Below are 243793 nucleotides of genomic sequence, written 5' to 3'. Positions count from 1 at the left end.
TCCGAGGAACTTGAAGCTCTCAACCCCCTTGACCTCAGCACCGTTGATGTAAACAGGAGTGTGTACATTGCCCCCTTTGCTGAAGCCATGACCAGCTTTTTTTTTGGTGACATTGAGGGAGGTTGTTGTCATGACATCATGTCACTAGGCTCTCTATCTCCTTCCTGACTCTGACACATCGTTATTTGAGATTCGGCCCACTGTGGTGGTGCCATCTGCAGATTTGTAGATGAAGTTAGAGCAGAATCTGGCATGAATGTATAGGGAGTAGAGGGCTGAAGACACAGCCTTGTGGGGCACCAGCATTAAGGATAATTGTGGCAAAGGCGTTGCTGCCTATCCTTACTGATTGCGGTCTGTTGGTCAGGAAATCAAGGATCCAGTTACAAAGGGAGTTGAGTCTCAGATCTAGGAGTTTGGAGATGAGTTTGCTTGGAATTATAGTATAGTATTGAAAGCAGAGGTGTAGATGATAAACAATAGTCTAATGTAGATGTCTTTGCTGTCCAGATGCTCCAGGGATGAGTGTAGGGTCAGGGAGATGGCATTCACCATGCACCTGTTTCAGTGGTAGGCGAATTGCAGTGGGTTGAGGTTGTCGGGCAGTTGGTGTGTGCCAACGACCAGCCTCTAAGCCAAGAGACTGCAGAACATATTTGGACATAAATGAATTTAATCAAATTTCCACTAGCTCATTATATAATAGATCACCTTTGTAGTTTGTTATTGTTACCAAATTGGACAGTTGTTCATATTTCAAAGACAATCTATATCTAAAAGATAGCTTTATTTTGCTCATATATTTCAGTATTGTGTTTTTGGGCATTTTCATCTGTAACTTCAACACCCTCAGCCTTGAAGAAAATGTTTAATTTTTCAGGGAAGTCAAACATCTCACATGTTGAGTCACAATTACTGAGATGTTGTGCACCTTAATGTTGCTGTTATCCCATCTGTCACCAGTATAGTGCATCATTTTTTTTCCTGGAGTTGTGCTATCACATAATTCACCAGGACTAGAGGAGTAGGAAAATGTGTTTGTTGCAACAGTTGTCTTCATCTGAAACTGGAAGCACAGTGCAGCCATGTTGCAACGATCACCCACGTGATGTGGTCCTAATGTGACAGTGACCCACTAACCTGAAGGCATTAGTTACCTTACACTTAGTCTAACAATGGAATATCTCATTGTATAAAACCACTTTATATCCCCATGGGAAAAGGGCTTTATCTTCCCCAAAACAGCAAGTCATGGATGACAACACAGATAAGGGATAATGTAGAATTAAAAGCATAGTGTTCTGTAGAAAGAGAAACAAAAGAGATTATTTGGGGAAAAATAAGAAACTCGCACAAGTTCTCAAAATGAAAAATATGCAATGTGCATTGGAAAGAGGCATCTTTATAACAGAGAATCAATAGATCATCCTTTGCATTTTCTGCCAGCTCTAACAAGATTCCACAACCACTCGCATCATTTCCTCTCCTTTCAGTCTTCCAAAAGAACCTTCCCAGTCACAACTCCCTGCCCTGCTCCTCCATCTCCAACTACTCCCCTTCTAAATAGCATTTCCTATACATCTGCAGGAGAGGCAACACTTATCCTTTCACCTCTTCTCATGTCTCCATCCAGAGAAATGAAGTCCTTTTGGATGAAGCAGTGATTCATTGCCACTTCTTCTAACCTTTTGTATTGTATTCATTATTCAAAACATGGTCTCTTCTACAGGATTCAATAAGGTTGTCCCTCAGTCTTCCAAACTCCAGAGAATGCAGACCCAACCTTTCAGCCTCTCTTGATAGTACACTCCTCTCACCCCAGGAATCAGCCTGGTGAATCTCTTTTCAACTGCCTCCAAGCTGCTATATCTTTTCTTTGAAAAAGGATAAGGGGTCTGAAATTCTGCACAGTATTCCAGGCATGGCCTCACCAACATCCTGTACAATTATAAAAAATACTCCATATTTCTAAATTCCAACTCCTTTACAATAAAGGCCAGCATGCCTTTTGGCTTAACTACTTACTACACTTGCCTGCTTTCTGTGATTCATGCACCAAAACACCCAGATGCACTGAACTTCACTCATTTGCAATCTCTCTCCATTGAGATAATACTCTGCCTTTTGATTCCTCTGATTGAAGGGCATGCCCTCTTCAAATTCCCACATTGAATTCCATTTCCCAAGTTTTTGCCCAATCTATATTGTTGCAGTCACCATATCCTCATTACAACATGCCTTTCCATCTATTTTTGTGTCATCAAACTTAGATACATTTCACCCCCTCCTCCAGATCATTAATATAAATGGTAAATAATTGAGAGCCAATGACTGGTTCCTAACGAACTCCACTTGTTACATCCTTCCAACCTGAAAAAGATTCATTTATTCCAACTCTCAGTTTACTATGTGATAGTCAGTTTTCAATCCATGCTAACACACTTCCTCCAATACCATGAGCACTTATGCATCAGCCTCTAATGCAGAACCTTGTCAAATGTCTTTCGGAATCTAAATTCACCTCACTTGTTATTTTGGCTATTTGCAGAGTCCTCCCAGATGAAGACTGCTGCGAAAATTTGATTTACCATATCTGTCATTTTTGTTACCCATTATTAATTCATCAGCCTCATTCTCTAAATGTCTCACACTTACCTTAACTATCCTCTTTATAGCCATAGAAACTGTTTTGATATTGCATGTAAGTTTTCTCTCAAAATCAGTTTTCTCTCTTATAAACATTTGTATTTTGCTGCCAATTCCTAAAAAATTCCCAGTCCTCTGCTCTGCCCTTGCCACTTTGTATGCCTTTGATTTAACATTATCCTTGACCTTTATTAACAAAGGATAGTACCTCTTTCTCATGGAATCTCTATTTATATAATTGGGATCAATTTCTGTTCAGTATTATGGACTGGCTCCTGTCCCCTTTATTTCCATCAACTGGATGACATCTCCAATGGCAATACTAGCCTTACTCTATTAGAGATATTCTTCCCTCCCCTTCTGTATCTGCACTTTAAAACTACTTTTTCTTGCAAAGATCTTCAACGTAAACATTAGCTGCGTTTCTCTTTCCACAGGTGCTGCCTGACCTGCTGAGTGGTTCTAGCATTTTGATTTTACTTAAATACTACAGGTGCAAATATGACAGTACAGCTTCTGAATACATACAAAGTAATTTATTAAAAATAGGTTGCAAGTGAAATACAGTAGAAATATGATACTACAGCAGTTTTGATGCTCAGTAAACAGTTTAATAACACTCGAGGTGACCACACAAAGAACTCTGTAAACCCAACAGAATCCTTGAAAAGTTATTTGAAATACACCAGTTATCCTCCCAGATCAGTTCTGAATATCAACAGTAGCACTGAAAGAGCAGTAGTTTATTTTTCATTTATAAAATGACAGTAATGTTTCAGTTATTTGTACCTAGCTGTTGATATTCAGGATGCTGAATTACCCACACATTTGCTCAGTTTACTACAAGCTCCAAAATTTTCCTTCATGAGGGGGTTCACTCCCATTTACTTTATCTACTGCTTCTTGTTACACAGTTGAAATGATACAGCACTCTACTGTTTCACATATGAAACAGTTCAATAAGTAAAAAAAATATGTACACTCCAATCTTCATTAGACAATTTAATTATCGTACATTTTGTATAAAGTGATTCCTTTCCTAAGGCAGTGGAAGTCTACTCTATGTTGTGAAGTGTTCATTTATCCCTAAATACAATTATAGACCACAATATTATACAGAAAACTGTTCAGTAACTAAAATCCAGATCAGAACACTTAGCTAAGAGGAAATTTTAGTTGGAATCATAACTTTTTTTTAATTAAAATGCACATAGAAGAAAGCTTTTTTTTAAAGTAGAATGAGGTCCACACTTCCCATTGATTAGCCACCTAATGCATAGCTGAAACAATTGAGGCACCAGCTGCTGGATAAGCAAAAAAATCTTTCAATACATTTAGAAGCTTCTAAAGTTACAAGTTAACAATTCTGAATTACACCAATTTGCTTCACTATAATGCCATCTCCAAGTATAGTGTATTGCAGAAAAATCAGAACCCCAACTTAGTCAAAGTGACCATTACCTTCATTTAATTTCATTAGAAAAAAAACAGTGCTCAAATTGTTTAGCTAAATAATATTTCTTGGTATGCAACTCAATGGAAATTCAATTTCCTACATTCTATTTTACAGTTGCAATAGTCTAATATTTAAACACACTGTACAAACTAGAAACGTATTGAGCTCTTGAACGAGTTAAGGCGCCAATTTTATTTTGTGTTCAGCTCATTTTCTAGTTCCATCAGTTTTCGTGATGCCTTCACTTTGTTAGAAATATCCTGTCCATGTGAGAAAAGACGTTGGCGTTCTTTAAAAGTTAAGTTTTCTGGGGATCCTTTCACCGCAGGTACTTCTGGGACTTGGCTGAGGTTTTCAAAATAAAAGAAAGACATTAATATGCTGGGATATATGCAATTAAGAGTCTGTATTCTTTTATAAATAGTTGCAATTTTCAGACACAGAATACGGTATGCATAGTACCATTACATTTCAGATCCTGCTCAGATCAATTTTTAAATCTCCCTTTACTATATTTGAAGCTGATCAACTTCTACTGAATTCCTTTTAATTCTGTTACATTTTTATGCACCCTATGCATCATTTTTTCCTGCAAGAGGCTGCTAACCCATGAACTAATGCAGAACTTCAGCAGTCATTCCCTCTCCCCAGCTTTCATCTGATCTTCAGACAGAATGAGCTAAAAACATCAACCAACAGAAAATAAAAATAGATTTAGAATATTTGTAAAGCTTTCACCATGTTGGTTATAACTAATCTCGAGCCTTTCCAACATGTAGTAAAACCACACTGGAAGCAGTAAAACCTCGATATAAATGTTCACTTTCACAAACTCTTGAACAAATCTGGGCCCAAAACAGATTTCCAGTATCTCTGTTCCCTTCTTCAGACCTCAAACAATTCAAAATTTTCTGCAGACACTTCAGCTGACCAGTTTGAAAACAAATTACTACATTGAAGATATTCAATAGATAGAAAGATATATTGGTGCTCCACACCCCAAAAAGAAACATATGCAGCTTCCCTAGTTTTTATTCCTAATCTAATACGGTAGGCGTAATTATTTTCTGCTCTCGGGTGAATAGAATCTGTATGTCAAATTTTATCGCTTCTTTATTCATGTTCTGACATGCCTGTAATTTTTTTCCAGATTTCTTAACATAACTAAATTTATTTCTTCACTGACAAACACAAAATGCAAAGGTTACTAGAGGGCAATGTTATAAAATAACTCTTAATGAATTTTGGTCTCTTAAACAATATTCTAAAGGAAGGAGCACAAGAAAAAATAGGGTTACTAGTTATAAAGATTTTGTATTCAGAAATGTTATAGGGCAAATTTGGATGAATTAGTGAAGCGCATACTAGTTTTAGATGTGAACTTACAGGAGGAGGAACAGGTCTTTCTGCCTGTCCCCCACAATGCTATTCAGTACAATCATGTTTTACCCAAGTGCTATTTTCATACACTACCTCAGTTCTGTAATATCTAAAAGCTTACTGATTTTTTCCTTGAACGACTCCACAACCCCCTTGAGTAGAAAATTCCAAAGATTCACAAGCCCCTGGATGAAGAAATTTCTGTTCATCTGTCCTGAATGGCCAAATCCTTACTTTGAGGCTGTGACCTCCTAATCCCGAACCACCAGGAAGAGAACCATCAACTCCAAATTTACCCTGTCAAGCCCTGCAAGAATCTAAGGTTTCAAAGAGATCACCTAAATCTTCTAGAAGCTCTAGGCAAGTCCAGTTCATCTTTCTTTGTATGCTATCACTCCAAGAAACAATCTGGTGAACCTTGCTGCAACTCCAATCAGATATATCCTTCCATAGGTAGGGAGACCAGGCCAGCATATAACATTCAGATGTGCTCTCACCAGAGCCTTACCAGTATTATTGGAACAATACATCTTTAGCCTTCAACTCAAATCCTCTTGCGGTGAAGTACAGAATACCTTTTACCTTCGAATTGCTTGCTTCAGTGCATAGAGTCAGAGCAATACAGCACAAATACAGGCCCTTCGGCCCAACAAGTCCACACTGACACAGTGCCCACCCAGCTAGTCCCAATTTTCTGCATTTGGCCCATATTCCTCTAAGCCCTGCCCCTGCACGTACCTATCCCAGTACTTCTTAAGTGAAACAATTGTGCCTGCCTCAACCACTTCCTCTGGCAGCTCATTCCATATACTCACCACCCTCTGGGTGAAAAAGTTGCCCATCTGGTTCCTTTAAAATCTTTCACCCCAAATCTATGCCTCCTAGTTTTAGACTCCCCTACCCTGGGGAGTAGGCTGTTATCGTCCACCTTATCTATGCCTCTCATAATTTTAATTATTTCTATAATATTGCCCCTCATTCTTCTGTGTTCCAAGAAATAAAGTCCTCGTCTGGCCAACCTCTCCCTATAACGCAGGCCCTCTAGTCCTGGCAACATCCTCGTAAATTTTCTTTGCACTCTTTCCAGTTTAACCACATATTTCCTATAACGACGTGACTACAACTGTACGCAGCACTCCAAGTGCGGCCTCGCCAATGACTTATACAACTGCAACATAATGTCCCAACTCCAATACTCAATGCCCTGACTGATGAAGGCCAGCGTGCTAAATGCCTTTTTCACCACCCTGTCTACCTGTGACACCACTTTCAATGAACTATGCACTTGTACTCCTAGGTTTCTCTGTTCATTACACTCCCTAGTCACCTACCATTCATAGTAATCACCTACACTGGTTTGACTTTCCAAAATGTATCACCTCACACTTATCTGTACTGAAATACAGTTGCCAATCCTTGGTCCACTTCCATAACTGATCAAGATCCCCCTGTAATCTACGATAACCTTCTTCACTATCAACACCACCTCCTAATTTCATGTCATCTGCAACCTTATTGATCAAGCCTTGTAAATTTGCATCCAAATCATTTATATAAATAGTGAATAACAAGGGTCCCAACACCAACCCGTGGCACACCACTAGTCATCAGCCTCCATTCTGAGAATCAATCTTCAACCACCACCCTCTGTTTCCTATCTCCAGGTCAATTTTGAATCCACCTGATGAGCTCTCCCTGGATTCCATGGGACCTAACCTTCCAGACCAGCCTGCCATGCGGAACCTTGTCGAAGATCCTGCACAAGCCTAAATAGACAACATCCACTGCCCTACCCTCATTTACCTTTTTGGTTCCCTCTTCAAAAAAAAATTCAAAGGTTCATCAAGCACAACTTGCCATACACAGAGCCATGCTGACTCCTCCTAATCAGACTCTGTCTATCCAAGTTCTGGTAGATTCTCTTCCTCAGAATTCCCTCCAGTAACTTCCCCACTACTGATGTCAGGCTGACTGGTGTGTAGTTCCCTGGCTTGTCCTTGCTACCTTTCTTAAAGGACAGAGCAACATTAGCCACCTTCCAGTCTTTGGGAACTCCATCAGTAGCTAATGATGAAGCAAAAATGTCCGCAGGGCCTCTGCAATTTCTTCTCTAGCCTCCCACAAAGTCTGGGAATGCACTCGATCAGGCCCTGGGGATTTACCTACCTTAATGTGCTGTACGGTTGCACATACCTCCTCCCTGGTAATAGAATTTCCTCCAAAACATCTCCACTAGTTTCCCTCATCTCTTGAGCAACCATGATTTTCTCCTCAGTAAACAGAGGAGAAATATTCATTAAAAATCCGACCCATTACCTGCAGCTCAAGACATAGGCAGCCCTGCTGATCTCCAAGAGGACCTACTCTCTCCCTAGCCACCCTTTTGCTCTTTATATAGCTGTAGAACCTCTTGGGATTTTCCTTAACTTTCTGCCAGATCTCTCTCATACCCTCTCTTTGCCCTCCTAATTTCCCTCGAGAGCATTAGAGTCGTACAGCACAGAAACAGGCCCTTCAGTCCAACTGGTCCATGTCGACAAAGATGCCTCATCTGCCAGCATTTGGCCCATAACCTTCCAAACCTTTCCAATCCATGTGCCTGTTCAACTGTCTTTTACAAGTTGTTATTGCATCTGCCTCAACTACTTCCTCTTGGCAGCTCATTCCACCCTTTGCAGAAAAAAAGGTTGCCCTTCGTGTTCCTCTTAAATCTTTCCCCTCTCACCTTAAAACTATGCCCTCTAGTTCTTGATTCTCCAACTCTGGGGAAAAATACAGTGAATGCACTTGCTTATGCCACTCATGATTTTATACACCTCCATAAGATCACCTCTCAGTCTCCTACGCTCTAAGGAATAAAGTCCTAGCCTGTCCAACCTCTCCCTATAACTCATTCCCTCAAGCCCTGGCAGCATCCTTGTAAATCTTTTCTGCACTCTTTCTAGTTTAATAACATCTTTCCTATGACAGGGCAACCAAAACTGAACACAATACTCCAAGTGCGGCCTCACCAGCGTCCTGTGCAACTGCACCATAACCTCCCAACTTTTATACTCAATGCTCTGACTTATGAAGGCCAGTGTGCCAAAAGACTTCTTCACCACTGTGTACCTGTGACTCCATTTTCAGTAAATAATATACTTGTACTCCAAGGTCCCTCTGTTCTACAACACTCCCCAGGGCCCTGCTGTTCACTGTGAAAGTCCTACCTGGATTTGCCTTTCCAAATAGAACACCTCCCACTTATCTGAATTAAACTCCATTTGCCATTCCTCAGCCCACTTACTCAGCTGATCAAAATCTCCCTATAATTTTTGATAACCTTCTTCATCTGCGAACTTACTAACTATGCCTTGTACATTCTTATCCAAATTGTTGACACAGATGACAAATACCACTGAGTCACACACCTTGAGTCACTGGCCTCCAATCTCAGAAACAACCTTCTACCATGAAGCCAATTGTGCATCCCATTATCTAGCTCACCCTGGATTCCACGTGATCTAACCTTCCGGAGCAGCCTACCATGTGGAACCTTAAAGGTTACCACATCTACCACCCTGCCCTTATCAACTTTCTTGGTCACCTCATCAAAAAATTCAATCAAGCTTGTAAGACATGATCTCCCATGCACAAAGGCATGTTGACTACCCATAATGAACCTGTCTTTTCAGATATACGTATATTTTACCTTTCAGGATCCTCTCCAGCAACTTATTTACCATAGATATTAGACTTACAGGCCTATAGTTCCCAGGTTTTTCTTTGCCACCCTTCTTAAAGAAAGGTACAACATTCGCTACCCTTTAGTCTACCAGCACCTCACTGATGGCTAATGAATACGGAAATATCTTAGCCAGGGCTCCCACAATTTCTTCTCTAGCCTCCCAGTTCTCTTGGATGTACCTAGTCAGGCCCTGGAGATTTGTCTACCTTCGTACTTTTTAAGACATCCAGCACCTCCTCTACTATAATGCTGGCTATCCCCAAGACCTCCCCATTTACTTTTCCTAGTTCCAAAGTCTTTATGTCTTTCTCCACGGTAAAAACAGGAGAAATATTTATTAAGAACCTTGCCCAACTCCTGCGGCTCCACACAAAGGTGTCCTGTCTGGCCCTATTCTCTCTCTAGTTACTCTTTTTCCCTTAATATACTTGTAAAATCTCTTTGGATTTTTCTTAATCTTCTCTGCCAGTTACCTTACACTCCCTTTTTTCCGTCCTGATTTCCTTCTCGAGCTTCAGCATCTCTTATACTTCTCCAGGAATTCACTTGATCCCAGCTGCCTGTACCTGACCCATGCCTCCTTTTTCCTGGCCAGGGCCTCAATATCCCCTATTATCTAGGGTTCTCTACTCCTACCAGCCTTGTTCTTCACTCTAACAGGAACATGCAGACCTTGAGCTCTCACTATCTCACCTTTAAAAGCCTCCCACTTGCCTGTGGTCCCTTTGCCTGCAAACAACTTACTCCAATCAACCTTTGCAAGCTCCTGTATCACACTGTCAAAATTTGGCTTGCCCCAATTTAGAACTTGAACCTGTGGACCAGTTCTGTCCCTTTCCATAACTATTTTAAAACTCACAGAACAATGGTTACTAGTCCCAAAGTGCTCCCCCACTGTCATCTCAGTCACTTGCCCCACCCTATTACCCAGGAGTAGGTTGAGCTTTGCCCTCTCCCTAATAGAGCCCTCTATTAGAGCCCAATAGCGCCCAAGGAAACTTTCCTGAATGGACTTAACAAATTCCATCCCATCTAAGCCCGTAACAGTATGGCGGTTCCAGTCTATGTTAGGAAAGTTAAAATCCCCTAATATGACAAGCCTTATAATTCTGCACATTCTCCCTGCATATTTGTTCTAATTCCCATTATTTTTTAAAAAAATTTATTTACAGCGTGGTAACAGGCCCTTCTGGCCCAACGAGTCCACGCCGCCCATTTTAAACCCAAATTAACCTACCTGTACGTTTTTGCAATGTGGGAGGAAACCGGAGCACCTGGAGGAAACCCACGCAGACACGGGAGAACGTACAAACTCCTTACAGACAGCAACGGGAATCGAACCCCAATCGCTGGCGCTGTAATAGCATCGTGCTAACCGCTACGCTACCGTGCCGCCCAAAATTTGGGGGCCTATAGGACAATCCCAACAATGTGGCATCCCCTTCATATTTCTCAGCTCCACCCACAAAGCCTCACTGGATGATCCTTCAGTAATTTCATCTGATTACTGCTGTGACATTCCCCTTAGTCAAAAATGCAACTCCCCCTGCTCAAGTACCTGTACTCCGGAACATTAAGCTGCTAGTCCTGTCCCTCCCTTAGCCAATGGCTATAATATCCCAGTCCGACATAGCTATCCAAGCCCTAAGTTCATCGGCCTTACGTGTCAGACCTCTTGCATTGCAATAAATACAATTTAATCCAATAGGCTTTCCTCGCTTCTGGCCATTCTCCTACCTGTCATGCCTATTCAACTTGCTGTCATACTCTTCTGTATCACTTCCCAGCCTTGCATTTGCCTCCCTGATGCCTTGGGATCCCACCCCCCCACCACCACCCACCCACCCACCCCCCCGCCAATGTAATTTAAACCCACCCTAGTAGTACTAGCAAATCTGCCTGCCAGGATATTGGTCTCCCTCCAGTTCAGGTGTAACCCATCCCTCTTGTGCAGGTCACCTGTGCCCCAGAAGAAATCCCAATGGTCCAAAAATCTGAATCCCTGCCCCCTACACCAATTTTTCAGCCACGCATTCATTTGCCATATCCTCCTATTCTTACCCTCACTAGCACGTGGCACTGGAAGTAATCCAGAGGCTACCACCCTCGAGGCCCTGCTTTTAAACTTCTTCCCTAGCTCCCTATATTCACTCTGCAGGATTTCATCCTTTTCTCTACCAATGCCATTTGTGCCAACATGCATAACGACTTCTGGCTGCTCACCTATCCCCTTGAGAATATTCTGTAGCCGCTCCGTGACATCCTGGACCCTAGCACCAAGGAGGCAACACATCATTCTGAAGTCCCTTTTGCAGTCAGAGAATTTCCTGTCTGCCCCCCTAACTATCGAGTCCTATCACAAGTCCTTTCTGCCTTCACCCTTCCCCGCTGAGCCTCAGAGCCAGTCCTGGTGCCACAGAGTTGCCTACTGCTGCCTTCTCCTGAACAGCCACCCCCCTCAACAGTATACAAAATGGTATTACTCCCTTTTCTTTTCCTGGTGGTCACCCAACCACTTTCTGCCTGTACCTTAGGGTGTGACCACTTTGCGAAAACTCATATCTATGAAACTCTAAGCATCTCGGATTATCGTGAGTGCGAACAGCTCCAGCTGCAGCTCCTTCACGTGGTCAGTCAGGAGCTGCAGCTGGACACACTTCCCACAGGTGTAGTCCTCAAGGACACTGGAAGTCTTCCTCATCTCCCACATCATGCAGAAAAAGCATGCCATTGCACTGACTGCCATCTGAATGCCCCAAAATTAAAAAGGAAAGTCAAGGAACCTTACCTGTGCCTCTGCTCATCAAAGCCTCTTAACTTACCACTCAAACACTGGCGCACTCTCACAATGGCTGCACCACAATGGTTAATGTTTTAATAGTCATCAAGGGATTTACTTGTCCCTGACCTCCCAAGCACAATGTATCCTTTCATCTTTTTCTTGACCAGAGCCTCAATATCTGTCATCGGCCAACGTTCCCTAAATTTGCCAGGTTTACTCTTCACCCTAACAGGAACATGCTGCTCCTGGACTCTTGATACCACACTCTTAAAAGCCTCCCACTTGCTATTTGTTGCTCTCCCTTCAGACAGGTTCATCTAATCAACCTCTGCTAGATTCTAATTCCCCCAAAATTAGCCTTGCTCCTGTCCTATCCTTTTCCATCACTACCTTAAAACTAAATAGAATTATGGTCACTAGAGCCCAACATGCTCCCTGACTGCCACTTCAGTTACTTGCCCTACCTTATTCCCTAAGAGGTCCAGTATTGCACCCTTCCCAGTAGGATCCTCAGGAATCAGGAAGTATATTGACTCAGGAAACTTTCCTGGACACATTTCACAAATTCTACCCCATCCAGGCCCTTGACACTCTGGGTAGTCTCCACTAATACAACTCTATTATTCTTAGAACTATGAGCAATTTCTCTACACACCTGCTCCTCAAGTTCCCACTGACTCCTGGGGGGTCTATAATACAGCCCCACTAGAGTGACCCTCCCTTTCTTGTTTCTAAGTTCTACCCACATAGCCTCATCAGACGATCCCCTAAGAATGTCATCTCTAAGTACTGCTGTTACGTCCACCCTCATCAAAAAGGCAACACTCCCTCCTCACTTACCTGTACCTCTGTCATGCCTGTAGTATCGGTATCCTGGAATATTGAGCTGCCAGTCCTGCCCTTCTCTCAGCCACGTTTCTGTTATGGCTATAACATCCAGTTTCCCCAGAGCCAATCCACACTTTGAGTTTCTCCGCCTTGCCTGCTAAACCTCGTGCATTCATTGAAATAAATGCAGTTTAATTGGGTATTCCTTTCCCTGCCTTTACTGTGCCCCTGGCTATCCTGATTACCAAACTTGCTCTCACTGGCTACTGCTTTATTCAATGACTTGTTCCTGCTCCAAGTCCCACCCTATGCCAATCTAGCTTAAATCCTCCCATGTAGCAGTAGCAAACTTCCCTGCAAGGATATAGGTCCCTCTCTGGTTTAAATGCAACCCGCCCCTATTGTACAGGTTGTCTCTACACCAGAGGAGATCCTAATGGTCCAAGAGCCTGAATCTGTGCCCCCCGCACCAGCTCCTCAGCCATTAATTCATCTGACTGATCCTTCTATTTCTGACCTCACTAGCATGTGGCATTGGGAGTAATCCAGAAATCACTACCCGAGGTATTGCTTCTTAACTTCTTACCTAACTCCCTATACTCATTCTGCAGGACCTCATCCCTTGTTCTATGTCATTTGTACCAACATGTACAATGACCTCTGGCTGCCCGCCCTCCCACTCGAGTATTTTCTGCAGCCACTCAGAGACATCCTTGACCCTGCCACCCAGGAGGCAACGCACCATCTTGGCATCTCTTCTGCAGCCACAGAATCTCCTGTCTGCCCTCTCACTATAGAGTCTCCTATCACTATTGTCTTGTCTGACTGCACCCTTTCCCTGAGCCGGTCATAGTACCCGAGACCTGACTACTGCTGCTAGCCCCTGAAAGAACATCCCTCTCAACAGTATCCAAAGAGGTATACCTGTTAGGGGAATTGCCATAGGGGAACCCTGCACTGATTGGTGCCCGATCAGGAAACCCTGATGGATGTTAACTTTAAGTGATTCATGTAAAGGACACCCGAGTCACTCTGAACACCTATCTTTCAAATTTTCATTTAAAAATATTCCACTTCTCTATTTCTCTCCCATCTTACCCCCAGCCCACCACCATAAATGGATGACCTCTCAGTTTTCCATTTCACTTATTCACTTAGCTTGTGTAAATCTCTGAAGTTCTCTGCATCTTCCTCCTTAGCCTACACTTCCACCTTGCTTTGTATCATCATCTGTTTTCTCAGTGGTTAATTTAAGATGTTACTGATATTAAAAAGTGATGTGAGCCATGATGAAGAAATCTATGGGTTCTGTGGTGGAACTTTCTCCCCCAGTTGAAAATCAAGTCCTGTACACATTTCAGACTGCAAATACCCAACACCCACCACTTGCTATTATGGTAATCATTACCTGTGCAGGTGTAGAAAATGGTTCCAGCAGCATACAGAGCAGTCAGATGATGTCTGGTGTGCATTGTTGCATTGTCATACACCATGCTCCAACCTCCCACAGTTGAAAATGCACTCACTTTACAGAGTACCACTCCCGCTCAACCATCACCCCAGCACAATTGAACTACTTGAATTAGTTGATCGATTCCTTTCCTTCTGCCTGTTAGTTCACTTTTTTTTTGGTGATTTTCTATTATTAATAGTAAAGGAGTAGTTTAAAAATTCTTTGTGAAACAAGTGTCCACCAGACATGAGTGACTAAGTACACCCTTTTAAAATTGAGCATATAGAGAATGTAGAGAGCAGCACGTACTGTGAGAACAGGTATCGCTGGGAAGGGTGGTAGTCAAGGCTCTTAGCAGAGGGCTTTTTCAGAACAAATTTCTCTCTGATAGGAATGAGGGACAGCACACAAAATGCTTTCACTTCATTTGATATGCTGTGGCCAGAATTAGCTATTGTTTTAGCCACAAATACAACCTCACTGCAGGAATAAGGACTGCTTTGCCTGTAGTTCTTAAATTGTCTGTTTCGAGCTCTTCAAAGGCTGGTGGAACATTTTAGTTCGCAGTATACTATCTTGCATGAAGGAGGAAGCGTACATTGGGTTCAGGTGGTCAGGGATGAATGAATCCCTTGATGACTATAAAAAGATTAAGGATACTCTTCAGAGGGAAATCAGGAGGGCAAAGAGAGGGTTTGAGATGGATCTGGCAGGTAAGGTTAGGAAAAATCCCAAGAGGTTTTATTGATATTAAAAATAAAAGGGTGGCTAAGGAGACAGTAGGTCCCCTTAGAGGAACCTACTCTTGAGCCGCAGGAGATGGGTGGGATTTTTAACAAATATTTCTCCTCTATGTTTACTGAGGAGAAAATCATGGTTGCTCAAGAGATAAGGGAAACTAGTGGAGATGTTTTGGAAAACATTCATATTACCAGGGAGGAGGTATTTGCAGCCTTTGAGCGCACTAAGGTGGATAAATCCCCAGGTCCTGACCAAGTGCATCCTAGGACTTTGTGGGAGGCTAGAGGAAAAATTGTGGAGGCCGTTGTGGAGATTTTTGCTTCATGATTGGCCACTGGTGAAGTTCCTAAAGACTGGAAGATGGCTAATGTTGTTCCGTTGTTTAAGAAAGGTAGCAAGGACAAGCCAGGGAACTATAGGCTGGTCAGCCTGACGTCAGTAGTGGGGAAGTTACTGGAGGGGATTCTGAGGGATAGAATCTACCAGCATTTGGATGGACAGAGAGTTTGATTAGGAGGAGTCAGCATGGCTTTGTGTGTGGAAAGTCATGCTTGACGATCCTTTTAGAGTTTTTTCTGAAGAGGTAACCAAAAAGGTAGATAAGGATGTTGTCTATTTGGACTCATGCAAGTCCTTTGAACAAGGTCTGGCATGGTAGACTGGCCTGAAAGGTTAGGTCCCATGGAATCCAGGGAGAGCTAGTCTGGTGGATTTAAAATTGGCTTGGAAGAGGAAGCAGAGGTTTAGTGGTTGAAGGTTGTTTCTCAGAATGGAGGCTGGTGACTAGTGGTGTGCCACAGGGGTTGGTGTTGGGATCCTTGTTATTCATTAGTTATATAAATGATTTGGAATGAGAATGCACAAGGCTTGATCAGTAAGTTTGCGGATGACACGAAATTAGAGGTTGTTGATAGTGAAGGTCATCGTAACTGATCGGGGGATCTTGATCAGTTAGGGAAACGGGCCAAGAGTCGCAAATAGATTTCAATACAAATAATTGTGAGGTGATGCATTTTGGAAAGTCAAACCAGAGTAGGACTTGTACTATGAACGGTAGGAAACTGGGGAGTGTAATGGAACAGAGGGACCTAGGAATACAAGTGCATCGTTCATTGAAAGCAGCATCACAGGTAGACAGGATGGTGAAAAAGGCGTTCAGCACGCTGGCCTTCAACAGTCAGGGCATTGAGTATTGGAGTTGGGACATTATGTTGGAGTTGTAGAAGTTGTTGGTGATGTCACACTTGGAGTGCTGCGTACAGTCTTGGTCACCCCGTTGTAGGAAACTAAGAAAGAGTGCAGAAAAGGACATGAAGATGTTGCCAGGACTAGGAGGGCCTGAATTATAGGGAGAGGATGGCCAGACTAGGTCTTTAATCCTTGGAGCATAGGAGAATGAGGGGTGATCTTATGGAGGTTTATAAAATCATGAGGGGTATGGATAAGGTGGATGGTAGCAGTCTTTTCTCTAAGATAGGAGAGTCCAAAACTAGGGGGCATAGATTTCGGATGAGAGGGAAATGATTTAAAAGGGACTTGAGGGGCAACTTTTTCCACGCAGAGGGTAGTGAGTATATGGAACGAACTGCCAGAGGAAGTGGTTAAGGCAGATACAATAGTATTATTTAAGCAGCACTTGGTTAGGTACATGCAGGGGTGAGGCTTAGAGGGATGTGTGCCGAACGCAGGAAATTTGGACTAGCTGGGTGGGCACCATGGTCAGCGTGAACTGGTTGGACCAAAGGGTCTGTATCCGTGTGTATTGCTCTATGACTCTACACAGCTCCATGAGGAAGGCTGTGCCTTGCAGTGGAAAGAATGGAAAGCTCCATTACATTGATTGAAGTGACCACCCCTTCCTTGTTGAAGTGGAAGGGGCTCTGCATGCAATCCAAGGCTGGTGCTTCAATCATCCATGCTTCACATCATGCACAGATGTTCTAGCATTTGGTTGAGAATAACCATCAACAACCTTCTGAAATTTGGCTAAACCTCTTAGTAGAATTCTCTTCAATTTGAGACCTGTGCTCACTTTCCCATCACAGGGGACAGCATCTGTGAGTGGCTAGACCTTTGATTTGTAGATAGTGAGAGGAATCAAAAGAGTTGTTGTTCAGGGTAAGAACAAGTTCTGCCAGGTGGTTGAGAATGTTTTTGGAGGGGAGCTGGTTAGATCTTTGTTCCAGAAAGAAGCAGAGCCATAAGACCATCCTGATGGAGGGATGGAGGTGTATAAAGACTGGATCTCTGGTGAAGGCGAGGTGGTGAGGGCCAGGGAGTTGGAAATTGTCAAAATGGTGGAGGGCATGCGAGGTGTCCTGGATGTAGGTGGGGACTGGACAAGGGAGACAGGATAGAGCAAAACACTCCGGATAGAACAAATGTTCTGGTGTTGAATGAGGGGAAGGAAGCAAGGGTTTACAAATAACTGCAGAGAAATAATACATTTGGGTCACATAATAAAGCTACTTTTACTAGTATCTATGAAAATGATAAACTTTAGTAATGTAATTATTTTTTTTGGACTGTTAGAAGTTTCACAATTGAAAAGCAATCACCATAATGAAAACTTCTCTTTCTCAGAAATTAACACTGTGTTGTCTTTTAGTTTGACTGCCTTCCCTTCACTATCAGAACTGATGCTAATGCTGATATAAACTGGTCGCTGCTTGAAATAACTTTTGCAAAGGAATAGAATAAATAAAGTGGAAAAAATTCAGGGAAATGAGGGATAAAATAGAACTAATTGCACAACTCTTTTAAAGAGTTGACAGGCACAATTTACTGAATGAACTCTTCTGCTGTATCATTCTATAACTCCACATAGAGTTATGTACCAGCAAATGCCGTTATTTCCTCTATAAATTTAACTAAATTCCTCAGGCTTTAGAGGATTTGGGTTCTAGGAAGGTATGACACTTCAGAGAGAAATGTACTCTTCATATTACAAAAGATTTAACTTGCAGATAAGATTAACACCGAGTTTTGATGTGGTTCCAGGTACATTTGAAGATTATTAGCATTTGTAGATGAAAACTTGAAAATGATAAATACATTAACCTTAAATTTGTTCAAAGTTAAGTTTTTCATTAGCCCAAAAGACAAAAATCTTAATAATGGAAAGGACATTTTGCAGGCAATTCAGCGACAATCAGGTATTAAAACCACAACCACCAAGGGATTTTATGATACACCCACGATTTGCATGCATTTTCTAAACATACTATACAGTACTAGCTACATGTGCATAAAATATTTGCATGAATGCAGTGGAATAGTTTAATTTTAGTGATTTCCTAGAGCTCCATCTTTTCAATAGACAATTTTTCATTTTAACCTTACCCTTTTTGTTCAAGGCGCTTCTCTCTTGTGCCTTTGTAAATTTCATTTGTTCCAGTATTACTTGCTGATGACCCTCCATATGTAGTAAATCCTAATTAATTAAAAGAAAATTATCTTAAAAAAAAAGGCTTGAATCATAATTAGATCCAAAGAAATATGCTTGATATGAGCATTCTATTCTTGAAATTGAATGGCAGGAAAATAAACCTAAATATATTTTCATAAAAATGAGCTACAAATTCTAGTGAAGAGTAACCCAAATTTTAAAAGGTGAACAACATTTTACTTAAGGGTGAAATAAAGCTTGTTACACAAGCTTACTTCTAGCACGAATGATTGGTCATGTGGTCAAACTAAGGATTGCAGATTCTTGTTTTCTCAGAACTGCAATCTTAGAGGCATGAAATCTCTCAGGATAAACAAAAACCTTACTTTACAACACTTCCGTCTAGGTACCATCTGTAACATCCCAATGCTTTATGAAGACTTCAATCCAAGGGATTGCTAGGACAAATGTCAGCATGCTGGGTTGATGGAATGTTTTAAGGATCCGAAAGAGAGAGGCGGAGGGGTTAAAAGAGGGAATTCAGATCTTCGGCCAAAATAAGTGAAGGCACAATTGTCAATGGTGGAATAAAGGAAAACAGGATGCACACGTGATCTGAAATGGAGGATCAAAGATTCTGGAGGATTAGTGGATTGCAGAAGATTACAAGGTAGGTACAGTATGGGAGAACTCATGAAGGGATTTACATTCAAGATCTTGACAGACCAGGAGCCAATATTATTGAGTGATCACCCGATGATAGGCAAGCAGGATTTGGTATTGGTCAGCAGAGTTATAAATAAATTCAAGTTTATAGAAAATGAGATGTGACCAGAGTTTTGGAATGGCTCATTTTACAGGTAATTGGAGCAATTGTAGATAAGCTGTGGGGCAAATGTTCAATTCACAGCTCTTTGCCACATGCAACCCATGCTGGTATGCAACAAGACTTAGAAACGTTAAGAGAGGCTGATAAGCGGCAAACAAAATTGATGCCACAGAAGTACCGGACAGTGATGGCAGCAACAGACTAAATCTACCATGACTTTGAGGAGCATCCTTGACAACCCAGGAGTCATGACTAACCAGCAACATGATCACTGTCTATGGGAGTAGTTTCAGAAGCTAGATATCATGTGGCAAATGTTTCACCTTCTGATCATCCACAGCCTTTCAAGCATCTACTGTACATGGCAGGGGCATGATATAATATTCTCCACTTGCCTGAATGTGTAGTCCAGTTCAATAACACAAGCTGCTCAACACAATCTAAACCAAGGCAGCCCACTTCATTGGCACCTTGTCCACCTACCACCGACAAAATGTTCTGCAGTTAGTCAACTAAGCTACCCTGACAACATATCCCAAACACACAACCTCTATCATAAAGGAAGCCAAGGGCAGCAGGCTCCTTGGAACACCAATGTCTGCAGGTTCCTTTCCAAATTGCACACCATGCAGAGAGTGACTCACCAGCCAAATTTGACTACAAGCCACAAGCAAAAACTCAAGCAGCCCCTTTGACTGGATTCTCATCCACCTCCCCTAAAATTTACTCTACCAACAACACACTGTAGCTGCAATGCACACCATTTAAAAAGTGCATTGCAGCTTCTTGCCAAGGCTATTCTGACAGCTCGTGTCCCAATGCCGTGACTCCTACCATCTTATAACGAGACAGGAGGCAGTCATTATCCCCACTGCCCTCTTCTCCTTATTTCCCAATATGCTGCAACTTCTCTCTCACACATACCCATAGACTTCCCTTTGATTTTTTTCTTGCTATAACCTCCTTCCATGTCATAAGGAAATATGGAAAAAAACCATGGGTCATAGGTTAATGATATGGTGGTTGGCTACACAAGACTTAAATGAGGATTAATTTCTTTGCACAGCCAACTACATATTTTGGAATTCCATAGTTTAGAGTAGATTTCAACCTTTTAAATGGTTCTTCCATTATCTTCAAAATGGCTTTAATTAATTTCAATGTTATTTGCTTGGAGGTTACTTAAACTTTCCATTATTTTCTCTCATCCCACAATACAAACCACCTGAGCTCTACTCATCAGCAATGCAACGAGGTAACGTGCTGAAGGTTTTAGAGTGCTCAATATTATCAGAATGAAGTCATTGCTTTTCCTTGACCTTTCAGAGATAACCATGAAAAAGTAAAGATAACACTTGATGTCATATTGAAAAAAATCTCCAAAGCAATATAAAGTCTACCATTGAATCATATATGACCATATAACTGAAAATTAATTTTCACTTCAAAGATAGTAAATTTTTTTTGGTATCATTTCTCTTGTTGAGTGTAAATTTCAAACTAGTTTCTTTTACTACCATTCAATAAAACATGCATTAGCTTTCCTTTTTAAAGCAGATATGGTTAACACCAGAATTAGGAATCAAATGTTTAAGGCAGATGAGAGTGTTAGGTGACAATGAAAGATTGTGAATGCAACACTGACTAAATTTTACAGTAAACAAGAATTTTACAGCCACATTGCATTCCAAGCATTGCTGATAAACAATTGTGAAGCCTTCATTTACCCACTGAAAAACAATTTGCTTGTACAACCAATTATTAAATTTGAAATTAAAAACAGAAAATGCTGGAAAAAAACTCAGGTATGGCAGCATCTGTGGAAAGAGAAATGGTGAACATTTCAGGTCCAGGACCCTTCGTCATGTGTTTCCAGCATTTTCTGGTTTTATTCCCGATTTCCAGTATCTACAGTTTTAATTTTCATTTCCCATTAATTTTGAATGCTGCTGTATATTGTTTAATTGGCACATATTTACATAATCTCAAAAAGTAGGGTAAACTGCAGGTTCACAATTAATTATTCATAATGCTACATTACACCAGATCAGTTCCCCTTTGCAACAGGAATAGTAAAAGTTTTGGAATAATCCCCAAAATGGGTAAAGACCGCAGGCATTCCAATTTGCCACATTCTCTTCCTGTACCTGAAGAGGGGCTTTAGGGAAGCATTCATTCACAGAACAGAACAAAGCCAAAACCAACAGTACTTTGATTGGAACAACTTAAAAAAAAAGAAAAATTAGGCATCCATTAGGATTATTAGGGGAGTGCAATTAAAATATTTGAGAGGACAAGACAGAAGAATTTGAAGATAAGAAATTGAAGAGTAAATATTCAGTGACTTTAAGGAAAATGATTGATTGATTCCTGAATCAAGTAAAATTGTGTGTTATTTTGAAGGAAGAGACGTGTACATTAGGAGATAGTTATAGTTACATTCTCAAATCAGGAAATTGCAAGAACCAAGAAAGTCTAAAAGTAAAAAAAAGGTACAAGGTTGTTACTTGTACTTGTCTCTACCTTTCAAACCACTCTGTGGCATGGAGCTCTGTTTGGTTGGAGGGGGAGGTGGGACACCAGTTTTTGGAGCAGTACTGTTGGCATTGGCAGATGGCAGTCGGAATGAGTTTGAAAGATAGCAGCCATCTGAAACCGGGCGGGGTTGACGAATAAATGGCGGCTGCCTAGGGGCAAGAGGCAGTTCACCATACGATTTTCTTGTAATGGAGTACTTATCCTGACCTGAAAGATTTGCATCTTCCTCATCCTCATCATTGTATGGGACAAACTTGGCAGTGTAAACTTTGTCAGGGGAGACGATCTGTGTTTTGATGTAAGAAATGTTTCTCTGAGGAGGGGGAGGAGCGTTAGATGAATGGGATGGGGGAGGAATTTCATACTGCTGGCTTTCAGAAGCATAGTCCCGTGGAAGGGGAGGCCTGTACAGACCAGGTTCATCAGGTTGGAGCAACTTCCTCTCAGCTTCTTCTTGTTGTCTACGTCTTTCAGCTTCCAAACGTGTGTAATATTCTTCTTCCTGTCTTCTCTAATGGAAACCAGAAGGTTGTTAGCCAGTTCGTACAATCAGAATATCTACTTTGTATTTCAGGTTCAAAACAAAAAAAAACTAATATTGTAAAACATCAAAGTTATTAAAAGCATGTAGAGATTTATGCAAAGTACCAAAACCTACTTTTCTCTAATTTTAGATAAAATTTCCTTTAACAGAATTAATTTCTGCCTCAGGAAGCTAAAATCACTTGCAAACTTTATACAAATCTTCTCTCCTTATCTCCACATCTTTTTATGAAGTAGAAGATAATATGCAATAAATAGTTTCCCCAAATTCAGAACAATCAGAAGAGACATTATGTTGCAGTTGTATAAGTCGTTGGTGAGGCCATACTTTGAGTACTATGTACAGTTTTGTCACCATTATAGAAGGGACGTAGTTAAACTGGAAAGAGCACAGAAAAGATTTACGAGGATACTGCCAAGACTAGAGGGCCTGAGTTATAGGGAGAGGTTGGCCAGGTTAGGTCTTTATTCCTTGGAAACATAGGAGAATGAGGGTTTAAAATTGTAAGAGGCATAGATAAGGTGGACGGTAACGTTCTTTTCCCCAGGGTAGGGGAGTCCAAAACTAGGGGGCATAGATTTAGGGTGAGAGGGAAAAGATTTACAAGGGACCTCGGGGGCAACTTTCTGCTGGGAAGCCACATTTCGTATGCGTCCCAGTGCAGCCACAGAGATTCACAAATTTCCATGAAGACTTAATGAAGTATATTAAAACAATAAAAACTTTAAAAAAAATTGTAACATCAAATGTAACCCCATATAATGGGAAAAGCAATTAAATACATCTGAATTAACTAACTTGAGATGTTCTACTCACTGCTGTGCTGACACCTGTTATTTCCCATGGATTTCAATGGGGGGGGGGGGGGTGGGGGGGTGCACATCTGCGCTGCCTCATTGATACCAAATGGAGACTCCACCAGCTCAGCAGACAAGCAGCCAACAACATAGATGCCAAAATTGGCTTTTAAGCTGGTGCTAGTACTGATCTTCTGGCACTTTAAAAGAGTTGCCCTAATATAAATGAACTGTTATCATTGTAAAGGGGGTTCAGGAACATTGTGGGTGTAGACACACATTTTTGAAACCTAACACAACTGTTGCTCTTTAGCTTTATTAACACAGGTAATCATTTATACATATAGAAAGCAGTGGTACATTCCTGCCTGGACTATAGTGACCAATTTTCAGCGCTGCATGTTTAGGAAGGATTTCATAACCTTAGTAAGTGGGTAGAGGAGATTTACAAGAAAGATAGAGTTGGAGATTGGAAGAAACTAGTGAAACTGCTGTTCAAGGAAACGGGTTATGGAGAGATCTAATAGAATAGGGAGAAACAGTACTCTAAAGCACAAAGGTTGAAGTCAGATGCTCAGGTTTGCCACAGAAGGGGAAAACTCAAAAGGAAACATGAAGAAATAAAAGCACAGGGGTAAATGATGATGTGGTATGCATTGCCTGGAAGAGATCAAGTATTTATCCAACACAACAAATGCTGGAGGAATTCAGTGGGTCAGGCAGCATCCATGGAGGGAAATGGACAGTCAACGTTTTGGGTCGAGACCCTTCATTTGGATGTGTTCCTCTGGATTCCAGCATCTGTAGTCTTGTGCCTCCAAGTATTTATCCAGTTTCTTTACAAAATTAAAGCTTTGCGAAGCACAAGAGGAAGCATAGGGAATCTAACTAATTGGGTAACTTATTCAAGCTGTTGGTACAGATATGATGGGCCAAACAGCCATTTTATGCTGTGTCCACGATTAAATCATTTTATTGATCTGACACAAAATATTACGAGAACAAAAAGCTGTACTCATTGTGTGAAGGATGTATTTTTGTACATTAAATTGCAACTGGAGATAATTGACAAATAGTACACAAAAGTGACTAGTTAAGACTGTTAATAAGAATCAATAGCAAATACCAACCAGCAAGGAATTTACAAGGTGACATATCAGTATTGGAAACTCAAGTATTTCGCATTGTAGGTAATCAGTAATGTCAACAAGCCCACTTGGATTAGGTACAACCACCTGCCAAAACCAATGCTACAGTGCTGGACTTCAGCACCACCCAAGCATACTGCATTTTTCTTTTACAGTGCACATGAAATATCCTTATCCAAGTGACACTACAACTTAGAGCTAAACCAAGGTAATTCTGTACTGTGGGTTTATGGTAACTGGGAAATGAATTAAGATTGTTTAAACTCATTCCATCCAATGACAGAAGATATTCATCCCAACAATCTATGCTGGATTCAAACCCAAGTCCCATCATTGAGCTGTACCACACAGTTCTTGGAACAGTATTTCTCAATGAATCAGTAGAAGTACTAACTTAGTCCTTAATCTTCATTGTGCAATATATGCAGGATGAAATCTTAAACTCTGATTTGTTCAAAAGGTAATAGTTGGCACAGTGTTAAAATTGAAAGCTATTGGTAATGCAAGTACACCAAAAAGATGCAATTCCAGATACTTTACCCAGAGCACCTAATAATCAGAAATATCAAATAGCTTTAAATTTCCTCACAGAATGCAGGCTTGAAGCAGAATTCTTAGTCATGACTTATTACTGCAGGATGATGAACCAGAGGGGGTTCAGGTCATCCATCAAACCTGGAAATGCAGATTGGATTCAGAATGCCCAGAAATTGCCTCAAACTCTGCAGCAAATGAGACTTGGTACAGGATCTGAGATCTCACTGATTTCAATGGGAGCAATAGGGCTGTGGGTTACAAGGTGAAAGGGAAGGCAAGTTACTTTTAATTCTTTTTTCATTTAAGTGTTTGTTAACTTGGTTAATTACCAGTCATCCATTTGTGATACATTAACTCAGCTGGTTTCAACCACCCCCTCCCTCCTTTTTTCTCTTTTGTGGTATGGAAAACATGCCCAGCCTGACCTACTGGGCTTGTCCTCCTGCAATGTATTTCACAACTCCCACATTTTTTGTCCATGTTCTTTAGTCTGTGTTTTCACTCTCTCACTGAATAAATTCCTTCATTGACCAGATAACCTATTTACAACTTATTCCTATGGTCACCTTAGTTTTACCCGATGAGACATTGTTCCCCTCCCCCCCCCCCCCCCCCCCCCCAATCTTTACAAGCTTCTTTTGTCTCCTTCTCATTTCTGATGAAGGATTTCCAACCTGATAACTATTTCTCTTCCCAAGATGTAGCCTGGCAAGCCAAGTATTCCTGTCATTTTCTGTTTTTGTTTTAGATATCCTCATCTTCAGTTTGTTTGATTTTCACTTGATTAATTACCTTTAGTTTATAAACTTCCCTATATATTTCAATTTTAATGGCTTTTAAAATGATTGACATTCAGAAAAAATTCTAAAAATCAGGCAATGGGCCTGACAGTCAGATGTACCAGTGTGTGGATACCTTGGACACATATGTATGGCCCTTCATGACAGGCAGACAACCAGCAACCTGTGGACAATGTAAATATTGGGCCAGATCAAGACTTACCAAGATCATGAACAGCTAATAGCTGGCTGATCCCTTTGGAACTGGTGGCTATCAGCATAATTCAGTCCAATATTTTTCTACTGGAGTTGGGATAATGATGATGACAACAAAGGTAATATACCTTTTCAAATCATTACCTGCACCGAAATCCACAATGCAAGCAGACAAACAACCATATTAAAAGTGGAACAGCAAAATGAACCATATTAAAAGGTGCATTTTTGACTCAAATGGTTTAACCAAATATAAACAAAGACTGTTGAGAAAGTGTCACGATGGTTGTTTGGCATATACTCAGAATCTAACCTTTTCATCCGTTTCTCTCTTTGCTCGCTCCTCCTCCTGACGAAGGCGTTCTTCATCTTGTCTAGCTCTCTCTTCTGCTTCTCGCTTTCGGATTTCTTCCAGCTGCTGATGACGCCTACGTTCCTCATCTTGCAACTGTAATTAATTTGTCAGTTTTAAATTTTAAACATACTTTCACCTACATACCTTCATAGTCTGCTACTCATAACAGCACAGAAGGCTGACATAAAAATTAATTTATTCCACCCTGATGCTGGTCTAATAACCTGTCACCTCTGATAAGGAGTTATGGCAGGAGAGAATAGACTTCTTGGAAGATCAATCTTAGCATTGTCAAAATTGCCCACTGATTTAAATAGCAAGAAATGTTCAAACAGTCTGCTGTACAGCCTTAAATTTCCATTTGTACTCACCAGCAAGATAATGTTCCCGTATATATTTAGTTGGCAGAAATTCTCAAGGTCAGTCTTCATTTTTAAGGTCAAATGTAATGCTTGCAGGTTAAGTATAACTGACAATATCACAACTGAGGTTAATAATGCACAATGGGGAATTTCCTCATATTATTAATCTATAAACCATAAATTATGACCTTTTACTAAGAGCTTAAATATTCTGCATCAACCATATCAACAAGGAACATTATAATATTGAATAATAAAGTTATATGTTTTCTTTTTAAACAAAGTTATTCGAATTCATTATTGTTGAAATAAAAAGAATGCAAAAAGCTATGCAACAAACTATGCATTTTGACATTCAATCATCCCTACATCCACATTACCACCATTCTATTGCATGCAATGCATATTCATCACTGTACAACCTTAAGCATTCACAATCAGATACACTTGTGGGCAGGGGGTATGGAGAAGCAGTCAGAAAGCTGGAATACAGTTCATAGTCCATAATGCAAAACAGCTTTTAGAAAGGTATAAGAAATAAGTACTTTATTACTTTAATGATTTAAATCAATATGATTTTGATGCATTCCATATCTGACCACTTAAAGAAAGTTTCATATTTAAATCCAATGGTTGTATCACCATGTTTGAGGGCGACAGGCTTTCTCCTTTTCATCCTTCGATCAAGCATGGTGAATTACTATCTCTGGCCATAAGCATCATAAGCCAGCTAATGGAAAATGCTATTTCTAAGTAACTTTCATATTCAGAATTAAAATTACAGAATTGAATATAAAAAATGCTCAATTCACTGTGAAAATTGTCACTTCTATTCTTAACTGAATTAATCTCAAGAACAATGTTTCTGAAATATTTAAAACATGCTGATCAACTGCAAAAATTAGTGCACTTTGATCAACTAGACTTTTGTAAATGACACAGAAAACAGAGACATATACGTTTTACATAATAAACCACGCACACGAATGGAATATTTTCATGTTATATTAAACTCAATTTATAATATTTATAAAGTCTTATTTCCTTAAATCTTGATCAAATCAGGGGAAAAATATAAAACTACCAGAAAGGAATCAAAATGTTTTTGCAAATACCTCAAAGCTTTTGTGTACACAGGAGTAAATTAAAGTTAGTTAGGATAATTTGGTGGAATGCATCAAAAGTCTTAAGAAAATGCAGCAACTGAATAGTTCCAGCAACTTGATTCCCATGTTGTGTGTGTATGTGTGGACATGTGTGTTTTCCCCCACATCCCAAAGATGTGTTGCTAAATTAACTGGCCACAGCAATTACCCCTAGTGTAGTGGGTATCAGGAAAATCAGAGGAGAGTTGCTGGACATGAAACAATAGGTTACAATTAATATGGTTCCATGGAGGAAATACGATGCATGCTTAATTTCCCACTCAAAGAACCTGGCTGAGCTTCTGAATGCGTGGGGGACAGGGGGAGGGAGGGGAAAAAAAAACTGATCTTGGGACAAGATTTTGTTGTCAGAAATAACAATTTATCACCATCAAATGAAAGTAACAAACTTAGTGACATTTTGCAATGTAACAATAATTTTATTGTAAAGAGTCTGTGAAGTGGATGTTCCACAGAGCTCAATTATTAGCTAGTGCCTCAGCCTCTTGCCTTGAGTTAGTAAAGACTAAAGTGTTGTGTAAATGTTTTAACCTAGGGGAAATAATGTCAACATTTTAGTTCATAATTAATAATGCATTAGATCAGAGGGATTGAAAAAAATGCAAGATAACAAGTAAGTTGGACAAACTGGTCCTTGGATAGATTTTCCCAAGCATTCAAATTCTGGTTCCAAAACTCAACGATAATAAACGTGCTGTTTTAAAAAATGCACTAAAAAGATCAAGATCACACAAAGAAAACAGAAAAATATATGAATATCTGGCACATTTACAAAAGACAAGTTAAACCAAATCACTACAGAACCATAATAGTTCAGGAACAAGAAATCTGAAATTAGAACAGAAAATGCGGGAATTAATCAGTTTGTCAGGCAGCAGCAGCAGAGAGAGAGAGAGCAATCAGCTCTCTGTTTATCTTTCTACATCTGCTCCCTGACCTGCAGAATATTTCCAGCATTTTCTTCATTAAAATTTTTAAACTAAATCACTACCATATCCAGATGCAGTTTCTAGGACCAGAGACAAATGTGCAAGGGAGAGAATAAACAGGCAGGAAAACAAGTAGGAAGAAACAAGAACATACCAAATCTAGAACTGAGATAGCTGGAACAGTCTGCAGCAGGGATGAGAAGGAAAGATGGAGCAAAATTATTAGTTCAGACATTGTCAGTACCCATTTCACTGGTTGTTTTAGGGAGCAATATTAGAAGATCTTTCACTGAACACAAAATATTCCTTGCCAGAGCATCAAAGCTCAATGTCAGACATATAAAGGAAAAATAGAACATCCAGTGTCTTATTAAAGATAGAATATTCAAAAAAGAAAATGAAATATCAAGAGTCAAATAAAAACACCATAAAGCAGAGCATTTAATAGGCAATTGTAAAGATCCCCATAATAATTACATTTATAGTCACTCCAGTTTTCAAAGCAGAATGCCACTTGTGAAAGCTTTCCTCCCAAACATGCATCTTTATATCAAGAAACCACAATTTAAATTTATATCACTGGGCATCTTTAGGCTATTGAAGTAAGCAAACTATATTATAACTTGAATATTGGTATCTATGATGCTCAAAACCATAAATATTTTCCTTTCCAACTATCTGGGTCTTTCGTACTATATAATTCACCCCTTTTTCTCCTGAACTGCACACACCCATTTGTATGAGGGCAACTCTGTAAACTTTTTCTTTCTACGTGTCTCAATATGCTCAAGATAAAAAGGTAGGAGGCAGAGAAATGAAGCAACAATAGATGGTGGTCCACAAGAGGGATAATATATGGTAAGCATAGAGCTAATTACAGGTAGAACTTGCAGGGTGTGGGAATACTCCAAGTAGGAGTGATATTGGGTTCCAGAAATACTTAATGGGGAAAACTATGGAGTAAGAATTGAGGGCTTTTGAGAGAAACAAAAAGCTCTTAAATGGAGCAGTCTGACTGTCCACCAGCAATTACTGCTGGCATTTACAAGTTTTCCATATTGTAAGTTAAGGACTTAAGAAAGAGTTTGTCTATCTTACGATCCCATCCAATTCAATGGGGGCTTCTGCTACGATACTGAACCCTCCATAAAACTCAGGAATCTCAGTAAAATCTCCAGGGTCTTATGTTGGCAGAGGGCTCCCACTACTGGTAATGACAATCTATGTTGGCACACCAGGAACACTGGAACAGTTCAGTAGTTTTTAAGGCCTAGCTTACATTCCCTCTGTGCTTTAAACAGCTTTATGCAACCTTCTGAGTCATTGTAAGGAGGTGCTTGATCTCCTCTGGTTTAGAGTTGTATTTTAAGCATCAACTTTTGTGCAGTTTGCTTGTACTGTCTATAGCTGAAATGGAAAATTCTACTATGGTAAGGTCTATAGCTTTTCTGAAGTCTGCAGCTGCACCAGTAACACTCCAATGCTAACAAGGATATAACTGATGGCATTGCTTTAATATTTCCACAAGTCCGACCCTGCAGACAATTATTGAGGGATCTGAACATTGAAGGTTGATTGCAGTACCAGTTCCTTTGTCTGCAGAGAGTGACAGCCTGCTAGTGCAGGGCAAGTGCAGTAATTACTGCTGAGTGAACACGCTGCCAAATGTTCTTCGCGAACTACGAGGCAGGGCTTGTTACCTACCAAGGCAGTTCAGGGGCAGGGCAAAACACAGTTACAACAGCTTTGCACTGCAGAGCCTGGTCTCTCTTTGGGAGACTGCACTCAGGAGCGTATTGGAAGAAATACTCCAGATGATGCACAGTCAGCAATCTCAGGTATCTTGCTCTGATAAAAAGAAATAGGACCCGACAGCATAATTTAGTGCATACCCACTTTTTGGAAATAAATTGACTGCTGTCCAGCATTGTAACAATTGCTGGCTGTTGACTTATGCCAGTCCCATGTTTCACTCAGTGAATGGTACTGGTTCCTGCATCGAAACTAGCTATTTGAACCAAAACATTTTTCACAATGCCTTTGAAAAGTATCATTTTACTAATGAAGTACAGATGCAAAATTAATTGTATAGCAGATGTTAGACTGCCAATACAAAACAGCTTTTTTCATTGAAAAGTAGAATAAGCCACCCAGAACCAATCGATTCTCAACTTGCTTGCCTTTTGTGATACCGTTTTAAATAGATTATCTATAAATCATCAGTTAACTCTTAGTTGTTAATACTTCAGAATAATTAAATACAGCATGATACATCAAAGAGGTACAGAGGAACCAAGTATGACCAGCTGCTCACTTAAATACTCAGCTTTATATTAATATCCTTGAGCCATAAAATGTCACAATGAACATCTTCAAAGTATAGAAACTAACCCAGAATCTTAAAATGGGAATATAATTTTACTCTCCTCACCCTTGCCCGTCTTTCCACTTCCAGTCTTTGCATGATAAGTGTTGTATCAACATCATCATCTTCTTCCTCTTCATCATCATCATCTTTTTCTTTGGACTCCTGTAACCGTTTTTGGAACTGCCACTCAAGCATAAGTTTACGAAGGCGATCATTCTCCTCAGATGTGCGATCAGGTTTGTTCTGTAATTCCTGTATCTCTTTGCTAAGCATTTCCAAAAGGTGTTGTTGCTGCTGTTTCTCCATTTTTTCCTTTGCATCTCGTTTCCAGGGATCAGGTGAGAGACTGTCACTCACAGGTAACTGTTCTTTGCTAATTGTAATGTACTGCAAATCCCTGCGTTCAATTGTTCGAGGTTGCTGCTGAGGTTGAAGCTCACGGATCACTGTATCTTGAGGCCGTGTTAGACTGGCCACTTTTTCTGGCCTCGCTTGCTGGATTGCAGAAGTAACATGAACAGGTTGGGGTAGATTCATATGCAAAGGTGGGGGACCGCGCATCTGGCCAATTTTTCTATCTTGCTCACGGCGCTTTCTGTCCCTTTCTTCCTCCAGTCGTGCCTTTTCTTTCTCATACCAGCGCTGTTGTTCTTCGCGCTTCCTGCGATCAACAGCAGAGACTTGACTAGACACTTGTGAAATTGGTGGAGGTGGTGGTGGTGGCGGCAGGGGTAGATCAGTGTGGGTATTATCAAAATCAATAGTGTAATGTACTGGTGGTGGTGGAGGGGGTGGTGGCGGCAACTGATTTTCTATTCTAATGGGTTGGGAAACAGCAATGGGAGTAGTCAGATTTGGAGCTGGAGTTTTCCACCGTCCAGGTCCACTTTTATGCGGAGCAATAGTGCTTGCCGGAAGTGATTTTGAAGAGTAGCTCAATTGCTCCTGACTAGATATGCTGGAATCCACAGATGAACCTTGATTAGCCCGCACATCCAATTTCCAATCCAAGTCTTTCCGGTATTCAGCTTCTCTGCGGGGCAAGTCTTCCTGGCGCATCTTTTCTTGGTGGAAAGCTTTCTCCTCATGCAATTCCTCTTGAGAACGAGTTCCACGCTGTTAGATAATTAAAAACAATAATATTCATTTAATCATCTGTACATAACAGGATTAAAAATGCTTGTCATGTTTTAGACCAGTAATGTTTAAGATAATTAAATTTAAAGTCGCAAATGTAGAGGAAGTCCCAAAGGAATACTTCTTGTTCAAAATACTTCTTTAGTTTATATCAAATAATGGAAATGTAAAACATCAAGAAAGTGAGAAAGCATAATTCAATTTGACAATTAAACCATTCTTTTATTTAAATCTGTGAGCAGTAATATTTTACTTTATCAGTAACTATAAAAATGGTAGCAAAATTACAAATTCAAATCAATGTTATAATGAAAAATTGTTAAGTAGATCCAAAATAACCTTTTTTCCTATAAATCACAAGGTACTTGATTTTTATTCATTACCTGATAGAAGCACTGAATAATCTGTGCAAATTTCACTTCTTCAATGGAAAATTTTCAGAAACTTCAAAGAAATAGTGCAAATGGGCTTTTTCCTCAAGAATATGCTAATGTTCCAAAATTATTGTACATGGTATTAATGGAGTACAGTTACTCAGAAAATGAGAAAATATGAAAAATTGGTTATGATATAGGAGGAAGCAATTTAGCCTGTGAATGCATGTCAGCTCTTGGAGCATTTCTATTGGTCCTATTCCCCCATAACCTATTCTCCCTCACATGCCCATAAACTGCCCCTAATCCTGCCACCCACCTACACTCGGGTAATTTATAGCAGTAACTAACCTACCAGCATATTTTTGGGATGTGAAAAGAAACTGGAGCACCCATGGAAAATCCATGTGCTCACAAGACTGCACAAATTCCACAAAGACAGCATCTAAGGTCAGGTTTGAACTCTGGTTGCTGTGTAATTACAGTTAAAAAAAAAAGCTCATTAAGCTAAGCCAATTGCTTTGTTTTTGTCTGTAGCCCTCAAGATTGCAGCATTTGGTTTGATTATCTAGACAAAATCTAAATGTGTAAAGACATTCTGCCTCCACCATGCTTTCAGGAAGTGGGTCCAGACTTCTACCTTTACTTGGGTGAAAAAAAATTGTTCCTCAATTCACCTCGAATCCTTCCACCAATTACCTTAAATCTATGTCCTGTTACTTCGACCTCGCCACTGAGATAAATAAGTTCTCCTTATTTATTTGGTTTATTTCATCTGTCTCCCTTTGGTTTCAATGAGAACAGCTCCAGCTGATCCAAACTCTCCTTTCTAAAATTCTCAAGCTGTGGCAACATCCTTGTAAATCTCCTCTGCCCCCTCCTTAGTGTTTGCACATGCTTCTTGTAATTTGATTGTAGAAATGTATGGCGTATTTTGCCTGCAGGCTAATGTTCAATGCAGTTCTAACGCGAGCTCCCCATTTCATCAAAAAAACGGAAAGTATCTTTTAGCTTTTTAATCCATATTAAACTACACTGTTACTTCAGGAATCTGTGAATATGAACTTCAATACATTTGTGTTCTCTTTGCAATTACATATTTTGTTTCGGTGGCAATGTACAACATTGTGCAAACTACAATTGTGTGGATTCCATTATTCATTCACTTCCATCAAAATCCAGTGGCGTAATACAAAGCAGCAACTAATGAAAGCAGTAAACGGTTCAACTATCGTTCTAATGCAATGCTTATACCATTACCATATAAAACTAATGATAACTGAGTAAAAAAACTGTGCTGTGAATGTTGTACAATTCAAATTAGTGTAAGTAATGAACAAACATTCACTTCAATAACAATTGGTTCTTTATGCCCACTCCAAGTTTTTAAATAATGCATTAATTTAGATTGTCCCAATTTCACACATTATAAAGCAGGCTTATGTTAAGGAAACTTTGGAATCCAGTCCGTCTCAAGGATTGCAAGCTTGTTGCTCCTGCAGTAATGTTGCGAAAATGTAGAGTGATGGGGGTTGGTGGTTAGGATGTTAGAAACATTAAAAGTACCTGTTACGTTTTTCCAAACAACTGTATAATTATAGACTATCCACACAACTTCATCGCAAAATTATACATGACCACCAAAATATTTCAGTTTAATTTTCAAGTTCAAGATGTGCTAAATATATTAAAAGTAAACTCTGTACACAATAGTACCATCACAGTAAATAGTCACCGTATCTCAACTATTTCCTGCAACCGTTTAGTGACATCGAGGCATTATTTAGTGATTATAAAGATGCACTGCCTAAACACATCTGTTACTATTGCAGGAGATGGATGTGGAAAAACTAAATTAATGACAGCAAGCGCTTATGTGGATGATACTGGAGAACTAAAACACAGCACAGGAAGTTTTTTTCTAAAAAAAACTTGAAAAACAGGATTCTGGTTGGAGAATCAAACTGTTTAATTACAGATGCCTAACATCATAGTAAGCATTACAAAATTTCATGTACCTTAGCACAACTAAATTATTACAACGCATTGCATTCACGGTGGCTCCCAGTAGAGAAATCCCATCAGTCCCATTCCCCCTTGTTTCCTGATAATCTACTTTCACAAGTCCGCTTTATTTTATCCACTCAACACATCCAATTCCAGAAAAGAACCCCAACTATAGCAGTACAGTTCATTTACCACAACAGCCAATCTGTTAACTGCGAGATGGCCAATTAGTGCCCAAAGGACAGTTTGTTGCAAAGACTACTAGTTGGAATTGGAACAAGCATTTTCAAACTCATTTGCATAGTTCTGTTATACCTGGCATATTATAATTTTTTCATCCTTTAGTGTTCAGGCAGATTTAAGACAGGTTTCCATGGGGGGGAAAATGCTCGAGACCACACCTTCTCCCAATTGCCATGGCAGATACAAATTCTAATGAAAATCTGTTAATCTAATTAAAGAGAGATTATTTATCACATTCTAGTGCTGTATGAATCTTGGCAGGAATCAGTTTTGCTATTCTGCTAATACTGTAATTCCACCAGTCAAGACTTACTTTGGGGAAATCCCTAAACCAAGCAATAACATAGTCCTGCAAATGGACCAGCACCAGCAAAACAGAAGAACAAACCAGAATGAACCAACAAGATCCTTATAAACCTTACTAAGTTTAAAAAAAACACCTCACACTTAAACAGTACTTCATTCACGGCATTCTATAAAGCACTTCAAAGTGCTGTAAAGCCAAACTTGTTTATATTTTGTGCCTTTCACTAATTACTGCAAGGCAGCTTTTCATTTTATTCATAAGGTCCTATATTTTCATACTTCCAAAATAGTGATTCCTTTTCTAGCCCATCCACAGAACTCATTCTTTTTAAATTAGCTAATAATGAACATGTGAAAAGTAGCCCCAAATTAATGAGTTTCCCTAAATTTATGAAAGGTTTTAATTTTTCTGCATTTCCTTGAAACATCAAAACTAAGTAGTTAAAAAATTACCAGAGAATAGCTTGCTTAAATCAGTTTGAAAGAACAGCACATTAAATCCAAGAGTTAAATGCGTGTTTTATCCCTGTATTCTTAGGATAGTTTGTTTTTAAACAAAGTATTATGGACAATGTTGAATTAAGTTAAATCTCTTTAAGAGGCAGCATTGTATTATCAGATCTAAGAAGGTATCATATTTTGCATTGCCAATTGTTCTATTAAGTGACTGTGAAAACCTGAAATGCAATTTTCAAAATTGATGTACCAAAAACCTTTTGGATCATTCCTTTCATTTAGGTATTACTCAGACAGTGCTGTGTCAGCATAGTCTTACCTGTGCACTGCCAGTGAAGGGCTGCTCCTGCTTCATTGCCCTCTCATCATAGTGATGCCATTGACCAGGAACTGGACTCACTCGATCTTGGGATCTTGATGTTGGGAAGGTAAAATAATCTCTAGTATATGTTTGTGTGGGAATTGGATAGGCTTCAGGTCTTGTGGGCAATAATTGCTCCTAAAAGCAGAATTATCAATTTATTTAATTAAACCAACAAACATTGATGATACCTCATGAATTAAAACATGAACCATGAATAATTTAAAGCTGAGGTATATTAATAATACATGATGGCCACTGAACTTTAAAATACACTTAAAAAGAGCACACTAGCATTTCAGTGTAAATGCTATTCTGAGTCAGAGCCATAGAGAGGTACACTACAGAAGCAGGCCCTCTGGCTCACCATCTGTGCTAACCAATCACCCTTTTACATTAATCCCATTTTTATTTCTTCCTTCCTCCATCACCACTGCCCCACCTCCACCTCCCCCGCCCCCCCCACCATCAACTCCCCCCAGATTCTACCCACCCACCTACATACTCAGGGCAATTTGCAGTGGCCAATTAACCAAACAACTTGCACACATTTGGGATGGGGAAGGAAATCATGTGTTCAGAAAGGGAACATGCCAGCTTACACACAGCCAGGATCCGGGGTCAGGATGGAACCTGAGTTTCTGGCACTGTAAGCAAAACTTATACAAGGCCTGGATGAGGCAAGGTTAAATTACTTTCCATTTTAGTATTTCTAAGACAACAGTTTATTTTTTTTTAAATAGTACAATTTTTCTTCAAATACATGTTTTTGTTTTCAAACCAGCTATCTTTCAAGACCCACTATTCAGGCATGTGATTGGTGATATATTCCCATTATGTTTCAAGCATAGTCCAGATGAAGCAACTTATTGAAATCTTTACTTAAACTACTACATCCCAAATTCTTAATTTTTTTTTGCTTATGCGGTATAGTGGTTGAATTCTTTGGATGACACTTAGGTTCTGCCATGTCCCGCAATGAATTGCAAAAGGTACTCAGCTGTATAAAACCTTTGGTTAGGCCACATTTGGAGTACTGTGTGCAGTTCTGGTCGCTGCATTACAGGAAGGATACGAGAGCTTTGGAGGGGGTTCACTAGAATGTTGCCTGGATTAGAGAGTATTAGGAGAGGTTGGACAGACTTGGATTGTTTTCTCTGGAGCACTGGAGGCTGAGGGGCTACCTGATAGAACTATATAAAAATCACAAGAAGCACAGACAAGGCAGACAGTGCCTTTTTCCCCCCAGAGTGGAAATGTCAAATGCTAGAGGGCATAGCTTTAAGGAAGGGGGATAGTTTAACGGAAATTTATGCGGCAGGTTTTTTTTTAAAAACACAGAGTGGTAGGTGCTTGGAATGTGTTGCCAACAGAGGTAGTGGAAGCAGATACAAAAGAAATATTTAAGAGGCATTCAGCTAGACACATGAACAGGCAGGGAATTGAGGGATATAGATCACATGCAGGCAGATAGGTTTGATTTAATTTGGTATCATGGTCAGCAGACATCATGGGCCTGTTCCTGTGCTGAACTGTTCTTTGTTCAGAGCTCAGCTTCATCTTTGACAGTCTAATATCCTTGTAATTCCAAAACAAGCAGGGTTTTAGGAGGTGAACTACAATGTGGCAAAGCAATGGGACAGTAGCAACAAAAACAAACAATGGCAGGTGTAAATAAATTGCAATGTGAGGTTGTCCGAACTGGTAAAATTAATCATAGAATTTAGGTTAAATTCTGTCCTTATTCTTGGACACAAATTGAAAAAGTTTCATCACTTTGCTTCACTCAAAGTTCTCAAACTATTCCACAGATTATTACTGTTTTGAAAAAAGGAACTGCACCCTACCAAATGACCTATATGAACTATTTTTAAGTACTTGCTTTACTAATTACTTTAGTAATTGTCATTTACTCTTAACAGGACAAGCCTTTACATTCATTTTATCCAGGAACATCAGGCTGCTAAATATGTAATGTATAATAAATTCAAATAATTATGTTAGAATTAGAAAGTAATAATGCACAAACCAAGTGATTAAGGCAAATATTTGTAATATTTATGGATAAAGCCACCAGTAGCATATTGCACATGTATACAAACCTCAGCACAAAGGTTCCCAGTAGAGACTGACTGAATTTTGGAAGTAGGTGCAGTAGAATAAACAGGCTTTGCCCCAGGACTTGGAGGTTGGTCTTTTCACCAAAAACAAAGAAATAAAGCAATTACAAGTTACATTATTATAAGAGTATCCAAATTTATTTTGCTCAAGATTTTAATTAGAAACTTCCATATTTTTGGTTTTAGAATTATGCTTAAAGGAGAATGAACTTACGTCTCAGCTTTGTAATAACATTGGCGCAAACATACAGTTTACCATTCTAAATTAGTAAATTAAATAAACATTTAAATACTAATGTTTGTTTTTTAATTGCTCAAAATTTTAAGTGCAAAGAATATATATGTAATGTTCTTCAAATTTGGTACAGAAGAAAATAATACTGAAATTGTATCAAAATTTCCCTCACATAAATCACATTAATGCAAAAAATTTTTTATATACAGTCCTATTAAAGTACATTAGCCATAAAAAATGACAGACATCAAGAAAAATGCAGATTAAGCAGTTTTAAGCACTGATAGAAAACACATTCTTTTTCATCTGAACCATCCTCCTCTATTGCAGCTGTATAAAAGTTTGATTAGGCCACATTTGGAGTATTGTGTGCAGTTCTGGTCATCCCGTTACAGGAAGGGTGTGGAAGCTTTGGAGAGGCTGCAGAAGAGGTTCACTAGAATCTTGCCTGGATTAGAGAATATTCGCTATAAGGAGAGATTGGACAAATTTGGGATTGTTTTCTCTGGAGCATCAAAATTTGACGGGCAACCTGATGGAAGTATATAAATTTATGAAAGGCATAGATGGGTAGATAATCAGCATCTTTTTCCCAGGGTGGAAATGTCAAATACTAGAGGGCATAGCTTTAAGGTGAGCAGGGAGAAATTTAAAGGAGGTTATGAGGCATTTTTCTTTAGTGGTAGATGCCTGAAACGTGTTGCCAGGCCAGATGGTAGAAGTAGCTTCAATAACAATGTTTAAGAGGTATTTAGACAGGGACATGAACAGGCAGGGAATGAAGGGATATAGACCACATGCAGACAGATGGGATTAGTTTGGTTTGATATCATGGTCAGTATGGACTGAAGTGCCTGTTCCTGTGTTGTAGTTCTGTTCTATATGCGAACTTGAGCTTGATGTACCAGCAACTCTGTTACAAAGCGATGATAATTATTTCTCCTAGTGATGAATAGTTTATTTGAAATAATATGGATTAAGGTTTACACAGATATCCATCTCTCTTTACAGATTCAATCTAAGAATATCTCCCATAACATCAGAGAGAGAGAGAGAGATGAAAACTAATTTAAGAGTCTGAAGACCACCCTTCCCCCCATTAAACCCACTTTTCGAGACCATCTAGTACTGGGTTTTCCCTCAGAAAGGTTCTTTATAGTTGTAGGCTTCTTTCAAAAAGGCAAATAAAGCAAACTCCAGAATAGTCACCTAATCCCATTCCCTACAGGTCCTCCCCAGGTTATAACAGTTCCAGTGAACAGTTCATAATCCGGATAGTTCGCAAGTCAGAATTGCAGTCGTGAACGTTGTTTCCACATGGCAGAAGATGCCTGCAGCCCCAAAGCAGCCAGCAAATCCACGTTGCCAGTTTCTCAAACGTCCGGTTGTATGTATGGGTTGTACACAAGTCTGGCATTCGCAACCTAGGGGAGACCTGTATTTGCTATGTGGAAAATTGTGATTTTAGTGTCTGCTTAATGCACAGTAATCCAAAGGCCCAATCACTTCCTTTACATTGAAAATAGTTTGAAAATGCTTACAATCAACAGCAATACGTCAGCCTCCCTCCCAATTGTTAAATAATGCCACGGTAGCCCTCAACACTGACTCCAGATTCTATGAAGACTTATGGAATCAGGTCAAACATAGACAAAGGAACTTTGTCCAGACTACTATCTAATGTACTACCTCAGCTGATGAATCAGTGCTCCTCCATGGGGAATACATGGAAAAACCACTTCAAGTAGCAATGGTACATTGCACTCTGGGTGGGGCACTTAAATGCCCATCACCAAGATTAGATTGATGGCATGACCATTAACTGAGCTAGCCAAATCCTTAAGTACATGCCTGCCTGAATATATCCGTGGCAGATAGTGAGCAAACCAACATTAGGGATAAACTTACCCAACCTTGTGTCCATGATAGAAATGGTAGAAATGACTTTTAGGGTACTTTAAATCTAAGTAGAACTGAATTTTTCCACTGATCATTTCTCCACATTCCTGGGTGTGGTGATTTATTCTGTTAATTAGGGATTTATATGAATTAGTTTTAATCATATTTGGGTAGTAGCATCATTAGGGGACAATTTATAGGAATGGGCTCGAGAAGATCCTCGTGGTTCAGAATATGGAATTTGTCAACCACCAAGATATTCATGATAACATGGACCTCGGCCTCTGTGTTCCCCTGTGCCCCTCATTTCCTGACTTTGCCAAGAATGTAGGGATTATTAATATCAGAAAATAAAAAAGCAATAGCTGGAAATCTGAAATAAAAGCAGAAAATGCAGGAAATACTCATCAAATTAGGCAGCATCTCGAGAAACAGAGTTAATGTTTCAGGTCAAAGATCCTTCATTAGAACGAGGATTACTATATTTGTACTGGGAAAGAATCACATCAAAAGCAAATTCTGACTTTTCTTTAGACATTCATGGAATTGATGTGTCTTATTATAACACTAATTTAGTTTTCTGTTATTGGCATATCTGCTGGAAAATGTAGGCTATTTCCCATGCCTTGAAAGCCGCCTCTTGACGAACACAGATATCGTTGACGAAATTCACCACTGCCTTCGATGTCCAAGAACAACCTTTGGTTATTGAGGACAAGAGTGACAATACCCAAGACCTGGCATAAACCTCATGGTCTACTGGGCAGCAGCAGTCCATGCCCTCCCATATATTTCTGAGACCTGGGCTACCTATGGCACAACATCTCAAGTCACCAGAAAAACACCGCTTCTACAAAATTATCTAAATTCACTGGAAAGGTAACCCAGCAATGAGGCCTTAGTTAATCTCAACTGGCTACGATGGATGACACCAGACTCCCGAAACTTTATTCTGAGCTCTGTCGTGGGGAATTACCAAGTGGACAGAGAAAAAGATTCAAGGATGTGCTTAAGCTTCCTGTAGAAGTGCAACAACCCCACTGACTCCCGACAACCTATCCTACAATAACTCAAAGTACAGAAGGAGCATTCAGGACGATATCGAGAATCTCAAGGCACTACATCAGGAGCACAAAGCAGCCTTGTGGATGGAACATACCACCTCAGAAACTGCCTGGTAAATCACCTTAACCCACATCTGTGAAAATGCCTACAGTTAACATTGACCAAAGCTAGCTCAGAAGCTACAAAACCAGAGTGGAAGTCAGTTATCCTCAATCCAGGAAATGCCTATAAAAGGATCTGCTTTTAGCAAAAATCAGTCTTTAATCCTGATCTTTTATTGAAGCCTGTGAACAGTCTCTTGCATAATGGTTAGCAAATACTGCTAATTACTTAACCTTTCATTCTTATGTCACAGCATGGCATGTCCTTTGTAGTGTGAAGGGAATGCCCAATTTCCCAAGAATTTTTATGGCTTTGGATATTTGTTCTAATAGAGATGCCTCTTGCAAATAATTGAAGGACAGTGTTGACTAGCTTCAGTCCAAGTTAACTTGGAGTCTAGTAATTTAAATGCCATACTAAGACAGATTCCCAAACTGAACAGTTTTAATCATTTTCAGTTCAAGTTTGTTGCAAGTCCATTCTATCAAATAATTCACTTTCGAAAATCAGTCCTCATAGGCATCTTTAGTGCGACTTAAATCTAGAAATTCCATTAATCGGTATCCATTCTTAAGAAATCTCTCACTCCCAAGTTTAATCTTTTTAGGTAGTGTCAAAGCCAAGGACTCATTTTTTGTTCCCCTCATTTATAGTAGCAACCTGTGTCCATAAATTACCTTATTTTTTTTCTTGGTCATACAGTTCAAGCTCTCAAAACAGTGGAGGGAAATTGTACCTTGGTAATTTCGACAAATCTGATAGCAGGTCAATATAAAGATTAAAACAACCTCTTTAAAATCAAGTGCCAATGGAATTCTTACTGTGGTACAAAGAGAAGGCATTTTCTATGATATTGCAACCTGCATTTAAAATACTCACAGAAAGCCAGCACTAAATATAGTGCTTTCGAGAGAGATAAAGTATCACAAAGGTAATTTGGGATTATGGCCACAGCCTGGTGAGGGCTACATCCTTTAACTAAATTTTTAAAAATATGATCTGCCATAGGTAGAATTGATGAAAATTTAAATCTCATCAATAGCCAAAGTATTTACATCATATGTCATCAATAAAAGCATAATTTCTTTTCTAAAGATAGACATTTAAAAAATATCTTGTGTTGCACTTAATATCCATATCATACCTATGTTGTCAGGAAGTTCATCTTAACCAGTAGACACACAACTTTCTTGCCAAATCTAATTTGGAACTAGCTTCACAGAATTTTTTAATCAGCATAACTGTTGTACTGTAAAAAAAAAATTGGTTTTCCACAATGGTCCTTAGGCTTTTAAATTCCAAGTAGCTAAAAAAAAATTAGCTTCTGACATTCACTTTTAGACAACTGTTGTCTGATGTCATATAGTGAAGGAGAGATCAGCAATAACCAACAATATTTTTATACATGGTGTACAAATTTCATGCTCTTCTAGGAACTTCCTGAGCCTGCTTTCAGAGTCCCCTAGAGAAAAAAACCACCCAAATAACAATAAAACTAATCAATACAAACCCCCAAAATAACAGCGTAAATCACCACACTCAGGAATGTGGAGGGAACACCAGGGGAAATGTTCAGATCAACTTGCATTTAAAATAAACTGAAAGTGCTTGAAGAATAATTCTGAACATTTGGCAGAAAGTTATTGTCCTGGCTTTTTAAAATCCATCACATTTACTTGCCACCTATGTGCCGCAAAGTACTCGACAACAGTGATTATGAAGCTAGATTGATGTTACAATTCTTACTTGCCACATTGGGACTAGATCGATGATCTGCTCGATTTTTCAATAATCTGTCATCTCCAGATGGTTTCTTTGGTTCACTGTATTCAGTCCATCCTATTGGTGAATTTTCCGGTGTTCCATTCTGAGGATTATTGTTGTACAATTCAAAACCTTCACTCTTTGGACGGGGCTTACCTGAGCCACGACGATCAGAGGCTGAAAATGGGAGAAGATACTTTACAATTTAACTTGATTTGGATAACAATGGTTTTTAAAATAACCATTTAAAAGAATCTGTTCAAATATTAATACAAAAGCAGAAAATTATGGAAATATTCATCAGGAAAAATCTGAAGGTCATGAGACTGTCCACAGAACTTATGATCTTGGAATATTTGGCTCTGACCTGCATGAATCGAGTTTTGAAAATGTAAAACTCATTCATGGCAAGTTGTAAATTAAGTGGAAAAAATCTGCACATCCATAAATTACAAAGTAATAAAGTGGAAAAGAAAAAAACAGTTAATGTATCAGGTCTAGGACCCTTCATCAGAACAGAGGAGAGAAACAAGATAGTTTAGGGAGTGGGGAGGGAAATTATTGGAACAAAGAATTTAACGGCCCCATTATTTCACCTACTCAAAGAAATTCCCTTTGTTCCACCAATTGCCCTACCCCATTTTCTCTGCTCCATGCTTGTTTCTCAATCTCTCAGATATGATGGAATCCTAAAAATGTTAACAGTTTCCTTCCACAGATATTGCTTGATCTGCTGAGTTTTTCAAGCATTTCGGTTTTATTTCAGATTTACAATGTCTGCGTTGTTTTTAAACTTTTAAATCACAAAGCAAAGCAGGAATTTCCAACTACATGTTGCACTGACAGCCGAACATCTAATTAACTGGTGTATCAAGAGTGGTGCTTGTACTTCACTCAAGCTGGTTAAAATGGAAACAAATGACAGTAGTAATTAGAAGTAAAAACTGGGACAAACAAAACCATTAATCATCCCTGTCAAATTCATGTGTCTTAAATTGAACACAATGATCCTTTTTCCTACTGCTGTGGTGCATATCAAGCACAGAATGCCAACCTTATTAAATTATGAATATTCCTAGAGTAAACAGTAACACCATCATATAAAGCCAGAAGGAATTATGAATAAAACAGATGGGCTTTTTCATCCTTGATCCCTTTTCCTACTGTTACAATACATAGCAAGCTCAATACCACTCTTTAAAATTGCATTTAATATGAACATCCCAAGCAGAAACAGTAGTATTGCAACAGGCAATTTATTTTAATCGACAACCCAAGTCTCAACAGTTTGTTTTAAATTGTCCTATTTCCTTAGTAATACGTATTACCCTCCCTAACCACCTGGATTCCCCCAAATACCAGCAGAGGTTCTGGACTCTCAAGCAAAAGCAAAAGCAAAAGTCCTGAACTTTCTGAAAAGCCAGCAATTTGCTGACTGCACTCTGCTGGTGCAAGTCACAAAACTCAACATGTTTCAGCCGTGACAGGGAGAACCAAGTTCCCCAATATTCATTCCAGGGTAAATGGTGAATCAGGTAACTGAGTGGTGAATGGATAGCTCATTGCTTCCAGGAAATTCTGGCCAATAAAGGTAGTAAAATAAAACATCCTTTAGCATTTCATCCCATGGTAAGCAATGAATTATTTTGGAAAAGTGATTACATGAGCAAATAGAGCAACCGATTTTAGGTAATGGAAAAGTCCAAAATCAATGACTAGTTAATGTTTTAGGCAGTATTCTGGAAAAGGGTACTGGAAAAACACTTTGCTCTTAAACACCACCACTGGCCCTTTTACTTTCACCTGGAGGCTTAAAAAAGCCACAAACATAATGACAGCCATGGAAAAAGAAACAGTACTTAAGTGGAGAAAACCTGCAGCACAAAGGGACTTAGGGAGCCTTGTGCAGTACGGTGCAGTAGTTAGTGCTGCAACCTCATAGCACCAGCAATCCAGATTTGATCCTGACTTCGGGTGCTGCAGTGTGGAATTTGTATATTCTTCCCAAGACTTCATGGGTTTCTCCTGGATGTTCCGGTTTCTTTCCGCACCCCAAAGATGTGCAGGGAGGTTAATTGGCCACTGTAAATCAATCCTTAGTGTAGATAAGATTTAAAAAGGAAAGCTGGTGGGCACGTGAGGGATAATAAATTGCAGAACCACAGGGGAATAAGATGAGGGGGAATGGGAGTGAGAGGATGGCTGTGCTGGGAATCAGCAGGGACTTGATGGACCAAAAGAATATTTCTATGTCATAATAAATACATGGAAAGTGCAAGAACAATATGCAATTTTTTAAACTTTCTTTGACAATCTTTGATAGAGAACTTGAGTCCATATACAAAAATATTCTTGCCTCTCTGCATCATTGGAGAAGGTTGGTTAAGTAGAGTTGCTAAACCATGGTAAATGGCTCCTTGTCTTGCTATCTCTAAGGTTACCACAGAACCCGTTCTTGTCATAAGCTCTGCAGCCCTGAAAGAGAAAATTTCCTTTAATTTAAACTTTAATTATAGTTTAAAAATGACTGAAATTACAATTGACAAACCTCTGGAATTGTTTAGTTTGCAGCAATTGAATAAAACTGACGAATTAAAGAAATTTTTCCTCATCATCTCCTCATGGTCTACCTAGAGCATGCATTTTGTTCAGACTGACCCCCGATTTCTTAAGTCCATTAGTGGAACATCAGGAAATGTGTGAAGTCAGTACGAAGAGAACTGCCTCCTCATATGAATCTCCCTATTGCAGGTGAAGAGGATGAGAACATTTGGTCTTGAAGGTCATGGCTGTGCTGTATTTACTGTTTTACTCAAAGTGACACACCACACTAACTCTAAATTTAAACCCCACAGCTTGAACAATCCTTTGGAATTTTTTCCAAATGTCAACAACACTTGAGCTGATCTCATTGTGTTTTAAAAAAATAGACAAAGTGCAAGAATGTATTTTACCTCTCTTGTGAAAGCCCTACGAGACTGCGACCATCAACACTAAGTAACTGATCTCCAGCAGCCAAACGACCATCCTGCAGGTAGGAGGAATGTGTCACAATTTGGATAGAATGAAATAAAAATAATGTTTCACAGCAACTTTCAGATAAGATACACGAAACAGAAGCTGATATACAGCCCCTCCCACCTGTTCTGTCATAAAGATTATTTTATCGACTCATGGATGATTTTTATATCAGTGTTACTTCCCCATAACAACCTTGCATCCTCTGATTCTCGTAATATACAAAAATCCACCAATCTGTCTTGAATATATTCCTTGACTGAGCTACCACAGCCATCTTGGGTAGGGAATTACAAAGATTCACTGTTCTCTGGATGAAATTTCTTATCTGACCTGAATGGCCAATCCCTAATTTTGAGGCTGTGACCCTGTTCTAGACTCCCGAGCTGGGGGAAACATCAACTCCATGTCAATCTGTCGAGTCCTGTGGAAATTTCGTTTCAAGCCTGCTTAATCTCTCAAAGGACAATCCCCATCTCAGGAATCAATTTGGCGAGCCTTCATGTAGTCTGTAATCAAGTATGTTCTTCCTTAGGTAGAAAGACCAGACCTGCACACAGTATTCCAAGTGTGGCCTTGCCAGGGTCCGATGTAATTCCATTAAAACTTCTTTAGTCTTGCATTCAAATCCTTTTGCAATACAGGTCAGCATATCATATACCTTCTTAAGTGCTTACTGCACATTAATCTTCTGCGATTCTGTAAATGGATACCTGATTCCTGCCAAACACCAACATATTTCAATCTTATCATCTTTAAAGCACTTTCTTAATCCATTTTATTTCTACCAGTGGATGACTTCATACATTTCCACATTGCACTTGCCATGGCTGCACAAATTCAATTAGTCTGCTTTTATCCCCGCAAAGCCCCTCTACCTCCTCCTCACATCTCACTGGCATCCAGATTCACATCATCTTCAAGCTTCAATATATTATACTTGGTCTATTCATCCAAATCACTGATTATTGATTATGAACAGCTGGGTCCCTAACAATGATCCCTACAAAACTTCACTAGTTTTTGGCATCTAACCTGAAAATGACGCATTCATTCCCACTGTTTTCTGTTCATTTATCTATCCTTAATCCACATCAGCATTACCAGTCATGAAGGAAAACATTGGAGACTAAATCAGAGCAAACAACATTGTCTTTCTCCTTTTTGCTGACAGTGAGCCTTGATCTGGTTGCAAATATTTCTTATTGAACTCTCAATTAAAATATGTCCGACAAAAGTTCAGAAATATACCAGTCCAATTTTGACATTTAGTTGTTTTTTTAAAAAAAGTACAAAATAGTTAAATGTTTATTTTTGGTTTTGACTTGAGGGGCTCGGGGTAATAGTCTACCATTAGTTGGCATAGATGTTGCATCTGTGGTCCATGTCTCAGCTTCATGAAGCATGAGGATGTTGGGGATCATGACTACCTATTAAATTTGAGCAAAAAGCAAAAGAACTGCAGATGATGGAAATCTGAAATGGAAATAGAGAATACTTAGCAGATCAGACAGCGTCTGTGGAGATATAAATAGTACACTTTTCCTGGTTCCGATGAAAGTCCATCAGTCTTAAAAAGTTAATTCAGGCTCTCTCTCCATGGGTGCTGATAAATTAATATTTTGGACATTGTCAAAAACACATTTCCTCAGGTATATAAGGTGATGTCACCATCCTCACCTTGTGGATTTGGAAATAATGAGGAAACCCTAAGTCGGTTCCACATATCATGACCTTCAGTTTAACTTGACAATCTAACTCTGGAAGTTAGAGGTATCACTTCATTGTCCTTCACAGGAAGAACTTCTAAATACTGTTTTCAGTACTGAGTACTTCCCAAAATCTCAATATGGATTTGAGCTATCACATATCTTGCACCTTTCAGCTCAGCAAGGAAAATGATGGGGAAGAACAACCCTCTCTACATGACCTTCTTGACCTCTCAAAAACATTGTCGACTAAGTGTTGCAGAGGATTCTTCTGGAAACACTCCAGAATGCATCATCGCTTTGTAAACCTGCTCCATGACATGCAAGTAATGGTTCTCAATAAAAGATGCATCGCAAATAGTATTTAGTTAATTCAGGAGTCAAGCCAATTTGTACTATTGCTCTAACAGTGTTCTTAAAACGAGGAGGAGGGGTGGCGGTACTGGTCAGGGACACTGTTACAGCTGCAGAAAGGGTAGATAATGTAGAAGGATCCTCTCTAGAGTCAATATGGGTGGAAGTTAGGAACAAGGGGCAGTTACCCTCCTGGGAGTATTCTATAGGCCCCCACCAGTAGCAGTAGGGATACTGAGGAGCAGATTGGGAGGCAGTTTTTGGAAAAATGCAAAAATAACAGGGTTATTATAATGCGAGCCTTCAACTTTCCAAATGTTGACTGGCACCTACTTAGTGCCAAGGGTTTAGATGGGGCGCAGTTTGTTAAGTGTGTCCAGGACGGATTCCTGACACAGTATGTTGACAGGCCAACTAGAGGGAATGCCATATTAGATCTAGTTTTAGGTAATGAACCAGGCCAGGTGACAGATCTATCGGTGGGTGAGCATTTGGGCGACAGTGACCATTGCTCCATAACCTTTAGAATTGTCATGGACAGGGATAGGAGCAAAGAGGACGGGAAGATATTTAATTGAGGAAAGGCGAATTATGAGACTATAAAGGTGAGAACTTGGGAGTGTAAATTGGGATGACATTTTTTTTTAAGGGAAATGTACTATGGAGATGTGGTCGATGTTCGGGGATCTTTTGCAGGATGTTAGGGGTAAATTTGTCCCGATGATGCAGAGAAGGAATGGTAGGGTGAAGGAACCGTGGGTGACGAGAGAGGTGGAACAACTAGTTAGGAAGAAGGCAGCAGCATACATAAGGTGTAAGCAGCAAGGGCTTGTGAGGAATATAGAGTAGCAAGGAAGGAACTTAAGAAAGGGCTGTGGAAAGTGAGAAGGGGACATGAAAAGGCTTTGGCGAGTAGGGTTAAAGGAGAATCCCAAGGCTTTTTTCTCGTACGTAAAGAGCAGAAGGATGGCTAGGGTAAAGGTAGGTCTGATTAGAGACAAAGGTGGGAGGATGTGGCTGGAAGCTGTGGAAGTGGGTGAGGTTCTCAATGAATACTTCTCTTCAGTATTCACTGAGGAGAGGGTTCTTGATGCTGAGAACAATGTTCTAGAGTATGTAGATATTAAGAGAGAGGATGTGTTGGAGTTGTTAGAAAATATTAGGACAGATAACTCCCCGGGGCCTGACGGAATATTCCCCAGGCTGCTTCGTGAGGCGAGGGAGTAGATTGCTGAACTGTTGGTTAGCATCTTTGAGTCCTCGTTGTCCACGGGGATGGTACCGGAGGATTGGAGGGTGGCGAATGTTGTCCCCTTGTTCAAAAAAGGTAATAGAGATAGTCCAGGGAATTACAGGCTGGCGAGCCTTACATCTGTGGTGGGTAAGCTGTTAGAAAGGATTCTAAGAGATAGAATCTATGAGCATTTAGAGAATCATGGACTGATTAGGGACAGCCAGCATGGCTTTGTGAAGGGAAGATCTTGCCTCACAAGCCTGATAGGGTTCTTTGAGAAAGTGACCAGGAAGATTGATGAGGTTAGTGCAGTGGATGTGGTCTACATGGATTTTAGTAAGGCGTTTGACAAGGTTCCACATGGTAGGCTTCTTCAGAAGGTCAGAGGCCAAGGGATCCAGGGAGGCTTGGCCGTGTCGATTCAGAATTGGCTTGCCTGTAGAAAGCAGAGGGTTGTGGTGGAGGGAGTGCATTCGGACTGGAGGGCTGTGACTAGTGGTGTTCCACAGGGATCGGTTCTGGAACCTCTATTTTTTGTGATATTTATTAACGACCAAGATGAGGGGGTGGAAGGCTGGGTTAGCAAGTTTGCAGATGACACAGAGATCGGTGGTGCTGTGGATAGTGTGGAGGGCTGTCGAAGCTTGCAGAGGGATATTGATAGGATGCAGAGCTGGGCTGACAAGTGGCAGATGGAGTTCAATCCAGAGAAGTGTGAGGTAGTACACTTTGGAAGGACAAACTCCAAGGCAGAGTACAAGGTAAATGGCAGGATTCTGGGCAGTGTGGAGGAGCAGAGGGATCTGGGGGTTCATATCCACAGATCACTGAAAGTTGCCTCACAGGTAGATAGGGTAGTTAAGAAAGCTTATGGGATGTTAGCTTCCATAAGTCGTGGGATCGAGTTTAAGAGCCACGAAGTGATGATGTAGCTTTACAAAACTCTGGTTAGACCACACTTGGAGCACTGTGTCCAATTCTGGTCGCCTCATTATAGGAAGGATGTGGAGGCAGTGGAAAGGGTGCAGAGCAGATTTACCAGGATGCTGCCGGGATTAGAGAGTATGGATTATGAGGAGAGACTAAAGGAGCTAGGGCTGTTCTCATTCGAGAGGAGGAGGATGAGGGGAGACATGATAGAGGTATACAAGATATTGAGAGGAATAGATAGAGTGGACAGCCAGCGCCTCTTTCCTAGGGCACCAATGCTCAAAACAAGAGGACATGGCTTTAAGGTAATGGGTGGGAAGTTCAAGGGAGATGTCAGAGGGAGGTTTTTCACCCAGAGAGTGGTTGGTGCATGGAATGCGCTGCCTGGGGTGGTGGTGGAGGCTGATACATTGGACAAGTTCAAGAGATTGTTAGATAAGCATATGGAGGAATTTAAGATAGAGGGATACGTGGGAGGAATTTAAGATAGAGGGATACGTGGGAGGAATTTAAGATAGAGGGATACGTGGGAGGAAGGGGTTAGATAGTCTTAGGTGTGGCTTGAAGGGCGGCACAACATGGTGGGCCGAAGGGCCTGTATTGTGCTGTAATGTTCTATGGTTTACTGAACTGCTACAGTGATCACCAAGTTCCCTTCAGATTAGAGCTAAACTTCTGGATGGATGGTAACCTATTCAGCTTCAGATGATTACAATCCAAATGCAAGGCCATCTTAGTAGTCTTGACAATTTTCTTCCAGTAAACTGATGAGGTTATAGGGTATGTTCTCTTGGAAACAGATCTTCAACCAAGCAATGTATTTCCTGAAGTATAGCTGGAAGTACTGACATTCAATAGCCAGAGGATTAAGGGTATTCAATCAACAAAGCTTCTTGCAACCAGATGCAGCTCTGCCAATTCTCATTTATGGGATCTCTGGAGAACATTTGTGCATTTCCTATATCTTGGTAGCCATCTCACAAATGAACGACATCAAAAAATTCAACTCAAAAAAGGTACAAAAACAAAAGTTCTTGCATTATGTACATTCTTCCCCTCACAAAATTGCTTGAAATCTCCCACTTAGAAATATTACTCAAATTTATATCTATATGCAGTGGCATTTAAATCAGTTCTTGTTAATGGGAAAAGAAATGAACTAAGTCTACTTACCATGTCTGCAGCTCCTCCTTTTACAACAGATTTAACATAGATTCCCAATTTATCCTGTCCTGCACCCTGAAGACATAGAAGAAAGGTCATTATCAAATAGTAAGAACATCTTCCAGCAATTAAATCTGGCTGAACTGATTTCAATAAGTAATGGATATATATTTTTTTTAAGGTGTCAATGTTCAGCAGCTTGCTGCTAGTACTAGTTACAATATTGTGGCTGAGTGACTAAATAATCCTCTCAGAACTTCTAGTGAATTATTGTTGTAAATGGAAATCGGCATATGACAAGAATAACATAGCTAATTTGTATCATACAGGAGAAGATATCCTGAAACACAAGAAACAAAAGAATCAAAGAGGAGCTAAATAGATTCAGTACCAGTTGAAGAAAAGACAACAGGCAAACAAATCAAAGAGCAGAAAGTCTCCATGACATGACTGTCATATCCTTACAACAGGATTCAGCTCCTCAACGTATTTATAAAAGGTTGAATCAAGAAATAGCAATATGTCTACATCTGCAGCTAATGCCAAGTTTGGAGAGCTGAGAGTGGAGTGGTGGTGATAAAGCGGGGAAACCACAAAAGTAGTTGAAAGGTTGCTACAGAACAGGTACTTGTACTTTAAGGACAAGAACAAAGATAGTGAGAAAAGTAATTTGTCAATTAACCATAGTATAGTGATAATAGGGTGCTATTTAAATGGGCAAGTAAAAAAGGAACAGGGTAGACATAGGGAGCCGTACAGTCAGAGACATTTGATCTCCAGTGCCATACCTAGGAATCCGAAAGGATATGCCTGCCTGGCTGGTGACATTGCTCGGGACATTTAGGTTGGAAAAAAAATTTGGAGTTGAAGGACGAGGATTTAGTTGCTGTGGCTCACGGTGTAAACAACGATGAAGGCAGAATTCTAAATTAGTTATTTTTCAAGAAAGTTTCATGAGCTAGGATCAAATTAAATAAAACAAGCCATAATTTTAGGTCTGTTACCCAAATCACATGCAAATTGCTACAGGGTTGAAAAATCAGGAACTGAAATATATACCTGAAAACCAGCGAGAGACTGATGTTAATTTATGCCACTGCCACCAACATTGGGAATCAAGGAACAGGCTGTTTAAACTAGATAAAATGAAGCTACAGGGAGTTTTAAATTAAATTAGTAATGGGGAAGGAGGTTATAAGGATTTGGGCAAGAGGAAAACTATAAATTTAAGGAATAAAGCCACAGCTATGCAGAGTCACAGCTATGCACCTTGGGGAATGCTAAGATTAAGACAGAAAGGAGCAAGTTTAAAAGTATACATCAGTGTATTGCCAAAACAGAAAAAATGGGAAATTTGATCAAAAAGGGATGATGGTGGAAATATAATGGGAGTTAAAAAAGACATCTCATAATTCTCAATAATATACATTATATTGAGAACTAAAATGTATAAAAGTACTCCAACTATGGCTCATTAGAGAATAAGGATAACATTAGTTAGAAAGAGGCCTATGCTGTCAGAAACGAAGATCAGAGTCTGAGAAACCAGAGAAGTGAACTGGCAAAAATATGAAATAAAAAGATAAGAGCTTCTATAAGAAGTGGGGAATGAAAGTAGAGACAGGAATAATAATGGCAGAAAAGGAAATGATAGTGATATTAAGTATTTAATATTCATCTTCGCAGCTGAAAATAATGGCAGAAATAATGAAGAAAAAATTTTGAGAAAAGAAACATCAACAATAACAGAAGTTAATGGGAGTATTAGCCAGTAAATCACCTGGATCTGATGACTTACACATCCTAGGTTTCTTAAAGAGGTGACTGCAAAGATAATAGATGCATTGGCGCATTCTTCCAAATTTACTGGATTTTGCAACTCATTGATAGATAGTGAATGTAACACCACAATTACAGGAGGGAGTGCAAGAGAAAACATCATTAGACCTGTAGTTTGACATTGGATCACATTTTCCTGACAACCATTTTGTAGTAATAGGATGCAAAGAAAATTATAAAGCGATTAGGTAGAATCATCAGGAGGGAAACTGTGTTGCAAAATCTAAATTAGGAATAATTAGGATGGGCAAGGAGCAGAGAATGAGTCTCTCACATTCAAATAGCATTCCGTCAGATAGCAGGGATCTATTTCTCTTTTCACAGATGCTGCCTGGCCTGCTAAATAATTCCAGCATTTTCTATTATGAATCAGACCATCTTCATTTAGAAATGGAACTATATACTAGAAGGGAAGCATTAATAACCTTAATTTCATGACACTCATTTTATTCCAATATTTCATCTTGTATTCAAATATTTGTCACCCTACAGTTTACTATTTACTAATAGCAAAGCAATTTATTTAGAGAAATAGATGCCTGCAATAAATGGTATTGTTTTAGGCAGGGACATTCATGAATGTGCTTAGGTAGTTCCACTAAGGATCTTTAACTTGATCACTTCATGGCAATTACAATATAATGTATTTACTGTGGTGTTTCAAGGGTTTATATTTTGAGCTGTCATTTTATTTTGTATAAAGTTCTTTGTTGGAAATACATGAGAACTATAAGTTAATATATGTGCATTAAAACAAAGACCACTATCACAGCAATGAAGTACCACTAAAGCAGTCAATAATTAAACTGCATTGTTCACTTAACTGCTGCACTAACTTGTTTGAAGACAGATTTCATTAAGTGGCAAATCACTCAAGATCAATACAACAGGTTCTCACTGAACTTAAAGCCACTTGGCTACAGAAATAGATTTCCTGACTGTGCAACGTACAAGAAAACACCAACAGCCAGCATTTCCCCATGAAAGAGAATCCTAAGCAACTACATAATTCAAATACTCTTTTTAATCTATTCCTTTACTTCACATTAAGGACAAGTTCCTGTACCATTACTGAATTAGTCATAACTGACAGCCAGGTGCTAAAAGATTTAAGATCTAGCACCTATTCCAAGTAAGTAAAAACTTATATATAGCAAGACCACTCATTAGTTCACTACAAATGAGCAATCGTTAACTGTACACAGAAGTCATGCACCTTAAAAAGCATCAAATATAGAGGGGGGGGAGACAGTAGTGGGGAGAGATGATACCTTATGAACTTGCATTACTACTTTGGGATGCAGCCCAATAAATTCTATTACTGATGACTACACTTCTCTAGATGACTGAAGTAAGACTGCTTGAGGGTCCTTACTTCATACTGGTAACATCACCCTCAAACGATTTTAAACAAATTCTCTCTTACCTTAGCTGCTACAATGCTTAGTCCCATTCCATTTTGCTTTTTTAGTGTCACTGTAATTATTTCTGGTTCTTTGCGATTAGGCTCAGCCTGTAAAAAAAGGATCCTGAATAAAGCAAATTTAGTAAACAATTTATGGTTCATCAAATAATAGAAGGGATTTATCAACTTGTTTTAATTCAGCAATTAAGATGGTTTATTTAAGCTCAACTACATAAACAAATGATCAAGTGTAAAAAAATTTCTTAATTAGTAGCAAACATCATGCATTATTACATTTTAATTTAAATACAAATGTAAATTCACAACTAAATCATGAGCATGTTACTTTTTATCCAGAACCTCAATACAAGACAGGATCTTGGTTAGAATTCTAGCTTCTGAATCTGCAATCAATGTTTTCAATAAGGACAATGATAGATTTGGATACAAACCTGACTCCATTTCTGACCACACATCTACATTTCTTGTCAGATTATGGGAGTGACTCTAATAGCATCCTTTTTGGGCAAGATGACCTCCTTGTGTTGTAAATTGCTAAGTTTCATTTAAAAATGTTTGCAGTAAAACACATTGGTAGAATTCATCAAGAATCTATTTATATCTTGTGTTCAAGTATTGTACAAGCCTTAGCTAAACCAGGAGATCAATTTTATTTATCAAAGAGATTTTAATTAAATTTGGACAAGAAATAATGAATTGAAATAAATTGAAGTTGCAATTGCCTCTTTCATGTAATGTTCAAACTAGGGAAAAACAAATACAATTTAGTCAAAAGTCCAATAATTACAAATAAAATCTTCAGTGGCTGAATTCTATATAAATTGAAGCTAGTTGCAACTTAAACCAGTGGTGTAAGATCAGTGAGTACAGATATTTATGAAGTTTCAGCTGAACAGATGAAATGACAATTAGGTTAAATGATTACATTCAGAAGTACATATACAGTATGTTCAGTAAAAACCTCTTAATTGTACTGCCACAGATTTAACATTCAGTCTGCCTCAAAGAAAATATGATCAATATCTTAAACCTGCTCATATCAAATTATGGACAAAACATTAAAATACTTGATTATGTACAGTGACAAAAGGAAAATGTTTGCCATTAAAAATAAATATACAAAAGATACAAAAAAACAAGTTTGGGCATAACTAGTTCAATATCTACAAGATTAAATCAGTACTCAAAAATCCCTGAGGCCTAAGGTGAGATGGTATTGTAAAATGTACAGTGCATATTTAAAAGTACCTTATTTGCGTACTATAAAAAAGAAAATGAAAATTAACAAAATAGAAATGAAGGCAAGATACAAAAATGTTTTTGTTAGAAATGAGAACTTTGGACGAACTGAACTTTCCAAGCTGCAGACTTTTAATGTTCTGTATTATTGCCATTAAATGATTTAAATTAGATGAGAAAAATTAAAATCATATGATTCTGATTTCTCCCTGCACGCTACAAGTTTTTAATATTTGCCTCATTTGTTATTGTTTGCTGTTAGTACTAAATACCTTATATCAGTACATTTTTAGGTATACTTCCACTCCTTACAACCACAATGAAAATGCAGTCTTACACAACTTCTAAGCTTGTTCCAAACTCTTTAAAATACACTGTAGTAATCACACACCAGAATTTCTACTCTTTCAAACCAACCTACCAACTCAGTAGTATCCGATGGAAAATGGTCGAAGTCAGCACTCTCAAAATAAATCGTCCAAGTGCCAGGTGATCGTGAATGAGATGTTAGCCTACAAAAGCCTGCAAGTAAAAAAAACAATTTAAATAGTTGGTGCCTAATAGTGCATTATAAAAAAAATAGACAATACCGCTACAAAAATGGATTCCTATTGATAGGCAATAACTTTGGGGTAGGGAAGAGGACAGAGAAGGAATGAAGTTCCCAGTTGACTGCTCAGATTTTAGAAGAACACTAAAAAAAAAACTCACTTTAGGTCATTTAATATTTTTAATGAAAACTATATTTTAAAGCTTATTTAACAAAAGATTCTCTATTGCAAATGGTTTCAATTAAAATCTTGCAATTATTCAAATAATAATGAAATCATTAGAGGTAGCACTGTAACTTCACAGAACAGCATACCATCAGCTGTTAAGCCCATCTTGCAGTTAGATCATGCACATATTTTAATATCATTCATTTTAAACAGGTCACATTACACTGAGACACAAATTCATTGGCAGATTTCACAAGATTACGATGCCTCTCAATCTCCCAGTGATGAGGATCTCATGAGAGCAAAACAAAAAATTGCAAATACTGAATATCTGAAATAAAACTAAAAATACTTTCAAGACTTTACAAGTCAAAATAAATACCCCATCTCTGTTACTGATAGTATTTGCCTTAGCCTCTCAACATTCTGACTTGGAATATCTTACAATTTATGATAAATATCTTGTCTCTTTACATTTATTAAAATTAGTACAGGAATTTTCTTATTTTCCTTCACTCTACTTGTCACTGCACACTGTCATTGTTGTCACAGTAGAGATAAACATACTTTAAATCAACTTGGTATTATGATTGCAGTGCTACTACTGCATGCCTGGGAAGTGGTTTCAAGCCTTAAATGACTATCCATTTCTTGAAAATGCAGTGACATATTACCTAACCAAACATGCCTGCTACTAAACTGCAATACCACAGCCATGTGATGATTACAATTGAACTGTTTAGCTTTATTGGTTGCAGGACTGTTGATTGCATTTGGTAGAATTCTAATCTCCAACAAAGACCTTATGATTTTTGCATCTCAGCATGCAAACCAAGCAGAAATCCACATTTCTGCTCATGGGAGTTTCACCAAAATGCAGCATCCTTTCAACATTTGACTAAGATTGCACATTTAGAATTTCCTATTCTGCATTTACCTACCCATAATATTTGAAAGAAATTACTACGCAACCAGCTTTACTGACAGAATTAAAATGACATCAGGAAGTTAATAGGTAAATCACAATGATCATGAACAAAACAAATGAAACAAATCCTCAGTACATGCATTGTGGATAAACTATGGTAAACAGGGTAATCAGTTTGGAAAATCTAGTCCTGTATCACACAATATAATTGACTCATCTATTTTGTCCTGTATTATGCTTAAATTTGATCACCTGTTTCCTTTACTTAAAAAAGTGTGTGTAAAATAAGGCTATCATTGCAAATAAGCAGTTAGTGATCTGATTGAAGTAAAGCCAGTAAAACAGCATTTCGAGCACACGTGTATGATGTAAACCAAGGCTTTCTATAAGCCAGTGCATCAGCATGCTCTCTTGGGATGAGGTATACCTATTTCATTTCTGTTCAGAAGTAATGACAGCTTAAAGTCAGAGTCATAGAGCAATGCAGCACAGATACAGGCCCTTTGCCCAATGAGTCCATGCCGACCACGGCCAGCTAGTCCCGATTTCCTGCACTTGGCCATTATCCCTTTGAGCCCCACCCCTCCATGTACCTATCTAAGTGCTTCTTAAATGACACTATCGTACCTGCCTCACTCACTTCCTCTGACAGCTTATTCCATATACTCACCACCCTCTGCATGAAAAAAGTTGCACCTCAGGTTCCTTTTCAATCTTTTCCCCTCACCCTAAATCTATGCCGCCTAGTTTTAGACTCCCCTACCGTGAGGAAAAAGACAGTTACTGTCCACCTCATCTACGCCTCTCATAATTTTAAACACTTCTATAACGTCGCCCTTTCATTCTCCTATGTTCCAAGGAATAAAGTCCTAGCCTGGCCAACCTCTCACTGTAACTCAGGCCCTCTAGTCCTGGCAATAGCCTCGTAAATCTTTTTGGCAGTCTTTACAGTTTAACCACATCTTGCCTGTAACAGGGTGGCCAAAACTGTACACTACTCCAAGTGCGGCCTCACCAACAACTTTACAACTGCAACATAACATAACGTACAAAAACTACAGTACAATTCAGGCCCTTCAGCCCACAAAGCTGTGCCGAACATGTCCCTACCCTAGAAATTACTAGGCTTACCCATAGCCCTCTATTTTACTCAGAACCATGTACCTATCCAACAGTCTCTTAAAAGACCCCATTGTATCCACCTCCACCATGGTTGCTGGCAGCCCATTCTATGCACTCACCACTGAGTAAAAAAAACTTACCCCGACATCTCCTCTATACCTACTCCTCAGCACCTTAAACCTATGTCCTCATGGCCACCATTTCAGCCCTGGGGAAAAGCCTCTATCTACCCGATCAATACCTCTCATCATCTTATATACCTCTTGTATAATGTTCTAACTCCTATATTCAATGCCCTGACTGTTGAAGCCCCACATGCTAAACGCCTTTTTCACCACCCTATCAACCTATGACATCGCTTTCAACAAATTATACACTTTTACTCCTCATTCCCTCTGTTCCATTACACTCTGTAGTGCCCTACCATTCATAGTACAAGTCCTACTCTGGTTTGACTTTCCAAAATGCATCACCTCACAATTATTTGTATTGAAATCCATGTGACTCTTGGCCCACTTCCCTAACTGATCAAGATCCCCTTGTAATCTATGATAACCTTCTTCACTATCAACACCACTTTCTAATTTTGTGTCATTTGCAAACTTACCGATCAAGCCTTGTGCATTCACATTCAAATCATTTATATAATGAATGAACAACAAGAGTCCCAACACCAACCTCTGCAGCACACCACCAGTCACTGGCCTCCATTCCGAGATACAATCTTCAACCACCACCCTCTGCTTCCTACCTCAAAGCCAATTTTGAATCCACCCAATTAGCTCTTCCTGGATTCCATGGGACCTAACCTTCCAGACCAGCCTACCTTGCAGGACCTTGTCAAAGACCTTGCGCAAGTCCAAATAGACAACATCCACTGCACTACCCTCATCTACCTTTTTGGTTACCTCTTCAAAAGAATTTTAAAAGGTTTGTCAAGCATGACTCTCTATGCACAAAGCCATGCTCTTAATCAGACTCTGTCTATCCAAATGCTGGTGGATTCTGTCCCTCAGAATTCCCTCCAGTAACTTCCCCACTACTGATGTCAGGCTGACCAGCTTGTAGTTCCCTGGCTTGTCCTTGCTATCCTTCTTAAATAACAGAACAACATTAGCCACAATCCAGTCTTCCGGAACTTCACCAGTGACTAATGATGAAGCAAATATCTTTGCAAGGGCCTCCACAACTTCTTCTCTAGCCTCCCACAAAGTCCGAGAATGCACCTGGTCAGGCCCTGAGGAATTATCCACCTTAATGCACTGTTAGTCTGCAAGTACCTCCTCCCTGGCGATATGAATTTCCTCCAAAACATCTCCACTACTTTCCCTGATCTCTTGAACAACCATGATTTTCTCCTCAGTGAATAGAGGAGAAATATTCGTTAAAAATCCCACCCACCTCCCGTGGCTCAAGACATAAGCGGCCCTGCTGATCTCTAAGGGAACCTACTCTCTCCCTAGCCATCCTTTTACTCTTTATATAACTATAGAACCTCTTCGGATTTTCCATAACCTTACCTGTCAGATCCATCTCATACCCTCTCTTTGCCCTTCTGACTTCCCTCTTAGGAGTATTTTAATCTTTTTACAGTCATCAAGGGATTCACTCATCCCCGACCTCCTAAACCCAATGTATGCCTCCTCCTTTTTCTTGACCAGAGGCTCAATATCCCTCATCAGCCAAGGCTCCCTAAACTTGTCAGGCTTACCCTTCACCCTAACAGAAACATGCTGCTCTTGGACTCTTGATATCACCCTTAAAAGCCTCCCACTTGCTATTCATTGCGTTCCCTTCAAACAGGCTCATCCAGTTGACCTCTACTAGATAAAACCATAAGACATAGGAGCAGAATTAGGCCATTTGGCCCATCGAGTCTGCTCCACCACTCGATCATGGCTGATTTATTTTTCCTTCTCAACACCATTCTCCTCGTAATCTTTGATGCCCTTACTAATCAAGAACCTATTAACCTCTGCTTTAAATATACCCAATGACTTGGACTCCACAGCCACCTTTGGCAATAAATTCCACCAATTCACCATGCCCTGGCTAAAGAAATTCCTACTCATCTCCGTTCTAAAGGGACGTCCTTCTATTCTGAGACTGTGCCCTCTGGTCCTCGACTCTCCCACGACTGGAAACATCCCCTCCAAATCCACTCCATCCAGGCCTTTCAATATTCAGTAGGTTTCAATGAGATCCCCCCCTCCCCTCATCCTTCTAAACTCCAGAGAGTACAGCCCAGAGTCATCAAACGCTCCTCGTACATTAACCCTTTCATTCCCAGGATCATTCTTGTGAACCTCCACTGGACTCTCTCCAATGCCAGCACATCCTTCCTTTGATATGAGACCCAAAACTGCTCACAATATTCCAAATGTGGTCTGACCAGTGCCTTATAAAGCCTCAGCATTACATCCTTGCTTTTATATTCTAGTTCTCTCAAAGTGAATGCTAACATTGCATGTGCCTTCCTTACTACCGACTCAACCTGCAAGATCCTGCCTAATTCCCCCAAAATTAGCCCTGCTCCAGTTTAGGATACTAACCTGTGGACCTATCGAATCCTTTGCCATCACTATCTTAAAACTAGTAGATGTTCACAAGAGCCAAAGTGTTCCCTGACTGCCACTTTCGTTACCTGCTCTACCTTGTTCCCCAAGAGGAGGTCCAGTATTGCATCCTTCCAAGTAGGGTCCTCTATATATTGACTCAGGAAACTTTCCTGGACACATTTCACAAATTCCACCCCAATACTCTCTTAACACTCTGGGTAGTCCAGTCAAAACTGGGGAAATTAACATCTACCACTAATACAACTCTATTATTCTTAAAACTATGAGCAATTTCTCTACACACCAGCTCTTCATGATCTCGCTAACTATCCGGGGGTCTATAATACATCCCCACAGAAGTGGCCCACTCCTTGTTTTTTTAAGTTCTACCTTATGGCCTCACTAGATGACCCCTAAGAATGTCATCTAAGTACTGCTGTTATGTCCTCCCTCATCAAAAAGGCAACACCCCCTCTTTGCTTATCTGTACCTTTGTCACGCCTGTAGCAACTGTATCCTGGAATATTGAGCTGCCAGTCCTGCCCTTCTCTCAGTCATGTTTCTGTTATGGCTATAACATCGCAGTCCTCAGAGCCAATCCATGCTCTGAGTTCATCCAACCTTACCTGTTAAACCTAGTGCATTGAAATAAATGGTTTAACTGGGTATTCCTTTCCCTGCCTTTACTGTGCCCCTGGCTATCCTGATTACTAAACTTGCTCTTATTGGCTGCTGCTTTATCCCATGATTTGTTCCCGCTCAGAGTCCCATCCCCTGCCAATCCAGTTTAAATCCTCTCATGTAGCATTAGCAAATTTCCCTGCAAGGATACTGGCCCCTCTCTGGTTCAAGCGTAACCCGTTCCTCTTATAGAGGTTGCCTCTACCCCCAGAAGAGATCACAATGGTCCAAGAACCTGAATCCCTGACCTTGTTAGCATGTGGCACTAGGAGTAATTCAGAGATCACTACCCTCGAGGTCCTGCTTCTTAACTTCTTACCTAACTCCCTATACTCATTCTGCAATACCTCATCCCTTGTTCTACCACATGTTTGTACCAAATGACCTCTGGCTGTTCACCTTCCCCCCGAGTATTTTCTGTAGCCGCTGAGAGACATCCTTGACCCTGGCACCTGGGAGGCAACACACCATCCTGGCATCTCTTCTGCGGCCACAGATTCTCCTGTCTCTTCCCCTCACTATCAAGTCCCCTATCACTATCGCCCCGTTTGACTCCACCCTTTCCCTCTGAGCTAATCACAGTGCCAGAGATCTGACTACTGCTGCTAGCCCCTCAATAGTACTCAAAGAGGTATAACTGTCAGTGAGCGGAATTGCCACGGGGGAACCCTGCACTGACTGCCTACTCCTTTACTTTTCCTGGTGGTCTACCATCTATCTGAAGCTTGATAGAGAATTAAGTGCACTTTTCGCTGTTTAAGGTGTAGCATCCACCAGGTATAATCCGAAAACGAGATTGGGTCCCGCCCTCACTATAAGGGAGCGTATACGGCAGATGGAGGGCCGATGCCAAAGCCAAATTTATTGTAAAACATAATAGAAAAAATACATTTACAATAAGCAATAGTATAAAATATAATAAAATTCAGTCAAAATCAATGGCGTTTTTCGCTCTTCAAAATGTCCAAATATTCAAATATCACAAACTCATTTGTCCATGAATATCTGCAGTAGGCCTATAGTTAATTTAATAGTAAGACTACAGATATTGGAAGCAAAAGTCTTATATTTCTTAATCCCTAAAAATTTCATCAGCAAGTTGTTATCTTTGGCCCACAGACCGCGAGCTCTGACCACCTCTGTAAAAGTCTTGGCTGTGATATTCTCAGATTCCAGGATGATCCCGAGTACATCCATCTCCAGTTCCAGTTCCATGATCTGGTCTGTCAGGAGCTGCAGTTGGGTGCACTGACAGATGGAGGCATCAGGGAGATGAGGCTTCCTGACTTCCCGACTTCCCACATTTTTCAGGTCGCACAAGTCTTGGAAAGTTTCAGTTTTATCAAAAATTAATTTTGTAACTGGCAACTAGTGCATTTAAAATTTGGTTATTACTACATGATTGAAAAAACTCATTCATTCATTCACAAGATGTGGACATTGCTGCTAAAGTCAGCATTTACTGTTTATACATAATTGCTGCAGAACTGAGGAGACACTTAAAAGTCAACCACATTAGTGTGGATGGCACCACAAATAGGTCAGAATAGGCAAGGATGGCAGATTTCCTTCCCCGACCATTATTGTTCAGCAAGTTAGAGAAACTCAAAATGTGTCACCAGGAGTCGGAAATAACAAATACTCAACTTTCCACATTTAGAAAGCAAAAGAATTGTTGCAACAACTTCTTACACATTTATCAATAACTGAGCCTCCACAACCCTTCTGAGTACAAAATTTTACTACCCTTTGAGAGAATAAAATTTTACTACCATTTTGGAGAATAAAATTTTGTCATCTCAGTTCTGAATGACTGACTCCATATTTTGAGACTGTGACCCCAGCTTCTAGACACTTTAGCCACAAGAAACATCAACTCCACAATTATCCTGTCAAGGCCTGTAAGAATTTTTATATTTCAAAGACATTAATTTCTAAACTCAAGTATAGCCCCAGTCTGCTTAATCTCACTGCATGGGATAATTCCTTCATCAAGTCCCCTATCAGTTTTCAATGGTCAGTTTTCAACACAGAACCCTTACAAGTGCATCTTGGGTAGGCAGAACAAACCAGTACATGATGTTTCACATATGACCCTGCCTGAGCCTTGCATAATTGCAGTAAGAATCTTTACTCTTATACTCAGAGACCAACATATTTTCTTCACATTTTCTAGTTGTACCTGTGTTAACATTCTGAAAAGGGATACCCTAAGTCTCTCTGAACTCTAACATTTTTCAAAATTTTGCATTTAAAGATTATTCTGCTCTTCTATTTTCTGACATGGCTAACCATATGCTCAAGACAAGAGGGCATGGCTTTAAGGTTATGGGTGGGAGGTTCAGGGGAGATGTCAGGGGGAGGTTTTTCACCCGGAGAGTGGTTGGTGCATGGAATGCACTGCCTGGGGTGGTGGTGGAGGCAGATACATTGGACAGGTTCAAGAGTTTGTTGGATAGGCATATGGAGGAATGTGAGATAGAGGGATATGCGGGAGGAAAGGGTTAGATAGTGTGGGGGTGGTTTGATGGACAGCACAACATGGTGGGCTGAAGGGCCTATTTTGTGCTGTATGGTTCTATGGTATATCTCATTGAAGCTATTCTGTATCCTCCTCACAACTCTCACCACTGCCCAGAAAAGCTTCATTAGCTTTAGTGGGAGTCGGTGGGTTTATAGTAAATAACTCCTTGAGATGGAGACAGTGAGATCTAGAAAAGGGAGAGAAATGTCAGAAATGGTCCATGTGAATTTGAGAGCAGGGTGGAAGTTGGTGGCGAAGGTGATAAAATTGACGAGTTCTGCACAGGTGCAAGCAGCATCAATGCAGCGGAGAAAGAGTTGGGTTAAAGTCTTACATGATTATATTACCCATGTTACAGGCAGCTCCAATTTCCTGAGTTACAGTATGCCCAGCATTGGCATCATTACTTGGTGGTCAATAGACAACTTCCACTGACACCTGATGTAGACCACAGTTGGCCTCTTATGTAAAATAATTTAAGTTTTGGCCTGTTTGAAACCTTGCAGAGAACTATGTTGTAAAGTCATTGGGAGGTCACGAGAGATAGCAAACCTTCTTTTGATTCTGCTTGATTATATTAATGAACCTGATGCTTCATAATCTGATATATGGTCATTTAATTGGAGATACCAAGAACATTCCAAGACAGCTCAAGCTTATTAGGGTGTAAAATAGTGGTAATTGCTCCTCTCAGACACAGGAAGTCCCAGATTACTTTGCACACAATTTCATATTTTAGTTCAATGGTTTGTCTATTGAGGTTAATCTTAGTGCTACAAATGCCAGTACCGGGTAGGTATCTTGGGAATATTTTGTGGATGAAGTGGGAAGGTCAGCATTATTAATGCAAACGTTCTCAATGAAGTTAATGTCACCAGCATTAAGGCAATGACCCCCATGCACCAACTCTTTTGGACCAGATGTTGAATGCAGATACCAGATTTTTATCTCATTACTCAGGATGGGCAGCAATTCTAGGCAGTAGGCCCAGGCCAGTAAGATTTGGCCCAAAATGTTCAGTTTCTTCCCCAACCCATAAAATTCATAACAACATTTAATATCTTGGAAAACAAAACAGATTGATCATTTTATTGTCCTCAAAAATCCTGGTAGTAAAAGCCCAAATTTCCCTGACCTGATGATAACCAACAGAACCAGCAAATAAACTTTTCTGTACCTTATAGCTGTGCCAAGAAAACAATCCTGAATACAACCAGTGGAGGGTACAAGAATCATTATCCCCCAATCTTCCACCATTTCAACTTCACCCTTGACCTCCCTGCCAACTTTGGGGGGGTGGGGGTGGTGGTGGAAACTACAGAAAATAAATAGTATAACATGCATAGAAATGTAGTATTGAAAAGACATCATTCTTCACTCCATGGCATAAGAAGACACAGCTCATGCTGTCTTAAGTGCCATTGATGAGATTCGCTAACATAGACCTATTACAATATTTCCAGCAATGCTTAAACCTAGTCTTCAGACAGCTCCAGTCTTAGACCAGAGACTATGTTCTTGACATCCACATCTGAGCTAACCAAAATAGATAGACAAATCTGAATTTTTCTGAGGTTGTAACTAGCAGGGTGGATGGAAGCCTACATGTGTGGATATTCAAACAGTATTTGATAAGGTACCATACAATACACGATTACAAAATAGAGAACTCAAAGAGAGGTAATGTTAGCTTGGAGAATTGACAAAAGGACAGAAAACAACAGGAACAAACAGGTCCTTTGAGTTGACCTTTACCTGGGGAGGACCACTATAATGAATCTAAATTTGACGAACACATAAGACAGGACGACAAAAAGGAGCCGGGGGGTGGGGGCGGGGAGGGGGGAGCGGGAGAAGAGAGAGTGGGGAAAACAAGGAAGTTACAAGGAGGACATAGTTAACAAAGGAATAAGAGAGCGCAAGCTTAAGTGAACAAGAAAGCAATAACAATCCTTTGAAAATGTTGAAAAACCAGTGAAAGTTGATGTACTGCAGGATCAGAGTACACTGATTTGCTGACAAGACAGAGTACATACACATACACTTTCAGCAATTAGGTTAAATAAAATTATGTTGCACTACATAGTAAGAGGGAAGAGTAGAAAATCGAATCTTGCAAAGACTGCAAGGGATTTGAGACCACTTGAGCACTGTATGCTGATTTGAATTTGATATCTGAGAGAAGATCAAGTTTCCTTGGAGCTTCCTCAGCACTGGGAAGAGTGTTTCATAACATGACTGAAATAGTCAAAAGAGGAATTCCTATAAATGTATGAATTTTCAAAAGATATCTGATAAAGTCTCTGATTGAATTGAAAGTCATGGAATTGAAGACAGCTAATTAACTTGGTTGGGAAATTGGCAAAAGAGAGCAAAAATGTACAGATATTCAAATTGATAGGATGTGATGGGTTGTGCCCTTAAGATCTGCACTGGTGTTCTACTGCCAAAGGCACCTTGATCAACGAACTAGGAATCAACTCAACAATTTTATTGGTTTAATATGACAGACCATTTCTAGATAATCTAACTACTAAATGATTTACTGGAACTGGCTGTAAGTTTTAAAGAACCTAAAAGTCTTTCAAATGCAATATTAAGAAAATAAAATACAAATGAACAAATAAGAGCTAATGTTCATCATAAATGAGTCATATGCACAAGGTTACAAGATCATTGAAAAATAGCTTCCAAATATTTTCCCAATCTAAGAATTCCTTACAGGGGTGCTGCTCATCTCGTGATAACGTAACATGTATATAAAAAAAACTTGCTGTTTCCACAGAATGCAACATCTTGTTTAAAAAAATTTCTAACTTGACAGATTATTTCTACAACATCCCACCACATGCACCTCCATTTGGATAGGAATCAGGAGCGGTAACTGTAGCCAAATGCTGCATTTCTCTTCAGTGTACCATACAACTGGACAAAGACCTGGCATTAGACTAGGACCAATCAACAACTTACAGGTTAGAGTCGGAGTCATTGAGCAACAGTATGGATACAGGCCCTTCAGTCCGACAAGTCCATGCTGACCAAGGTGCCCACCCAGCTAGTCCCAATTTCCTGCGTTCAGCCCATATCCCTCTAAGCCATGCCCCTCATGTACCCATTCAAGTGCTTCTTAAATGATACTATTGTACTTGCCTCAACCACTTCCTCTTGACAGCTTATTCCATATACTCAACACCCTCTGCATGGAAAGGTTGCCCCTCAGGTCTCTTTTAAATCTTTCCCCTTTCACCCTAAATCTATGCCCCCTAGATTTGGATTCCCCTACCCTGGGGAAAAGACTTACCATTCACCTTATCTATGCCTCTCATAATTTTAAACATTTCTACAAGGTCACCCCTCAGTCTCCTATGTTCCTAGGTTAAATTAGAAAAGATTCAAAGAAACACTGACACACTATGATGCAAGAAGGGCAATAGTTTATCTGTTGTAACAGAATCCTAAATTTACTCAGAATGCAAATCAAAGCTGTCTTAAGTTTGGGGATAATTTTTATATCTAAATTCTATAATTAGGTGATACATTGTAAAGATATCTATTTAAGGACGCAGTTTCTATTTGATAACTAATATGACTTGTTTCCATAAGGAAACAAAGTTTAAAAAATATAATTTTGCAAGTTTAGTACAGTAAAACTCCAATAATCTGCTATCCAACCAATAGGATCAGCATCTGGATTACCAGGTAATATTTGTCGTGGTCCTCCCTCCCCCACTCACCGGGGGCCAAGTCGCCACTCCCCCACCCCCTACACTCATTGAGGGCAGGGTCGCCATACTTCCTTCCACCACTCGCCAGGGACAGGTTGCTGTAATCCCCGCTCCCCACCCTCCCACTTGCTGGGGCAGAGAATTCCAGAAATCCATCACCACCTGCAAGAAGAAACTTCTCAGTTTTAAATGACCAGCCCCTTGTATTGTAGTTATGTCTCCTTGTTTGAGACTCTCCCCATTAACATCCCAACATCAACCCTGTCAAGCCCCCTTAGGATCTAATATACATGTTCACTTCTCATTCTTCTAAACTCCAAGGAATACAGGCTCAAACTATCCAGCCTCTCTTGATTGAACAACCCTCTCATCCCAGGAATTAGCCTGGTGGTTCTCCTTTGGATTTCCTCCAACGTTACTTTATTTTTGTTAGGTAAGGGAACCAAAACTCTGCAGTTTTCCAGATGAGGCCTCACCAACACCCAGTACAATTGCACCAAAACTTCCCTATTTTTAAAACTCTAACCCCTTTGCAACAAAGACCAAAATGCTATTTGCCTTCTTAACTACTTGTTGGACCTGCCTGTCAGCTTTTTAGTGATTCATGCACTTGAAGACCAGAATGCTCTCCACTTCACTTATCTCCATTTAGATAATAATCTGCCTTTTGAATTCTTGCTCAAGTGCATGACCCTGCATTAAACTCCATTTGCCAATTTTATGCCCACTTAGTCCACCTATTTATATCCAATTGTAGAATCAGAGTATCCTTATCACATGTCCTTTCACATATTTTTGTACTGCTGGCAAATTTGAAAATTTCACATACGGCTCCTTCCTCCAGGTCATTAATGTAAATAATGAACAGCTGTGGGCCAAGAACTGATCTTTGCAGTACTCCGTTAGTTACCTCCTTCCAGCCTGAAAAGGACCCATTTATTCCAACTGTTTTCTATGAGGCAACCAATTTTCAATCCATTGTAACACATTTCCTCCATCACCATCGGCTTTTAATTTACACACCAGCCTCCTATGTGGCACCTTATCAAATGCTTTTTGCAAATCTAAATACACTACATATTCCCCTTCATCAACTCTCCATGTTATATCCTCAAAGAAATCAGGTAAATTTGCCAAACATGATTTTCCTTTCATAAAACTCTGTTGACTAGGTTTAATTATATTCACCTTTTCTAAATGTTTAGCTATTTCCTCTTTGATGGACTTTAGCATTCTGAAAGAATGTAGCATTCAGAAAGTAATGTGCACGTGGTAGATAATTCTGTAATAAACCTGCATTTGGCACAGCAATGAAAGACTGAACTTTTTGCATCACTCATGATGCTAGTAAAACAAAAGGCGGGGCGGGGGGGGGGGGGGGGGTGCGGGTTAAGTACCTCTCTGGCAAAGTGGTTCCAAGAACTCTTGAAGACCATTGGGAATGTTCCTGACAACATCACAAGAATATCCATCTTCAGGCAACAGAAAAGGCAGCTGTAGGTCAGGGTCCTCTTCCAACTGCACCTCTCTACCATCACTGCGAGCAAGTTCATCAGCTGTGTTCTCAGCTAATGCCACTACATTTTCAATCAACTCCTAAAAAAAATTGATTGCTGGTTAGGATTCATGACAAAAAATAAAAGTTTTGTGTACACCACATTGATGCAGGTTAAATATCAGCTGATTATGAGAGTATAAATTGCATAATATATTTTTTTTTAAAAGAGCTGTATCAGAAAGTAGTGGTTACACATTGCCATTTTCAAATAATGAAGCAAAATATATTGGACAATGAGAAAGTATGTAAACTTTAATTCTCATGCATTCCTTAACGGTCAAATTGAAGGTAGAGTTTAATGCATACATCACTTACTCTCCAATTACGGAATACACATCACTGATAATACTGTTTTTGATTAGCATTTTTAATTGAGTTAATCTCATAATACTTGATATTTGCTGCAGTAAACCAGCAGATTCCAAGCAATCAGGTTGAATGTACAAAACTGGTATCATCTAAGTGAAGCTTGAACCCACAAAACTTCCCATTAATGACAGAAAACTAATTCAACCAAACTGACAGGCAAACAAACATCTGTATCACCGCATTTCATTTTGGAAGGCAAGTACTTGAAGCTAAGTTTCTGCAATAGATTGAGACCCCATATGAAAAAGGAAAAAAAAATCAAGTTATTCCATACTGGTCATTCCATTAAAGTGTATAGTCAAAATCCCTTATCATTCCAGTTTGGTTTTAGGCAAAGTATATTGTATTCTAGCTTTTCACTGGTTAGGTCCCAGGTCAGTCTTTACATGTATTTTTAGAAACTTATCAGACACTTTACAATCTACTCTTTATGTCAGTAATTTTTTGCAAAAAGAAATTTAATAAAGCACCATCTTCCATTTGTTTTTATTCCCAATTTCTGCTACATCTGTCCAAAGTTGTTTTTTTTTCTAAAACGAAGTGTATTTCATTACCCCAGGATAACCCAATGCACTTTACAGACAAAGGACTTCTGAAGTACACTGCTGTAACAAAGGAAACAAAGCCAACAATGCACAAGAGCCCCTAAATAGAAGTGAAGTAAGTGACTAAACTATTTGTTAGTGGCTAAATTGCTTCATGGACAAATGCAGGCCAGGTCATAAATTTCTCCTGTTATTTGAATATTGCAATGTGATCTTTTTCAGACAACCAAGGGCTCACTTACCATCTCATCCAAAAGACCTTCTACAGGGTTCAGCATGCACTGGAGCATCAGTCTGTTTCATGCACTTTGTCTCAAATGGGATCTGAATCCATAACATTTCAGAAGCAATACAACTATCATTGGCACTGGAGATTATTTTTGGGGGTGAGGGGATACAAATCCATTTACCATTTACTATAAGGCTGGTAGCAGTTTGTAAACAAATGGGACTAGCTCAGATAGAGATCTTGCTTGGCCTGAATGAGTTGGGCCGGAGGATCTATTTCTGTGTTGTACAATTCCTTGACTCTCTAGCAACAGTTCATATTTCTGCATGAGCAATAAATTACGGCCTTGCCAGAGACACCCTCATCCCAAATAAAATGAATAGGGCATCATACACATACACATGTATTAAAATACATACATTGCCACATAGCTGCTTTAGGTTTTTAGTACTTCCAGAGGCATGGGAAAGTAACCATTACCTCCACACTAGTAAGTAATCAAATGAAATCATAATGCTCCTAGTATACAAGTCTCAACACAATACCAGCTCCTTCAGAAAATAAAATTTTCCCATTTATCTGGAAGCAAAAACATTTGCTGTCCATGAAAAGCATGCAACTAGTGATCTTAGTCATTTTTCTTCTGGCAAAGAACACATGCACATCCAACATTTCCTTCCAGTATACCAAATTCCTCTCTTTTCACCTTCCCCCTCATCAAATTACTTAAATTGTCAAAAGATTTTAATGCCAAACAATGCTGTGACATTTTTATTAGGGCTTAAATGCAATCTGAAAATGAAATTGTTTTGGGTAATCTAGATACCTGAGGGATATAGGCTCATCCTGGCACAGTGATAACTTTGAAGCAATGCTTGCAGCTGCAAGGAATTCAACTTAAAACATGTGTTGTTGATGTTTGTAACATCTTCTGCCAAATATTTGTCCATCGTTAGTAATGTAGTTGCCTAAAAGAGTAACAGACAAGTTCAAACACATGCAGCAAAATTTATATTCAATTTTTCCCATGATGAGATTCTTTCACGAACTTTCAACTGGCAAGGTAAAAGAAATTCTCATCTTAAAATACAGATGGCTTAAAGTTACTTATGTACATTGCAAAGGGAAGACCAAGAGTACTTTGATTCTTCCAGTAAATCTAGTTTCCAGCTTTACCGTTTTGCCACTTTTGATAAAGGCACTATCACACTTCTTCAACACTGGCACACTTACCCATCGTCATTTAAATAAATCCTTTATGTACTGTTTAATGGCTTTGATCATGCAGATAAATTTTAAAAATTGCAATAGCACACTGAAAACTTCACCACTGCTGACAATGACTTACTTGACCCTGGACTGTTTTCTGCAGATTTGCCTTGGAGGATAACCTTTCATTGTTAAAGTTCCTTTCCTATGCTTTGTGGAAAGATACAAAATGCACTGAAAGCCCAACAAGAGGAACTAAAAATCTCAGTTGTCAGTATGAACAATTCAAGAAAGAACATTCATGTTAATAATGCCTTAAAACAATATGAAATGAACTGTTTAAGGAAATAAAGCACCCTTTTGCACATGGCCTTATTCTTGTAAGATACTGGAATGGAGAATGATTGCAGGAAACGTGATCCACAGCAAGGAAATTCGAATGCAAACCAAAATTGCTGCAGAGGCTGTGCAGATAAGTCCAACTAAAGGTCAAATCAGAATTAGAAGTGTTTAACTAGAAGGCAGTCAATCAGCCCATCACACCCAATTGAAAATGGGCTTTCAATTAATCCCACTTTACAGAGTTTTTGGTCTGCAACCTTATGGGTTATGGCACATCCAGATATTTAAAATCTGAAGAGAATTCTGTCTTCAGCATCCTTTCCAGTTGCAAGTCTCAAGTCCCTACCACTCTTTAAACAAGAAAGATGTTTCCTCAACTCCCTTCAAATCCTTCTACCAATGTTCTGAAATCTACATTTGCTGCTTACTGTTTTCTGCAAAAGCAAGTCCTTCCTATTTATTGCATCCAGAACTTCAATATTATGTAAATTGATTAAATTCCCCCTCGGCCTCCTCTGTTCTGAAGAAAACAATCCCAGTCTAATCTATCTTTCCTCCTAATATTAGTCCCCACCCCTAACAACATCCTTGTCCTTAAGCCCCATCACTTCAGCTGTAATATGGAGATCAGAAGTAAACACTGCAGTCTGGCTGTAGCCTAATTAAGTGTCTTAAGGTTCCAGCACACATCTCCCCATTTTTATATTCCATACCTCAATCAATAAAGGGCATCATCCTGCACACTGACATTTTCCCCACAGTAAACAGCAAAATATGCTATTGACCTCACAGCTGATTTCTATGTCATCTCCTATCTATAGCTCCTGTAGTTTAAGTCCATCATTAACAGATAACATGAAAGTAAGGCATCTTTCATGGAGCTCTGCTTAATCTTGTTGCAAGCAGTCTTCCACTAGTCACTAAAACATTCATAGAACATTAACATTTTGCTTCTGACCAATCAGCTCATTTTGAAGCAAACTGATACTTTAAGTGCCATGGAGTTTTATTCTTCTGATCAGCCTCTCATTTGGAAGTTTGACACATCAAAATTCATATACAGACCATCAAATATACTACCCTCATCAGAGAATCAAATGAATGACTGCAAACAAGAAGTTATTATCACAGTACCGGTCATTATAGCATATCAAATGTCAGAATTAATTTCAAGTTCTATTTGGCCAAGTGATATTTGATGGCACATAGAAAATTCTGTTGCTCTCAAACAGTACATAAAAACTCTGTACATGTTGGTGCACAGGGCTAGTTTGAATCATGGGATAAATGAAATGTTATTGTATGAACTTTAAGGCTAATTGAAGATAATACTGCATGTCATATTTCAGTGGCTAGACATCCAAGGCAGATTTCAGCCATTGAAGACTCAACAGTTAATTTTCCAAGAGTTAGTGTGAAATAGATATGAAATTGACAGCTGTTTGGTTTTGAATAGTGCTAATGAAATGGCATTTCATTCTAATGTGCTTTGCTACCCAAGTCATGCAGCAAAGAACAAACAGAAACATAACACATACTTTTAATTTCAAACTAGTATTAGAAACTTATCAAGTGATATTTTTAACAGTACAAAAAGTTAACTGTCACTAACTGGGCTGGTAACAAAAATAAACCAGTGCTGACCTACATGCTGCTATCACCAAGGGCAGTGTTGTCTGGTGTTGCCAATTTTCAAAACGTCTCTAACCATTACAGACATTTGCAAGGGCTTTACCAGATTGGGAACTAAGATTGGCTCGACTCCAACTGGGAGTACTCTCAGAACCCAAATGTTCAATTCATTTCTCGGAGTTGGTTCATCTAACAATATATTGCACAATTTTTCCCTTTTCTCACAAGTACACCATTAAGTAAGTTGAAAAATAGGTAATCTTTCATTCATAGCACTTTATTTCAAAAAAAATTCAACATTTAGCTCTTTAATGACACACCCATGAAATATTAACTGATGTGGAATTAGAATACCATGTGAATAACACTGGAGCTCTATACATAGAATTGTGCACATGTCCCAGTAACTGACCTGTACTATTCTGCTAAGGTGACAGTCTGCAGCCAGTTCCAAACCTTGTTTCTCTGCCCAAGCTTCAATATGGCCAAGCTGTTGTCGAATGATAGCACCCCAATAGTGAGAACAGAGGCACGAGTCTGGCTCAGTCACCAGTTTATTGAATAGCCACATATTAATAAAATGAAAGAGCTGAGAGAACAACTGGATAGTGAGAGCTGCATTCACACGACACCGTCGAAGCAAAGACATTGCTCCAGTCAGCGTGTGCAAGACATCATCTAGAAAATAAAATGAGAAACGGGTCAAGCAAGCTTTGTAAAAATCCCTCAGTCACAAATCTATTTGCAAATTTGAATATTTCAGTTTAGAAGAAAACCTTCTCTACTTTTGTAAAATGTGCTTCAGATCACTTCCACACCTTTTATCAATATCCCTGCAATTTAAACCATTTTGAAATTCAGATAGGCAGATGCACCCTGGATGAAAACAAGCTGATATTCTATAACCACTGAGAAATGGCACTGTTTCTACACATAAAATAATCTGCAAAATGCCAATGACAGCAGGCAGGGTAACAGTACTACATAAAATTCTTATTTACCATCTGATTTTGCACATCTCCATATTCATTTGTAAAGGAAACATTTTGCAACCCAACTCTCAGACCTTAGAAACTTTCTCTACATCCAAAAATGGAATACAACAATAAAAGGCAAAATGAGATAGTTTCTCAGTTATTACAGTCCTCCATGAAATTATTCATCAGAGTCCTAAAGTCACATTATTAATATAAGCAAATGCAGAAGTACCACCTGTATATTTCTAAGTGACATATTTAGGGTGGAGGGAAGGGTGCAAAGAGTAGAAACTTTGGTATGAAGGCTTGATTTGTCTTGGTATTAAGAGGTAAACAAATAGATGAATAATTAAAATGTCACTACAATAGTCCAAGTATTACCAATGGAACGGTCTACTAGGTACATTTTTAGAAAAATGCAATATTGTTTAGAGGGAAACAGCTGCAGTTGAAAAGACAGTAGTAAACATCTAGCTGGAAATAGGCAGTCACAAGAATGTGAGTTCCTGCCAGCAACTTGCTCAAAATTAGAAATGTAAACAAAAAATGCTGGAAATATTCAAAAGGTCAAGCAACGCCCAAGGAGGAAGAACAAAAATGCTTCAAGTTGTTTACCTACTAGAACAACAAGATTGCTTTTCTATAACATTGACCTGCCTTTTGCAGTCAGTGGAAACATGAATACTCTTTATAGCTGACCTTGAAGAAAGCTGTTCACAAAGAACTAGCAATCCCTTACATAGATTTTTATCTTTCCCAACATTGATTAATGTCATGTGTCAGTCCTTGGAGATCTCTGATGCATTGATGCTATCAAGTTGGTTAAGCAGACACACCAAACAATTCTTATGGACAGTAAACAAGAAATTACATTTAAAAAAATTACAATATTTAACATTTTTAAAACCATTTACAGTCCACAAAATAATAACTGGACACAGACAAACTTAAGGTAGAAGCTGAAGTAGTAAACAAAATAATTGTACTTTAGTACAGAATTTGGAAATTTGAGAAAGTGACATGCAACACATTTAGCTTTATGGGTCAGTAAAGCTAAGCAGAAATTTCAGGTTAATGAGATATGAAAAACTCAATCACGGCATAACGTTTTCACATTAAGAAAAACAGCAACAATATTTAAGATAAGTAACTTAAGTTCTCATCAGTTCATTAATTTCTGCTCCAATACAACACTGCAGAAGGGAATTACTGAAGACAAGTGGATTGGTTCAATTAACTGAACAGGAAAGGACACCATACATTGCTATCATTTTCCTTCATTATAACAGCAAGTGCTAACAGCCTCAGCATTACTGCTCAATGTAAATTCCAGGCTCTTAATAATTTATTCTTTCGTAGAGTTTCAAATTATTAATGCAGCCTTATCTGCAAATTATTTTTGGCAATTCCAGTATACACAGTACACTACATCTGTCATGCTGAAGACAAGTCCAGATAAAGTCCAGTTCTGCCAAAAAGATGGGAGACCCAATTCTGGCCATGGGAGAAAAGCATTTCCACAAACAAGTAAAACAGCCTGTAGGTTAGGTTAGCTAAGAACTTTTACATGGTAGATCACAAGGAAACTACACCTACTCAGCTGGATTCTGGATTGAATCAGCCAGTATGTCCTGATGTTCTCAATTTTCAGGCCCACTGATTGGACTCCTCTTTACTGTCCTCTAGTTTAGACAGAACATAAGAAAATAGGAGCACGAGTAGGCCAATCGGCCCATCATTCTGCCCCACCATTCAAATATGATCATGGCTGATATGTCCCAGGTGTCGTCATCTCTTCTGTACCAGTTATCCATAGCCCTCAATTCCAAATCTATCAAAATTTTATTTACTTCCTTTTTTAAACATCCACACTGATCTGGCCTTCAAAACCCCCTGGGGTAAAGAATTCCAGAAATTCACCAGCCTCTGCAAGAATTTCCTGTATATTTCAGTTTTAAATGAGTGCCCTCTAGTCTTATAACCAGGTTCTCTTTGAGATTCTCTCACTTGCAAAAGTATCTCGACATCTACCCTATTATGCCTCCAAAGGATCTTGTATGTTTCACTAACAAAATTTCAAAGAATATAGACCTAATTTCTTTACCTGCTCATGAAAAGACAACCTGCTCACCCCTGGCATTAGCCTAGTGAATCTCTTCTGGACTGCTTTCAATGCCAGTGTATCCTTTAAAAATTATGCACAGTACTCCAGCTGTGACCTCACCAATACTCTGTACAAACTGTAACAATACTTTGCAGGGTTTCAACCCAAAACATTGACAATTCCTTTCCTCCCACTGATGCTGCTCAACCCGCTGAGTTCTTCCAGCGGGTTGTTTGTTGTAATAATGCTTCCTTACTTCCAAACACCAACCCTCTTGGAATATAGGCCAATAAACCATTTACCTTCCTAACCACTTGCTGCACCTGGTAACTTTTTGCACATGAACATCCAGGACCCTCTGAAATTCACTCATCTGCAACCTTTCTCCAGTTAGATAATAGCCTGTCTTTAAATTCCTCTTACCAATGTGGATATCCTCACAGTTACCCACATTAAACTTCTTTACCAAGTTTTTTGTGCGCTCACCCAACCTACCTATATCCAATTGCAGAGTCCCAATGTCCTCACAGCAACATGCCCACCCACCTATTTTCGTATCAGCAGCAAACTTGGAAACCATTCATTTTGTTCTCTCCTCCTCGTCATTAATACAAATACTAAACAATTAAGGGCCAAGAACCAATCCTTGAGGTACTTTACTAGTTACATACTTCTAGCCTGTAAAGAACCCTCTTTCTGTAACTTCAATTCTTTTCATTTTTATTCTTAATTCAGGGCATTTTCTTACCTAATTCTGGTAAGACCAGGTATTTATGTTTATTAAAATTTTAAGTGCAACAACTTTCAGCATCTGTAATAAATTGCAACTAAATCAGTAATAACAATAAAACTGCATGTTTGAATACATCTGATGTCACAGAGTCTTGACTAAACCATGTTTCAATTCTTAATGGGATCAAATTCCCTCATCTGTAAGTTCCTGACTAATTCATCATACTGTTTTCTAATATCTTTCTCCAGTCATGCATACCTTTCCTTGTGCTTCAACACTGACAGCACATAATTGCTGTTCCAGTTGGTTTTCCAGACCTAGCTACTGAACTCTTTCATGTGCATTTCCTCACTATAGAAATACAAGCAGATTTGGTTCCTGGTGCCTACTTTGAAATTCAGTAAAATCAAGGCTGAGCTGATCTCCTATCTTAGCATCTCTCTCCTGCACTAATCCCATATTCCTCAATTCCTTAATTACTAAAAATCTGTCTTGTACATACTGAAATACTGCAGATTTCATGGGTAGAGAATCCCAAAGATTTCACCACCCTCTGGGTGAATAAATTTCTTCACTTGTACTAAACGGCAGACTCCTTATTTTGAAATTGTGTCCCTATTGTTCTAGATATGCCAGCCTGGGGAAATTCCAATCTTTTACCCTTTTCTCCTTATCATATATGCTCAAAAACCCTTTTCTTGACCATGCTTAAACCTCTCCTAAGTAGACATCAACTAGTTTGTTCCTTGAAACAGAGACTGGAGACCAATGTTTAACTTGCTTTTTTTTTAAAAAATTAAGGAAAACTGCAAGTTGAGGTAAATGAGCATTTTCCTTTTTACAGCAAGTTAGGAGACAGATTCAAATTGAAAACAATATTAGAAGTATTTATAACCTTTGGGTATATTTCTGATTTGTGCTTTTGAATGATTCAATTTCAAGGAGATGAGAACAAGCCTTTTAAACATTATGAATATTTAAATCCTAAAATGTTTAATTCCAAGGAAGAGTGTGCCTGGTAAATGGATCAGAGTCAAATTATATTTTGGCAAACGAGAATTTTGGCTTTCAGACCTATTTTGGGTCTTTGTGGGCTTGCTTCCTCAGGATCTTCAAGAAACGATGGCATATAATTGTTGAGATCAGATTGAAGACAGTGTACGAGGTATCTGTAACACAGAATTCACAATACATTTCATAATATTTCAAATATTAAGGATTCCTAAGTTTATGCAATACTTATCATTCAAAAAAGCTTTTCAGATATTAAAAATATTGATCACCCTCAAATAATGTATTTCTTCTGGGAAAACCCTACAAAGATCCAATAGCGTCATACTTTTTCTACAGATCAACTTCATGGGGAGCACTTTTTCTGAAATTATGTAAATATTCACTTCCCTGGTAAATATTCACAGCATTTTTTATTTTAAGAGTGGTGGAAAAACTCTGGAGTATTTTGGTTCTTATGCTTTTCTTAAATTTTCCCAACGATAAATGAAGCTTTTAATCTAGTGAAATTTGAGCAAATCAGTAAACACTCTGAAATAACTTTAATCAGTTAATCGCTTTGAAGTCTTCTTTTCCCCAAAGAATTTTAATTTGTTTTTCAAAATATTTCAAGACAAGAATTGTGTTTCAGATGCCCTTTTATCCAACTTTGTTTTATAAATACAATATTTCTGAATCATTTAAGTTCAATGCTAATTACAAAAAAATATACCAAATCTAGAAATTTCTCTAAAATTATACCAAGCACTTTTGCTATATTTGAGGGAGATAATATTACATGTATTAAAATGACAAGACTCAAGAAAATATACAGATTCTCCAATTAGGGAATTTATAATTTGGCCCTAAAGCTAAACCACACTGCATAATGTGCATTTCTTGCCGTTCGGAGATAATTTTGGAAAAAATTTTAGAAGTGAAATGTTACAAATAAAATCTATGTTTGATAGATGAATGTTGCAAGAGTAAAAGCTAAATTTATTTTTGGATATTTGGAGTACTAGATGGATTTAGCCTAATAGGTGATCCTGAATATCACATTAACTTTTACTTTTAATGCTGTACAACAAAAATCTAAGACAGCACTTGTGGGTGCACATGGTTTCAAATTAATAGACAGGGTAGATAGTCAATTAACTTTATCCCCCCATGGTAGGGGTATCAAAAGCAAGAGGCCACAGGTTTGGCTGAAGGGCTGTGGGGTATGACTCTTTGACTTTGATATCTTGAAAGCTTGAATTATTACACCATGCAACAAGGCAAGATTAATTCAAGAAATAATTCAGAAATCAATTTTAATGGAACACAAGGGTGGAAAATTTGACCAAGACTGTAAAATTTAAAACTTTTTAGATTGAATACGAAACACCTGAGAACCACTGGGTCTTATTCAAAATGTAATGTTGACTCCAAAGCGATTAACTGATTAAATGTTGTTAGCAGCACGATTAGACTTTTACTTTTGAATTGGTTTAATTTAGCACATCATAACAATATCTTGCTCGTTTAAAATTCAAAAAAGGCCTTATCCATTAAGGGAGGCAAACCAAAAGTTACCCATTAAAAGAAAATTGCCTCCATGGGTCCCATGAAAAGTTTGGAAAATGCATTTAAATTCATCTAGAATATAACTAACTGCTAAGCCATTTGGAAAATGACAAATATATGGACACCAAGCAGTATTTTACTCTCTAGCTAATACAGAATCCAAAATTTATCCAACTATATTACACAAGAAAATATAATTCAGAAAGAGGAGAAATACTCAGATTAGGTTAAATTTAGAAGCATGATAAGTTTCATGAAAATAAAAGTATGAGCCAGTTTAAAAACTGAATGTGCAAATGTTTGGCAAAATATTTTACACCAATATTAAAATTGGCAGGATTTATCAAAAGTTACTACTCACAGGTAAGTATTTATATTCTGACACCCTCTCCTGCAGCTCCGAATTTGGCAACAAGGACAATTTATAAAAGCAATCTATGGTTCTCATCAGCAAAAGTAACAATGCGGTTTACTGAGAATTTACTGAGAATTCTCAATGTTACTGAGAATTTTCAAGCTTAAATAGCTACATTAAAATACTTATATCTTAGTTGCTTGACTTTGTGAAATTCAAACAAATATTTTTGAAGAGGACTTTGAACAGTGGAAGTGTAAGCAACTGAAAAAACAGCAATTCGGTTGACTCTCTTGGAACATTGAGGGAATAGTAGCAAGTCATAGAGTATGTGTGCAGAATCAGTCAATTTAATATATGCATTAAGCAAAAGGATAATATAGTCAAGCACCACAGGCAGTTTTTAAATTCATTATCGTACTTGAAAGCCATTTGCACCAAATGAGCCAAGACATCCTGTGCATCTAGGGTGATCCGACTCAGATCTCTATCCTGTTTGATGAAGTTGAGAAGTTCTGATGCATTTGCCATCCAGAAGGCAAGTGCACCTGCAATATTCTTCTGCTTCTGTAATGAACAAAATAATGTCATTTTCGAGAACCTTTTTTCAGCTCCACATAATCATCAGTCTGAAATGCAACCCCTGAAGGCATGAGCCAATTTTGGAAATATTAAACAAGGCTGACAAAAGAACAAGGCCACAGACATTAAGCAAAAGAACTCGGGCTGACTCTGTACATCACCACAGAAAAGTGCATTAAGCAGATAAAATGAAATGCCAACATAGTTGTGCCATCAAGTTTTAGTGCTGCATGTTCCAATTGCTAAATGAGTGTTATGTACCGTTCAGTCCAGCCGTTGGATTTGTTGTTTCTGATATGGAGAAGCATGAGAAACTGAGCTAAGCTGACTGCTGGGAATATTTCCCAGCAACATGTCCTACCTGTTCATACTGTGCTATATCCTGCAGGAAAGGGAACAGGAATCAGGTAAAATAGAGAAAAAAAATACAGTCACGATGTACACAAATAATGATTAATACAACACAAACATTGCATAAAATTAAATGTACTTATAAAACTACACAGACAACAACCAAAAACATACAACATCTCAACTGCCATGGTCGAATAAACTTCCACTAAAAGTTCTGCTTTAAGTTTGTCACAATGCAGTTTTTGGTGGTGGGTTGAAAGGCAGTATTTGCACTAGAGAGGGCATCAGCTTCACCATTTTCCATTGTAAAAACTTAAAGCTTGTTCAAAATCCCTTTGTGTTGCAATTTAAATTTCAGATATGCAAAATTTAGATTTTTCCATTGACAAATTCAAGAGCAATCCCACAAAATGAAGCAAAGTGGTGCACGTTGACAATTTACAAAAACTACCTTTCCTACAGGATTTGTGTCAAATACAAAACACTCTGGACATAATGTTAAAAGTCTTGTTCTGCCCAAAATTAAAATCTCTACACATAAATAAGGAATTTAAAGGGAATGTAAAAGCATTTTGCAGCAATATTAAATAACAATTCCATGAAAGTGTCTTGATAGATCTTTAAAAACTAAAATATTGTATTTACATGCAGAAGATTAACCAGTTACTTTTCCCACGAATTAAGTCCTTGGTAAGTGGGAATAGGTCCAGCAAGTTGCTACAGTATACAATTTGCTGATTTCTTATGTTTATCCATATGTGAACAATCTGGCAGGTTTACACAAAATCCTCCATTGATGGACAGAGAAGACGAGTGAGCCTTTGCTCCGTTATAACTTAACTCTCTGCTATTTCAACAAACTCCCCTGGCATGACAAAATAATTAGCCTAATTTGTTCGGAGAGTTTTATAAAAGCGATCTTGGGCTTTATAAATTCCCCAAAACATTATTCTTCAGAGAAATCTTACTAAAGCTGCAACTTAGCTTGTCACCCCAGATGCAAAACACTTTAAACAAAACCTAATTGAAAAAGAATAAGGGATAAAATGAGGTACACCAGGAAAAACACTACAATTTCAAATTGGCACTAAAATAGTAACAGCAAGCACTTAGTCAGAGGTAGTAGATCAACAAATCAAAATGGAAATGAGATGGATGTGGTGCAGGTCTGCACATTTGATTCTGTTTATCCAACAAGCCTAATAAGGATAATTCCCTCTATTAATGGAGCACAATAGCCTAGGGAAGTGAGTAATGGGTTAATACAAATCTAAGTATCTTTAATGGATTAATGAAGGACCGACTATGAGGACGCACACAAATCTGTTTACGTGAGGGCATATCCTTTATATATCAGGGGCGTTGAGCATTTCAAAAAGTAAAATAGTTGCAATAAAAAAATTTAACTGTGAATTAATCACCATTTTAATAACACTGCTGAACAATTTTTAGAACTGTCCAAAGCAAAAAGTAGTGCATCAGTAAACTCTGACAAAATTTCAATTTATCATTTAAATCCTATTATCTTCATATTCTCTGTGGGATTGCATCCATCCCTGCAACCACAGCTAGTCCAATGACACAAATTAATGCATTAATGTGTCTTCTTGCACACGCAAGTACCTGGGGGGGGGAAGAGAAGCAAAAGAGACAAAGATAGAGAGACAAATAGAAAGGGGAGCGATGTACATAAAAGAATGGGTAGAAGGAGGCATACAGTGTACCAGTACAGGATGTTTGTTGCCCAAACTCTTCGAAAATAAACAGTACTTTGGGGAAAACTGACTCTTTAAAACAGTGTTTTGATTTACCATCAACTGTAATTCAGACTTCATGAAATTTGTTAATAATGAACATGTACCAGTTTTCATTTTTCTTAGCCCTTGTGGTGCATCACAATGTATGTTACATTTTGCCTTCACAAAGATCAGACTTGATTCATGACTTTTACTGCATTTTATGTGAAATGCATCAACCGTTACAAAGAAACCCATTCAATATACTTCAGATTTGCTTTAGTGATTTTAATCTGTCACTTGGTGAAATAATGGAATTTAAAAATGTTTAAGTGTAAAATATTACACATTGTGGGTTGAGCTACACAAGCCATTTCAAGCCTCAGTAATTGCTCTTGTACTCATATTGGCATCATTACTCTAAATCACCAAAAGTTTCACAAATTATGCATAAAATATGATACTGAAATTAATTCAAACATCAATGAATCTCAAAACTCACCTGAATAACTCCTTCCATCATGCTAACCATCTTGTTAACTATTGCAATAACTTTATGTGCACGTTCAGATGGGCTCATATCAGGCCGGTAGTGACTGGACAGGACATATCGACAAGTCATATACAATACATATGTGGGAGATAGTTTGAAGTGGATAGTGGAACTATTAGTATAATTAACAACAGCAGATAGGAAGGCATCTTCAGCTGCAAAACAAAGAAGCTTAGTTACTACCTATTACATGGAACATAGAACAGTACAGCACAGGAACAGGCCCTTTGACCCATGATGTTGTGCCAAACTAATTAAACTAGTAGCTAAATGCCTAACTAAACTAATCCCTTCTGCCTACAAAATGACCATATCCCTCCATTCTCAGCACATTCACGTGCCTATCTAAAAGCCTCTTAAACGCTTCTATTGTATTTGCCTCCACTGCCACCATTAACAGCACATTCCAGGCACCCACCACTCTAAAAAAAAATGCCCCGCACATCTCTTTTGAACTTGTCCCCTCTCACTTTAAATGCATGCCTTCTAATATTAGCCATTTTGACCCTTGAAAAGGATACTGGCCGTCTATTCTATCTATGCCTCTAATAATCTTACAAACTTCTATAAGGTCTCTCCTCAGCCTCTGCCGCTCCAGAAAAACAACCCAAGTTTGTCCAACCTCTTAAGTGTGCTTTTTTTTTAAAAAAAAGACATAACTAATCAGGTACACAAGTTGAATTTAAAGGCGCTTTTCAAGTTCTCAGGGGTACTTTTGAAGAGTCATCATTGTTGTACTGTAGGGAAACATGCAGCCAATTTGAAAAAAACTAGTTTCAGAAAAAGCAATTAGGTAAATGACTAGATTGTCATTTGAGATTCTGATTATTGGTCAAAACAAAGGAAGAACTCCCCAGCATTTCAAAAAGAGAAAGTGGATTTTTCACATCCATCTGGTAGGGGAGATGAACTTGCAGTTTAGTATCTCATCTGAAATGTAGCACCCTAACAGTGTAAAATTCTTTCAAAGTACTGAATTGTTAACCTCAAATTTAAGTAGGACTGGAATTCACAACTTAGAACCAAGAGAGTGACATTGTGTCAAAGCCAATACCATAAAAACTCAACCACTTTATACAACTTGACACAAAACTTAATTTTAAAAAACAGGAACAAATCTATTCTTGGAAAATTGACTTAAATGATTATAAACTGGAAAACTTGTTTATTGGCTAAATATTATGTTTGGGATATATAATTTTATATCCATAACCAGCAGCACATACTATTACTGCTACCAGCAACAAATATAAAAGTACTTACAGCTCTCTCGGAATTCTATCGTGGCTGGCAGAGTCATCTCTTGACCTTGTACATCTTGTGCTCTGCAAGCAAAATAAAATGCATTTTCAACAGACCAAATGTACTTGCAGTTAATCCCACTGTCAACAGATGCTGACCTCTCCAGTGGTTGTGCAAATGCAGAATGATGCACCATTTTTTAGTAAAACACTACAATGACTAAACAAACCAAGTCTACGTGACACAAACAGATATAATAAAATTTCAGCCCAGTACTACTTAAGCTTCCATCCCTAGGTTCCATGGGTGGTTTCACTTAATGGCACTATGGTATTAAGTTTAAAACCAGAACAGGATTTGCAATATTGATGAGACTATTTCACTAAACAGTCTTTTTGAGCACAACAGATCAGCAATAAAGTACATAGTGAACATTAGATACCAACTACTTTTATAAATGCTAACTTTAAACATCAATTTATACAAGGAACCATATAATATAACCAGTGCATTAATTATCATTTTTCTTACAGCAAAAAGATTGCAAATATCTAAAATATCAGCATATTAAAAAGTCAGTTTAATGCTTTGGGTATTAATCCTTTGCAACTGGAGCCCTACTGTCCCCAACAAAACAGAGGTAAGTTGGGTTCCAGGGAGCAGTAAGAATGGAACAAGAATCTTGACTCTTGTCACAAGATATTTAAAGCATCAGCTGAAGTTTTCATAAATAAAGGGCCAAATTCTAGTAACGAAGTTCCTAAGTAAAGCAAAAACAAGAGTACAAAGGGCAAGAAAAGGAGGCACAAGAAATATACAACTGGAAGAATTGAAAATAGCCACAGGATCAATGAAGTGATGCAATATAAATTACATGCTATAAATTTGAACTTGGGGTTAGATTGATAACAGAGAAAAGTAGTAGCATGCATTCACAAATATTTTAGGGTAGCAGGTCAAGTTGGGAAGACAGCTGAAAAAGCACACAAGACCTTACGGTTTTATTAGCACATGAATAAATTCATAAGTTATTGTTAAATTATTGACTATACTTCAGCTGAAAACTGTGGTCAACACTAGGAAACACACCAAAACTTCAGACTGGGTACAGAAAGGATTTACTAGAATTAAAGAAGGGCATTAATGCACTGGAAACAGGTCAGAGAAGGTTTACCAGAATGATATCTAGAATGGGGTGGGGAGTGTTGCCTTGAGGAAAGGTTGGACAGGCTAGTCTCTTTTCTGCTAGAGCTTAGAAAGGAGACAGGTGATTTGATACAAGATCCTAAGGGGTCAGGATGGATGTGGAGAGGAAGTTTCCTCTTGGGAAAGAACCAAGAACTAGGGAATACTCTTTAAAAAAAACACAAGGCATTGCCCATTTGAGATGGAGACAAGGTGAAATTTTCTCTCATGGTTGCAAGTCTTCAGAATTCTTCCCTTTAGTAGTTTACTAATGGTCTGTTGGTCATCTGCATTCCTAAAACACTGCAAAGCATGACTGCTTATATTCTCAATTGAACAGATGTGTATTGCAGAAATGAATCTTTCATGTTAATCAAAATTAATTTCAGAACTAGCAACATACAAAAGCGAAATATCTAGCTAGGTCTAATAATATTTGACATTATACTGACACAATGTTAAATGGGCCAATTTGTTAACTGTTGAACAGAAACATTGGGTAATTGGTGAATTTGTCAAAGAAATCCAGGAAGGAAACCTCTACAGGCTCCTTAAAACAAAAGGAACCACCATATTGATTGTGGGACATCAAGCATATGCTGTAACAGTATAACAACTGTGATTTTTGTTGGAAAATCTGAGGAAGTTTGTTGTACAGGTGTTACTGAGAGAGGGAGTTAATGTTCTGGTCCACATTACAGTTTTCCATAATGCAAGGCTGTGTTATCTGCTCATGCATCAAGAATCAAAAGTTGAAAAAAAATTACTTTTTTTCCCTCCACACAATTTCCATGAGAGTGAATTTTATTCTGTTTGTCAAAGTTTTGGGTAGTGATCTATGAATTCTGTAAGGGTGAACTTTAATAGAGGGTTGCTTGTACTTTTATACAAGATCTGAATTCCTCTCAGGCCAGAAGGTTGTCTTGAGTAATGCCACATGGACATTAGATTTTAAAGAAGTTAAGCATTCATTATCAAATCTGATCCAGTATGAAATAAGGAATACTTAACATGCAAGAGATATATGGATGTTAGGCAATTATAGAGATTGAGGCACCTTCAAAAGTGATATGCCAATTACTAGCAAAAACATGAAGGTGATAAAAAAAGAAATATCTTTAACACCTTAATGGAGATTAAATACATATCAACAAGCTTCATATTGGCTGTACTTTGAGACTGCCAGGGAGCAACTGCCTGGTCCCAGAGATTAATCCTGTGAATCTCAAGGACATCAGGAAGAAGAATAAAACTATATATAATACTCTAGGTGTCTCAAAGTCTCCTGTAAATTGCAGATAAAATTACGTTCTCCAGCACTCCCATCCTCCTCATCTGCTTCCTCTTGAATAATGCCTAACATGCCACTTTCTATTTTTTTAAAATTTACCTGTACATTACCAAGTAAATTGGGAGCGAGAGGCGAGTGAGCGGAATCAGCCGAGGAGTTCCGAACAGATAAGTTTCTTTTCTTAACAGTTCGGGGATAGCAGGGAATAACTGCGCAGGCGCGTGACATTAGTCAGTAGCACACACAGTTTAAAACAAAGACTGCCATATCCAGCAGGCAGCGTTCGGAGTGGGCAGTGGAGTGAGAGGGAGGAGAGGGATTGAGCTTTGGCTCAATGGGCTTAGGCTGTAAAGGGGTAAGGCGGGTGAGTAGCTGGTAAGTAAAGGCAAGGTTGAACCTGTTATTGTTAGAAATTTTAACTAGGATAAAACTAGGTAGAGAAAGAATAGTTCAGATGGAGGACATGGTGATGTGCTGCAGCTGCTTGATGTGGGAGTTAGTGGACCCTGCTGGGGTGCACAGTGACCACATCTGCAGTAAGTGCTTGAGGCTGGAGGAACTTCGGTTCAGAATTGATGAGCTGGAGTCACAGCTTCAAACACTGCGAAGCATCAGGGAGAGAGAGAGTTATGTAGATACTGTGCATCAGGAGACAGTCACCCCCCCCTTAGAGCAGGTACTTCTGGAGTCCAGGAAGCAGATAGAAGGGTGACTGTCAGGGGAGAGAAAAAGAAAAAGGGAACAGGCAGGTAGTGCAGAGGACCCTGGAGGCTGTTCCCCTCAATAACAGGTTTTCCGCTTTGGAAACTGTTGAGGGGGATGACCTGCAGGGATCAAGCAGCAGATTTGGCACAAGGACTGGTCCTGCTGCTCAGAAGGGAAGGGAGGAGAAGAGGAGGGCAGTAGTGATAGGGGACTTGATAGTCAGGGAAACAGATAGGAGGTTCTGTGGAAGTGAGCATGAATCCCGGATGGTACGTTGCCTCCCAGGTGCCAGGGTCCAGGATGTCTCTGATTAGGTCCACAGTATTCTTGAGCAGGAGGGAGAACAGCCAGAAGTTGTGGTACATGTTGGTACCAACGACATAGGTAGGAAGATGGATGATGAGGTCCTGAAAAGTGAGTTCAGGGAGCTAGGCAGAAGGGTGAAGAACAGGACCTCAAGGGTAGCAATCTCAGGATTGCTGCCAGTGCCACGTGATAGTGAAGATAAGAATAGGAGGAGATGGTAGATGAATGAGTTGGTGCAGGAGGGAAAGTTTTAGATTTTTGGACCATTGGGATCTCTTCTAGGGAAAGTGGGACCTGTACAGAGAGGATGGATTACACCTGAACCTGAAGGGGGGGGGGGGGGGTCAATATCCTTGTAGGCAGGTTTGCTAGGGTGGTTTGGGAGGGTTTAAACTAGTTTGCGAGGGGGATGGGAACCAGAGGGGTAGGTCAGAGGAAGAAGTGGATGAGGAAAAGTCAGATCTAACATGTAGAGAGGCTTTGAAGGAGAAGCAGAGTACAGGGTATAAAAGTAGAAAGGTGGATGAGCTAAAGTGCATTTACTTAAATGCAAGAAGCATCAGGAATAAGGGTGATGAACTGAGAGTTTGGATAAGTACATGGGACTATGATATTGTGGCCCTTGCAGAGACTTGGTTATCACCAGGGCAGGAATGGATATTGAATATTCCTGGATTTCAGTGTTTTAAAAGGGCTGGGGGAAGAGGAGGAGGGGTGGCAATACTGGTCAGGGATACTATTACAGCTGCAGAAAGGGTGGATAATGTTGAAGGATCCTCTCTAGAGTCAGTATGGGTGGAAGTTAGGAACAAGAAAGGAGCAGTTACTCTACTGAGTATTCTATGGGCCCCCCGGTAGCAGCAGGGATACCGAGGAGCTGATTGGGAGGCAGATTTTGGAAAGGTGCAAGAATAACAGGGTTATCATCATGGGAGACTTCAACTTCCCAAATATTGACAGGCACCTGCTTAGTACTGAAGGTTTAGACAGGACAGAGTTTGTTAAGTCTGTCCAGGATGGATTCCTGTCAGAGTATGTTGACAGGCCGACTAGAGGGAATGCCATATTAGATCTAGTATTAGGTAATGAACTGGGTCAGGTGACAGATCTCTCGGTGGGTGAGCATTTGGGGGACAGTGACCACCGTTCCCTAACCTTTAGCATCATCATGGACAAGGATAGGAGCAAAGAGGACAGGAAGATATTTAATTGGGGAAGGCAAATTGAGGCTATAAGGCTAGAACTTGAGAGTGTAAATTGGTATGACATTTTTGAAGGGAAATGTACTATGGAGATGTGGTCATTGTTCAGGGATCTCCTGCAGGATGTTAGGGATAAATTTGTCCCGGTGAGGCAGAGAAAGAATGGCAGGGTGAAAGAACCATGGGTGACAAGAGAGATGGAAGAACTAGTTAGGAGGAAGAAGGCAGCATATACAAGGAGTAAGCAGCAAGGATCAGGTAGGGCTCATGAAGAATATAGGGTAAAGCAAGGAAGGAACTTAAGGGGCTGAGGAGAGCAAGAATGGGACATGAAAAGGCCTTGGCGAGTAGGGTTAAGGAGAATCCCAAGGCTTTATTCACGTACGTGAAGAGCAGAAGGATGACGAGAGTAAAGGTAGGACCAATTAGAGACAAAGGTGGGAAGATGTGCCTGGAAACTGTGGAAGTGGGTGAGGTTCTCAATGAATATTTCTCTTCAGTATTCACCAAAGAGAGGGGCCTTGATGACGCTGAGGACAGTGTTGGTAAGGATAATGTTCTAGAGCACGTAGATATCAAGAGAGAGAGTATGTGTTGGAGTTGTTAGAAAATATTAGGACAGATAAGTACCCGGGGCCTGACGGAATATTCCCCAGGATGCTCCGCAAGGCAAGGGAGGAGATTGCTGAACCGTTGGCTAGGATCTTTGAGTCCTCGTTATCCACGGGAATGGTACCAGAGGATTGGAGGGTGGCAAATGTTGTCCCCTTATTCAAAAAAGTGGCAGGGATAGTCCAAGGAATTACAGACCAGTGAGCCTTGCATCTGTGGTGGCAAGCTGTTGGAAAGGATTCTTAGAGATAGGATCTATGAGCATTTAGAGAATCATGGTCTGATCAGGGACAGCCAGCATGGCTTTGTGAAGGGAAGATCACGTCTCACAGGACTGATAGGGTTCTTTGAGGACGTGACCAGGAAGAATGATGAGGGTAGTGCAGTAGATGTGGTCTACATGGATCTTAGTAAGGCATTTGACAAGGTTCCACATGGTAGGCTTCTTCAGAAGGTCCGAGGGCATGGGATCCAGGAAGGTTTGGCCATGTGGATTCAGAATTGGTTTACCTGTAGAAAGCAGATGGTTGTGGTGGAGGGAGTGCATTCAGATTGGAGGGCGGTGACTAGCGGTGTCCCACAAGGATCGGTTCTGGGACCTCTACTTTGTGATATTTATTAATGACTTGGATGAGGGGTAGAAGGGTGGGTTAGCAAGTTTGCAGACGACACAAAGATCGGTGGTGTTGTGGATAGTGTGGAGGACTGTTGAAGATTGCAGAGGGATATTGATAGGATGCAGAGCTGGGCTAAGAAGTGGCAGATGGAGCTTAATCTGGAGAAGTGCGAGGTAGTACACTTTGGAAGGACTAACTCCAAGGCAGAGTACAAGGTTAATGGCAGGATTCTGGGTAATGTGGTGGAACAGAGAGATCTGGGGGTTTATATCCACAAATCACTGAAAGTTGCCTCACAGGTGGATAGGGTAGTTAATAAAGCTTATGGGATGTTAGCTTTCATAAATCGTGGGATTTGGTTTAAGAGCCGTGAAGTACTGATGCAGCTCTACAAAACTCTGGTTAGACCAAACTTGGAGTACTGTGTCCAGTTCTGGTCGCCTCATTATAGGAAGGATGTGGAAGCACTGGAAAGGGTGCAGAGGAGATTTACCAGGATGCTGCCTGGTTTGGAGGGTATGGATTATGAGGAGAGACTAAGGGAGTTAGGGCTTTACTCTTTGGAGGAGGAGGAGGATGAGGAGAGTCATGATAGAGGTATACAAAATATTAAGAGGAATAGATAGAGTAGACAGCCAACGCCTCTTTCCCAGAGCACCAATGCTCAATACAAGAGGGCATGGCTTTAAGGTAATGGGTGGGAAGTTCAAGGGAGATATCAGAGGGAGGTTTTTCACCCAGAGAATGGTTGGTGCATGGAATGCGCTGCCTGGGGTAGTGGTGGAGGCAGGTACGTTGGTCGAGTTCAAGAGATTGTTAAATAAGCATAGGGAGGAATTTAAAATGGGGATATGTGGGAGGAAGGGGTTAGATAGTCTTAGGCCTGGTTTAAAGGTCGGCACAACATGGTGGGCCGAAGGGCCTGTATTGTTCTATGGTATTAAGACTTGTGCCAAAACATGACACTCCTAATCAATGAAGTTTTAGGAATTGAAGCCACAAGTCATCTACAATGCTCAAATTCGGAACAGTTAAAACATAATTTGCATTCTTTTCAGCTGTACAAATAAAACACCAATAATTGGAACGGCATACATTACAGACAAAGTTTGAAGCCAACTGATATGATGAGCATTAAACTTCAACACTGCTAGTGTAGCATACAGACATACATCAGATTTTCTACTTTCCAGTTCTACAAGGCAGTAACAGCATAGAGGAATACCCTGGTTTTGTGGTTTGTGAACTGAATGTGACCATCACAAACTCTTCCACAAACAGAGCAGGTGGTGTCTGATAGAGGTGAGTCTCTTTCCAGTGCCTTCTGATGCCTACTGTAGGTAATACACACCTCTGAAGCCTAGAGGAGGGGCAGGAATCACTGCTGCCAAGGAAACCATGACTTTTGTAACAAGTCTGAGGTCTTGATCTTCAAACACTTCTCAACTGAACAAAGATTGTGCTGGCATAATAAAGTCATATGTGAATTTCATTATCGACGTCTGCCTTTGCTAAGAGATGGTTTCCGAGACACGGGAAATGGTTCACATTTCCCAAGGTGAACTTTTATAGTCAAAAGACAGTGTTCTAAGCAGGGCAGGTTGATAGAGGACCTTTGAATATTAAGTGCGGGGCCCATCCTCTGAAGTGCTCCAGTGAACAAACTGGCAAGGGCCTGGAGTTTGGCCTTTAAGTTCACTCAAACTCAGGCACCATCTGCATAATGTAGTTCGACCAGTGAGGCCTGGAAGATCTTGCTTCTGTAGTGTCGCCAGAGGAAGAATGATTTTCCACCAATTCTAAACATTAGCTCCACTCCCATAGGCTGTTTATTGGAGGTGAGGTACAGCATTGCAGCAGGAAAGATTAAAAAACATTTTGAGCAAATGATGCAGCCCAGTTCAACACCAATCTTCACTAATATTGGCTCTGTCTTTGAGAGACCGAAGAATTTCTATAGACAGCAAATTTAAAGAGTATTCCACCATACCTCCTGGTGAATGGTGTCAAAAACTATAGTGAGGTCAGAAAAGGCCCTGATCCTTGCATTTTTTTTTCCTAGATGTATGCCTCAAGATGATCAAAATCCAAATTGTGATTCAGAGAGCAGGTGCCCACCCACAGGGAGGAGATGGAGGAGGAGGATCCCGGTGATTATTTTCCCCTGGGGCAGGCAGCAAGAAGTCCCCTTTGTAGTTGCCACCATCAGATTTGCCCTCTAAGATGGTTATGATTACAGCATCTGAGGTTCCTGGTGTTTCCTTCTCTATCTAGATGTGGATGATGAGATTGTGGATTCATGATCAAAGCTCTTCACTTCTGAGCTTTAGAGCTTCAGCAGAGATACCATCTGCTCCTGAAGTCTTATGACTTTGTTGATATATGACCTTTTTAACTTTTTGTTGGCCAGGAATGGCAGCAGGTCTCAACCAAGTAGGCTGCTGTGGGATGGAGTCAAAGGCGCTCACGTCAAGAACAGGGTCGTGAAAGTGATCTTCAAAGTGTTCCTTCCAGTGGGTATTGGTATATTATTGTCACTTGTACCAAGGTACAGTGAAAAACTTGTCTTGCAAACCGATCATACAGGTCAATTCATTACACAGTGCAGTTACATTGTGTTAGTACAGAGTGCATTGAGGTAGTACAGGTAAAAACAATAACAGTACAGAGTAAAGTGTCACAGCTACAGAGAAAGTGCAGTGCAATAAGGTGCAAGGTCACAACAAGATATATCGTGAGGTCATAGTCCATCTCATTGTATAAGGGAACTGTTCAATAATCATATCACAGTAGGGTAGAAGCTGTCCTTAAGTCTGGTGGTACATGCCCCCAGGCTCCTGTATCTTCTACCCGATGGAAGAGGAGAGAAGAGAGAATGACCCAGGCGGGTGGGGTCTTTGATTATGCAGGCTGCTTCACCAAGACAGTGAGAGGTAAAGACAAGAGTCCAAGGTGGGGAGGCCAGTGTCAGTGATGCGCTGGGCTGTGTCCACAACTCTCTGCAGTTTCTTGCAGTCCTGGGCAGAGCAGTTGCCGTACTAAGCCGTGATACATCCAGATAGGGTGCTTTCTATGGTGCATCGATAGAAGTTGGTGAGAGTCAAAGGGGACAAACCGAATTTTTTAGCCTCCTGAGCAAGTAGAGGCACTGGTGAGTTTTCTTGGCCGTGGCATCTACGTGATTTGACCAGCACAGGCTGTTGGTGATGTTCACTCCCAGGAACTTGAAGCTCTCAACCCTCTCGACCTCAGCACCATTGACCTAGACAGGTGCATGCACACTGCCCCCTTTCCTGAAGTCAATGACCAGCTCTTTTGTTTTGTTGACATTGAGGGAAAGGTTGTCATGACACCATTCCACTAAGCTCTCTATCTCCTTCCTGTACTCCGACTCATTGCTGTTTGAGATACGGCCTACAATGCTGGTATCATCTGCAAACTTGTAGATGGAGTTACAGCAGAATCTGGCCACACAGTCATGAGTGTATAGGGAGTAGAGTAGAGGGCTGAGGACTCAGCATTGTGGGGCAACAGTGTTGTGAATAATCGTGCCGGAGGTATTGCTGCCTATCCTCACTGATTGCAGTCTGTTGATTAGAAAGTCAAGGATCCAGTTACAGAGGGAGGTGTTGAGTCCTAGGTATCAGAGTATGGTGACAAGTTTGCTTGGGATTATTGTATTGAAGGCAGAGCTGTAGTCAATAAACAGTCTAACACAAGTGTCTTTACTGTCTAGATGCTCCAGAGCTGAGTGTAGGGCCAGGGAGATGGCATTCGCTGTAGACCTGTTTTAGCGATAGGCGAATTGCACCACAAGTTCATGTTTGCTCTTGCCTCTAAGGGGTAGTGCCTCAGGTGTTTGGGCCTCACATGTCGACAGCATTGCTGAAGAAACTGTGCATGTTATGGCTGTCAAGGAGTTGCTGGCCAGCTTGTATTCTTTCTCCCCCACCAGCTGCTCTTTTGGCCAGTTTTCTGCTAGAAATCTGCCTTCAGTTGTCTGCAGAACTATTTTGTCCTTCACAATCTATGTCACCTGGACTCCAGAACTAAGGTTTCCTGAACCTTAGATATCAAGCTGCAGAATGTAGATAATGCTTGCAAACTCTGGCCAAGTTCTAACACATCAACCACCCCTTCATTGTAATGCTCATCCTCTTGTGCTTCATTCAAAACTGGCAAGACAAAGTTCTTCTACCATTCTGTCCCCATTGCTCCACACTGCCCTCCAGCATTAAGATTCACAGCAAAATGTGAACCAGTTTCTATATCCAAGGGACTAGATTTCCATGAAGGCAGACATTAATAATGAAACTCACCAATGCCTCTAGCACAGACTTCAGTCAACTGAGGAAAATGGTACTTAAAGGTCAGACCTTGCACAAAACTCGTGGTCTACAAGGCAACAATGATCCCTGTCCTTCTGTGTGATTCTGAGACCTGGACCATCCATAAGCAGGCACCTCAAGGCACTGGCAAAATAGCACCAATGCTGTCTCTGTAAGATCCTCCAAGTTCCTCAGAAGGTCAGGCAAACCAATGTCAGTATTCTCTCTCAGGCGAGTATTACTCAATAATTAGGCCTTGGCTACACAGCTATATTAACCAGACCACAGGATTCACATGCCCAAAAAGACACACTATCCCGAGCTCTGTCATAGCATTACCAGTTGGACAGAGGAAAAGATTCAATTGTGTACTCAAAGCTTCTTTGAAGAAATACAACATCACTGTCAATCCTGGGAATCTCTGGCCATGACTGCTCAAAGTGAAGGAGGAGCACCTTGGATGCTATTGAGAATCTCAATCCATGCATCAGGGGCCTAAGTGGTGGAAAGAGCAGAGGACTATACCAACTACTCACCTACCCCATTTCCAAAACCAGTGTTGCCCCACAACTGTACAGTTCCCACATTGGCCTCATTAGCTAACTCAGAGCTCACAAAACTGGAGTTTAAGTCAATCATCCTTCAGCCTGAAGAACTACTTTGGCAGGCAGTGGAGTATTGCTGAAGAGCAGACCTCAATCAGAACTAGTCAAACTTAGAAGTTATGTTAAACTGCTAGAGTTATTTCAATTAGATTTTGCTGTTTGATAGAACTTCAAATATCTCCATATTAGGGAGAATCATGTGCAGAATCATTTGCACGAAAGTAAACAATGTTCTAGTAACCACAAGACATTGAATGTGGCCAAAGATTCTGCAAAATCTTAAAATGCAGCAAGTAAAACAGAAATTTGAATGATTATAAAGACTGCTTGCCTCATCTCCTGCTTGTAGCTGTCTTGTTGCTCCACTCTGATTATTGGTTTCACCACATTGCGATCACTTGAAGTAGTGGTATCACTATCCAATCTATCTGAACTCTAAGGAAAACAAAACATTTGCAATGTAAGGGTTTGAAGAAAAAGAATACAGGTTAGAAAATTGCAAGGGTACAGTACTCTATATATTCCAAAATCTTTGAAAGAATCTCGTTATAGAACATAGAACAATACAGCACTGGAACTGGTTTTTCGGCCTATGACATCTCTGCTGACCATGATGCCAATTTAAACAAATCCCATCTGCCTGCACATGGTCTATAGCCCTCCATTCCCTGCGCCTGTCTAAATGCCTCTTAAACATGGTTATCATATCTGTTACCACCACCTTCCCTGGTCAGCACATTCCAGGTACCTACCACTCTTAAAAAAATACTTGCATGCAAATCTCTTTTAAATTTCACTCACCTTAAACCTACGTCATCTAGTATTTGACATTTCCACCCTAAGAAAAAGACTTCATTATCAACCCCAATATGCCTCTCATAAATTTATACACTTTTATCAGGTCACCCCGCAGCCCTCAGTGCTCGAAAGCGAGCAATCCTAGTTTGTCCAACTTTTCCTTATAGCTAATACACTCCAATCAGGCAACATCCCAATGAACCTCTTTTGCACCCCCTCCAAAGCCTCCACATTCTTCCTATAGTGTAGTGAACAGAACAGGACAATACTCCAAACATGGCCTAATCAAAGATTTATACAGCTGCAGCATGACTTGTCAACTTTTATACTCAATGTCCTGAGCAATAAAGGCAAGCGTGCCATAAGCCTTCTTTAGCACCCTATCTACTTGTGTTTCCACTTTCAGGGAGCTATAGACTTGTACCCCAAGATCCCTCTGTACATCAGTGGTCCCAAGGGTCCTGCTATTTACATTTCACATTCCAAAGTGCAACAGCTCACACTTGCCAGGCAAATAGAATGGCCTGAAATAATGGTGAGGCCCACAAAACTCCTCATTCTTGAGTAGATTGCATAGTAACTTGACATATGCACAATTTGATGCACAAAACGCAGTCCAAGTCCAAAGACTACCACATAATCTCACCAACAGATTGGCACTAAAATTGGTCAGAGTGTTACTTGTGTTACTAAACATGCTTTGAAGTGACTGCATATAAAACTCCAAGACTTTGAATGCAAGTGACGGTAAGCTACCAGGCACCAACAAAATGCCAAACTAACTTACTGCCCGAGCTCTGTAGAAAACTTCGACTGTACTCCACATACATTCTAATTGTGGAACAAGAATTTGAAGTAAATCTCTAACTTTTACACTAGGCAACTGCTCTTAGATTGTGTGTCAAGCAAGACTTGGTACATGATCCACAAGCCCATGTACTTAAAGATTGAAGAGCTATGGGGAAGAAAGAGCAAGGTAACTTGCCTGTTTTAATTCATTAGTGTATGATTTAGTTTAAATGTTTTTGTAATTGAAGTACTGATTGATTTTTTTTTGTTTTAAATACTTCATGTTAAGAATACTTAGAGGTATGGAAAACAATGACAGACAGCAAAGGTGGTTGCTTTGAATTGCTCCCATGACACAGTTGCATTGTTCGACATCCTGGCTTACTGAGCAACTCCAGAACTATATGACCTAGCAAGATCAGCCTTCCAAATCACATGATGGCAAATTTGGGGAAATGGGAGTGCAGGGGGACAGCCCCATTCAGAAAAATCCAGGTCAATCTATAGTTAGGATGGTGTGTATAGGCATAAGAAAGGCAATAAAGTCATTAATTAATATCACACAACCTTCAGTCTTGAAGACTTAATTTTGCAATTATGGTTTATGATTACAACTTCATGAATAAATTCATTTTTGTACAATTAAAAAGTGCACCTTGTCTCTCAGTTTGCTCTCTCCCTCTTTCCCAATACACAATTTAAATGTAATTCCTCATTCATACTTCATGGGTTATCAAGTTCCTTTATTCTAATCATTTGAAAAACTATTTGCACAAATCCTCTGCAAAGGATGCTTCAGAACTGTTTATTACATTCCAACCATATAATTTTGTTTTTTTTTATTTAACACATTTGTATTCTTTGTGAAGATGCAATTCAATACAACATAATGACAAGTTTATTCCACTCAGTCAAAACCCTGTGATGGAAGGAAGAAAAAATTTCTCCAAAACATGTCAACTACTCATGCAACCTTTCAAGGATATCATTCTCAAAATATCCTTAATGGGACACACTGGAGGCTTATGCTAAAAATGAGCTGGAAAGTGGTGCACTGAAAATTGAATCAAGGTCATATCAAAAATAGATTGAGGGCAGCAATCAGGATCTTCTACGATCAGAAATTAACAGAAGATGGTCACCATAGCTGCAAATTCCAAAAAGATTATGAATTCCCTCCCCACCCATTCCCCCAGTATACGATCCTACTGGTTTCTTTTCAACAATTTGGGGGCTTTTGTTTTCTGTATCCATCCCACGTACGTGTCTTGAGTCAAAGAGTCTTCCAACAACACCCTTATAATAACCTTGGTTCCCATATCCTGCTCTCAAGATTCATGAAGAAATCTTTCAAATCTACTCATCCCTTTCATTTATCTTACAAGCTTCCATAAAGATTACTTCCTGTTAAGACTAAAAAGCTCAAATTTCCTCAGTTTCTTCAAAGCTCAACTCTGGGGATTTGCTTTGCAGTACTTTGTATCCACCTTGACTCAGAATCTGGACAATCTTGGATTCAGTCAGTTGTGCATTCAACCCATAGCTCTCAAGCACTTGAGTGAGTGTTGCATTGTTGGACACTGCTTGGATAACCAAAGACATCAACCCTGGAGTTCTATTAGAAAACTAGTATTGGAAAAATATAATGCCATTAAAAACAACTAATCACTAGGCCACTGCACCCAACCACACCCCAAAATCTGCAAATAAACTGTGACAACTGGAATCAAAGGTTAAAGTGACAAAAACCAACAAGTGGATATGCTCATAATCAGAAATCAAAAACAGAAAATGCTGGAAATACTAAGTAAAGCAGAATCTGTAGTGAAAAACTAATTTTACAACCTTTCATCAGAAATATAAATAGAAATGAGAAGCAAAAAAAATGGAGAGAACAAAAGATCTGCATAAGGGTGTAAAGCAAGAGAATAAATTACCAAAAGGTACAAAAGATATTGCATGGTAACAAAAACATGAAAATGTTGAGCATTTTGGTGGCATCCTGCTGGAAGTATCAGAAATGGCTAGGAATGACCTCATCAACGTGAAGGCTAGTGAAGATATGACAAAAAGTTGTTTTGGCACTGAAGCAGGGATCAGAGCAAATGTGCATTAGATTGAACTTCCAAAAGACATTTGATGATATCCTTCAAGGACGGCCATTGGCTAAAGTTGCTTGTGAAACAGAATAGACTTTGTTAACAAAGAGCTGTAAGGGATATTGGGCAACATGGTATTGCAGCGTTACATCCCAGATCATTCATTATTTCATACTCAGTTTAATGCCTACTTTGGTTCCAACTTATTGTTTGGAAAACTTTCATGAACAATTTTTTAAATATTCTGTTCATTATTCACTATAATTCAATCATTCAACATTACTTTTAATTCCTCCCCAAAAAAAGTTAAAATACCTTGCTTGTCGGTAACGCTATACCACTGTGAATATCTCCATCAATATCAAATGTAGTTTCCTGGACACTTCTGGACCCTTGCCTATAAGTCACAGCAATTGAGATTTAGAAACATTCTTCAAATTTAATTCTTTATTGCAACATTTATCTAATTACAGTATACTGGAACTTACTCCAGGCAAATAACTACAAGACTGAGAAGTAACAAACTACATAATCAAGTAGGATTACACAAATTATTTTCCATCTTTTTTAAACAAGCAGTCTTTGTTATAGATTTGGTTACTAAATTCCATAGTTTACTAGCAAAAAAGATGGGTGAGAGGGGAGAGATTTACGAGGGGCAAGTTTTTCATACAGAGGATGGTGAGTATATGGAACGAGCTGCAAATCAAGTAGGATTACACAAATTATTTTCCATCTTTTTTAAACAAGCAGTCTTTGTTATAGATTTGGTTACTAAATTCCATAGTTTACTAGCAAAAAAGATGGGTGAGAGGGGAGAGATTTACAAGGGACCTGAGGGGCAAGTTTTTCCATACAGAGGATGGTGAGTATATGGAACGAGCTGCCACAGGTGGTGGTTGAGGCAGGTACAATAGTATCATTAAAGAAGCACTTAGATAGGTACATGGAGGGGCAGGGCCTAGAGGGATATGGGCCAAATGCAGGAAATTGGGACTAACTGGGTGGGCATCATGGTCAGCACGGACTCATTGGGCCAAAGGGCCTGTATCCTTGCTGTATTGCTCTATGACTCTTTGACATCTTGTATCTACAAGGGACAGATAAGGCCTTAGTTTAATATCTTATCCAAAAGCCCGCACCATCAACATTGTAACACTCTCACTCAATAGGAATCTGAGGCAGCTCATATGGAGCACAGAGGTCATCACTGACCAGTCTGGCCAAACAACCAGTACATATACACCATACATTCCACATAATATACAAGCAATAATATCTGCATGTCCCTCTTAATATTTCAATAACCTCACTCTACTTTCTTTAACATAGTGCATTATAATAGTTTAGTTAGGAAATTCATATGCAATGGGAGAGAAGACATAACACGGTAGTGCAGGCAGCAAGTGTATCAAGTGCACCAGTCATAAAATAGAGATGCAATTTATGTTCGTTATCCTCAAAAGTTTTCATTTTGTCAATTTGTATTACAAGGACCCAAATTTTCAAAAAAGTTAAACGGTGTGGAGAAAAGGAACATTTTTAAAAAAATGTCCCAATTCTCCTTTTTAACTGACCACTGCCTGAATGAAATTCAGGTCTGGGGATGCATGTAGATCACATTTCAGATACCATGCATTCTACGTGCACAACATGTAATGACAAAATGCAACTAAATTAGTGAAACAATAGTGTAATTCTGAGGAGTCTCCAGGGAAATAGTGGCAAGGGGTTGAGTTTAGTTTAGACAGTAGATGTTTGCAACTGCAGGGAAGTGAATGTGTTGCTTTTGTAGGAATGTGCTTCAAAAGCAATTATCTGGGCTGCTTTAAGAAATGTCGCTAGTGCCAATTTAAGCATGTCTATTTCAAGAAAATCACATCAAGAAACTAACTTTTACACTTCCTAGTAGTAGCAACAGCATGCCCCTTGGATCCTGCACGGTAGCGTAGCAGGGGCAGCACGGTAGTGTAGCGGTTAGCGTGACGCTATTACAGCGCCAGCGATCGGGGTTCGATTCCTGTCGCTGTCTGCAAGGAGTTTGTACGTTCTCCCGTGTCTGTGTGGGTTTCCTCCGGGTGCTCCGGTTTCTTCCCACGTTGTAAAGACGTACAGGTAGGTTAATTTGGGTTTAAAATGGGCGGCGTGGACTCGTTGGGCCAGAAGGGCCTGTTACCACGCTGTAAATAAAATTTAAAAAAAAATTCATGGATGCCTCAAAACCTGATTTTTGGTCACTGTACCAAAAAGGAGAAAGAAGACATGAATAGAAATACTCTTAAAAATTGTTTGAGATTATGATGAATAGCAAATTCAAAGTCTAAAGAGTTAATAAAAAAAGTTTTAAATCTTTTCTTTCATGACACATTGTACTACATCCATCTGGATTGTAATCTTAGTATCGCATGATATGAAGACACATTCCACAATACCAACCATTAGAAGACAGGCACATCAAATCCAATGAATGTTAACTCTTTCAGAGTGTATTCTGTACAAGCTCAGTCAACATCTAAAAGGTAATAGGTTTCCTCTAAAGGAGCTCTCAAATTGCTCCAGACCCAAGATCAGAGTGTACAAAATCTTTCGAAAATCCGTTTACCATCAGAATTGCATCTGCTGAATCTGATGGGGCTATTTGTAGGACAGACAGACAACGCCCCACAGTAATTAGCAGCCATGTAACATACTCGGAGATGCAAGACAAACATTTCAAACTTCAATTGAGCATCAACAAGACTGGGTGGCAATTTGAAGACCATTTGCAGTCAGAAGACTTGGCCTACAAACAAATTATCTCCTTTAATTTGAAGTGAAAATAAGATACCTTTATTAGTCACATGTACATCGAAACATACAACGAAATGCATCTCTTGTGTAGAATGTTCTGGGGGCAGCCCACAAGTGTTGCCACGCTTCCGATGCCAACATAGCATGCCCGCAACTTCCTAACCCGTACATCTTTGGAATGTGGGAGGAAACCGGAGCACCCAGAGGAAACCCACACAGTCACAGGGAGAACGTACAGACTCCTTACAGACAGTGGCCGGAATTGAAGCCGGGTTGCTGGCGCTGTAATAGCATTACGCTAACCGCTACACTACCGTGCCTGCCAACATACTACATCTATATAGTTACCTGGCTGCAATAGAGAAAAACACTCCATGTCAATAAACATACTTTTATATGCTGCAAGGAGACTGTCAGGTCAAAGCTACTTAATACTTTTTTTTTTACAAGATTTAACATTCTAATGTCAATTTGTATAATTAAGAGTACTTAAGATTATATTTAATTTTAACAGCTTCACCAAAACCAGTCAATAAGCACAGGTCACACAAGCTAAACATAAAAATAACATACCCAGATTTAATTTTCTGGCCCTTGACCATAGGTCCAGCTTCCACGGGTCTCTTGGCCATATGATTCTGACTAGGATCCACAAACTTGAACACATGCGATGACCCAAACTGAATGTTCATACCACTTTGCAACATGACAGTTTCAGTAATATGCTGGCCATCAACATAGGTTTCAGCATCAAAGCTGCGAGGGGTGACTGTTACTATTCCATCCATATTGGTAAGATCACAATGATGAGGCTGAATTCCTGGACCAAAGAGCTACAAAGCAAAGCAAATATTAATCAATACCATCGCACACAAAAAAATTTAAATCTTTATGACAAATCTACAATTAAAAATGTAGTAAAGTCACTTATTTTGAATTTTTTTGGAATTTTTAAAAATTTAATTCTGAAATGCATTAAGGGAGAACTATACGCTACACGGTAGCGTAGCGGTTAGCGCGACGCTATTACAGTGCCAGCGATCGGGGTTCGATTCCCATCGCTGTAAGGAGTTTGTACATTCTCCTGTGTCTGCGTGGGTTTCCTCCGGGTGCTCCGGTTTCCTCCCACATTGCAAAGATGTACAGGTAGGTTAATTTGGGTTTAAAGTGGGCAGCATGGACTCGTCGGGCCAGAAGGGCCTGTTACGACGCTGTAAATAAAATTTTAAAAAGTTTAAATTTATATATAGCAATAAGACAATACAGTTATAGAATTTGTCACTCATAACAGATAAAATAGTTTTCATTTTCGTATGTTCGACTTCTAACAAAATACTGTCTTTTGCAACTCCCAATTTCAATGAAAAGCCTTTCTGAAATACAACAGTAGTAGATCATCACCTATCACAAGAACACAGAACAGGACCAGGAGTACACGATATGAAGCCTTAAGCCTGTCCTATTATTCATCATCATAGCTGATCTGTTCGAGTTCTAACATAGAACAGTACAGCACAGGACAGGCCATTCGGCCCACAATGTTGTGCCGATCTTGATGCCAATTTATACTAAGTGTCCTCCTCCTGTGCACTATCCATATCCCTCCATTCCCTTCATATTCATGTGTCTATCTAAAACCCTCTTAAAACTCCAAGTTGCCTGCTTCCACTAATACCCCCGATAACCCATTCCAGGCACTTTACCTGTGTAGCCATTTTCAGTGAACTATGGACCTGGACCCCAAGATCCCTCTGTGCCTCAATGCTGTTAAGGGGCCTACCATTACCTGCATACTTTCTCCTTTCATTTGATCTCCCAAAGTGCAACACTCCACATCTGCCACTTCTTTGCCTGTAACTGATCTATATCCCACTGTATTCTTTTAGTCCTTTAGACTGTGCACAACTCCACCAATCTTGGTATCATCCACACACTTGCTACATTTTCATCCAAATCATTGACATACATCACAAGCAGAGATCCCAGCACTGATCCTTGCAGAACAATGCTAGTCACGAACCTCCAGCCAGAATAACAGCCTTCCGCCCCTACCGTCTTCTCTGGGCAAGCCAGTTCTGAATCCAAACTTGCAATTCACCCTGGTTCTCACACATCTTTATCCTCTGAATCAACCTATGAGGGACCTTACTAAAGTCCACGTAGATAACATCCACTGCCTTACCCTCATCAAGCACCTTTGTCACCTCCTCAATAAACTCAATCAAGTTCGTTAGGCATAACCTGCCCCACATAAAGCCATGCTGACTGTCATTAATCAGGCCATGCTTTTCCAAATGCACATAAATCCTATACCTCAGTATCCTCTCCAATAGCTTCCCTTCCACTGATGCAAGGCTCATTGGTCTATTAATTACCTGGATTATCTCTATTTTCCTTCTTGAACAAAGGCACTACATTTGCTACTCACCAGTCCTCTGGGATCTCACCTGTTGATAGTGAGGATACAAAGATTTTTGTCAAAGCCCAACAATCTCCTCACTTGCTTCTTTCAATTTTGTGGGAGGAATACCATCAACCCTGGGGAATTATCCACCTTAATGCTTTTCACAAGACCCAGCACCTCCTCCTCCCTAATCTCAAAAGTCCCAGCACATTAGCATGCCCCACCCTGTTTTCACTATCCTCCAAATCCTTCTCCTCGGTAAATACCAATGCAAAGTACTCATTTAGTACCTCAGCCACCTGTGCTGAATCCAATCATAAATTTCCTCCTTTATCCTTGAGTGGACCACCCTTCTCCCTAGTTATCCTCTTTTTCTTAATACAAGTGTAAAATGCCTTGGGATTCTCCTTGATCCTGCTTGCCAAGGACATTTCATGGCATTCCTAATTGCCTGCCTGAGCACTTTCCTGCTATCTTTAGGAGCCCACTCAGGAGCCCAGTCTGATTTTAGCTTCCTAAACCTTACATATGCTTCCTTTTCCTTCCTGATTTCTTTTCTCTTCTGTGCCAGTCCACATGCCTCTCAATTTGTTTTGATATTACATATATTTTATTTTCAAAATTAATTTTCTGTTAGTATTTTGCTGTTGGATCCTAAGAACTTCCCAATCCTCTGGCCTACCAGCAGTCCTTAACACTTTGTATGCCCTATTCTTCAATTTAACATGACACCAGTTTTAAATGACCACCCCCTTATCTTGCAACTATATCCCCTCATTTGAAATTCTCCCATTATGGGAACATCTCAACATCTTCCTCTTAGAACCTTGTAGCTCAATAAGATCATTCTTCATTCTTCTACACTAGTAAGAACACAGGTTCAACTTCTTAGCCACTTATAACAGGACAATCCTCTTATCCCATGAATCAGCATAGTGAAACTCTTTTTGACTGCCTCCAATGCTGGAATACTCTTTTCTTTAAAAGTGTTCAAAATTGCACACAGTATTCCATGTATGGCCTCACCAACACCCTGTATAATTATAACAATACTTTCCTATTTCTAAATTCCAACTCTCTTGCAATGAAGGGCATTATGCTATTTGCAATCCTAACTGTTTTACCTACCCAATAACATTTTGTGATTCATGCACAAGAACACCTATTCCACTCATGCAGATAAATGCCCAGATTTTAATACAAAGAAATCAAGGAATATGGAGTTAGTATTACTAAGTGGTGTTAAAGTAAAAGATTAACCATTATTTAACCAAAGGGTGAGCAGGCACAAGGAGCCAAAAGGCCTACTACAGGCCACTGCTGCATTATGGGGCTGTTGCATTGCTAGGAGACAGTCTGTATCAGGATTTTCCATAAAAGCAAAGCCACATCATCTGCAAATGCATCAAGAAAGAGTTGGGAAAAAATCAATTGTATTTATTCTTCCCCCACCACCCCCCCCCCCGTTAAAATTTCATAAGATCAAGTTTTTAATTCCGTATCCCAAAATTTTCAGTAGTGATTTGTGAATTCCTCAAGGATGAATTTCCTGAACTACCCAAACTCCTGCAATGGGGGCATGGGTCACCTACACTGCTTCTATTCTGTGTTCTTAGTGATCAACCCAAATTTTGCTGTGTCTGGAATTGAAACATTGGCATTCAAGAACATAAATATTCATATATTATTTGCTGATCCACAAAGTATTTTGAGGTGATTTTTTTTCCCCCAAACATTGAGAATTATACAGTTCAAAGTAGTTACTACAGCTCCAAATGTAGTCTTATTTGAAAATACTGTTCCCAGGTCTTTCTTTAGCTGCTTTTATTTAGAAATGTACAGAAAATGCATTCTTACCTGTATGGAGTTCTCGTCTGACTTTTCAGTGCCAACATCAGTTACGTTCAGTTGTAAACGGTACAGTTTTGGCTTATCTCTGGAATCGGAACCATCTGTAACATTAAATATACAGCTTAGCCTTTCTGCATCTGGTTTATTACTTCATCTATTTAAATTTTAAACCTGCGTGTTTTGTCAATTCAGTATGAATTGACTGAAAAAAATATTAAACAGTGGAATCTAGTTTTGAAGTTTCAACAGCTTCAACTTTAATTCAGCCAACATTTATTATGCATTTCTGATTGGCCTTAAGAGGGCAGTGTTGAGCTGTATTCTTGAGCTGCTACACTCCTTGTGATGCAAGTACTCCAATTCAGTTGGTTAGTCATTTCAGGGTTCAGGCCAAATAGCAACGAAGACATGGTGATGTATTTTCCAAGTGTATGATTTGGAGAGGATTTGCAAGTGATGGCATTCCCAAGCTCTCAGTGGCAGAGTTTGCAGATGTAGCATTCAAAGAGGGTTTGGCAAGCTGCTCAAAAGCATTTGTTGTTGGTACCTCTAATAACTTTAGGCTACCAATCTATAGCTTTATTTAGAGCAAAACTGTTTCAAATCAAGTATTAATACACGTCCAATGCAAAGTTCCTGCCCTAAATTTAGATTGAAAAGCACTACATGTAAACATTTCCATCCATAGATGCTGCCTGACCCATTGAGTTCCTCCAGGATTGTGTTTGTTGCTCCAGATTTCCAGCATCTGCAGTCTCTCATGTCTCGAAATGGAGAACTGTTGTTTCTTATATTGAAAGAATATATTATTCCCCGATTACTAATGACTCAAACTACATGAAACTGTATGGATTCTACAGCAACATTCATCTGGTTTAGCACTTTCAATTACAAAAAACAAATCTGACAATTAACTTATTTTATACAGGAGAGCAACTTTCTTATGCGAACAGCTTACCAGATACAAAAATGTTACATCTGTTTTGTACATTCAAGCTATATCAATAATATGGATTTGACCCCACTGCATTTCTAGGTTTGGTACATTACATCACCTCAATATAACTTTTATTATGAGTAGATAACACCTCTGGCTTTTCTAGAAACCAAGTATAACCTTCACCCATAAAATATGGAATTAAGAAACTAACACACATGCCACTTAAAAGTAAAATGAGTAGAGACAAAAGATTGACAAAAATTAGAGAAAATTAAGATCTTAAAACATTTACATATAAAAATTATGAGCTGTGGGTGATTCATTGCAGCAGCCAATCGCACCAGGTCCCCAGCACAGCAGCGATTCCTAAAGTACAGAAGACTATACTTGGGAACATTTGGACTAAAAAAAATCAAGTGCAATGATGAATCAGCACTAAACAGGTTACTGGTGTAATAACAGCAGCTGTCACTCATATTCAACAGTATGATACTGGAATTAGTTTCCACCTTGCACATAGTGTGACTATGTGGATTTCATCGAGATGCTCCAGTTTCCTCCCATGTGCCAAAGATGTGCAGATTGGCAAGTTAAACAGCCAAGTTAAGGTAACCCCAAGAGTAGGTGGGAGAAAGAATTGACAACAATGTAGGGTGAATACGTCACAAGGAAAATTAGTAGGGAACATGATTGCTCTGAGAGCCAGCACAGATTCAATAGGCCAAATGCACCCCTAAGTTGTAGAGAAATATGGCTAATGATGATGACTTCAGGCATGCTGAAAGTTTTTTGTTCATTTTGGAACATAGATTATAGCACTAGTGGCAGCAGAGAACTACTGATGTGATGGGTGTCTGCCAGATGACTTGGTACAGAACTTCAATTTTCTTTAAATTAGGACAGACCGCAAGTGGTTGCAGCATTGGCAATCCTAGATTCATACTAGGAAATCCCCATTATCTAGGGAAAGAGGATGGACAAGAGATAGAAATGTCTATGACCATAGTTCGGTAAGCTTCAAGGTAGTCATGGAAGAAGATTGGTCCTTGATGACAGGACACTCACCTGGGGAAGACTGATTACAAAAGCCTAAGACAGGACCCAGTGGAGTAGATTGGGAGCAGCTGCTAAGAGGGGAAAACAACATAAGTGGGAGGCATTTAGAAGCAAGATAGTAGGAGTTTAACATCCCACGGTAAGGGTAAGAAGCAAAGAAGGCATGTTAGGGAACCTTGGTTAACAAAGAATATTGGTTTGATTGCAGAAAAGAAGGAAGCTTATGTCGGGTATAGGAAATTGGTATTGAATAGCTACTTTCATAGCCAGTAGGTGCTTGGATATTGATGAAAGTTATTGTGGCATTTGTTACATGAATGCAATAGGTAATTTAGCACAACCAGCCCATGCCAGCACTTGCGCTCCACTTGAACCTCTTCATGTTTCCTCATTTAAATCTACCAACACAACTTATTTCCTTCTCATGCTCATCATTGATAAATTGGTTTATTATTGTCATATGTACCGAGGTACAGCAAAAAAAACTTTGTTTTGCATGTTATCCATATAGACCATTAAGTCACAGCAGTACATCGAAGTAGTACAAAGGAAAAGCAATTACAGAAGGCAGAATAGTGTTAGTGACAGCCAAAGTGCAGTGCAGGCAGACAAGGTGCAAGGCCATGACGGGGTAGATTGTGAGGTCAAGAGTCCATCTTATCCCTTGAGTCCCTTGAGCCTGGTGGTACGTGCTTTCAGGCTTTTGTATCTTCTGCCCAATGTGAGGAGGGGGAGGAGAGAGAATGTCCAGGGTGGAAGGGGTCTTTGATTCTGTTAGCTGCTTTACTGAGGCAGAGAGAAGTGTAGACAGTGGGGAGGCTGGTTTTTGTGATGTGCTGAGCTGTGTCCACAACTCTGTGGCTTCTTGCAGTGTTGGGCAGAGCAGTTGCCATACCAAGCCATGATGCATCCAGAAAGAATACTTTCTATGGTGCATCTACAAAAATTGGCAGGGGTCAAAGGGGACATGCTGAATTTCTTTAGCCTCCTGAGGAAGTAGAAGCATTGGTGCACTTTCTTAGCCATGGTATCTACGTAGTTGGACAAGGACAGGCTATTGGTGATGTTTACTCCAAGGAACATGAAGCCCTCAACCTCAGCACGACTGATGTAAACAGGAGCATGTGCACCACCCCCTTCCTGAAGTCATTGACTAGCTCTTTTGCTTTGCTGACATTGAGGGAAAGATGCTGTCGTGACACCATGCCACTAGGCTCTCTATCTCCTTCCTATTCAATCTCTTAAATGCACCTATACAAACTGTTTGAACCACTCCCTGCAAGTTCCACATTCTTATTACTCTTTGGCCAAAGAAATTTCTTCTGCATTTTCTGTTGAGTTTCTTGGAGTCTATTTACAAGGTTGGCTTCTAGTTATGGTCTCTCCAAATGTGGAAATCTTTCTTCTGTTTCCACGTAATGGTCATTCCTTAGAGCCTTCCAGGAAGGAAAATGTCTGTTCAAACTTTCCTGATTTGCATACCCTTGATTTCCAGGTATCTTCCTTGCAAGTTTTCTCTGCACTCTCTCCAGTTCCTCTATACTCTTTTTACAAAAGGTAGTAGTTCACACGTCTAATCTAATCATGGTATGAAACAAATATAGCCTGCTTTTCAATTTTATCCATTCAGAAATAAACTGTTTGCTTTATGGCCTCACCAACCTGTGGCACAACTTTTAAAATGGTTTATTTCAATTCCAAGATGCCTTAGTTCATCTACCCAAGCTATACTGCACATTCCAAATATAAGTGACCTCCCATTCTTCCTACCTAAATGAAATAACTTATTTTTTCTCGTCTTTTTAAAAACCATGCAACATGCAATGTACACTATGGAATACTGTAACTTTAATCCAACAGGCACCCAAGGTTTGATGGTTGAATTTATACCTGCTTGTCATTGTCCAAGGACTCACAGCCAGACATCCTGAACCTTATGGCCACTAATCCAAATGTTTGGATTTTTCTACCTATTTGAGCTCTAACCATATCAATGACACAAGATGCTGGAATCTGGAGCATACACAAAGTGCTGGAGGAACTCAGCAGGTCAGGCAGCATCTAAACTAATCTGGCAGGGGGATGGAAACCAGGATGTTAGGATAGAGGAAGAGGTATATAGGAACAAGTCCAAGATAGTGTGCAGTGAAGATGGTAGGAAGGACAGACAGGTGAAAAGTCAGGATATTTTGCTGAACAACAGAAGTACAACAAAATCAGTAGCAGATACAGGCCTAAATGTACTACATTTAAATGCACATCAGGAATAAAGTGGATGACCTAGTGGCACTACAGATTAAAAAATATGACATTGTGGCAATCACCGAGTCATGGCTTTATGACAGATGTGATTGGGAACTGAATGTCCAGGGGTACACAGTGTATAGAAAGGATAGGCAGGTAGGCAGAGAGGGTGGTATGGCCCTGATGGTTAGTAATGATATAAAATCAGTAGAAAGGAAGGACATTGGGTCAGAAGAAGTGGAATCCTTATGGGTGGAGCTAAGAAATAGCAAGGGTAAAAGGACAATAATAGCAGCTATATGTAGGCCCCCTAACAGCAGCCAGGATGTGGACTATAAGTTACAGCTAGAAATAGAAAAAGCGTGTCAGAGAGACAACATTAAGATAATTATGGGGGATTTTAACATGAAGGTGGATTGGGAAAGCCAGCTAGGCAGTGCATCTCAGGAGAGGGAGTTTGTGGAAGTCTACGGGATGGCTTTTTGGAGCAACTTGATGATGAGCCCAGCAGGGGATTGGCTGTTTTGGATTGGGTGCTGTGTAATAAACCGGAGGTGATTAGGGAACTAAAGGTAAAGGAACCATTAGGAGCTAGCGATCACAATATGATTGAGTTCAGTTTCAAATTTGAGGAGAAGCTGGTTTCAGTGGAACAAAGGAAATTACAGTGGAATGAGAGAGGAACTGGCCCAAATTGATTGGAAAAGTAAGCTAGTTGGAGGGATGACAAAGCAGAAATGGATAGAATTTCTACAAGAAATAAGGAAAATGCAGGATAGATATTCCAAGAAAAAAGGTTTTGAATGGAAAAAAGGCACAAATGTGGATAACAAGAGAGGTTAAGGCTAAAATAAGAGCAAAAGGGACAGCATACAAGGAAGCAAAAATTAGTGGGAAAACAGAAGACTGGGGAACTTTTAAAAACCTGCAGAAAGAAACTAAGAAGGTCATTAGGAAAGAAAAGATGAATTATGAAAGAAAGTTGGCAGATAACATTTAAAAGGATACTAAGAGTTTTTTAAAATATATGAAGCATAAAAGAGAGACACTGGTTGATATAGGACCAATCGAAAACAGTGCGGGAGAGATTATAATGGATGATAAAGAGATGGTAGCAGAACTAAATGAGTATTTTGCATCGGTCTTCACTGTGGAGGACATCAGCAATATACCAGATAGTCAGGAGTCTCAAGGGATAGAACTGAGTTCAGTTAAGATTACTAAAGAGAAGGTGCTAGGGAAGCTAAATGGACTAAAGACAGACAAGTCTCCCAGACCGGATGAGGCGCATCCCTGGGTTCTGAAGGAGGTGGCTTTAGAAATTGCGGAGGCATTGGTGATCATTTTCCAAAAATCGATAGACTCTGGCATGGTTCTGGAGGACTGGAGGGTTATAAATATAGTTCCGCTGTATAAGAAAGGTGGGAGGCAGCATAAAGGAAATTACAGACCTATTAGTTTAACATCGGTGGTGGAAAAGATATTGGAATCGATCCTCAAGGATGAGGTTATGGAATTCCTAGAGGTACAAGGCAAGATAGGTCCAAAGCTAGCATGGTTTTGTGAAGGAAGATCCTGCTTGACCAACCTATTGGAGTTTTGAGGAAATCTCAGGTAGGGTGGATAAGGGAGAGGCTGTAGATGTTGTGTATTTAGACTTTCAAAAGGCCTTCAACAAGGTGCCGCACAAGAGGCTGATTAATAAGATGAGAGCTCATGGAATTACAGGTAGGATAGTAGAATGGGTGGAGCATTGGCTGGTAGGCAGAAAGCAAAGGGTGGGAATAAAGGGATCTGGTTCTGGTTGGCTACCGGTTACTAGTGGTGTTCCTCAGGGGTCAGTGTTGGGGCCACTTCTTTTTACTTTGTACATTAATGATTTGGATGATGGAGTAAATGGTTTTGTGGCTAAGTTTGCAGACAACACCAAGATAGGTGGAGGAGTAGGGAGTACTGAAGAAACAGGAAGGTTGCAGACTTAGATAGTTTAGGAGAATGGGCAAAGAAATGACAGATGAGATTCAATGTTGTGAAATGTGCCGTTGTACACTTTGGAAACAAAAATAAACGGGCAGACTATTATCTAGAAGGGGAGAAAATTCAAAGTACAGAAGTACAAAGGGACTTGGGGCTACTTGTGCAGAATACCCTAAAGGTTAACTACCAGGTCGGATCGGCAGTAAGGAAAGCGAATGCTACTTTGGCATTCATTTCGAGAGGTATAGTGTATAAAAGTAGGAAAGTGTTGATGAGGCTCTACGGGGCACTGGTGAGGCCTCATTTGGAATACTGTGTGCACTTTTGGGCCCCATATCTTGGGAAGGATGTCCTGATGTTGGAGAGGGTTCCGAGGAGATTTACGAGGATGATTCCCGGAACGAAAGGGCTTATATATGATGAGCGTTTGTCGGCTCTTGGACTGTACTCACTGGAGTACAGAACAATGAGAGGGGACCTCATAGAAACATTTAGAATGTTGAAAGGATTGGACAGAGTAGATGTGGCCAAGCTGTTTCCCTTGGTGGGTGAGTCCAGGACCAGAGGGCACTATCTTAGAATTAGAGGGTACCGGTTTAAAACAGAGATGAGGAGAAATTTCTTTAGCCAGAGGGTAGTGAAATTATGGAATTCTTTGCCACATACAGCTGTGGAGGCCCAATCATTGGAGGCACTTAAGGAGGAGATAGATAGTTATCTAATTAGTCAAGGTATCAAGGGATATCGGGATAAGGCCAGAAATTGGGGCTAGACAGGAATAGGTTTTTCTTAAATGGAGAGGACTAGATGGGCCGAGTGGCCTACTTCTGCTCCCTTGTTTTGTGATCTATGGAGGGAAATAAACAGTCGACATTTCGGGACAATCCTTCGTCAGGACTGGAAAGGAAGAAGCCAGAATAAGAAGATGGGGGCAGGGGAAGGGGGAGGAGCACACGCAAGCAGGTGATAGGCGAGTCTGCGTGAGGGGGGCAAGGTAGGTGGGTGGGGGAAGAAAATGTAATAAGCTGAGAGGTGATAGGTAGAAGAGGCAAAGGGCTGGAGGAGGAGGAATCTAGTAGAAGAGGACAGTGGACCATGGAATAAAGGATGGGGGAAGAGGAGGAGATGAGATGGACAGGCCATCAAGGCAGGGGAAAGGAGCCACATGAATAATGGAAGACAGTGGGGGGGAGAAAAAGGGGTGGGGTTACCAGAAGTTAGAGAAATCGATGATGAGGCCATCAGGTTGGAGACTTCCAAGGCGAAATACGAGGTGTTGTTCCTCCAACTGCATCTAGCCTCAATGTGGCAGTAGAGGCGGCCATGGATAGACCTATCAGTATGGGAGTGGGATGTGGAATTGAAGTGGGTGGCCATTGGGAGGTCCTGGCTGTTGCTGTGGGCAGAGTGAAGGTGCTCAACGAAGCAGTCACCCAATCTGCATCGGGTCTCTCCAGCTCTCATTAGGTCTATACCAGTGCCTCTACTTTCCCAGGAGGCTAAAGAAATTTGGTTTGTCCCTTTTGACTCTCACCAACTTTTACCAATGCACCATTGAAAGCATCCTATCTGGATGTATCACGGCTTGGTACAGCAACTGCTCTGCCCAGGACCGCAAGCTGCAGAGTTGTGGACACAGCCCAGTGCATCACGGACACCAGCCTTCCCTCCTTGGACTCTTTCTTTACCTCTTGTTGTCTTGGTGTAGCAGCCAGCATAATCAAAGACCCCACCCACCCAGGACACTCTGTCTTCTCTTCTCTTCCATCGGGTAGAAGATGCAGGTGCCTGAGGGCACGTACCACCAGACTTAAGGACAGCTTCTACCCCACTGTGATAAGACTATTGAATGGTTCCCTTATTCAATGAGATGGACTATGACCTTACGATCTACCTTGTTGTGACCTTGCACCTTATTGCACTGCACTTTCTCTGTAGCTGTGACACTTTCTCTGTACTGTTACTGTTTTTACCTGTACTACATCAATGCACTTTGTACACTCAATGTAACTGCACTGTGTAATGAATTGACCTGTATGATCGGTTTGTAAGACAAGCTTTTCACTGTACCTCGGTACAAGTGACAATAATAAACCAATACCAAGTTTAGGGAACCCTGGCTGACAAGAGATATTGAGGCTCTGGTCAAGAAAAGGGAAGCATGCATTGGGTTGAGGAGGTCAGGTATGAGTGGATTCCTTGATGATTGTAAAAAGCTCAAGAATACACAAGAGGAAATCAGGAGGATAAAGAGAGGTTATGAGATGGATCTGGCAGGCAAGGTTAAGGAAAATCTCAAGAGGTTCTATAGATATATTAAGAGTAAGAGTGGCTGGGAGAGAGTAGGTCCACTTGGAGGTCAGGACCGCCTGCGTCTTGAGTCACAGGAGATGGGTGGGAATTTTAACAAATATTTCTCCTTGGTGTTTACTGAGGAGAAAATCATGGTTGCTCATGAGATGATGAAACTAGTGACGTTTTGGAGAACATTCATATTACCAGAGAGGAAGTATTTGCAGCCTTAGAGCACATTAAGGTGGATAAATTCCCAGGGTGTGAACAAGTACATCCTTGGACTTTGTGGGAGGCTAGAGAAGAAATTGCAGACACCATTGCAGAGATTTTGCTTCATCGTTAGCCACTGGTGAGGTTCCTGAAGACTGGAAGGTGGCTAATGTCATTGTTTAAGGGTAGCAAGGACAAGCCAGGGAACTACAGGCCAGTCAGCCTGACATCAGTGGTGGGGAAGTTACTGAAGGGAATTCTGAGGGACAGGATCTACCAGCATTTGGATGGACAGAGAGGAGTCAACATGACTTTGTGCATGGCAAGTTGTGCTTGACTGATTTTTTTTTAAAAAGTTCTTTGAAGAGGTAACCAAAAGGGCAGATGAGGGTAGGGCAGTGGATGTTGGCTATCTGGACTTTAGCAAGGCTTTTGACAAGGTCCTGCATGACAGACTGATCTGGAAGGTTAGGTCCCATGGAATCCAGGGAGAGCTAGTTAGGTGGATTTAAAATTGGTTTGGAGGTAGGAAGCAGAGGGCAGTGGTTGAAGGTTGTTTCTTGAAAAGGAGGCTGGTGATTAGTGGTGTACCACAGGGGTCAGTGTTGGGACCCTTGTTATTCATTATTTATATAAATGATTTGGATGCAAATGCACAAGGCTTGATCGGCAAGTTTGCAGATGACAAAATTAGGAGGTGTTGTTGAAAGTGAAGGTTATCATAAATTACAGGGAGATCTTGATCAGTTAGGGAAGTGAGCCAAGGCATGATAAATGGATTTCAATACAGGCAAGTGTGAGGTGATGCATTTTGGAAAGTCAAACCAGAGGACTTGCACTATGCATGGTAGGGCACTAGCATTCATTCGTTGAGAGCGGCGTCACAGGTAGACAGGATGGTGAAAAAGCATGCTAACCTTCAGCAGTCAGGGCATTGAGTACTGGAGTTGGGATGTTATGTTGCAGTTGTAAGTTGTTGGTGAGGCAGTACTTGGAGTGCTGCGTACAGTTTTGCTTAGCTTGTTATAGAAAGACATGGTTAAACTGGAAAGAGTACTGAAAAGATTTACGAGGATGTTGCCAGGACTAGCGGACCTGAGTTATAGGGAGAGGTTGGCCAGGCTAGGTCTTTATTCCTTGGAACACAGGAGAATGAGGGGTGACCTTATAGAAACGTTTAAAAAAAAATGAGAGACATTGATAAGGTGGACAGTAACAGTCTTTTCCCCAGAGTAGGGGAATCAAAAACTAGGAGGCATACATTTAGGGTGAGAGGGGAAAGATTTACAAGGGACCTGAGGGGCAACTTTTTCACGCAGAGGTTGGTGGGTATGTGAAACAAGCTGCCAGAGGTGGTGGTTGAGGCAGGTACAATAGTATCATTGAAGAAGCACTTGGATAGGTACTATACATGGAGGGGCAGGGCCAAACGCAGGAAATTCGGACAAGCTGGGTGAGCACCGTGGTCGGCATGGACTCGTTGGGCCAAAGGGCATGTATACTTGCTGTGTTGCTCTTGGACTCTAGATGCATTCGTCAGATCCGGATTCTGTATGTTTAACCCAGATCTGAACCTTTAGGATGGCCTCCAGAATAAGGTCAAGACAGGCTTCCCCTGCCCCATGCACCTATTTAAACTTGCTACTGCACAAGGAACATCAATAAAATTAGAATGTAGGGTTGCATTACATTTTTGTGGTACAATTTTTGGTGCTATGATTGTCAAAACATAAAAGATAGCTCATCAGCTTCATATACATGCCAAATGCACAAATTCAATATGAAAAAATCTTTTCACATGTTCAGGAATTCCAAGTGCTCAAGTCAATAAACTACTTCTGAAGAATGCTGATACTGTAACTACTAGTCACAGATTAACTATAGATAATAAACTAACCTGCAGAGTAAGGGAAATATATCCCTTAAAAATCATAAAGGGGTATGGGGAGAGAGCAGGAATATAATATTGAGGCAGAGGATTAGCTATGTTTGCAATGAATGATAAGGCAGAATCCAGGACCTGATGCAGGGTTTCGACCCAAAACATCGACAATTGCTTTTCTCTTACAGATGCTGCTTGACCCGCTGAGTTCTTCCGGCAGATTGTTTGTTGCTCCAAGGACCTAATGGCTTACTCCTGGTCCGATTTTCTATATTCCCCTACTTTAGAGATTCAAAAAGCTCAAGACTCTCGATATCTTAAAAGCATACAAATATTACTTATTGGAATAGACAACCCTGCATGATTCTCAGCTGCAGTTCAAAATTTAAGAGTAATCTTCTAGCCACTGGTCTACAAAAATAGAACAAAGAGCAGGCACTTCAAACATTAATTCTCGAATTCTTTCTTTTTAATCTTTCACAGATAACCTTCTAAAAATTCCAAGCACTCCAGTCTGGCAACAGCTTTGTCTGCAATTCAGCTGCACCACATATTCAGACCCATCAGGCAACCCCTGTAGTTGAGGATGGAGCAGCAATGGAAAGCTAAAAATGACTTCATATTCAATGTGTCCTTTAGTATATAAAAAAATTGAATGTTTTTGTGTGGGCATACTTTGTAACAGAATAAATTATCCCTACAAATGTTGCTCGTTAACTAAGTATTTCCAGCATTCTTTTTAAAAAACAAATCATCCCAGGATCAGAGTTAGAACAATGTAGTCTTTGATACACAATAATTCGAGGAACAATGTAACCTAGATCACCAAGAAATGTACAACATATGATCAATTGGGACAGGATAGAATATTCCAAAAAACCTTTTATCTCTAGCCTCTGACAAGCTCATGCACGGTACCAAAGTATGAATGATGTGGCCTGCCCAATGGAGCTAAATGAGCACAGTTGGGACCTCTAGGTTACTGACAATGGTTTTTCAATCCTACCAGTGAACTGCGAGGATTCTGTGGTACGTTTAAAGCTCCTCATCTATTATTTGTATATCTTTTATTTAGGAAATCACAAGATAGATAGTTTTGATCTTATGATATCATAGAATATGATTTGCTCAAAAATTTCCACCTACTTTTACATTTATGCTTGCTACTTAAAGACTTCATATCATCACTCCTTTACATCTCTAATCTCTTCCAATCTTACAAAACTGAGATAACTATATTCCTCCAATTCTGACCTTTTGATTATCCAGAATTTCTCTGCTCCACCGTTTCCAGCTGCATCCCCAAAATCAGAGGCGTTTAATTCCAGAATTCCCTCACTAAATCACCTATTTGCCAAATAAAGATTCAAATAAAAATTGAGCCTCAGATTAAGTATACATAGAAAAAAATTACTTCTGCGAAATCCTTCTGGATGCAGTTACTTCAAGGAAACAAAGTTGGGTTAAACTTCCACAAGAGAATGTGACAGCCTTTTTTTTAGGTTTCCTCTTTAAGTCACTGTGAAGTCAGTCTTCAGCTGATTTTTACCACTTGTCTCATTGACCAAATAGAATATCAAATAAACAATGGCACCAAAAGCAGAACCACTATAAAAACCTGGCTAGATAAATCTACTTACAAGTGTCTAAAGATTAAAGATTATTCCTGGCCTTGAAGAAAAAAAATAGAGATTTGAAATTTTTTTTAAAAATCTGGAAACTCTCAATTTTCCCTTGTCCAATTAGATTTACAACTTGAACATAGCAACATCTAGGACCTACAACATGTACATCTAGATGGAATTATAAGCAGCGTCTCAACTGGAACTCAAGCTACAGAAATGCTTTCCCTCTCAGTTGGAAAGGGCACAAGATATCAGGCCTCTTTCTGATTATGTCTTCAGCTAAAAAAAACTAAATTGAGTACGTCAGATATTTGCTGCACAGTTGATTAAGTCTGCTAATACATCAAGGACTACAAAGAAAGGAAGTAGTGGATTTATGCCCCCAAAAGAAAAAAAATATATTTATATATACAGGATTACTGGTCTTTTAAAGTCAAAACTAAATTACTAACTTTTGAAAAGCTACAGCAGTTTTAATAATAAAAAATGGCACAAAATGTACTCTCTTTGCTTTACAGATAAAATTCAGAACCTATTTTGGAAGTATGCAAATTATACAGTGAACCACAGAGTACTTTTCAATGCCGGAAGAAATACAAGTTTTACATGTGGTACTGTATTACCACTCCCAAAGGGAAAAGAAATTGGGGGTGAGAACAAACGACCTGGTCTTGGAAGACATGTCCAGTGTGACCTGCTGGGCATGTCTTCTTGCTCTGCATTTCACAACTCTTACATTTTCCCATCAGTGTTCTTATTCTCCAACTGCTCCCATTCACTCATTGACCAGATAAGTTTGTTTACAGATTGTCACCCTGGTTTTGCCTGGAGGCATTTCCCCTTCCCCATCTTACCTGCAGTTTAACAAGATTCTTTTGGCTCCTTCCCAATTATATTGGGTCCATGATCTCAAACATCAACTCCGAGTCTCTTGACATAGAAGTGACCTGACCTTCTGAGTTCTTCCAGCATTTTCCGTTTTTATTTTAGAGAACCTCACACTAAGAAACATTTGTCAAGCCTTTGCCCACTCTTTCAATCTATCCTTCTCTAAAATAGTGATTTTTAATTCAATTTACTCTTTGTACCTTTGATAAAGCTAGAAACATCATCAAATTTCATTTACGAACATTGTGAAAGATACAGCCCCTCGTGAAAAAACCCAGCCTCCAGAAATAATGGGCAGAACTTAGTGAAACAGTAATCATAACTTGTTAATTTGAGTATATGTTCATTATCTCTACTCCCTCCTTTGCTGCTGAGCCATTCCTTAACCTAGTTAATAATCTGGTTTCAATTCCAGCTTCAAATTTAGTTAATTTCTTGAAGGACTTCAAGTTAATTCTCAAAGTCCACACACACAGACTATATATTCCCCTCTCATTGAAAGTCAGCTCCTAATTTCTTTACTCAGAGAGTGATGAAGTGTGAATACAATGCCATAAGGAGTAGCAGAGGCTAGATAAACACACAGAAGGGTTTAAAGAATATATTATTGGGATTAACTGAAGATACGTAGCAGGAGTCTCTGCAGGAGCATAATAGCCAGCAAGACACTGCAGTAAGTGGCCTGGTTCTGTACTGTAAATACAAGTCTATTATATATTCTACTGTCAATTAAATGCTCCCAAGGCACCCGCTGGATTGGAAAAATGGAATCTAGGATACATCCCATCTAGACTGGGTGACTTCTCTGCATGAAACACTGACAAATTTTCCAGCATCTCCTTCATCCATTTTTAATCTGGTCCAAATTTCTCCAGTACAGTTTCCTTTCCTACTACATTGATAGTATCCTCTTCAATGAGCCAGATGTTTTTAATACCTATCATGCCTTACACCTTTTCATGAAGATATTTTGATCCCCCTTCAGTTCTACCAATTTACTGCTTATATTTCTACTTCCTTTTTGACGTCAACCGATATATATTCTATTCCCATGGTAGTTTTCATATCTAGCATATTTTTATGCCATTTATCGTGTGCCTTCCTTTAATTTCATTCTTTATTTTCAGTCATCAAGGGACTTCTAGATTTGCACACACAGATAAAAGGCATTCAACAGACACTAGTTGCAGAGCGACAGATGGCTGGATAACAGCACTAGAAGAACCCAATGAGTGAAGAACAGCATAATTTAGTGAAGGAACCCACGAAGCAAAGTAATAGATGTAAAACCAGGTGCAGCAAACAGCTAGGAAAAAGCACGATCAACAAATGTTTTGGGGTTGTCAGTATTCGGGAAGCTAATAACAAGAAAGATTACAACAAATTACAGCCAGATTTGCAGAATGGACATATAACTGTAAATGGATTTCAATGTCGATAAGCATGAACACAGTTACACTTTCAGATGATGTGAAAAAGGAGGTCATATATTATTGTGAGAATAAGATCCTAAATGGAATTGAGAAACTATCAGATCTGAGCACAAATATACAAGATACTAAAGGTAGCAACACAAGCTCATAAGGTCACTTAAGAACTCTGGTTTAGTTCAAGAGTTGAATAGTTAGTGTTCATGCCATGCCCCAGAAGAGAAAGAGTGAGTGGCAGGCAGCTTTAGTTTGGAGGGGGTCAGGGGCAAACCAGAACACTGGGAGAGCATTTTGGGAGCATGGCATGGAAGGAAGTAGGTACTTATGGGAAGGGGAACAGAAAGGAAAGGATTTAAAGGAAGGGAGGGCAGCTGAGGAAGACTGCATAGACAAGAACTTGTGTGGCTATGCCTGTATGTGGTTAAAGTGCATCTACCTAGTGGAACACGTACTCTGCTGCCTTGATTCTAGAGTTTTCTTGGTCAAAAATGTGTATTTTTTTTCTACATTTTCATAGGCCTACTCCTACTATTCCACAACACCTGAATAAATACATGCAGACAAGTTGTCACATACTAAACTCAATCCTAAAACAATTATCTCCAACAGTTCAAACAGTTAAAATACCTAATAACTGATCAAGTTATTAGAACAATTAATCATAAGTCATTGAAACTACAAATCACAAGCAGGTTATGCCAAGTTAAATAAGGAGAGATGGATTGTGGTTCAACATAAACTGATTAGGTTATGTTGAAGCACATAGTACTGTGATTTTGCACTGCACGTTCTATAATTCTTTAACAATTATGCAACTTCTCAGAGAAAACTAATGAAACATTAAGACCTGCAGTAATTGTAACATTATAAAATGTTAGTAACAAAAACACAATTTTAGACAAATGAATTACAAGCAATTGATTTAGAGCCCAAAGGAAAGGATCAGCTATATGAGAATCTTGCAGCTACATCAAAAAAAATTAAGCTACAGCCAAAAAAAACAGATGGCAAGTGAAGAATTAAATAAGACTTATGTTCAGCTGTCTAAAGAAACCTTTGAAAACATTACAATTATGCATCTCTTACCAGGACTCAGCTCAACAAGATATGGCAGTTTCTCAGGAGGCAATAGTGATCCATAGGTTGAACTCTCATTCCTTTCTTTTACTTTTGATGGCCTCCCATCTATTTCCTTTTGTTTCTTTGCATTCTTTGGGATATAGTCGAGTGGTCTTTTCTTTAATTGGAAAACTAAAGTACCTGATTTAAAAAAAGTTTGTGATGAATACTAGTTAGCCCAGTTAGAATCATCCATCCAGTTTTGCTTTGAGTACATTAAGAACAGACAATGGAGCCAGGAAACTGATTTATAGTGATACAGGCAAGTGATTTATAGATTTCTTATAGACTTAAATAAATAAACAGCATAGAATCATTTCCATTGCCCAGTACAGTGATAACTACAGAAGCCATTTGATAACATTCCCAAGAAAATTAGGGCAGGCCAAGGGCTTTGTTTACATATGCAGAACTGCTGGGATGAAAAACTCCACCAAAAGCAGCATTCAAACACTTCTGGTATTACAAGGCAATGTGCAAAACATTAAGTTATTTTATGAACACAAGTTACCCTACCATTATCAGCAAAGTCAGCATTATGTAACTAAGTACAACCTTGTAAGAAAACCGAAGTCAACACTTCAGGTCTATTACAGCGCCAGCAATCGGGGTTCGATTCCCGTCGCTGTCTGTAAGGAGTTTGTACGTTCTCCAGTGTCTGCGTGGGTTTCCTCCGGGTGCTCCGGTTTCCTCCCACATTCCAAAAGACGTACGGGTAGGTTAATATGGGTTTAAAATGGGCGGCGTGGACTCATTGGGCCAGAAGGGCCTGTTACCACGCTGTAAATAAAATTTAAATTTAAAAAAATTTGATCCTTCATCACACCTGGGGGATGAATCAACTCCATTCAATTCAACCCACTAACAAAGGTCAATGTTCTTAAATATCCACCAAAACTGATGTAATTGAAATAAAAAGCTAAAAATTAATTTAAAAACATTTCATAGGTGGTCATGGTGCCTACAGTCCATGCCCACTCTCAGAGAAACACTATCAATCCCATTGTCCCACTTATCTTCCTGTAACCAGTTCTCGTGCCCATTAAGCCAGGCTTTTAACAAGTTTAATCTTACAACCTTGTAACATGCCCATTATCACCTCTGGATTTTCCTGCTACCCATCTACACTGGGTTAGTTTTACATTAGCCTAACTATCAGCATGCCTTTGGGATGTGGGAGGAAATTGGAGTATTCACATGGGGCAACTCACATGGTCACAGAAAACGTGCACACTGGACCAAGATGGCAGCAGAAGGAAGGGTTGAACCCAGGTCAATGGAGAGCAACAAGTACTTGCTGCTCCAATGTTCTGCCAGGATGGAGCCATGCCAGATATGGCAGCCGTATCAGGTTGAAGTTGAGGAGCTAATATGAAGTGCATCCAGCTGCTCTGCATTTGATTACATTCTACTTGAAGGGAAATGCACTGGTAATGATGTCCCCATGTGCTTGTTGATGATAATGGTCACATGGTTTGGATGGTGTTGTCCAAGAAGCTTTGGCGAGTAATAATGTACATCTCGTAGATGGTACACACTGCACCTGTGCGCTAGAAATCAAGGGAACAAATGTAGTGCCAGACAATGAAGCTGCTGTATGTTAAGTATCTTGGACATTGGAGCTGTGGAGAATATTCCGTAAGACTCATTTGCAAAAGGTAGACTGGCGAGGTGTGGTTGGGTAGGTTTACCCCTCTTGGTCAACTAATCACCTGGGACAGATCCAGCTCAGCAGCTAGATCCTTCAGGAATTAACAGAGGTGTTCTGAGCTCTTAGTCAGGGACATTGAAGATTTGTGCACTTGTTACTCAATGCTTCAATAGCTTCAGTGACTTTTCATCAGAACTGCTCAAAACATACTATTTGTAAGAACAAGATGTCACAGAACAAGGAACAAAGCTAGGAAATAAAAACTGTTTCAGACAGATTTATAGTTAAATAGCTTTTTCTCTTACATTTTCTCTGACATCAGTTATCATGAAGGTGTCATTACTATTCTTTAATGTGCAAGATCCTATAAATCACAGTATGACATTTGATCACAATTTGTAATTGTTAAAGCCGTAGCTTTGATCCGAAAATACAGGAGCTCAATTTCTTAATAATACCGTGTACAATGACAGCCTGAAAAGGCTTACACTGTCTCAGAATAAGAGCTCATCACTATATAAAACGTTTAAGAGCCCATTCTGCTTCCACTGAATGCAGTACTTTTCCCAACCACACACGTCCAAATGAATAAGGGATACAAAAGTGGCAAATACAAAATGCAAAGGTGACATTTCTTTGTAAAACCGAAGAGTAATGACTTAGATGAACTTTTCTATTTAGACGGAATTGTTCATTTGACTTTACCAACATGTGTAAATAGCACATCCACCTGCACAGGTTGCAAGATTAAACTTGTTAAGAACATGGCTTAATTGACATTCCTTCAAAGTAAATATATGTTGCTCACCTTTGTCACTTGGCCAGTCTCTGAAAATCTGCAGTGGACATTCATCATCCTCAAGCAGAGTCTCTTTAACACCTTTGTCATCAGAGTGTTGTACACCAGGTGGCAATACTACCTATGTAAGAAAATAGTTTGAAACAAACAAATCACTTCAAGTCAGAATTCAGCAATGCCTACAAATGTAGAAAATCAAAACTTGTACTTCCCAACTTTAATTTGAGACAATGCACTTGGTACTTAGTGAAAGAATCGGCTTAAGGTAGGAAATAAAATGAAATCTGGAAGAATAAGGAAAAGAAATTAAAGCAGTAATAGATAAATATAGAAAGGAAGAATGTCAGAAAAAAATATAACATCTTTTGCTGCCACAGAACATTTCACAAAACTTCTCAATCAAGTGTTGGCACTAACCTAATATACAGTGGCATGCAAAAGTTTGGGCACCCATGGTCAAAATTTCTGTTACTGTGAATAGCTAAGTGAGTAGAAGATGAACTGATCTCCAAAAGTCATAAAGTTAAAGATGAAACATTCTTTTCAACATTTTAAGATTAGTGAATTATTTTTGTTTTGTACAATTTTAGAGTGAAAAAAGGAAAGGAACACCATGCAAAAGTTTGGGCACTCCAAGAGATTTGAGTTCTCAAATAACTTTTACCAAGGTCTCAGACCTTCATTAGCTTTTTAGGGCTATGGCTTGTTCACAGTCATCGTTAGGAAAGGCCAGGTGATGCAAATTTCAAAGCTTTATAAATACCGACTCCTCAAATCTTGTCCCAACAATCAGTAGCCATGGGCTCCTCTAAGCAGCTGCCTAGCACTCTGAAAATGAAAATAAATGATGCCCACAAAGCAGGAGAAGGCTATAAGAAGATAAAGCGTTTTCAGGTAGCCGTTTCCTCCGTTCGTAATGTAATTAAGCAATGGCAGTTAGCAGGAATGGAGGAGGTCAAGTTGAGGTCTGGAAGACCAAGAAAACTTTCCGAGAGAACTGCTCGTAGGATTGCTAGAAAGGCAAATCAAAACCCCCGTTTGACTGCAAAAGACCTTCAGGAAGATTTAGCAGACTCTGGAGTGGTGGTGCACTGTTCTACTGTGCAGCAACACCTGCACAAATATGACCTTCATGGAAGAGTCGTAAGAAAACCTTTCCCGCGTCCTCACCACAAAATTCAGCGTCAGAAGGAACACCTAAACAAGCCTGATGCATTTTGGAAACAAGTCCTGTGGACTGAAGAAGTTAAAATAGAACTTTTTGGCCGCAATGAACAAAGGTATGTTTGGAGAAAAAAAGGGTGCAGAATTTCATGAAAAGAACACCTCTCCAACTGTTAAGCACAGGGGTGGATCGATCATGCTTTGGGCTTGTGTTGCAGCCAGTGGCACGGGAAACATTTCACTGGTACAGGGAAGAATGAATTCAATTAAATACCAGCAAATTCTGGAAGCAAACATCACACCGTCTGCAAAAAAAGAAGCTGAAGATGAAAAGAGGATGGCTTCTACAACAGAATAACGATCCTAAACACACCTCAAGATCCACAATGGACTACCTCAAGAGGCACAAGATGGCCCTCTCAGTTCCCCGACCTAAATGTCATCAATAATCTGTGGATAGACTTCAAAAGAGCAGTTTATGTAAGTCGGCCCAAGAATCTCACAGAACTAGAAGCCTTTTGCAAGGAAGAATGGACAAAAATCCCCCAAACAAAAATTGAAAGACTCTTAGCTGGCTACAGAAAGCATTTACAAGCTGTGATACTTGCCAAAGGGGGTGTTACTAAGTACTGACCATGCAGGGTGCCCAAACGTTTGCTTTGGGCCCTTATCCTTTTTTGTTTTGAAACTGTGAAAGATGGAAATAAAAAAGTGACCCTGCTTAAAATATTAAAGAAATGTGTCATCTTTAACTTTATGCCTTTTGGAAATCAGGTCATCTTTCACTCGCTTAGCTATTCACAGTAACAGAAATTTTGACCAGGGGTGCCCAAACTTTTGCATGCCACTGTGCAAAGGCCACAATGTCCAACAAACAAGGAGGTGGCTTTAATCTGTTTTCATGGTGTTAGTTGATGAATGCAAGCAACGACAACAGAACTCCGTTCTTCCACAAAAAACATGCTACCTTTTGCACTTGCCGAAAGAACCAATTGGTTTAATGGCTTAAAAGAACCCTCATCCTTTGAGATGCATCATCCATAAACCAAAGGAATTTGCCTAATGAGTGCCACATCAAAACTTGGACAGATGAGGAAAATCCTCAGTTTTGATAAAAGATAATGGCTAACACTGGAAAGCCATCCGCATGACTAATGTAAAGAACACATCTGTAAAGTTACATAAATTATAAAATACAAAATTCACCCTTTAACTCTCAGCATAACCCTCTAATTTCTTCTTAACATGCTCAAAAAAAACTTTGTTTCAAGTTCTGTGCTAGCAAGTTCAACATTCCCACCACCCTCATAATGGCATAAAGTTTCCAAATTACACACGACGCAACAAAGTTTACACAGTAACACTTCACAAACAACTGTTAATTCCCATTGAAAAACATTATGCAAGTACGTCTTGGGTATCCTAAAGGTTCAATTAGATTACGTTCCAACATTATGGTCAAATTCAATCATATTTGAAAATTTCAGGGGCACAAATCTATCACAAATTTTATAACCATACTGGAGAAGTTTCACTGCCATTAGAGCAGGGGAAATATTTCTTTTACGGTCACAATGAACACAAGACCAAAAGATATAGCAGCAGAGCTAGGCCATTCGGCCCATCAAGACTGCTCCGCCATTCGATCCTGGCTTACTTTTTTTTAACCCCATTCTCCCACCTTTTCCCTGTAACCCTTAACCCCCTTTTCTATCAAGAACCTATCTCTGCCTTAAATACACCCAATGACTTGGCCTCCACAGCCCTCCGTGGCAACAATTCCACAGATACACCACCCTCTGGCTGAAGAAATTCCTCTTCATCTCAATTCTATTGTGAGGTTGTGTCCTTGGATCCTAAACTCTTACTAATGGAAACATCCTCTCCATATCCACTCTATCCAGGCCTTTCAGTATCTGGTAGGTTTCAATGAGATTCCCCCACATCTTTCTGAACTCCATCGAGTACAGGCCCAGAGCCATCAAACACTCCTCATACATTAAGCCTTTCCTTCCCAGAATCATTCTTGTGAACTTCCTCTGGACCCTCTCCAGGGCCAGCACATCCTTCCTTAGACACAGGGCCCAAAATTGCTCCAATATTCCAAATGTGGTCTGACCAACACCTTAAAAAGCCTCAGCAGTACATCTTTGCTTTTATATTCTAATCGCCTCCCAGTGAATGGTAACATTACATTTGCCTTCTTTACTACCAACTCAACCTGCAAGTTAACCATAGAACCAGAGAACTATACGGCACAATAAACGCCCTTCGGCCCACCATGTTGTGCTACCCTTCAAACCACACCTAAGACTATCTAACCCCTTCCTCCCACATATCCCTCTAACTTAACTTCCTCCATACACTTATCTAACAATCTCTTGAACTTGACCAATGAATCAGCGTCCACCACCACCACCACCACAGGCAGCGCATTCCATGCACTAACCACTCTCTACATGAAAAACCTCCCTCTGACATCACCCTTGAACTTCCCACCCAATACCTTAAAGCTATGTCCTCTTGTTTTGAACACTGGCGCCCTGGGAAAGAGGCGCTGGCTGTCTACTCTATCTATTCCTCTCAATATCTTGTATACCTCTATCATGTCTCCCCTCATCCTCCTCTCCAATGAGAACAGCCCTAGCTCCTTTAGTCTCTCCTCATAATCCATACTCTCTAATCCAGGCAGCATCCTGGTAAATCTCCTCTACACCCTTTCCAACACCTCCACATCCTTCCAATAATGAGGCGACCAGAATTGGACACAGTACTCCAAGTGTGGTCTAACCAGAATTTTGTAAAGCTGCATCATCACTTCGCGGCTCTTAAACTCGATCCCACGATTTATGAAAGCTAACATCCCATAAGCTTTCTTAACTACCCTATCCACTTGCGAGGCAACTTTCAGTGTTCTGTGGATATGAACCCCCAGACCCCTCTGCTCCTCTACACTGCCCAGCATCCTGTCATTTACCTTGTACTCCGCCTTGGAGTTTGTCCTTCCAAAGTGTACCACCTCACACTTCCCTGGATTGAACTCCATCTGCCACTTGTCAGCCCAGCTCTGCATCCTATTAATATCCCTCTGCAAGCTTGTACAGCCCTCCACACTATCCACAACACCACCGATCTTTGTGTCATCTGCAAACCTGCTAACCCAGCCTTCCACCCCCTCATCTAAGTCATTAATAAATATCACAAAAAGTAGAGGTCCCAGAACTGATCCCTGCGGGACACCACTAGTCACAGCCCTCCAACCTGAATGCACTCCCTCCATCACAACCCTCTGCTTTCTACAGGCAAGCCAATTTTGAATCGACACGGCCAAGCTTCCCCGGATCCCCTGGCCTCTGACCTTCTGAAGAAGCCTACCATGCAGAACCTTGTCAAACACCTTACTAAAATCCATGTAGACCACATCCACTGCACTACCCTCATCAATCTTCCTGGTCACCTCCTCAAAGAACCCTATCAGGCTTGTGAGGCAAGATCTTCCCTTCACAAAGCCATACCGGCTGTCCCTAATCAGTCCATGTTTCTCCAAATGCTCACAGATCCTATCTCTTAGAATCCTTTCCAACAGCTTACCCACCACAGACATAAGGCTCACCGGTCTGTAATTCCCTGGACTATCCCTACTACCTTTTTTGAATAAGGGGACAACATTCATCACCCTCCAATCCTCCGGTACCATCCCCGTGGACAACAAGGACTCAAAGATGATAACCAACGGTTCAGCAATCTCCTCCCTCGCCTCAAGCAGCAGCCTGAGGAATATTCCGTCAGGGTCCAGGGAGTTATCTGTCCTAATATTTTCTAACAACTCCAACACATCCTCTCTCTTGATATCTACATACTCTAGAATATTACCCTCACCTACACTGTTCTCAGCATCATCAAGACCACTCTCCTTGGTGAATACTGAAGAGAAGTAGTCATTGAGAACCTCACCCACTTCCACAGCTTCCAGGCACATCCTCCCACCTTTGTCTTTAATCGGACCTACCTTTACCCTAGCCATCCTTTTGCTCTTTACATACAAGAAAAAAGCCTTGGGATTCTCCTTAACCCTACTCACCAAAGCCTCTTCATGTCTCCTTCTCGCTCTGCTCAGCCCTTTCTTAAGTTCCTTCCTTGCTACTCTATATTCCTCACGAACCCTGTTTGATCCTTGCTGCTTACACCTTATGTATGCTGCCCTCTTCTTCCTAACTAGTTGTTCCACCTCTCTCGTCACCCACAGTTTCTTCACCGCCTCACCGGGACAAATTTACCCCTAACATCCTGCAAGAGATCCCTGAACATCAACCACATCTCCATAGTACATTTCCCTTCAAAAATGTCACCCCAATATACACTCCCAAGTTCTCGCCTTATAGCCTCATAATTCACCTTCCCCCAATTAAATATCTTCCCATCCTCTTTGCTCCTATTCCTGTCCATGACAATTCTAAAGGTTATGGAGGAATGGTCACTGTCCCCCAAATGCTCACCCACCGATAGATCTGTCACCTGGCCCGGTTCATTACCTAAAACTAGATCTGAGATGGCATTCCCTCTAATCGGCCTGCCAACATACTGCGTCAGGAATCCATCCTGGACACATTTAACAAACTCAGCCCCATCTAAACCTTTGGCACTAAGTAGGTGCCAATCAATATTTGGATAGTTGAAGTCTCCCATTATAATAACCCTGTTATTTTCACATCTCTCCAAAAACTGCCTCCCAATCTGCTCCTCAGTATCCCTACTGCTGCCGGGGGGGCCTATAGAATACTCCCAGGAGGGTAACTGCCCTTTTCTTATTCCTAACTTCCACCCATATTGACTCTAGAGAGAATCCTTCTGCATTATCTACCCTTTCTGCAGCTGTAACAGTGTCCCTGACCAGTATCGCCATCCCTCCTCCTCTTCTCCCCCCACCATCCCTTTTAAAACACTGAAAACCAGGAATATTCAATATCCACTCCTGCCCCAATGTCAGCCATGTCTCTGTAATAGCCACAATATCATAGTCCTATGTACTTATCCAAACTCTCAGTTCATCTCCCTTATTCCTGATGCTTCTCGCATTTAAGTAAATGCACTTTAGCCCATCCACCTTACTACTTTTGTAGTCTGTACTCTGCTTCTCCTTCTTCAAAGCCTCTCAGCCTGTCAGATCTGACTTTTCCCCATCCCCTTCTTCCTCTGACCTACTCCTCCGGTTCCCTTCCCCCTCGCAATCTAGTTTAAACCCTCCAGAACCACCCCAGCAAACCTGCCTACAAGGATATTGACCCCCCTCAGGTTCGGGTGTAACCCGTCCTCTCTGTACAGGTCCCACCTTCCCCAGAAGAGATCCCAATGATCCAAAAATCTAAAACCCTCCCTCCTGCACCAACTTCTCAGCCACGCATTTATCTGCCATCTCCTCCTATTCCTACCTTCACTATCATGTGGCACTAGCAGCAATCCCGAGATCGCTACCCGAGGTCCTGTCCTTCAGCTTTCTGCCTAGCTCGCTAAACTCACTTTTCAGGACCTCATCCCTCTTCCCACCTATGTCGTTGGTACCAACATGAACCACGACTTCTGGCTGTTCTCCCTCCCGCTCTAGAATCCTGTGGACCCGATCAGTGACATCCCAGACCCTGGCACCTGCGAGGCAACAAACCATCCGGGATTCACGCTCACTGCCAGAGAACCTCCTGTTTCCCTGACTATCCAGTCCCCTATCACTACCACCTTCCTCTTCTCCTTTCCCTTCTGAGCAGCAGGACCTGTCCCAGTGCCACAGACCTGGCTACTGCTGCTAGGCCCTGGCAGGTCATCTCCCTCAACAGTCTCCAAAGTGGAAAACGTGTTACTGAGGGGAACAGCCTCCAGGGTCCTCTGCTCTATCTGCCTGTTCATTTTCTTTTTCCTTTCCCCTCCCCTGACAGTCACCATTCTATCTACTTCCTGGACTTCAGAATTACCTGCCCTAAGGGGGGGGGGGGGGGGGGGGAGGGGCGGGGGAGTGACCGTCTCCTTACGTACAGTATCTACAAAACTCTCCCCCTCCCTGATGCTGCACAGTGTTTGAAGCTGTAACTCCAGCTCATCAATTTTGAGCCGAAGTTCCTCCAGCCTCAAGCACTTACTGCAGATGTGGCCATCGTGGACCGCAGCGAGGTCCACGAGTTCCCACATCAAGCAGCAGCATACCACCCTGTTCTCCATCTGAACTAATTCCTTTTTTTAATCCCCCCTAGTTTTTCCTACATAAATATTTATCACAGATAACAGGTAAACCTTACCTTTACCTACCTACCAGCTACTCACCTGCCTTGCCCCTTAAGCCAAAGCCCAACCACTCTGCTCCCTCTCACTCCGCTACCCACTCCCACGCTGCCCGCTGGATATGGCGGTCTGCTTTTTAAAATGCCCGCGCCGCGCCTGCGCAGTCCAGCTCCCACTCTTCCCGACTAAAACTTATAGAAACATTTGAAAAAGAACCTTATAAAAATCTAATCCCAATAATCACAACCCTATTAAAAACTAACCCTTATAATTAAATACCCTATTAAAAATAGATAAAAAAAAGTAAAACTTAAAAGCTTAACCTTAAAGGAATCCTGAATTAGGGCTCGTTGCACCTCCAATTTCTGAATCCTTACCCTATTTAGAAAATAGTCTACACCTCTATTCTTCCTGTCAAAGTGCTTAACCCACCACTCCCCATGCTGTATTCCATCTATCACTTCTTTGCCCACTCTCCTAACCTATCCAAATTCTACTGTAGACTCCCTGCCTCCATAACACTACCTGTCCCTCCACCTACCTTGGTATCATCTGCAAACTTGGCTACAATGCCATTAGTTCCTTCATCATTATGTATAAAGTGAAAAGTTGAGGTCCCAACACTGACTCCTGCGGAACTCCACTAGTCACTGGCAGCCAACCTGAAAAGGATCCTTTTATCCCAACTTTCTGCCTTCTGCCAGTCAGCCAATCTTTTATCCATGTTAGTACATTGCCTCTAACACCACGGGCTCTTATCTTGCTTAGCAACCTTGTGTACGGCACCTTAAAGGGCTTTTGAAAATCCAAGTAAATAGCATCTACTATTTGTCTAATGTGCTTGCTATATATATTTAGAATAACCAAGGACTGATTTCATGATTGTTTAAAAGCATCCAAGCATTTTCCAATTGAAAGTGTATGCAAAAATGTGATTTTGTTCCATGGTGCTTAATTCAGGCATTTTATGATGCAACCTGGAATTTCATAGAGAAAGGCAAGAATGTAGTACCTGGAACCACAGGGAGTAGGTGCATTTAAGAGGAAGCTAGAAAAACAAGATGCAAATCACAAAATAACTTCCAGCCCAAATTCCCATTGTGCATTAGAGTAGCAACTCTGCATAAACAGACAATATTCAAACTGGCTGGACAAGTGCAGGAACACTTATTTTACAATCACGTAGTATCCTTTATAACAAAAGAATCTTGATTCAAAACATAACTATAACTTGGCCAGTGGGCAGGGCAAACGTTGACATAAACTGCTTCTGCATAGGAATCACAAATTCAACCTCAATATCCACCTGGTCACAAGTGCTACTGTGAACATACACAACAGTCTAGTTATAAATATAACTGGCAGCACTCCTCATCCACTTAGATGATTTCAAATGTGATCAAAGTATGGTAAAAAAACAGCTTGACTTGTATTCGATCAACATTTGAATGAAGCACATCTTGCAGTGATGAGGACAAATTTAAGGTTGCAGCTGCCAAGCTAATCATACTAACGTTAAATTTTAATAAATGTGTTAAGCAACATTGATTTTGCTAATGCAAGCTACTATTTATGACATGATATCAAACAAAAAACAACTAAGGCGCAAGATACATTTGAAGCTATTGCGATAACATCGGTGTACAAAGTACATAAACACCAAAAAGACAAATCATTTCAATGTTCATGGGAGCAATTTGAAACAGGCCATTCAATTTCCACTGTACTGATCAAGAGCCTTTCTTCCTAACAGGTACCTTATATAAAACTAGAGGTATCAACATATCTATTTTATCTGCTGAAAGTGGAGGTGAAGTGAATGGGTTTCACTTACCTTTGCCCAGATATTGATGATCTCTCTAACTTTATACTGATTTGCATTTTGATTTAGTCTTTACTACCAGGTACCAATTACAAAGAAAAAAATCTTGATTTAGTACAATTGAACTGGCAATTGTATCACATGTTGCAAATTAACTGAGGTGCAACAGACACTGTGCACAGACCCATGTGTCTATGGCTTCCTGCACTGTTCCCAATAAGGCCCAACCTAACTGCAGTTCTTAGGTTTTCATTTATTGTACATATATGTCTAATGCACATCAAGCAAAACTGCTATATGCCAAACTCACCAATGGAGAAAGGAAACAGAGGCCAAAAGATGTACTTTAAAGATACTCTCAAAACATAACATCAAAAGATGCAACATCATGTTATGGGAGACAGCAGCCAAGAAGTAAACCATCCGGCAAATTTAACCACCAGTTTTGAGGGAACTTGTCTCACCCTGATTACAGATAAATGCCACAAAATGTCAGACAACTAACCTCACAGTAAACATGGACAAACTCCACCTTCTAAATCCACCTATGCTGTTAACATATCTGTTTCACCAGGATCACACCCCTTAGTTATTTAAGCATCCATTAAAAAAAACCTGCATTAGAAAACATCCAAGGGATCAGGGTTGACTTCTGAAAAATGGACATCAATGTAAGGCAGCAAACACACCAAATACTGCAAACTGCACAATGGTAACAACCAGTTAATCTTGTGTATGCAGTTACTGGAATGAGTCTCTAAAATTCAAAAGGAAGATTTTAATAATGCTAACAGACATTAACATAAACAAAACCCATCTTAATTGAATGATGAAAGTAGCTATACTGGTGCTGTTGCATTGATGCCTTTGGATAATCTAAATTTCACTTTATAAATGTAAAGATTTACAAAAATAATTTGTAACATGCAAAATGTGAAGTTTAAAAGATATATTTTTTGTAACTCCATCCAATAACATTGGCAATAAAAGAAAAAAGCGATTTCTCCAGGTTTTAATTTGGATTCTCTTTTGCCAGAAATAGCTCACAAGGGCAGGTTTTAAAAAAGTTACAAGGTTAAAAATGCTACAAGCTATTTTGTGCAAGATGAAAACTATCTACATCTCATGAATGTGAACTGCATGTCTGAACACTTAAATAGAGTTGACTGATATTTGATGCTTAGGCGTGGTTCAATTTAATTCAAACAGTTGGCATTTTGGTTATGTTAGGGTGTACAGTGCTTCCACACCTTACTGAGAGTGGCAATTATATTTGGGTAGACAAACTCTAAATAATTAATATACTATGCAGAGTTGTTGAATCAGTGTTGTTTCAATATAATGAACTATTGCTTTTTGCTTTAAATTAACTTCAAAGGATGTTAAGCAACATACTTGGCAGACGACATTACAAAGTAGCATCCAAGTTTATGGCCTGCTTTACTGCAAGGTGTAAATTTGTGTGCTTGAAACAGCAGAGATGCTATGACAATTTGTAACCAGATCATATGTTACACCGTGCTCCTGCTGAAAATCAATGCATCAAGTGACAATGGGTGGCATCTGACATTTTAATGATCCACTGAATAACCAAGGATGCAATTATTTTATACAATGCAATCTCTATTCTGAAGACCAACCTTGGCCATCATTCAAATCAGAATTGGAGAACAGGGACTCATTCAGGGACGAAACGGAATTAGTGTAATATCAGACTGTTTTAAAAGCATTTGATAAACTGGTGAAAATTCCATTGCAATTTTGGTGACTAAAATTTTTGTTTACTGAATCGAAACATGCATTACCAAGATACTCTTCAATGAAAAAATGTTCTTAGCTGGTGTACAGAGGTACATAAAATACACCTACCCGTGCTATACAATATTCCTTTGGGTTTTCCTTTTCCAATCCATATTTCTCAAGGGCTTCTCCAACAGCGAAGTCTGATGTATCAGTTGTTGACAGCAAGATGGTCTTGTAGGGAATATTCGGCTTTAAACTATCTGCATAGATTCTAAGAGTGCCACCTAAATCAAAAAAATGTTGATATATAATCTTAATATTCATAAGAACTCAATTAAAATTGGACCAGGACTTTTTTGTAAATAGAGTCAGAGAGTTGTGTAGTGCAGAAATAGGTCCTTCAGCCCACCAGGTCCATGCCAACCTTATTGTCCATCAACATTAATCCCATTTGCCCATATTAGGACTGTATCTTTGTGTTCCTTGCCTATTTAAGTGTCTGTCTAAATGCATCTTATAGTAATTGCATCCGATTCTACCTCCTGTGCAGCACATTCCAAATATCAACCACACTCCAAAAACACTTACTCTTAACATCTCCTTTAAATCTCCCTCCTCGCATCTTCAAACAATGCCCTCATTTTTGATACCACTACCATGGGAAAAAGATTCTTATTATCTACCCTATCTATGCCTCTTTTAATATATACAGGTACTTTTAGGTCACTCCTCAGCTTCCTTCACTTCAGGGAAGATGAGCCCAGCCTATCCAATCTCTCCCCACACTGCTCCCTGCCCTATTTCAACTACACTGCTAACTATCCACCTTTCCTACTAACATTCTAGCTGATATCAGAAATAATCCCCTTTTGCCAGGCATTGTCACTTGTCCTTTCAGAACCATTTCCTGTCCCAGTACCATTTTCTTCTCAAAAGGATCTACATTTAGTCCCCTCTCACATGTACATGCTTGCCTTTTGCAAGATCCATCAACAGGATTAGCTTTAACATATGAAAACCACCACCAGCTTTTTTACTACACAACTTCGACATTCTCCACTACTTGCAATGCCATAATTTGTTGTAGCTGAGCACTGGGAGACCTAAAGCTATCCACTTTGGTCTGCCATGTCCAACACAGTACCCCCTGCCAGATTACCCCCCCCCCCATCCCAAGTCAATGTCTTGTGGCAATTCATACTGTCCCACACATCCATTACTGTTTACCACAAGTAGAGTTTCCAAATTACACATCCTTCCATCAAAAAATCTAACATTGAGTGCATGCATCCCTATCAGAATCCAACTGCTGCTGAAGCTTTCATTGGTTTTTGTTTACCACCAGGTTATTCTAGTGCTCACCTAGGCTACCTTCGATTTTCCACTCCATCTTACAATCTCCCATTCAAACTTCTCAGGCCCACACTGTTAGCTAAGGAAACTGGCAACAAAAGATTTTCACCCATGCTTGAACAACCAATCCAAGTCAGGGTTTCAATGCCATTATTCTCTAGATTCTACTATAAGTCCCTAAACTCCACTCCTCTGATAACTTTCATGTTCAGCCCCCTCCTTCTATCGATCCACGCCTCAAATTGGTCCAGATGAAGGCCTTGACCTGAAACATCAACTGTCCATTTCTCTCCATAGATGCTACCTGACCTGCTGAGTTCTTGCAGCACTTCTTGTGATGCCTCAAATTGTCTAGACTACATACTCGAGATTCTTTACCTCAAACACCTGATTTTGATTGAACATTCAATAAAATATGCAAACAGTAGCTGTCAATACCTGAGTCAGGCCGTCCATCACCACTACGGAATTCTTGCATTCTCTGTTCTAGCTTTTGTTGTCGTCTTCTTTTCATAACTACCTCAGGGTTAGATATTGTGCGAGTGAAGCTAGTCTCTGGCATGTCTTTGTATACTTCTGCTGCAATATGCGAACTTGAGTTCTCACTGGTGGTAGAAAGATATTTACCATTTTACATTACATTGGAGAAAATACATGTAACCTACAGCTCAATTGTGTAATTTTAACATCTCTTAATAAACTTAAAAATACAAATTCAGAAAATTCTCCTGAGAACATGGATTTATGACCATTTTTATTGTAGATTGCTGGTGAATCTGTGAAATTAATATTTTGAAGAAACTGACATTAAGGTTTATTTCTTGGTCAAGTTGTATATAGGTTCAATTGGGTTAGAGGACAAAAATCTTGCTTATTGTCGTAAGTTTTTCTTTATTGCTCTCGCACATCCATGGATTGTTCTGACCTGTGCTGGTATTGATCTTATTGCTGCAAAAATAAAATTCACGACCTATGTCAGTGATAATAAACCTGATTCTGATTCACTTTCTTATTCTTGAATGAGATTATTTTGGGATGGTTATTCATGAAGCTGAGCCTAGAACTCTGCCCCGTGAAACCTCAGCATGATGTGCTGGTTCTTTAAATCACTGGCCAACACAAGTACAACTTCTTAATACTGTACAAAAATCCAGACAGAGAGAGTTCTTCCTATAATTCCCATGTTCATTTTTTTTTTTAAAAGCCAAGGACTCTTCGTCAGAAGGGTCCTGACAAAGGGGCTTCGACCTGTAGCATCAACTCTGTTCTCGGCCTAACCTGCTAAGTATTTCCAGCACGTACTGTTTTTAATTTAGACTTCCAGCATCTGCAGGTTCTTTTAATTTTCAATTTTTCTTGGCTTGAGTATACCATGCTCAGATGACTTCAGCATCGAAATCAAGGATTGTCATTCTTATCTCACATTTCAAATTCAATTTTTTCACCAATTCAGTATAGTCTAAATGTGGCAGGCAATATCCAGTTGAGGAGCTCAACCCATTGGTTAGAGTGTTGTTAAGTGCTGCTTGTTAGCATACAGACATACGAATTTGGGACAAGAGTAGCTCATTTGTCCCCAAGCACCCATCAAGAACAACTTCCATTATTCTGCTGAAGGGCTAGGAGTAGAATGGCAGGGTGGCAATTATCTATATTGGATTTCTTCTCATTTCAGTGGACAGGTCCTATCTGGCCAATTTTCTACCTTACTGGATAGATGACACTACTGTAGCTTACTGGAACAGTTGAGCTTTGAGTGCAAATAGTTCTGGTGCAAAAGAAAAGAACTTTCAAAAAAATACAAAACAGTATTAGTAACTCAATGTTACAGAAGTGGCCAAAAGAACAGAACAAAGCAAAAAATGTAATAGAACCTACAAGTTACATTCAAACTGTTCACCTTTCTGGTCACACTACACTGCATCAGTTCTGGTTACAAGAATAAGTTCCAAGATCTACAAACAATGCAGAATCACAAGACTGGTCTTCAGCATCAGCAAGTTAACTTGGGAGGAAATAAACAGAAGACATCTAGTTTTTCAGCCCACAAATAAGCTATTTAAGATAGTTAAGGCAAAGAAAATGTAAATCAAGTTGCTACTTTAAGACAAAACACAGGTTAAATCTGCACAAGATAAACTGAATGCTGATAAAGGAAATGGTCACATTAGTGATAAAAGCAAAGTGAAGGAAAATATTCTGAAATTTTTGGAAATTTGTTGAGGCATGGATTAAGGCAGACTGAAAGGCCTTACTCAACTGTAATTTTCCACCTTGAATAAAAAACAAAACCAGTCAATTTGTCAAAGCAAAAGGGCACAGGTTATTACTTTAAAGAAAGCACCACATCTACTATCGGAGAGTTTTCTCTATTTATTTTCAGTGAATAGGAAATTTTAGGCAAATGGAGAAATTGGAGTTTGTGAACTTCTGATAAGTTGCTAATCTTTGGTCTTTTTAACTTCTTGGTTTGAGTGATCATGCATTCTCCTAAGACAGTGGGGAGAAGCTAAGTAGGTTTGAGATAGTTTATTTTAGTTGGTCTGGTCTCAGAGTGTGAAATGAGATTAGCATTTTGTTTATTGAAGCAATGGTTTGTATTACGTTTACCAGATACTTCAGATTCTTTCTTGTCTATGGTACTCAACTCTGGCATAATAAAGCACAAACTGATGGTTTCTCTCAGGCTTATCAGCACTCTCCTTTTGAGATCTCTTGAATGGATTTCTAAATTGCACTGCTCTTCTTGACTTTTTTTACTTGGAAATCGCCCAGAAAAGGGTGCGAGAGACACCAAATGTCTTTCTTAGCAATGTTATTGGCAATTTACATCCACGGGGGAATGCAAATAGAATCACAGTAACAAACTGGGAATAGGTTGAAGCAATAGTGAATGGCAGGAATCGCAAGTTTGGCAAGAGTGGACTGTAGGGTATTAGCTTGGCCTAGCAGATAGATCTACTGCCTCATAGCTCAAGCACCCAGGTCCTGACATCTGGTACCAAGGAGTTTGCATGTTCTCCCTCTGACCACATGGATTTCCTCGCCATGCTCCCATTTCCTCTCAAATCCCAAAAATGTGCTGGTCAATAGCTTAACTGATAATACAAGTTATCCCTATGTAGGTGGATGGTAGGAGAATAAGGGTGATGTTGATGGGCATGTAAGGGAGAATAGTTTACAGGAAAATGGGACTGATGGGTTTGCTTTGAGAGCTAACAGTGAGACAGGTTAATAGTCTTCTCGCATGTCAAAAGGAAATATACATTTTAAAAAAATTAGTGACATGGCTCTAAATCATAACCATTTTATAAAATCATCTGAGAAAATGTTAATATTCTTCCCATTTCCATGATTATTTTAGAAGTACTCAAAGCTCAGTACCATACACAACTTGAGTTTTACATTGCATTCAAATGTTCTTCAGAGAATGCAACAAATTAGTTTTTTTTAATGCAAGTCACAGTGTTAAGTTGGACTACCACCACTTTGGAATACAATAAGGAACAATGAAATTAGAGGAACAACTATAGGCAGAGGAAGATCGTGAAATAATAATAGCTTGCCAATGCTTACCTGTCACCACTGGGGATAGGTCTCTCATCATCTGTAGCTTGCATTAGTGCTTCCTTTTCTCGCCTCTTCTTCTCCCTCTTCTCTTTCTTTGACAGTGTTCTTTTAAAGTTCTGGATTACACCTTCTTTCTCTTTTTCTGGACCATTACTCTGAGACTTCTGCAGATCAAGATTACAGAACATGGACTTAGTTCTGATAGTACAAGTAGTTTTCAACACCAGCAGAAATAAAGCTTAAAAATTAAACTACTCATTTCTTGTCATTTATTCAGAAACTACTCATCTATTTGCAACTTCCTATTTTATAGCCATTTTCAGAGTCACATTTCCCTCCTTTTATCTGGTGAAGAGAGTTATAGCAACTTCATTAATTGCAACTCCTGTCTATATGCATGAGTGACAGGCAAAAATCTTCCTTTGACAAAACCAACTAACTATGATGAGGCTGAATGTCTGATGTCGGTTAAAAAGTAGACTGGTCTGTCACTACAGATGTTAGTACTGTCCTCACATTAAAGCCTAGAAAAAAAGTCATTTAGAATTTTAGTTTAAAGTCAAAGGTCAAAGTTGAGTTTATTGTCATATGCACAGCTGCAATGAAAAACTTACTTGCAGCAACATCACAGGCACATAGCATTGTATAAGTAGTATTCACAAGAAAAACAAGCAGCACATTGCATCAAAAGCCTTACTGCACTTTTTGTTTTAAATGCTTAATATACCTTTAGGAACATTATAAACTAATTTAACTTCAGATCTCAAATGCACCTCTAATTATATTTCTGTAAGACATTTAACCCAAAGATCAATTTTATTTCTACACATCTGTCACCAGGGAATGAAACATTCCCATTTCAGGCATCCAGGACAGAGCAACATAACTGTCCAAAGCCAGAAGACCATTCAACAGCGTCTACTTTGTCATAACATTCTCAGTAAGACTACCAATTTTGAGTCAAAAATCCACAACAGCCACTAAAAATAGGTTGAAACTATCCAAAATAGTGCCAAGTCAATAAAAGGCAAAATAATGAACTGACAGCATGGAAAGAACAAAATTCACACAAACTCTTAGGATGGTTTTAATTATTATTGGCAAAACTTAAAACTCAAAGTAGCATACAAACATTTTTATTTAAATTTCACCATTTTCTTACCAAATTTCATGAAGCTAGTTTAAAAAAATGTAAATACTTTACCTCATTTTCATGAGGATCTTTTTAACTCTGCAGACCATTATTCAATAGTAAAAAGCACCATCTGTTTGTACCATTCAGCTTTTTTGATTTTCATTCATAGTAAGAATTCATGCTCTCAACTATTTCCCTACCACATTGACTAAAAAACAGCTTAAGACAACCCTGTGTAATTTCAGAGACACAAGAGATTCTGTACATGCTGGAATCTGCAGCAACACGCACAAAATGCTGGAGGAACTCAGGTCAAGCAGCATCTATGGAGGGAAATAAACAGTTGACCTTTTGGGTCAAGACCCTTCATCAGGACTGGAAAGAAAGAGCAGAAGTCTGAATAAGGAGGTCAGGGGATGAGCACAGATTGGCAGGAGATAGGTAAGGGGGGAAGGTAGGTGGGTGGGGGGGGGGGGGGTAAGATGCAAGAAGCTGAGAGGTGATAAGTAGAAGATGCAAAGGGCTGAAGGAGGAGAATTCTGGTAGGAGAGGGCAGTGAACTAAGGAACAAAGGGAAGGAGGTGGGGAATAGATGGCAGGTCATGAGGGCAAGGGAAGGGGAAAGAGAAGGGGTGAGAGGGCCACAGGAATGAGGGAAGACAAAAAAAGAGGGGGGGGGGCGGGGAGGAATAAAGAGGGGGAGGGGTCAGGTTAGAGACTACCAAGGCAGAATATATGAGGTGTTGTTCCTCCAGCCTGCATCTGGCCTCAATGTGGCAGTAGAGGAGGCTAGGGATAGACAGTATGGGAGTGGGATGTAGAATTGAAGTGGCTGGCCACCGGGAGATCCCTGTTTTTGCAGCAGACAGAGTGAAGGTGCTCGACGAAGTGGTCATCCAATCTGTGATGTAGAGGCTGCACCGGGAGCGCTGGATGCAATAAATGACACCCTTGGGTTCACAGGTGAAGTGCTGCCACACATGGAAGGACTGCCTAGGACCCTGAATAGTGGTAAGAGGAGGTGGTGTAGGGACAGGTGTATTACTTAGTGTGGTTGCAGGGATATGTGCCAGGAGGGTCATCAGTGAAGAGGGATGAATGGACAAGGGAGTCACAGGGGTGGGGGGTGGGGAGGAGGACATGTACCTGGTGGTGGGATCCCGTTGGACGTGGCAGAAGTTGCAGAGAATGATGTGTTGGATGCAAAGGCGGGGTAGATGCAGGTGAGGGCAGATGTGCGGGAAATGAAGATGCAGGTGAGGGAAGCATTGATGGCAGTGGAAGGGAAACCCTGTTTACTGCCCTCATGACCTGCCCATCTATTACTCACCTCCTTCCCTTTATTACATGATCCACTGCCCTCTCCTACTGGATTCCTCCTCCTTTAGCCCTTTACCTCTTCTACCTATCACCTCAGCTTCTTACATCTCCCCCCTCCCACACCCACCTTCCACCTGGACTCACATATCACCTGCCAACCTGTGCTCTCCCCCCCACCCCCCAACTCCCTCCGCCGACCTTATTCAGGCTTCTGCCCTCTTTTCCATTCCTGATGAAGGGTCTCAACCCAAAATATCAACTGTTTATTTCCCTCCATAGATGCTGCCTGACCTGCTGAGTTCCTCCAGCATTTTGTGTCTGTTGCCCGTGTAATTTCAATCTGCTTATTTAAAAAAAGGATATACTAGCACTGGAAACAGTCCAGTAGAGATTCACGAGGATAATTCCTGGGATGAGAGGGCTAGCCTATCACAAATGGCTCAAAAAAGTAGAAACTATTATTTGGAGTTTAGAAGAATGAAGGGTGATCTTATTGATAAAAGATCTTAAGATGGCATGAAAAGTTAGACACCAAGTTGTTTCTACTAGTGAGAGTCTTGACCAAAGGAACATAGTTAGAAGGCAAGAAGGACAGTCATTCAAAACTAAGATACATTGATATTTCTTCTCAATGGTGGTGGATTTCTGGAACTGTCTATCCCAGAGAATCTTGCAGTCCAGATCACTGGAACAATTTAAAGAGGTAGACAGATTTTTGAAAGACCAAGAAACTGACAGTAATGTTGAACTGGCACAAAAAAAATGTTGAGTCTTGGGCAGATCAGCCATGAATAACAGGACAGCCGAAAGGGGCCAGGTGGCCTATTCCTGCTCTTATTTTTCTCATGTTCTGATAACAGGATTGTGACAGTAACTTTAAAGGAGAGGGTTTACATTGGAAGGAACAGGAAGATATCCTACTATAGCAGTATCACAATCTGGGTGAGAAGCTAAAACAAAGGGGCAATGAAGATCAATCTTGTTTGTTTTCTTAGTTATACACAAAATGGACACAGCAATGAACAGATTACGAAAGTGAATCTATAAACTGAAAGTGTGGTACTGGAAAGAGTTGCCATTTTATAGGGCACCAGCAGAGAAAAAGCAAGGAGATAAACTGCTGAAAAAGTCTGCAGACTAACCTGAATAAGAACAAAGAGCAAAAGTGCAAAATAACAAGACATTCTGAAAACAGCTGAAGTAGTAGTAATAAAATGGCTTTTAAATATATAATGGGAGTAATTAAAAATAAAGCTATTACATTTTCTACATAGTGCTATCAAGTGATCAAAAATTGAGTGATTAGTGAAAACAATGACAAGAATACCATTAAGAAATGTGGACAAGGTGGGGATATATAGCCAATGAGTCATAGTCACAAATGCCTGCATTACAAAATAAATTAAACAAATGTTTAGGAACACAAATATAGTTTAAACAATACAATGTTATGGCCACTATTGAAAACCCAGTTGGAAGCTAATATTCTAACTTACAAGATTCTTACAAAAGGGCAGATATATTAAGTAGCAACACAAGAGACTGCAGATACCTCTGCCCACCTCACCTCCCTTATTTGATTCCATGCTCCACCTTCCGTTCCCATCAAATTCCATCTACAGCCCTTTGTCATCTCCACCTATCACTGCCCAGCCTCTGTCACTATTTCCACTCTTCCCTCTTTCTGCCTATCACCCCTCCCTACATGGATTCACATTTCACTTGCTAGCTCTTGCTCTAGCCTTTGTTCTCCAAAATAGCAGTATACAAGAAGAGGAAATGTGCAAATACATGGATGAAGGAAAATGCAATGGTGTTGAATTCATCGTACAAAAAATTGTGGCAAAAGTGCAAGGTTATCCACTTTGGATGCAAAAAGGACAAACTTGTTTTGTCTTAAAGTTCGACAGCTTCATATTTCTCAAAATGCCACATTCCCTAACATTACCAGGAATATCTCCTCCCAACTCTGGTTGTCATTTAGAATTTCTGACCAGTCCCACTGCTCAGTCTCATCATGGGAAACATAACATAAATACTGAAATCTCATGGATTTTAAAAAAGGAAATATGGTCACACATACTGCAATCCAGCTGCACAGGAATAATATCTCCATAGCTCACTCAAGTAAACATTTCTACTGAGGCTTGATATTGGATGCTGGGAATTAGTTACAAGGATCAACATCAGCTTTGAACCCAAATGATTGTTCCTCTCAAAAGTACAGTGGCAGAGAGATCAACCTTATGGTCTAAACTGAGAAAATAAATAAATGATTAAATTGGTGAAATGTTCTACCTATCACTCATTAAACTATGCAGTATGTTAATCTTGAGTAGGATGTGGTTAAAATTCAGCAACTATGTTAACCAATGTGCAAAACACTCTGAAATACCTATATTTTTATGGAAGTTCTTACCTTTGGTGGAAGGAAGGCATTTTCATTCTTCAAAACAAATCTTCCCTCTCTATCGTCCTTGTTCCAGTTTAATTGAACAACCAGAGGCTTCTCTTCCTTGTCAAGTTTACGCTCCTCTAAAATAATATTCATATATCACAAGTAAATTCCACATGACAGATTTCATAAAATTGAAACAATTATTCATAATTTAATTTCAACACCTATGTAGTTATAATCCATGCAGAGCTCATATATTCAAAGAAACCATAAGATAGGTAAATAGGAACAGGTCAATGAGCTTTTATCATAACTGATGAGGCTATCAAGCCAAAAAACTGTTTCTCCTTCCACAGATGCTGCCTAAAAAGGCAAGTACTAGCAGCAGTGCACTTATTTTAGCATTTCACCCTGAAAAATGGAAACTAGTGAACCAATGTTTACATTGCTGTAACTGCCATGAACAAGAGACAGATTTCCAAGTTATTAGCAACATATTTTAGCTACCAAATTAACAATGTGTTAAAAACACTTTTGAAATTTACTGCAAATACTTGGATACAAACAAAGATTTGAAGAAAATACATTGAACAATGTTTGCTTTGTAGCAGTTAGTCATCTTCAACAACTATAATGAAGTTACATTCAATTCAAGATGAAACCAATTGTGAAGCCATCTAACTTTGGTAGTGACACTATAAACTAGGAAATCTATAAATCCCACCTGCAGTGGTAATGTACCAATAAAGTAGTTCTATAATTTTGAAGCTCAAGCTAATAAGAACTTGGCATTGTAGAAATAACGCACCTGACTTATTCATCTACAAAACAAACATGCTCAAAATTTACTTTCCCTAATCCATACAAACTGTCATTAATGCAACATGTAATAATGATGAAATTACATCTCCCCCAAATTACTTACTCCCCACAAACAACCATCCCAACTCCCTACCCCATTTTCTTTCACCAATTAAACTAGAATGCAGCACAATAGCACTAACTGACGTTTGTCCAATGAATTTCAGCAATAACTCACCACTTGGTTAATAATGGATGTGTTATATGTAGTACAGACCTGTCCGACTATTTACCACCCTGACATGGCAAATTATTCATATTCACATTTTTGATGACAAAATGACTGAAATGCTGAAAACCTACCTTTGGTTAAAAAAAAATGCACAAGTTTCCCAAAATTTAGGTACATTTGCAGAAAGTAGCCACCAATAAACTCCATTTGTTACCCATACATGAAGAGGCAAGGGAAAAATTTAGGACCAACATTTAGTATCTGGGCTAACATCCAAATTGGATATGGAGAAATGCATTCAGTTCTGGGCACACCTCAAAAAGGTAATATCAGCCTTGGAAGGGGTACATAAATTACAAATGCAGAATATATTGGTTACATTCAGTTTAGTATTGAAAATTATGATCTAATTGAGTTGTGTAACATGCTCAAAGGAGTTGATTGATACCCTTTGCTGGACAATCCAAAATTAAGTTGATGTAACTTTAACATTACAGGTCAGCATCTAAGGAAACATCTCTCCTTTCAAAAGAACAGTGCAAATCTGGAGCTCCAGATTTGCACTATTCAAATTAAGCTAATGAGCTTAAATGATGTGTTATGCAGACATGAAAAAATAACAGCAAGACCAACATTTATTCCCAGTCTCTAAATGCCCTCAAGATGGTAGCAATGAACCACATATTTGGACTATAGCTGTCATGTTGTGGAAGGACTTTTAGAGTTAATGTTTCAATTTAGACTTAAATGTTTCAAGATTTTGGACTAGAAAATAAAGATTACCGACTCATTTTCCAGTCAAGATGGCAAGGGATGTGGAGGAGTGCTGGACTTTCCACACAACTACTTTCCTTGCAGGTTATAAGCACTGAGGGTTTGGCCCTTAAAGTCTTTAAGTTGTTGAAATGCTTCTCGCAAACCTTGTATATCACAGCCATGCTGTGCCAGTGGTGGTGGGAGTGAATGCTCAGGACAGCAGAAGGTGCCAATCAAGTAGCCCATTTTCATTTGTATAGCACTGAGTGAGCTTGCTGAACTTTGTTAGATTAGTTATCATATAGGCAACTGGCGTGTGCCCAGTCACATGCCTGATGTGTCTTTTAGGAAGAGGTTTAAGGACTTAAGAGTCACCTGCTACAGAATATATAGACTCTAACTTATCCTTATAGTTGCATTGTGTGGCACTGCCCCAACTAAGTTACCAATAAAACATTAATGGTTGGAGATTTGCCATTGGTAATGCAAAGATATTTCTTGTTGGATATAGTCAAGGCCTGGCTGGCACTTGTATTTCAAAAATAATCCATCCAACCCAAACCTAATATGAGGAAGGGGACAGAGACAGAGAGTCCAAGGAAAACAAGGTCTGAAGAAACAGGGTGGGGGTGAGAGGGAGGAGAGGAAAGGAAGAATGTGTATCTATTTGTACATGTGTGAATGCTAAGTCTGTGGCAGAGCTTATTTTCCAATTGATATGGACTTGCCATTAGACTAAGACCTCATGATGACTGATGTGCAACAACCACCCCACATTAAAGAGAATTCACACTCAAGCACCTTTCATTTCCTAGAAATGGAGTGGAAACAGGGTAATCCTCAATCCCATGTGACTGCCAAATAAGAGAAGGCTGTGCAGGTGTTGCTGAATGGATGTCTTCATTTTCTGAGATACTGCAAATAGATCTGAATGCTAATTTTCAGCAAGTATCCAAATTCTAATATTACAATGAGAAGATGGTTGCACAATGAAAGAGAAAGCAGCTGAAGATGGCTGGGTCTAGAACACAGACCTCAGGAACACGAGTAGCAGTGTTCGGGAGTCAGAAAAATTGATCTCCAACAATCACAACTGTCATCTCTTTTGCTAGGTAAAACCACAGCCTGTGACTTCCTCAATTCCCATTCTCAACTTTACTAAAATTCATTAATGCAAAGGTTGGGCAAATGCTAATCTTGATAAAAAAAAGGTTTTCAACCTAGGTTTTAACGCATTCTCTCTTCCCACAAGTATGAGACCTGCTGAGTATTTACGGCATTTTCTGTTTCTAGTTTAAATACCATGATAACTTTAAGGACAGATACTCACAGCAGGCCTTTGAAATTAAGGTTTGTAACCCCTGCAGGGACCAAACCTATTGTGATGTCTAGAGTTAACAGGACCGCAAACTGAGCATCAATAATGCAGGTTTTGATTAGTATACGATTGATAGCACTGTAAGTGTCAATAACCCCTTCTACTTCCCTGATAAGAAGGCTGACAGAAAGGTAGTTAGCCTAAATGAACTCAAACTAGGGAAACGCATTATCAATATGAACCATAACTTGACTTCCTCATTTAAATAGCTAGTCCCAAATAATGTTTTTATATCCCACATAAACATTCTTACAAAATGAAATGCCACACATTCATGCAAGTTAATTTGCAGTTCATTTGATTGTGATTCCTATTTTGATGGTGAAGACATAACGACACCCTACTAATTGTTAAGCATTTTGGCATGACCAGGTTGAAAAGGCAATACAAATACAATAGCCGTTGAGGATTTTAACGGTAATCATTTAGAAGTATAATCTTTCTGAACTTCACATTCATAAAATTCTGAAAAGCTGATAACAAGGACTTGGAAATGAGAAAGAAATGGGACCCAGAATACAAAACAAATACACAAAATAAAGGTCGAAATAGGTAAAGCATTTTTCAATAACAAAATCGTAAAGCACAGAAGCAAGCTTTTCAGCCCACTTCATCCATGCCATTCATGATGCCCATCTATGATAATCCCATTTGCTTGCATTAGGCCCATATCCCTTTATGCCTTTTCCTATTTGTACCTGTCCAAATGCCTCATAAACATTGCCATTGTATCTAACTCCATCAGCTCTGGCAGCGCATTACACCCTCTGTGTGAAAGATGTACCCCTCAGATGTACTTTAAATTTCTTCCTTCTCACCTTAAACCTGTGTCCTTTAGTTCTAGACTCTCCTGCCTTCAGGAAAAGGATCTATATATCCCATATATGACCCTCAATTTTATAAACCTCTAAGGTTACCTCTCAGCCTCTCATGTTCCAGTAAGAACAAACCCAGTCCATCCAATCTCTCCTTACAACTACACCCCTCCAATCCAGGCAACATCTTGGTGAATCTTTTCTCTATTGCTGCCACATCCTTCTGGTAGTATGGAGATCAAAACTGTGCACAATACTCCAAGTGCAATCTAACCAATGTCTTGTACAGCTGCAACATGATGTCCCAACTCTCATACTCAATGCCCTGGCCTATGAAGAAAGGCATACCCTATCCACTGATGTCTCTATTTTCAGCAAGCTATGTAACTATACCGAGGTATTTCTATTCAATACTCCTTGAGGTCCATGCCATTCATTACATATGTCCTACCTGAATTTGATTTCCCAAAGTACATTATCTCACACTTGTCCTAATTAAATTCCATCTGATACCATTCCACCCAACTTTCCAGCTAATCTAAGTCCTGCAGCATGCTTAGACAACCTTCTTTGCTATCTACAACTCCACCAATTTTCATGTTGTCTGCAAACTTAATCAGACACCTACATTCTCATCCACATCATTTATATACTACAAACGACAAAGGTCCCAGCACCAATCCCTGTGGTACACCACTTGTTACAGACTTCCAATCAGAAATACATTCATCCACCACTACCATGTGCCTCCCATCACAAAGCCAATGTTGGATCCAGTTTGCCAGTACATCTTGGCTCCCTTGTGCCTTATTTGGACCAGCCTACCATGTAGGACCTTGTCAAAAGCCTTAGTGAAGTCCATGTAAACCAAGTCTACCATCTGCCTTCAACTTCCTTAGTTATCTCCTCAAAATACTCAACTGGATTTGTGAGACATGATCTCCCCTGCACAAAACCATGCTGATTCCTCCCTGCCTTTCCAAGTGAACACAAATCAGAATCTTCCCCATCAACTTCCCTTTTCCTGATGCAAGGCTCACCAGCTTGTAGTCTCCAAGCTTATCCCTATTGCCCTTCATGAGTAAGACGAACACATTATCTATCCTCCAGTCTTCTGGTATCTCATCCATGACTAATAAAGATGCAAAATCTCTATAAGAGCCTAATCTTCTCCCTTGGTTCCCTTAGCATCCTGGCATAGGTCCTGTAAGACCTTGGGGATTTATCTACCCTCATGTGCACCAATATCGCTAACACTTCCTCCTTTCTGATACAGACATGCTCCAGAATATCAGGATTCCCCTCCCTTAACTCTCCAGCCTCCACATCCTTCTCCCTGAATACCAATGAGAAGTATTCAATTATGACCTTGCTCATACCCCTTAGCTCCACATATAGATTACCATTTTGGCCGAGGAGATCTACTCTTTCCTCAGCTACTCCCTTGACTCTAATATACATAAAAGGTTTTAGGATTCTCTTTAATCCTACTTGCCATGGTCATTTCATGGCCCCCTTTTGCCCTTCTAATTTCTTTCTCAAGTTGTCTCCTATACCCCTTATAAACTCAAGGCACCTGTTCAATACCAGTTTCCTATACCTGACATACGCTTCCTTCTTTTCCCTGATCAAACTTTCAATATCCTTTGTTGACAAAGGTTCCCTAAACTTAACCTTTACTTGTGACCATTACAGGAATATGCTAACTCTGAACTCTTACTACCTCGCTTCTAAACACTTGCCAATTATGTGATGTTATTTTCCCCTATAGCAGCTGTTCCCAATCTATTTCTGCCAGGTCATGTCTTACACTATTGAAATCCACCTTCTTTAGTATAGGACCTCATCTTGAAGATTACAAGACCACAAGACAAGGGAGCAGAAGTAGGCCATTCGGCCCATCGAGTCTGCTCCAAGGAAAAGGGAAAAAGAAAAAGAAAAGAAAAGAAATGAGAAATGGGGGAAAAAGTCTGCTCCATGAGCTAAAGGAAAAGAAGAAAAAGAAAAAAAACACTATTCCTTTCTAGCCCCAATTTCTGGCCTTATCCCCATATCCCTTGATACCTTGACTAATTAGATAACTATCTATCTCCTCCTTAAACGCCTCAAATGATCGGGCCTCCACTGCTGTACGTGGCAAAGAATTCCATAAATTCATTACCCTCTGGCTAAAGAAATTTCTCCTCATCTGTTTTAAACCTGTACCCTCTAATTCTAAGCTTATGCCCTCTGGTCCTGGACTCACCCACCAAGGGAAACAGCTTGGCCACATCTACTCTGTCCATTCTAAATGTTTCTATGAGGTCCCCTCTCATTCTTCTGTACTCCAGTGAGTACAGTCCAAGAGCCGACAAACGCTCATCATATGTAAGCCCTTTCATTCTGGGAATCACTCTCGTAAATCTCCCCTGAACCCCCTCCAACATCAGCACATCCTTCCTAAGATACAAGGCCCAAAACTGCAAACAGTATTCCAAATGAGGCCTCACTAGTGATCCGTAGAGCCTCATCAACACCTCTCTACTTTTATACACTATACCTCCCGAAATGAAGACCAACCATAACTTTTTCCATGACTACCTTGATCTATATGATCTCAAAAATCTCATCTGATGGCTAACATTGAAAGCTGAATTCAAGAATCTTGAGAGAATTCAAAAGGTGTAGAGAAATGATAATGCAAAATTTAGTTCTTCACTAGAAGATTTGGAAAGGCGAATACAGAGAATGCAAACCTAGAGACAAAATTGAGATTTTTTAATTAATTAATTCAAAGCTTATGGACATTGCTGACAATCCTTAACTGCCCCTGAACTGAGTCAGTTTAGAGTCAACCACATTGGTGGATCGGGAGTTGTATATGGGCAAAAAAAAAAGGATGCTTGATTCCCAAGCCTGAATGATACTAGTGAACTAAAAAAAAGTTTTTATATCAATCTAGTTTACTATTATTAACACAGGTTTTATTGTTAATTGCAGATTTAGTTACCTGAGTTTATATTTTCTAACTGACCTGGTGAGTTTCAAACTCATATCTTGCATCATCCCCAGACTTTTCTGCTTCTCAAGTAAATCTCTATTCTGATTTCATTAATAGAATTAAATGGTAAACAGTTCTTTAACTGAAAAAGAGCTGGATTATTTCTGAACTCCATGACATTACCCAAGATCTCTTCTGGGTTTCAAAAGGAGAGAGGATGCAGTGAGTAGGTAAGCAGGGCAGGCAGATGGGAAGACAATTGGGATAGAAAAAGAAACAGAAAGAAAGGGAAGAGAAGTTGGAAGGGGAGAGAAAGAGGGGGTTAGTATGGGGAGAAAGGAGTACTACACTATTTTACAAATGGGTAACGAATAGTTGACCAAACTTGGTAGGAATTCTTCCCAAATTATGATAGACATAAAATATAGCCTTGTTGAGTGTCATGCAAGAACATTCATATAATTACACAATTGCATGATTTTCAAATAGCTTGCAGTTCTCTCAAGTGGTCTGTGAAACTCCAAGAGAATCTTGTAGGATCTTCATTCAAGGAGGTATCCCAACGATATGATATTGAGGTTCTTAAAAAAGATTGACAAGATACCATCTTTGTGAATAAGCACCTCACTTCAAGATGCCCTGTACATGCATTCAAATCCAAAACAACCATTTTTTTTTTGTTGCTGTATTTAAAATGGAGTGACCTGGTACTGTATAATGCTTAATAAAAAAGGTAGAGACAAGGTAGATTGAGAACTGTTTACATGCTAAAATTAGGGTAATCAGACACCTTGAGCATTGTTCAACAAAATTAAGTTATTCAGAGATTGCCCTAACCTTTAAGAAAGACGCATTTCTAATAAGCATTCTCTATCTGTCAACTTTCAATCAAAGTAACGGAAGCTGTTGCTGACAAATGCAATCAAGTAACACATACACCAATACCTATATCCATCAAAAGTTTAGGTTTTGCCAGGACAATAAGGCTCCAGATCTCATCATAGGCTTAATCCAAACATGAACCAAGAAGAATGGTCCAAGAGGAAAGAGAACCAATGGGAACCAAGAGGTGAGTTAAGTGACAGCCCTTGACATCAAGGCAGCATTTGATAGTGTGTCTCATCAAGGTGCCCTAATAAAACCAGTGTCAATGGGCATCAAAGCAAAAAAGAAACTCCAGTGGTTAGAGTCATATCTCATATGAAGGAGGATGGCTGTGGTAGTCTGACATCAATCACAGTCCCAGGACATTACTGCAGGAATTAGTCATGGCCAGTGTGCTAGCCTAACAATCCTCAGCTGCTTCAATTACATTCCTGGCAATACAAGGTCAGAAGTGGGGATGTTTGCTGATGATTGCACAAAGTTCAAATCTATTCTTAACTCTTTAGTAAATGAATTAGGCCATGCATACAAGCAGCAGGACTTCAACAACAGTCAGGCATGGACTGTTAAGTGGAAAGTAGCATTTTCATCACAAATGTGCCAGGCAACAATCATCTCCAAGATAGAGTTTGACTGCCTAACCTTGACATTCAATGTCATTGCCAAGAACCCCACCTTCAATACAATGTGGATTACCACTAATGTGAAATTCAACTGGGCCAGCTACATGAATACTACAGCTACAAGAGCAAGTCAGACTGGTATCTGGTTTCTTGCAGCGAATGCCTCACCTCCTGACACTCCATGACCTTTCCACCATCTGCAAGGAAATCAGGAACATAATGGAAGACTCCCCTTCCCTATATGAGTGCACCATTAACTCTCAAGCACCTCAACACCATCCAGGGCAAAGATCCCAATTGCTTGGCACCTCATAAATCACCCCAACCATTCAGTCCCTCAACCACCAGAGTACAGAGGCTCCGATATGTATCACCTACAAAATTTACTACAGTTACTGATCCAGGCTACTCCAACAGCACCTCCCAAACCAACAAACTAGAAGGACACAATAATAATTTACATTTTTCTAATGTAAAGATTACAAACTTGGCCACTGTAGCTGAGTAAATAATGCACAGAAAATTTTCTCCCCTTAAAATGAGAGACCTGACTCCCAGCTCGCAGTCAAACCTACATCCACTAGCAACCTACTCACCGTCAGTTACAGCTGTGCTGTAGAGTTAAATGATTATGAAAAGTGGTACCAGTGGTCATATTTTACAATATATCTGCATCATCAGTACACATTGAAGCTAATTTTTTGCCAAAGTGCAAACAGTGGTAAATGTCCTACATAAATCTTGAAATAACAAACTCAGAACCATGACATAACTGACATCTCCTGTACTTTAATAATGATGATAGGAGTTTGCACATCTAAAAAAAGTTCTGAGAAACTTACCACCACTAACATGCACTTCATAAAGTGAGTATCTAGGAGAGGACAACATCCGCATGTCTGGTCGGAATTTCTCTGCAAGAGTTTCTATGACATCTTGTGTTGTGGCTGTACTGGACACTCTGATGCACTTTGTTGCAAAGTTTCCTGCTACTTTGTCTTGAAAATAAAATCTCATCACACCATGGAACTCCAAATCCTAGGAAATTAAAAATCAAAAATTAGTAAACATAAATTACAGCACAAGTGCAAAATAAGGCATGAAATTATAAAAAACATTTTTCTTGAAACTATTCCCACTACTGTCCATTAATAATCTGAATTAGAAGCACTAAAGTTACATCCCTTCATCTACAAAGATATTCTTGCAATGTGTTGATGCCAATTATGGCATTGTTGAAGATGTACTTCAAAATTTCAAGTTGCATTCCTATTTGCTTTTCTGATGATTCATGTGTACTGGAAATGCCTTGGTACCATGTAGAGCTTAGTTCAAAAGTAATTTGTGAGTGGCTCAAGCATTATGAATAGGGGAAGAGGGTAAGAGTTTATTTTTCAAGATGTAAGCATCTCCGGAAAGATTAGCAACCATAACTCCAAGAAGGTGCTGGTGATCCACCATTTTGAAGCATTACATTCCTTCTGACAGATCTCCTGAAATACTATTGGATGCTCCAGGAAAGAATGACAATATATTTAATCTGAATTAGAAGCACTAAAGTTACATCCCTTCATCTACAAAGATATTCTTGCAATGTGTTGATGCCAATTATGGCATTGTTGAAGATGTACTTCAAAATTTCAAGTTGCATTCCTATTTGCTTTTCTGATGATTCATGTGTACTGGAAATGCCTTGGTACCATGTAGAGCTTAGTTCAAAAGTAATTTGTGAGTGACTCAAGCATTATGAATAGGGGAAGAGGGTAAGAGTTTATTTTTCAAGATGTAAGCATCTCCGGAAAGATTAGCAACCATAACTCCAAGAAGGTGCTGGTGATCCACCATTTTGAAGCATTACATTCCTTCTGACAGATCTCCTGAAATACTATTGGATGCTCCAGGAAGGAATGACAATATATTTCAAAATCAGGATTGTGTGCAACTTGATGGGGAACCCAATACCATGCACTTGAAGCCATTGTCCACCTTGGTGGTAGAGGTTGTGGGTTTGGGAATTGCCATCAAGAGTAGCTGAGGTGAATAATTGTAGGACATTTTGTGAATGGCACACATTGTAGCCACAGGGCCAGTGGAGGAGAGAATGAATGTTTAGGGGTATAGGCTGCTGTGTCCTGAATGATGCTTTGGTTCCTAAGTGCTGCTGGAGGTACATTCCACCCAAGTGGAAAGTATTCCATCAAACTTGTGATTTGTGCTTTGTAGATGGCGGGAAGGCTTAAGGGGGGCAGGGGTCGACATGTGCCTCTCAAGATATTCACTTGCTGATCTGCTCTTGAAGCCACAATGTTATGGGACTGATTTAGTTGAATTCCTGGTCAAAGGTGCCCCTAAACTGATTATAAAGGGACACAACAATGGTATCTGGGCAAAGAGGACATTCTGAGAGTGCAGGGTGAGCAACCAGAGGTCATGGGCCAAACTGGTACTAACATAGGCAGGAAGAGAGATGAGGTCCTGTGAAGAGAATTTAGGGAATTAGGTAGAAAGTTTAAAAAACAAGAGCTTCTTTGGTTGTAATCTCATGATACTCTCTGTGCACATGCTAGCGAGGCAAGAAATAGAAATATACAGTAGCTCAGTTGGAATGCATGGCTAGAGAGCTGGTGCAGAAGAGGTTTCAGTACTCCTTTGGGCTTTCTTCCAGGGCAGATGTGACTTCCACAAGGATAGATTGCACCTAAACAGGAGGGACACCAATATACTTGTAGGGTGGCCTACAAATGCTCGGGATTGCTTAAATTGATTTGTCATTTTTACCGAGATACAGTGGAAAAACTGTTTTGCATTCCATCCATACAGATCATTTCATCACATGAGTAAATTGAGATAGTACAAGGGGAAAGCAATAACAGAATGCAGGATAAAGTGTTACAGTTACAGAGAAAGTGCAGTGCAAGCAGACAATAAGGTGCAAGGCCATGGCAAGGTAGACTGTGGAGGTCAAGATTCCATCCTATCATTCTAGGGGACTATAACAGCAGGACAGAAGCTCCCCTTGAGCCTGGTGGTATGTGATTTCAGACTTTTGTATCTTCTGCCCGATGGGAGAGGGGTGGGTGGGGTCTTTGATTATACTGGCTACTTTACCGGGGCAGTGAGAAGTGTAGACAGAGTCTACGGAGGCAAAGCTGGTTTGCGTGACGTGCTGTGTCCACAATGCTCTGCAATTTTTTGAGGTCTCAGGCAGAGCAGCTGCCATACCAAGCCGTGATGCATCCAGATAGATGCTTTCTATGGTGCATCTATGAAAATTGGTGAGGATCAATGGGACATGCTGAATTTCTTTAGCTTTCTGAGGAAGTGGAGGTGCTAGTGTGCTTTCTTGGCTGTGGTATCTACATTGTTGGACCAGGACAAGCTATTGCATATTAGCACAACCTGACTGTCATCTTACACCTCTCCTCAGTCCACCAATCACCTCAGATTCCTTGCTCAGCACTCCTCTTTACACTGGCCATCTCACCTCTCCACTCTCAGTCCTGATGCAGGGGTGCGACCTGAAACATTGACAATTCCTTTCCTCTCACAGATGCTGCCCAACCCACTGAGTTCCTCCAGCAGATTGTTTGTTGCTCCAGATCCCAGCATCTGCAGGTCTCTCATCTCTCCCTCTCTAGGGCTCTTAATTTGTATGTTTATATAAGGTTATCTGCCTACAGGCATGGATTCCTTCATTTTGTGAGGATACATACATAGTAAGGCAATACCACAGAGATCAGTGCTGGGATCATTATCATTCAGCATGTATATAAATGACTTGGATGAAAATGTAGGTGCACTATTGTAAGTTTGCTGACAATACAATTGGTGTAGTAGATAGCAAAAAAGATTGCAAAAGGATACAGAGGGACAGAGATCAGTTGGAAAGTTAAGTGGAGCAGTAGCAGATGGAATTTATTCCAGACAAGTGGGAGGTAATGCTTTTTGGGAAGTCAGATATTAACAGGACATATACAGCAAATGGCAGGGATCTCAGGAGTGTTGATGTACAAATAGACTTTTGGGTGCAAGTTCATAGCTCCCTGAAAATAGCAACATGAGTGGATAGAATAGTGCAGGCAGCATTCAGAATGCTTGCCTTCATAGGCTGAGTCAAGTCACACTTGAAGTATTGTATACAGTTCTGGTCACCACACTACAGGAAGGATGTGGAAACAATAGAGGAAGTGCAGAAGAGATTCACCAGAACGTTGTGCGGAATTGAGGGATGTAGTTACAAGGAGAGATTGGATAGGCTAGGTTTATTTTACTGGAAACCAGGATGCTGAGGGGTTACCTTAAGAGGTTTATAAAATTATGAAGGGCATAGATAGAGTAGATAGTTAGTATTTTTCCTAGTGTTGGCAAAGTCAAAAACTAGATGGCATAGGTTTAAAGTGAGCAGGGACGAATTTAAAGGAGATCTGACGTGCAAGTTTTTCTACAGAGGCCTGTGGTTATATGGAAATGGCTTCCAGGGGAAGTGGTAGAGGCAGATACAATTACAACATTTGAAAGGCATTTGGACAGGTACTTGAATAGGTAAGGAGTAAAGGGATATAGGCCTGATGCAGCATATTGGATCAGCTTAGACAGGCACCACAGTATGGACAAACTGGGCTTCTTCTGTGCTGTACAATTCTAAGACTATTAAGTTGCAGTTAATGGGCATGATTAATGTAAAAAGAGATTAATGAATCTTTTTAAAAGCACATTAGAACCATAGAACACTACAGCACAGAAAACAGGTCATTCTGCCCTTCTAGTCTGTGCCGAAACTTTATTCCGCTAGTCCCATTGACCTGCACCCAGTCCATAACCCTCCAGACCTCTCCTATCCATGTATCTATCCAATTTATTCTTAAAATTTAAGAGTGAGCCCGCATTTACCACATCAGATGGCAGCTCGTTCCACACTCACCACTCTGAGTGAAGTTCCCCCTAAATCATGTCTTATTGGCTTTAGGGTGAATGGGGAAAGACTTAGGGGAAACATTAATGGAATCACACTACTGACAACCTCCATTTTTGATTCAACAAGCAACCACAAGCTGTAAATCTTAATCCATCTGGGTTATAAAATCACCATGTGAAACAATGCCTTAATTTAGGGCAATCCTGGGTCCTGAAGTCCACAATATAAAATGACTAAGGCAGAGAGTCCAAAGTTTGATAGTTGCCAAGTTATCCAAGGCAATTGACAGGTACTTGAATAGGAAAGGTGTATAGGGATACAGGCCTGACACAAACGAATAGGATTAGCTCAGATAGACATCATGGTATGGACTAGATGGGCAGAAGGGCTCAGTGCTGTACCATACAAATTTATGACCACGACTCTAAGACTATTAAATTGCAGTTAATAAGCATGATGTAAAGAGATTAATGCAATTTTTTTAAAAATGCATTAATGGGATCAAACTACTCAACCTCCATCTTAGATTCAGCAGACAACCGCATACAACTGAAATGGCATACAATTAGGAACTTGTGATGGCCACTCCAGACAGTGTGCAGGTGCTCTACAAAACTGTCACCTAGTCTGCGCTTGGTTTTGCCAATGTGGAGCACTGGATGCAGTAGACGAGGTTGAAGGTGGTGCAAGTGAATCTTTGCTTCACCTGGATGGGCTGTTTTGGTCCCCGGATGGTGGTGAGGGAGGTGGTGCAAGAACAAGCATTGCACCTCCTGCAGTTGCAGGGGAAAGTGCCAGAGGTCTGGAAGGGATGAGTGGACCAGGGAGTCACGGAGGGAGTGGTCCCGGTGGAAGGCAGAAAGGGGCAGAGAGGAGAAGGTGTGGCTAGTAGTGGAATCTTGTTGCAACTCGCGGAAATGACAAATGATATGTGGATGTGGAGGCTGGTAGGGTAAAAGGTAAGGACTCGGGCAACTCAGTCTCTGTTCTATCTAGGAGGACACGAGGCGAGAGCAGAAGTTCAGGAAATGTGGGAGCGCTCCATCAACCACTTGAAGAACATTTCAGACGTTCTAGAATAGAAGGCCTTATTTTGAGAGCAGATGCGGTAGGGATGGAGAAATTGAGAGAAGGGGATGGCATCCTTGCAAGAGACAGATTGGGAAGAGGTGTAGTCTATGTACCTGTGGAAGTCAGTGAGTTTATGGTAAATGTCAGTGGGTAGTTTTGTCTCTTGAGATGGAGTCAGATCTAGAAAAGGGAGAGAAGTGTCAGAAAAGGCATTGGTTCTGTGATTGGTTATGAGACTAATATTAAATAATAGTGGCTTTACAGATGCATGACGCAATTCATTTGGTAGAAACCCATATTCAACTTGTAAATGGGTACAGATGCAGAGACCTAGCATTACATGCGCATTGGAACTTGGAGACAGCACAATAAGGTGAGAAAACTGTTTTTAACAAAAAAGCAAGAATAAAAAGATGAAAAATTCTGGAAATACTCAAGTGGGTCAGGCTCTGACAGGATAGAAGCAAAAAGTTAATGTTTCAGACTGATTAGAACAGGCAAAAGAGACTAAGATTTAAAAAAAACAAAAGCTGGAGAGCTCAACCAGTATATACGGAAAGAGAAACCAGTCAGGAACCCTTGCTCAAAACTGAGGTGATGGTTTTCAAAGCAGCTGTGTGCAGGCAGAAGCAGCACAGCCAGGTGCTTAATAAGATAAGAGAACAGTTTACTTGAAGTTGGAATGTTCAATTTTCATTCCAGAAGGTTGCAAATGCCCAGGTAGATGTTGTTCTATTTTACATTGGGACTCACTATGGTAGTGGAGATAGATAGACATGTCAAAATAGGAGTGTGATTGCCACTTTAATTCTCAATCCCACTCCTATTTTCTGACCAAGTAAACAACCCTCTCATTGTCTTATCATAATGGCAGAAGTGATGCTGCAAGCAAAGAGGGATGGTGATGGGGAAAGAGAAAATGCTGAAAAATCAGTTCAGCTCTCACCTTGACCACACTGTTATTGGATGGAAGGATATTATCTTTACAATAGTTTGAACTCAATTTGAGATTTTAAAAAAATTAAGATCATAACATATTTTTTGGACTAATTCAAAATGTTAATGCCATTTACACTTCCTCCCAATCTAGCTTTTGTTTCTGTTGTTCCATCTATTTTGCCTTTCAGCATTCATTACTTTTGTCATTTAATCTCTCCTGTCACCTAGCCCATCACAGACTTCCTCCTCTTCTCATTTTCCGTTCTTGCTTTTCCCCGGATCTGTACAAATAGTGCATAAATAAGCAGTGTACCCTGACACCTGTCACATCATCGTGGGAGACTTTAATCAGGCTACCTTGAAGTCTCTGCCCAACTACATTCAACACATCACCTGCAATACTAGAGGACACAACACACTCGACCACAGCTATACCACAATCAAGAATGCCTACTACTCCATCCCTCACCCCCACTTTGGTGAATCTGACCACCTGGCTGTGCTGCTTCTGCTTGCACACAGGCAGAGACTGAAGAGCATGGCACCAGTGAACAGGACTACGAGAGCTGGACGCCAGAGGCGGAGGAGTGAATTCAGAATTGCTTCGAGTTAGTGGATGGACCAAGTTCAAGGATTTGTTAGCAGACCTAAATGAACATGCCACAGTTGTCCATGCATGTCCTTGTAAAGTCTGTGACAAGTGTGTACCCACAAAAACATTCCGAGTCTTCCCCAGCCAGAAGCACTGGATGAACCAGTAGATTCGTACCAGCTGAGGACTAGATCTGTGGCATTTAGGGCTGGCGACCCAGAGTCAAGTAAGAAGTCCAGGTATGACTCCAGAAAGCCAGTGCAAGCGCAAAGAGACGATTTTAGACTAAACTGGAATCACAGGTGGACACTCAATAGTTGTGGCAGGGCTTGCACAATACAACTTCCTACAAAGGAGAGATCGGGTAGCTTAAGTGACAATGACCCAACCCATTCCCCCCTCCCCCGATGAGCTCAATGCCTTTTATGCACGCTTTGACAGGGAGAACTATGACACACCCACACGAGCCCCCACTGCTCCAGGTGACCCTGTAATTTCAGGGTGAGGCCAACATCTGAGCATTCTTCAAGGAGGATGAATCCATGAAAGGCATCTGATCCAGATGGCATACCTGGCTGAGTACTAAAGATCTGTGCAGACCAACTGGCTGGATTATTTTACAGACATATTTAATCTCTCGCTTATCTCGCCGTCCAGTAGCACTTACATCAACTGCAATGAAGTGCTTTGAGAGGTTGGTTATAGCACAAATCAACTCCTGCCTCAGAACTGACGTGGATCCACTCCAATTTGCCTACCGCCACAAAAGGTCAACAGCAGATGCGATTTCTCTAGCTCTTCACTCTGCTCTGGACCATCTGGGCCACAGGAACTCGTACACCAGGCTGCTGATCAACTACAGCTCAGCATTCAACACAATCATGCCATCCAAACTCATCATCAAGCTTCAAGACCTGGGCCTCTGTAGCTCCCCATGCAACTGGATACTCTACTTCCTCATCGGCAAACCTCAATCAGTGAGGATTGGTAACATCTCCTCCTCGCTGATCAACACAGGTGCACCTCAAGGCTGTGTGCTTAGCCCCCGCTCTACACGCACAACTGCGTGGCTAAGCACAGCTCCGATGTCATCTTCAAATTCGTCAAAGACACTACTATTGTTGAATGAATCACAGGCGGCAATAAGTCAACTTAAAAGAGCAAGATAGGACACCTGGTTGAGCGGTGCCGCAACAACAACCTCTTGCTCAATGTCAGCAAAACTAAAGAGCTGATTGTTGACTTCAGGAAGGGGAAGGAGGGCAAACAGTGCTTTCTTAAGGGGTTAAGGAAGTTCAGCTTGTCACCAAACACCAATTTCTGTAGATGTACTGTTGAAAGTATCCTGACTAGTTGCATTGTGGTCTGGTACAGCAATTCAAATGAGCAGGAACGCAAGCTGCAGAGAGTAGTGGACTCTGCCCAATACATCACAGGCATATCCCTTCCCACCATCAGTAGTATCTACAGGGAGTGCTGCCTCAAGGCAACATCCATAAAAACCTCCAACACCTGGGCGATTTCGCTGCTGCCAGCAGGCAGGAGGTACAGAAGCCTGAAGTCCCACATCATCAGGTTCAAGAACAGCTACTTCCCTTTAACCATTCAGTTCTTGAACCAACAGGCAAAACCCTAACCACTACAGTTTAGCAACACTATGACCACTTTGATCATTTTGCACTAAAATGGACTTTGTTTTTTTTTTGTTTTAATTGGATTGTTTCTTGTAAAAGATTGTGTATAATACATTTTTCTTGTAAATGCTGCTTGTATGGTGCTATGTGCCTGTGATGCTGCTGCAATTAAGTTTTTCATTGCACCACACCTGCACATACATGTACCTGTGCATATGACAACAAACTCGACTTTGACTTTTATGACTTAGGCAATCAATGATACATTCCTTATAAAAGATAACTATACAAGCTCTATTAATAATAGAACACTAAAAACTGCATATAGTACAACGTGGCCTAGCCGTAGCTTGGACAAATTCTTATCCCTTTGCTCCATGCCTATACAGAAATGCAATGCAGCCGTTGTTTACTAGCAACACATTTCAATTAAACTGAATCTAAATGATTCAATAATTTAGAGCATACTTCCAGTGAGATTGCACACCCCTCCTTGTTTTATTCCCCTGCCATGATATGTCATTAAATTAAATCCAGTCTATTCTACAAATTATCTTTTATTATCCATATTCCACATTATCCAACTGTCTATACTCCAGCTGAGTGACCCTGACATTGTCTGGTTAAATCCTCATTTACCAAAGGGAATCATCTCCAGGGTTCCCACTTACCTTACATTCCCACCCCCCCCCCCCCCCCCCCCCACAATAGCTATTCCTCATTCTCCTCCCCCTCTTCCAACGCCTCAACATTCCATTTACACACTGCTCCTTGACATTGTCCTAAAAAAATGTCAGATTCGGCCCATCTGAATGCAGAGCTCTATACGACCATTAGCTCCAACACGGTACAGTACAGCACGGTAGCGTAGCGGTTAGCGTGACGCTATTACAGCACCAGTGATCGGGGTTCGATTCCCGTTGCTGTAAGGAGTTTGTATGTTCTCCCCGCGTCTGTGTGGGTTTCCTCTGGGTGCTCTGGTTTCCTCCCACATTGCAAAGACATACGGGTAGGATGATTTGGGTTTAAAATGGGTGGCGCGGACTCATTGGGCCAGAAGGGCCTGTTACCACACTGTAAATAAAATTTAAAAAAAATTTAAACTTTTCCACTGCCTGTACACATCAGCCTGCTTGCTGGGATATCTATTAATTGATTTTTTTTCTGGGGAAACAAGAGACTGCAGATGCTGGAATCTTACTCAATCCAGATGAAAGGTCTCAACTCAAAACATCGACTTGTCCATTTCCTTCTACAGACCCATCAATTTCCTCCAGCAGTTTGTTTTCTGAAATTGATTTTTTTCCTGCTTGTGTAGTAATATCTGGCAAATCCAGACTGCACACTTATTTCAAATACACACCATACTTAATTTTTTTGAAATATATAGTGTACTTGGATTTATATAGAAATGAATATAAAAAGAATCCTAATTTCTGAATCACAGTTCATACCCCACTTGGAATACTGTGTGCACTACTTTAGGAAGTCACAGAGAAGATTTACAGGAAAAGTGCCAGAGAGTTCATTCTTGTGCTACTAACTCCAATACTTTTGGCCATTGTCTCAATCTACTAGAAGACTGCTATTGGCCCCATACACTAACTAAGACAACTTACTTCTGTATCTAGTATTACCTGACTCTAAATTTGCTGTCATGTATTTTGTTTTTGTTTCGGATTTATAGTATCTGTAATTTTTTGTTCCAAATACTAGTTTGATTCTTAAAAAGGTATTTTGTCAATTTTCAAATGGATAATGTTCTGATCTTTTATTATCTGTGAACAGTAGTGAACAGCTCAAGACAAGAAATCTGTTATAAAAAATACTCGTAGTGGGTTACCATAGAAGAGACTTTAAGGGAAAGAAGATGAAATGAATTAAAACATAAAAATGGCAATCGTGGAATCTGAAATACAGAATGATTGAAGTAGTACACCAGCCTTTTCCCTTCATGCTCAACTCAGAATAATGAAATTTCCTTACAGCAAACAAAAGCAAATAGGCTGAACCATTTACAAACTTCTGCTATGCTGCCTTGCCAAGATAAAAATTTAGAGAAATACAAACATTTTTGAATCCAACATCAACTTAAAACCCACAACGAATAACTTGAAATGGACTATTGTTCAAGTATTCATTAACATTGGTCATTCCTCCAACTTTCTACAGCTGATTCAATAGAAACCAGCTGTACTAGTTGCCAAAACAAGCCCCACGCAGAAATTATTCATAAACATGTGGGAGTAACCTGGCAATTGATTTGCATTCTTTCAAGACTTGTGGTGAATAGTTCATTATTCAAGTTTATATTAACACAAGTGTTACAGACTTGAAGTAACCACATCTAATTTCTCCACCTCACCTCATGCTGCCCCTTGCTTTCTCATCACCCTTAACACTACCTGCCCTACCCTATTACAAGCAGATAAAAACATTCAAAGAAACAACAAGTTATGCACAAATTCAGTCCCATAGAGCAGTTTCTATGCTGCTATGGATGCTTGAAGGCTTCCCTGTTTCTTGCACAGAAAACACTGCTGACTCTTTGCATTTCTCTTCCAAGTACTAAACCTGTTTGGCCCATTGAAAGATTTATATAATTTATAATTTGAGCACCCATGGTTGCATAATGCCTCTTGCATGTTTACCATGCTAGTTATTTGGGTATCAATGTGTCTATCTTCTCTAAAGAGTGTGGTCTCATTCCAAGATGCTATTCATAAGCTTCCCAGTGTTGAGAGCAGATTTGGCCCAGGTCAACTGGAACCACAAGATGACAAGCACAACTCAAAAAACAATGTGTCACCTTTAAGGAAGAAATAGTTCAAAAATGGTTGAGGCAAGAGAACAAGCAGCAAATCTGGAGCTCCCTGAATTACAAAAGAGTTACAAAAAAAAATAAAGCAAAAAGGGTTCATTTGATAGGTTGGAAATACCAGCAAGAGCCAAGCCAATAACAAAAGAACCACAGGAAGTGAAAATTAAAAAAGGTAAAGAAAGAGTACGAGAAAGGATTAGCTGCTAATATAGTTCTGATCCAAACATATTCTATAAGCATATAAACTGTGAAAAAAAAGGAAGTACATGGAAGAGTGGGGCCTGAACACGTTGCATCCGTCTTCTCAAGGAAAGAGGGACAGTTCAAATTAACAATGAAGCAGGCAACAGTTGAGATACCAATTAAAAATTAATAACAAGTATTAGAAAAATTGTTTTAACCTTACCAATGAAAAAACTTTAAACAATGATCATGAACAGGATTCATAGTCAACTGGAGGTAAAGCTTTAATTAAGATCGGGCAACATGGATTTAAGGGAAATCATGTTTAACCAATACCAGAATTTTTTGATGGGATAATGGCATTGATGAGAATAATGGGAGTCGATGTGATGGACATGGATTTCTGGAAGGCTTTTGATAAGGTGCCACTGAACAGGATAATCAGCAAAGTTGAAGCACATGGTATAAAGGGGACATTTAAAGCATGGTTACAATGCTGGCTAAATTACAGAAACTGAGGGTGAAGGTGAATGGCTTTTTTAAAAAAAAGACTGGAGGAAGGGGAATAGTAGCATTTCCCGGGGATCAGGTTTAAGGGAACTACTTTTTCTTGATATATGTTAATGACCTAGACTTGGGAAGTACAAGCTATAACTTCTACATTTGCAGATGATACAAAACTTGACAGTATTACAAATTATAAAGAGGATAGGTGATAGACTGCAGCAGAATATAAGCAGGCTTGTGAAATGAACAAGAATTTACAAGATTGGTTCCTGAGATGTCAGAGTACAGGTAGGATAGATTAGAGAGGCTAGAACATTTTAAGAGAAGGCAGAGGGTAAATTTGGTAGAAATATGTAAAGTGATAAGCAGCAGACTGTGGGTTTTTTTTGGTGCAGGGGTTCAAGGACTAGAGTAAAGGTAGAAAATAAGGGAAAGAATTAAGAGTGAAGCAAGTTTTTTTTTTAAAAAACCAGCCTACGGTTGAAATCTGAAATGCACTGCATGGAGATGTGGTGGTGGCAGGTTCTACTGTGTCCTTCAAGAGGGAATTCAGATAAAGTTATTGTGGAGAAAGATTTGCAAGACTACAAAGAAAGGATCAATGGATGGAACTAGAGTGTTGCTCTGGTAGAGAGCCAGCACAGGCATCTTAACAAAAAACATTAAAAAACTATTAACATCTAAATAAAATAAAATAATTTAATAACCAAACCAACCTATTTACCCATTTCCATCTAATCAGAGCTACAAGGCCCCATTCAAATCAATGGAAACTAACTCTGCATCAGGTCTGACTGAAGTAAGATGGAAGAAGATGGATTTCCAGAGTTGGATCCCGACTATGCCCGATTCACTAGCATTACACTTCACCAAAAACCAAGCAATGGAGTGGAATGAAAGATATAGCAGCATATATGTGGTGGCAGGTTCTATTGCTTAGCATATACTCAGTACATCCTAGACTTAAGTGGACTCACTAAGTCCACAACTTGCCTCAGAGCAACTGAACATCTGCAGTTCCCAAACATTATACTGCCCAACACGTGCTATTAAGTTACCCCAGGAAAGTTTCTTTAACCAAGTAACCAGATCCTAATACATACACCATTAAAGGAAGAATCTGAATAGATAATGGAAATCAGCAATTTCCTTCACTCGATTCAAGTCAGTGCTCTATCCTCATTCTGCAGGATCTTCTGGAGCTTTAAACTATAAGCGTTAATATCACAAAAAGATTTTTTGATTAAACAGCTTTTCCAAGACAAAGTTGTAAGCTCTCTAGTATGCAAGTATTACGAAAATAAAGATCATTCAATGGAATAAATCCACAATTCAACAAAACATGCACTATGAACTATACTACATTGGTTTAACACAGCACAGTTGTCAAATAAACTTCCTCAATATCTCCTGACCTGTTACTTAATCCTTACTGCCAATAATCCCTGGCTTGGTTACGTGGAAATGTCATGGAGATTTGAACTTAATGGAAATATTAATTGAATAAATGCTACACTCTAGTATTGGCTAAAACCTTCCCCAAATGTCAAATGCCAAGTCAAAATATCAAAACACAAAGTGAAAGCAATACATCAACAATGGAAGTGGGTAGGAAGCCACAAACCAAAGTGGCCTCATAAAAGTAATGCCCTTAAATTCATAATCCAACTATTTAGAAAGATGAGAACTATCCTCATTCTGACAGCAACCTGTCTTTTCAGTAAAGGGTCTTGACGATTTTAGGCAGCAATTAGAGATTATACACATTAGCAACCAGAAGCCCTGCAGAAGCAATGGAAAAAAGCGAAGCACCACAAACTACTCACCCACCCTGCTACCTCCTGCCCTATCTGTGGGCAAGTCTGCGGTTCCTTTAGTGGTCTCATTAGTCATGTCAGAACCTGCAAGACTGGAGTGGAAGAAAGTCATCCTCATTCTGCAAGGACTGCCTACATTAGCAATCTACAATATGCTTAAGCTACTGACAAACACATTTCTCTTTGAGAGAGCAAGTGATCATTCACTTTTAATAACAGATCAGTTTTTTTTAAATAAAGAGCCGAAACTGCAGAGATTTGAGGGTCCCATTTCACAAGGAGTCTGAAAAAAAGCCAATGACAATATTAATCTTTACACTTAGTGGGCTAGTGTATATAAGATAGCAAGTTTCACCATCTCTGCATAATATTCTGACTTGACATTTGTTCTGGTACAGGCACCACAAAGCTCGAGCTACATACAAAATTGCGTTGAACAAATTAGGAAAGTTGTAGCTTGAGTAGTATGGAAAGTAGAGTCTCCAGGATTACAAATAAGTAAAGATGACTTTATAGACCACAGGGTGGGCAAAAGGAAGTATGTGTAACAGAAACCCAAAAATGATCAAAAAGGAGCAATGTGCAACCTGAAGGATGGAATAAAAATAGCACAAGTGGTCAGACAGCAGAGAGTATTTGTTTAAAAAGGTAAAATAACTGCCAAAAAGGAATTACAAATAAAAACAGATTAAACTGTTGATATAGCAATTTACAGTATTCAAAACAAAACTGATAAATTGGAAGCAATGATGTGTAGCTAAAATCTAGATTATACAGTTAAAGTCTAATAATCCACTGACCCATCGTTTGGACATCCTGACGGTTCAGCATCCAGCTCACCATGGTCCCATTCCCCACACTCCCTTTAAACTCACCTGATTCAATAAAATAATTTTACTACTGCGTAAGATCTAGAAAGGTGAATTTAAAATGTATTAGTGTATTTACGAATATTATCCAATATCTGGAAAATGTTCCAGTCAAGGACCAAAGTCCTGACAAACTTGGCCACACAGGTCAGAAAAGACAGCTTAATCTTTAAGAGAAATCCATCAGTTGATGAGAGGAAAGTTTCCTGCTATCAAAACATCATTAACTGCTTAAAAAAAACTCCAGTATGTTTCAAGGAAATGCGTTCACAATTTGGACAATTGCTGGAAAAAAATATTTTCTGTCTGAATTTTAGTCCAAGAACAAAAAGGGAAAATATTCAGAAATATCAAATGAAATTTATTAAAAGTTATTTCATTGTTCTCAAGGGTCATATTTATGATTTGAGATTTAAACAGAGCACAACTAAAACAATAAGCAGAAATTGATGCAACTTTGCCTCCCCATTTCCAATATCTTGTTCCTGCTGCTTGCAAGCACAGAAGGATTGAGAGTGGTTTAATAAAGATGTTAATGGAAGTTTTGAAAGAAACAGGAACAGCACCTTTCCAGGGAATCACTTTGTCAGTTAGCATAGGGTCTGAAAAGGAAGATGAACATTAGAAGTGCTCTCGGAGTAAAGTTCAACCCTGATCAGCAGCACGAGTGCAAAGAGACAAAAATAATACACTGAAGAAATCATCCAAATGTGGGGAAATGAAAATTGATACAACTGCGTGACAAATGTAAGGAAATGAGAGCAAAAGTGGATGAATCAGGGAGTAGTAGTTCAAAACAATGTGCCTGATTTGGAGCCATGTGCAGTGTGTGAAGGTATTTACAGCTAGAAAAAATAACAAGCAAAACTCAAATGCATTCCATATAGTAAACAGGAACAGGAGATAAAGAATTTTAAACAGTCTTGCAAACTTCATGATAGTACCGTACAGATGTATGCCAGGCAAAAATGACAGATCCCAGGGAGGCAGAAAGAAGGGAAGCTGGAGAGAAAGATATGCATGCACCTTACTGGAACAATGCATTGCTTAGGAGAGGGGGTGGTGAGGAAAGAAAGAAGCATCTGTTCCACTCACACCAACAAAAATCACAAGAATGGCAGCAAAGCCCTAGAGTTTAGATAAATTGTTCTTTAGTCATGAACTGGATGACTCCCAAATATACAAACAGATTTTTATCCAAAATAGGGCAATTTACATTGTTCATCCAACTTATGTATGCTTTACTTTTATAATCTTTGGTGCACAAACCTGCTGGAAGTTCTGACGTCAAGAAAATGGAAATAATTTTGTTGCTACATTATTGCCCATGTGCAAATGCACATACTTTGTGAAAATCATAAAGGAGTCACCCGACATCACTGTAAAACCAGAAATTTGCAGCAATTCATAATCCAAAGTGTCTCTTATTTACCAAGTTGCTGGCTGATCTGCATATTAAGTAAACATCTGACTAGAAAGCATTTCAACTAGCCCAAAGTTCAACTTTATGCAGAAACATTGTATGCTTTGTTCAGGGAGAGAAAGAAATAGAAGTCTAAATGCTCATATTAAAGGTTTTAAAACAAAACCCCAAAAGCCAGTTTATGCCTTGCAAATATTCTTAAGCAGGTGGTAAAAATGCCAGCTCAACTAGCACTTCTGACTAAAAATGTACCTTTCCACAAATACCCACCCTACTATCCAAACAAATCCAGTGTGCAATTCTTAGCTGTACTGAGCATTAAAGGCCATAATTTTGATATTTGATAATATAACACTCTAGCACCTTTCATTTGCAGACTGAAGGCAATATTGTCAAATCCTGCTGTTGCATGTTTACTTTGTCAAAGACTACCAGCGAGAGCCAAGTTGAACAATCTGCTCTCAGGTTTTCTTTGAAGTACCTGAATGAACCACCCAGCCTCAGCTGCCCAAATAAAACCTTCATTTGCAAAGCAGTAGTCTTCTATCTGATGATGTCCAATGCACTCAAGTTGCACTTTCAGTGGCCCTTCTCAGGTACCTCAACAGTGTTCACCAACATGCCCCACGATGCTTATGAGTGGGCAAAGCACACTTAAAACTGCTCAATCTTCAGAATATGCCATCTATAAAGTTAATGCATCAAAACCTCAATCTGGTGGAAATATAGACGTCATACTGGTTCAATACTTTCAAATCAGAGAACTGGCTAGCTTTACCAATTGTGAAGACAATTTCCTCATCAAGGAAACAGCCAGTGGACTCTGTGTCACCCAGATAGTTGAAATGATTCACACTTTTCAATTCTATCCCTTGATGGAGATGGCTAGTGCTGGGGAACAGGTCATCTATTTTGTCAAGACAGAGAGAGGACAAAGAGTGAGAATGTCTTGGAAAATATATCAGACTAACTGAAGGTTGCCTGAGAAATTTCTCCAACTTTTTGGTCTCAGTGCTGAGTTTTGAGATCCCACAAAGTCATAGGGAGAATGTTTAGAACTCCACAGGGACAGCACCCAATATCAGGATTTAATCAGAAATGCTGGAGCAGTGAGGCAGCAGCACTATTTGCTGTGCCACCATGCTGGTTGCATTTTTAATGATGAGGTAATTTAGATGACCTCTGAGAGGATACCAAGAAAATGCTTGTGGAGTGAGCTTTTGGTTTACTTTCAAACTTTGTAAATGCTAAGATGTATCACAAAACAAATACACAACTAAATTTCTTTCACATCTATTTGTACATTTCTTAAATATATTTTTAAGCCAAAGTTTACAATCCAGCATAAATAAAATTGTAAAAGGATATCAAATACTTATCAACTTGACACAAGGATGTGAAATTGTCATAGACATACAAAAGAGGCAACCTATCAACTGTTATTGTCACCAAGATTACATACATTTAGAACTTTAAAAATTGGCTTTCAACTACAAGACCTTTTCATAAACCAGAATTGCATATTTCAATTTAAAATGGCAACACTATAGCCAGCCAAAATGGATATGATTAATTTCTTTGTCAATCAAATTCATTGACAATACCATAATTGACCAAAACTAATTTTATGCACAACTTAAGTAACCATCACCCAATCGTAGCTTTATTTTTGAAGATACTGCCCTACTTTTACTGAGAGAAGTTGCTGTGGTTTCATTTTCCTAAGAATAGGTTTTAGAACAGAATCAGAAAATTTATAATCCGGGTGGCTGATATTTGACCTATCATGTCTCTGCCAGTTGGAAAAAAACCTAGCTACCCAATTCTACCTTCCAGGATGTGGTCCATGGTACTGCAGGTGATACCTCTAAGAGTAGACATCTAAGTATTTTTCAAATGTGATGGGGGTTTCTGTTTCCAATACCCTTTCAAGTGGAGAGTTCCAGACAGCAAATACCTTGGGAGTGAAAACTTCTTTTTTTCATTTCACCCCTAATCCTAAGAATTACTATAAATCCAGGCATACTTTTTTTTTGACCTTTCTGCTAAGGGAAATAAGTCTTCCCTATGCCACTCAATCTTATGTACATCAATTAAATCTCCTTTTTCAGCTCCGATTACAGCTCCTCCCACCGTCTCTTGCAAGGATGCTATCCTTTTTCTTAATTTCTCTGCCTCCACCGCATCTGCTCCCATGATGAGGCTTTCCACTCCAGGACATCCGAGAGGTCCAACTTCTTTTCTAACCGGGGATTCCCCCCGAATGTGGTCGAGAGAGCTCGCACCCATACCTCTGCCATTTTCCGCACCTCCACTCTCACCCCCACCCCTCCCAGACCCAACAGGGATAGGGTCCCCCTTGTCCTCACATTTCATCCCACCAGCCTACATATCCAACACATCATTCTCCGCCATCTCCAATGGGACCCCACCACCAAGCATATCTTCCCCTCCCCACCACTTTCTGCCTTTCACAGGGACCACTGTCTTCACGACTCACTCATTCACTCCGTGCTGCTTCTCTTCTTCCTTTTCCTAGCCTCTTTTTCTCCTCTCTCCCCCCTTACCTTTGACCCATCTCCCGGTGGATCTGCTCTCCCCTCCACACCTGCCTATCACCATCTCTTACTTGCATCTACCTATCACCACCTTGTGCCACCCCACCTCCCCTCTTTTGTCCACCTATCACTGCTCTGTTTTTCCTTCCTATATACTGGGCTTCCCCTTTTCTTATCATTAGTCCTGAAGAAGGGTCCTGACCCTAAATGTTAACCACCTGTTTTTCTCCACGAATGCTGCCTGGCCTGCTGAGTTCCTCCAGCATCATCATGTTTTTCATCTAGATTCCAGCATCTGCAGTCCTTTGTTTCTCTCTCGATTAACTCTCTGCCCTGCCTCTGTTCCACAATAAACGGCCTACACAATTCCAACTTCTATCATTACTAAAACTTCCCAGTTTTGGTAACATCTTACATCTACTCTGCTCCTTTGTCCAGCACAATCATACCTTTTATATAATGGGACTAGAACTATACGCAGTACTCAAACTAGTGCTGACCGCCCAGATCATACGGTCTCCCTTGTCACCACCTGTTGGATGTAATGGAAGCTGCCTTCTCTCTCTCCGTTCATCTGCACAGCTCACCCTAGCCCAGTGGGAAGACAGCAACTTCCATCACAATCAACAGGTGATAAGGAAGATCGCAAGATTCAGACAGTCTATCAACACAAAGCAGATGCTGCCAGCCCCCAATGGTAACTTAATGTGCCAAACCAGGGTGCAGCCTTGATCCCCACATCTCAGCACAAAGCAATGACAATACTCATCCTTGTCCTCACAAGCAGCTTCCTCAAACCAAGCCATGATAAGATTTATTGCTGGGAGTGTGCCTGTGGAGGGCAGGGATTCACACCAGGTTCCTGGCAGAGAAGTGTAGCAATTAGCGTAATGCAGCTGTCGGGGTTCAATTCCCACCGCTGTCTGTAAGGAACTTGTACGTTCTCCCCATGCCTGCGTGGGTTTCCTCCGGGTGCTCCAGTTAACATGGGTTTAAATGGGTGGCGTAGACTCATTGGGCTGGAAGGGCCTGTTGCTGTGCTGTATAAATAAAGTTCTTGAAGTTTTATAAAAAAAAATCTTTTGGTATAATAACACTACTGACCACTTTCATTCCTGAGAACACATCCTGAGCTCCAAGCAAGGTACCAGCTTACATTAAACAATACGAAAGAGAAGAGCTTTACTTACTTACTATGACAGAGGAGGCAGCAATTAAAGATCCATTCCAGATCCTGCCACAGCAATCTCATCAGCCCCTCCTCCCTCATTTCCCTACACCATTGTGATGTATTCTCCCTCACACGCTCATCAGCCCACCTTCAATTCTGTTGCCATATAGCTACACTATGGGGTTATTTACAGCATCCAATTAACCGTTCAGCACATCTTTGACATCTTTGTGCTGCAGGAGGAAACTGATGCACCCAGCAGAAAGCAATGTGGTCAAGGGGAGAATGGGCAAACCCCTCACCTGCATGGTCACTAATATTTGTAATGTTATTTCACAGAAGGCATGTACAACTCATAGAAAAATATTCAACTCTACACAATATGCAGATTAGATTATGTATATGCCCTTTCAAAACAGAATAGACATTTTTTTGTTGTAGAATGACTGAGGTGCATTATTTAGGCTAATTCAGGCATTTTATTATGGTCAAAATCTTCTCATACCTATAGAATGAACGAACCTCATGCCAGCAATGCCAAGCTCTGCACATGGAGTTAACTAATACAGAATGTGGAGGTGTGACAAAAACGCCCCCAAAGTGCATCAAACATTTCCCAGAGCAATTATAATCTTAAACTACCAGATCTAAGGCAATAAAAGCTTCACAAAAATTTGCTTCCAGACAGTTGTCTCACCAAAGGTAATACAAGTTAGTGCTGCTGCCTCATTCCCTTACACTGAAATTCAATCTTGCCCACTAAGCAATCAGGTATGGAATGCGACCTATCCTTGCTTCACTGAGGCATACACTAAACAATACCAATTGGCCACCACACATCTGGACATCAACAACAAAGGAGAAAAAAAATTAAAATTAACAGATTGTAGCGACTCACCATCCGAGCAAGCGAACCGGCTCGGCAGTCAGGTCGCACGTCGTCGGAGCGGCAAGACCCAAGATGGCGTTGGGCCTTCGTCTTCCCCGAGCGACAGGGAGAACCCGTGCACGGGAAAGGTTTGATGACGTAGTGTATACGTCATTGCCGTTTGAAGTGGGCGGGAACAGTTTCTCTTAAAAGGCCCGCACAAGGTGGGAAAATAAACCAGTTCTTGTTCTGAAACCCTTCGATTAGTGTCTTGTTTTCACATCGCGGTAGCAGCTGCTACAAGATATAAATTTACTCAGAAATAAGCTTCAGAGTAACAGTGCATAAATTCTGAGACTTTTCACCATTGTCTATGTACAAACTAAAGCACTCTGATTTTTCAGTGTCATCTGTGTCCTTTTTAAAATATTAACAAATGTCTCTGCACTTTGAGTTTTATTTTTTGATGCCAGCAAACATAGTTAAATTGGGTAAATTAAGGACACAAAATATTATACTTGGTCTAGGTAATCTCAAAGCTAAGGCTCATGGAGTTAGAGAAACATTATGATAGAACCTTTGCTACAGGCTAGAAGCCAAAAGGAGGAACAAGCTGGTAGACCTACTAGTGGCAAGCCACACAGACCAACCTCGGATCCTTAATTATTCACAATTTAAAATTAACTCATGAAAAGATATGGTAATAAACAATACTGTAGTTGGAACAACGTGAGAAATGTGAGACTGTGAATTTAGTAGGAATAGGAGAGCAGAACGCTCCAAACAGAGAAACCAGTAAATGTTGCTGTAAACAGCCATCTTGGAATACTGGCTCGTGACATGCAGAAGTATGCAGGTGCACTGAGCAATCAGAAAGGAAAATGGTTTTTATTTACAAGAGTAAGGAAATCTTGTTAATATTGTATAGGGATTCAGCAAGAACTAAATTGGATGAGTGTACACAGATTTGGTCTCCATACCCGGAGGAGGATATATTTGGAATCAGTGCAGCAAAGATTCACTAGATTTCTATGGTGTTTTCCCTACAAGGAGAGATCGAGCAAGATCAGCCCAGACTCTATAGATGAATGAAGAGTCTCATTGATGCGTTGACAGTTAAAATGCTGAGTGGCCATTTGCTCCAGTGAAGAGCCTAGAACTAGAGTGATCTCTAATCAAAAGGGTTGCATTTCTTTGGGATTTCCCAACTCAGAGGGCTGGGAATGCTCAATCATCGAGTATGTTCAAGATTAAGATTGATGCATTTTTATCAACAGTAGGAATCCAAGGATACTGGAATTAGACAAGAGAGGGAACATAGGATCAACCATGATCTTATTAACTAGCAAAGCAGGTTCTGGGTTGAATTGCCTGTACTGTTTCTATTTAAGCTCTCATGTAGGAAACAAGGTGGGTTTAAAGAAGCTGTAAATAGCAATAGCTGTAGTCCAAAATGGGATCTAAAGTTGCTGAGCTCCCAAGTCCAAAAGGCTATCAAGTGCCTAATTGAAAAGTAAAGAGCTGTCCCTCAAGCTTCTATTGAGGAATACTCTAGAAGGCAAAGGATAGAAATAGAGATAGAAAATTAAAATAACAGATGATTACCTTGGGGTCACACTTGCAAAGCAATCAATCATGTATTGAAATCAGTACAAGCACACCAATGTCACCTAAAAGTATTTTTAATATTGCCACCTGGCTATGTCTGAAAATATTACCATTGTACTACTTCATTCATCCCACTATCACATTTAAGGCCTCTGACTGCTTTGTGGAGTTCTCACTTCTCTGCTTTTTAATCTAAAAAAAAAGTGCAGATGAAACCTCAGAGCATTGAGACTTCCAGTATTCTAGTACCAATGTCCCATAGCAATTCAAATTCATAACTTAAGGCACAACAGAGACTTAAAGAAATTTCCATCCTGCTACAAAACTTGACATTCATAAATTTCACATGCAGAAATTAAAACTTACAAAATAACCTTATCACCCAGAAGAAAATAACAAATAATTCTCAAGTTAACTCACTCAGAACATAGCTTGAATGCCTGCAATGTTTTTTCAATAAATTACAATTTTACCAATTCCTTTCTTACATCCAAATGAATTTTCTAATAAAAAAATTCACAAGGTCCAAGTGAACCTACTAATCTTTTCTAATCTTTCAAGAACCAAAATAATGATACATGGCTAAATTAACATTGCTTTTTCAAAGCAACAATGAGGGAGATACAGGAAATATTGACAAGTTTTTCAGTTTAAAGATGAATATTGGATTCAACAATCCATACAAAACATTTCATTATATCTGGATTCAAAATAGCTGAAAAAATCCATAGTGAAATTATAGTAATTTAATCAGTAGTACATTGAGTATCTCCAATCACTGTGGCTGAAATAGCATTAATGAGTCTGAGATTCATGAACCACTCTATAGCTTTTTTTTAAGGAGGGGAACTTACCTTAAAATACACATCCATCAAATACACACCAAGGAAAGAATGTGATGAAATGGTTCACTAATTGACTTGGGCAACCATATTCCCCAAAAAAACTGATTCACACTTTATGCATTCATTGGCCACATCTCTTTCGCATCTGTCTGCAGCCACCATATCCTTCAAAGGAAGTGAAAGCCAGGAAACCTTGTTATTGGGTCTTGAAAGACTTCTCTGCTTTTGGACATTTTTTTTGGTCCAGGCCCTATTTCATTCACCACCACTCTGAAATTGACAATACAAGGGCAACAAGACCTGAAAGGATTCCTTGAAACCATGTAAAAACAAGCTGGGACTTCAGTCTTGTCTGCATGTACATGTAGCTGATAATTTGCACAACCTGCATCACAGCATCTTGATGGACTACATTTAACAGTACTAGGAGCCAATGAGTTGGTGGCAACGCCAATGACCAGGTAACAGCCCATATATCCAAGTCCAGCTGCACGTCAATGAATTTTGTATGGTAGCTCACCAACTACACCAAAGCAGGGAATGGTTACAGATTACTGGAGTGCAAGAGTCAAGCTACTTGCTTTAGCACCCCAGGTAATACACAAGAATCTACAGATGACAGCACATTCTGGTCATGGTTACAGACTTCCATTGATGGCCCATCAAGATGATTTGAACCAGGTTGTGGTGAATTTTCTCTCCTTAAAAGGTATGTTGAATATTGTGGTTGCCAGACAATTTGCAGGGTGGAATGTTATCGATTCCGTAGGTATTCAGACATCACAGTTGTATCTACAGGCTTTTGCTTGTTTTACAAATGCCATGCTGTATGGCTGGGAAATTTCCCTCAATATCAATCCAAGAGTATTGGTGCATTCATTCTGAACAGTCCCTTACCAAGAGCTCATGGCTTGTTGATCTCACCCTCCGCTTAACTCTCATTTTTCAGTTGCTGACATGCTGACAATTCTCAATGAATATAATCCCCTCCCCCCAAAACACAAACACACACATACATACACACAGTATCCTGCCTACAAGTGAACCATTCAAAGCCAGAATGCTGAACAATGTGCTTGGGTCTTTGATAGGCACCATACAGTCAATAATGAAAAAAAAAGCCATGACAGTTTAGATCCAAACACGCAACATGGATCTGATTTGTGATGCAAAACATCACACATGCCTTCTGTTCCATAAGATGGGCCAAGGAGTACAATTCCAATCTCTCTCTCTAAAGTCAACTGATAAAGATGGTACAGCCAAGGGTTCCACCATGTCCTCCCAAATTTTCCACAGTTAGAGACTAAATATTAGACTCAGCTTGGATTTGGGACGATGGGTCCATAGCTTAAAAAAAATGCCTTGGTAGCCTTAAATGCCAAAACAATCTAAATAATTCTTGAAAAATTCAACCAATCCGGAATTCATAGCCCCTTGGGGAAGGATTCCTCATTAACACTGCCCCGTGCCAGACAAAACTCTTACATAATCCTTGCCCACCATCATCTCCCCACCCTTACTTGCACCACCCAAAATATTGCTATGGTAAACGTTCTTCAATTAGATTTTCATAAAACATGTATTTAATTTCTAGGCCATATTATTTGCATGCCTAAAGAGACTCCCTTATTTTCTAGCCTAATTTCTAGATTCCTCAATAAATTATGAATCAAATTTCATGCATCAAGTATAAAACAAGTTGAACTTCTAGCTATTTGTAATCAATGTGGTTGCACAGGCCACAATTTTCAACACTGTGCTAAATATTACTTTATGTTCATCCCAAGTTTAACTCATCAACAAAAGCAAAACATTGGATGCTGGAAAGCTGAAGTAAAAACAGTAAGTATTAACTGTTTTCCAATATTTTCTGATTTTAGCTTAGAAAGATCAATTGCAGGCCTACAAAGAAATGTGGACAGTCAGCACTGGAAATTGCATACTATGAATTCCCAAATGGATTGGCTTGGACATGCAACTTCTTTAACTTTCCAATAAATCCTGTTTACAGTACATTCAGACAAAACCAAATCTCCCTGAATAATTCAGTGACAGTTTACCAGTGGGAAGATGGAGGTTTTTACAATTTCAACATTAAGTGATGCACGAAGATAAAACAACCTCCATTCATAAAACACATACCCAATCCAATTAAACTGAAGCTGTAACAACTACAAAACTATGTTCATCCATAAATTACTTTGAACTACAGACGACACCTGTCACAACTGCTTTCATTCAAGTTTACCATTAATTCAGCTCTGAAGAATTACAGATCACATTAAGTGACTATTATATTTTGCGACAGAAATAACTGACTCAAATAGAAGCATTGTCAAAGAAAAAAAGCAAGCTGCAGTGGAGGCAAGTTAGCTAGATTAAGCAATTTGCTCTTGAAACCACAACCCTACATGTGGATTAGACAGTCAAAATTAAAGGAATACGAATCTTCTCCTATTCTTTATATAACACCACTTTTACAAATCATTACATCCCTCCAGTTTGGTTCATTTATTTCTTGGCCTCAAGGTAACAAAGGGAGCCAACAACAGCAATGTTTTTGACATAGTCCATGTGAATTTTACATGTCATCTTGACAATGTCCCACAGACCAGTCAAGTCAAAATAGGATCAAAGGGCAAGAAGAAAATTAGATACAAAATTGGCTCAGAGTTTATGTCCATAGATCCTTAAAAGTAGCAGGACAGGGCTATAAGGTTGTTAAGAAGGGATAAAGGATGGGGGAATATAGAGCAGGAAGGTCAGCTCCTTTGTCAAGACCTTGGAATCCAGGTCAATTTTCTTCCACTCCACTTCCGTGGCTTCAGGGGTGATTACAAGACCCAATATGGGACCTACAGACTCTGCCACGTGCTATATGAAGCAGGGCAGTTGAAGAGCTGGAGCGCTCCTTCCGTCATTTACACTCTGTTTGAGAGTGCTCCTTATGCATTGATCAAAGGTAGCACCCCGATTGCTCCTTCCCCACTTTGTGCATGATGGTCCAGAGATACACAGAATTTAGGGATGTTGCATTTTTTTCCAAGATTGAGAATATCCTTGAATCACTTCCTGTCCACCCGGCAATCTCCTCCCCATGACAGACCTACAAACAGAGTCTTCATTTTGAGGGTCGTGTTAGGCATGCAAAAAAACATGGCCTATCCACAGAACCGACAAGAATATAAGGGCCTAGGAGATGACACTAATGCTCTTCCTGCCAGGGGATTTGTAAGAGTTTGAGAAAGCAACATTGGTGGAATCTACCCAGTGCTTTAAAGTGCCAGCTGTAGGTAGTGCAAGTCTCAGAGGAATGCAGGACAGCAGAAAGGTTATATGGGGACCATATGCATTACTTCGGCCAGAGTTTGAGTACTGTGTTCAGTCATCACTTGACAGGAAAACTGTGATTGTACTTGAGGGTGCAAAGGAGAATTACGATGTTGCCAGCGCTGGAAATGAAGCAATGAGGAAACAAATGAATAACCAAAGGTTGTTTTCATTGGAAAAGAGGTGGCTGCAGGAAGAATAGTTTGGAGTAAAAAGGAAGGACTTGCATCCCCTAGGAGAGGATTCAAAATCCAGGGGACTTAGACTTCAAATAACTCATTAAACCAGAGCAGAGATCAGTTTTTTTGTCACTCAGTGTGGCAAGGATATGGAACATTCTGCCTGAGAGGATTATAGAGTCTGAAACCTGGAAGATTAATGAATGGTAGATGGATATGCACATGCAAGCCATGACCTGTAGAGTTATGGACCCAGCTCTGAAACATGGGATTAGATTGGGTAGCTCTTATTTGACTGGTACAAACAATGAATGGGGCCTCTGCACTGCATATTTTCAATGATTCTTTCTCATTTCTTTTTTTTTGAAAAAGAAAGCTTACAGCCTACATTCCTCCCCTCTCCAAAGAAATGTTAAGGCCCTAAACTGCCAGTGCCCAGTGCAACCTCATTCACTCCCCAGTCCTTACAGAGTGACAGCAGCTGTAGCAAAAGGGGAAATTTTACAGAAAGATCAGGGCACCCTAGCGTGGGTCGGAGATATTCAGAGATCAGGAAAAATGGTGGGCATGGCGGACTTCCTGCAGCAGTTTCAGGAATTTCACCTACCTAACCAATGAGGGACAATCAACAGAAACTGCTCCTAGGGGTGGAACAGGTTAAGTGCTGGTCTGCATCTCCCTTACCAAAATGTGAGGGGCAACCATTGTTTCCCTGAGCTGCCTCACTTACGCCCTGATCCTCACTGAAGAATGATAGCGGAGGAAAGACAGTAACAGAGGATTCTCTGATCTACGGGCTATTCCCGGGGACGCACACAGAGACTGACATCAGCTGCTGCTGGAAGGTCATCAACTCAGTGAAAGACGCCCTTTGGTCTGCCCGAAACTTGTTGGTCTTCCAGCACTGCGAGATGTCCATAGGGGAATGCTGCCAACTGGCACATTCCAGGCTGCAGGAGTACGTGCTGAGGGACGCACTGAAGCTGGGTGCAGCCAACGCAAGGGCTTGGGGGGGGGGGGGGGGGGGGGGGGGGGAGACTATAGTTTAGGGTTCTTCTGCCACAGGAGAGGGAGGGGTGGGGTCATGCGAGAAAGCCCCTTAAATATTTTAAATACGGGACTGGGGTATCACCCCAGGGAGCCACATGAGTGACATCAATGCTGTGTTTTTATATATAAAAAGTAACACTAACAATGGAACTGTACACGAATGTAAAGTCTTGAACTGTTTTGATTATTGTATATAGGTTCTTTTATTATGAATAAAGTTTATTTTGATAACAAAAGTAGCTGTTTATCAATAGGAGCTACAAGACAAAACCAATATTAACAGGTATAAGATGTTTTAAGTGTAAAAAATCTGTGGTTTGAAATAATTTTCCCTTTATAACCTGACTTTTGCAAAGTATTTGTAAAAATCAATTTTCCTTTTCCATAATTTTAGTGCATTTTCTCTGCAATATTGTTGCAACTTTTGCAACTAAAGTATATAACTAATCTATTTCACTTTGGTGTACATTTCCTCTTTGTTGTATTAGACCTAACACTCGTTATCTCCAGGACAATCTGAGATTAAGAGTACGGTTGAGATTGATAGTAGACAGCAGACTAATTAATTTTCTCATAAAAATAAACAAATGCCATGTAATTTGATAAAATGTTGCTACATTTAACTTGAAATCTTCGTTAAACATTGTACAACTTACGATCATTGCACACAAATGGTATTAATACTGCATTTTATACAGAAATTATGAAAAGGCAAAGAGCTCAGGTTCTCAAATCCCATAAATGAGAGATATGCAGCGGAAAAATGTCTTACTGATCTTTGAGAACACAAATAGTAAATTTTATACCATTTCTGAACCAAGACAATATTCCACAATATGTTCTAAATGTGCTCAATGACTTCTGCTATAGCAGTTACATATTTTATTTTTGCCTTTGTTATTGTATTTTGAAATAGCTATCAAGCTGTGAAGTTAACTTGGAATGCCCTAACCACCTTTTTTTCCCCCAACAAATGTGTGAAAATTGTAGAGAATGAGTTAGAGAACAAGTTAATGCAGTCTTTAAATTTTCAAATATAAGTCTCTTAATAACTTCAAGTTATGTTCATGTACATGGCAAATCAGGCACAAACAACTATCATCTTCCATAATATCTTCATAAGTATTTATGTTACATTACATAAGTATCTTCAGCGTGACATGTGAAACTTTTGATGTGGAAAGTAACATAGATGAACTGCAGACCAAAAGTTGAAACGTATTACTCAAGTATCATGTGAGGAACACCTAAACACCACAAGCCAAAAATGATAAGCTGTACAGAGGTCACATCAGCTGATCAATCTCATAACTGCAATATCATGGAACCACAGAGCTGTCAGCAACCTTGTAAATGGGTGTGCGTGTGTCTGTACACAATATACTTAATTTACAACATAGCTTTCTGAATTCATAAGAACTGAAAATGTTACCTACGCAAGCACCAGGTCAATTTGTGGATAGCTGTTGCTGTAAGTTGTTGATAGTTGTATAAACAAAAACAAAATAAATGCTGCCAAACTCAATATTTCCAGATTATGTGAAGAAACAAAAAAGGGTAAGTTTTTTTTTGAAGTTTGTGCACCTTAATGTTTATCACACTACTAATATATACAATTCTTGTTTGATCAAATAAATAAAAAGGGACAAAATTGTAGTCTTGTACTTCTGTATTACTCAACACCAGCCAATTCTCAACTATGCTAGCACTCAGTTTATCAAATATCACATTCAAATTTTAAGCCATTATCCATCCCTTTTACAGTCAATGTAGGAGCACAAATTTGCCTTAACATACAATTCTAACTACTATGGTGTACATTAGCTATTGGTCCTGTTACTGGGGGGGAAAAAATTATTGCCGCAGTCTCTTCATGGTTAATCACATACTCCATTACCTAGCCAGAAGTACAAGTCTGCAATTTGCTCAAGGCATTCTTCAACCGTCACTTGAAAACCATCTGGAATCACAGACTTCTGAAGCAGCTTAGGTTGACCCTTCATACAAGCTTGAAGCTATCCATTGAATCCCATTTACCTCAAGCTTTTTCCAGATGAGGATATACTTGTACCTGCACATTATATGGATCTTTCAGATGTAAACAGCATTAAAATGTGGACAAATGTAGATGTCAAAAACAGGCACTCCATATCCTTGAGTGAAAACACTAACATTTATTTAGTTTGATATTGGCCCTGGGGTGGCCAGGAGCCATTTTTCATTCCAATGAACCAATCCAGCTCTGATTTAAAACATCAAATAAAATTTTTGGTGTACACCCACTCCACTGACAAATACAGCATGCAACATGACTTGAAGCAACTGAAAGATTAATGGTTTTGAGAAGTTCCACATCAACTATTAAACATTTGGATAAAGTCATGCAAAAGATTAGACTAAGTATGAATTAAATTTAAGTGTTTTATAAATTGTAATCATCTGAATTAAAGGGTCTAAGTTAAGAAATGAACTTTTGAAAATTAAGGGGCAAAGGATCTAGGCTTTTACAAACATGTTGCAAAGATTGTGCTGTAAGGCAAACCATGAAAACCAATAGCTAGGCGGCAGCTGTTTTTGCTAGTTCTAATTATCACATTTATATTTGTAACCTTCCCATCCCCACAGCTCAAAACAAAAACCTGAGGAGCTGACCCTTTTCCAAATCATTTTTGCTTGATGCCTTTCTCCCTGCCTTTAAAATCCAAACAACTATTTCTGAAAAGGGACTCTACACTGTATTCAACTGTAAATCATTTGCAGAAAAAATGAAAGCAATATACTACATCCATCATCAAACTGGACTCAAACTGATGTTCTTCTGAATCAATGGTAAATGATGCTATGTTTGAATCCCAACAAAAGCTATGGTTTATAACCTAGTCTTCTAAATTCAATAGTGAAGAATGCTTTCATACAATTAAATTTATTCGGAGATTCTACACAATATTTGAAAGAATTGATTTTGGAAGCTTTTCTTTAATGTAATAGTGGTTTATTCTATTACTACAATATATAGAATTCAGACAGCATTCCTAATAATTTGTCTCCAATAACCAAATTAAAGATTTTTTTTCAGATACACAAATGAAAAACTAAGTTTTTTTTAAATCATGCCAGAACTCTAATTTCAACATGGGAGAGTTGGACTGCAGCTGCACATTCTTGTTTTCTTGTGGTTTGACACTCACTTTAAAAACCACATGCAATGCAAAGCCAACTAGACATATTCCAGTTCATTATACCAGAACCAATGACAAATGGCCTCTCAAGGACAATTAACATTTAAAACAGTCAGCTCGAGGTTATATACTATAAACCTCGGTTCTGATATATTAAAGCTGCACTTCTTAAACTAGGGTTTCTCAGATAATCAGGCTTTTCTTGTGTTTGCCAGGGTACCGGCATGATGAATTTGTGGCACCCCAATAATGAAAAACTTTGCAAACAATGCATCGTTTCTCCTGTAGTAGGTAACATTCTTTAGATGAGAGAACAGGTCCACACGTTACCTACAACTCAACACTCTGAAAGACTGGAACAAGCGTAGCAGCAACAAAATAAGTGTTCAAGGACCATACACGAGTTTTGAGAAAATGTCAGATGGGTGAAGTAGTTCTTGCTCAATGATATTTAACTTGTCATTCTAAACATTCTATATATGGTACATTATATTAAATAATATTTATATGAGGCTACTTATAACTTGGTTCTCATTTTAAATCTAAATCTTAATCTAAATAATGCTTGTAATATATTTGAACGAAATCTCTTTCACGTACAGAAAGATGTTTGCCATTCTTAGTTTATTTAACTGAAGACATTTGTGAAAAGATTCGCAATATTTTACAATCTGTGCAAAACAAAGCCGAATGTGCGACTGAACGCGCGGCAGGACCATTTAGAATTCAACAGGAACAACTCGCACGAAAAATCCTAATGTGCGAATGTCGAACCCATGTAATGATGGCTCCAAGGATAGGGAGCAAAAAAGGGGGAGAAAATGTATGAAGCAAACGTTCAAATTGTACAGAAATACGGGTCAAATATAGTCCAATTTATTATTTATGATTGCATTACATACAAAAAATTATGATGCAAATCTCGAGATGGGATGCCTGCGGCGGCCTACCCTGGGGAGCTGGAAGCTTCTCTCGGTCTGCGCCCGGGTAACCTGGTTAGCCAGCTGCAAGCAGCAGGGGCCGGCACGCCCTTCAACTCGGTGCCGGAGAACAGCGGGGATTGCATCCGCGTTAAAACGACACAGTAGCACATCAAAGGAAAGCTCGGCCTTTCATTATCACTACACCACCCCCACCCCCCCCCCCCCCCCCCCAACCAACCAACCAACCAACCAACCAACTGCCCAAATCACCCCCAGCCCGGGCTCCGGCTGCCTTTTGTTGTCGACAGCGCCTCGCCAGACGTCGGACCCTCACCCCCGGGGAGAGAAGGAAGGACTCGGCAACTCGGCCGCCCGAACTCACTGACCCCAAGGCCAGCGGCCCAGCTCCGGGTGGGGGAGGGGGCGAAGCTGCCCACCAACGCCTCGGGGTCGGGAAGCCGGGCCCGGGAGCAGAGCTCACCTCGGTCGGCTGGCTGATCTCGAACAGGTCCAGGCGGTTGGCGTTCCAGTGGTTAATGATCTCCGCCAGCTTCCTGCGCTCCTCTTCGCGGCTCGACATCCTCGGTGGGGATGTGCGTTAGACGGAGAGGAAACCCAACCCTAAGGACGAAACCCCGCAGACAAGGGAATTGAACCAAATATCCAAGCGGCCCCGACTCTCAGGGCGAGGCGAAGCGAGTCAAAGGAGAGGAGGAAGCGCGACGCCAAAGCCACCGGCTGCCGCTCCCCGGCCGCCCGTCGCTCCGCCTCAGTCTCAGTCTCAGTCTCAAGCGCTGCCCAACGGCTCCTCTCTCGCGCGCCTGCGCACCGCTTCTCGCGACGCCTTTTCTTCCTCGCTCCCTCTGTGTGCCCGGGCCGGCCTGGTTCACGCGCGGTCTTGCCGCGTGCGCGCCGGCGCCCGGTGGAACGTTCACTGTTCACGCGCGGTTTTGCCGCGTGCGCGCCGGCGCCCGGTGGAACGTTCACTGTTCACGCGCGGTCTTGCCGCGTGCGCGCCGGCGCCCGGCCCACGGGTGGGGGCGAGCAGGTAAAGACGGGAGACGGGAGGCTGGGATGTTCGCCGAAGGAGGCGGTGGCACGGCGGCAGAGTGGGGGAATTAATTGTTTTTGCGGCTTCCGCGGGTTTCTCTTTGACTGCGTCGAGTCTCACCGGAATGGGTTTGAATTGCGGACTCTGCGCATTTGCAGTCTCGTGCGTTCGCCTGGCTCGTGTACCACTGCGAAAGCCTAATTTGCCTTGATTTTTGGAGGCCCTGTAATAGAGTAAACAAAATTAAAGTCTCCATCACTGTACCCTCTGCCGCCGGTGGTGGATTCATTCATTGTGCATTGTCATGTACTGCTGTTTAAAATATAATTCGGATTAAGGACTTCATCTAAACCATTCGATTACCTTTTAAGACGGTTATTGCTCTAGATCCCCTGTGATTTTTCACGTCTTGTTCTTTCATGCTGCATTTATGGTATTTAGGTAAAATTTTAATGCGTGGTATTGTTAAATGGCAGGATTACTGACCCCATTTTGGCATCGCTATTGTTTACCAGGGATAAAAAGTAATAAGCATTAAAATTAAAATAGACATGTTTTGTGGGAAAAATGTAGTTTGGCAATACATTCAGAAATGTCATTGTAATCATACAAATGGCTGATTTGAATATATCTACTAACACGGACAGGGCTATAAAATATTTACAATTTATGTCGCAGGTATATATGTTATTAACGTAGACAGGACTTTAAAATCATTACAGTTTATGTCACATAGAATAACATGCATAGCTGAAACTGCAGTGATGTGATGCATAATATCAATTCATGACACTATTGGCTTAATTTGCAATTATTCATGTTTTTCATGGAATCATCAAATCCCATTTTTATGAAAAGGGATGACACATTCATGTTTTCATGGAAAATATGTTGTCCCTTTTCATAAAATGGAATTTGATGATTCTGTGCTCATAACCAGCTGTCCCAGTTGTATCCCACATGCAGATCAATCTGATAACTCAGCAGCTGAGCTGAGGTCATAAATCACAAAGGAGATGTATTCACTATGCTTCCTGGTTACATCAAACATTAAACATTTCAAAATAAAAAAAGATTTGCTACGATAAGTTTTAAACTACAAAAAAAAGTAAACTGATCACGGATTGCACTGTTATGCCGAATTGGGATGAACCCAAGATCTTCTGACTGAGGCAAAAGTTGTACCCACTGAGCTGCAGCTGGATAGGCTCAAATGAGGCTCAGCAGCTCAGCCCAGCATTCATGAGGTGCTGAGGGTCACGTGGCAAAACAAATTTATAAACTGCGACAATCTGTGACCTTGTGGCCTAGCGAATCCCTCAAGCTGCCATTACTATTAAACCAGAGAGTGGGGGGGGGGGGGTCAACCCTAGTTTATTTAATGATGTAAAAGAGCCTCCCTGGAGCAGCACCAGGCAATAACCGATGAAGCTATGACACAGGTAGTTTGCTGTGGGATTGAGTTAAGTGATCCCGTAACCAAAGAGCAGATGAAAGGACTACCACAGCCAGTTAAGCATGATGATTAAGCAACTAATGGGAGAAGACTAAGAATATTCCATGCTTCATAATAACAAAGCCAAGCATATGAATGTAGAAAACAAGGCTGAAATGTTTGCAACCATCTTGGCCACTAGGGAGCTTAAGGCAAAGGAACCCTTAGGAGGCATTGATCATAGTATGACAGAATTCACTCTGCAGTTTGAGAAGGAGAAGCTAAAACTGGATGTGTCAGTATTAGAGTTGAGTAAAGATAACTACAGAGGCATGAGAGAGGAGCTGGCCAAAGTTGATTGGAAGGAAACCCCAGCAGGGATGACGGTAGAGCAGCAAAGGCAGGAGTTTCTGGGAGTAATTCAGAAGACACAGAATCACTTCATCCCATAGAAGAAGAAGCATTCTAAAGGTAGGATGAGGCAACTGTGGCTGACAAGGGAAGTCAAAGACAGCATAAAAACAAAAGAGAGGGCTTACAATATTTTAAAAATTAGTTTGGAAGTGAGAGGATTGGAAGCTTTTAAAAAATAACAGAAGGCAATAAAAAAGCAATAAGGGGAGAAAAGATGATATATCAAGTAAGCTAGCCAATAATATAAAAGAGGATACTAAAAGTTTTTCAGACATATAAAGAGTAAAAGAGAGGCAAGAGTGGACATCGAACCACCGGAAAATGATGCTGGAGAAGTAGTACAAAGTAAGACAAAGGAACAAAGAAATGGCAGATGAACTGAATAAGTATTTTGCATCAGTCTTCACTGTGGAAGACACCAGCAATATGCCAGAAATTTGAGAGAGTTGGGGCAGAAGTGAGTGCAGTTGCTATTACTAAGGAGAAGGTGCTTGGGAAGCTGAAAGGTCTGAAAATGAATAAGTCACCTGGACCGGATAGACTACACCTCAGAGTTCTGAAAGATGCAGCTGAAGAGACTATGGAGGCATTAGTAGTGATCTTTCAAGAATCACTAGAGTCAGGAATGATTCCAGAGAACTGGAAAATCGCAAATGTCACTCCACTCTTTAAGAAGGGAGGGAGGCAGAAGACAGGAAATTATAAGCTGGTTAGCCTGACTTCAGTGGTTGGTAATATTTAGAGTCCATTATTGAGGATGAGGTTTTGGGGTACTTGGAAGCACATGATAAAATAGGCCAAAATCAGCATGGTTTCCTTAAGGGGAGATCTTGCCTGACAATTCTGTTGGAATTCTTTGAGGAAGTAACAGGCAGGATAGACAAAGGAGAGTCAGTGGATACTGTTTACTTGGATTTTCAGAAGGCCTTTGACAAGGTGCCGCACATGAAGCTGCTAAACAAGATAGGAGCCCATGGTATTCCAGGAAAGCTACTAGCATGGATAGAAGATTGGCTGATGGGGAGAAGGCAAACAGTGGGAATAGAGGGGGCCTTTTCTGGTCGGCTGCCGGTGACTAGTGTTGTTCCTCGGGTCGGTGTTGGGTCTGCTACTTTTCATGTCATATGTTAATGATCTGGATGATGGAATTGATGGCTTTGTAGCCAAGTTTGCAGATGATACAAAAATGGGTGGAGGGCCAGGTAGTGTTGAGGAAGCAGGGAGTCTGCAGAAGGACTTGTGGACAGGTTGGGAGAATGGGCAAAGAAGTGGCAGATGCAATACAGCATAGCGAAATGTATGGTCATGCACTTTGGTAGAAGGAATAAAGGCATAGACTATTTTCTATATGGGGAGGAGAATTCAGAAATCGGAAGTGCAAAGGGACTTGGTAGTCTTAGTGCAGGATTCCCTAAAGGTCAAATTGCAGGTTGAGTCAGTAGTGAGGAAGGCAAATGCAATGTTAGCATTCATTTCAAGAGGACTAGAATATAAAAGCAAGGATGTAATGCTGGGGATTTATAAGGTGTTGGTCAGACCACATTTGGAGTATTGTGAGCAGTTTTAGGCCCTATATCTAAGGAAGGATGTGCTGGCGTTGGAGAGGGTTCAGAGGAGGTTTACGAGAATGATCCCTGGGGTGAAAGGATTAATGTAAGAGGAGCATTTGATGGCTCTGGGCCTGTACTCGCTGGAGTTTAAAAGGATGAGGGGAGATCTCATTGAAACTTACCGAATATTGAAAGGCCTGGATAGAGTGGACGTGGGGAGATGTTTCCAGTAGTGGGAGAGTCTAGGACTCAGAATAAAAGGATGCCCCTTTAAAGCATAGTTGAGGAAGAATTTCTTTGGCCAGAGGGTGGTGAATCTGTGGAATTCATTGCCACAGATGGCTGTGGAGGCCAAGTCATTAGGTATATTTAAACCAGAGGTTGATAGGTTCTTGATTAGTAAGGGTATCAAAGGTTACGGGGAGAAGGCAGGAGAATGGGGTTGAGAGGGAAAAATAAATCAGCCATGATCGAACAGCGGAGCAGACTTGAAGGGACAAATGGCCTAATTCTGCTCCTATGTCTTATGGTCCTATGGCCAATTGAATGATCCAATCTCGGTCTTGTCTTATGAACTCTGCCATCATAGAAACCAGTTCACAACAAATTTAGTGACATTAAGGAACAACTGAACATCCTGCATACAGCAGAGGCCACAGGTTCCAACAATGTCCCGCTGATGTGCTGAAGACTTGGACAATGGAACCAGCTCCATCTGTACCCAGATGGCTCCAGTTCAGCTATTACATTGGCAACAACCCAAAAAAGTGGAAAACTAACCCTACTATTTACTGCACACTTAAAAACAAAGGACGAGTTCAAACCTATTACTTGCAACCCCATCTGTGTACAATCAGAAGCAAGGTGAAGGAATGCCTCATTGACAGTGCTACACTTACACACCAGGAACCTGTTCACTGATGCTCAGTTTAGTTCCTGCCAGAAGTGTGCAGCCTCAAACCTCATTACAATCTTGGCCAAAGGATGGACAAAGCTGGATTCCAGTCATGAGGTGAAAGTGAAACCATGACTGGCAGAGATACAAAGAACAATAAAAAGTTGCAAAATGTTCAACTGGGAACTAAATATTTCAGGTCATATGGTCGACAGGAACATTTGGGGGAAAAGGGGTTGGGATGGAATTGGAGAGTCTTTTGTGATTAGAAAGGTAATGATTTTCTTCAGTGTTCAGGATAGTTTTCCACAAAAGTATGTTCCCAAACCAACAAAGACACAGGACATATTAGTGCCTGTAATGAGCAATGAGCTACATTTAACCAATGCCTCAATGCAGAATTTGAAAGCAAGGAATGCAAAGCAGCTACTTAGATTTTAATTGAGTTATGGCTCATCCAATGTGATGAGCCAGAGATTGTCAACAGTAAATTGACCAAATCTGTTGCTGGGTAAAGTGACAATATATCATTGGGGACTGTTTGAAGAAAATGTTAAACAAACCATATAATATGTCCTTAAGGGACAAGTGCTCCACTTGCCAAAGAGAAGTAGACTTGAAGTAACACCACACGTGAAAGTATTCAAGAAGGCATAAACTAGAACAGGTCCTTACAAGAGGGAGACACATAAAAAACAAAAGGCAACTGACACTGAGAGCTAGTAAAATGGAAGATGAATTTGCAAGAGGCATCAAAGTCAGTGCAAAACTTTACAAATGTGTTAGGAAATACAGGCAGGGCAAGAGTATTGTGGGTCCCTCGAAAACTGATAATGGTGATATTGTATTACAACTTGGGCATTTTGAATAATTAATTTGTTTAGGTCTTTACACAGAGAAAGATGATAGAAAGCCACTTGGCCCAAGGAAAGCAATATAGAAACAGGGACAGAAATTTAGCAAAATCAATGCAGGCAAAGTAAGTAAGGAAGCAACTAAAGATTTACAAATCCCCAGAACTACGTGGCTTCCACCCTACAAATTAAAGGAAATTGGAAGGAAAATTGCAAATTCTCTAATTATGATTTCCCGGAGTTTTTCTGTTTGAGAATCTTACCTTCCAATTGGAAAATTGCACAAAGCAGTCAGTTAATTAATAAAGGTGAAAACAAAGAATTACAGACCACAAAGTGAAACACCTATGTCAAAAAATTATAAGTGTACCATTAAGGACAGAGTGACAGGATACCTGAAAATGTTTTACTTTATCAGTGAGCCAGCATCAATTTATAAATTCTTTTCTATATATTACCAAATTAGGAGATGTAGTGTTACTATTTAATGAAGTTTCACTGATAAGAGAAGGCTGGCTACAGTTGAAATTTATGGATTTAAAGGAATATTATTGACCTGGTTAGGAAAGTGAATGAGCAACGGGAGACAGTATGGATAATGGGCAAGTATTTACATTGACACTATAACCTATTTTGTCTCAGAGGAATCTCCTTTGAGATAGCAACTATTCATTGTATTTTTAAATGGCTTGATGATAGCATAGAAAGTAGGTTATGCAAATTTGCCAAAGATGTAGTGACAAGGCAGCATTATGGCAATTTAGATAGAAGCATTACATTGCAACAAGTTTAATTAATCTTAATCAAAAAGTTTAATGAGTAAAGCTAGGTATGAGTAGTTATGTCACAGATTGACTCCATCTGCCAGTTGCCCCTCTTCACCTGGATTCCACCTATCTCTTGCCAGCTTTTGCCCCACCCCCTCAGCTTTATATTGGCTACCTCCCCTCTGACATCAACTGCCCATTTCCCCCCCCACAGATGTTGTCTGATCCATTGAGTTCCTCCAGCAGTTTGATTTTTGCTTCGGATTCCAGCATCTGCAGTCTCTTGTGTTTCCATGTCACAGATTAACCATGATTAAGTGAGTGGGTAAAACTGTTCCCAGAAGATTTCATTGTAGCCAAAGAGGTCAACCCCTCTGGACCTAAATATGGAGAATACTTAGCAAATAGTGAATGGCTATAGACACAGCAGTTACTGACACTTAGTGACCCACATATACAGATCATTAGACTGGCATGGACAGTAGGAACTAATCAAAAAGGCAAATGGAAATCTGGCCTTCATAATTATATATCCAGAATTTATGCTTTATGAACCCCTGATTAAACTACACTTGGACCATATTTAGGAAGGGTGTATTAGACTTGAAGGGAGTGCAGGATGAAATGATATTGGTTGAATTATGCAGAGATTGCACAAACTATGATTGAATTCTCTTGAGTTTCATGGATAACTGATGTGAAATAAGAAAAGATATTAGTCACATATACATTGAAACACACAGTGAAATGCATCTTTTGCATACAGTGTTCTGGGGGCGGCCCACAAGTGTCGCCACTCTTCCGACGCCAACATAGCATGCCCACAACTTCCTAATCCGTACATCTTTGGAATGTGGGAGGAAACCGGAGCACCCAGAGGAAACCCACACAAACACAGGGAGAACGTACAAACTCCTTACAAACAGCGGCCAGAATTGAACCCAGGTTGCTGGTGCTGTAATAGCGTTATGCTAATTGCTACACTACCGTGCCTGGTAATATTCAATATATTAAGGGTGAACTGATGGGTTAGACAGACAGCAACTATTTCTTTCCAGGGAGCTGAGATTTAGGAGAATATAGTCTAAAATTTAGAGGCAACCTTTGCAGGAATGAGGTTAGGAAGCACTCCTACATGGAAAAGTGATATCAATAAATTAAATGAGATTGATAAATTTTCACTAACCAAAGCTATTGAGGTACATTGAGGAGTAAGTAGTTAATTCATAGATTAACCATAACCTCCTTGACTGGAATAATGCTCCATTCACCTTCATAGTGCGAAGCAACTAGGGAGATAATCACTGACATCAAAACAACCGTTGACTGAATGTAACGTAAGTAGCTCTATTAAGATGGAAGTGAATGGGAATCAAATAAAAAATTCTTTACTGACAGCACTTATGCCTTTTCTGTATCTGTCATTTCAATTCCTATCCAAGTATTGTTTTGCAAAATTATTTTCTTCAAATGGCCAATTAATTTATTCCCAGCTACCATTCTATTTTCTTCAAAAAAATCCATAATATATAATATTAAACAATGTTATTTTCCTGCATTTTCTACAGTGAAATTAAAGTAGCGTGTGCCAGAAAAATAAATTTTGGCAGTGTCATTGTGAAACTATACACTACATACTAATTCAGTTAATATTACAAACATTAATATTGTATATGATATTTATATGTACAATACTGTAGATCTGTGATTTACCCATCTCATCTTTAATTGGTTAAATTATATTATTAGTTTGGAATGTTAATGAAAGGTATGATACTATGACTTCAAATAAGCTGAATTAAAGTTTTGAATCTGTTATTCATCTTCTGGAAATTTGACTAAATTCTAAATGGTAGGATATTCAGGTGTACAACTATATCTTTATTTAAATATTAACAGAAAGGGGAGAAATCCATAAACACCATTTTACTGTAAAACTGACTGATGCAGTGTCTCAACCCAAAATGTCGACAATACTTCCCCCCCACAGATGCTGCTCAACCAGCTGAGTTCCTCCAGCAGTTTGTTTTTTGCTCCATTCAATATCACTGAGTTGAGAAATTTGAAAATTTCAGGCACTGCATGTTCTTTTAAAGAGGCATAAATTTGCAAAAGATCAGATTAGAGTGCTGGAAATCAATGAAAATATTCTGAGATAAGATTCAAATGAAAATGTCCAAATATGGTTTCTCTTGACATGTGACATCATTTTGTATTTTTTCAAGTATTACTTATAAAATAATAAAAATATACCACAGCAACTTTCGGTTATGGGGAGGAGCCAAGTGAGAGTTAGGACAACCCCACAGGGAGAATAAGCAATCACTCAGTTTCCTGTGCAGTACAGTGTAAGGGAGGTGACATTAAACAAACCCTGGTGTGTCCAGTTTAGCTAGAGTTTGCACAGATCTTGGCACCCAGGTTAGAAAGTGTGCAATGAGGATATTTTGAATTTAGGATAAAACTTACACTGAGAGCTAGTTTACCTAAGATCCAAGAGGCTATTTAGCCCACAGTTCATTCTTCCAAATACACTTGTGGCTACCCCACCATAATGTCTAACAACATTGGAATGATTCCAGATACATTGCCAGCACTTCAGCACGTATTTATCACGGTGCATAAATAAAGACTTCCTGATGTTAGCACTGAACTGACTTTTGAGCAGGATTTTAGCTTGTCCTCCATCTGTGCTTCGACATATCTTCAGTATTATTATGAAAATTAAACAAAATGGTTGTGGAGTCAGATTAAAATGCAAGATTATGAGAGGAATGACTACTTTTAAGCATCATAGCTTTCTTATACCAGTGGTTAGGTACTGATTTAAACTGATACCAGTGGATCTTCCAGATGTTCTCAACAAGAATATCTGTAAGATCCACTGGTATTTGTATACAGTAAGTCAATATCAACATTGCACTGGTGTCTCTGCAGTAAAGAACGAAAATGAAAAGGGGATTGTGGCTAGGGGTCTTCCATGTAGTGTAGGTAGGTGTACCTTTAAGAACACTGTGCTGTGTGGTATGACTGATACATTGTTGTACTAGCCACCGCTGTTGATTGAGAGTTACTGCCTTCAGTAAAGGATATTCTATTGATTACACAACCTGTGTCAGTTACTTATGGAAGCAACCATACTAAAGAGCCTGCAGACACTGCACTGGTGATGAGAGGGAATGTTGCCAGGAAGGAGTAGCAGGACAGTGACCTGATGTGAGGGAAATGGAGAACAACACTCTCTAAGTAGAGCAGTGACGTTGGCAGGGTGATGGATATGTTGCACGTGTCGGAGAGCTCAAGAGGTACAAGCAGATGGCCGCCTGCCCATGTTTCAAATTTGCATTAATATTAGACTAACACCACAGACAACTGGTGAAAGCAGGATTTGCTTCACTCAAACTCTTAAATGAAAAGACAAAGTGTAAGCACTCTATACTACCCATATAGACAATGGGTGATCAGTCTCAGATAGCCTTGTATACCCAGTGTTCTCTGAGTCCCAGACTCCAGGGGTCTCTCCTTGTGAGTGTTGGTCCTAGGTTCATGTGCTTTTCTGGGGTACAGTAGGGAATTAAAGGTATTGGTACTGGGCCAATCAGATTCAGAGGAATATGGAATTAATTGCTCCTGATTCTTCATTCCCCATGTGGGTCTCATGACCACGCCTCATCATTTAGGAAGTTCTCTGTTGTAGCCTAGGTTCCTTTTATCTTTTATCACCATAGTAACAGCCAGCTCATCACTTTCCACTGAGGCATGGATAACGCTGGAGGTGTCTTAGAGTGGATCCATTGCTTTCTACCTCACTACAAACAAGGCCACTGCCTTGTTGCTTCAAATCTATTTGACTTCTGAAACCTTGCGTGTTCATAAAGTGAGCTAAATTCCCAATTTATGTATACTACTTAGTGAAGCTGAGAGAATGTTACATTGGAGTATTGTCCATATCTCATGTCATTCTGGTTCCAGCCTGTAGTTATGTTTGTTTAACATTAACCTCCTTCCAGGAAGCTGGTTTGCAAAGAGAGTGGATCATATCTTAATTGCCACTGATGGTCTCTCAAAATAATTCCTGATTTAGAATCCTGTGATCAATCAATTCTGGAGATTAACTCCTTGAATTAAGTTATTAAGAGTCTCTTTACTTATACTTTCTTAACATTCTCAGCGAACTTCACATAACGTTAACCACCCTTTTGTGCAGTCGCCTCCAGTTTATTAAAATTGAACACAGTGTCAATTTTTATTCTATGATGATTATTTTAACCCTCTGACTTCCACAGACATTATATGGAATGAGTGCAAATACTCCTGAGGAAAAATGATATTGTTGAGGCCCCAGAATGGACACAGAATGGAGAAAAGCAGCAATACATGAGAAGAGGATGGTGACATTGTTGTGGTGATAGGGCTGGAGATATAGCAGGTGTTGGTGAGCCTACCAGTGCCATAAACTTACATGAGAAGAGGAAGGTGACATTGTTGTGGTGATAGGGCTGGAGATATAGGAGTTGTTGGTGAGCCTACCTGTGCCATAAACTGTGGATGAGGTTTCCAATGAGACACTGTGGAAACAGTGAAGGAATAACTCAATCCAGTGCAGTGAGCGGCTTTTGAAACGTACAAGTTTGGCACATGCAGCCAGGGATCAGAGGAACCAGTTGGTGAGTATGTAGATGAGCTGAAGATGCTGACAAGATGAAACTTCCAGACCTTTTAAAATCAACTGTTGCAGAATTGCTGAGTGTGCAGACCAGAGAATGAGATAATTCAAGTAAAACTACAGAACACGGGACTTAACAGTTGAAGGAGTATGTAGAAGAGCTGCCAATACAGAGAAGATGCTTAAAAACATGAGGCAGTTTTGCTCAGGGCACGACTCTGAGAGGTAACACGTCCACTAAGGTGGTAATAAGAATGTGGTTGTCTTCTTCATACCCAGGGCACAGGTTCCAAATGCCTGTACTAGATGACGGCACTTGAGAGTAAAGATGGGAGTCTCTGTTGCAATGGGGCAAAGTTATGGAATAGTCACTATGGGGGAACTGTACCTGGAATGGAATCAGAAAATGAAAAGGTGGAAACTGGAATGGTTAACAGTATCTATTTGCACACTCCAGGGGAGTGATAAAACACAGTGCATTTAGGCTATTTAATTAATTGCAGAACCATGTAAAGAAATAGGCAGACTTATACTGCAGTAAGTTGGTCTGTTGTAGGCTGGGAAGTGTGTCTGAAGTACTGCAACCATTTTCTGTTGAGGCAGAGCTCAATGCAGAAAGGACCCTTTTAGTTATGGGAGAATTGAGTCATTGGGACTCTGGGAGAGATGGGTTAGTTGGCTATCTAAATAGTTATGGACTGTGAGTGCATACCATGGGAGTAGACTCGATTGAGTCACTGGGATTGGGAGACCGTGTTGTGAAAGCATTGAGCGCTGAGGTGTTGCAGGAACCACTCGCACCTTGGGGTGCACTGGCCCCACCAAAGCAAAGTACTGATCGGGTGGGTTTGGGAGGCACCAAGGCTAGCAGGTACTGGCAGAGTAGGCTTCAACTCCAAAGAGAGATCAGTGGAAAGTGGTATCTGGATACCTACTCTGCAACTACCTGGGACAGTGAGAAAAAGTACAATTAGGAAAGTGCAAAGGGCAGGTGCGGTGATCAAGGCCCAGATCCTGATGCTCCAGCACCTTTGCAGATGGAATTTGGCAACAGTTTATCTGACAAGGAATGTGAAGCTTGGTCTGAAAAGAGAATCAGTTACTTAAACGTGAGACCTTCCTGGAAGGAGGTTGAACAGCAGTTTGGCTGAACCTTGCAGAACTTGCATGCTTAGAAATTGGAAGGAAAGTCATGCAACATGGAGCCAAGAGCTGTGGTGATATGGTAGTGAATGCAAGCTTTGGCCAAACTGCTCTCTAACCTCCTTCCAGGAAGCTGGTTTGCAATGAGAGTGGGTCACGTCAACAGCGGGCAATAGAGCGCCATTCTTCAATAGTCATGGATTGGCAGTGTTTACTGATCAGGTGATAGACAGAGAAGGCTAGCCGTATGTCCACTAAGTCATTGGTCAATCAGTGAGGCTGCAAAACCGGAGGGCAGAAGGTGTGAATTACACAAGCATCCACAGAGGTCACTGTGACGCTGAGAAAAAAACCAACAAAGTTCATTAGTAAGCTGGCCAGAGAATTAGGCCAGAGTATGATGTTCCAGTGAAAGACAGTCCTTTGTGAGTATCCCAGGTCAAAGCTATCACTTGGACAGTGACATGGCTATCTTAGAACAATGGGACTATTCCCAAACCTCATTGGCAGGCAGATCAGGGGAAGAGTCCGTCATGGGTTGAAACAGTATGACACCCAGTTCATAGAAATTTCAGGACAACAGCTTCTTCACTACATGTGTCCACAAACAAAGCAAGAGGCAACAGGTTGAGCACAAGATACTGCAGGGAGTTTATATGATTGAGTCCACCACAGACGATACTGATGGAGAAGAAGAGACTGTGAAAGTTCTGACCAAGAGCTCAGTGTCTACAAGATTCTTGACATTTACAGAATTGCTGAGTGGACTAAATCAAGCATGGATTGAGTTGGATGCTTTGAGAGAGAACTGCATTGCAATATGGAGGTACTCCAAAGTTCTGGAGATCCCGTGAGGGATGTCATAGTAGGTTTAGACCTTCCTTATATCAGCTCAATACAATGTAGCCAGAGTTCAACAAGACTTTCTGAAAATAGTCACAGCAGAGTTGATGGCCCAAAAAGGAAAGGTCATAGAAGATGACTTTGTAACTTCAGAAGTGACAGCAGGAAAGAGGAAAGGTCAGGTGTGTACAGTAAGTCAAGGTGTAGTCAGAGTACGAAACCATGTGAAAGCAAAGGTTATTCCTTGGCTGAAGCAATGCTCCCTCTGTATGGTTCTTTCTTTAGGAGACTTGCAGGACTCAGCAGAATGGGGGTGGGATTTGGATAGAGTCAGAGTCAGAGGGTCATACAGCATGGAAACAGGCCCTTCTGCCCAACTGGTCCATGCCGACCAAGATTCCCACCTAAGCCAGTCCCATTTGCCTGCATTTGGCCCATATCCCTCTAAACCTTTCCTATCCATGTACCTGTCCAAGTACCTTTTAAATGTTGATAATGAACCTGCCTCAACTACTTCTTCTGGCAGCTCCTTCCGCAGACTGACCACCCACTGGGTGAAAATGTTGCCCCTCAGGTTCCTATTAAATCTCTCCCCTCTCACCTTAAACCTGTGCCCTCCAGTCCTTGATTCCCCAACCCTGGGAAAAAGACTGTGTGCATTCGCCCTATCTACGCTCCTCATGATTTTATACACCTCTATAAGATCACCCCTCATTCTCCTGCACTCCAGGAAAAAAGAAGTCTCAACATCTCTCCATAACTCAGATCCTTGAGCCCTGGCAACATTCTTGTAAATCCTTCCATCTTAATGGCATCTTTCCTATAGCAGGGTGACCAAAACTCAACACAATATTCCAAATGCAGCCTCACCAACATCTTGTACAACTGCAACATAACATTCCAACTTCTGTACTCCATGCCCTGATTGATGAAGGCCAGCGTGCCAAAAGAATATTCTTTAAGATAAAGGTGGAGAGATTCTTGATATGCAAGGGATTTGTGGAGATCTGTCGCATTCTGCCCACCTTACCATCATGAGGGCATTGCTCTTGCCACCAGCTATACAGTGAATAGAGTGGGAGCCAGAAGAGGAGAGGCAGGAGAAGGAATAGAGAGGAGGAGGAAGAGGCTAGTCATCCATATTACAGCACCTACTTATTTTGAAAGGGTTGTGAGGAGGAATTCTCTTGCCAGTTATATAGGGACATTTGCTGGCAGGTAATTGTTATTGACAAGAGACATCTAATAGCTCTTTGGCCACCATGTGAGGCCTGAATAATACCGTTTCCCACCACCTCCCATGAAACTGCCAATCACTTCCTCATTCCCCAACACTAATTGCTTTTGGCATACAATGTATAAGAAGACACCAATGACATTTTGTGAAATAAACTGTGATGGAAAGAAATCTACCAATCCTCCTGTTGTAATGCTTAGAGTTGAGTCCTGCTGTGTACCAATTAGGATTAGATTCCTCCTGCTTTAACAAGTCCACTTTGTCAGATAGATGCCTAAAGACACAGTCCTGGAGCACAAGTATCGAGTGTCTCAGGTGGGTGTTGTTGGAACCCATCACTTTGGTTTCTTAATTTAGCATACCTGAGATCCTGTATCACAGCACCTCATTTTTGGATATGACAAATATTGCTCCCAGCATGATCTTCTAACTCATCATTGAGCCAGAACTGCCTTAAAGGCAATGGAGGGCTGAGGGATGTGCTGGATCCATGAGGTTCCAGATAGTGGTGCACAGTTTTACTTCTGCTAATGGCCCACAGTGGCACATGGATGCCCAGTTTTGAACTGATCGATCTGCTCTATCTTATTTGACAGAGTGGTGGTGCCAAACAATATGATGGAAGGTGTCCTCAGTGTGAAGACATAACCTGTTCGCCACAAGGACTGTGTGGTGGTCATTCCAAATAGTACTATTGCTGACAGATAGATCTCCAACAGGTCAGTGGGTTGAGGATAAAGTCAAATCGGTTTTGCCTCTCATGTTCATTTCCTCACCAACATGATATGGGCGCTATCCGACAGGATTTCAGTCAGTATTGATGTCACAAAGCCACTCCTGGTGATGGACATCAATGTCACACACTCTGAGTACAATCTGTGTTTCCTTCCAGTGATAATGATTTAGGAGAAGGATGAAGCATGAAAGGGAGGGATGTTTGACCTAATGGCATGTAACATTTCAAGGGGTCCGGAGTCAATGTTGCAGATTCCATTGGGCAATCCCTCCCACTTATACACCACTGGGCCATTGCCTCTAGTGTGTCTATCCTGCTGGTGGTCAGGACATAATGATGGAAGACTCTGAAAGGTATGATTCTATGTTATTGATTCAACTTCTTTCTTGACCATTCTGTGGGACAGCTGTTTCAATTCAGGCACCGGTCTTTACATGTTAGTGCAGAGGGCTGCAGGTTGTACATGAGTGAACCCAGTGTCCTGCAGGAGGCAAGAAAAAGGATGTGGGAATAAAATTTTCCATGACAAACTTCATTCAGTCATTTAAAAATCATTTCATGCCAAAGATTTGTCAATCTTCCCCATATAAGTAGAATCACAAAATCCTATCAGCCTTTATACTCCAAACGTCAGTGGCCTTTGTCACTAAAATGAGATTGTGTGAACGTCCACTGCAGGCAGAGTTACCTTCTAATCTTTGAGATAGAAAAATAGTGAATTAAAATTGTGTTTAACTTTATTTATGTTTAATCAATATTACAAATAATTTTTCCCCAAGTTCAGCTGCAACTTCAGAACTTGATTTTCTTTACCACATCTTCACTCAGTGACTGAAGAAGCTAAGAATTCATCAGCATGTTCAGTTCGGAAGGGGAGCTGATGCAGTGTATCAGGGAAGGGAAGGGTGGTTGATGGGTCAAGGTCCTGCAATCAATGATCGGGCAGGGGGTGGCTGTGTGGTGTTGTTGGCTGTAGGTATGAGTGGTCAGGTGGTTAAAGGTGACTGGGAAGTTCGGTGGTTAGTGCCTGCAGGTCAGGTGACTGGCATCTCTGTCTGTGGGGTCTAGAGAAGAGGCAAGTGTTTGGATGATTGAGGTTTGGGGTTCTGGGGGTGAGTTCATAAGGTGAGGGCCTGGAGATTGGACGTTTCAGCTGTGGTGAGCACCAAATCCACCATTAGTGCACAATTAAGTGAAGAGAGGGAGGTATATGCCAAGGGCCTCTTGTTATATTGGAATCGTATCTAATAACCCAAAATTCAGTTGAATGCCTCATCCAGGGATTTATGTGTGTGTTCCAGGGTGACACTTTGGCACATCACAGAAGCTTTGCACTGTCAGAAGTGCCATCTTTCAGCTGAGATGGGAGGCCAAGGTCAATATTCAAAAGGAAATCCTGGCCAACATTTATGCCAAAGCCAACTTGACTACAACAGAGTTGAGATCTGGTCATTATCTTGTTTGTGGAACCTCGGCACCAGTATTCCTCCAACACAACACTGGCATCACGTTCAGAACCTTAAGATCACACAAAGAGCCTTCCAACCACATATGAAGTAAAAACAGAAAATGCTGGAAACACTCCGCAGGTCAGGCAGCATCTGTGGAAAGAGAACCAGAGTTGATGTTACAGGTCGAAGAACCTTCATCTGAACTGAAACAATGACTCTGCTTTGACCTGAAATGTTAACTCTGTCTCTCTATCTGCAGTTGCTGCCTGATGTTGCAATGCAGGACTTTAAGCACACGAAACAGTAAAACCCAAATGCAAAAGTCCAAGCAAAGCGATCTTACAATCAATGGATCAAATCAAATCTGTGCAGTCCTGATACATTGGCAGTGAATGATGATAGACAACTAGTTACTAGGAGGATCCAAGAATATTTCCATCCTCAACGATGATGGGGCCCAGAATATGAGTGCTAAAGATAAGGTTGAATTCTCAATTATATTCTGCTAGAGGTTCGAGTGGATGATCCCTCCTCGCTTCCTCCTGAGATCCTCACCATTACAGAGCCCATTCTCCAGCCATCTTGATCCAACGCCTGTGATGTTTCCATATTTCCTTACAATACAGGAAGCCATTTCAGCCCATTGAGTTAATGCTGGCACACAGAGCAATCCCATTCCCCAATAATTTATTCCCTGTAATTTATTCTCACATTCCCATCAACTCCTTTATCAGAATCTGCCATGTACCTACACTGGGGGCAATTTACAATGACCAATTAACTTACCAATCCACATGTCTTTGGGATGTGGCAGGAAACTGGAGCACCTGGAGAAAACCCATGCAGTTTGCAGGGAAAAAGTGCAAACTCCACATAGACAGGACCCAAGGCATTGTTAGATGGTGGCTCTACTAGCTGAGTCACTGTGCCATTCAAGAAAAATGGACCAAAGAGCTGAATTCCAGAGTTACCATAAGACTGACTGCCCTTGAGATTGTAGCAGCATTTGATCAAATTTGGCATGAAGAAATTTTGTAAAACTGAAGTTAATGTGCGTCAAGAGAAAAACACTTCAATGCAACAGTGTGGAGAGTCAACTGGAAGAATGGATTAAAATGAGCTGAATAGCCTGATCTATAAACTTTAATTTCATGACCTGCCATGTTTTCCTCCAGTCTGATTTTTAATTTTATTGCTCATTCTTACAGCCCTTTGCTCAACTCCTCACTGGCATGCAAAAATCTTCAGTGGGTTTAGAACTGCATCCACCCATCAAATAATGGATCTAATTGCTAATTTTAGCAAGAGTTTGGTAAAATACTGTTGTCACCTCTGACCACACTGTGATGATTCATTTCTGCTGTACTTGCTTCTCAGTTGTGGTAAAAGGTAAAGCAGACAGAAACTCCAGTAAGTGCCTCACAGCTGAGGGAAAACAAGCAACATTGGAAAATTCCAATATGGAGAGGGCTGAGTGAACATGTTTTTGATTAGTATAGTTGCTTTGTCAGAACCAGTTAAATTGTTTGGCATCTTGGCTAAGCATTAAAGCAATCCTGTCTCATTGCTTAAAAAATAAAATGAAGTGATCAACACAGCAGCTTTATATTGTTTCAGCTTTGTGCTGGCAATCTGTCCTCACATCAGATCCAGCACTCTAATTGTTTTCTTTTATGCTTCCCACAAAACTATGTAATTTGTTCAAACATTGTGGAGGAAAATAAACTGTTAAGCTGTATTTATTACTCCAGCACTAGCTCTAGGAATAAATTAAACAATTTGTGAGGGATTTTAAGTTTAAAATAATTCCCTGTTAAGTGAAATGCTTGAATCTGCATTGTCCTTATCACAAATAGCATTTGAACCTTGAAACATGATTCACGCATGAATCCTAACATTATCAAATTAGGAATCAAATGTAACCTGACAGTAATTTCCATGCCTGACAGTATTCAACAGTAAGATGTTACATTGTTCTGCTCACCGAGTCGTGAAATGATTTTATTTCCTCTGTATTCCCATCTCAAAAAATTGTTTCATTTTCTCCCTCTTTTTACAGCCTGATGTTCTCCCTGCCTCAGATGAAGCAGTGGCAGTGTGCTTCCCTCTTATAAAAACAGAAGATGCTGGAAAGGTTCTTAGACCTCAAACATCGGCTCTGTTTCTCTTCCACAGATGCCGCCTGACCTGCTGAGTATTTCCAGCGTTTTCTGTTTTTATTTTATATTTCCAGATCTGCAGTCTTGTTTTGATCTCCTGCTACTTTCCTACACACCTGATTGGAAACCCACTGAGCTGAGGTCACATACTGGGCTGAAACCTTCTTCCCTTCTGCTGGGGGTTTGGGGAAAACTGTTGGCAAGATCCTCTTCAGGGATCACAGCCCCGGTTTCTGTGCTTGCAATGTTGCAGTGTGGAAGTTAGGAACATGCTGCAGGTCAGATGCTGGTGAATCTGACCCTCACCAACTCCTGCCTACTCCACACTCCACTGCTAAACTCTGGAGCTGAGCTTAATTCTGCCAAGCTGGAAGTCTGGATACGTTCCTTATCTACTTCTCCATTTTATGCCAACATGGCTGTTCTGTTCCTTTAAATGGGACTGTCAACCTGGATGGAAAAGGTTTTGTTTAATTCATATTAATAATTTAAAGACTTCATATCAGTTATCTGTGTGTTTCAAATAAATGCATCATTCTTAATTGTATACATTTTAAATAAGTTTATTTTTTTTCTATTATTTAGGGTTGAGCATGACTGATCCATTGTTGTCTAATTGGTAAACCTTGGCTTTCACTCACCACAAATGATCAGCAATCCTCGCCTGCAAAGGAGAACCAGCTCATTGCTGTGTCCTGCTGCAGATTCAGTGCCTCTCTGCCTTCAGAATTACCTCCAGGAGTGGGTGGTCTGTCGGCTCAAAACAACTGAGCTGTGGTTTCTTTGGTGGTTGTAGGAGTTTCTAAATCCAGCAATTTAAAAGGCTGGCCGCGAGCTTGAGGATCCACTTTCACTGAATGATCTTCATTCTGGGCATCCACCAGACACAATCCAGCTATAATGCTACTGCCAAATTATTACCTTTGAAGTTAAGTGCTTGGTGAAAGCACTACTTAATGTTGGTCGAAATAACATATAGAATGGAGTGGTGGAGAAGGCTTCTTCATCACCATTGTTATAATTAAAAACAGAAAGGAGAATACTGAGGCAGAAACTATTATTGTTTTGTAGAACTCATGAGGGAGTTGGGCAGGGGGAGCTATAACTTAGGCAGGGGGAATGTGTGCATGGGTTATATTCCTGCCTACCCTCCTTCTGTCCATTTCTTCAAACAACATCGGAACCGGTGTTAATGGTACATCTGGCAAATCACCAGTGTGAATCCATGGCTGTGAAACGAGGGCACAAAGTGCCTTTGTGGCCAACAGTTGCCCACTTGGCTGTAATTCTATGTGGGAGCTGTAGCCTGGTTCGTGTGATTGTCAGCTGAAGGGTTGGAGGGCTGGGCAATGTTGGGTGAGATACTTGAGCAGGATTATTAATCTGTCATAGATCAGATACACTTGAGCATGTAATTGCAAAAGAATCAGTTATTTGGAATGGCCCAGTGACACAGTTATGATCTGGGAAGGCTATTTTTATAACTACAGAGCTGTTTTTTTTACTGATTATATATGTGTGTGTGTATATATATATATATATATATATATATATATATATATTATTCTGCTATTGTACAAGATCAAGGTTCATCCAGTCTTGGCCTCGGCTCCATTTTCCTGCCTATCCACCTAACCATTGATTCCCCTAAATTCCAAAAATCTATCTCAGCCTGCAATACACATGATGACTCGGCCTTCACAGCTCTGTAGACAACAGAATTCCAGAATTTCACAATCCTCAGGTGAGAGGGCTTTGGTTTTGGGACTGGTTCTGGGAGAGGTAGCACCTACTTCAAAAGGATAGGTTGCATCTCCATAGGACTGGGATCAATGTCCCCATGGGTAGGTTCACTCATGTCGTTGGGGAGGATTCAAAACAGAAAATGCTGGAGACACTCAGTCTCAATGGAGAGAAAAACACCAAGTTAATGTTTCACATTGATCATTTTTCATCTGATATAAAATAAATTATCTTGAGGATTGAATAAAAGAAGAGGAATAAGGTGATGTGGTTGAGACTGTGAAATGGCCCACCAAGCCACTCTGTTCATGGGCTATTAGGGGTCAGCAATAAAGGATGGGTTTGCCAGTGACGCCCAGATTCTGATAAAGGAACAAGTAAAAATATTTGGCAGTATAACTTTATTTTGTAAAAGAAGCCACAGGCTAACTTCTTGCCATGAGATAGGAGAGGAGTTCCTGGATAAGTATCAAGGCTACAACTGCCATGAACCTACTCCTGCCAGGCAAAAACTGAAGACCTCTGGTCACAGCTTCCAACCTTCAGTCCACAAGGAACAGACAGTTCTCCCATTGTTTGTCTGCACCAAGGATTTTCCTGTTTCTCATGGAAAGAAGCCAGCTGCAAAAAGGAGCAACACACTTCTTCCAAAACCTTTAAGTATTTCCCTCACGAAATGGACAAATGCAAAACCAAGTGTTAGACTAGAAAAACCAGAAAGAAAGAATTGCAAGAAACCACAGTGCTGTGGACAGAGTTCAGCACATCACGAAAACCAGCCTCCCCTCCATGGACTCTTGTCTACACTTACTCTGCCTCGGTAAAGCAGCCAACGTAATCAAAGACCCCACCCACCCTGTGTATTCTCTCTTCTCCCCTCTCCAACCATAGAACCATAGAACAATACAGCACAATACAGGCCCTTCGGCCCACAGTGTTGTGCTGACCTTTAAACCACACCTAAGACTATCTAACCCCTTCCTCCCACATATCCCTCTATTTTAAATTCCTCCATATGCTTATCTAACAAGCTCTTGAACTTGACCAACGTATCAGCCTCCACCACCACCCCAGGCAGCGCATTCCATGCACCAACCACTCTCTGGGTGAAAAACCTCCCTCTGATATCTCCCTTGAACTTTCCACCCATTACTTTAAAGCCATGCCCTCTTGTATTGAGCATTGGTGACCTGGGAAAGAGGCGCTGGCTGTCCACTCTATCTATTCCTCTTAATATTTTGTATACCTCTATCATGTCTCCCCTCATCCTCCTTCTCTCCAATGAGTAAAGCCCTAGCTCCTTTAGTCTCTCCTCATAATCCATACTCTCTAATCCAGGCATCATCCTGGTAAATCTCCTCTGCACCCTTTCCAATGCCTCCACATCCTTCCTATGATGAGGTGACCAGAATTGGACACAGTACTCCAAGTGTGGTCTAACCAGAGTTTTGTAGAGCTGCATCATTACCTCGCAGCTCTTAAACTCAATCCCACGATTTATGAAAGCTAACATTCCATAAGCTTTCTTAACTACCCTATCCACTGGGCAGAAGATATAAAATCCTGAAAGCATGTCCCACCAGGCTCAAGGTCAGCTTCTATCCTGTTGTTATAAGACTATTAAATGGTCCCCTAGCACGATAAAATGGACTCTTAACCTCACAAACACCTTATCGTCTGCCTGCACTGCACTATCTCTGTAACTGCAACACTTTATTCTGCATTCTGTTATTGCTTTTCCCTTGTACTACCTCAATGTACTGATGTGATGAAATGATCTGTATGTTTGGCATGCAAAACATAGTTTTTCACTTTTCCTCGGTACATATGACAATAATAAACCAATTTACCAACTTGCACTTATATAGCCCCTGGCACTGTTATAGTTTCAGGAACGTAGCTGCCAATTTGCACCAATGGTGATACGATAACTACCAGGTTAGTTGGTTTTATTGACATTGCTTGGGAATTAAGCACTTGTCGCAACACACGTAAGAATACCCATGGAAAAGCAAAATAAGGCAGAAGCTGGAAACCTGAAATAAAAATGGAAAATGGTGTGAAGACTCATGAGACCACATTTTCTTTAATACAGTTAAAAAAGCACTTGTTTTCTCATTCAAATAATGCCTGAGGCTTATTTGTGCCCACTGAGATGAGGCTCATCCAAAAGGTGGAAGCGCCTTTGCTGTGGTATAACCTCTGCACTGATTACAGGACTGGAACCTGCAAGTGTTATCATAGAATTGTAGAGTCATACAGCATAGTACAGGCCCTTCGGTCCATCGAGTCCATGCTGATTATCAACAACCCATTTACACACATCCTACTTTAGTCCCATTCTATTCTCCCCAAATTCTGATCAACTTGCCCACATTCTACACTCACGTACAGACCAGGGATAAATTACAGTGGCCAATTAACCTACTAACTTGCATGTATTTGGGATGTGGGAGGAAATCAGAGCATCTGGAGGAAACCCTGGCGGCCACAGGGAGAACATGCAAATTCCACACAGACAGCACTGGAGGTCAGGATTGAACCCGGGTCTCTCGTGCTGTGAGGCAGCGGCTTGCCTGCCTGCACCACTGTGCTGCCCTTAAGTCACTTTAGTCAAAGCCCAGCCTAATTGCAAAGCAGGACAAGGGCAGCAAGGATAAGGGAACATCACTACTTATGGGTTCTCAAGTTTCACACCATCATTACCTAGAAATATACCACTGCTTCTTCGTCATCACTGCGTCTAAATACTGGAACTCCCACCTCAACAGCATATTGTGGGTACCTCCACCAGAAGGACTGCAGCATCTAAGAAATGGGTCTCCATTAACTTCTAAACAGCAATTAGGAATGGGCACTAAATATTTGTCTTGCTAATGAGCCCCACATCCTGAAGCATGAATAAAAAACAAACACCATTGGATCATGTAATCAAAAATGAATACTCTTGAGTGCTATAACTTGTCGCTAGTTATTGTGGGCTGTCATTTTTGAATCAAACTTAACAATTTGAACAAATCCTCAGCATGGACGAGTTGGGTTGAAGGGCCTGTTTCTGAGCTGTATGACTCTATGACTATTCATTCAGACTCCATTGGGCATGTTGACCCTTTCAGACCCCATTCTTCTGATGTTATAAACATCAAAAAACATGGTTTTACTTGAAGTCAAAACAAAAAAAAGAGTTGAAATTGATTCCACTTTTTAGTAATTGGTGGATTTCTGACAAGGATGTTCCCTCAGGCCCTTCCATTATTTTCCATTCACTTTGATGCATGATAAGTATTGCATGCAGCTGATACTCAAACATCTTGACTTGGTATCTGTGCCTAGCCAGTAAAACACATGCCAGTCCCATCAACTATATGATGAGCTTTCATTCAGACTCACGCTAACGGCAGGGATGGGAATTCAAGCCCATTTTTATTGCTGCTGATCAAATGCAAAACTCTACCTGGAAATTGGGTTGTGTAGAGTTTGTTTTTAAATGCACAAATTTTGGTTTTAATTCATTAAGGTTTTGGGTGAAATTGGGCCAATCACAAAACTGGTCCAGGGTTTGCCACGCGCCATCCGCATTATTCGGTGTTGTTTGCAAGACTTCCATTTTTCCCTGCACCGACATAAATTGTAGCACAAAGCTCCACATTACAACCAACCGATGGGAGGGGCAGAGAAGAGAGAATGAATGGGGTGCGAGAGGTCTTTAGTGATGTTGGCTGCTCTCCCGAGGCAGCAGGAAGTGTAGACAGAGTCAATGGAGAGGAGGCTGGTTTTCGTGATGTGCTGACCTGTGTCCACAACTCTCTGCAGTTTCTTGCAGTCTTGGGCAGAGCAGCTGCCATACCAAGCTGTGACGCATCTGGACAGGATACTTTCTATGGTGCATCTATAAAAATTGGTGAGGGTCAATGGGGACATGCTGAATTTCCTTGGCCTTCTGAGGAACTAGGAACTGGTGCGCTTTCTTAGCCATAGTGTCTACGTGGCTGGACCAGGACAAATTCCCCACTCCTTCACCCCAAGGGAGACCGCACAGTTGGACATTTTCGATCCATGAAGGGTGGATTGTGGGGGAAGCAGGTCTCCCCTCTACTTCCCTGGAATGTCAGGTGTACAGCTCTGGATGAGCAGAAATTTTCTCCATGGGAAGCCTTTGTCTTTGGATCCTGACACAGACTCAATTCCAAAACCACTGACACCATCCCAGCCCCTGATCTGTCTGAAACTGAACCAGATTATTTACAGCCCTGATCTGATATTCACCTTGAGCTGAGGTTTCCTGCACATTTCCTGGCTGGCGATCCTACTTCTACAGCAATGGGTGTCTACAGCCCTGTTCCAGCTCAGCTGGTGCTGAACCTCAAGCCCATGCCTTGGTTCGCCATTCAACAGAAACAGAGTGCTTCTACTTGGGAAGAGACTTGGATAATGAATGTCCAGTAATGGTGTGGTCTGTGCCTGCAGTTGTTAGGGGAATATCAAGCTGAACACAAACAGCCCAAGGTTGACCACCTTGTGGGCTGTGGCTGGACAATGGAAGAGGAATCTAGAAACAGGCTCACCCTCAGGCTGCAGTTGTTGGTGTAGGTGGTGCTGGTTGATGGGTCCCTTCCCCTCCCTCATATGGGTGTCGGTTGATGTCCCATTCTAGGGACGTGAGCACAAAATCTAGGGTGCACTCCTGTGCATAACTGAGCAAAGTGCCGCACAGCCGAAGCTCTCTCTTCCAGGATAAATAAAGACCCTACCTGCTGTGTGGAAGAAGTCTCTCCAGCATTATTTTGAAGATGAACAGGGGATTTCTTATGGTAACCCGACCAATATTTATCCTCCAACTGAAGTCACTAAAAGCAGATGAGTCTCCACTGTTTGCAGGAAGTATGCTGTGTGAAATTGATTGCTGTGTTAATTAATTCACCACAGGGACAGAGCTTCAAAGTACTAATTGGCCATCAAGCACTTTAGGATGCCCTGAGGTTACAAAGGGAGTGGTAGAAATGAGAGATTTTTTTCAGACCAAAATATCTAGTTTCGACTTCCTTTTATTAAATGATGTATGTACGGCTAGGCCAGGAGGTAAAGCTCTGTCTGTCCTTAAGGAAAATAATTCTATTTCTAAAACATTTCAACACATTTTGGAATGTAGCCTATTGGTACTGCACTCTGTTCCACTTTCTGAGTGAAGAGGAAGTATTTTGATCTGGTTTGTATGTATGTAAATAATTGAAAGAAATCCTATTTCATGCTGTGACCTAGTTCCTGGTAGTAAAGGATTGGTGTAGCATGTAAATAGTTGCTGGTATTACTGTTGTCCTAATAACAAACTAATACTATGGGTAGCACTGGCAGTTAAGTATGAGAGAAGCACTGAAACCTTCCAGCTATCACAAGTATTGCTCTGTTCACGTTGATTAGCCTGAGGAGGGAACTATGAGTGAAGGGAAAGTTACAAGAGGGTTTCAGAAGCTGTAATCATGCAGATTGCAACTGGCTGGTTATTGCATTGTGATCCTCCTCATTGTGATTACTCTTCTGAACTTTGACGGAGCAGTGGGAAGCTGTTAACAAGACATCCCACCTCTTACCAGATGGCTGATTCATGAAGACACAGAGGTTGCAGATACTGGAAGCTGGAGCAACCATCAACCTGCTGGAGGAATCAATGGATTGAGCAGCGTCTGTGGGGGAGAAAGGAATTGTTGATGTTTCAGGTTGAAACCCTGCATCAGGCCATTTCATGAATGGTAGTTTGTCAACGTCACCGCAGGACTCTTGCCAATCTGGACTCTCAAACAAATGTGCACTGAGTTATGTTATATTTTCTTCTTCATGTGCAAGAGGAAAGGCTTCCCTGTTTTAATGTGTGGGTGCTCTAGGATGCCACATGGATGTGGGCAAAACTTAATGGTCCCCACAATGATGTTACATCATGAATAAGCCGAGAGTCTTTCTAATGTGAGCCACACAGGTGAAAACCATGCTCAAGTTCCCATAAAGAACTCAGGCAATATTGGCACCATTGTTCATTCTGACCCCTTTCTGGGTACAGGGTACTGGAACGAGACTAGACCTGGGGGGAATTTGCACAAGATATCTTTAGCACCCACTGTAATTTTAGTGAAAGTCTGCTTTAAGCAATTGACAAGAGTATCATTGGGTTTGACTCTGTTGATTTTCCACTTGAGACTCTCTCAAAAAATACTAAGCAAATGTAGTTTTGTCCATCCCCTGTTAAAGTGGTGCTTATTCTGCATGCAGCTTTAGAATTCTTGTTTAGTAAACCAGATGGTTTGTTCTCTTAAAGACAAAAGACTGGGATTCTTATGGGGACTTCCTGGTCATAGATTGTTGGAGTTCTCATAGAAGTGAAGGGACTGTCAAACATTGGCTACATTCATTTTCTCTCTGCAGTGTCTGCCAGATCTCTCACTGACATTATAGTGGGAAGTTGACAGAACCCTGTGAAAATTCCAGACAATGTAACATGAATAAAACAAAAAGTGAGAAGTATAAAAATAACTTCTTTGTACTTTAACAAGCATGTGTGGGCCTTTTTCAGAAAATAGTCAACTACCTTGTCTACTAAGTGTAATAACCTTCATTATAATAATAGAGAGCAACATGTGCTTGTATATCTGCATGCAGACATGTTATTTTTCTTCCCCCCCCCTCCCCCACCCCCAACCCGATCAACTGCTGGTAATCCAGTGCTATGGCAACCCATAGCAGACATACACAATGGCTTGCACAACTCATTATAGTACAGAAAACACCGAGACAGGTGAGCACTTTCCCCAAACAACTAAGAGAGAATATTGTCAAAGCAGGGACAAGGAAGGAGGGAGAAAAATAATATACCAAAGCCTGAATCATTAATTCTCTTTCTCTCCCCACAGGTGCCGTCTGACTGTTGAGAGTTTGCAACATTTTCTGTTTTCATTTCAGATTTCCAGCATCTGCAGTATTCTGGATTTTTATCGAAGTATTTTCTTCTTCATGTGTTTGTCATAAAGTAATGTCTCAGAGATATGGCCAGCCTACCACTTGTGAATACTGCACCACATGAGATTTGTCCATTGTCAACACTTCTGAGCATTTATGTTTTTCATTCACCTCACCCTCTCTGCAGGCTCCGATGCTCAATCTTCTCCTTCTGACACTGGTGGAAATTTCCTCCTCTGCATTAGTTATGCCTAACTGAGACCACAGTTTCACTGGGATAGTAACAGAATATTCATAGTTTCAGAAGGGTCGATGTCTACATAGCGTTGTTGTCTACTGCAGGAGGCACCAGGCCGGGATGTTTGGGCCAGGATTGTTCACACCAAGAGAACATGAGCTTTACACACATGACCACCCATGCCTAACCATTGCTACCTGACGGCTGCGCGGGGGGCGCGGTGCGCGGTGCGCTCCATTTTTATTGTTCAAATTGATGTACAACAATCAACAACAATCATCATATACAATAATACAATGATAAAAGTCCTTCAGTGTATTCAGCATTGTTCGGTCTTCGGAACTGCTACAACACTCTCGGTTCTGGGCCTTCAGGGTGACTGAACTGTCACAGTGTTAACAATGTTCTTCAATGGGAAAAGAAACACCTCAGATCCTAATGGTATAATATAATGATTTCACAAAATGTTATAAAGTAGGATTATGCACACTATAAATTATTGTGGCCCTAAAATTTACAGTGTTTATTCCATCTCCTGTGGTATCCTTGTACAGTGGTTGGTGAAGTAAAGGCCCCAGATGTTCTCATATTTCCTTACTACAGAGACCATTTGGCTCTCAGACATTCCCAACTCCTCACTCTCTAATCTGATGTGCATCTTCCAATACCAATACCATTTCCCTAAGGATTCAGCTGCCCTCCAGTTAACTGGGAAACCTGGAGAGCCCCAGCTTACAATTCAATGGCAGAATGAGACAGGAACTACAACAGAATAATATTTCAGAATATTACTTCGTATAATATTTGTGCAACATGAAGGTGAATGTCTGTTAGTGCCCCCCATGTGAATGGCACAGCCCTTGGTCAATTGAAGAAAAGGATGTTTGAAGATCAAGACCTCTGACCTGGCATGAAACACATGGTTTATCAGTCCCTGCCCTCCTGTCTGTCTCTGAGACCTGGACTGCCAACAGCAGGCATTTCAATGAAAAATACCATCAATGCTGTATCCGCAAAACCCTCCAAATTCATCAGAGATATAAGTGAACCAACGTTAGTCCTCTGCTCTGACTTGAAACATTGTTTCTCTCTCCTCAGATGCTGCCTGACCTGCTGAGTGTTTCCAACATTTCTGATTTTATTTCCGACTTCCAGCATCTGTATGATTGTCAGTGTTGTCTACCAGGCCAAATTTGAGGACCTAATTTACAGAGTTTTGATGGTATCTCTCCAGCATTTCAATGTGCCTGTGGTAAGTCATCGAGGTCTCAGAATACAGGCACACAGCTGCAGGATGGATGGCCATGTCCTACACTGGAGTTTATATAGGAAATTGACAATAAAAGGAAAGTATGATTTTCAAAGCACACATTCAGTGATAGCAATGTTTAACCTTCCTTCAACTGAAGACTATAAGTGGTATTGCCCAGTACCACAGAAAATTGACCATTGGTACTTTTGCATTACTCAACTTAGCCAAGGGTTGACAACAATATAAAAGGTCAATTGGCCACTTTCTCTATAAATGTAACTGACTGAATTAAAGGGCGTCCATTAGCACAGATTTCCTGTGAACATCACAGTTGCTTCCTGTTACATTTTACTGTTATTGTTATAAAGAGTGCACCCTCCAAATCACTGAGTATACAGCAACAGATGTAAAACTAAATATTAATAACCAAACCATTCTGGAAGAAGATTGCTTAAAAATAAATTCTGTACATTGGGTGCAGTCTCCTTGTACCCATTAGTTGCTTAACTACTGCCTTCAGTTACAGCCCACATCTACTGTGAAAGATTAATCTCTTGATCTATGGATTTTCTCTGACTTCACTCCCACTTTCTCTCCTATAATAGACTGAATTCATTACTTGTAACTGTTCACAATTCCATAATCCCTTTGGTATTCCTGCTTTAGCCAATAAGCTTCCAACTAATAAATACAACACCTTCAGATTACGCTCAGTCTGAAGCCTAGCCAGGGTGCTCACTGCCAATAAGGTTGAAGAACAGTTCAGATCAACAGTCCTCCCACAGACTTCAGTGTTTTTCCACATCAATCAAAGCTCAAAAGATCCCAATATTTGTCCCTAAAATCTCCATGTTCTCACACTACCTCACAGGTTGTTAATATGTAGGACGACCAACTTCGACCCGGGCTCTGAAGCTGTATCTTGGCTCCAATAGAGCCATCTTTCTCCCACTACATCTACTACTGCATCTACCTTCTTTGTCTTTCATACGCTCATTGAATAAATACCCCACCCCTCCAATCCCTCAGCAAGGATAACAAATTCCACCTAATTGCCCAATCTTCAACTAATTCTGCCTCCCCTTTCAATACCATTTGACTTTTGGTATCAGAGTCAAAAAAGCTACCCCTTGTTTTAATGTGGAGTTCCTCAGCCTCATTATCATTGCAATGAGTCTTCTTTCTCCAGAAAGCAGTTGCTTTTATTTGCCATTGTATTATGTTTCACTAGGATGTTTATAGTGCTTACCAACTGGCTAATTGTAAAGTTCTTAAGTCCACTGTGAAGCCCATTTTAACCTTGTAGATGGCTGGTGCATTTCATCTAACTTCACATAAATTGTACAAAACTGCCTTGTGTGCTGCCACTCATGAGTGCAAAGTGAATCAATAGGAACATTTTCAGTAACCTCATTTTATGACACATCATTTAAGCTGGAGAGAATGCAGAGGAAATTTATGAGGATGTTGTCGGGACTCGATGGGCTGAGTTATGAAGAGAGATTGAGCAAGATTGGACTTTATTCACTGGAACGTAGGAGAATGAGGGGTGATCTTAAAGAGGTGTATAAAATCATGGGGGGTATAGATAGGGCGAATGCACACAGTCTTTTTCCCAGGGTTGGGGAATCAGGAACTAGAGGGCATAGTTTTGAGGTGAGAGGGAAGAGATTTAATAGGAACCTGAGGGGCAACTTTTTCTTCCAAGAGGGTGGTCAGTACATGGAATGAGCTGCCAGAGGAAGTGGTTGATGCAAGTACATTAACAACATTTAAAAAGCACTTGGACAGGAGCATGGATAGGAAAGGTTTGGAGGGATATGGGCCAAACACAGGCAAATAGGACTAGCTTAGATGGGAAGTTTGGTCGGCATGGACCAGTTGGGCTGAAGGGCCTGCTTCTGTGCTGTATGAGTCTGTATCTCTCTATTATCGTTATCAAGCCAGAACACTAAACCTGGTTCAATGAAGAGTATAGAGAGGCCATGATAAACACCAGGTGTGGCTAAAAATAAAGCTGCAACCACAAACTGTTAAACAGCAAAAGTAGCATGATATTGGGAGAGTTATTGATCCCACAACTAACAGATCAGAGTAGGGTCAAGGTAGGTAAATAACTGTGTAACTGTGCCCATTCCTGTACAGAGCTGACGGAGTGCTGTGTTGTTAAAGGTGCATCAGTCAGATGTGAATTTAAACAACAACCTTCTCTGCCAGTAGGGGTGAATCTTTTGGTACTACTGAGCTCTCCCATTGTTCTAGCCAACATTCAGCCCTCAAACAGACTAACCTGGTGACCTGACTTGCTAACTGACTATCAGATTTGCAAACTAGCTCTTCCACTGACAAAGCAATAACAGTGACCAAGTTTCAAAGTCAATTATTTGTTCATTGAAAGACACTACATAAGTGTCTTTCAAATTCCCAGCATTTTGTTTTGTGCTTACAATTTCAAAGGTAGAAGCAGTTTCTTCCTTTGATGAAAGTTTAAAGTTATGCCCTGTGGGAAGAATACACTGATGCAAACTGCTTCCCATAATGAATGCAGAAAAGAACATCAACACATTGACCTTGAAATTCTATTGTGCAGATTAGTTTACGAGTGCTTAATGCTTTTGTGTTAAATGAGTTTGTCTGACATCTCAATATATCGAAAATAAAATGCGTAAACTCCTGGGTACTAGAATTTCACATTAAAGTATTTTTTGTTTTCTCTTTTTGTTTCAATTTACTTCTGCAAATGGTGTTTCATTTATTATATTATCTGGTATTTCTTTCTTCTGTTTTTAAAATCTGTCCCTTTATTAAATGCCCTAACTGATGGTCTGATTTTTGCAATTGGTTTTGCCAGTTGCTACTTTTTCATTACATGAACATTGATTTTTTTTTTCCGTCTCATTCATCAAGCAGCCCTTGCTACGTGACTGGGACAACAATGTGTAATTCAGGATGCAAAGATGTAACTAGCAAAACAGTGCTTCGTGTGGAGACATTCATCTGTAGGTTCAAACGTGGCTCTTTCAGCTTCTGACATTTGTTGGCCTTGTGGCTGTGATATTTACAGGGATACAAGAGTGGAGGCACGTAGATTCTTCTAAGTGTAACAGCAGGGCATCATAAACAAGTGGAGTTTACCATTCCTGCCTCAGTTTCATTGCCCAGTTGCCTGACTGCTGACAACCTAAATTTTAAATGTGCTAAGGTACAGTGAAAAACTTTGTTTTGCATGCTATCCATACAGATAATTTCATCACATAAGTACATCATGGCAGTACAAGGAATGATGTTCCTACCCAGGATCAAACTGGGGACATTTCACATGCAAGGTGAACGTGATAACCACTACACTAATTAAATGTCCATTGCCCTTTATGTTGTAGACAACATGGAGCCACAGTTTCAGCAACTAAGGTTCGATCCTGGCCGGGTCCCGTCTTTGTGGAGTTTGCACATTCTCCGTTACTGTGTGGGTTCCCTCCAGGTGCTCCAGTTTCCTCCCACGTCCCGAAGATACGCTGATAGGTTAATTGGCTGCTGTAAATTACAACTAGTGCAAGTAAAAGTCAAAAGAATCAAAGGGGAGTTGATATGCTTGTGTGAGAGAAAACAAGTTGCAATGGCACGGGGAGATAAGGGGGGGGGGGACTGATGGGAGCTGGCATTGACCTGATGGGCCAACTGGTCTCTTCCTTTGTTGTAATAAGCAATGTGGGACACCCAGGATAAGGGTACCCTTGGGAGAAGGATAACTGACTTTAAACAGCTCTCTCAGTCCTACAAACATTAAGCTTTGCTACACTTTCTGATTGGAAGAACACCTCATCATGATGACGGGTTGGAGCACATAGAGAGAGCATGGGTCTGATGTGTGGCCTTTCATCACTTCAATGAGGATGATGGAAGTGTTCAAAATTGTGAGATGTTTACATTAAATAAGCATGGACAAAGTAGTTATAGAATATAGAACAGCGTAGCATAAGAACAGGCTCTTATATGCCAATCCAAACTAATCCTATCTGCCTGCACGTGGTCTATATCCCCCTATTCCCTGCCTGTTCAAGTACCTATCTAAATGCCTCTTAAAGTGGCAGATGGAGTTCAATCCGGAGAAGTGTGAGGTGGTACACTTTGGAACGACAAACTCCAAGGCGTAGTACAAGGTAAATGGCAGGATTCTGGGCAGTGTAGAGGAGCAGAGGGATCTGGGGGTTCATATCCACAGATCACTGAAAGTTGCCTCACAGGTGGATAGGGTAGTTAAGAAAGCTTATGGGGTGTTAGCTTTCATAAGTCGTGGGATCGAGTTTAAGAGCCTCGAAGTAATGATGCAACTTTACAAAACTCTGGTTAGACCACACTTGGAGTACTGTGTCCAGTTCTGGTCGCCTCATTATAGGAAGAATGTGGAGGCGTTGGAGAGGGTGCAAAGGAGATTTACCAGGATGCCGCCTGGATTAGAGAGTATGGATTATGAGGAGAGACTAAGGGAGCTAGGGCTTTATTCATTGGAGAGAAGGAGGATGAGGGGAGACATGTTATAGGTATACAAAATATTAAGAGGAATAAGTAGAGTGGACAGCCAGCGCCCCTTTCCCAGGGCACCAATGCTCAATACAAGAGGGCATGGCTTTAAGGTAATGGGTGGGAAGTTCAAGGGAGATATCAGAGGGAGGTTTTTCACCCAGAGAGTGGTTGGTGCAGGGAATGTGCCCCCTGGGGTGGTGTTGGAGGCTGATACATTGGTCAAGTTCAAGAGCTTGTTAGATAAGCATATGGAGGAATTTAAGATAGAGGGATATGTGGGAGGAAGGGGTTAGATAGTCTTAGGTGTGGTTTGAAGGTCGGCACAACATGGTGGGCCGAAGGGCCTGTAAAAAAAAACATTGTTGTCATATCTGCTTCCACCACCTCCCCTGGCAGCACATTCCAGACACATAACACAAAGAAAAACTTGTCTTACACATCTGCTTTAAAGTTTCCCTCTTATCTTAAACCTAAATCCTCTAAGTATTTGACATTTCCACCATGGGAAAAAGATTCTGATTATCTACCCTATCTATGCCTCTCATAGTTTTACATTCTCCTATCAGGTCGCCCCTCAGTCTCCAGTGCTCCAGAGAAAACAACCCAAGTTTGTCCAACCTCTCATAGCTATTACTCTCTAATCCAGGCAACATCCTGGTGAACCTCTTTTGCTTCCTCTCTATGGCCTCCACATATTTCCTGTAATGCAGTGACCAGAACTGCACACAATACTCCAAGTGTGGCCTAACCAAAGGTTTATACAGCTGCAACAGGACTTGCCAACTTTTATAGTCAACACCCTGACCAATGAAGGCAAGTATGCCATACACCTTCTTTACCATCCTATCTACTAGTGTTGCCACTTTCAGGGAGTTATCCCTCTGTACATCTGCTATCATGAGGCAACATAAAGAGACATAAAGTAGGGTGATGAGGTAAAATGCTTTTGTGAAATGCACTGTTAAGATCTGGTATCTGAAGCGGCAGTGGGCTAAGACTGCATTAATTTTCAAAAGAAAGACAGATCAATATAACTGAAAAGCAATAAACTGCAGGTCCATGGCAAAAGAGTGAAGGGAATGGCTATCCTGGAACAATGGACCAAATGGCTTCTTCTTCTGTAATGCAAGACTGTAATATATTATGACAGGAGTGAAAAATATTAACAAATATGGATAAAAACTTTTTTGGGGAGCCTAATGACAACCTACAATAAAGAGGTATCCTGCCCTCAGTATTCCTCATCAGAGTAAAAATCCTGACCCTTTTGCTTGCTTCACTGTGCTTAGTCACAAGATCACAAGATCACAAGACAAGGGAGCAGAAGCAGGCCATTCGGCCCATCGAGTCTGCTCCAAGGAAAAGGGAAAAAGAAATGGGGTGGGAAAAAAAAGAAGAAAAGAAAAAAAAAGAAAAAAAACTATTCTAATCCCATTTTCCAGCCTTATCCCCATATCCCTTGATACCCTGACTATTTAGATATCTGTCTATCTCCTCCTTGAATACCCCCACTGATCTGGCCTCCACTGCTGTGCGTGGCAAGGAGTTCCACAATTTCACCACCCTCTGGGTAAAGAAATTTCTCCTCATCTCTGTCTTGAAACTGTACCCTCTAATTCTAAGATTGTGCCCTCTGGTCCTGGACACGCCCACCAAGGGAAACAGCCTAGCCACATCTACTCTATCCTTACCTGTCAACATTTTAAATGTCGCTACGAGGTCCCCTCTCATCCTTCTGTACTCCAGCGAGTACAGTCCAAGAGCCGACAAACGCTCATCATACTTAAGCCCTTTCATTCCTGGAATCATTCTCGTAAATCTCGTAAAGTCATAAAGGAAAGGAGCCCTTCAGCCCAACTGGTCCATGCCAACCAAGATTCCTATCTAAGCTAGGTCCATTTGCTCACACTTGGCCTAATCTCTCTAAGCCTTTCCTCCCGATGTACCTTTCTAAGTGCCTTTTAAATGTTATTAATGTACCTGCCTCAACCACTTCCTCTGGCAGCTCATTCCATATACTGGCCACCCTCTGGGTGAAAAAGTTGCCCCTCAGATTTCTATTAAATCTCTCCTCTCAAATATATGACTCCTAGTTCTTGATTCCCCAACCCCGGGATAAAGACCGTGTGCATTGACCCTATATATGCCACTCATAATTTTACACACCTCTATAAGATCACGCCTCATTCTTCTGCTCTCCAATGAATAAGATCCCAACCTGCTCAATCTCTCTCCATAACTTGAGTCCTGGCAACATCCCCGTAAATCTAATTTGCATTCTTTCCAGCTTAATGACATCTTTCCTATAGCAGGGCGACGTATATTTCAGAGGCAGCCTCACCAATGTCTTGTAAAACATCTTGTGCTTCCCAGAGCTGTCTCCTGAAACTGCCTCAAAAAGAAAGCTGAGGTAAAGCAGAGGTGGTTATTATTGTTCCCTGAGACTGTGGACATTACTCCTGCCTCCCACTTCCAGCAACTGTAGGACTTCAGCATAAACGCCACTCATTCCTGTCTCATTACCATTACACAATGAACAGCTGTTCTTCAAAAACAATAGAGTTCTTTCCTTTCAGTAATTACATCAACCAAGTTGGCTAAAAATATCCGGCAACTGAAATATTCTGGGCAGATATGGAAACCATTTGGTGCTCTGCTTCCCTTTATAGGAAAAGACTTCACAATCTCATTACAGCATCCAATTTTCCTATAAGTGATTCTTGACTACTCCCAACCCAAGCTGGTAAGAACCTTGTAAGATTCAAACGTAAAATTATGCTTATGTACCTGGTGTCAACCTGGATCTTTTGTTTTTGAAAAGGGTGTAAGGAATAACTTTTAATAATAATAGTAATTTTATTATTTAATAAAAATTAGCCATATATTCTTTTCTTTCCTTCCCTGCATGGTACTGCCCCAGCTCCTCTGGCCACTGGCCCCAGAGCTGTGGGAAAGCCCTCAGGATATCATTAACATTCCCCAGTGCGATGGTCTCCACATCTGAGTTATCCTCCATATCTTTGAGATGCATCCAACTTCTGCTCAGCAACTTTTTAAGGCAGAGAACCTGAGACTGAGCAATTAAGTGCAAAAAGGGATTGTGTCAACGCTAACATGGTGAAACACCCTCATAACAACAGCTTTTGATTACAAGATTCTTTAATAAAACATTAGAGGGTGAGCTTACATTGAACATATTCTCATTCAACCCCACTCACTTTCTCCAAATCAAAGGTATGGTGATGGGAACTCGCATGCCTGTCTCTTTGTGGGATGTGGATGCATCACAGCTTGGTACAGCAACTGCTCTGCCCCTGAACCCAAGAAATTGCAGAGAGTTGTGGAGACAACCCAGTCCATCACACAAATCAGCCTCCCCTCCACTGACTCCATCTACAGTTCCTGCTGCCTCAGGAAAGCAGCCAATATAATCATGACCCCTCCACCCTGGTCATTCTCTCTTCTCCACTCTCCTCCCAGGCAGAAGATACAAAACTTGAGAGCACATACCACCAGACTCAAGAACAGCTTCTATCCCATTATCAGATTCTTGAACAGACCTCTCATATGCTGAAAGATGAACTTGATCTCCCAATCTCTCTTTGTGGCTCTTGCACCTTATTGTCTACCTGCGCTGCACTTTTTCTGTAACTGTAACACTACATTCTGCTTTCTGTTTTCCTTTTTACTACCTCGATGTACTTTTGTAAAGCATGATCTGTCTGCATGGCAGGGAAAGAAAAGCATTTCACTGTATCTCAGTACACATGACAATAATAAACCAATTCAGACCTATTCAGGCCACCTCCCTCAGCTCTTCTATCTTATCTGCGACTGCACTGATGCTGTTTCCTGAAAACATACAGAACCTGAAAGTGTCATTTGCTGCCAATTTCCACCCTGCTCTCACCTTCACATGGTCCACCTCTGCTTCTTCCCTTCCTTAGGGAAAAGGCTAACAACTGATACCTATTTCAGCCCTCAGACTCCCACAGAAACCACCACCACACCTCCTCCCACCCTGCTTCCTGTAAGAACAACATTCCATTCTCTAAATTTCTCCAGCTCTGTCATATCTGCTCTGATAATGAGACTTTCCACACCAGTGCCCTGAGATGTCTTTCTATTTTCTCATCTGTGACTCCTCCTCTGGTATAGTTGATAGGCTCACAACGGCGTCTCGACCGTTTCCCCACACTTCTCCTCTCACCACCCTTCCCAAGCCAGAACAAGGAGAGGGAGATCCCCTTGTCCTTCCACTCTACCCTTACCAGCCTCGGAATTAACAGATTATTGCAATACTTGTCACCTTCAATGAGATTCCTCTCCCAGATACTTCATATTGGATTTTTCGGGACCAGGTTCAAAGAAAAACTCTCCACAGTCCATTTAGCCTTTTCTGAAACCCAATATCTCAGATGAAGCAAGAGCAAAAAACAAACTGCTGGAGGAACTCAGCAGGTCAGGAAGCATCTGTGGAGGTAGAGGGATGGTCAATGTTCCAGGTCAAGACCCTACCATTAGACGAATCAAACTGATGTGATGAATAATGAGGGCTATCTGAGCCAAAAGGTGAAATCTGGCAATAAATGTGTGCAGTGTTGATGACATGTACTTGTTAAAAATCTAGACTTAGCATGCAGTTTTTTCTCTTTTGCACTATCTATTTTTTGTAACTTACAGTAATTTTTATGTCTTTATGTCTTGCACTGTATTGCTGCCTCAAAACAACAAATTTCACGACATGCGTCAGTGATAATAAACCTGATTCTGATCTGATTTGCTGATTCCAACCTTAAACTTCCCTGGAGGTACTGAGCCAGAAATCTGCTGGTTGGGCACTCAAACCTTAATGAGACACAATTATTGTGGGCCAATACTTGGGCTCCCTGCACCCACTGGCCCTGAATGTACAGTGTGCTCCACATGGCAAATGGCAGCACTTTGCTGGATGGCTTAAAGACCAGGGAAAGTGACCAGGTTTACAGATGAGGTGCAGGAACAATGCGGAGTAGGACTAGAGGTCCAGGGATGCACCCAACTCCTAGACTTCCCATTGCTCTCCACTGCATCAGTTAGCATCTCTGCCTGCCCTTACAGAGCCCTCCCAGTCCTCATCCACATCAATTGAAACAACTAGCAAGATATCCATGACCTGGTGGCATCTATAAAGTGGAATAAAATAACACTTAATCTTTTCTGGATAAAGGCTTCTGAGGAATACCAGAATATATATTGCTTAAGCAATGGTAAAGGCAGGAATTCACCCAATGGATTTGAGAGGCCCTCTTCCCTTTAAATCAGCCAGCTCCTAGCACACACTTCAACTCTCACAATGATGGCATCAACTAAACCTAGGGTAAATTCAGACACCATCTTGCCCTTCTCAGGGACTCTTTAACCTTGAAAGTATCCATGGATAATTCCCCCTCAAACTTTAGCCTGCAACCAAAAAGTAATCTGCAAACTTCTATAATTTCATTTTCAAGTAGACATTTGTGCTGCTGGCCTTAACTTGGTGAAACACTACATAATACTTAAAGTAACAAACCTTAAGTCCATCCCGGAAGTGGATCAGCTGGTGTAAAACCTTCTCTTACACATTGTACCTTTATGGCGTGAGATGATTTAAGCTCCTCAGAGCTGTTTCCTGGAACTGCCTCAAAAAGAGAGCTGAGATGAAGCAGTGGTGGTTATTATGGTTCCCCGAGACTGTGGATATTACTCCTGCCTCCCACCTCCAGCAACTGTAGGACTTCAGCATGAACGCCACTCATTACTGTCTCATTACCATTACACAATGAGCAGCTGGTCTTCACAAACAATAGTGGGATGATTGTACCAGTGGAATTGGAAAACGAAAGAGAAGGAGAATGGCATTAGCTGTGGCTTGTTTGCTTGTCCACAAGAAGAGCAGAATGCCTTTTGGTCCCTCAAGACTCCTCCATTTCCCATGAGAACTCTGAGTATCTGTACCTCCACTTAGCCTCCTTGGCTCTGAATCCCTTGGTAACTTCGAATAACCCTAATCTCAAGGTTAATAGCTCCAGTTCGCATTGCATCCACGCCTTTTAGAAAAGGAATTGCAAATTTCACTTACTTTTCATTGAAAAGTGCTCTCTGATTTTCTTTCTAAATGGAGTAAAAGCAGAAAATGCTGGAGATACTCAGTAGGTCAGGCAGTATCTGAGGAGACAGAAAAAGGGCTTATAGTCAACGACCTTTCATTAGAGAGGTCAGGTTTTTAACATCAGCAGTTTTTTTACTTTTCCCTGCTCAATGGCACTGGGTCTAATCTTATGATAATGTTCCCTTGCTTATGATGAGGAACCTGAGGAAAAAGATTTTCTATAATACCCTCACATGCCTTGGTTTGACCTCTCCTCTTCTGTATGTAAATGGATGGTATTTATATATGTGCACGTGCACAGTTAAATAAACCTATTAAACATCTACTGGCAGCTCTCTGTATCTCTTTGTGTCTCACTACACACTCTGCATTGTTTAGGTTTGACATAAGATGTTATGTCTTAACATACATAAAAGATAGAGGTTGAGTTGCATTCTTCAGGAAGTTCAGTTATTTTCTTCAAGCCTACTGAGTGCACATGTTTGCAAACACAGCCCTTATAGAAAGCAACCCAAATGGCATCTACCAAAGAACAAGACGGTTACACAAGAAAAGTCCCCAAAAGCACCATGACCCTGCTGGCTCGGGAACAACCATCAACTATACACATTCAATTATAGGCGACCCTCATGTTATAGCCACTTGGGTGATGGAAATTCACCCTTTTACAGCGTTCACAGAAAACTATCCAAAAATTTGAGATACGGAACTACGAAATTTGTGTGAAAAAAATAAACACTTTTTTTTAAACTCACGTTTCCTGACACATGTGCAGATGATGTGGCTTCACATTACAGAAAATCATGATACAGACCGCTTTCTAGGAATGCAACTCCTCTGGAACGTGGGGATGCCTATATACAAATGTTACTACAGAAATTAAACATCACTGTATGAAGAATGAATGCACGCATATGTGCATTGCAAGGGTGACAAGGATAGAAGAACATCAAAAATAAGGTGCCATATATGATACAATAAACAAAGTGGGGAGGGGGGGTGGAGACAGGTTTGCTTAGGTTAGGTTACAGTTAGATCAGCCATGAGTGGCTTCCTCCTGCTGCTAAGCTGAATGAGCACATAGCTCTTCAGCTTTGATGTGTACGTTTCGTGAGGTTGTCCTGGAAGCCTGCAACCACTTGTTTTAACTTACGCCTTGTGCGGAGCTCAATCCAATCCATAAAAGGCAGTGTGTTGCGGGAAGCGACAGTAAACGAGACACAAAGTACCAAAGGAATGGCAACACTGTGTGGAACGGTTCTCCAGCAGAAACTGCATCACTGCCAGCAAGAAGAGGGCATGACGGCTGCTCTGACCCAAGCAGGTTAGGTTGGAAGCCTTGAAGTATGTCACAGGATGTGTGAGCTCCTCGTTCACACAGAGAACAGAGGGAAACATTTAGCAGAGCAAATCACATTGTGGGAATTGGTGGTGAAGCTGAGAATGTGCCTGTCTGAAATGGGAGTACAGGAAAACCATTCTTCTCTCTGAAATGGGTTCCAAAATGCACACAATATTGTGAATCCAGTAATGGTGTGGAAAGCAAAAGCTGTTATGTTGATGGAAGCTGAAGAAACCACAGGATCATTGGGTGCAGAGAGCTACAAATGGAGAACTAGGAATCAGGGCGGCCTGGTGAAGCAGTGATCAGTGCGGCTGCCCCACAGCTCCAGCAACCTGGATTTGATCCTGACCTTGGTGCTGTCTGTGTGGACTTTGCATGTTCTCCCTGTGGATTTCCCCTGGGTTCTCCAATTTCTTCCCACATCCAGGTTAACTGACCACTGTAAACTATCCCTAGTGGAGGTTAATGGCAAAAGGAATCACAGGGCAATGGGCAAGTGGGAGAATAAGTTGCAGGGTTAGAGGGAGAGTGGGAAAGGGAGCAAGGGATTGCAGCACTGGGAACAGACATGGACTAAATGGGCCAAATGGCCTCCTTCTGTTGTTATAAGGTAAGAAGCTAGGCAAGATTGCCAGAAAGTTCATCATCCTGTTATCACTCCTGTCCCAGAGTGAACCTTGGTAGCTTGTCAGACTAGTTAAATCATAACAAGTTAAGTCACGATTTGATCGATGAGCAAATTCAATCAACACTGTTAAACTCACAGAATCTTGCACTCAAGCTCATGTTCAACACTAAAACGTCTGTGGAGGTGGCATCGAGGAACGCTGAGGTAGGCAGGATACAGATCAAATGAAGGTTACGGATACAGAGACTGGAGTTCCAAAGCATATGGCTGAGACTGGCATGAGATGCTGCAGCAGATGTAACATAAGAAATTCATCACCCGAATCTCAATTTAAAATGACAAAATGCTTCAACAGACAGAACAAAGTGCCACACAGCCTCAGCGTGCAAGTCTAGCAATGTGATTTCTTCATCGAGGGGAAACTTTCACAGCAAGCAACCACCACAGAGGAAGCCCACACTGTACTGAAGCCATAAACAGTGGAGAACAGTGTTTATGCCACTGTGGTAATGGCAGAAAGTAGAAGGATCTTAAGACTGAAGTACAGTTACACAGTGCATTGGCATGAACATGGACACATCAGCAGCCTGCTCAATTATGGGAAAGAGTATTGTATTCTATGTATAGACACATGAAGGGTGTGTATGTAGGGCATTGATAAGAACTGGTTTATATCACCTGGTATAACTCTTGATACTTTGTTGTATCTAGGTACTGCTGTCATGGCTGAAGGTTCCTGCCTTCAATAAAGGGTGTTGCCTTACAGCTCTACCTTGGTTTATTTGCCTGTGGAAGCACCATCACAAAGGTACCCACAGACAAAGGTTGGTGTCTGCTTTGTCGAGCACCTTCGCTCCGTCCGCCGCAACAGCCAAGACCTCCTGGAGGCGACCCGCTTCAATTCCACATCCCACTCCCATACTGACATGTCTATCCATGGTCTCCTCTACTGCCACATTGAGGTCAGATGCATTTGGAGGAACAACACCTCATATTCCGCCTTGGGAATCTCCAACCTGATGGCCTCAACGTAGATTTCTCTAACTTCGGGTAACCCCACCCCTTCTATTTCTTCCCCCCCTCCCGACTCCCTTGTCTTCCCTTATTCCTATGGCTCCCTTCCCCCGCCTTGATGACCTGACCACCTCCTCTCCTCCCCTCCCCCATCCTTTATTCCATCATCCACTGCCCTCTCCTACATGATTCCTTCTTCTTCAGACCTTGGCCTGTTCTACCTATCACCTCTCAGCTCATTATATCTTCTTCCCCTCCCCCCTACCTTCCCCCTCTCACCTGGACTCACCCATCCCCTGCCTGCGTGTGCTCCTCCACCTCCCCCCACCTTCTTATTCTGGCTTCTGCCCTCTTCCTTTCCAGTCCTGATGAAGGGTCTCGACCCGAAACGTCGACTGTTTATTTCCCTCCATAGATGCTGCCTGACCTGCTGAGTTCCTCCAGCACTTTTTGTGTATTGCTTGAGACAAAGGTTGGTGTTGAATTTGGAATGTTGTTGCGAGCGATTGGCAGAGTGGGGGAAGTAGGGAATGGAGCTCTCTTGGCTGAGGAGTGAGGGTGGCAGGAATTGAACATACAACATAGAAAACCTACAGCACAGTTCAGGCCCTTCGGCCCACAAAGCTGTGCCGAACATGTCCCTACCCTAGAAATTACTAGGCTTACCCATAGCCCTCTATTTTACTCAGCTCCATGTACCTGTCTAACAGTCTCTTGAAAGACCCTATCATATCCGCCTCCACCACCGTTTCCGGCAGCCCATATTGGATATGTCAAAAGCTTGAGAGTCGCAGGCACTCGGCACAAGGACAGCTTCTATCCCACTGTTATCAGACTCTTGAACGAACCTCTCATACACTAAAAATGAACTCTTGATCTCCCAATTTACCTCGTCATGACCCTTACACTTTATTTGTCTACCTGCACAGCACTTTCTCTGTAACTGTGATACTTCATGCTGTTCCTTAGTTTCGTTTCTTTCTACCTCGGTGTACTTAAGTATGGCATGATCTGTCTGGACGGCACACAAACAAAAACTTTTCACTGTACCTGGGTACATGTGACAATAATAAGCCAACACTAATACTACATGGAGTAAGTGGAAATGCTCCTGAGGGTGAATGATGTTGAGGTCCTGGGGATAGACACAGAACAGTGAGAGAGGCAGTGACACATGGGGGAGAGGAAGGTGACATTGTTGTGGTGATAGGGCTGGAGAAATGAGATATTGGTGAGTCACCAACACCATGAACTATGCTCCAAGTCTCTTCCCTGAATCTTCTCTTAGCCTTAGGACTGTTTTCAAGGCACAAGGAAATGTTGTTTTGGATGATATAACTCTGTGTATTTACAACAGATGAGCCCAGTTACTTTAAGCTCACTATTTTGGAGCAGTAACTTTTGTCTTACTTTCAGATATAATGACTCCAGAGAGGCAGGGAGTGAGATGGGGTGAGATTTTACAAAGTGCTAGCCAGGCTGGTCATCTTGTATCCAGGAGCTTATAGCTGTGGGTACATAAACATGGAGGGGGTGGGGAAGCAGCTGAGAGGCACAGAAGTACTCACCTGTTCAACCCACCCATCCTCACTTCCCATCATTGTATTTTCTTATGATATAGCAGGAGGCCATTCAACCCATTGAGCCCATGCCAGCTCTCAGAGCATTCCCATCTGTTCCCTTCCCCTCTAACCTATTCTCTCCCAAATGTCCTTCTGCTCCCCCCCGAGTATCCTATCACCCCTCCCTCCACAAACACACACACACACACACACACACACACACACTCAGAGTAATTTACAGTGTCCAGTTAACCTAACAACTCTCACATCTTTGGGATGTAGGAGGAAACCGGAGCACCCCAGGGAAAACGCATGTGGTCACAGTGAGGATGTTCAAACTCCGGACAGCACTGGAGGTCGGATTGACCTTGGGTCACTGGAGTGGCTGGGTTTTGAGGGTTTGGGAAAGTGTTAAACCTGGAAAATCTTTTGCATGCAACTCTCATTCATTAATTCAGTGATCCAGCTCAGGAGAGCAGGGTAATCACTTATCCAAAACCCAGCAATGCATACATTGGTGACAGAGAGGGGTCCAATCTCCCGTTAACAGCCAGCTGCCTTAGCCCACCCATCCTTGGGCAGGGGGGACACAGGACAGGGAGCTAGTTTCCTGACTGTTTGGAAGGTTCAACATCTGTGCAAAGCAAGGTGACTGTCGTGTGATGGTGAAGCATTCACTCTATGTTCAAAACTGTAGGACAACAGGACAGGCGGGTGTGGTTCAATCCACCAAATGGGTGCTGACATTTTCATGGGAAGATGTGATCCCACTACCTCACTTTCAGCCCTGTGTCATCCCAAATGTTATTGACTCTTCCTGTAAGAGATGTAATTATCCCCGTCTCAGCCACTCCCTGTAGCAAAGCATTCCATTCTGTAATAACTCTCTGCCTAAAAAAGTTCCCCCAACATTCCTTCTGTGGCAATTTTAAATTGGCAGCTCCCCATTGCTGATTCCTTAAGCTCTCTATGTGAGATCTCTGGTATTATGTTACGAGAAAGGGGGTTGGGACTGAGGACCTGAATATGACTTTGTGAATTTTTCCGTGGGCATGCAAGGAACAAGGTAGAAATTTCCACCATCCTTATCAAAAATCATTAACCTGCAAATGTGTTTCTCTCTCCACAGATGCAGCCTGTCCTGCTCAGTGCCTCCAGCATTGTGTTTTATTTCAGATCACCACCACCTGGAATATTTTCCTTCGACTTGGAGAAATTTCCTGCTGCTCATTTGCCGACTGCCTTGCCTGAGGCTTCTCTGGGCTGGCTGGAGAGCCAGGCCCTCTTTAAAATGGCTTGACCAGCTAGCCAGCTGCTGAGCTTGCCTCTTTGCCAGTCTGCCTCAGGCTAGCTAGTAGGCTAGTGAGTACTGCACTCTGGGTCACATCCTGGGATTTTGAATTCCAAACTAAGTAATAAGGACCTGATGGTTTGGTTTAGGTTTTGACTTCCATGCCAAGGAATGCACTGGGTCATACAGTTTGGTTTGCGCTGGTCAATATATGTGGTGTAGGGGGATCAGCAATGGTTAAAGTTTACTGAACCACATTAATGGTTGGGGGTTTTTATCCTATTATTACAGTCTGTAATGCAGTCCTGAAGTGACGACACTTTCGGCCTCCTACAGCTTCAATAATTATGCAGGAAATTACAGACTAATAAGCAGTGGTAAGTGTGTGTCTCCATTCCTGTCTCATGGGTAACGCAGCAGTGACGGATCTCACTGCTAATTCCTGCTTCAAAGCTATGTGATTTTTGTGAATCCCAGGCATGACAGTTTTTTAAATTCCTTCTTCAAGGAAGCAAGAGGCAGTATCTCTCCATAACTGATGCACGCTCATGCCAAAAATAAACACAGTTCACAATGACAAGCTGGATCTGTGATCGAGGCAGCAGGGTAGAGCTGAGCAACATGAAAATATTCAGCCTACTGTTTCCACCCAGTCTGTATCCGTCCTTAATCATCCCCTTCTCACTCGTGTTCTCTGCTTTTTTTCCCCTTGGGGGATGGGAGATTGATAGGAAAAAGTGAAAACCATCCCCCTGCCCCTACCCCCCCAATGAGATGGGCTGGAGAGGGTTTGAGGGGAAAGGGGGAGGGAGGAGTTGAAGATTTGACCATGGGGAATGCATTTCCAACATGCTTGGTATGCTGTTGCCATGTTTTTAATAATGATGGAGTAATGGATACCCTGATGCTGTGGGAAAGTGGGGCAATTAATGAACTTACTTAAATTGGCCACCAGGTGTAAATGGAAGCCTGATTCAACCTCTCTGCGCATTTCCAGAGGTTGGGAAACTTGACAGTGAAAGGAAAATGGGAGCTGACGTAGGTACTTGCATTCCTTTGCTCTGCCTGTGGGCTACTCACAGCCTTCGAGGAAGCTCAGGGGCTCCTGCCTCTCAAACAGTTCTCTCTTCCCACTCCCAATAAACCTCTGTCCAACTCCGAGCTGCCATGCCCGAGTGTCTAGGACTGTCCCCTTCAGTGCTCGATTGCTCTTGCTGTAAGCTAGGTTGTCAGTTTCATTGGCAGCCAGGAACCTGATCAAAAAGGGAAATGACTTCCTGACAGGTCCCCTGTGGATGATGCGACCAATCTGAGCTGGTTGAGGTGGTCAGAGCCTCATGCTGAGGACATTGGACTGGGGGAGAATGCTGACAACAGTTTGCTTATCCAGTGAATTCAGAGGATCTTACAGAAGCACTATTGGTATAGTCTCTCTAGGTCCTTGCTGTAGGTAATCAAGACTCAGAGGCACACAGAAGGGCAGGAATCATTCCTCCCTGGTAGACCACGAGCTTTGTGCTGGGTTTGAGGGCTTCAAACACTCTTTTCCTCAGTTGGTTGAAGGCAGTGATGGTGCACAAGAGGCAGTGGTGAATTTGATTGATGTCTCTCTTCACTTGGAAATAGCTCCTGAGATATGAGAAGTGATGCACGTTTAACAGAACCTTGCCATGGATTCAGTCAATCAAGTTGGTGAAGGACCTGACCCTTCCAGACGGTTAATGCAAGACCCATCCTCTCCTAGGCTTTGGTGATGTGTGCGTAGAATAAATCAATGACTGAAGTTGGGGTGATCTTGGTTTTTGAGAGGAGTCAATGAAGATGGAATAGTTTGCTGTTGGTTTCTCTAGAGTGATCAGTCCTTCAGGGACCTTTGTGAAGGTAAAGTACAGCCTGAGGGAGGGCAATTGAGAAAAGGTTGGTGAAATGGCTCAACCTTACTTGACCCCAGTCTACTCTGGGATTGGCTCTGTTGTCAATCACTGCTTGCATGTCAGCATGGAGCAGATGGAAGATGGTGACGAATTTTTGGGGGCAGCCAAATTTAAGGAGGATCCTTCAGCATCCCCTCTTCATTAATGCACTAAATAATTTTGCAAGGCCCAGAAAAGAAATGTTGATGCTGCTTCTGGAAATATCCTTGGAATGGTGACACAGTAAAGATCACACCTGTTGTACCTCTTGACGGAAGGAATCCCCATTATGACTCTGGGAGAATTTTTTGCCACTGGAATGAAGTGGTTGAAGAGAATCCTTGCAGTGACTTTCCCTGTGGCAGATCATAGATGCCTCCTGTCCACCTATAATTACCACAGGTTGACATATTCCTTCATGATGATGGTTAGGTTATGGCATTCTTGAGATCCCAGGTGAAGGTGAATTTGTATCAGGGGTATTTCAGTCCGTCAGCAGAGATTTCACCTACTCCAGACATCTTGCTACTCTTCAGATGTTGATGATCCTTTCATTCTTTTGCCGAGATGTGTAGCACCAAGACTGATTCTTTCTTTATTTACTCATTAATTAATATTACAGGATCTGGATTTGGCAAGGGTTTTGCATTAACTCTGCACTAAATTTGTATTCTGTATATACCATTTTTTGCACTATTTGTACTTGCACAATTTTTTTGTATGTCTTCTGTATGTGTGAGTCTGGGGGAAATGACATTTCATTCCTACATGTGTTTTTATAGCATATGGGTGCTATAAGTAACTTGAACTTGAACTTACTGCTCATCCCAAACCATGGGATCTTTGAGTCTTTCTGCATCGACTTAACTGCAGAATTGCATCTGGTTCTGCTGGAACCCCACCCCTCCCTCTCCATGCCCTTGGCACCCCAGGCTCTGTCACTGGTGGTGAGGCTTTGGGGATTGGAGTTGACCTGGTGGGGAGGTCTCTCAGAGGAGGAGGCATGGAGTGGAGTGGGGGGGAGAACTGGGTGGGGTGCAGTGGGAGCAGGGGTGGGGTGAGGACAGTGGGGGACAGAGTGCAGTGGAGAGAGAGGATGGAGGTAAGACAGGGATGACAGGGGTTATGGTGGGGACATGGACGGTGTACAGTGGGGAGGGTGTGTGGCATGCGGGGAGGGAAAGGGAAGAGAGGAGTGGGGAGGTTGCTGAGAGGAAGGTAAGTGAGTGGGTGTGAGGTTATTGGTGACAGTCCTGGTGTCAGGATTGCTCTGGGCTGGGCTGGCTGGTATTTGTGATCCATGTCAACAATCAAACTGCCCTCCAGAATCCCGAAGTGCAGCCTCCCAGACTTTCCGGAGCCTTCTATTGCTAGTGTTTCCGTCAGTGTAGGAATGTTGCTGAAGATCGTGCCTGGTTTGCAATTCTTTAACCTGATTAATGTGTGCTGCAGCAGCCACTCCCTCTCAGCTGAGGAGCAATCTGCCTCCACTCCAGATCTATGCAGGGGGAGATGTCTGGGTGTGGGTTCCTTCAGTGTGGGGAGTCACACCAGTCACTACACTGGCTTGGTTGGTGAGAGCTGGGCCTGTCAAGGAGGTGGATGGTGACTGGAGACCAGGATTAGTCCCCACACACACACACGCACACGCACACACACGCGCACACACACGCGCACAGTCCTATATTCACACATGCAAACCAGGCACATATACTCACAGATACACACAGACATGCACACACTCACACATACAAATACTTGTACAAACATGCATGCCCACAGATGCATGTAAGGTAAGATGTTTTTATTAGTCATATGTACATCGAAACACACAGTGAGATGCATCTTTTGTGTAGAGTGTTCTGGGAGCAGCCCGCAAGTGTCACTATGCTTCCGGCGCCAACATAGCATGCCCACAACTTCCTAACCCGTAACAGACATGTGAGCACACAAACATGCAGGTACATCCATGAGCAATCACACTGACATAGATGCACAAACAGCCACACAAACACGCACACTGACACACACACAAAAATAAATACTAAGTATACGCATGCACATACAAACACACACTTACACATATATGCACATATAGCTGCACTCATGTGTGTAAGCACACATTCTTGTATACACTTGTGTGGACACATTCATACAATCACATACACCCACACCCATAACACATACATTCACACACATTCTTACAAGCATACACACTTATGTACATGAACACAAACATGCAAAAACACAGTTACAAACATTTACACCCAGATACAAAACACAGACTTACCACAGACACACAAAAAATACTCACATGTATGCGCACAGTGTGACACAGATGCCCACAAACACACACACACTATATGCATACTGAGAAACATGCATAAGTAGATATACAAACAAACACAAGCATACACACAGCACCCACACACACAAATACACATGCATCTGCATGTTCAAACACAAACCCTTATAAACCTGGATGCATGAACACATACATGCACAAGCATTCAGATACACATATACACGCATGCCTGTGCACACAAACATACAAATGGCAAAAAGACATAAGCATACAGGCGCCGGTACACACATGGATACACATGTACACACATGCATAGATAAACTCATGTACACACACATACAGACACAGATGTATACACCCATGCACGCACACATATACAACCATTCATATACCGGCACATATGCATGACCATGATCATGCCCACACCCTCTCCTCACCCCTCCTTCCCTCACTCCTCACTCCCTCCGTCTCCCCCTTCATTTACTGCCTCTCTCAGAGACTCAAGCTACTTTCTGCCCCAAGAAAGCAGTAAAGCCTCTTCCCTCCTTTCCAGCTTCATCTTACTGCACGTTACCTCACTAACCAGATCAGTTGCCCTCCACCACCGTCTGATTTTTTTTATTCCAAAATAAACTTTATTCATCATAAAAAACAAACTATATACAACAATAAAACAGTGCAAACCTTTACATTCATGTTCGGATCAATCATTAGTGTTACCTTCTTATATAAGAAACACAGCACCGATGCCACACGTGTGGCTCTCTGGGGTGCTACCCCAGTCCCGTATATACAATACATAAGGGGCTTTCTCGCTGACCCCACCCCTCCCTTTCCAGTGGCAGAACTCCCCTAGACTCTAGTCCTTCCCCACCGAGCCCTTGCATTGGCTGCACCCAGCTTCAGTGCGTCCCCCAGCACGTACTCCTGCAGCCTGGAATGTGCCAGTCGGCAGCATTCCCCTACGGATATCTCGCAGTGCTGGGAGACCAACAAGTTTCAGGCAGATCAAAGGGCGTCTTTCACTGAGTTGATGACCTTCCAGCAGCAGTTGATATCCGTCTCTGTGTGTGTCCCTGGGAACAGCCCATAGATCAGAGAATCCTCTGTTACACAGCTGCTGGGGATGAAACGTGACAAGGACCCCTGCACCTTTCGCCACACCCTCCTCGCAAACTCACAGCCCACAAAGAGGTGGGTGACCGTCTCGTCCCCAGCGCAGTCCTCCCAGGGGCAGTGCATGCTGGGACTTATGTTACGACCATCCAGGAAGGATCTGACTGGGAGGGCCTCTCTCACTGCCAGCCAAGCAAGGTCTTGGTGCTTGTTGGTGAGTTCTGGCGATGTTGATTCAACACCCAAACTTACAGCAGGCAACGTTAAAGGCAGCGAGAATGCCAAGCGACTGTCTCCCCTCTTTCAGACATTGTTATGGTCAGGGGTGTGTACCTGAGAAGGACAATACTTGCTCTGCTGGTAAGAAAGTGGCCAACATCATCAGTCCCAGTGGATTAAATCAGCAGTCTTAGTGATACAACTGTACAAGTGAAACATTTAAATCACTCTCAGTCTTGTCCCAAGAGGTAGGGCGGGATGGGTGGGATATAGTGGAGAGAGGCAGGGTGTGGGTGAGGTGCAGTTTCACTCTCCCTACCAGCTGAGCTACCTTAAAAAGATAAGAAATCTCAAGGTAAGTTGCAAGGGCATTAAGCTCCTGGGCTGAATATTTAATGCCAAGTAGCTGAGCTTGAATAGCTGGAAGAATAATTTCCCGCTGGGGCTCACTCAGTGAGGCTATAGCGGAATTAAATACTGCAGTAATGATAGAGGCAAATCCATTTCTCCCAAGAGCGACCTTTTGGATACAATGTGAAGGATGAAATGTTTTCAGTTCATTAGCTTCTGGGCTGATGACAAAATTCCTACTTTATTCTAAAGAGATCAAGATATAAAGCATCCATCAAATTCCTGGGCTGAAGTACTGCTTTGTGCTTGCAGATTCTTATGAGTAACACATTGCAAAGCATTTCAGCCCATTTAATGTTCAGGGTGCAATATATTACCAAGAGAGCTGGCTGAATTCTATCACACATGGAACTAAATAACTCTGGCTGCTTCCTCACTGGTCGATGAAGATATACGTGCTCTGGGGAACAACAGACCTGTAGCATATGTGGGTAATATTCATGTAAAAATAAAAATCAGTTCACTGTCACCTCCACTGCACTCAGAGGCAACATGTTGAATCTGATGCTGTTTGTAGTAACGTGCATCAAAAAAAATTAACCATTCCCCTGACGCACCATCCCAACTTGGAATTATATCACCAGTTCTTCACTGTCACTGGTTCCAAATCCCAGAACTCCCTGGTGCAGGGTTTCGATCTGAAACATCGACAATTCCTTTCCCTCCACAGGTGCTGCTCGACCTGCTGAGCATTGTTGCCCCAGAACTCCCTTCACAGTATGGGACCGCCCTCCCCACACAGTTAGCTGCTGTTCAAGGAGGAGATCCCTTCTCATCTGTCTACAGGGTCCTGGGATAAATGATCCTGTGTCCCAGAGAGTCTAATGACCCCAGGAAGGGTGAACACGGTGACACATTCACCATGGCTTGAGCACTTCCGGCTCAGGGCCTTGGTCCAGCTCCTCTTTTACTGATCCTGAAGGCATTCCCTCCCCTCTCTGCCTGCTCCTTTCTCCATTACCCCATCTGCTCAGCCAGCAGCCAAGTTCACCTTGAAGCAATGTCCTACCTCACTGTTGGCAAATGCCCTCCATCCATCTGTGCAACACAGGCCACCGATCTGATAGACAGGTCTCCTCTGTTCTGGCTCCCAGCAGAAGAGAGGACACAACCTAGTAGAGAGCCAGAGGATTCTCCCCACTCACCTGCCTCACAATTGACACAGAGATATGATGGAACGTGTAGGCACCAGATGAGGTGGGAGGGCAAGAGAAGGCCATCTGTCCACAATGCATTCAGTACCCAGTCTGTGGACTTGAATGCAGTGGCGAGTGAGAATGATTGTGGTACGTACTGCTAACCTTAAACATACTCCTTTTGACACAGTACAGCACAGGAACAGGCCCTTCGGCCCATGATATTGTGCCGAACTAATTAAACTAGTAATTAAATGCCTAACTAAACTAATCCTTTCCGCCTACACAATATCCACATCCCTCCATTCTCAGCACATTCATGTGCCTATCTAAGAGCCTCTTAAATGTCTCTATCGTATCTGCCTCCACCACCACCCTGGCAGCGCATTCCAGGCACCCACCATTCTGTGTAATAAAAAATTTGCCCCACACATCTCCTTAGAATTTGCCCCCTCTCACCTTAAATGCCTGCCCTCTAGTATTAGACATTTCGACCCTGGGAAAAAGATACTGGCTGTCTACTCTATCTACGCCTCTTATAAACCTCTATCAGGTCTCCCTTCAGCCTCTGCCACTCCAGAGGAAACAACCCAAGTTTGCCCAACCTCTCTTTATAGCACATGCCCTCTAATCCAGGCAGTAGCCGGTAAACCTCTTCTGCACCCTCTCCAAAGCTTCCACATCCTTCCTATAATGGGGCGACCAGAATTCAATCCAATACTCCAGATACAGCCTAACCAGAGTTTTTATATGGCTGTAATATACCTTCCTGACTCTTGAATTCAATGCCTCAACTAATAAAGGCAAGCATGCCATACGCCTTCTTTACTACTCTATTAATTTGTGCAGCCACCTTCAGGGAGTTATGGACTTGGACATCATCATCACAATTACCCACAGAACCTTCACTTGTCCTGCAGAACGGGCAGTGGGACAATGGCATTCAGTAAACCCACCCCCCTTCCAATGACGAGGGCACTCTGAGTGCAGAGCTCATACCTGCCTTGTACCATCTTAGAAACTCAGCAGTGGATCTGGCAGGGTACAGGCGACCCTTGCGTTATGGCCATTTGGGTTACAAAAATTGGCCCTTCCAGAATTCACTAATCACTACCAAAAAATTTATATGGAATAAAATTTGTTCTCACGCAACTTATGCGGAAAAAAGAAAATAAATCCATGCAAGATTTATTATTTACAATTCACGTTTTTTGACGCACGTGCACATGGTGTAGCTTCACGTTATGGAAAATTGCGATGCCGGCCACTTCCTGGGAACTCAATCCCCCACAACTCAGGGGTCGCCTGTATCTGAATGAATCAACCGTGCACGCTTCCAGCATCAGCCCTGGACAGCCAGAGGCTGACCACTTTCTCACTGCAGGTTACCCCAGTTGTGCAGACCATGTATTTTGGTTTTATAGTTCTGGATTATAAGCTTGATTTCTACAGTCCCTTATAACCCTGTAAGCAGAAGTCACTTCACCTTGCAATGTCTCTTTCCCAATGAAAAAAAGACAAAATGTCATTTGTTTGCAAGGACAATATTTATCTTTAGTAAGAGGCAAAGCAAGCATGCCTGACATTCCAGCATTAAAGCAGTGAATGCACATTTGTAACATTGAAGAATTGGGATGGTTTTGGTCATTGAGTTGTGAATTACAACCAATTCCCTCCATTCCTGGTACCGGCTAGGGAGGGCTGAGATCTGCTGAGTGGAGGCTTGGAACTTGCCCGCATGTGGAAGTACTGGCTGCCTACTACTGTGTCCCTGCTGGTTGCTGGAACAGCGGTGGTTCATGAGGGGGAAAAAAGCACCTGCTCTCTGCCCTACAGTAGGGCAAAACCCTGAAGGAGGTGTGAACAGCAGAAATCTTATGGAAAATGGGAGGCTGTGTGCATCTGCTGAAAGGCTTTATTTAGATAAAAGAAAGCAGGACTGGAAACATAAAAGACCTGAGTAGAGAGGGAAATTATTGGCCAGTGGGCCATGTATAGAATGAAGGCATAATTCCTTGCTTAAATCACCAGTGCTAAAAATAAAATCGCTGGTACTACAAGAAAATAATTGAACACAAGTATTGGCAGAATCACAAAATGGTAAAATGTAAACCATTTTTAACTACTTCATTTTTGCAAAGTAGTAATATTCATTTACATTTTATTATTTTATGACTCAAGTATCATGTGTTCACCTATTTCCCTGTTATACTAATGATTTTTAATTGTTTTAAGCAAAGGAAAACATCTTCAACCCATACTTACTAAAAATGTTGAGTTAAAAGTTGCCTGATGCTAAATTTTAAGTGGCAGTTACCAAAATAATTGTCTACACAATCAATCTATTAAGGGATAGTAGCCTTTGACAATATCTTATCTATCCTATCTGGTATTGGAGAAAATAATAGGGCTGAAAGGTGATAAATATCTAGTACATTGGGCATAATCAGCATAGATTAATCACAAATAAATTGGAATTTGAGGTTTTAACTAACAAAATAAGCAAGGGCAAACCTGTTGATGTTTTTGTATTTGGACTTCCAGAGAGGCTTTGATAAAATGCCACATAAGAGGTTATTAAATAGAATTAGATTGCACAACATTGGGGTAATATACTGGCATGGAGTGAGGATTAGTAGACAGATTCTTTTTTTTTGGGGGGGGGGGGGGGTTGCTATGATTAACAAGGTACCACAGTGATCAGTTCTGGGGTCACTGCTCACAATCTGCATCAATGATTTGGAATGAGGGATCAAATGTAATATATGAGAGAAACAAAGGACTGCAGATGCTGGAATCTAGATGAAAAAACATAATGATGCTGGAGGAACTCAGCAGGCCAGGCAGCATCTGTGGAGAAAAGCAGGCAGTCAATGTTTCGGGTCAGGATCCTCCCTCAGGACCTTCTTCAGGGTAAGTGTAGTATATTCAAGTTTGCTGATGAAACAAAGCTGGGAGGCAGTGTGGACTGTCAGAAGGGTGCAGAGAGATTTCAGGGGGATATGACCAGATTACGGTTCTGGCCAAGTTTGCAGATGATACTAAGGTGGGTGAAGGAACAAGTAGTATCACAGAGGCAAGGAGTCTGCAGAAGGACTTGGACAGGTTGGGAGAGTGGGCAAAGAAGCTGCAGATGGAATACAGCATAAGGAAGTGTGGGGTTATGCACTTTGGTCAGAAGAATAAAGGCGTAGACTATTTTCTAAATGGGGAGAAAATTCAGAAATTAGAGGTGTAAAGGGACATGGGAATCCTAGTTCAGGATCCCCTTAAGGTTAACTTGGAGGTTGAGTCGGTAGTAAGGATGGCAATTACAATGTTAGCATTCATTTCAAGAGGACTAGAACATAAAAGCAAGGATGTACTGTTGAGGCTTCACAAGTTGTCGGTCAGAATGCATCTGGAACATTGAGAGCAATTTTGGGCCCTGTATCTAAGGAAGGATGTGCTGGCCCTGGAGAGGGCCCAGAGGACGTTCACAAGAATGATCCCAGGAATGAAAGGCTTAACGTACCAGGAGCGTTTGATGGCTCTGGGCTCGTACTCGATGGAGTTCAGAAGAATGAGGGGAGGATCTCATTGATACCTACCAGATATTGAAAGGCCTGGATAGAGTCAATGTGGAGGATGTTTCCATTAGTAGGAGAGTCTAGGATCCGAGGGCACCGCCTCAGAATAAAGGGATGTCCCTTTACAACTGAGATGAGAAGGAATTTCTTCAGCCAGAGGGTGGTGAATCTGTAGAATTCAAAGCCACAGAGGGCTGTGGATGTCAAGTCATTGGGTGTATTTAAAGCAGAGACTGATAGGTTCTTGATTGGCAAGGGTGTTAAGGGGAGAAGACGGGAGAATGGGGTTGAAAAAAGTCAGCCATGATTGAATGGTGGAGCAGGGTCAATGAGACAAATGGTCTAATTCTGCTCCTATGTCTTACGTGACTGGATGAGGAGGTTGCAGTTGAAATATAATGTGGAAAAATGTGAGCTCATCCACAGTGGTAGAAAAAAATAGGAAGATGGAATTTTTTTTTAATAGTGAGAGATTGACAGGTGTTAGCTTTCAGAGTGATGTAGAGTTCTTGTACACTGAAGATTAATAAACAGGTCAT

The 243793-nt window shown here is 40.7% G+C and overlaps 1 protein-coding gene across 1 annotated transcript; it reads right to left on the bottom strand.

The window, feature by feature from the left end:
- Positions 1–3164: 3164 nt before the first annotated feature.
- afdna (afadin, adherens junction formation factor a) lies at positions 3165–188011 on the bottom strand. Its single transcript, XM_052012073.1, has 33 exons — positions 187194–188011; positions 155070–155265; positions 145779–145894; positions 140911–141068; positions 137773–137939; positions 136108–136265; positions 124995–125106; positions 122503–122676; positions 106876–106970; positions 103188–103447; positions 100140–100221; positions 96470–96573; positions 85309–85370; positions 83995–84200; positions 81242–81387; positions 78981–79075; positions 74505–74770; positions 71736–71877; positions 71124–71131; positions 69606–69804; positions 56373–56473; positions 54713–54799; positions 51457–51522; positions 45993–46066; positions 45395–45513; positions 43021–43215; positions 37956–38047; positions 35812–35991; positions 31033–32085; positions 26103–26237; positions 21754–22279; positions 18356–18446; positions 3165–4447 (listed from the first exon to the last, which is right to left on the bottom strand). The coding sequence occupies exons 1-33, from the start codon at positions 187290–187292 to the stop codon at positions 4294–4296; spliced, it is 5718 nt and encodes a 1905-aa protein (XP_051868033.1). The 5' UTR covers positions 187293–188011; the 3' UTR covers positions 3165–4293.
- Positions 188012–243793: the final 55782 nt, after the last annotated feature.

This window comes from Pristis pectinata, chromosome 3 (genome assembly GCF_009764475.1).
Source record: "Pristis pectinata isolate sPriPec2 chromosome 3, sPriPec2.1.pri, whole genome shotgun sequence".
Classification (NCBI taxonomy): Eukaryota; Metazoa; Chordata; class Chondrichthyes; order Rhinopristiformes; family Pristidae; genus Pristis; species Pristis pectinata.
Note: the sequence above shows the minus strand (reverse complement) of the source record. Positions and strands in the feature narration are given on the sequence as shown.

What these genes read in the sequence shown, in the direction of transcription:
- afdna (XM_052012073.1), bottom strand. Translation starts at nt 187,292, where the DNA reads ATGTCGAGCCGCGAAGAGGAGCGCAGGAAGCTGGCGGAGATCATTAAC. An exon ending in GGCCAGAAAATTAAATCTGG is followed by an intron (nt 100,222 to 103,187) that starts GTATGTTATTTT and finishes TGTGACTTATAG; the next exon opens with GCAAGGGTCCAGAAGTGTCC. An exon ending in AGAGAGAAACGGATGAAAAG is followed by an intron (nt 22,280 to 26,102) that starts GTTAGATTCTGA and finishes GGTTTCCATTAG; the next exon opens with AGAAGACAGGAAGAAGAATA.